Source organism: Asterias rubens, chromosome 11 (assembly GCF_902459465.1).
Source record: "Asterias rubens chromosome 11, eAstRub1.3, whole genome shotgun sequence".
Taxonomy (NCBI): domain Eukaryota; kingdom Metazoa; phylum Echinodermata; class Asteroidea; order Forcipulatida; family Asteriidae; genus Asterias; species Asterias rubens.
The window spans coordinates 7,124,002-7,379,907 of NC_047072.1; the positions used below are offsets into that span (position 1 = coordinate 7,124,002).

At 38.6% G+C, this 255,906-nt stretch overlaps 4 protein-coding genes, 3 long non-coding RNA genes and 1 other non-coding gene across 14 annotated transcripts; 2 read left to right on the top strand and 6 right to left on the bottom strand.

The window, feature by feature from the left end:
* Nucleotides 1-15,200: 15,200 nt before the first annotated feature.
* On the bottom strand, nt 15,201-15,786 carry LOC117296940. Its single transcript, XR_004519825.1, has 2 exons — nt 15,462-15,786; nt 15,201-15,431 (listed from the first exon to the last, which is right to left on the bottom strand). It is a non-coding gene; the product is annotated as an uncharacterized LOC117296940 (long non-coding RNA).
* A 1,736-nt stretch (nt 15,787-17,522) lies between these two features.
* On the bottom strand, nt 17,523-35,580 carry LOC117297020 (E3 UFM1-protein ligase 1-like). 4 transcript variants are annotated; one of them, XM_033780143.1, is made up of 20 exons: nt 35,501-35,580; nt 33,960-34,105; nt 32,288-32,316; nt 31,349-31,446; nt 30,590-30,704; nt 29,917-30,047; nt 29,409-29,467; nt 29,037-29,183; nt 28,279-28,454; nt 26,742-26,918; nt 25,870-25,987; nt 24,887-25,000; nt 24,035-24,115; nt 23,838-23,883; nt 22,707-22,873; nt 21,220-21,353; nt 20,094-20,174; nt 18,972-19,063; nt 18,256-18,390; nt 17,523-18,105 (listed from the first exon to the last, which is right to left on the bottom strand). In XM_033780143.1, the coding sequence occupies exons 1-20, from the start codon at nt 35,578-35,580 to the stop codon at nt 17,844-17,846; spliced, it is 2,388 nt and encodes a 795-aa protein (XP_033636034.1). In that variant the 3' UTR covers nt 17,523-17,843. The 4 variants fall into 4 exon arrangements, with proteins under 4 accessions (XP_033636034.1, XP_033636033.1, XP_033636035.1 ...); XM_033780142.1 differs by having other exon boundaries at nt 22,701-22,873; XM_033780144.1 differs by lacking the exon at nt 23,838-23,883 and having other exon boundaries at nt 23,989-24,115.
* A 3,318-nt stretch (nt 35,581-38,898) lies between these two features.
* LOC117296710 (Fanconi anemia group A protein homolog) lies at nt 38,899-80,482 on the bottom strand. Of its 3 annotated transcripts, none has more exons than XM_033779751.1 (36): nt 80,349-80,482; nt 79,103-79,217; nt 78,578-78,714; nt 77,076-77,165; nt 76,196-76,376; nt 75,651-75,727; nt 74,988-75,021; nt 73,458-73,643; nt 72,150-72,301; nt 71,160-71,235; nt 69,582-69,715; nt 67,754-67,864; nt 67,230-67,325; nt 66,263-66,316; nt 56,823-56,914; nt 56,131-56,191; nt 55,464-55,513; nt 54,250-54,326; nt 53,584-53,706; nt 52,757-52,902; nt 51,850-52,014; nt 51,042-51,250; nt 50,199-50,283; nt 49,327-49,503; nt 48,839-48,912; nt 47,152-47,404; nt 46,688-46,851; nt 46,017-46,122; nt 45,028-45,090; nt 44,716-44,838; nt 44,291-44,426; nt 42,871-42,998; nt 41,705-41,858; nt 41,227-41,299; nt 39,852-40,011; nt 38,899-39,245 (listed from the first exon to the last, which is right to left on the bottom strand). In XM_033779751.1, the coding sequence occupies exons 1-36, from the start codon at nt 80,412-80,414 to the stop codon at nt 39,096-39,098; spliced, it is 4,278 nt and encodes a 1,425-aa protein (XP_033635642.1). In that variant the 5' UTR covers nt 80,415-80,482; the 3' UTR covers nt 38,899-39,095. The 3 variants fall into 3 exon arrangements, with proteins under 3 accessions (XP_033635642.1, XP_033635643.1, XP_033635639.1); XM_033779752.1 differs by having other exon boundaries at nt 41,227-41,296; nt 77,076-77,168; XM_033779748.1 differs by having other exon boundaries at nt 77,076-77,168.
* A 2,006-nt stretch (nt 80,483-82,488) lies between these two features.
* Nucleotides 82,489-84,641, bottom strand: LOC117296266. Its single transcript, XR_004519734.1, has 3 exons — nt 84,441-84,641; nt 83,539-83,635; nt 82,489-82,503 (listed from the first exon to the last, which is right to left on the bottom strand). It is a non-coding gene; the product is annotated as an uncharacterized LOC117296266 (long non-coding RNA).
* A 339-nt stretch (nt 84,642-84,980) lies between these two features.
* LOC117296822 (unconventional myosin-VI-like) lies at nt 84,981-120,167 on the top strand. The gene is made up of 28 exons (XM_033779890.1): nt 84,981-85,233; nt 87,036-87,200; nt 88,554-88,623; nt 93,923-93,996; nt 98,337-98,466; nt 98,975-99,080; nt 99,822-99,978; nt 100,650-100,814; nt 101,537-101,617; nt 103,638-103,818; nt 104,303-104,447; nt 105,714-105,963; nt 106,659-106,731; nt 107,511-107,638; nt 108,433-108,528; nt 109,215-109,373; nt 109,917-110,049; nt 110,773-110,903; nt 111,259-111,466; nt 112,069-112,221; nt 112,853-112,935; nt 113,150-113,394; nt 114,383-114,541; nt 114,860-114,958; nt 115,659-115,774; nt 116,168-116,299; nt 116,934-117,146; nt 119,166-120,167. Exons 2-28 carry the CDS (start codon nt 87,081-87,083, stop codon nt 119,354-119,356), a joined length of 3,798 nt encoding a protein of 1,265 aa, XP_033635781.1. The 5' UTR covers nt 84,981-85,233; nt 87,036-87,080; the 3' UTR covers nt 119,357-120,167.
* Nucleotides 120,168-132,988: 12,821 nt separating this feature from the next.
* Nucleotides 132,989-183,038, top strand: LOC117296352 (sestrin-1-like). 2 transcript variants are annotated; one of them, XM_033779233.1, is made up of 12 exons: nt 132,989-133,139; nt 137,141-137,529; nt 153,391-153,456; nt 164,090-164,122; nt 166,846-167,016; nt 172,131-172,313; nt 173,965-174,168; nt 175,187-175,322; nt 175,650-175,780; nt 176,687-176,796; nt 177,489-177,714; nt 178,201-183,038. In XM_033779233.1, exons 2-12 carry the CDS (start codon nt 137,200-137,202, stop codon nt 178,288-178,290), a joined length of 1,680 nt encoding a protein of 559 aa, XP_033635124.1. In that variant the 5' UTR covers nt 132,989-133,139; nt 137,141-137,199; the 3' UTR covers nt 178,291-183,038. The 2 variants fall into 2 exon arrangements, with proteins under 2 accessions (XP_033635124.1, XP_033635125.1); XM_033779234.1 differs by lacking the exons at nt 132,989-133,139; nt 137,141-137,529 and adding an exon at nt 150,466-150,815.
* Nucleotides 183,039-217,268: 34,230 nt separating this feature from the next.
* On the bottom strand, nt 217,269-223,434 carry LOC117296422. The gene is made up of 3 exons (XR_004519758.1): nt 223,325-223,434; nt 222,155-222,341; nt 217,269-220,953 (listed from the first exon to the last, which is right to left on the bottom strand). It is a non-coding gene; the product is annotated as an uncharacterized LOC117296422 (long non-coding RNA).
* A 27,007-nt stretch (nt 223,435-250,441) lies between these two features.
* Nucleotides 250,442-250,514, bottom strand: Trnas-aga. The gene has a single exon. It is a non-coding gene; the product is annotated as a tRNA-Ser (tRNA).
* Between the last annotated feature and the right edge of the window lie 5,392 nt (nt 250,515-255,906).

A 255,906-nucleotide genomic window follows, 5' to 3' on the forward strand; every position in this document is an offset into this window, starting at 1 on the left:
GATTAGACTTGTCGACACAACGTTGCTCTATACTAAACCCAGGTTTGGTATTTGGACATTTAGGAGGCACGCCTTGAACCACAATATTACTGAGGCTGAACATCTGACGTCACACTTCAAGGCTCGTGAATAACGCCAGAGACCTGCCTCGAGACCGACGTGTATATTCACCTTTGACCTACCCTCACTTCACATAGAGATAGGCAGTCAAATTCTATTGCGGACATGACAGCAGTGACTGTTTGGGCGTCTATGTCTATGCCTTTTGAATAGATGAGAGATTTGCAGCTTTTATCCTTGAAGGCAGAGGAAGGGGAGATGCAAGTTATTGAAACCCCTCAAAAATGATGTGGACAGGCCAAGGTTTGGAAATTGGACATTTAATAACAATAATTTGGGGGCAAATCATCCTTACCCGCAGCTAAGAGCTGAATTGCGAAGGATGCGGCTACAACGTGTTCGAGAAGCAGGCATGCAAGGGCGCCATTGGCTGCCAGCCACATCAACTCATTATGACCACGGAGCACAGCCAAGATCGAAAGTGTTTGATTGTTTGAAAACCGGATGGTCTGGAAAACCCACGTGGCACAGCAGAGAACCAACGCACAACTCAACTCACATATGGCCCGGGAATCGAACCGAGGTCACCTTGGTGAGAGGCGAGCATTTTACACACAAGCCAACCGGCCACCCGATTTTGGCGATCAAGTGTTGTTTTTTTTGCAACAAGACAAGTGAAAATGAGCAAACTTGAACAACTCCTGGATTAGTGAGCTTGCCAACAGACAGGCTTAAATGTTATCCATCTGGGAAGGGAGGAGCGGGAGGGGGAGGGGCTTAACAGACTACCACGCTCGAAGCTATTAATCATAGGATATGGTTAAATTCACACTTCAGTATGTTGGAACATTGTCTGCAGTTGTTGTTTCAAAATAAATGAAGGATTTATAGGCTGCTACCGATAAGACACATTGAAAGTGTCTGCAGTTAGATGCAGAGAGGCAATGCTAAAAGGGCAGCAAAATTACAGACATGGGGTCAATGCACAGTAATGAGCCAATTCAATATAGTGGGAGATCAGAACACTGTTTCCTGTTCATGAAATGAGTAAATCTTGAATTTGGTTCCTTATTTGATTGTCTATTTTAGTACTGTGTTAAAATTAAGGCCCAGGCCTGTACGCTTCATTTTTGAAAGGGCAAGGACACCAAGGCATTTTCTCCTTGGTAAAGGACACCCTATGATGAAATTGTAAGCTTCTACTGGAAGAGCATTTTAAGGGCACCAAGGCAATGACCAGGGGGCATGGAGGCAATCCCCTTTGTTGCCTTGGAAATTTGGTTTGTAATCCTGTTTTTATTAAGGAAGAAATTTCATGCTTAGAAGCAAATTTTTGTGCTTACAGGCTTTTTTAAACTGGGCCCTGCTGTCCAGTGTCAATCTAGAGCCACGTAAATAATGCCTCCTCGGGGCGCCTTAACGATGAATACACACCACCGCCGCATTACACAACCAATCAATCAATCCGAGCAGCATCATTTACCTGCCGTAATCCAATCACGGACTGAAATCAAATTAATTAAGACGACTTCCACTGCCGAAGGGAGAGAGAGTGAGAGAGAGGGGTGATCTGTGAAGTTTCCAGCGATCTTTATCTCGTTTGTAAATGAACTCATCCACACCGGAATGTAACACTATTATGGATCACTCGGAGATCTCTAAAATACAAATGATTCCATGTGTGTGAACATCAGGGTATAATAACCATCTTAAAGGGCACTGAACACTATTGGTAATTACTCAAAATAATTGTTAGCATGGAAACTTACTTGGTAACAAGCAATGGAGAGCTGTTGATAGTACAAAACATTGTGAGCACAGCTCCCTCTAAAGTAACATAGCTTTTGAGAAAAGAGATATTTTCTCACTCAAATATTTAGACTTCAGGCATTATATGCATAGCTGAAAGTACACATTTGTGCGACAAGTGCGGTTTTTTCTTTTCCTTGTTCTCTTGCAACTTCGAAGACCAATTGCCAAAGGGGGTCCAGTGTGGTTGTCACCCAATCTGTACAATCCGAATTGGGAAAATTGTAAGAGGGGGAAACACCAATCAACCCCCCCCCCCCCCAACCCGCCTTTAAAAAAATTGTCTATGCATTTTGAGCCTCATTTCACAAGAAAGCGAAGATTAAGGCCAGATTTTGCTAAGGGTATTGCTAAAGATGTTCAATTCTTCAATGCTGGATGGTGCAAAAGATTCTGTCAGTTTGCTGACCAAAAAACAACAACTTATAAAAACACACTAATTTCCAAAATGAAAAAACTTGTGTTAGATATTAACATTGAAAAGAGTGCAGAATCTCATACTGAGGCATTGAAATACACAGTTAGTTGGGAGTGGTGGTAATTCGCCATGTTTGCAAACGTGTCTTCCATCATGAACACCCCTTTATTAAATTTCCCTTTCCACAATCTTTAACCTTCAAACAGCTGTGCTGCCAACAGAGGGGGCTATTACAAAACAAAACTCAATGTTTATTCACTTCAGTGCACAAAGATTGCACTATAAACCTCTCAGAGTGCACACTACACATACCTGTAAAAAAAAAGGAAGTGCCAACAAAGTACTTTGTAATGCGACCCAAATGTCCTACAGTGTACGGAAACTATAGGGAGGAGAAGGTGATGAAAAAACCTTGAACAGTTTTCACCGAGCCAAACAAAATTACAAATTCATTTCATTGTTGAAGGCTGAGCTCCAATCAGGCAATGCTCACAAGTAAGAAATAGTCAAGATAAAATAAACAGGCTTGACTAAATTGTGTTCAATGCCTGAAAACAAGAAAAATGAACGGTTTTATAATAAGGGAATCAATGTGTGCTGAAGAGGTTTTCAACTAAGTGGTTTAATCCCGCCGAGGCCTGGTTCTTGATCATTTTACCGAGACGAAATACCTTTCGGTCAAAAAACATCAACACTTTTTGTCAAAAAGTAAGATAAATGCAAAAATTATAATTGTTCAATGATTTCTTTCAACAAAACACCCCTCCAGCTATGAAATGGTAAGGCCATCTGGGTAAACAACTCCTTATAAGGAGTAGCGCGAATCGCGTGATGTGGCACAACTGTTCCAGCCGTTGCTCTCGACCAATAGGAATGAAGAAACTGTCTTATACATGTAAGCACAGGTGCAACAGGTGTCACACCCATGTTTCAACACTTTTTACTGGTCATTATCAAAGGTTTAAACACCCCCCCCCAAAGTGTCTCAAAGTGCTCTTTTTTACTTCACTATGCAGAGCAGCTATGTGGAACTACCCATTGATAACAGGTAGCGCAGCATCTTACACTTTACAAGGTGAGCTTTGATGCAAACTTTAATGCAGCCAACCACCAGATGAGGGCGCCGGCCTGTTTGCTTCACTTTTGATAGGGCAAGGGCACCAAGGCAATTTCTCCTTGGTAAAGTGCGCCCTAATTGTAAATTTGTACCAAAGCATTTCATGCATTGACCAGAGGGCATGGAGGCAATCACTTTCATGACACGGTAGAGTATCAGGCCCGGGGCGAACACGTTTGTAGCAAAAATAAAAACAGGATTGTACACACGTTACACAGGGTGTGTGCAACAATGTTTTCTGTCACTCCCTACCACACTACCCAAAAGACTCTGAGCAAAGCCTGTTACATATTTTCCCATGATTATTAAATCACTGGTGCGTTCAAGCAGCAAACCTAATCACTTCTCATATCTACTCATGATCAACAGAGCGATCAACAGAGCATTCAGAGTGTAATGAAGGGTATTATGATTCGGTCCAACTTGAATGAGTCAATAACTGGAATCAGGCACAATGAAATCATACAATGAGTGGCAAAAGTAGGTATGTATATATGCCTTGCTCAAGGCAGTCGAATTATTCACTCCGAAAAAAGACCGCCGCTGTATAAAACCCACCCACATTCACTGTGCGTAACATCGCACAACATGATGCCCCCGTACACTATCCGCATGCGGAGGCCGTCAGGCCTCCACATGCGGTTAGTGGTACGAGTGCAGATGGCTTGTGTGCACAGTAGTCGTATGATGTGGCAGTGTGTATACGGGTGGGTCATGCGGTCACACTTATTGTGAACAAAGTTCACATGGTCTGTTACCAGATGGTGACTGTTCACAATTTTTATACACGATAAAAATGTAGGAAGTGATTTTCTTTTCTACTGCCAGTAGGCTTACGCTGTATTGTATTCAGAGAAACAAAAACACTAAGTGAGCTTATTAAAAATCTTGGCTTAGGCTTTCGTCTCAGGGCTTCAGTTGATGTAGGAAACAACGTACACCGCTCAAAAATTGATGATGAAGCCTAAGCCCACGCCCCGATTTCATAGAGCTGCTTAAGCAAACAAATCCTTGCCTAGTAAAATTTACCGGCCAAAACTCCCTCAATTATTATGCTAAGTAAACAACAGCTAAATACTAGTCACAAGCAATGTATATGTCATGAAGTTTTGGCCAGTAACATGTGTAAAATAAGCAACTATTTTCGTGCTTCAGCGAATTTGTTGCTTAAGCAGCACTATGAAATTGGCCCCAGGTTTGGGAAAAAGCACTGGTATCCAAAACAAAACATGTCTAAAAACACAACGTATCAAAAAAGGGCCCAATGTCATGGCTCTGCTTGCCAGTGAGTTGTGCTTACCACTCATGTGTGCTTACTGTAAAATACAGGATGGAGTAACCACGTATTTATGCAGTAAGTATGAAAATAGGCCCTAGAATATCCAAGAATATACTTCTGTTTATACCAAAAAAAATCATTACCAGCCGTGATTCACACTTTTTATTGTTCACATTGTCCATGATATAAAGCGAAACCACATCCTTTCCTGGGTCTCCAAAGAAAACATCATGGCAACCAATGATGTCATCGGGAATAGCAGACAGATCCTGACTGGAAATTATTATGTGAACCGTGTTGGTTGTTGTTTACAAAATGACTTTCAGGGAAATGGTGGTTTAGGTCTACTACTACTACATACAATGGGCAGAAACTGACCACAATTCATCGCAATGAATCATTTTGCCCTCCTAGTTATTGTGAAAGTAAAGGTTACTGGGTAGCATTTTAGGAACTGGTGTGTACCAGTCATCATATAACAATTGTTTAGTTCTGGTAATAAATCCAAGGATACCTCATAAGAAGTTAACTTCATCACTGACGATGACTAGAGCAAGCTAGTCGAAACGTTGAGACCAATTTAAAAATTTAAGAACTGACTTGCTTTATTCTACTTACTGCGGAGTAGAATGTTCGGGGGTTCGGTAGACTTCTCAGTTCTGAAAGGAACTGTCCTGCTTTTTGTAACTGTTACCCCGGCGGATGGTATAGAAAATAGGCTGGGACTACTACTTTAATTAGCTTATAGGATCATAATTAACTGTACTACCACGGAGTCAGTTTACCAGAAACCAAGGATGTAATCACTGTATAGCTCGCAAGCCTGAGGAAACCAGGTACAACAGGAGTGCTTGCTTGCTATGTGAACTAGAAACACCAGTGTTTTGGGTACTTTTACATCAAATATTATAAACCATAGGGCAAACTGACTGGGAAAATTTCAAATGATTTGTCTAGAGTGGGACTCGAACCAACGGCCACAACATGCCACCCCTGACCACACGGCAGTTAACTGTTGTATAACACTGCCTGCCTGCCTCGTTCTCACCATATTACACCTGTACTAATGCAATTGCATTGGCTCCCGGTTAAGTTTGGAACCGTTTACAAAATTCTTCCGTTAACTTTCAAGGCTCGAACATGTCAATCTCCTGCTTATTTATCTGAACTTGTTCATCATTATTCCCCTACTCGGACTTAACGATCATCTCAACAGTCATTGCTTTCTGCTACTAGAGCTTCTTCCATTTTTTATGGCCACAGATCTTTTTCTTTCGCTGCACCATTTCTTTGGATTAGTCTTCCTGTGCATATTATTCCCCAAGCTAATTGATTACAATGTTTTAAGTCCCTGTTGAAAACTCATCTGTTTAAAGCTGCTTTTTTTTTGTACTTTGCTTATTTGTATCTTGTATCTTTCATTCATTGTTTATTTCATTGTTCTCTTTATGCGCTTAGAGGCTTTTTGCATTAGGCGCTTTACAAATGTCTTATTATTATTATTATTCTGACTGGCACCCGAACAAAGATATTGACAAAATAGGGTGACCGCCAACACCAACAGGATTCTTTTACAGTCAGCTCTATGAAATAGGGCCCAGGGTTGAGAGACACCATGGTCTCCATGTAACTCAAGGCCTGCTTTCAAGTTGATGTGATGAAACCATCTAGAAAGAACTTAATTCTTTTCGTGGTCAGGTTTTGAGTGCCATATCCTCTTTTTTTTTCTTCTTTTTTTTTCCCCTTGTCTTTTTATCGTTTATTCTGTTTATAGTTTAATGTAGGGGCTTTTGCTTTTAAAATTTATTTTAAATATATTTTCACAGTCGTTCATGGTGGTCTGTTTCTGTTCCCTATTTTATTTTACTTAATCTTCAATGTATGCTTTAATTTTCTTTCCTAAGATGATTCTATTTTAATTGTTAACTTTGTACATATCAGATTGTTTTTATATAGGCTATATGAATATGTCTTATTGTTTTTTTTTTGTATCCTTTCCTGTAATTGGCGTCTCGTCCGCTGTTGGTTTGGTCAATAAATATAATAATATCTCCTACCCCTATTTAGTTTCTTGAGTTTCAATTTCATCACATCATGGTATTATAAACTTAATAAAAACATGTCTAAGATAAGATAAGGAGAAGGTCTCTCTCAAAGGTCTTGCTTAAAGACCTCTTCACCGAGAACAAAAAAGAAAGTATTCTTCGCCTCCTATTTAGTTTCATGAGCATCAGTTTCATCACACAGTATCAGGAATTTAATAACAACAGACTTACATGTAAGGTAAGATTAGGCGAAGGTCATTCCTCTTCAACCGAGAACAAAAAATACAGAAATTACAGCTAATTTGCTTCCAGAGCGGGGTGGATTCCAGTACCGGCCCAAACAGTGATTGTCTTTAAAGGCACTGGAGACTATTAGTTTCATGAGTATTAATTTCATCAAACAATATCACGAATTCAATAACAACAGACTTATAGGCAGTGGACACTATTGGTAATTACTCAAAATAATTATTAGCATACTACCTTACTTGGCAACGAGTAATTGGGAGGGGTTGGTATTATAAAACATTGTGAGAAACGGATCCCTCTGAAGTGGAGTAGTTTTCGAGAAAGAAGAAATTTTCCACGAGTTTGATTTCGAGACCTCAAGTTTAGAATTTGAGGTCCCGAAATCAAGCATCTGAAAGCACACAACTTCAGGTGACAAGGGTGCTTTTTTCTTTCATAGTTATCTCGCAACTCCGACGACCAATCGAGCTCAAATTTTCACAGAGTTGTTATTTTTTGCATATGTTGAGATACACCAAATGAGAAGACTGGTCTTTGACAACCAATAGTGTCCAGTGTCTTTAAGATGTAATAGCCTCCTCTTCAACCGAGAACAAAAACAGAATTACAACTAATTTGCTTCCAGAGCGGAAAGATTCCAGCACGGCCCAAACCGTATCAATTGTCTTAAGTGTCTTCGTTGATGAATATAAAACGTGACATCTTGATTAAAATCAAGAAGGGTCCCAACAGATGGTCAGCACTATCTCATTACAATCCATACTCCTCCAGCCAGACAGACCCAAATAAACAGTCCAATATTTATACTAGGGACCTATGGGGCCATTATTCAAAATAAACAGTCCAATATTTAAAGAACACAATTACTTGATTAAAATCAAGAAGGATCCTAACAGATGGGCATCCCAGTCTCATTATTATCCATACTCCCAAGCCAGGCGGATCAAAATAAACAGTCCAATATTAATACATGTACTATGGACTTAAACTGCTCAGGGGCTGTTATTCAAAATGAACAGTCCAATATTTATACTATGGACCATGGAGCTAACAATATTGCGACAACTCTGTCAGAGCAATATTGCTCCATGTATGGACCAACTCCTCTGTGGCCATTATTTATAATAAACAGTCAAATATTTGGACCAACTCCTTTGTGGCCATTATGCAAAATGAACAGTCTAATATTTACATACTGTACTACAGACCAACTCCTCTGAGGCCATTATGCAAAAAATGTTGGTCAATTGATACAACACACATTGCATAATTTTGGTAGCAAATGAGGCATTTGGTAATAACAATACCCGCTGTCACAGCCCTATTAGAAACAAGAAGTGGACAAAGCAACCAAGACAGTAATTGTTTATTCATTTTTAACTGTGTATTTCATCTCACAGTCACAAAACATCAAATTTAAAGAAACATTGACTTGGATCGGTCGAGTTGGTCCATGAAAAGCATTTGAAACCGTTTGTTATGAAATTGATATGGTTAGAAAATATTTTTTTTAAGTAGATTATAATTATCCACACAAAAATATAACTCGAAATTGCATGGTTTTCCTTTTACCTTGTGAACTAACGCGGTCAGCCTTTTTATAGAGTCAAAAACTTGACTCCTCAAAATGGTATGCCGTGTTAATTCACTATATAAAAATAATAAGAAAAACCTTGCAATTTCGAGGCATATTTATTTGGATCATTATTTTCTACGTCTAAAACATCTTTCTAAACACGCATTTCATACGAAACGTTTTTAAACTCTTTTCATGGACCAACTCGCCCGATCCAAGGCAACATGTTCATATAAAAGTATATTTTGATGATGCAAAGTTGCACCCACATAAATAATGTGTTTTCCATGTTACATGTAGAGGTCAACTTTTTTACACCAGCCCTGGGGACCTGTAATAATTACTATTGCAGGACAGAAGTTTTGGTAAAAACTGCTCAAAGGGGCTCAGTAATCGCCACTTCTCAAGTTGCCCAGTGGGCTAATCAAAAATGTGCTAACTCCATTACGTACTTGTTTTTTATAATGCTGATATTTTTCCTTCTTTTTGAGTGTAAGAAGGTAAACATTTCACAATCTAAAATGGTTGTGATCACTACTTACTAAGAATACACACCTGAAAAAACTATGGCAATACATGCTTAATTTAAAATCTTGGCTACTAAAACAATCTGGGGCAAGTACAATGCAATACTAGGCAGATAGGCTACTTTAAAAACAGCTTAAAGCGCAATGGTCTGACATGGATACTGTCACATGAGACAATGTAAGCCAAAGACGGTGCTCAACAACAAGCCCGCACTGTAAAGTTAGAACAACATGTAACGAGGCTACTGTGCTAGTTTGGAACGACAGAGAAGGAATTTTTGTTGGCTGTTAAGTGTTTCTGATTTTAGAATGCATCTGTCATTGTAAAAAAAAATTCAAACAGACCAAAGGTCTGCAGCTACATGAAGAGTAAAGTGTACAATGTGTCCTATGTACAATGTTTTGTACGTTACATACATCATTTAAAGAGTGGTTTGGGTTTGTGCACTGGAGCATTAAAGGGTTGTCCACGAATCTGGGGAATTCCCTGCTGGGCCCAAGTTTGTAGAGCTCCTTTCACTTCACTTCAGAGCAAACAGCCCAGGCCACAGCCTGTGTTTTCCAACCAATGATGGAAATCTATGGGAAGCTATGGAAGCTATTTTTAAAAAACATAATTCAATACAAAATTAAGCAACCATAGTTTGTGACAATGTCACACAAATATTCAACAAAAGTGTTGATATTCTTGGAAACAAACAACGGCTCATGGAATTTGCATACAAGTTGCAGAAGTGTTGATTTTGGTCACAAAACTAGTTTCAAACACGTCACATTGAATGTTTTGCTAACATGCCACCAGCGCGATTAATTTAATTCAGTAATAGTAAGGAACTATAAGCGTATAAAGCAAAACTAAGCAGAACATGTGACTTGGTAGTTCAGCTGGTATATTCTGGTTTTAAAAGCAAAATAGTTCGGGGCTTAGTGACCTTTTTGTGCCTTTAAGCAGCTCTTTGAAATTGAGCTCTGACTTTCAGTTTAATGTACTATAGCGCAAACATGTAGTGTGTCGGCTTATAGTGTACATTTAAAGCCAGTGTACACTATTGGTAATTGTCGAAAACCAGTCTTCTCACTTGCTGTATCTCAACATCTATGCATAAAATAAAACCTGTGAAAATTTTAGCTTGATTGGTCGTCGGAGTTGCGAGATAACTAAGAAAGAAAAAAAAACATCCTTGTCACACGAAGTTGTGTGCTTTCGGATGCTTGATTTCGGGACCTCAAATTCTAAACCTGAGGTCTCGAAATCAAATTCGTGGAAAATTACTTCTTTCTCGAAAACTACTCCACTTCAGAGGGAGCCGTTTCTCACAATGTTTTATACTATCAACCTCTCCCCATTACTCATTACCAAGTAAGGCTTTATGCTAATAATTATTTTGAGTAATTACCAACAGTGTCCACTGCCTTTAGTGTAAGAAATATCACTTGCCATTTAAATACACTGGGTTTTAGATTCTTTTAATAACAAGGAAGTAAAAAAAACACTTACAAGAAAACAAAGATGACGCCCAAAATAACTAAGACGCCCTGTTCACACAATGTTGTGTAAACATTGAACCCTGGGGCCCCTTGAGTGGAGAGGTGCAATGAAACACTTAATGAGGAAATTGTACAGCATGAAAAATTGAAACTGCATTGTTAATATAGAGATTATGCGTTACAGCAAAGCTGAAACGGCTTAAATAGGTTATTGCAGAATCCATGTACTGTAGTTGGTTCCCCTCCTGAGGTGGATTTCACGAAGAGTTTGACTAGTCTTATCTTGAGTTAGGATGAGTTACTCGTCATTACTTAGAACGAGCCTTAAATTTTCAATATCTCTTAGGACAAGTCCAAAGTTGGGACTAGTCCTAGTGTGAAATCGACTCCTGGGCCATCTCATGAATTCCCACCACATGAAGGGCAAGGGCATCAAGGCCTTTTCTCCTTGATAAAGGGAACCTGAACGAGGAGATTTGAGTTGCTAGTGGAATTTTTCTAAGGGCATCGAGGCAATTACCAAGGGCAACTTTGTCTACGTTGCCTCAATGAACCATCAGACCTGTAGGCCTATAATTTTTAAAAACCTTCTCGTGGGGAACTGAAGCCAAGATATTACTGCCAGTGTACTGTACACTACACTAGATGTATGCATACATGTTTGGGTCACAACAAAACTACAATATACACATGTGTATGACGCCGTGCTGATCTCCATCAACACTCAACTGAACTCCAAACTACACTCCTGTGCAAAACACAAATTAATTGGTCCTGAACGACGCCTAGATATAGTCTTATCACCAATTTAAGAATTCACCAACTCAAAATCACAATAAAGGGATTTAACACAATACTATATGGAAACAGTAAACATAATAAAAAATGGAGTTGCATACTTACAATATGATTTCCATTGGTATGCAGGTTCAACATCTGAAATAACAGAAACAACTGGATGTTAAAGACTGATGTTGACATTTTGTAAATTAATTGCAATCTTTAATTGAGTTGTGTTTGTTAAAAAAGCTTTCAAGACTTTATTTTAAAAAAGGGCTCAATTTTTATACTGGACAGCAGACCCAAGACCATAAGGTTTAGTGAGTCTACTAAAGTCATGACCGGAAAAGTCTGATGGTTTTGTATTTTTTAATTGAACATTCATAAATACCTCAGACAGTTTCGCTATTTCTATTGGTGGAGAGCGCGTCACGTGGGTGTGTATAAACCTTTGTTTATGACCGGTAAAAAGTGTTAATTCACGGGCATGACACACGACCTTGCACCTGTTCTTATAAGACAATTTCTTCAATCCTATTGGTTGAGAGCAACAGCTGAAACAGTTGTGCCACATCACGCGATACGCGCGACACGCCCAGCATTCCCTTATAAGGAGTTGTTTACACGAGGGCGGCGGAGGGCTTTACCATTTCATAGCTGGAGGGGTGTTGAGTTGAAAGAAATCATTAAACAATTATAATTTTTGCATTTGTTTTACTTATTGACCTAAAAGTGATGATGTTTTTGACCGAAAAGGTATTTATGAATGGGAATCAAAGCGTGTTGAATCGTTTTTCAACTAGTGGTTTAAACCCGCCGAGGCCTGGTTCGTCTCGGTAAAATTATCAAGAACCAGGCCTCGTGGGATTAAACCACTAGTTGAGAACCTCTTCACCACACATTGATTCCCTTAATAATGCACCTCACAGGCAGGGTAAATCTTGAAACCAACTGATACAGTTTGTTCCATTCTATTGAACAATGAAGGAATCAAACCCAAACATGATGACTGAGCCGCCAAAAACAATAGTTGCGATAACGTAACCCTCCTGGCGCCCGTCGAGAGGCATTTCTACAAGGTACAAAATTATGTCATATTGTTGAGGCCATTTATACAAATATTTGCCCACCCAAAAAGTTTCATCAAACACTATTTCAATTCACAATTCATGATGATCAAATCATGTGACTGAATATTTTGCTGAGCATTCTATTTTGCTATAGAGTCATACACAGAGTCTCAAAGAACACTTGTAGTCACTGCAGATGTTTCTTCCATGTATGGCTTCAACGGGAAACCATACTTTCTTGTTTGCCGTGAAAACAGGAAAAACTCAAAACAAATGGGGCCAGTTGAAGTCATCGAAGATCGGTGTGTAGTGTGAACATTTCAATGTCCATCAAGTTTTAATATATGTTTGCATACTTCATATTAACAAATAAAGATAATTAGGGCATCGGTTGATATATGGCTTCATTATTTTTTTCCCAATTCAAAGAAAAAGGCATAATAATACTATCTATATAGCGTGGAAACTGGTAAGAGGATGATAAATTCCAGGCCTACATTTATCGAGAAATCCTTCTAACCGACTACGGCTTCTAGTTCTATACCTCAAAACTCAAAATATCTGACCTTCGTCTGATGATGAAGGTGGTGTTTCAGGAACAGGCATCACTTGCGTGTACTGTTGCTGCCGATTCCGTGGATCACTCGCACGCCTCGACGAGCTTGCCATCTTTTCTTTCTTTATACAAACAAATGTTACTTTACCGTGCTCTAAATTTCCCCCCTAAAAATACGAAGTTCCACACGCTCAGGTGTTCAATACGAAGTGTCCATGTCAGGCACGGGATGAAAGTGAAACGCACATAGCTCTTCCTTTGTATGTTTCGTCTCTCTCGTCTTTAAAAAAGCAATCAAAAGTGAAATGTTTTTGTTCCGGTTTCGCTAAAGAATCCTCCAAAAAATTTGACAGCAAAGGACGACTATATCGTACACATTACACGAGCAGCGAGCCGTTCGACCGTTCGATCTTCCGGGTTGTAGGGTTGCATGGTATCTGGAATCCCATTAGCCATTCGTTGTACAGTGATTTCAATGGTTAGAGCCCCATACTACGCCTACCTTTGTTAGCCTTTCATCAAGTCGTGCAAGGAGTAGAGACAAGAGTAACAACGAGCACACGTGCTAGTCTCTTTTCAAGCAGTGTGGTACTCCCTGCAGGGATTTCCCCACAGTTAGCCTACCCTTTTTTACCGAAAGTGAAAGAATACCGCGTGATTATAAAGTTGTCTTGTCAGTAGAGATTGCCTCCATGCTGTCTCATCCGTCCGAAAGAACATCAAGTGTCATTTTTTCAAAGTTGCTTGGGGTTTGTTAATTGTAAACAATTAGCCATAATATGAAAGGAAAACTAGAAAACAAAACTGTTGTCATACTCATCATAGAATAGAATGCATAGCGACCATACCCCCTCCCCCCCCCGCTCCTAAACCCACCACATCGTTTGTTATTAAGAATAATTATTTGCATCAATTTATTATTTTCAACGAAGAGTTTGAGAATGATTATAGGCCTAATCCCAAAAGAAAAAAAGAAAAAAACACGTTTATGACCGTCAAATAAACAAAGTTTCATGCAAAAACTATATTGCTATTATTTCATTTTGCATCATCAGATCGAAGATTTTTTTTTTTTTTTTTTTTCATCACTGATCTTTTGAGTATTTATTATAGAAAAAATATCTTTAAACTTATTTTTTAGTGGTTCTTCTAACATTATAACATCAAGCGAGAGTAAAAGTGAATTCCAGGGTTAATGTTTGTGTCTAATTCTTTGGGGGAAACGGATGTGGGTGTTTTTAGCACTTGTTCATTTATAGGCGGAATTCTACACAAGTTGTAAGTTAGCCCAAAGTGGGGGTCCTCCTACTTTATAAGGTTTTGTTTTTGTTTTGTCCAGCAAATAAGCGATACAAATCTGAAACTTGCTTTAGACTGTTCGTAAAGCTGGGATGAGAAAGACCTTTTCTATAAATTAATGCAAAGGATGTGTCGAAATGCAAAGGATGGTTTTTTTTTACTATTACTTGACAATTGAAATCATGAGGGAGACCGCCAACATAGGGCAAAATAGCTCAGTTGTCACAGCGCCGATGTGGCAAGAGATTCTGCCCCCCCCCCCTCCACCCCGGCCCATCCCTCGCCTCCACACCCCCCCCCCCCCCCCCCCCCCCCCCACGACAAACTTCTTCCAACAGCGCCCACATTTGAATCATCCTCTGGCTTTGTATGGACAATAACATTTTTGTCAATCTTTTATGTAATACTTTCAAGGACTTCTATCTGCGGTCTGAGATCAAAGGGTTTGGTCGAGCAAGCAAATAAACCAAGTAGATTTTAACCAAATTTTAATCACCTAGCTCGAGTCAGGCTCAACCGCACGAGGGCGCTCTACAATGTTGAAAAATCAAGGGGCTTTGGTTTTTGTTAAAGCTGGCCATTTTCCCTGTGATTGTGACAATACTTTGAAGACAAAAAGTATTTAAAAAAGTAATTTAAAATGATTTTTTTTTTATAATCTCTTTCTCAAAATTTATTTTGTTGTTTTAATGATTTGTATATTTTGCTTAATCTACTTTTTTGTTTGTAAACACAATAATTATTCCCTTCTCTGACTAATTAAACAATTTCAATGCAGTTTCGTTTAAAGTGTAATATTGTTCCAAGACAGTCTTCTTCCCTTTGTTTATTTGTTAAGTGATACACTTATAACAACTTATGAAATGAAATGAATGGATTCTGTAAAAAAGGGGAACACCAAAATGAAGTTTCTGTTACACATTCATCTCAAAGGAAGAATATAGTTTGTTTTATTCTTTTAAAACAGTAAGCAGGCTTCACAAATATATTATATATAGAAATAGTTAAGGCTTCAACTGTATTCAAGAACATACATTTTTGCAAGATGTAATCATTTCAAATAAAGAGAAATAAGGTCATATTCTCACAAAAGACAAAAACTTCAAAATGGTTGAATAATTCTTTCTGGACTATCTGGTCAGGATAATTTGTTTTGTACTTAGCTAGTACTTTTTGTGCCTCGGAAACTCAAAATGAGAACCTGACATAAAATAGAGCTGTAATGCCCACTTCAGGTAGAATCGGGTTACTAGCCAAAACAGCAATTGTCTCACATGTAAACTCTTTGTAACCGGTTCCCTTCTATTTTCTTTCAGCAGATTAATTTGAAGAGCATCATTTTATTTTTAGCAAGCAGTTCTATGAAATTGGGTTCTTCGGCTTAAGAATTGTTTCGGCTAAGCAAAAACAAGCTGGGCTCCCGTCACATGGTACAAATGAGATGGTATTTTGGCTGGTACATGTAGGTAACCATATTCTGGTAAGCATAAGTTTGTTATTGATTTTGGTTTTTACCCAAACACCGATGTGTGTTAGCACTGTATACTCAGTACTTTCCCCCGAGTCCCGTGAACAAAATATCACAGGCATGTTACTCGGGTGGGATTCGAACCCACGACCCATGCAATTCTAGAGCAGTGTCTTACCAACTAGACTACCGAGGTTGCCCGGTAGCTAGAGCAGGCCTGATACTTCACGGAGGCAACGGAGGCAATTGCCTCCGTTGCCCCTTGTCATTGCCTTGGTGCCCTTGAAATGCTACAGTAGAAATTTACAATTTCCTCATAGGGTGCCCTTTGCCAAAGAGAAAATGCCTTGGTGTCCTTGCCCTTTCAAAAACGAAGCATACAGCCCTGCTAGAGGCAGTTCGAATCCTATGTTTTTGGCAGCGAGTACCGCAAAGATATAAGAGATGTTAAATTTGCATCGGGGATAAAGAATATTGATTTTGGTTTTTACCCATTTTGTTGGGCTTAGCTGCATTTTATGTAGCTCAATGAAAGTGGGCCTGAGAAACAGGAGTAGGAAATAAGAACTGCATTATTAGAGCAAAATCACAAACTGAGATCCCTTTTATTCCAGATGAGAATAAAACTCAGAATTTATCAGAGTCTCCCTAGCAGAAAGAACTAACAAAAGCAGTATTTATTTCCTTAATCTTAAACAGTCATTTGTTGGGAAAATAAAGGGCTGTAATTATAACAAGAGGAAATGAAACATTTGATTTAAAGACAGTGGACACTATTGGTAATTGTCAAAGACCAGTCTTCTCACTTGGTGTATCTCAACATATGCATTAAATAAAATAAAAACTGTGAAAACTTGAGCTCAATTGGTCATCAAAGTTGGGAGATAATAATGAAAGAAAAAACACCCCGGAGTTGTGCGCTTTCAGATGATTGATTTCGAGACCTCAAATTCAGAATCTGAGGTCTCAAAATCAAATTCAATGAAAATTAATTCTCTCTCGAAAACTATGTTACTTAAGAGGGAGCCGTTTCTCACAAGGTTTTATACTATCAACCTCTCCCCTTTACTCATTACCAAGTAAGGTTTTGTGCTAATAATTATTTTGAGTAATTACCAATAGTGTCCACTGCCTATAAGATAGATACTCAATATATTTCCCCATGTAATGACTGAGTTATTCATTGTGAAACGCTGAGTTCTGAACTGTGAAAGTAAACTCCACCCCCCCCCCACAGAAAAAAAGCAAACAACAACAAAAGCAAACAACAATTCTTTCAATTTCCTCTTGCCAATTCATCACCATGGAGACAAAAATGCCTGACGAACAGTCAATCAAACCAGTATCATTTTCAACTTTTCAAGTACATTCAATTTTAGCTATCTGGTTTCATGGTTTTACAGCATGCTACTTTAAAGGGTCTGTGTACTTTTTGTAGGACAAAAAAACACAATGTCCACAGATTTACACTAAACTTACACAGTTTGAAGATAATGATGGTAGAAAGCTTCCCTTCAAATATTACTTGCTGGGGTGCTGTAGTTTTTTAGAAATGAGTAAAACAATGTCATGAAAATAATTTTCGTCTCGGTGATAATGAGACGAAAATTATTTCAGCATGTAAAAACGTATTTTCATTACATTAATTTTCTTCATTACTACAGCACCTCAGCAACTAATATTTTAAGGTATGCTTTCTGCTATCATTATCTTCAAACGGTGTAAGTTTAGTGTAAATCTGTGGACACTGTGTTTTTACTTACAAAAAGTACCCAAATCCTTTAACTTCATTAGATGTTTTTAAAAAAGGGAACCAACAGAGAAAAATTTACTACAGCAGGACTTGAACCTGCGACTTCCAAATTATCAAGCCATATGATGGCGGTCTCGCTTTTTTGTCAATATCTTTGTTAAGGCGTGCCAGCTAGAAGCCATTCGACCTGTACCTGCCGTATAGCCAGGGATCACATAAGATATTGTTAACTTTTTATTTTTATCTGACTACGTCAAATGGGCAAAGAGATGTAGATTAGTTTCAGTCAATGGACAAACCAAAAGGATCACAATTTAAATAATTACTTCACAAAGTTCAATCGCTACGATTACGACTCAACGACAACCGTTGCAGTTTTCTTCGACAGAGCAATGTCCTTAATATCCGGCAGGAGTACGTCCAGCTGGGCTGCCACCTCAGCTTGCTCCTCCGTCTCCTTATTCCCATAATGCAATGTTTTCCCAGAATGCTCTTCTCTCTCCCTGGTGAGGCCGAGACGCTTCTGGACGAGGCCCTGGTACCTCAGAAGGAGTTTGCGGTGGTCGACGGCGAGATGCTCAGCAAGGAATCCAATGAGCGGAGGGATGAGCCTGGAGGGAAAGAAAAACACATCCAGGGTTAAGTACAGGGATGTGATAGGCTGTGTGAAAGCTAGCGAGCGCAAAGCATGAAAGCTTGCGAACTTGTGGGTATGATATTGGGTAGAATAGCCTGGCCCTTCCCATGTTGCCACTACTTACTTTCCCGGCGCATGCAGCATACACTGTGTACTGTTCTGGAAGGCAAGTACTACGGCTAGGTGTAGAGCCATAGCTGGATCCGTTTCATTCTGCAGTTGCTCTCGTAGGGCTTGACGGTGATTGAAAACCAGTTGCCTGAAAAGACAAAAGGTACAAAGTAGCTTTTATTCTCCACGCCTGACAATGTCTGGCGTCAATATCACAAAGAGTTAGTACTAGTCCTAATTTAGGACTAACCCTAAGCGATATTAAAAACTTAAGGCTAGTCCTATAAGACTAGTCTTAACTCTTTGAGAAAGCCTAACCAGGGTCCAATTTCATAGAGCTGCTAAGCACAACAATTTGCTTAATAGCATAAAATTGTTGCCATAATAAAAACAGGATTACCAAACAAATTTCCACGTGAATTTCAGGATAAGCAAACAATAGCTGAAAACCAGTAATAAGCGATATGCAAGAAACGGAAATTGGTTGGTAATCCTGTTTTTTTTTCAAGAAAGAAATTTCATGCTAAGCAAATTTTCGTGCTAAGCAGCTCTATGAAATTGGGCCCAGGCCTTTAGACCCCTCTGCACAACACCCCTTTAAGACCCACACTATATATTTAAATTAAAATTGACTCCCAAAATGACAGACAACAGGCAGACACTGTAGCTGCATGTAATTATTCTGCCTCTTGTTTTTTAATTAAAGGAATACTTGAAAACACTCTCTACCTTTCTTTCTTCTTGTCCAATTTCTTGAGCATGATGTCGCAGATGTTAGAGTCGCAGGACTTCTCCAAATTAGAGAAGAAATCATTCAGGTCCTTCACACAAAAACAACAAGAATAATTGACATTTGTACATATGTTAAATATTTGTGTGGTTTTGAATGACGCACTATACCAGCCTGCAATATGATATCATGTGGTGAATCCATACACACAGTACACTCTATGTTCACAGTCAGTTCTGTGGACAGCCATAAGGTTTATCGCGAATAGCAAAATATCAAGAGAGGGCGCTGCTGAACCCACGCAAAGATATAGGCGATGCATGCGTGAGTCATGCATAACAACATACATCGCATAGCAAACTGCCCCATCTGCCTACCCACAAGGCATTGCGGTTCTTAATCGCGATAAACCTTATGCATCCATCCACAAACCCGTGCAGTAGATTTTGTACAACTGATCGGACACGCAACTAGGCGTGACACTCCTCTCTAAATACTCCCGGACGAGAAGACCCAAATTGCAGAACCCAATCGTAGAAGTGAAGAACTTGCGCACCTAACCAACAGCAGCTCTCTGATGACATGAGGATGGTTGATATTGGATTCAACCAGCTTCATCAAGCCTAGCCTGAACATCTGACGTCACACTTCGGGGCTCGTGAATAACGCCAGAGACCGGCATTAAAACAGACGCAAACCGGCGTGGGTTTTGACCTTTGACCCCATACATTTCAGATAGAGATACGCAGTCCAATTCTATTGCGGACGTGACAGGAATGCACTGTTTGGGTATCTTTGGAAAGCTCATGTCACTGTGCAAGTTTATCCAACATCATTGTATCCAATGGAATCACTGAAGCTGAGAAGCTGGGACCTGTCTTTATCCGTGCGTATAAAGACAGGAGACCAGTCTACATCAAGCCACTCAAAATGGCAAAAAATAGAAACAAACAAATAACAGAACAAACAAATTGTAGCCACTGAGCAAAGCCTGTGCGCTGTACGCGCACCGATGTCACCATGATGATGATGATGATGATGGGTGGTCAACTTGCCAGTAGATGTTACAGAAACCAAGAGCGTTAAATAAGACAAAGAAGAATTGAGTGAGAGAACGTTACCTTGCCATTCAAAGCATTGTGTAGTTTAGACAGAGGCACTCTTAGATCATCTGTTAGCTTGACGAGTATACTTGCACGTGTCTGCAACAAAATACAACAAGAAATCAAACTTTAATTTAAAGGCACTGAACAGTATTGGTAATCACTGTTAGCATAAAAAAAGTACTCGTTAACGTTCAATGGAGAGCTGTTGATAACACATTGTAAGAACGGCTTCCTCTGGAGTAATGTAGTTTTCAAGAAGAGGTAATTTTCCACTAAAATATTTGAATTTGATTTCGAGACCTCAGCTTTGACTTAAAGGTCTTGAAATCGAGCATCTGAAAGCACACAACTTCGTGCAACATGGGTGTTTTTCTTTCATTATTAGCTTGCAACTTCGACGACCAATTGAGTTCAAATTTTCACAGGTTTGTTATTTTGTGCATAGTTGTTATTTTGTGCATAGTTGATATACACCAAGAGAGAAGACTGGTCTTTGTCAATTACCAAACGTGTCCATTGTCTTTAACGGTAACTGTCTCCTCTCTCTATTGTGTTAATCTGTATAGTCTGAGAAAACAGAGTTAGTTGTTGCATACTGCTTACCAACCAAAAGGACCTTTGCTATAAATAAAAAAAATAGTCCAATGGGAACAACTCTGCGCTGTAAACCTACAGCGACCGCACTGAAAAACGCAAGCAAACGTCGCATAATACAAGTCCAGGTGGGAACGCCTAAGCCAGTCACGGTAACTTTCCTTGTGGCAGCGAAAGAAAAAGTCCAATGGGAACAGCTCTGTGCTGTAAACCTACACCGACCGCACTGAAAAACGCAAGCAAACGTTACATAATATAAGTGGAGGTGGGAACGCACGGTAGAATAACACCTAAGCCAGTCACGGTAACTTTCCCTGTGGCAGCGAAAGAAAATGTCCAATGGGAACAGCTCTGTGCTGTAAACCTACACCGACCGCACTGAAAAACGCAAGCAAACATCGCATAATACAAGTCCAGGTGGGAACGCACGGTAGAATTACACCAAAACCAGTCACGGTAAAGTTTCCGTGTGCAAAGCCAGTGTCCGTGTGGCAACGGAAGAATACGGTAGGTTCAAGGGGACAAGGCTTTTGTGAGTCATATTTACCTCCGTGGTGAGTGTTGTTGGGTCCACGTCGGACATCAAGTTCTCAGTCGTGACTGAGCTGAGTAGTAGATTTGTGATGTCGGTGCCGAGAGACCTCAGTAAATATTTACATAATTGATTTTCTAATTCTTCATCTAAGGAAACAAGAATGAAAAACAAAATTAATGTGCACTATCGTGAACAAATTATTATATTGACCTATTAATCCTTAACAGATGGGGATATTAAATGGACCAACAGTAGGAGGGCTCAATTTTTTTAAATAACTTCTGTGGTAGTCCCTAAGCTGTGGAGTACTCGTTGCATGTACATGTACATGTACAGAGCAAATGGAAACTTACATCTTGAAAAGGTAAGATAAAAATCCATCATTTTAATGGCGCAATCTAGGTGTTTTTTTCTTTTGTGTAATTTTGTATTCTTTCTTCTCGGGTTACCTTGCCAGTTAGTTTAGATTCTTTACATAGTTAGGACTAGAAGTGTCAGTCTCCTGAAAAGATCAAAACATTACCAATGCCAGCAGGGATAGGCCTGTATGCATTGTATTTGTACGAAGTAAGTTTGAGTTCTCTGTTGGCGAGACTGGTGACCAGTCTTGTTTCTTTATTTTGTTTTCTTCCATTCTGTGCATTTTAAAATGTCAATTGGTTCATTAATTAACATGCGTTTTGAACAGATAAACAGGCGTGCACTTTTGTAAACAACTAAACCATGGTGGGACTTTGAAACAAAACATTGGAGTGCAGCTCTGTAGACAAGTTACATAAAATATAAAAACATCAAATGCCTGCATGGACATGCACCTTTAAAAACAAAATGACAAAATATTGTGGAACAAAAACCACATGCCAGATGGACTTTCATGCTTCAAGTTGAAACTTTTGTTTAAACATCCTTTCTGTAATAAATGCTTCCGCAATCTGCGATCTGCTGTGTTTACAGCCATTTATAATTGATATTGCAGCATCCAATGAAATCAGCCATGCTACTGCAGGTTGTTATTTAAATTAAAAAACCAAGGAAATGGCCGAGCACAGCACATTTTGACCAGTGTTTGTCAACGTTCAATGTTTCACGGCTAAGGAAACCCACAATGCGGAAATCAGCTGATTAGATGAAAAATTGTATGCCGGTGAAATTTATCAAATTTAAGCATCAGCAAGAAATTTCTTTGCAAACGAACCAATGCAGCCAAAAAAACCTTTTTTGAAAAATTCTAGATTGAGTTGCAGCTAAAGAAATGCTCCAGCTTTTTTTTTTTTTTTTTTTTTGCTCTTATGAAAAGAAAAGAAAAAAGTACAGCATTGTATTTAATTGAAGCAGACTGCTTTTTGCCGAATTAAAAAAAAACATATTTTTTTTGCTTTGTGCAAAAATAGAAAAAAGGAAAAAGGATGCAATGCCACTGCCAGCAAACGTAAAAATTAACATAAAATTTACATAAAAGCAACTAAAAAGAAGCAAGCGATACTGAAACTCACCCCTACCTAAAAACTGTCTGATCCCTTTTTCAAACAGTCGGATGTTATTCAGTAGACCATTAATCTTCTCCTCTAATTCTCCTCGATTCTTACGTCTCTTGGAGCTGTCTACCGACCCGGCCGCCGCCAGGAAGATCGACTTGGCTATGTCTTGGTATGCTCTCTGCAAGGGTCTAGTTATACAAATTATAGAAGTGGCATTATTTTTTGGAAGAGTCAAATTAACTTCCGTCCTATAGCTTTCGATAAAAACACGCTACACAACCAGCCAGCGAAAACTTGATTAGGTGCATTGAAGATGGACAAGTTAAATGGATAAATACATCACTGGTCTTTGGAAGAGTCAAACTCTTTTCCATCCTCCTAACTTCTGATAACAACACACCAAATAACCACCAAAGAAAATTCCATTTTGATAGTCAAGTTTTGGTCAAGTTTTGATGAAATCAATGTCAAAGATTGATTGTAGTTGTGCGAATATTTTGATGATCAGTGAAATAAGCAATGGTGGCTCTCCTTTGTTCCCTTGTTAACAGTATTTCAGAGTGACTAATTCTGAGTAACTCTGACTCGCAGATAACTCAAGTGACTCAGACGTTACTCTGAACTCAGACTACACCATTACACAGCTATTGGATTATCCATCATGGTTTAAGACTCATGCTGGACTCAACTGACTCATGGCTCCACATTCAACTTTTACATGTATGACTCTCAGGACTCGGACTCAAGCCGAGTAACTCAGTCGTAACTGAATGACTCAGACATAACTCTGAACTCAGAACCCTTCAGATGCCATTACCGATATACAGCTGTGGGCTTGACTCAAAGTGACTCATAGCTACACCTTTAACCTTTAAGACTCTGAACTCAAGACTAAGCCATTGCCCATTTTACAGTTGTGGGCTTGACTAGCATGGTTTGACTCAAACCAACTCATTGTTACAGCTTCAACCTTTATGACTCAATACTCAGCAGTAAATCACCTATAGAGGTGAGCAGCCATCTCTGAGTGTAGCTCCTCAGGGCAATCTCTCAATGACTTACTCAATACATCCTCTATCTCCTCTATCGACTCAAACTGACTCATGGCTACACCTCTAACTTTAATAACTCAAGACTCAGCAGTAACCTCACCTATAGAGGTCAGCAGCCATCTCTGAGTGTAGCTCCTCAGGGCAATCTCTCAATGACTTACTCAATGCATCCTCTATCTCCTCTATCGACTCAAACTGACTCATGGCTACACCTCTAACTTTAATAACTCAAGACTCAGCAGTAACCTCACCTATAGAGGTCAGCAGCCATCTCTGAGTGTAGCTCCTCAGGGCAATCTCTCAATGACTTACTCAATACATCTTCTATCTCCTCTATCGACATAAATGGAAGCTCTTCAGATTGATGACTTCTTGATGCTGAGATAGAACAAGAAAATACATTTCAATCAATCACATATCGGTGAAAAAAGTAATACTAACAATAATAGTGGCTTCTTATGTAGCGCTCATATCCGTCACTTGGCAACACTCAAGGTGCTTCAATATTTTGTATTATCCTGCAAGATATGTGGCACTCAGTTTGAATTATGAGACTTACTCCTTCTACATTGCTTTTGTGGTTTTATCGTGGTATGTAAAATTTTGTTCTATAATGTACCAGTTTTACTTGTAATACGTTCTTTTTGGACTGCCTGACCACCAGTGTTGAATCAAGATTTTTAATGTGCTTTTGGGTTGTTCTTGCAATTAATTCATTTTAAAATAATTACATGTTTTTATATCTATATATTTATATATTTTTTTTAACGAACTATTTTTACTTGTAAATGTACTTTTTCGGCCTGCTTGGCCGCCAGTGCAGTTAATAAATAAACCATAATATATAACCATGCAAAGGGTGCTGTGGCGCAATATGCTGCCAATCAAACCAGGAACACCGAGGCGAACCCCTTCTCTTTTCGATAAGTGCACTGGGTTCTTTTACGTGTGTTACACAACACACGGCACCAGCAGCTCTACAGCACATCCAAAGGAAGCATCATGGTAAAGTGTCTTTCTTAAGGACACAGGAGTCACAATATGGACTCGAACCCACAATCTGCTGATCAGAAACACCAGAGCTTGAGTTGGTGCTCTTAACGGCTAGAGGCCACGACACGCCACAAATAAAGCTTTAATGAAACCAACCTGAGATGTCGTCATCCTCTTCTACTACATCCCGGCCTCTGTTCTTCTTAACCTTCTTGGTCTTGACTTCTCTGGCTATTCCTTGCCCACCTCCTTTACTGCTGCCACCACCTGCTGTAAAGTCAGTCAAGACCAGTCAAGAAATGTATCAAGGAAAGTTAAAACACCTGATGGGAAGTTTGGTATTCAGTTCAAGTGGTATGGCGGGCTAGTTCAGTGCTGAAAATCATTCCTATTTAATATGAAATATGGATTAGTGAAAAGCTGACGGACTAGTGAAAGGATAAGACTGGTCCTTCTGACTAAGAGTTAGTGAACAAATTATGGGCTTAATTGTTCATTGTAATTGCAAATACTGGGGAAAAAGCACTGCTAGTTGCATAGAATTGTGTGGTTTTCAGAAAGGCTTCATGTTTGAAGCCTTTGTCAGATTCTTTTTTTTTTTTTTTTTTTTTAACCTTGACCTTATCTAAAAACGTCAAAGGGTGTTGTTTCTAACACTGTTTGATAATATCAGCAGCTCTCAAGCACTCTTTACCAATTTAGTTTTCAAGGGTCGTTATTTTTGGGAGTAATTCTTTAAAAGGGAAGGTACACTATTGGTAATTGTCAAAGACCAGTGTTCTCACTTGGTGTATCTCAACATATGCATAAAATAAAAAACATGTGAAAATTTGAGCTCAATTGGTCATTGGAGTTGGGAGAAAATGATGAAAGAAAAAACACCCTTGTTGGACGAATTTGTGTGCTTTCAGATAGGAATAAAAGCTAGCTAGAAGTCTTTTTATATTTTAGTGAGAAATTACCTCTTTTTCAAAAACTTTGTTACTTCAGAGGGAGTCGTTTCCCACAATGTTTTATACTATCAACAGCTCTGCAATGCTAGTTACCAAGTCAGTTTTGTAAGTTAATATTTGTTTTGAGTAATTACCAAACGTGTACCTTCCCTTTAAGGTACATCCTCCCTTTACTAATCAACCTACTTGCTGCTTTCTTTCTCCTGTCATCTTTGCGATCTTTCTTACTCTCTGACGTTCCACTGATGGCAGCCACGGCTTTCTTATCCACTTGCAGGAGCAACTGAGGAGCATTCTTAGCATCCTGTTCACGAAATCAACAATGTATTACATGCATGTGAGTAACTATCCATGAAAGAAGAGGAAAAGAAAAAAACCAGGCAAGAAAAAAAGAGGAAAAGATAATATTCCTATATTTTTGTACACAGAAAGTGAAGACAAAAAGAGGAAAATCAAAACCCCAAAAGAGGAAATCAGCTTTAAAAAAGAGGAAATCTCACATGCCTGGTATTAATAACTTCCCCAATAATAAACATATTCTATGATTGTTTTATTTTTCTGGATTTTAATTAAAGCTGTAAATATGGAAGTGACATCTCAAGCATTGTGGGTTTTGTAAACAAATTCTTTAGAAACAGTGGTATCTCAACTTGATGTCTCAATCCAATAAATGTACTTAAGAATGACTCTGGAGCGCATTGGTTTCAGGCGTTGATCTTGTCATGAGCCAAACCAATGTAACTGTTATGTTAAGTTGGCCCGTCTGAAACCAGAATTGATTTGGGCCAACCTAGAGTCGCTCCTAATCTAATTGGTTCAGCGCAACTCTGACGCGCCTGTCTGAAACGGTTGTAAGACTCCAATATAGACCTTTATCATTGTGCAGCCATCTTAAATTTCTCCCATTGATATAAATTTTACCAAACCGAGGCTGGAAGAACAAAATAGTCTGGTTCCTATTTGCAAAGTGATTATTATCAACCATTATTGTTGTTCGATACGAGGAACATGACCAAGATGGAGGCAGCATGATAATGGTATATTGTTACAAATCTCACCTGTTGAGCCTTTTGAGTCATGAGCTGCTCAAAGATGGCCCTGGATTCAGACAGGAACTTCTCGCTGCAGACGATGGTGCTGCACATCACCTTAGCCCCTAGTTTGCTCCTTCCCTTCATGCATTGCTGCAGCACCTGGTGGATGTCATCTACAGAGAAGGACGAGGGCAGCAAAGGCTGATGGGAAGAAGGACAAGCAAATCCATGGTATTAATAGCAAATGCATGTAGACCCTAGCCTGAACATCAACATCTGAGTTCACCCGTTGAGCCCATGTACATAATCACCTTTGACCTTACATTATTTCACTTGGTCTTCAGGTTCTGGAGATTTGCAGTAAAATCTTAGTACATGTGTACACGTAAAAGACAGGTGTACTACAGTCAACGAATTATGATGAGAGTTCGTCGGTGGCGCACTCCAATCCATGGTATTAAAAGCTAGTGCATATAAAGACCCCTTCTTCTTCAATTCAAATAAATTTAAAATAGTTGCATGTCAAACTGAGATAAAAATGTGTCATAATATGAAAAAAAACAAACACTAAACAGACCTAGACAAAATAAATAGATACTTTTATTACGGGAATATATGTCCTCAGGCCACTTTGCCAAAGGTCAAATAGCATGCAACAGTTTAGGGTTGTGCATATGTGTGTACGAATAGATTTCACATTGAGTGACATGTACTGACTGCAATAAACGTTATTAGTGTCTGCGCAAGCTTCCGCGCCAACAAGCATATGGCTATGAACGCCGAATGCGCTTCAGCCAAATGGACCCAATTTCATAGCTCTGCTTACTGTCAAATTCTGAGTGTATTGTGCAAGCACTGCATTTCTGAGCTAGCTCAGTTAACTGTGTATGTGGAAAATGCCTAGTAGTAATGTGGACTACACTTGCACACAAGCAAAAATTCCCTAACTCCTGTAAAAACGGTTGACATAAGTGCAGAATTCCTTGCTTCCATAAGCATCAATTCTTTGCTTAAGGTAAGCAGAGCCATGATATTGGGACCAGGGCCCAATTTCATAGAGCTGCTTAAGCACAAAATTTTGCTTAAGCAAAAAAATCCTTGCTTAGTAAAATCAGATTACCGGCAAAGACTCCATTTAATTGTTATGCTTAGTAAGCAACAGCTAAATACCAGTCACAAGCAATGTATATGGCATGAAATTTTGGCCAGTAACATGTGTAAAATAAGCAAGCTATTTTCGTGCTTAAGCAAATATTTTGCTTAAGCAGCTCTATGAAATTGGCCCTGGTCTTAAACATCTCCAGCTGTGTCCTTAAGCGTGGCCATGTGGCCACCTCCCAACCAATAGGACTGCCTAAACTACCTTGGGGTATTTATGAATGAAACAATACGCCTCTCTTAATACTTATGCATGACGTCATAATTCTTACCCAAAATGAGGCTATGGGCACACTTCCCCCATCACTTGCCGTGGCTGCGCCCATCGCCTCGTTTTTGGATTAGCATTGTGATGTACCTCATGCATAAATATTAAGAAAGGCGTATACTCCGCTCTACTCACTGTGACATCAATCCATGATCCTGTGGATAAGGCTTCCTCTATACTGGCCTCGACCCTATCCTGGAGGTGTTTCCCCACAACGCACGAGGACAGATACAACAGATTATCCGACTTGAACCGCCTCTTGATGTACTGTTTGACATCAGAGATGCCTAGCCGCGTCAGTGCGTCGTATTCTTTTGGGAGAACAAATTATGGAGTAGCTTTTAATGCAAGACACAAAATACAATGTCCGCGACACAAAAAACAACGTGCACAGATTTACAAAAAAATTACAAGGTTTGAAGATAATGATAGTATTTTTATAATCTCGTATTGCATATTTGCTGGTTTTTGATGTTTGAATGTATTTTTATATTGTAAAACTAAACACAATTCAGCCTTTTGGCTGCTACGTTTGATTTTTAATAAACCAATAATAATAATAATAATAGTAGAAAGTCTCAGTGAGACGAACATTAGTTGAACATGTACAGCACATTTACATGACCCTCCTGAAAACATTGCTCTGTGATTTTCAATTTTTGTCTCAAAAACTTGATGACTAATGAAGCTGAAACATCTTCAGGTAAATTATATTACATACAGTTTCATTCACAGTGAATTTTTTTGAACCATTATAATCCACTATTCCATGCTGATAGAAGCACACAAACCAGGGTGGGATTCGAATCACCATTCAGACACAGACAAACCACAGCAACATTTTACTCCACCATTCTCACCTAACAATTGTGTACAACTGAGATACGCCTTACCTAGGTATCCGTTCTGGGCGAGGAAGGAATCCACCCAGGCATTCTGTGTTTTTGCATATAGATCTGGAATGTATGACGCCTTGTCCTGTCGCCCTCCAGCGATGGAACCATTTAATCGGCCACTGTCCACCAACTCCTGAAGGCACCCTGAGGAGAGGAACAAAAAAGGTAAATTGAGAATGAAATGAAACAAAATCTAACAGTAAATGAAACTCAACTCGCCAGAGGGGGCAGTTTGAAATTGACGCTGCCTTAAGCCTTTTTCACACTGATCAGAAACACCAGAGCTTGGGTCAGGCATCCAGAGCTACCTGCATCGAGCTCCCCATGAGTGGCCTCAACACTTAAACTTCCTACGTATGTGTAACTCACCGTAGAACAGTCTCTCTGGAAACTTGAACTGGTTGAGAATGCTGATAACTGGTGTGGGTCTAAAATAGGATTAAAAAAACGTTGTTACAATTTAACGGTACAATTTGCGGCAGAGGTCGCCCTAAGCTGCGCTGGATAGACAATGAGACAAAGTGGAGTGGTAGAAGCGTAGGAGAGCAGCGATTGAAAGAGAACAGGTGATGGTGGCAATTTGAGGACGAGGCGGCCACGGATGCAAGTTTTTGCTGAAAGATGATGATGATGTTACAATAATAATTAAATGAATTTCAAAGTAAACTAATTTACACACAAGAACTAGTCAATTCCTGAACTGACAATGTCCGAAATTTCAACCTTAATTTTTTTTATCACAAAACAGAAATTGTTGTTTGTTTCCTCCCAAGAAATGTTCACAAGAAATTGATTGTGTTTTATTTTATTGTATCGTTCAATTTGAAAAGCACAGTCTTCCCAAGATATTTCCCAACATTTATCGAAGTTCTCATACTTTGTGATTGCGCTGAAAACCCCACGAATCTGCGCCGTGTGTCGCTCCACAAACGCCTTGGTGAATATAACACCCTGGTCAAAGGACTCCATCTGACCCTGTATGATGGTGCCTAGACGAGTCTCAACCATCTATCAAGGGAGGAGAGAGAGAGTGTCAGTGTGAAACCTACATAAACATCTCGTTACATCATAGACTTTATGCATTGACGCATCAGGCTGCCATTTTAGAGGTAAGACGATGACAAAAACAATCAAAATGCACAGATTTGTACGCGCGGCACACAGGTTTGGCCATTGAACAGCCGCTTGTCTACCTCTAGATGAGGGTGCCTTACTGATATAATATCATGTGCATAAGGTCTATTGAAACTAAGGCCGTGTCCGAAACTGCGAATTCGGCTACAGCTACGGCTAGATCGCGCACGTCTGCCTATTCTTCAACACTGGTAGACGCGCTGATCTAGACGTAGCTGTAGCCGAAGTCGTCGTTTCGGACACGGCCTTAGTCTTAGTTTGAAGAAAGGTACGATACAATGATTTGTCCGATTGTGAGAGAAATTGCTTTGAATCTTGTTGTTGTTTTGTTATAAATGTTGTTGTTGTTATCTTCACACTTTCAAAAACACTGACAAGCTGGGAGTGGGGAATAGTTCGCAGATAATTAGACTAACCTCTGTGAGAAAGAACGCTGGAAGATCATGTGACTTGGTGAGCTCTGCAATGGTCACCTGACCTGCCTCCTGAAGCTGGTCGTTGATGTCCTCCGATAGTCTGTCCATGTAGTCCCTGGAAAAAAAGTAAAGGAGGAGAAGAGAGATCAAGATCAATGTTTCAGGCATGCAACTGCCCGTTGCAAAAAAAAAAGAGGAACATTTTCGAAGGCACAACGCAAGTGCGGAGCGGGGCAGCTGAAACGCCACGGGGCATGAGACCCACAATGGTACCCTAGAAAATGTTGAGGTTTATTATGCTCTAAGGTGCATTGTTAGCATGTACTAGGCTCATTTTACATTATTGTAGTTGTATATTGATGTTGCCAGGCATATATTAGGCCTAAAAAAACTTGAAAAAGCTCAACTGATGACCAATGTTTCTGGTTGAGGTCGAAAAAACATACTCCTGACTATAGGGTAGGTTTGGATTTGGCTCGCCGTATGCAGCCATATCCAACCAGACAATAAACACTTTGAAAACAGCCGGGGCCGATTTCACTATAGCGTTTTGATCATCGAAATGCTGAAACCGGCGATTTTCTGGCGAGTTTTGTCAAAGGTCACTACTTTGAGCCTTACAAAAACTTTATTTTCCATTATATTTCTCGCAATTGCGATGACTTTAATGAAAAGCAAAACCAGCGACATCTCAAGCGCGATGAATTTGCAATTTGCGACCACATCGCATTGGTCCCTTTATTATCAACACTTTTGTACCTTGTGATCAGTTGACCGAGTACCAGTTGGATTGACTTGTCATGCTTGCTCAGTTCATTGGCCTTCCCTTCAATGTGGTTGAAGTCAACGCAGAGAATCTGCACATAAAATGGAAAGAGGTAATAGTGAAATAATAATTAGATCTTATATAGTCCAACCCAAGACCTTTGCAAATCTAGAGCTGTATCTTACCAACCTCGCTACCGTGGGCAGCGCGCCGTATCACCCGCTAGCTCTGCGTACGTCTCTAACCCCTGGGAGGGAATCTCCGATCCGTGTCTTTGATTGGCTATCATATACGCGCAAAATTTGAAACGCCGTGCAGCTCGAAAAAGCTGCGTATTAAGATGTACGTATTCACGTTTTTTGTCACGCAACACTGAACACCAAGGCAAATTTTTGGCTATTACTACACACAGCGCATCCAGCGTGCGCGTGACTAACGCCCAACACAGAACGGATCAACCACAGGACTAATTGTAATATCACTTATATTTGGATATTTTGGAGTTACACTTCCAGGAGTTATGATCGAGCAAGGCATGCTGGGAAAAAATGGCGTGGCGGGATCGATCACCCCTGGGAACGAGGTTGGTATCTTACCAACTAGACCACCAAGATTGATAGAGGCAGTTTGAATCCAATTTTTTAGCAGCAAGATCTGCACAATTTAATTTGTGTGCATTTTAGATGCCTGAGAAAGACTTCAGGCCTGAAGTCTTTCTCAGATTTAAATATTTCAAGTTGAGAAATTACCTCTTCTTGAAAAAATATGTTACTTCAGAGGGAGCCGTTTCTTACAATGTTTTATACTAACAACAGCTCTCCATTGCTCGTTACCAAGTAAGTTTTTATGCTAACAATTATTTTGAGTAATAACCAATAGTGTCCACTGCCTTTAAGACACATATTATAACTACGTTGAGAATAAAATCCTACCTGCTGTAAATCCACCAGATTGAGCCTTCCTGTGTACAGAAATAAGATATGAGAAAGATGTCAAAAGGTGGGATAAACAAAACAGACCAAAAACAAACCAAGCTCTACAAGTAAGTTTAAAACGTCCCAAGTCTATTAACCCTACTTATTTACTCTCAACAATAATTGCTTCTCTTCACCCAGGAGTAGAGGTGTACCTGTGAGGGCAGAGATGGTTCTTGCGATACAGCACAGGCTGTGTATTGTTTAGACGCCCAGGTAGATGAGATAACATTCAGACCGATCATGTTATACAACATAGGCGTCCGGATGTTGTGCTATTAGATAAGACGAAGAAGATGTGTCATCTCATTGACATACATGTACATGTAGCTGTGCCAGGTGATATAAGGGTAGCTTCGAAGGAGATGGAAAAGATCGAGAAGTACCAGGACCTGGCCAGGGAACTTCGTAAGATTTGGCAGGTAAAGGTAAAAGTAGTCCCCGTGGTGGTTGGAGCACTTGGCACCATTCCCAAAGCACTGGGGAAACATCTAGATGAAATAGGGACAAATGTGAGGGTAGATCTGTTACAGAAGGCAGCGCTTTTGGGAACAGTGAGGATCCTAAGAAAGACCCTTGAGATCTAAGGCTACGGGACGTAGCCCGGCTCGAGGAGTTACCGGCACAAAGGAAAATGAGATCTTTCTTTTGCATGCTGTGATAAAATGAAATAATAATAATAATAATAATAATCCGTTTTTATATAGCGCTTTTCACACCCGGAGGGCATCCCAACCCCTGTTCACTGGGCCTTATTTCACTCCTTAAACCATCTCAGCTCCCTAGTGGGGAGTATACAGCCTTGTGCAACATATGCGCTACTCGGCTAAATCAGTCACAAGAATCATCTCTGTCCTCACAGGTACCCATTTACCCCTGGGTGGAGAGAAGCAATTATAGTTAAGTGTCTTGCTCAGGGACACAAGTGTCACGACCGGGATTCGAACCCACACTCTGCTGAGCAGAAGCACCAGAGCTTGAGTTCGGCGCTCTTATCCGCTCGGCCACAACACCCTAGTTTTACAGTGGGATCAAATTAAGGAGCCCAATGAATCTAGGTACAATAATAAAAATAAAAGTGGCTTCTTATAAGGCCAAATAAAAACAAGTACCAGTTGATCGTCCCCGCCCGCATCCTTTTTGGGGGCCGCATCCTTTTTTTTACTAATTGTTATTTTTCTATTTTTGTAAAATAAAATAAAAATGTAACCGTCTGTTTCATAAAACAAAATTAGTGAATGCCTACCAGATACCAGCAAATCTCTTTAGTGTAATAATCCGACCCTGTTAACACGGGTCCTCATGCAAATAGATACAAAGTAAGTTTGAGGCGTTTCAAACTGAAGAATTTTTGGTCTGTTAAATTTGAAATACTAAGCGGCCATCTTAGAAAAAAAATAATAAATAGTAAATAACAAGGCCCTCATCCTCCTCTTTATTGAAAAAATCCGGACGATCAACTGGTATTTTCTTTTATTTGGCCTAATGTGTAGCGTTCAAATTCCTACCTTAAGCTCCCCCGAGTTCTTTTCACATTAAATAATTGTTCGTCTTGTAGCCCCATACCAAGAGGGGCCTTTGGCTTTGTTTGGGGCAAACATGCATAAAACCAAGTCTAAAAAAATCTCACCTCCATGGAAGATGAGTTCATCTTGTATTTCTTTGGTAATCTGAGCGGGTGTGAGGTACTCCTTGCCATCGAGGGTGAAAACCACATCAATCAACTTCAACGCAATCAGCTTACTCACAATCTCGATGCAGTTTCGCTCCGATAATCTGTTCAAAGATAGAGAACCAGTTTTAAATCAGGAATATAATATCTTTCTCCCGTTCCCGGGGTTAATGTGGGGATGTCGAGGCCGAGCGGTTAAGAGCATAGAGCGGTAGGACTCAAGTTCTGGTGGTTAAGTCACCGGGAAGTGGGTTCGAATCCCGGTCACGACACTTGTGTCCTTAATGAGCAAGCAATAGCCATTGCTTCTCTCCACCCAGGGGTTAAATGGGTGAGGGCAGAGATCGTTTTGTGAATGATTAGCTTGGAGCTCCGCCCACTCTGGTTCAAAATGTCAACTTGGGAAAATTGTGACCGTTTCACTCCAGGATCTGGTAAGTTGTTGTCCTTTTTCTTCAAAATATTTCCTCAAACTCAATGGTGTTATGAAAGGATTCATTAGACAAATGTTAGACATAACATGGAGGATCAAGTTTGTGTTCCAAAAATTTGTGTCACGATTTTCAAAAGTTGTAAAAATGGTTAAAAATCTGTTGATAAGCTGTTGACGATCTGTAGAAATTGAACCTGTTTTGATTTGACCATTTCGCCCTATTAAATTTCGAATAACCGGTCCGAATAACCCTCTGGCTTCGCCATCGGGAGGCAGTCCTACTACTTGCCGTCAACTCGCCGACTTGCCGTCAACTCGCCGTCAACTCATTTGCGTGCCGTCAACTCATTAAATTTACATTAAAAATTTATGAATGGGGCACGGAAGTGGGCTAAACTACATATTTCTCATGGTTTTTGGTAAAAATTCTTTCATAAAAACGACTTTGTGTTGATAAAAAAAAGTAACAATCATTGACATCTTGGGCCAAGACTAATCAATGTGAAAAAGCAAGATGGCGGCCGACGGTTTTGCTGCTTCAAGAAAACTCAATTTTTATTCCGAAATATGACCTTAAACCTACGCGAATTCTCTTTGAGCTGATACTTTAAAGTTCTATGCTTCTTTTGTGGCTTTTAAATGTATATTGGAGGAGTTGTCGGCGAGTTGACGGCGAGTTGACAGTGCAAGTGAGTTGACGGCAGTACTAGTAGGACCCTCGGGAGGAGGATTATTAGAAATTGCAACTATACTGTACTAACTACTACACTAGGATGCCCAGTACTACGTTCATGAACTAATAATATAGTCTGTACTTTATAATTTTTTTTACTGAAGACTTCTTCTTTTGCATTGTATTTCGTATTGGTACTTGTAGTCTATCAAATCATTATCATACAGAATTGTGCAGTGTTTACATTTGATGCAATTCCAATGGAGGAGTGTTCGCTTATTTGACCCATATTTCAACAACAGTCAAATAATACAAACCCGACCTCTGTCCCCTCCCATATGTATAACCCACAAGGAGTCACCTCTAAATAATCAAATTCTATAACTTTCTTACTTCTGTACGGCACTAGTCAGCTGGGCTCTCTGAAAATCTGCTGCCAGCCGCTTCACTTCTTCCCACTCTGAACTCGCCATGTTGATAATTTGATTCAGGAAACAGTGTCGCCAAAGGTGTACAATGTAAAGGCTTATCAAGAGGTTAGGATATTGTGTCGCTAGAGACACGTCAAAGGGGTGGGTGTGTCTAATGAAGGTGGGGGGGGGGGGCAATTCTTTGACCAGAGTACAGGGCAAAATTTCATCGGTCTGCTTTTAGCAGACCTACGCGGAAATGAGCCGGATACCAGTCAAATTTGTACATGAGCTATAGTATTGTGGCTGATAACCTTATTCTAGATACATAATTTTGTTGTGCTAAAATGCTAAGTTACTTTTTGAAATTGGCCCCATCAGTAACATATTGTAGGCGGAATTTTAAAAAATATGAGGAACGCTCTAGTTACACAAAGAAGTACATGGAATATAGACCCATTGCATATGACGTCATATCTCAAAGGAGACAGATCATTGGACAATAACTGTTCTTTGTGCATAAACATGTGCACATGTCACAGCGTACCTGTAGCGTTTCGCGTTATGCAAAGGGGAGCTGATGATTTCTTACACAATACAGACTGCGCCTCCGAACAATGCGCGTAATTTTTGGTGTTAACTGTCTTTTGTGCATGTTTGTATATGATTTTGACACCCAAAATGACACCCAGGATAGGCATGCTACGCGTATTACAAGGGGTCTATACCAAACAATTGAGAGAAAACAATGTTCACTCATTGTTCACTCATTGGTGCAGGAAGAGGGGGAGTTTGATGGGCAATGAGTGTGCCATTGACGGGGAATGGGGTTGTTATGTTAATTGTGCACTAGACGCCGTTTCAGTAAAATAAATTCTTTTTGATGCCCATGCACTATTCCAACACTATAGATAGTTCCCACATGACGTAAATTGGCCATCTTTATGGGCACTTTGGTTCAGACAGCCTTGCATTTTGTGCGAGAACTGCGTGCACCATGCGCACATTTCACAAAACTCGTTGCCTGATTGGTTAGTAAACAGTGTGGTTAACTGAGCGCTTGACGCGCCTGCAAACAAAAATGCAATTTGCCCGTAAAGATGGCGTCCAACTTTTATCTATAGACCATCTAGCGTTCCTTCAGTGCTCAGTCACGGGTGTGACATGGAAGTCAAGAAATAAATTAAACACTCAACACACTTTATTCTGTTTAACTTTACAAAGTTTAAGTTTAATACATTCACATCTCATGTGATTATGATAGTCTTGGATTATGAAGCCAAATTAATCTAGGTTTGTCTCCCATAGACATTTATTTCAACTTAGGGGCTCGAATTTGACATGAAGCGCAGGACTGAGGCAAGTGATTTTAGCGTTGGGCCAGTAAACTGTCTGTCGAAAAAGTCTGTTGGTCTTCAGTTTTTTGTTTTGAATAATAAAACCTCACTGTCGATTAGCTTCCCTGTGTCAACCCCGCGATGCTCTCTCAGGTGAGCCCCTGACAAGAGCTAATCGAACGATCACACTCGCCCTCTCGCGGTGATGTCATGCACCTCGGGCAAGCCCCAAGTGACCCACTCCCCAAGCAAGGCACTGGGGGCTGACCCGGGTGAGCCCCTGGACTGACGTCAAAGCTATTCGAATGTACCGGGGCAGACCGGGGTCGACCCAGGGAAGCTAATGGAACGCACCCATAAAAAATATTCTTGACAAAGAGAAATTTTTGTTCAAATGTTGACTTTGAGTATTGTACATGTATATATCTTTTGATACTGTTGAGTATCTAAATAATGCTATTAGAGCCCTTTTCGAAACCACGGCTTCGGCTTTGGATTCGGCGTAGGCTAGCTTGGCCCCACGGTTGTTTTGACAATTACACATGTTTTGCGTATGCGCTCAGGGCTTCAGACGAGAGGATAGAGCTTGAAGCGGAATCCAAAGCCTAAGCCGTGGTTTCGAAAAGGGCCTAGGTTATACAGATGTCAAGATAATTGAGAAAAATATTTTCTTAGTTCTTGTTCTGATAAAAACAGTTTCAACTTTCCAGGAAGAATTCCTCCTCATTAATAATCTGGTCTTGAAAAAAAACATCTGAACCGTATATGCAGTCTTGTGGAATTTAACCAAAACAAGTTAAGCAACTCCACCTTCATCTTATCCCTTTGTTTAAAGACACTGTACACATTTGGTAATTGTCAAAGACCTGCTTCTCACTTGGTGTATCTCAACATATGCATAAAATAACAAACCTGTGAAAACTTGAGCTCAATTGGTCGTCGAAGTTGCGAGGAAATTACGGGGAAAAAACGCCCTTGTTGCACGTGTTGTGTGCTTTCAGATGCTTGACCTCAAATCCTAAATCTGAGGTCTCAAAATCAAATTCGTGTAAAATAACTTCTTTCTCAAAAACTACGTTACTTCAGAGGGAGCCGTTTCTCACAATGTTTTATACTATCAACCTCTCCCAATAACTGGTTTCCAAGTAAGGTTTTATGCTAATAATTATTTTGAGTAATTACCAATAGGGTCGACTGCCTTTAACCACCTTGAGCAAGTTCGAGTGCGCACCGTACGGTGGTTAACTGTTGACTATTTTTACTCGAACATAGGCTGGACAACCATTGGTTGACTTATGTGGTCAACCATTCGGAACCAGCCTCAGGTTTCTCTAACCATGGTTTCTTCACTGGCCCCAATAGCCTGTTCCATGGTATTATGTGTGTAGTGATCTACCCTAAACCAACCGCAAAGCGTGAGCTAATTATAAAGCGCGAACAGATTACTAAGCGCGAGCGTGTGCGCGGTTGGTTTTGAATTAAGAATATTGTGATTTAGAAGATAATTAATAACAAGGTTTGGAATAAAGAAAAGGAATGTAAGAAGAGTTTAGTTTGAGCTAGACTGGAGAACAAGAGGGTTCGAGAAGAGAACTCTTAATAAAATCATTTATCGTGACATCAACTTACTTTCAAGTTCAACTTGTCATTTGTTTGTTCTATGGCAAACTTTAATTATTCAACGTCAACTTCAAGTTCAAGCCCTCCCGATTAACTTACTACTAGTACTACTCCGCACGTACGTGAGGAAGAAGGACCCAAACCCAACCAAGAATATTACATGTGTAAAGCGCAGAGGGAACCAGTGACACTATAGCAAAAACGTAGAAGGCAATTAGGTGTTGAATACCGTGGTACTGATGGTTGACTATTGTTTAAAGGCACTGGACACTTGGTAATTGTCAAAGAGTATTCTTTGTAATCCCAACATATGCGTAAAATAACAAGTCTGTAAAAAATTTGACTCAATTGGTCATTGAAGTTGCAAGAGAATAATGAAAGAAAAAACAACCTTGTTGTACAAAATTTAAACCATCAACAGCTCTTCATTGCTCGTTACCAAGTAAGTTTTTATGCTAACAATTTTGTTGAGTAATTACCAATAGTGTCCAGTGCCTTTACCTCGTTACCAGACAACAATATAACAATAGCTAAGGGTTGATGTGAAAGCTTGAGGTGATTTAAAGGTGAGGCCTACAGTCTTTGAGGCCTACAGTCTTTGAGGCCTACAGTCTTTGAGGCCTACAGTCTTTGTAGAATCATGTTAGCAAGTTCTGGATCAGTATCGGCTAAGGTTGCTACATCTACCGTTGCTAGGTTCTGGCGAGAGCTCTGTTGTATCACTCCTTGAACTAGAGCTAGACTTGACTGAAGAAACTCAAAGTTGACAATCTAAATGAACAAAAGAAAGCATGTCAATAGAATAAGTTGGATAAATATCTACAATAGGAGCCTTTTGAGATGTTGGTGGCAGCAGACATAATGCACGCACATGCTCTGTATTGCGCGCGTAGGTCTGAGCACGCGCACTACTGGTGAGAACTGTAAAAAAGAACCGTCTAAAAGTCTCCCATTAAAGTTAACCGTCTGGAATAGAAGTGCAGGTCTTTTTAGTATACATAGGTCTCAACCAGACAGTACCAAAAGTTTTCCAAACAATAAAGCTGAAGAAACTTTTTAAAACATATAACTTCTTACTTCTACATTTTCTGCACATTAAATTTAAGAGTTTTGTAAAACTATTTTGGAACATGTTCCAGCTATAGACTGGAAGTACATGCAGGCCACGAAGGACATGCCCTCCCTTGCCCGATGTCTTGGCTTTGGTGCCCCTTCAAAAGTTTCCCATTGATTTTCCAATGGAGTGCCCTTTTCAAAATGAAATCGGCCTTGCCCTTTCAAAGATGAAACTCCAGGCCTGTTATGGCTTAAAATGAATGCTATTTATTTACACTCTTGAGCAATGCTAGGGCTAATTAATGTAGATTATGCACATACCTGTTGATCACCTGACCTTGAGTCCAAACGCTGATCTGTTATTGGCTGATGACAGTGAAGGGTCATTAATGATGCGTACATGTTTAATAAGGCGATCAGTAACTGCGGGTCTGTACGTGCTTGCCTCAACACACACTGACATTCACTCTGCAGTAGAATTCTATTGATAAAGGAAACAATATGAGTTAATCGCAATGTGAACCTATTACCTTGTCGTAGTTTATTTACTTCTAGCATCAGATAACAGCGAAGTGGTTAAAGGAACACGTTGCCTTGGACCGGTAGAGTTGGTCTTTGAAAAGCGTATGTAACCGTTTGCTATAAAATGCATATGGTTGGCAAGATGTTTTAAAAGTAGAATACAATGATCTACACAAATATGCCTCAAAATTGCGTGGTTTTCCTTTTACCTCGTCGACTAACACGGTCGGCCATTTATGGGAGTCAAATTGTTGACCCCCATAAATGGCCGACCGTGTTAGTTCGCAAAAGGAAATCCACGCAATACCGAGGCATATTTGTGTGATCATTGTATTCTACTATTAAAACATCTTTCCAACCATGTGCATTTTATAACAAACGGTTACAAAATGCTTTTTATAGACCAACTCGTCCGATCCAAGGCAACGTGTTCCTTTAACCCTTTTTCAGCCCCAGGTGTAAGTGGACACATGCCTCCCGTGGTGGCAGTTGATCTGGTCGATAGCCAAATCAGCCAAGTGTAGACCTCACCTTGGAATGGCCATCCGTGGTCTTGTGTTGTAGACAATCTTTCTTTTTTTTGCAAGAGTTTACCAGTAGTGAATATATATTGGTTTGCGGTAACACCATGTGTGTATCTAATTGCCAGGTAGATTATGTTCTTTTGAAAACTATTCTTGCTTTATATCCTACTACCTCGGAGTAGAATATCGAAAGTCGGAGACTTCTCAGTTCTGAAAAAGAACTGTCCTACTTTTTAACTACTGTCTAGTCGGAGGGTAAAAAATCAGCAGGAACTACTACTCAAGCTTTAGTGGATTGAGGGTGACTTCTTGTTATTAGCTTCACTATGGCAGAGTGTGTTCTAATTGGTCTCAGCGTTTCGACTAACTTGCTCCAGAATTGCACTCAGTACTTTCCCCTGAGTTGTGGGGAAAAAAACACAAGCATATTACTCGGGTGGGATTCAAACCAACGACCTTTGCAATTCTAGAGCATTGTCATACCAACTGGACTAGTTGGTATGACACTGCTCTAGAATTGCAAAGGTCGTGGGTTCGAATCCCATCAAGGATATGCCTGTGATTTTCGTGTTTATGGGTACATCGTCAGGATGTCTATTATCCACACAACAAAAAACAATTAGTGAATACTAATTGTAATTAGTAATTACCTGAAACAGATGACTGGATAGAGCCTGGTGACTAAGCTGGGTAGGATGTCTCTCTCCAACACAGAGTCACCTGCTGAGATTCCAAACAAGACTTTGTGTTAAGATATGGTAACTTTTGCATCGAGGGCAAATGTCATCAATTGTTTTTTTTTAACATGGTGTCAAGAGCAAAGATTATAGAGCGCCGAAGGCGCAAGATGCAGAACTGAAGCTCTATCTATTGTTGGAACATGAAATACGCATGGGCGCCATTTCAGCAAGTGAATGTTTTGTTTCCCATTGATAGGAATGGTCATTGTCTGCACTGATCTGCACTGATCTATTGTTGTATCAAAAGAGTTACTTCCCGAAATGGCATCCAGTTCAAGTTTCAGACCGAGTTCCGCATCTTGCACCCTAGGCACTCTATAATCTTTGGTCAAGAGTGTAAAGGTTTATCATGTCCCGGACAGCGGAATATTAAAAAGGTCTGACATACCTGTGCATGCCTTGAGACAGCTGGGGGTTTTACTGAGCAGCGATGACGCTACCTTCAAACAATCTTCAATCTCTGTAGAATCATCAGCATTTGATAATAACAGCCACGCAGCCTCCGCAACATGATACTCAAACAGACATTGCCGTATCTCAGGCTAAGTAGAAGAAAACATGGCAGTGAATACACAATCTATGCAATGTAGAATAATCTGAGAAGGAGGGGGGGAGTTATATGGTAACTGCTTTTAAGACCACGAAACAAACATAAGAAATCTGGGTCATGAGGCCAGCCCTGCCTAAAGTAGCCATGTAGCCTCGATCACTAAACTTAAACAGACATTGCCGAATCTCAGCCTAAGTATAAGAGACCATACATAATAATAAGTAACAATAATAATCACATTATAATAAAATTAACACCATGTCTCAAAGCGCTTCCAACATTATTACCCCGATCACTGGGCTACTTCATTCCTTAAACCATCTCAGCTCCCTGTGGAGTATACAGCCTGTGTCACCAAATATGTAGCGCACTAAGCTAAACCAATCACAAGAACCAGAATAATATACCAGTTTTTAAAAAGCGTTTTTCACACCCAAAGGGCATCTCAAAGCGCTTCCAACATTATTACCCCTGGTCACTGGGCCTTTAATTCGTTCCTAAAGCTCATCTCAGCTCCCTGGGGAGTATACAGCCTGTGCAACATTAATATGCACCACTCGGCTTAACCAATCACAAGGACCATCTCTGCCCCTGGGTGGAGAGAAGCTAGTTAAAGATGCTATATCAGATTTTTGGCAGATTTGACCCAAAAATTTTGATTTAAAATTCAATAGGTATTCTGATGGGGATAGAGAAAGTTACAAGCAAAAAGTAAAAATTAAACTTGTTTTCGTTAGAGCGGGTGATACTCTTTGAATTACCATTCACTCAAAAAAAATCAATTTTTGTCTTGCTGAGGGACACAAGTGTCACGACTGGGATTCGAACCCACACTCTGCTGAACAAAAGCACCAGAGCTTGAGTTCGGTGCTCTTATCCGCTCGACCACGACACCCAAAAGAGTCCAGAGAACTAAACCATTCCGCCTTGACACTCAACAAAGACCAATGAATTAAATCGCAATCTCTCATGGTTTATAATATTTAAAATGTCGAGCTGTTTACCTCCAGGAAGAATTCTTTGAGTTTACAGATGAGATTTTCCTGCAAGCTGCTCAGGTGATCCGCATTGCGTCCTCTACACTGAAGCAGCTTCATGGAACTGATGATCAAAATCCAAGTTTCTGGCGCAGCTAAAATAAAAAAATTAAAAAAGACAAACCAATGACCTTTTTTTTAACTGGTTATAGTTTCAAGCACTGCCCAATTTCATGGCTCTGCTTACCGCTGAATTCTGCGCTTAGGATCAACCATTCTCTGCTTACAGGGCAAGCGCGAAGTTTCTTATTTGCACAACTGCTCATCTGCTTATCAATCTATTCCTAGTCCGTCATGATAATGCTTGAAGATGACAACAGAACTTTGAGAAGAGGAATAATAATAATGTTACCATGGTGTAACAAAACAATTGTTGCACGCTGTGACCGGGTGCATGGATTTTGTACACCCTGGGGGGCAAATGGCACCCTCGGCATTGCAATTTGCACCCTTTTGGTGTACAAAACACCATGGATCCTGTCACAGCGTGCAACATTCAAGACACTAAATGGTTCAGCTCCACACTACATGTACATACCAAATCTGTTGAAGCCCCATACATGTATAACTAGACAATGCCCGAGATCTTAAATTGGGGAGGTAGTGCTTTCTGCTCTACCAGCCAGGCTTCGGACTGATGATACCCAAGCTTACATCCGTATAGACTGTTAAAGGGGTAACCCTGTTTCAGCCCTAGGAGTAGGTGGCAACGGCCTCTGGACAAAAATAATTGTAGCCCACACCTTGAAGTGGCCTTCCGGCCTTGTGTGTCTGGCGACTTGCATAAAAAAAGATTTGTTTTAAATCGAACTTGCCTGGCCAGTTACGGGACAGGGCCTTTTCCAACCTAGCACCAAGACTCTGGAATTCACTTCGGGAAGACCTCAGACAAATGCGCATTCTCTTCCAACAGAAACTTCAAACACACTTGTTCATTCTTGCTTTCCCATTGAGTTGACAATAATACTTTAACTTTGTCTTAAACTTCTTCCAGACCAGCACTTTTGAATGTTTTCGGTAAAATGCACCCTTATAAATGCTGTAGTAATACTCAGTCTCCTGACGATGACTAGAGCAAGCTAGTCAAAACATCGAGACCAATTCAAGCACCGACTCTGTGATAATGCAGTTAATTACGATCCTATAAGCTAAAGTAGTAGTCACAGCCAATGTTCTATACGTTCCGCCCTGGTAGTAGTTTAAAAGCGGGACGGTTCTTTTCAGAACTGAGAAGTTTCCCGAACATCTGATAAATCTACTCAGCGGTAGTAGAATAAAGAAAGACAGTTCTCTAAGAACAAAATCTACCTGGCAAGTAGATACACACATGGTGTTACCGCAAACCAAATAAAAGCTGTAGTATTACATGTATTCTACTGAAACCTACCCTGATGTAGAGCGCCATCATCAGCTTGGGGACAGCTCGTCTGTGTCTCATCACCCCATACTTTATGGATGATTGTGTTCAGCTGATTCAGAATCGAGAATGGGTTCGTTTGATGACCCAGTACATCCCAATGACTCTGTCAAAAAAAAACATTATGGAAAGTTCTATAAAAGGCATTGGACACTATTGGTAATTACTCTACATAATTGTTATCATAAAATGACTTAGTAAAGAGCAATGGAGAGCTGTTGATAGTATAAAACATTGTAAGAAACAGCTCCCTCTTAAGTAATGCAGTTTTTGAGAAAGAGGTAATTTCTCACTCAAATACTAAAAGACCACAGACCTGAAGCCTTTTTAGGCATATGAAAGCACACACATTTGTGCAGTAACATACAGCAAACAAAGATACAAATTTTACTTACGAGAAAAGAGACAGTAAACAGCGGGCACTCGACAAGTAAGTCCTCTATTGCAGACACCACTTCGTCGACCCTACCAGCGGATGCACCACTGCGTTGGGCTTGTGTGTAAAGCTGCATTGCACCCTGAAAAAAGATTCATACATGAAACAGCAGTTGTTAACAAACAGCCAGGGGCCCAATTTCATAGAGTTGCTTAAGCACATCAAATTGTTTAGCACAATAATACGATATAGAAAGGTTTGCAGCAACACCATGTAAACTTGTTCCAAAAACACACTCATGCAGTCAAAATTACGGTGAACAATGTCATACCTGAAAAATAACTGTAACCACCTCGAATGGGAAAGAGCAGAAGCCATCTTGTACATGTTCCTTCTGCAAAAAATATAATGAATAAGAAATTGTTATTTTCCCCCCCTGTACTTAATTCAATATGACGTTTATTTTATTCCGCTCCAACATATCTCACCAGTCTCATCAAGATTTACCAACCTGGAAGACCTGGCCTACGCTCCGGTTCAGACAATACACTCTTGGCAGTTCCAAAGGTGCATTCCGCTGCTGGGGACCGTGCTTCTTACACACATGCTCCGCGCCTTTGGAACCGTCTCCCTCATCAAATTCGTTCCGCGGAGTCACTCGCAGTTTTCAACAAACATCTCAAAACTTGACTGTTCAATGACTGATTGCTTCGACTGTTTCCCATTATCAGTGCCATTATGTGTTTGCTTATTGTATAGTTTCTAGTAAAGCGCTGTGGTACCTCGTGTAAGAGCGCTACATAAATGTCTTATTATTATTATTATTATTATTATTATTATTATTATTATTATTATTATTATTATTATTATTATTATTATTATTATACTCTTTTTGGAAAATAGTTCAACATGAGAATTTATCAGTACATATACATAGAAAGGTAACAAAATCAAACAGTATATAGACAATTAATATATTGTTAAAGCAAATAATAAATAAATAACTAGGAATTAACTATGTACAAGAGAGGAGCAAGAGCATGAGGCTGTTAGAGTAAGGCGAGGCTTGTAGACAACAGCCTTTATACAGACAAACAAACAAACAAACAAACAAACAAACAAACAAACAAACAAACAAACAAACAAACAAACAAACAAACAAACAGCGAATCACGAAACAAGAACAAGACAGACCAGATGAACATTGACACTACAAAATGCCGACGACAATATACAAAAACCTAAAGTAGCAGGCTAACTGAAGACCACTAAAGTAAATAGATAAGTAGTGAAGGAGACAAAAAGCCATATCGATAATACCAGATGTGTGTTGATGTAGGAGGTTAGATGTTTGACCGCTGACCGGGATGGAATCTGCCAGAGACAGTCCACGAAGAGAAGATGTGGCTGCAGACTCTGCATCACCCTGTAGGTTAAAAAAACATCCAAGACCAAACATTGGTACTAACAGGGTGAGTCAAAAAACAAGTTGACCGAGATTTATTATTAAAAATTTACTTAGAAAAAAATTTAAGAAATTGATTTTTCTTCAGAGGAGTTTAGTCTTCTAAGTAAGCGGAGAATGGTGATCGTAAGCGCATAATTCAGCGGTAAGCAGAGCCATGAAATTGGGTCCAGAAGGTGTCATACAGTAGCTGATTACAACCAGGGGTGAGAGTCATTACTAACGAAAAAGTCTGAAACTTGGATACAAATTCAAAGGTATGTTGAAATGATGGCATTTCTTCCCTTTGGTAAACCCTGGGGTTATAGATTCCAAGGAGCTTTTGGAAACAGCATCCAAAGCACCAGAGAGGTAGATAAATGAGCAGGATTTCTTTATTTGTGGAAACAAATATTGTCTGATTTTCTTCACCAGGCTTACATAAAAAGTCTGAATTCAGCTAAAAGTCTGAACAATCTCATCCCTGTACAACGTTTGTTCAGCTTAAAATGTCTTAAGAAAAACAGTAAAAAACAGATAGGCTTACATCATTTGGTTAGAAACTTCCAAAGCCATCGCTAGCCCAGTCCCCTGACCACTCAGCTTCTCTAGTCTGGTTTCCCACTCTCTGAGTAGCCACGAACAACCTTCATCCTCGCTTGGTGGAGCTGTCCCCTCCTGGAGGGTTGTGGACCAGACTAAAAGAAGTTCCTATGAGCAAGAAAACAGCATAATGAAATGGATACGATTTGTTACAAATTAGTTGAATGAAAGCCAGACATATCATGGTCATATATTATGTTAAGGCCCGTAGGAAGTTGAAATACATTGGTCAAGCATGTTTGAGTAGCGGAGTTAGGAGTCAGTGCGAGCGCGAAGCCATTACGGCGTGGCGTGGAAAGGGCCCTGTGGAATTCAAATTTGATATCAGGCAAACAAAATGACGCTACAGCTGAGGACAACAAATTTACATAAAAATAATGTACCAACATTGATAACTTTGCAAAATACCTGTAAGATTTGTATAAGATCCCTGCCCAGTCCACAACCCATTCTTCCTGACTCTCCCCCCGGCTGGCCATGTCTGACCCCATGAGGGCACAGTTGTACACTCCTACCGGACGGCTCGCTGTGGTTGTCTAGTACAGCATTCAGGATCTTTGCGCAGGCCGTTCTATAAGCACTCGAGGGATTCTGGCCTTCGGAGGACTGTATGAGTTGAGGGAGATGGCAGTGGTACAACACCCAGTGATGGTAATTCTTCCTATTGCAGATTGAAATTTAGATTAAAGGCACTGCCGTCGATGTCACAAAGAGTTAGGACTCGTCTTATCTTGAGTTAGGACAAGTAACTCATCCTAACTTAGGATTAATCTTAAAGGCAGTGGACACTATTGGTAGTTACTCAAAATAATTATTAGCATAAAACCTTTCTTGGTGACAAGTAATGGGGAGAGGTTGGTGGTATAAAACATTGTGAGAAACAGCTCCCTCTGAAGTGCCATAGTTTTGGAGAAAGAAGTAATTTTCTACGAATTTGATTTCGAGACCTCAAGTTTAGAACTTGAGGTCTCGAAATCAACCATCTAAACGCACACAACTTCACGTGACAAGGGTGTTTTCTTCTTTCATTATTATCTCGCAACTTTGATGACCGATTGAGCTCAAATTTTCACAGGTTTGTTATTTTATGCATATGTTGAGATACACCATCTGTGAAGGCTAGTCTTTGACAATTACCAATAGTGTCCACTGCCTTTAAGGTCTGCATGCTACAGTGCAGGGTTGGGACTCGTCCTAAGTCATCAGATTAATCCTAAGTTAGGAAGAGTTTTGTGAAATCGATGGCTGGACACTATTGGTAATTACTCAAAACAAAAAAATGTTAGCATAAAAAACTTACTTGGTAACGAGCAATGGAGAGCTGTTGATAGTATAACACATTGTGAGAAACGACTCCCTCTGAAATAACGTAGTTTTTGAGAAAGAGGTTATTTCTCACATTTAAATAATAAAAGACTTCAGCTGAAGCCTTTTATTAGGCACACAACTTGTGCAAGAATTAATTCACTATAGCGCTAATTTAAGCGGCCTCGGATTGTATAGACCTTCATCACGGTGTGGCCATCTTGATTTTACTCCATTCCAACTCATTGTAACCAAACTGAGGCTGGACAAAATAATAGTCTGGTGCCATGTTAGCATGTTAGCATTCATTACTGTTATTGGAAACAGGAAACATGACCAACATGGTGACAGCGTGATAAAGGTCTATAGACCTTTCTTTTGCGACGTCACAGCCCGAGTTTTTGCCAACCCAGATTGGAAAACTATGGAAAGCCATAAGTGCAAATCATGAAAATATCACTATTTTTGGTTACAATGTAACCAAATTTGTTGATTTTATTTTAAAACAAAACAACTATATATGAGATGTATTTTATTTGTTTGAAAGTTTGCAGAAAATGTTAACCTTTGTTAAAATATCTGTTTTTACGATTTAGTGTTTTACTAACACTCTGCCGACCATGCCAACCAAGGCGGTTTGTTTATCAACAAAAGAAAGGTCTATACTCCCCAGGGAGGTGAGAAAGTTGGAGGAACGGTCTAAACGTATGCCTTGATTTAGCTACTAGGATGTGTGCACTACATAAGAACCAGTTATTGTTACTTATTTCTACTTAAGTGACTGGCTTACCGTTGAGATTCAGTGAGACAATCTTGACAGGAATGAACTCTCAGCTCTACCTTAAGCCACTCGTCCAAGTCAAGCTGCAAGAAATCAGAGATTTGATCAATTAAGACATTCACCACTAACAGATCAGTGATAAATTAAGTTTAAAGGGTTTTGATACCTTTTGTAGATCAATTTTTTGGCCATAACATGAATCTTTACTCACTGTGAATGAAGATGTATGTAATATAATTTTTTTGAGAGAAAAAAAGAACAATCACAGAGTAATGTTTTCAGAAGGGTCCGGTAAAATACCAGTACTGATAAATACCATGTACATACTAAAATACCTGTTCGTCTCCAGAGACGAAAATATTTTAAGGGAAGCTTTTGACCATCATTATCTTCAAACTGTGTAAGTTTAATGTAAATCTGAGGACTTTGTGTCTGGTGTCGGACAACAAGTACCCAGACCCTTTAAGCGGCTCTATGATGTTGGAACCCGTACGAACCTGCTGTTTTCTTGGCACACAATCTTTGAAGCCAAATGAACTCCAGCTCTCCGACTTTGAGGAAGACGTCCCGGCATTTTCAGCCATGTTTGTAGGCAAGCTGCCTCTTTGAGACCCTAACGCCGAGATAAACTCAGTCCGAGTTTCAGGATGAAGCCGAGGCTGCAAGTAACAAAACTGCCCCGAGAAACAGAAAAGGAAAATGTATAGAATGTGACAAATTGCTTACCAAACCAACCAAACTGAACTAGTCTAAATAAAAAAATAATCTAGACATTTTGGCAACAGCAGAGCCTTTTCTCGGGGGCTACATTTAAGCTTGGGCGATACCGATTTATTTTATTCACGATATATCGATGACAATATATCGCGATATTCAATATAATCGCGATTAATTAAATTTGACATCATCAGTCTTCAAACTCCAAGTGAAAGTTGTAGACATATTCTCACAAATCTTTTAAAGGCAGTGGACACTATTGGTATTTACTCAAAATAATCATTAGCATAAAACCTTACTTGGTGACGAGTAATGGGAAGAGGTTGATGGTATAAAACATTGTGAGAAATGGCTCCCTCTGAAATGACATTGTTTTTAAGAAACAGGTAATTTCCCACGAATTTGATTGCGAGACCTCAAATTTAGAATTTGAGGTCTCGAAATCAACCATCTAAAGGCACACAACTTCGTGTGACAAGGGTGTTTTTTCTTTCATTGTTATCTCGCAACTTCGACGACCAATTGATCTCAAATTTTTACAGGTTTGTTATTTTATGCATATGTTGAGATACACCAAGTGAGGAGACTGGTCTTTGACAATAACCAATAGTGTCCAGTGTCTTTAAAACTAGTGCATTTTAAGAGAAATTACCTTTTGCTTCAGAGATAAGGGGACAATGTCATCTCTTTTTGCTTTGAGGTCACCGGGAAAGCTCTCCAAAACCGCTGTACAGAACCTAGAGAAATAGGATAATAAAAATAATAATAGTTGTAATAAAAGCCATTTGTAAAGTGCCAAATACATGTACAAAAGCATTTAAGCGCTTAACGAGAACAATGAAATATACAATTGAGTGAAAGACACAAATTACAAATAAGCAGATTACAAATAAGCAGCTTCAAACAAATGAGGTTTTAATAGAGACTTAAAACAGTGTAAAGAACTAGCCCCGGGTGCATATGCACAGGAAGACTATTCCACAGAAATGGAGCAGCGTAAGAAAATGATCTTTGACCTTAAAAACGAAAGAAGCTCTTGTAGTCATGATAAGCAAAGACTGTTGTAATTATCGTAAAGTCCGAGTAGGGGTATAATGCATGGTGAACAAGTTCAGATAAATAAGCAGGCGATTGACAAGCTTTGAAAATTAACAAAAGAATTTTATAAATTGTACGAAACTTAACTTGGTGCCGATGCAATCAGCCAAAGTGAGATGTATATTAGAGAATATTGGTTGTATCAAAATAGCGGCTACACCATGTTAACATGCGTAGAAACACAGCAAGCCAATGACACCCATTAAAGGCAAAGTTTTAATCCAATTTAAATGTGGATACACACATACAGTAACTTTCATTTCAAAAGAAGGTGTCGTTTTTGCGATGCGCCAACAATTCAGAGCGGTTGTGTTTGAACTGGAAGAATAATCGGTATTTGGAAAATTTTATTTGACTGATTTTTTTAAATTTTTTTTTTACTTTTCACAGTTATTACCTCAAAGTTAACTCCATTGCAGGACCACTGCGGTGCTGCAATTCTCTGGTAATGAGGTTGAGCAGGGTGAAATGGTCTGGTTCCTCTCCCTCCTTAAGCTTGCCATGTTGAGTCTGAAGCTTGACATGGGGTAACCTCTTGCCCAGGGCACTCATATGTACCAGGAGACTGGAGAGACTTCTGACGTGGCCCCCGGATAAACTATCTCCCTAAGACGGAAACATCATTTGAACAGTTTGAGAATTACAAACATCTCTCCTCCGTTTAATACAGAATGTGTTGATAATCTCCATTCTCTTAAAGACAATGGACACTATTGGTAACTGTCAAAGACCAGTCTTCTCACTTGAAAGCACACAACTTGTGCAACAAGGGTGCTTTTACTTCCATTATTCTCTCGGGAATTTCGACGACCAATTGAGTTCAAATTTTCACAGGTTTGCTATTTTATGCATACATGTATGTTGAGATACACCAAGTGAGAAGACTGGTCTTTGACAATTACCAATAGTGTCCAGTGCCTTTAACTATGCTTTTGTGTGTGTGCATTCGATGCATGCTTTTACCCGTTTATTATTAAATGATTTTTGGGGATGAACAAAGAAAAATTGACTAGAGTGGGATTCGAACCAACGACCTCCGTATTAACATGCCAGTCAGAAGCCATACAACCATTAACTGCCGGGTAGCCAGGGATCACACCCGAATAACTAATACAACCTGGGAAGCAGTGTTTATTGTTAATTTATATTTTCTTGAATGGTGTCAACCTTTTGGTTACTTTTGGATTAATTAATTGTCAACGCACCTGGTGACAAATGAGGGTGAACAACCGGTGATACAAGGGGTGATGGAGGCTCCCCTGGGTTGCCAGCAAGGAGCTGAATTGTTCAGTCAGTGCGGTACAGGGACGTTGAGATGAGACCAGCAGTGTGTACGTTTTGCAGTAACAGCCGAGTAGCAGATCTGTGACCTATTAAAGAAAAGGAAAAAGACCACCATCAAATGCAGCATTCTTACGAGAAGGAATAAGCTGCAACAAAAAACAGCACATAAGGGGCGACTCGATCACTTATGCACATGGGGGGCTTGCGCATAAAGTATAACCGCCAATTCCAATATCTCTAATATCAATAACACCCGCGAGGGCTTCTCAAAGTGCTCCAACGTATCATTACCCCTGGTAACTGGGCCATTTAATTCATTACTTAAGCCATCACAGCACTTTGGGGAGTATACAGCCTGTGCAACAAATGCGCTCCTAAGCTAAATCAATCTCTGCCCTCACAGGTACCCATTTACCTCTATGAAGCTAGGTGAAGAGAAGCAATTACAGTTAAGTGTCTTGCTCGGACACAAGTTTCATGACCGGGACTCAAACCCACACTCTGCTGAACAGAAACACCAGAGCTTGAGGTCGGTGCTCTTATCCGCTTGGCCACGACACCCCCATACCTTAAATAGGGATGTGCGAAAGCTTGCGAGCATGAAGCCTGCTTACACGTACATTTGTACATTGATCCTTGGTTTTAAACACACTACTATACCAATCTGGGGCATTCTATATGTTTTGTTTATGAATTTGAACTTGCACACTGCAATTTAAAATATTGTTATTTCGGGTGGGGGAAGGGTAAAAAAAAAAATTCTGGTTTAAAACAGAGAAATCACATCTCTGCTTAAAAGCGTAGCGGGCAGTTCCGATTTGGCCATACCTTCATTAGAATCGGCATTATGGAGTTCATTTCAAGGATGTCTATCACAATGAAGTCCACGCTAGGATTCTGACTGTCTCTAGGTGCTAGGTCCTCCAATACGGCGCTAACCTTTCCTGGTATTAGGGAAAGTTTCTCTGCTGTTTCTGCAATAGAACAAAGAGAGGAAAATGTCAACTTGTTGTGTATTGTAAATGGAGTAACTATAGACGATGTGACCTTTGTTTACATTCAAACTGCCCTCTGTTGACAATACACTATATACGTCATGTTTCGCCGGGCACTGAGTTACGGTTTTGCCCGGCGGTATGCGCGCGAATCATGCTATGGTTTTCGTGTGACGTCAGAGGTCACATCGTCTATAATGCACAGTTCTAATGTATATATGATTTGAGGCATTGCATGGTTAGGTATCAATATATATTTGGTTTGCAACAACACCATGTGTGTGTCTACTTGCCAGATAGATTTTGGTCTTTAGAGAACTGTATTGCTAGATTTTCGGTCAAGCTCTGATGTTTGATCAGCAGAGTGTGGGTTCGAGTCACTTTATGACACTTCTGTCCTTAAGCAAGACACTTATTGTAACCATTGCTTCAACAAAGTTGGGGAGGTAGTGCTTTCTGCTCAACCAGCCAGGCTGCTGATGGATGATACCCAAGCCTACATCCAAATGGACTGTGAAGGGGGTAACCCTGTTTCAGCCCCAGGAGTAGGTGTGGCAATGGCCCCTGGAAAAATAAATGATTGTAGCCCACACCTTGAAGTGGCCATCAGGCCTTGCGTGTCTGGCAACTTGCACAATTTTTTATTTTTTTGTAATCTACCTGCATAATAACTGGCTTCCGATACGTCTACTGCTGTAAGTTGCTGTGGTAACGTGTCCAAACATTCTGTCAGACGATCCATGGGGTCGAAGGTCATATCCTCCATATCCTCAATTGACACACCTAGATATTGAACAAGTTCACATCACAAACTCAGATGGAGTAAAGACTGGGGCCGAATTCACACAAAGCACACAGAAAAAACATGGGGTAGCAGGGAGACAAGGTGATGGGGCAGGGGTGGAGGGAAATTATCAGGTCGTTACGACCCTGCCTTTTAGAACAATATTCTGGAGAATAAAACCAAAGAGCATGTTTTCTTTATATCTGAAGAAATGATAAAAGTCTAAATACCTTGGGATATTTGTATAAATTAACCAAGAATGGAGAACATTTATTGGGGAGAGGGGGGGGGGGGGCATTCAGTCAAGATTGGTCAAGAAAGACACCAATCCCTGTACCAAATTTCATAGAGCTGCTTATAAGCACAACAAGCTATAAGCATAACAAAATTATGCTTACCAGAATAAGGTTACCAGCCAAACTACCGTTTCACAAGTACACTTTGTGACTGGTATCCTGCTCATTTGTGCTTAGCAATAATTTGTTAAGCAGTATTTTCTGCTTAAGCAGCTCTATGAAATCGGGCCCTGGTGGTTTACTCACCTTCAAGAAGCATATTGAGTTCCTGCTTGCAAGCAGCTGTGTACCTCTGGTACATAGGCAAAGGAATTTTTTCAGCGCTAAAAAAAAACAAAAAACACTGGAGATAATTTTTTACTTTGAAATTTTAAATGTTCTAAAGCTGTTTAATGGACTTAGCTTACCGTTTTCTAGAAGTTTCATTAACAATTGTAATAATGACAGATTCTTATATAGCGTACTGAACCAAGGAGGTTAACACAATACTTGTCGTTTCACTAAAGTATAATTTGTTCAGACATAAAGCAAAGACTTATGTGATGACGTACGCATCCCGGTACACATTTATGTTTAGTCAAACGGCTCACTGGTCACGGTGATTAAAGTGCACCTGGCTGTTCAATGGAGGTTAACAGAACTCCATGGTTAAGTTACGTAATAAGTTTAGCATGTAAAGGCAATGAACACTATTGATAATTACTCAAAATAATTATTAGCATAAAACCTTAAAGGCAGTGGACACTATTGGTAATTGTCAAAGACTAGCCTTCACAGTTGGTGTATCTCAACATATGCATAAAATAACAAACCTGTGAAAATTTGAGCTCAATCGGTCATCGAACTAGCAAGATAATAATGAAAGAAAAAAAACACCATTGTCACACGAAGTTGTGTGCGTTTAGATGGTTGATTCGAGACCTCAAGTTCTAAATCTGAGGTCTCGAAATCAAATTCGTGGAAAATTACTTCTTTCTCAAAAACTATGGCACTTCAGAGGGAGCCGTTTCTCACAATGTTTTATACTATCAACCTCTCCCCATTACTCGTCACCAAGAAAGGTTTTATGCTAATAATTATTTTGAGTAATTACCAATAGTGTCCACTGCCTTTAAGTGGTAACAAGTTTGATTTCGAGACCTCAGAATTAGATTTTGAGGTCACGAATCCAAGCATCTGAAAGCACACAACTTCGTGTTACAAGGGTGTTTTATTCTTTAATGGTTATCTCGCAACTTCGACGACCAATTGAGCTTAAATTTTCACAGGTTTGTTATTTTATCCACATGTTGAGATACACCAAGTGAGAAGACTGGTCTTTGACAATAACCAAAGATGTCCAGTGTCTTTAAATAAAACACCCTGTTACAACTATATGTGGCTTCGTTTCAAGAGGAAGAACGTTTAAATTGTGTTATACTGTTGCAGAGGAGGCCAACCTGTCCTTAACACTGATGTACCTTTTCAACGCATCTATGAGATTCATCTTGCTGTCTGGTACTTCCGGTAGCTGGGATAAAAGAAGAAGTGAAATCACGGTTTCAATAACTCCTTAAGGGACTGTAAAACATTCCTACATTATATGAATCATTATGCTAATATGAGCGGAGGTCTGAGCATGCGTACTGCATTATGTGTTTATTATAAAGCACTCATGATACTGGCAAGTATTATCACCTCAGGTTTCGTTATTAATGTCCAGAACTTTACAGAGACTAATTCAACTCAATAACTATGTCTGATAAAATCTTACAAGATGGACTAAGAACTGAACTCTTTGTATAGATGTGCTTGCCAGCCAGCTAATCCCAAGGTCTGGTCATACATATAAGAGAGTGCCATACGCGGAGACAAACCAACACCCGTCCACCTTTATCCCTTGTGCAATTCACACATCACTATCTAATTTTCAAACGTTTATTGTAAATTGTATAGTCCAGTCGCTAGGTATTTGCTTTTTGCATTGCTCTTTTGTGTTTTTTCTTGTAATCGTACATGTATATACATGTATGTAGCTCTAGAACCGTTTTTTAATAATTGTACTTTTTCAATGCTTTTACTGTGTGTTTTTATTAAGTATTTGGATTACCCTTTATGGGACCTAATACAAAGTAATTGAACATTTACCATTCTTGTAGACAAGAGTGTAGGTAGGAACTGCCTCAAGTAATATGGACGTCTAAAAGTTCTGCAATACAACATTGAACCAAAGTTAAGTTTTTACTGACCTCTAACACTAAACACTGAAACTCGCCGTGTCATGACATGTGTTTAAAATAAATCCGTAATTCTCGTTAACGAGAATTGATATTGTTTTACTGTTTTCGCAAAAAGTGAAGCATTTCATGGAATAATATTTCAAGAGAAGTATTTCACCACTACCTTCTGTAAACCCTGTAAGTTATTTGTAAATCTGTGAACTTTTTTTTTTTTTTTCTGTACCGAAAGGGTCCAATGGCTCTAAATCGCTGCAGTACCCGCTACTAAAACATAGGATTCGAACTGCCTCTACTGTACATGTAGCTATCAGGCAATCTCGGTGGTCTAGTTGGTATGACACTGCTCTAGAATTGCAAAGGTCGTGGGTTCGAAATCCCACCCGAGTAACATGCCTGTGATTTTGTTTTAACAGAACTCGGGGTAGTACCAAGTATACAGTGCTAACACACATCGGTGTACATGGGTAACAACCAAAATGAATATTCTTTATCCCCGACGCAGATTTAACATCTATATAACTGTTACACTGCCCCCCCCCCCCAAAAAAAACAGTCATAATTACATTACCGCTATTTCTCCTGTTTGTGGACCAGTTTTACCTTAGCTGCAAGACCTTCTGAGGTATGAGGCCAGTCTTCTTAAATGCTGTTACTGATTTTTCAACATCTTCGGCTGCTTCCTGATTCTCCGTCTGAAACAAAAATGTGGAATTCATTTTAAAATTTAGCCTTGGAGAAAGACTCTGCTGGGGTTGGAACGTCAGGACATTAACTTCTTTTTACATTCAAAACTTTTTTGTTTTTAACTCAAGGTTTCGAAAGGGAAACACGTTTGTTACTTTATTCTTAAAACAAACAAAAAACTTTTGCACATACATATAGCAACAACCAATCAAACTGTAGTACTAGCAAAAGCTTGAGGTCAAACTTTTTTTTTTTTAAAGGCACTGTACACGTTTGGTAATCGCCAAAGACCAGTGTTCTCACTTGGTGTGTCCCATCATAAGCATAAAATAACAAGCCTGTGAAAATTTGGGCTCAATCAGTCATCGAAGTTTCGAGAAACAGATGAAAGAAAAAAAAACCTTGTTGGACGAATTTGTGTGCTTTCAGATAGGAATAAAAGACTTCTAGCTAGAAGTCTTTTATTATTTGAGTGAGAATTTACCTCTTTCTCAAATACTACATTACTTCAAAGGGAGTCGTTTCCCACAATGTTTTATACCATCAACAGCTCTCCAATGCTCTTTACTAAGTCAGTTTTTGAGGTAGTATTTGTTTTGAGTAATTACCAAACGTGTACCTTCCCTGTATTATCACAAGGCCATGGCAGCCACTTCAAGGTGAGGACAAACATTTTACTGCCACCAGGGGATTATTGTCGCCTACTTTCCTGGGGGTTAAACATGGGTACCCCCTTCACAGTCCATAACGATGAAGGCATGGGTATCATCCACTAGGAGCATGGCTTTTTACAAAGCAATTACAGTTAAATGCCTTGCTCAAGGGCACAAGTGTCATGACCAGGATTCGAACCCCCACTCTGCTGCTGACAACACCATAGCCTGGGTTGGGAGACCTAGACTGCCGCCGCCGCCGCCGCCTCTGCTACTGCTACTGCTACTGCTACTGCTATTACTGTATTACTGTTACTGTTACTATTACTGTTGCTGTTACTGTTGCTGTTGCTGTTGCTGTTGCTGTCGCTGTCGCTGTCGCTGTCGCTGTCGCTGTCGCTGTCGCTGTCGTCATAGGCTACTCGCTATACATGCAGACGACACTGATATCCTGCTTGCTACACGTAAGTAGGTTACGGATAGCTACTACACGTAAATAGGTTACGGATAGCTACTACATGTAAATAGGTTACGGATAGCTACTACACGTAAACAAGTTACGGATAGCTACTACATGTAAATAGGTTACGGATAGCTACTACACGTAAATAGGTTACGGATAGCTACAACACGTAAATAGGTTACGGATAGCTACTACACGTAAATAGGTTACGGATAGCTACTACATGTAAATAGGTTACGGATAGCTACTACACATAAATAGGTTACGGATAGCTACTACACGTAAATAGGTTACAGATAGCTACTACACGTAAATAGGTTACGGGTAGCTACTACACGTAAATAGGTTACGGATAGCTAAACGTATGCGTATGCGCATCCATTCGCATGCGAAACCTCCCTATTAATCAACTATCAAGTCACAAGGTCCTGGTCAGTAATTTATGACCAACCAGACAGTGAATTAGACAAAATACAGTTTTATAGGGTTAGCTACGTATTTACCAAGCTAAAAGCAATTTCTAGTCCATTACACTGAAAACTAATATCTATCATCTTGCTCCAATGTACATATTGAACAAGCCTATTAAGTCCGCCTAATTGCCCGTTCCTTTCGTAGGCCTAGCTATCAATTTCAATTACTGCCCTGATAGCTTAAACGGCTCAATTTTGATGAGTTTTTGTGTCAAGCACTGTAGCAAAAGATTCATAAAATGGTTATCAGAGCAACTGCAAGGTTTCGAGCCAAAACATTGTGTAGTCAACGTTTCACTGTACTAAAAACTGCAAACTGCTTACTTTTCACCATTGGAGACTTAACTCAAGGAAACAAATGATTACTATGCAGCAACTAAAGATCATCTAATAAACTCAACGAGTTCACATTTTTGGTTGCAATTGATCGATAATGTAGGATTTGAAACTTTGCATCGTGGAAATACAATATGGGAAGGTTTGCGGTAACACCATGTAATGACTACATGTATCTCTAAATGAGTTGGGGTGGTTCTGAAAAGAACCATTGGTTTCAAGTCGACGTTTCGATCAGTTTGCTGATAATTGATACCGGTGGCTTCATATAAAGAATGCATATCCATCACTCAGTGACACTCAATGTGCTTTAGAAATACAGTATTTTCTTCAAACCAGGAACACCGGGGCGAACCTCTTCTCTTTTTGATAAGTGCACTGGGTTCTTTTGCGTGCGTTACCGGTACACAGCACACGGGACCAACGGCTTTACGTCCAAGCCAAAGGATGAAGCAATGGTTAAGTGTCTTGCTTACGGACACAAGTGTCACGCCTGGGACCCGAACCCACACTTTGCTGATCAGAAACAACACCAGAGTTTAAATTCAGTGCTCGTAACTGCTCGGCCACGACACTTCCACAAAGCAAAGAATTAACTGTGAGACTCTAGGTTTTTCACATTTCACTTTTTCGGAGAAATCACTTCTGGACAGAAAATGGCTAATACAACAGGAGAAAGTGTTCATACCCCAGCAGAATGGACTGGCCATATTGGAATGGCCACAGGCATCATTGGAATGGTTCTTAACACTCTCGCTTGGCTGGTCATCCTTGGCACCAAAAACCTCCACAATATGACAAACTACCTGCTGGCATATCTTGCTGTGATCGACAGCCTGACTTGCTTTTGTCTATTCCTTAATTTTGCAACCAAAACCATGATTCCGGACAGTGAAATTGGAAGAGTTATTTATTGCCGTCTAATTAAAACTCAGTTTTTACAGATAATTCTAGTTTACACATCAAGTTTTGGTCTGTGCGTGGTAACTTACGAAAGGTACATTGGGATAGTGCATTCTCTACATTACCCAAGACTTCTGTCTGCCAAAAAAGTCTTGGTGATCATTTTCATCACATGGATGATTGCGTGTCTACTTTCAACCCCTGCCCCTTTCACACAAGTTGCAAGCAAAGATGCGCAACAAGCATGCACACACCTGTGGCCTGCACTGATGATCGTAGGACAAATCTTTGCGATGCTATTTGTCTACTTGTCGCCCATAACTTTTATGAGTTGGGCCTACTACAAGATCCAAGCCACACTTAAGATAAACGCACGACAACTCCGACAACAAAATGTACAAGCTGCAGCATATGAGCTTCAACAGGCACGACAGAAAGTGGTCAACATGCTCATGATTGTCTTGGGTGCGTTGTTTGTTCTATGGACACCACATATTATCGTGAATGTCCTCATTGTTGCACTCAAGGAATCTAAAGATGCACTCATGATATGGAACAACACCACTCAAATTATCTTTTACACAAACTCTGTGATCAATCCCATCATTTACGTCTTCAAATATAAGAAGTTTCGTAGAGGACTTCAAGATATGATTTGCTGCTGCATGAGTCGACCTGTGAGACCTAACCAGATCGCTATGGAATGAGAAAATAGAATCGTCTTTTGCGAACAAATTACCAACCAAATGGACCGATGGTATAAATGCAAAAAATAATTAATCATGGCCTGACGTTTCTACCCTAGCAGGGTCTTTCTCGAAGGCTAAATGACAACACAACAAACATGAACAGGGGTCGATTTCACAAAGAGTTAGGACGAGTCCTAACTTAGGACTAGTCCTAGGAGATATACAAATTGCATGGATAAACCTAAGTTAGGACGAGTAACTGGTCCTAACTCGAGATAAGACGAGTCCTAACTCTTTGTGAAATCCACCCCAGGTAACTAAGTGTAACATAAGCAGTGAAGTGGAAATACATGTATAGAGAGAGAGAAAGCTCACACATAAAAAGCAAGGGGAATGGAATGAAGTTCATCTGAAACGAGTCTGGCGTAAAGAGAGAAAACAAAACTCAACAAACACTTTACTGGCACGATTATTTGTTTCATCCCAAGTAGATCTTTGTCATTAGGAGGAAAAAAACGATCAACTAAAAATGTACAAGACTACGTTGTTAACAAAGGATGGTTTGTACTGATGTGTTTATCGCAAGCAAGGATTTGATGTGGTCTTACAGGCAATTCCCCCCCCCCCTCTAGCCCTATATAGGACTCTTCCTCTGTACACAGATACAGAGTCCTAACTATTAAGGCCCGGAAAATTTTCAAAGGTTCATAACTCAAATATTACCTGCAACAAGCCACTAATTTCAACAGATCCACATTCTATGGCGGCATACATTTTTCTGCGGTGGGTTTTGGTCGTCAGATATTCTTCACAAGTCCGTCATTTTAGTGAAATAATGCAGCTCCCAACATTAAAATATTTCCGTTTTGATCGTTTTCTCACAGTGTTGTCTGCTGTCATGCGAGCGCAGACACATTCGCGTGCAAGATGCAAGACGCATGAATTATTGGTCACCATATCTTGACACGCACACGCAACGCAAGATTTGCGCGTCGTGCGTCTTGCGTACACACTGCAGACTGTGAGAGTACGAACAAAAATGGGAATTCCTTTATGTTGTGAGCTGCATTATTTAATGAAAATGACGGATTTGTGAAGAATATATGACGATCAAAACCCACCGCAGAAAAATATATGCTGCCATGGAATATGAATCTGTTGAAATAAGTGGTTTCTTGCAGGTAAGATTTGAGTTATGAAGCTGTGAAAATTTTCCGCCCCAGAAATGTACCCTGATGTCCAGGACGTCACTGTATTTCAAAACGACAGTGTAAGGCCGGCAGGGCGAACCCCCCCACCCCCCAAAAAAAGGATGAGACCAAAATGCAAGTATGATGATGTAAGGTAGGCCTATGTCATGGTTTAAATAATTAAACCGATTGACCAACAATCCTCTAATCAAATGATAGGGATTAACTTGGGTTACAACTCAAATAATGTTATGGAATTTGAGTCGTTGCACGGTGAGGTATCAATGTGTATATCTACAGGTAGGTAGATGATTTACTTTCGATAACTGTCTTGCTTTTTTTTCTACTTCTGCAAAGTAGATATTTTGGAATTCGGGAGACTTCATACTACCGCAGAAAAGTTGGGAGTCCTCTCAGCTCTAAAAAGAACCGTCCTGCTCATTATTAAACAAATTTGTGTTTGAGTGTTAGACATCTGTAATTTGTTTTAATGCAGATCGCTTGCCTTGTGAACCATTTGACAAAAATAATTAGTCTGAGGTCTTGGGCAGTAATTCTGCATCCTTACAAAAGAGTAATCAGAAGAGACAAAACAGAAAGACTGAATAAATTATTTTCCTAGCCAAAAATAATTTCTGGTCCCCTATACTTGGAAATTATGTAAATATAAAAAGGCAATTAGGTCCACATAATTTGCCCACTGCTTCCGTTGCTGTCATTATCAATTAGTGCAACTAAAGCTTAAATAACATATCACTTTGATGAGATTTTGTGTCAAGCACTGCAGCAAAAGGATTTATGTGGTTAGAGCAACTCCAAGGTTTCAAGCCACAACATCGTGTAGTCAAGGTTGTTCACCGTCTGCTAAAAACCAACAGGCAAACTGCTTATATTTCACCTTTGGAGTTTTTGCAAGGAGAATAACTGCTAAGCAGTAGTAACTCAATATAACATCCACTGACTCAACTAGTCTACATCTTCTAAATGTTGGTTGTATTCAGCAAAATTTAACCAAGACTCTCGGTGTACATGTAGAATCAACAGGCGAATTGGCCACCCTCATGTAAGACCAAATTATTTAGAAAAGCCACACTTGAGCCCGCCTGTGGGCGACTGAGTGAGTGAGTGAGTCTAGGGGTTTACATTTCCCTTTTGAGGCATCACTTTCACGTGGACAATGGCCAATACAACAGCAGCAAATGACAGCACTCATACCAAGGAACAATGGATTAAAATGACAGAAGGCATCATTGGAATGGTTCTAAACACTCTCGCTTGGCTGGTCATCCTCCGCACCAAAAACCTCCACAATATGACAAACTACCTGCTGGCATATCTTGCTGTGATCGACAGCCTGACTTGCTTTTGTCTATTCCTTCTTTATGCCATGCTGGGCTTTGCTCCTGAAAATTTCATTGCGAGATATATTTACTGTTGGCTAATCTACAGTTTATTTCTACAGCACATCACAATTTACACCTCAAGTTTCGGTCTGTGTGTGGTAACCTACGAAAGGTACATCGGGATAGTGCATCCTCTACATTACCCAAGACTTCTGTCCGCCAAAAAAGTCTCGGTGATCATTTTCATCACATGGATGATTGCGGGTCTACTCTCTTGTCCGTTGCTTTTCACAAAAGTCGCCAGCAACGATGCACAACAAGCATGCACAGAAACCTCATCGTCACAACTACTGACAACCACAGGATACAGTTTTGCGTTTATATTCACCTACTTTTTGCCCGTAACCTTTATGAGTTGGGCCTACTACAAGATCCAAGCCACACTTCAGATTAGCGCACGACAACTCCGTCAACAAAATGTACAAGCTGCGGCAAATGAGCTTCTACAGGCTCGACAGAAAGTGGTCAACATGCTCATGATTGTCATGGGTGCTTTGTTTGTTCTGTGGACACCACATGTTATCATGATTATCTTCTCCGTGGCTAAAGGACAAAAAGAAATCTACGAATCTCCAGTTGCTCTTACAGTGTATCGGATCACCGAAGGGATATATTACATTAACTCTGTGATCAATCCCATCATTTATATCTTCAAATCCAAGGCGTTTCGGAAAGGTCTTAAAGATATGGTGTGTTGCTGCATCAGTCAATCTGCACGACCAAACCAGATTGATTTAGAGTAAAACTTCAGAAAGGTCGTTTCAGAAAGGTCTTAAAGATTAGGTGTGTTGCTGCATCAGTCAATCTGCACGACCAAACCAGATTGATTTAGAGTAAAACTTCAGAAAGGTCGTTTCAGAAAGGTCTTAAAGATTAGGTGTGTTGCTGCATCAGTCGACCTACACGACCAAACCAGATTGATTTAGAGTAAAACTTCAGAAAGGTCGTTTCGGAAAGGTTTTAAGGATATGGTGTGTTGCTGCATCAGTCGACCTGCACGACCAAACCAGATTGATTTAGAGTAAAACTTCAGAAAGGTCGTTTCGGAAAGGTTTTAAGGATATGGTGTGTTGCTGCATCAGTCGACCTGCACGACCAAACCTCACTGAATACAATGAAATGCTCGACTTTGTAGAAATACAAAATTTTTTATTTTTTAGACAAATTAAGGGGGAATTGAACCCCTCATCAGATTCAGCACAACAGACAGTTTGATCTTTATTTGGCATGATGTGATAAAATGGAATCATATTAAACTATTTATTTGACACATCACCACTCTTTATAGTCATGAAAATGTCATATTTGATGAGAAATAATTTCCCATTTGTTGTTTATCGCTCAGTAAGCGTTTTATCCTCTTTTTTGGGGTCATGCAAAATTTGTTAGCGGTTTTCCACTATTTTCTCAGGACCCAGATGGCCGATCGATCTCAAAATTCTACAGATTTGTCAGTTTATATATCTGGTGGATTACATAAATTGATTACACTGCCAACTGTTTTGTTAGCAAAAACAAATTCTGTAATGTTCCTTGAAATCTTTACTAAGCTAAAAGTAATTTTCCAGTCCCTTACACTGGAAAATGTAAGGTATGTCATCTCGCTCCAATGTAACTATCAAAAAAGGCAATTTAAGTATACCTAAGTTCCCGCTCTTTTCGTAGCTGTCAATTTCAATTATTGCAAATAAAGCTTAAATAACATGACTTTGATGAGATTTTGTGCCAAGCACTGCAGCATAGGAGTACACAGGGCTCATGACAAGGTCTTGTATAAACTTCTAAGCACCGACACCTGATGCATTTGTTGAGAACTTCAATTTAAGCTGAAGGGGGATAAAAAATAAAAAGCAGAAAAGTTTGAAAAGCAAATACGCCTTTATAGCCAAAATACTAGGACGTATTTATTACACATGACTAGTTCGCAACTAAAATCCCTTTTTTAATTGACAATTCAAGAGTTAGGCCGTGTTTGACATTGACGGCTGCGACTGTTGCTAGGGGTGTTGCTATGGGCAGCCAAGCTCATCAAGGAGAAGACCGAGTTCCTTGTGGTATTCTCTGATCACCTTAAGCACCTCCTGCCTGCAGTGACTCTCCGTATCGGTACCAAGATCATCCAGCCCTCTGAGAGTGTGCGCAATCTCGGTATTGTGTTTGACACTTCATTGAGTATGAATGCTCATGTAACATCCCTGTGCAACAGTCTCAACAACCAGATGCGCAATATCTCTAGAATCAGACGATTCCTCAATAAGGACGCCTGCCATCTTGTCCGTGCTCTGATTCTTACTAGGCTTGACTACGGTAATGCCTTGCTGTTTGGGTCCAACTCAACTGACATACAACGACTGCAACGGCTACAAAACTGGGCTGCTAAACTTGTCTGTCATGCCCAAAAGCATGACCACGCCACACCATACTTACAAGATCTTCACTGGCTGCCGATTAGGGAGAGGATAACCTTCAAGATCTTGGTTTATGTGTATAAATGCCTCAACAACACAGCACCTGGCTATTTATCCTCTTGCCTGTCCCTCCATCGGCCTGGCCGCTCAAGTCTACGCTCAGCATCCGACAATACTCGTCTCATGGAACCTAACTCAATCAAGCTTCTTAAGTCAGCTTCAAGACGCACATTCTCTCATTTTGCTCCACACACCTGGAATGCACTCTCCACCTCAATCAGGAAATCCAACTCTCTTCGAACATTTAAAGAAGTGTATCAAACATTATCTGTATCCTATCTAAAGCGTTGCTTTCTTGACGTAGTGGCGCTATACAAATGCCCTACATGTGTATGTATGTATGTATGTATGCTTCAATGCATATTTCGTTTGTGCTCATGTAATCGGGTCAGTACCATTGAGTTATATATATAAGAAATACATGAAGAGGGCGTACCAGTTAGTGATGCTGCGTTCACGAGCGCGACGGGGCCACAAGGAGACACGCGCATTATTTTGTAAGATGAACATTGTACGTTGAATACGAAGTACACATCGGTGTGTGTGTATTATAAATGATTTTTTTTTTTGAGAAAGACTTGTTTATTTTGTCTAATACAGAATTTGGAAAAAGCTCAAAAATCTGTTCTCTGCTTGTTGGTTACTTCTTAAAAAATGATTGTTAATGTTTTCATGAAGTACAGTATGTGAAAATAAATATGAGTTTGAATTGAATCAGATTTTTTTTACAATGAAATAGAAGATGAATTCAGAAATGGCCTGAGCCAATAAAACCAACCTGAGAAGTCTGCCCCATGCTTGGTCCTCCGCAACTGCCAGCCTGAGGAATGTCCTACAAGGAAAACCAATGTCTATTATTAGCCGTTAGTCAGATGGCAAGCTGAAATTCAGGTTTCCGGTAATTTCCATACCAGGCAGTATTATAGGTGGTACAATATAAGGGAAAACTACTTATCAGAACTTAATAACAGTATGGGAGAGGTCAGACAAGTAGCCAAGCTTGTACAAGGTCTGGCCTCTTAAAAAAATACATATAAATATAAAGTTACAATCATGAAGTAGAACCAAGTAAACAAATCAAACTTCATCATCACCATCTTGAGCCCAAATTTTCACAGATGTGCACATTTTTTGCATATGTTGGGATGCACAAAGTGAGAATACTGGTCTTTGAAAATTATTACCAATTGTGTCCAGTGCCTTTAATTAAGTCATTGAGACACCACGCCGTAAACAGACAAGAAAAAAATTATCTTGTCAGACAAAAACAAAAAGTGACCCCCGGCATGAGCCGTCCATTGTTCTAAAGGAAAACTTTTCAGGGGAATTTTAAAATAGACTAAAGCCCTGTTCGCACTGGACTTAACTTGGGCACACTATTCGAGCGAGTGGGTAACTTACCCATTTTAAATCCAGTGCGAACAGCCCAGGTAACTTTCCTCACAGGTAACTTAACCATGCCTCGCAAAAGGTGCTCAGAAAGATTGACCATGTCAGTTTAACCGAGCCAGAAAATCCAGTGACCTTTCACCGGCCTAGAACATGTGCGTCAAACTGGCATCTTATGTACACGGTTTAGTGCCTCGGTACATCCACCCGCGTCAATTAAATCCAAATGCAAACGGTGCTAAGATTAACCGTCAGAATGTTACCCGGCTTCATGGTAAAGTTACCCAAAATGTTTATCCAGTGCAAACACGGCTTTCGAGGTGAATTGTGCTCTAAATCAGCAAAACATTACGTACCCCGAAGTCTGCAATGCGAGTCCTGGCAAGAGCTACGTAGTCCGTGATAAGTTCTTGACATTTTGGAGGAACAGACGGGCGATGTTGATAATGTGTCTGTCAGTGGGAAAATCAATTCAATTAAAATCACAACAGTTATATTTATTACAGGCCTGATGCCTCACAGAGGCAACGAAGGCCTCCATGCCTCCATGGACTCAGGCCTTGTTGCCCTTGAAATGCTCCTGTAGAAATTTACAATTTCCTCATATTAGGGTGCCCTTTATTAAGGAGAAAATTCCTTGGCGCCCTTGCCTTTTAAAATATAAAGCGTACAGGCCTGTGTTCATCATGTGAAAACACATGACTGGGCTAAACTGGACCTTAAAAAAGGTGGATTAGTTGCCTATTTCTCATGTTATAATAACCGTTTCTGCAAATGTATAGTTTTTGCAATTTTTTTTAGTTGGAACTCAAACATCCATCGAGTAAATGTACAGAATAACTTATATCAAAAATTGAATAATTAAAAGAATTATATTTACCTTCAAGTAATGCACAGGCTCATGTGGTACCAGACTATTTAAAAAGTCCATGAAGAAAGTAACCGTTTTGGTTGAAACGAGGTAGGGACTTGACCCTGTAGCAAACTGGTTCTAAAGGTGCAGTAATAGAACAAATGCAAATTTAGAAAATTGAAGACATTGGACACTATTGGTAATTGTCAAAGACCAATCTTCTCACTTGGTGTATCTCAACATACATGTATGCACAAAATAACAAGCCTGTGAAAATATGAACTCAGTTGGTCGTCGAAGTTGCCAGATAATAATGGAAGAAAGAACACCCTTGTCACACGAACTTGTGTGCTTTCAGATGCTTGATTTTGCTTGAGGTCTCAAACATAAATTCAAATATTTTAGTGGAAAATTACTTCTTTCTCAAAAACTATGTCACTTCAGAGGAAGCCGTTTCTCACAATGTTTTATACTATCTTACAATGTTTTATACTATCAACAGCTCTCCATTGATTGTTAACAAGTCATTTCTAATGCTGGTTATCGTGATCATTCAGCTCCACTTTTTGAACAATTTAAACTTCTAACATTAAATGATCTTTATTGCCTTAATTTAGGTAAATTTTAGTATAAATACAACCATAATGCATTACCCTCTTGTTTTAACTCTTTCTTTACCTTAAATTCAAATCATCATTCGTATGATACTCAAAGTATTCGTAAGAAAACTCTTTATGTCCGCTTCAACAGAACATCATTATTTAGAAATAGTCTTGTCCAACGTGGTACTACATATTGGAATAGTCTCAGCGATTCATTCAAATCTGCACCTACTTTGTCAAATTTTGCAAAAAAAAATTAAAAGCACAGTCTTTAATTCTTAGTTAAGAATGAAATATTATGATATATTTTCCGGATGATGTTTTGTCTTTGTACCCAAACACATGTTTTTCATGTAAGTCAGTGTTGCGATAGTCTGTGTTTGTTTGTTTTGTTCGTTTTGGTGTCTGTCCGTAGGTACGGGAACAAAAGCTTTGCTTCACTCTATGCCTATTATGTTGTCCTGTTTGTCATTATTTACTCAACTTCCGTGTAAATTGTTATTGTCTTTACTACACTTGTGGTTTGCCAATATATTTATTCATTATCATGTATATTAACTTTAATGATGTACACAAATGTAACTTTATGGCATCATTGAAATAAATGTATTGAAATCAAATCAAAATCAACAAGTAAGTTTTTATGCAAACAATTATTTTTAGTAATTACCAATAGTGGACGTCCAGTGCCTTTAAAGAGCACTGAACTATTTAAACATTAGAGTGAAAACCTCCAAAATATTCCAAAGAGTCTTGTAGTAGTAGACATATGCCTGGTTTATATTTCCTGCGATTGCAAATGCGGTGCAACTTTTGACTTCACAAATTTGCAACTTCATTCGCAGCGAAAACAGAGCGGTGACGACAAACTCACTTCGTACGAAGCATTCACAGGACCTATGAACCAGGCTTAATAGTCTCATTTATTGTGAAACTTAATGGTTCAAGTCACCTTCAGTAACCCTCGCTTGTCTACTATCGCTTAGGTTTTCATGAGGTTGATTATTAAAGGTTTAAAAAATCTTCTTCTTTTTCATTTTTAAGGTTTTTGCCATTTCTCTGTAAGGACCCCAATGGAAATAAGTCTAAGTTATTGGCTTGTTTTGGGCTATCCTTGGATAATTTTTTGGCAGTTTTTTACTTTCTTGCTTTCTATTTTGGTTCATTTTATTTCTTTGTATCACCTCCTGATGGCATTCTTGCTGTATTTTATCAGAATGAAATAAAATCAAACAAAACCAAATGTCACCGACCTTAAACCACTGGTTGTACGATGGAAAATCACATGACCTCTCAGCTGAGGCTTGTCTAGCCAATAGGAACGCAGTATAGAGATAAGAAACCCGACAGCTCTCAAACGACTCGCTGAGTAAAGACGAAACCAGACCTAGGAAATTCAAAGACAAATTGAGTATGTTACCAAGGCCCTTTTTTGAAACAACGGCTTCGGCTTTGGATTCGGCTTCAGGGTCCAACCTCTCATCTGAAGCCCTAAGAGCGCGTTCGCAAAGCACGCGCAAATTGTCAAAACAACCGCAAGCTTGAGCCGAATCCAAAGTCAAAGCCGTGGTTTCGAAAAAAAAGGGTCTAAGAGTTAACTCACATGACTGGGCCCAATTTTATGGCTCTGCTTACCCTTAGCAAAGAATCGGCGCTTGCGGAAGCAGGGAATTCTGTGCTTACGTATTTCACAGGTTAGCAGGGAATTTTGGCTTGTGCTCGTGCGTACTCACCGTTACTAGGCCGTCTACGCTTACACAGCTCGCGCAGAAATTCGGCGCTTGTATGAAAGCGGGGAATGGTGATCATAAGCGCAGAATTTGGTGTTAAGCAGAGCCATGAAATAGGGCCCTGAACTAGGCAAGGATACCTGAAGATTAAATTTGCACAATTTACAACACACCAACTTGTGGGGGGGGAGGGGGGGGGTGGTTTCCAGTTGACACTGACATTTTGTTGCTTTTCTGTACCTATATTTTACACAGCATGCTGGAGTCTGGCATTGTGGCTTATCCTGGCCGAGCGGTTAAGCGCACACTTGACCCAAGCTCCGGGCCAAATTTCATAAAACAGTTTAGCGGAAAATACTGCTTTTCAACGTTAAACCGGAGGTTGTTGGTTCAAATCCCGCTCTAGTCAATTTTTCTTTGTTCAATCCAAAATCATTTAAAAATGTACCCAGTCCGTTTCCCTTGTGGTTTATTATTTGATATTATATATATATATATATATAGTTTTGAATGATACCTGTAAGTGGCAGCTATCCACTGTTGTATATTGATAATAATAAAAATGATAATAATAATAAATAAGATTTGAAAAATTTCTCTGCTAAGCAAACAATTTAGTGGGGCACCAGACACAACAATGTAAGCCTAATATAATTTTGGTTGGTTACCTGTTTCTGTTAAGCAATACTTGTCTCTGCTTAGTAAGTTTGTGTGCCTACAGGCTTCATGAAAGTGGGCCCTGGTGTCTCTGATCAGCAGAGTGTGGGTTCAGCTTTTCAACCATGGCCCAATTTCATGGCTCTGCTTAGCGTAAGCACAGAATCGGCGCTAACGGAAGCAGGGAATTCTGTGCTTACGGCTAGCGTATTTCACGGGTTAGCAGCAAATTTTGGCTTTTGCGCGTGCGTATTCTACGCTTACAAGGCTAGCGTAGAAATTCGGCGCTTGCACGTAAGGACCCTCTGGACCCACAGTCTTGATGGATACAGTATTACTCAACAACCATAGTTAGCCAATGAGGAGAAACAATATACTTGGCTAGGAGGGGATTTCCATCCCCCCCCCACCCCCCACCTTCCCCAAGTCCCCAACAATTCTCACCACAGATTAATGAAGAGCCTTCCTTACAACAAACGCAGAAAACAGACACAAGAACTAGAGTGTGGTGCCAGTTGACCTGAATGAGAGAATAGAAACAGAATTTGAAACTTTGCATGGTGGAAGTATAATCAGGGGAGGTTAAAGGCAGTGGACACTATTGGTAATTACTCAAAATAACTTTTAGCGTAAAAACTTACTTGGTAACGAGTAATGGGGAGAAGTTGATAGTATAAAACATTGTGAGAAATGGCTCCCTCTGAAGTGACGTAGTTTTCGAAAAAGAAGTATTTTTCCGCGAATTTGATTAAGAGACCTCAGCATCTGAAAGCAAACAACTTCGTGTGACAGGGTGTTTTATTCTTTCATTTTTATCTTGCAAGTTCGACGACCAATTGAGCTCAAATTTTCACAGGTTTGTTATTTTATGCATATGTTGAGATACACCAAGTGAGAAGCCTGGTCTTGGACAATTACCAATAGTGTCCACTGTCTTTAAGAGGTAACGCCACGTGTTGGTTCTGAAAAGAACCAGTAGTGACAACCAATGCTTTTTAGAACCACACTACTCAAAAGCCATGTCTTAACCTCTTTTGATGAGTGTTGGTTAAAAAACAAACAAAAAAGAACACAACAACTTTACTCAAATGAGATTTATACGCGGTGCTATGGCAAACCTCACCTGAGAACCAGAACTGTTATATATGATTTGAGGCATTGCATGGTGAGGTATCAATATATATTTGGTTTGAGGTAACACCATGTGTGTATCTACTTGCCAGGTAGAGTTTGTTCTTTAGAGAACTGTCTTTCTTTATTCTACTACCGTGGAGTAGATTTATCAGATGTTTAGGAGACTTCTCAGTTCTGAAAAGAACTGTCCTGCTTTTTAAACTACTACCCGGGCGGAAGGTATAGAACTTTTATCTTTAGTACCCCGTATTATCATTATTATTATTTGTTTACTTCATAAAAAGTATAATTAGAATTTACCTTTGCAGTATCATCTTGTAGTGCTTGTTGGAGCACAGTATATATCTGTTTATCTGTATTGGCCAGCAGTAACTGGGTAAACATGCTTGTCATGCTTTGTGGTGCCTTGCTGTATGTCCACTCGCCATGTTGCTTAGCAATTGCTTCTGTCACTGTAAGGTTGGAAGTTTAATATAAAAATAATTATGAGGAAAAGAGTTTTTTGTTAAAGGTTTAAAAAGATCACTTGATGACACAAAAAAAGGGCTAATCTTTTTCAAAAAGGATTGTTCCTTGTCGATATTGCTTTTTGTACTGTGGTCCTGGTTGGATTCCAACCATGCACCAAAGCATTGTATGTCCATTTAGTGTTCAGTCCCTACCTGGGCCCAATTTCATAGAGCTGCTAAGCACAAACGTTTGCTTAGCATGAAATTTATTCCTTGATAAAAACAGGATTACCAACCACATTTCCATTTGTTGCATATTGCTTGTTACTGGTATTCAGCTGATGTTTGCTCATCCTGAATATCATGTGGAAATTTTGTTGGTAGTCCTGTTTTTATCGAGGCAGAAATTTCAAGCTAAGCAAATTTTGGTGCTAAGCAGCTCTATGAAATTGGGCCCTGATTGCATGGGTTTGGGGATTTCCTCCCAAAACTGAACATTACTTCTTGTTTCCTAATCCTCCTGTCATTTGCGCTAATTGTGCTGATGGGTGTGTAATCAAGTATTTACGACTTATTTATTATTATTATTATTATTTATTCGGCCAAGATTTTAACAAACAGTACAAGATACAATATTACCGTACTAAAGAAATATAACAGTAAAAGAAACAATGAATGTAAACTTATGGCACCTAGAGGAATTGTAAACCAATGATTGAATGAGACAGAGCACTGGCAATCAAGCAAGACAATAATAAAAACAGACAGGACAAGCCCATTCTAAGATGGCCAGGATTAATAAAAGTGAACCTACCCACAGTGACTCGAAACTTCTTGTAATGATAACACAAAAGGAAACAATAGTCTTCCATTTCTCTAAGTCAAAATGCGCAAGTCTTTTGTGTAAACAATGGAACATGGTGATCGCAAGCACAGAGTTTCGCATTAAGCAGAGCCATGAGATTGCGACAAGGGGTGCTTATTTGCGGCTGTAACTAATAACTGTTGTTGGCCAGAGATTTACCAATTGCCAATTCAACCGAAACAGTTATTGGTCATGACCGCAAAAAACGCACCCCATGTAAATTGGGACAACAACCAACCGTCAGGAAAAAAAAAAATCTGCTCAGGGCAGCAAAAAGTCAGCAAATCATCTCACCCTGAAACTCCTCAGGGTGACTGCACAGTATATTCCTGAGCTGCCTCAGGGTGAATCTTGAGATGATGTCCTTGTCCAGGAAAGGATGGCATCTGATTGCCTGACACAGCTCTGCTACAGGATGAGCGACGGGCGATTGTTCATCATCTCTCTTGGTCATGCACTGCTCTTGCAACTTCAACAAATCTGTAAGAGATAAATAACATTGTGGACGTGTCATGGCTGAGCGGTTAAGAGCACCAAATTCAAACTCTGGTGTGTCTTATTAGCAGAGTGTGGGTTCGAATCCCAGTTGTGACACTTTAGTCCTTAAGCAAGACACTTCTTCTTCGGTCATGTCGCTCGCCTAGCTGACGACATCCCAGCTAAAAAAGCTCTAAGCATTGCCATCAACTCCAGGGGAGGCCAAGCACCGGCTCCTGGCTGGAAGAGACCTAGAGGCCGGCCTCCATCATCCTGGGCCCAATAACTTGGCCGGCCTAGCGAAATGGGCTACATGTGGCGTGAGGCTGTAGGACGTGGACACAGGAGATCGGCGCGACGGACGCTTGCTGTCTCTGCGGTTGATTGATTGAGTGAAGACACTTAACCATTGCTTTGCCTTCGGATGGGACGTAAACTCGCTGGTTCTGTGTGTTGTGTAACGCATGTAGAAGAGCCCAGTGCACTTTTGGAAAAGAAAAGGGGTTCGCCCCGGTGTTCCTGGTTTGATTGGCAACTTATTGCGCCACAGCACCTTGTAAACCATTACATGGTGCTATATAAAAGGAGTAGATCTCATAATTCAAGCGTAGTCCCACATACCTTATGAAAGGAAAATACTGAACGTAGCGCCTTCAGTGTCACTGAGTGACGGATATGCGCTATATAAGAAGCCACTATTATTAATATTATTATCATTGTTGTGTGCCCGACAGAGGGACAAAATCAAAGTGTACTCAGTAGTCACTGTACAACACAGCAAACTTGAGCCATATATAAAACAGCGGCTACAGCTACGGCTACGGCTGTTGCTAAGAGTATTGTTAAGGACATCCTATACTACAACGCATTATGTAGCAGCAATCCAGCTGTAGCTGCAACCGCCAATTCAGACACTGCTTTATACTTTGAATTGGACAGAAAATACAATGTCTTCGGACTTGGAGTTTTGTCCACAAACATCTACCCAGCTTATAATAAATAAAACGGACATTTATATTGCGCAGTTACCTATATAAATATACTCTACTGCGCATTACAAGGTATACAAAAAATGAAGAGAAAAAATGTAAAAAAAATATGTATATATATTGAAAGTGGAGCACTGAGGGAGCTGCATCCACGCGCTCACTCCACTATATCCTTAGCTTAATGACTCTATCAATTGCTGCTGTGATTGGTCAATGCAGAGAGGGGTGGATCTTCATGGCTAGCCGCTATGTTGTGATTGGTCAATTTACCAGAAAGCCTAATGGATCAGTCCATTAATGACAAAGGGAAAACACAAAGAAAACAAAATAATCGGAAAACAGGAATTTCACAGCTTACCTAACACTGTGTCGTCTAGAATCATCTGTGATCGCTGCGAAGGAAATAAAATGTATCTATATTAGAACTAAATTAATTACAAAGTGGACTGCCACATGAACAACAAAATAACTAAAAGGAAAATGTGTAGTGGACGAGTTCATCAGCCCAAAGTTTTGACTTGATGACAAAATCATCTAAACTATTGGCTGATATTGAGTGGTCAGAGAGTAGGAGGGTATTACATTCACGCATGCGTACAGACCCTCTTGGTTGGCAAACGCCATAGAGTTGTGCACTAAGCAGACGCGCAGTCGCGTCTGCGTCACGCACCCATTAGCCGTGTACAAAAACAGCGCGATGTTCCCTCATTTTGCCAACCAAAACGTTAGTGCGCACGCGCGACGTGCAATTTACATATTTCATGGGAAGGGTCTATTGACTGATATTGAGTGGTCAAACAGTGGGAGGGTTGACTGTGTACTGTGCCGATGAATTCCTTCCCCACATGATATCATATAATTAGTCGTGCTGAAAACTATTGAATGAGATTGAATGGTCAGATAGTACAAGGGTTGACTGTGTACTGTGCAGATGAATTCCCCACATAACAGTTTATTAGTCATTTAAAACCTTTGGATGATATTGAAAGGTCAAATAGTAGGAGGGTTGACTGTGTACTACCTCGGCCAGTCGCTGATTCAGTTCCAGTGTGTTGACAGGTCTGGAATATCCACACCTCACCAAGACTTCAAGGACATCTGTAGATAAAACAAAAAAAACAATGAGGCAATAGTTCAATTTAGTTACTTTAAGATTACGATTTGTTTAAAGGCAACACACAAAACCAACGGCTTTACGTCCCATCCGAAGGACGAAGCATCATGGTTTACTATCTTGCTTAAGGACGCAAGTGTCATGAGTTTCGAACCCACACCCTGCTGATCGGGACATTGGAGTTTGAATCCGGTGCTCTTAATCACTAGGTGATGACACGCCATGAAAAATGCAATTTTCTTGATGATGACATAAATATACCATCCCATCCCATCATGTAACAACATGGACTACTTCCCAAATACACTTTAATGCTCGTTTATCAATATCTTTATTTTAAAAAGGCACACCAAAACGTATTTACAGAAAAAACACAGCTTTATAGAACACATTTTAAAAGATTGAAACATATATCTTCATTCCACCAAGAACATGGTGAAATTTAATCATACCCCTTTTAATCGTTTTTCTTTCGTTGTGTCCTTCATCTGGTCTTGAACAGATTTCTGAAAAGTTCTTGGCGAACTTCTTCAACACCATCGGACGATCCACGATGCATTCAATGTACTGATCCAATCGGATTGCAGAACAGGCGTGCAGTTGCCATAGCAACTCCAATGGTAAATCTTGCACCTACACGTAGAGTTTCAAAACATATCGGGTTCAGGGTTTATCTCCTAGCCGAACATATGCATATTTTAAATAATACACATATTAAAATGATGGTAACCTGTTTCTGCTAAGCGAAACTATTCTCTGCTTAGCAAGTTGTTGTGGTTGGTCCCAATTTCATAAATCTGTCAAGCAGACAATTTCATAAAGCTGTTAAGCAGACAATAACAGAAAATACTGCTTGACAATTTCTTCGCTATACGGAAATCGAGTTGGGCACCAGCCAAAACAATGCAAACTTAATGTAAATTTGGATGGTAACCTGTTTCTGCTAAGCAAATCTATACTATGCTTAGCAAGTGTTTGTGCTTACAGGCTTTATGAAATTAGGCCCTTGTGGTTTCTGAGCCCTGGCCTCAGCAGGACCCAATTTCAGGGCGCTGCTTAACGGTAAGCACATTTTCGTGCTTACTGTATCAGAAACATTTGCTAAGGTGTAAGCGTATTTCACAGGTTAGCAAGAAAATTAGTCGGCCATCTTGCACGTTCACCATGGATTTGCATTGTGACAGCATTCATTTTCATGCAGTAAGCACCAAACGGCAAGCATGCCTTTTCGTGTGCTTACAGTTTAGCATCGCTATGAAATGGAAATCGCACAGTAAGCACAAATTCGGCCGTTAAGCAGCTCTATGAAATTGTGCCCAGATGTATAATTACCTTAGAGCTGAGTTGTTCTATGAAGTACGTCCTACTGAGAGTCTGCTCTGAGACCAACTTGTTTAAGAGCAGGACCAGGAACGCAAACCTCTTCTGGACAAAAGGTAGAGTAGCCACAATATCAGTATACATGGGATTTGAGACATTGCATGGTGAGGTATCAATATTTGGTTTGAGGTAACACCAAGATGTGTATCTACTTGCCATGTAGATTTTGTTCGACGAGTGACGAGTTGGTCTATAAAAAACGTTTGCAACCGTTTTTTATAAAATGCACATGGTTGGAAAGATGTTTTAAAAGTAGAATCACTGATCCACACAAACTTGCCTCAAAATTGCGTGGTTTCCTTTTACCTCGTCGACTAACACGGTCGGCCATTTATGGGAGTCATATCGAAATTGTTTCCAAATTAGTATCGCGATATTCGATACTATCGTGACATCGCCCAAGCTTACTTGTCGCTATTATTACGAACTGGTTGTGTCATGTCTTATGTCCATCAGTCCTTTTGTATGTCAGTTTGTCTGGTTGCCTTGTTTTCTTGTCTGTCTGGCTGTTTTTTTTACAAGCTCATGCTTACCAAAACGCCCCATACTCTATTTATTACATTTTATGTTTACTGTTACTTAGAATGTTATTTTTTGCTTGATGTGATTGTTGTTATTTTGTTATGGAAGTATGGAAACAAATGTGTACTTGAACTGAATTGAAACTTTTAAGAAAGCTTCTAAAAAGGCTTCAGAAAATACTAAGTTTCGATGATGACAACACAACACCTGGGTTTTTTTTTCCGTTCTACAGCGAATCAAATTCAAAAATCCTTCTGATCATCTGGAAATCATTAAACTCCAGCGAAGTGCCTCTGGTTATATTATTAGACCCACCTACTAGAACGATCTCCCCTAAAACATTTGGGCTTCTATGTACCTCAGCTGCTACATTCAAGAAATTGCTCAAAACAGAACTGTAGCCTATCGATTCTGTCTCAAGTTTCATCTTCAAAGCGCCTCCGATCTAGCACCTAGGACTTGTGCCCTATAGGGCCTATAAGAACCTATTACTATTATAAGTTATCACACACCTCTTGCTTGTTCTGTATTCTGGTTGGCTGAAACACGGTCACGTGGGATGAACTAATATAGTCTAGTGATCGCACGCACGTGTTTTGTGGGAACTAGTACCCGAGCGGGCACTTGTCTTTGAAAATAGTGCCCGGTTACAGCACCCTATCTTGACTTGAACCGTGAACAACTACAAAACTTCCTTTCTTTTCCAGATTTCTGTTCTTATTTGACATTTAAGACCGAGCTGTGTTAGAAAATATATTGACTGGCATAATTTGGTATTAGTGTACGTCTATTCCCCCTCGGGCCTGTGAGTGACCAGAAGAGCAACCTATTTCCTCTTCTGGTCACTCAAGGTCCCTTGGGGGAATAGACGTATACTAGTTACCTCATTGCCAGTCAATATGTGTATATAATTGTATACGCCCAATAAATACCTGTTGCTCATTGTCATTTCTTTGGTGATCTTGTAATAAATGGCTCAACTCTTTCACACACTCATTTGCAGCAACTGTTGATATCGGCAATCCAGTGATGTGGGACTGGGCTTGGATACATGATAGGCAAGCTTCAACTGGAAAAATCAATAAAGCAAAGTAGTAAAGCAGTAATCATAAGAGTATCTTCAAGTTTTGCAATATCTTGAAAAAGAGATTTTTCCATATTGAATGACAGAAAATTTGTGACAAAAAAATTTGAAGATAATGATTGTAGAAAACTGGAAATACGATGTACATGCTAAAAAAGATTGTGTTTCAGGAGACAAACATTTTTTTGTGACATTGTTTTTTAATACTCATTTCTCAAAAACTACAGCATCTCAGCAAATAATATTTTTTAATCGGAACTTTCTACTATCGTTATCTTAAAACCGTGTAAGTTTAAAGTAAATCTGTGGACATTGTGTTTTGTGCCCTACAAAAAGTACCCAAACCCTAGTTTAAACAATGAGATAAAATTACTTGATAAATGCTGCAAACTTGTCTGGGTTGTCACTGGAGCTGAATGATGCGTTGAGTGCGGTATGAGTTGGTTGTCTGCGATGCTGCCATTATCAAAATCAACTCCTTCAGTGGCCTTATGAGTTAATACAAGGACATGCAAAAAATGTTTAACAACTAAACAAAGGTGTAATAATAATATCAAAGTCTTATATAGTATAGCGCACGTATCTACCAAACAAGGTACTCAAGGCGCTGAGTTTTTTTTTTTTATACAAACTTTCAGAAAGATAGGTTATCATGGTAATTGCAGTGATGAATTCTGAGACCCAATTATGTAGCACCTTACAAGGGTTTACAAGGTGCTACAGCGCATTCAGCAGCCACAGCCAGGAACATCAGGGCGGACCCCTTCTCTTTTTGATAAGTGCACTGGGTTCTTTTACATGCGTTACACAACACATGGGACCAACGGCTTTACGTCCCATCCGAAGGACGAAGAAATAGTTAAGTGTCTTGCTTAAGGACACAAGTGTCACGGCTGGGGTAGTCATTCTTCAGGGGGACTACTTTGCCCGGCTTACATTGTCTACTGAAAATGCGTCTGGGAACACACTCTTCGTGGTTCCCAGATGCGTGTCTATATGGATCAGATATTTTTTCTTTCCACGTCGAACGTGTGCAGATAATTCTCCAAGTTTGTCCTGGGAAAAAAAGTACGCGCGCGGTCGGGGAAAATCGGCATTTTAGTGTAGTGGTAAAACGTAATAGTTGGGCGGGGACTGAATTACGGTAAGAATTTATGGTTAAAAAAAAAAATTGAGATTGTGGAGTGGATTTTCTGTCAATGAGAGTTCAAAAGGACACATAGAGCCTAATTTTGGCGAGGTAAAAAAAAACCAAAAAAAACAGAGATTTGCGTTGCCAAAAATAAAACTTTATGAAAAAGAACCAGAAAAAGGCAGACTCGTTATTGTCGTGAGAGATGTACGTCTATGAGGAGACGATAGCGAAGCGAAACCGCAGGGGGGAGGAGTAGCTGTTGCTGAGTACCAGCGTAGATTAGCCCTGGTAGGACTTATTATTATTATTATTTATTCATCCATTTCACAAAGAACAATAACAACACATTGCAAATTAAATAGGCCTAAATAGGGGGAAAAAATAAAAAAATATGTTGAACAGATAATATATAAATACAGCTAAATACAAATCAAACATTGTTCTTAACATTAATCTTATTTTTAAAAATTATCACTGATTATACCTCTCTCAAAAGTTCTTCGAAATTCTGATTTCGATCGATGAGGTTGAAGACTGCCTGCTCCATCATGATCTTCAAAACAAGCGAGTTGACGACGAGTTGACAGACCGGTTTTTATAAAAACACGCCCCCAGAAATAGAAATAGAAATAGAAATAGCGCCCCCAATTGTTTGAAGAAACAAAATAATGCAAAGGGTGAGCCCCAACCCTAAACTAGCCCCCAGTCTTTATCCGTCAGATGTTCATGGTACTACCCACGCCCGCCACCACCCCCCCCCCCCCCCCCCCCCCCCGCCCATATGCTCACATAAAGAGTAAACATTGTAACATCTCCTCCACAGTTTTTCCTCCGTGAAAATGCAAGTTTAGCCCTTTAAAACTACGGTGTGATTTCTACCTCCATCTAGACGAGGCAGTTACTCATAGTTTTCTGTGACCTCCATGACCTCACGACAGGTGTTTCCTTATGTGACGTCATAAATTGTTTCAACAAGGAGCGTTTTCGAATCGAAGGCTCAGGCTTGAGGCTTGAGGCTTGGGATTTTCAGGCTCCGGCTCAGTGAGGCTCAGGCTTCACAATAAACAACATGGCGACGAAATTGTTTCGAACACTTCGGCTTCACGGCGGGATTAGGCTTCATGTGGCCCTCGTGGTGGATCATGGGGGAAATAATAATGCACGAAAACAAACGTGCGTCGTCTGCTTTTTGTGTGTGAGGCATTTATTTAATGATTGTATAACAAAACAAAAAATAACACCACCACAAAACACATAATCATACCATTTGTATTGTAACAAACGCATATTCGCTCTCTGATGGTTTAATATTGTAAAAATACCTCAATAACTTAGAGCAGCCCACTTTTTAGCTTCACTTGATTGTAAAATGACTTATTTTAGTGAAAGCCAACAAATGATGGTTGTTTTCATCAACGAAACGGACCAAAAATGTTCTGAAAACATAGCTTTATTTTGTTGTTATATATGTCAACCACATGCCTTGCATTGAAACTGGAAAGCAGGGAAATTTCGAAAGGTATGTTCTGTTATTTGAAAACTATAGTATTCTTTTAGAATAAAAATAACATTACTCTGACTATCAAGTAAAAACTGCATACAAGCTATACTGCACTACAATGAAAACTTTATTTTATCATAAATTGAGTTACTTTTAAACAAAAGAAGTATCAATTTACAGCAATTGATTGTTTAAATAACTTTTTTTAAGATTACAAAGACGGTGCTAATAAATAATTGTTTGTGTTCTCCCATGAGGCTGGGAAAATGTTAGGTTACTTAACAACTTTTAAGTTCATTGCAATTATGATGATCTCCACTTTAAAGTCAAGAAACATGATTATTTCGTCAACTGTTAGGTTAGTATTTCGGAATTGTCAAGTTTTTTCTAATTGTATTTTTCAGCTGTAGAATAGTTGCTAGCAAAAAATTGCAAATAAGGACAGGTCAGTTTGCTTTATGTTACTTTACAGAGTTAGAATTGAGCTTTATATCTTTATCGACACTGGTGAAGTTTCTTCTGCTTAATCACCAGTGATATTTCCTCTACTGATGACTAAGCCTGAGCGACTAGTGTGACAGACAAGTGTCGAAGTGGAGACTATTGATTGCCTTGTCGAGTTACAAATACCATTTTTTCAACTACTCACATTACTCGACGTGCTACCATGACTACTAAAAAACAGTCACGACTAGGAAACTTTCTTGGACGATAGGTGGCAGCAGACTTACCGGGTAAAGCCATGTTTGCAGAATTATGTGCAAGCTCATAACTACGTAAACAATGGAAGTTTACCCGGTAAGTCTGCTGCCACCTAGCGTTGGAAAGTCTCCCATTGTGTCGCTCTTGCCTATTCCTACAACTTCAATCCTTTTAGCACAAATTTTACTTGATTGGGCCTGCGGCAAACAACTTGCCGCAATGTATCTTAGGAGTTTAAAATAGTCACAACTAGTGTCAAAGTCGTGACTACAATGTTTTTGACACTAGATGAGTAGTAAACTTCACTTGTTGCCCAGGCCTACTGATGACATCTTATATTGTTCTGAAATGAACTAACAGGTCTTTCGCTTTGATGCGGAACTGGCTAGCACATGTTACGCTTCTCACATTGATGCTTTTCTGCAGATCCTTGTAACTAAAATGAGAAGAAGATACAATCTTATGAGTATGATCAAATAGTCAATGCTTGAGTAGGATCAAATAATCAATGCTTGAGTATAATAAAATAATCAATGCTTGAGTACATGTATGATCAAATAATCAATGCAGCCCTCAACATTATAAATTGCAAAATTATAGCATTATCATACCATTTGGGTGATCATTGTACAATGTATCTAAACAAAATTGATTTTTAGCTCTTGGGATTTAATGTTGGTTTAGAGAGTTTACTTTCTATTACCCCCCCCCCCCCCCTTAGATATAAAAAACAAAGGTTAACATTCAAGAGGGGATTGACTTGGAAGTCTCTCGAACTCCAGATCACCACTGATTATCGGAAACATCTCAAAAGGATGTCAGGTTAGCCTTGCTAAGCCTTGCTAAGGCAGTCAAATTGTCACTCCGAAAAAACGCAACTACCGTATACATTGTACACTGAGCGTAAAATTAACCACATCCGGCACATCGCACGACACGACGCCCCCGTACACAGCCTCGGCATGCGGTTAGTGGTACGAGTGCGGATTACTTCAGCAATGTGACAGTGTATACGGGTGGGTCGTGCGGTGTGATTACTACGCACAGTGTATACGGGTGGGTTTAGACCGTCGTCTTTTTCTGAGTGAATAAAACCACAACCTTGATATTTATAGTATTCATTTTGGTTTTAACCCATAAACACCGATGTGGTGTTTGCACTATATACTCAATACTTACCGGAGTAAAAACCAAACTGAATACTCGTAACCTGGTGCAATTTTAATATCATTTGCAGTTCCGGCTGCTAAAATTTAGGATTCAAACTGCCTCAGCTACTGGGCAAACTCGGTGGTCTAGTTTAGCATGAAACTGCTCTAGAATTGCAAAGGTTGTGGGTTCGAATCCCACCTGAGTAATTTGCCTGTGATTTTTGTTTTCACAAAACTCAGGTAAGTACTGAGTATACAGTGCTTATATAACACACATTGGTGTATATGGGTAAAAACCAATTTTGTGATTCATACCGTACCTGACAGATATGGGCAGTGTTCAAGTATCCTTTTGCCCCTATTAGACTTGAACCTCGGCCGGGTGGTTTTCCTCACACCAAAGTCACTCTTCCAACTCTACATTGTACAATGAAAGTTAATACAAGTAAGAATGTTGATGAATGCCAGTCCTCTTCTACAAAAAAGTTGGAATCCTTAGTCCACAAGCAAAAGGTGTTTTTCTAGCAAAGTCCCCCCCCCCATCTCAACACCCAACCCATACTTATATAGCCTCTGCTTAATAAGTTGATGCAGGTGTACATGTATCATCATTCATTCATTCATGGCTAATATTTAAATTTATGTAATCATGTAACCTTTTTTTTTTAGTTGCCAAGAAATGTATTTCCCTTCAGAAAACTCAAATAAATTACTACCCGGTACATCAGTCAGAAGTAAACAATATGAAATATTATTATTAAAAAAGTAGGCCTACAACAAAAACATTCTTGAAAAAAAGGAACAAAGCGAAATATTATTCATAAAAACTAACAAGAGTGTTCAATGTAATGTTTATATAAAATAATCGGTTCAGCTTAAACGAAACCGCAAGATTTATAACTAATAATATCACTATCCAGCTCTCGGCCTTGGGATTATAAAAAATAATAAACAACTGTCGTTTTTAATCAGCAGACAAGGAATTTTAATTTTCTGCCAACGAAAAATAAACCATAACCAAGTTAAGAAGACAGGCCCTACTTTCACAAATATTATCCTGTCAAATAATTCCCGAATGTAGCTTATCTTCATCAGTAAATGTTGAGAATAAAACCAAAAGACAATTTTCACGAATTAGATGCAGCACTAAGTTTATGGGCACACGTCATTTTTAACGCGAAGTAAATTATCATAAAAATGTACATTATATATCAAAACTTACCTTAATATCATTGATGCAAATTGTTCGCCTTCTCATGGGTGATATATCAGGTGAAGATTGTTGTTATTAATAGTAAAACACAATCAAAAGAGCCAAATTTGTCAATTTTATTGAACGGTAACCGAGGATTTTAATGGCTGCCGCAAGAAAAAGATTTATCATCACGAATCTGACGTCATGAAGCCTGGCGAAGCCACCTCTTGAGGAGGCTTCGCCTGGCGCTGTTTTCAGCCAAAATCGAAGCCTCAAATTCGAAGCCCGATCCGGAGCCTACGATTCGTACGCGGCTTCAAAATGGCTGCATCAGTCTGAAGCCCAAGCCTGAGCCTGAGCCTTCGATTCGAAAACGCTCAAGGTCACATTCAGTATGGTACCAGACCATAACTGTGTGTGTAAAGTAACGGCACTTGAAAAGGATACAAGAGCAGCTGATTCATCTAGCAAAAAGTGGCGGATCACTGAACATGAACTATTCTATTGTTCCGCTAAATCCGTAAAGAGCTTCCTCTTTTTTAATTCTTGGAAAATTTTAGGGAAGCAGGCATTTTGGGTATTCGTATGGTATTTTTGGCATTAAAAATTATTTATTATTCGATCTCAACTGCAGTTTAGGGTTTACTTTTTATAAGTGGATTGTAACTTTGATGTACATGGTTGTGATTGGATTTTGCCGGTGTCCATCGTGTGTGCAATGGGAGTGTACGCCTGAGCTGCCAAATTTCACGCAAAATTATTCAATATTTTATAAAGTTTTAGTTGACAGACATCGACGCGTTCTGGAGGCATAATAAAGGTATGGTGTTATGTTATGGATATGGTTTGATTATGAATAGTAGATTTGTTTTGTTGTATTTTGGCTCGGTGTGTCACGTAACTTGTTTTGTGTCACATCTTTCTGAATTCATCAGATACGGACATTCATTTACTTCACTTCAGTCACCAGCAAACAGCAGTCCCATCATTATTTCTCACTCAAAAGTCATGGGCATGGATGCCTAACAAATGAGTGTTTGTGGCGTCGTTCAAAAACCTTTCCGTGAAGTGCACAAATCAAGAAAATTTCACTCAGATTATTTTGCTTACCATGTGGCGTGTGTGTGTGTTTGTATTGTTTTTGTGAACTTACAAACTGACACAGCCAGAGCTCAAATTTGTATCTATTTATTTATTTATGTATTTACTTTAAATTGTTTATCCATTTATTTCTATTTATTTTATTTTATTTTATTTGGGGGGATCAACGAGACCTAAGTAATGTTGTAAATGACATAAAACAATAAAAACATCAACAGTGCAAAAGCGAATAAAACAACGCTCTACTGACCTCCTTGTCTAGTCCCCCCGCAGAAGTTTCAGGAGGATAACTACCAAGTACCAGGAACCAAGTAAAACAACAAGCTACATACATGTGTCTTGCTCATATAGAAATAGAACCCCGAGAATGCTGAGCTCAGCCACCCTCTGTGTCGTCTGTGGACGCGGCGTATTAATATCGCGCGATACGCCCGATGTCAAAATGATCATCGAGTGACACACGTGTATGGCAAAATGAGCATCACGTGACACGCGAAAATGGCAAGATGTCAGCACACATAGACCGTTTCTTGTGTGTTCATTGGTCAATGATGACGTCACTGTATGGCAAAATATTTTGGCATACCTGTGTAAAAAATGGCGTACGCGCATCCATGAAAATGGTCTCACAATGAAACCGCATGCACAATTAGACACTCGGCGTTCTCTGGGTTCTACTTCTATGGTCCTGCTGGATAGTAACCCCCCCCCTAAAAAAAAGGGCATACTCTGCTTTTACTTCTAGGGACTTGGGCTAGACTTGGCCTTTTCCTCTTTCTTCTTGTTTGGATTGGGGGGAGGTGAGTTCTCCGAAGTTTCTCTTCTTCGTATTCCCACTGCCTGTGGATCCAAGGGCTCATTATTTGGACACCCAGTAATCCCGTTATTCTCGGGGCCCACTTGCCGAGGATTCATTAATCTGATACACGTACATAGCTTGTTAGCTCCAGCTTGATTTTCCGCCGTCAGACTAATAATATGCCATCAAATTACCAAGCAAAAAGGAATAACATTAGGGTGTTTGAGCGTGAAACCAGACTTTCTGCTTTAAACACTCTTGATTTATATATTCTGGTTGATTTATTCACCGCACTGGCGGCCAAGCAGGCCGAAAAAGTACATATTTACAAGTAAAAATAGTTCATGTTGAGATTTGTTGAGATCTGTAGAACAAAGAGTCATTCCAACACTCAGCTTTATTCCACGTACAACATCTCTTTGGAACTCCTTGCCTGGTGGATGTTTCCCCTCATCCTACAATCCGGACTGTTTTAAGAGGAATATCGATTTCTGCCTCCAGCTCTCTGAGTTATTTTTTTGTTCAATCATTTTCTTCTTCTTGCCTTACATGCCTTAAGGGTGGCTTTTAGCCTTGTTTGGGGTAACTTGCATATTTTTTTATGTAAATAAAACACAGTAAACTGTTAATTTCAACGGGTCTTTAGTTTGACAGCCCATGATCGACTAATTACATGTATAGTTGGTTTAACAGATTTGAATATAATTTTGTTCTCCTTTCAGATTAGTCGTGTGCCTTGTTTGGCAAGGCTAACATAACAATCAGTCATGTTTGACGAGAACAAGAAGGTGTGGGTGCCAGATATAGCTGAAGGATTCCAGCTTGGGCGCATTGAGGATATTGGTGCGGAGTCCATCACAGTAGCACCCCTACACAAACCCGGAAAGGTAAAATAATAATCCTTTAAATAATGACTTTGACAAAACTTCTGACGCGCAGGCACCCACTTTGATTTGTAAAAACAAATTAATGTTACAGTTACGTATACTTTGATTTGCTACTTCAATTGCAACACAGCATGACGCAGAAACCCATCAATGAGTTTGGGACACAATGCAGCAAAGGGAAAACAGTAAACTAATTGCCTGCAAAAGATCGCAAAGCAGAGTTTGCAGTCACTATCATGCAGCAGATGCACCTAGGGAAAACAACAAATTAATTGCTTGCAAAAGAGCGCATAGTAGATGCCTAGTGGATAAGTCCGGAACATGCTGTGTACAATGTAATATTACGCTGAGTATCAGACTTTTTATCCTTATGATGAACTAAGGAATTGAAAGCATACAATGTTCATAGTTTAACCAACCTCGTGTCGTGTCTCGTCTAGTTTGCCGAGCCCATGGCGGGTCTTGTCAGCAGTGAAGTATGCATTTGAATCACGGTCATAACACTTGTGCCCTTTAACCATAATTGCTTCATAAAAAGTTGGGAAGGTAGTGCATTCTGCTCTACCAGCCAGGTGTCTAGTGGATGATACCCATGCACAAATCCTTGCAGACTGTTTCAGCCCCAAGAGTAGGTGGCAACATTCCCCCAGTAAAGCCCGGTTCATACTTCCTGCGAATACGAATGCGAAGCGAATCTTGACGTCACAAATTCGCAACGAAACCATTCACAGCAGTTGAACTCTGCTCTACTCCCTTGCGAATAATCGCTGCGAAAGGAGGGTGTGACGTCAAATTCGCTTTGCATTCGCAGGAAGTATGAACCAGGCTTTTGGGTTGATTTGGGTTGACAGCCAAAATCAGTCATGAATGTGTAGCCCTCACCCTGAAGTGGTCGTACATCAACATGATGCCCCAGTTATTAAAAATAAATAAAGTATTCATTCGACACATTTGGTAGTAATTTTTTAATTTTTTTGTATTCCTTCTAAAAAAAGTTTCAAAAGGAAGGAGAGAATCAAAAGGTCTTGCTCTTGACCTAAATTGCTTAAAGCTGGACAAACTTTACTATCTTCTCTAAAGCCAGATTCAGGCCTGAAATTTCATCTTTGAGAGGGCAAGGCCACTTTCATTTTGCACCTTAGGGCCTTTCCATTAGAAAAAAACTACAAGAAAGTTTAGAAGGGGCACCAGGGCCAAGGCAACAGAGGTCATGGTCTTCGTGTAATTCAAGGCCTGTCTTCATATTTTTTGTGCATTTTCAAAGTTGCATGCATGTGATTGACTGAAGGACTGATTGGTTTATTGATTGATTTATTGACTGAATTAATTGATTTGTTTGACTTTGATTGGCAGCCTGTGATTGCTCCTTATGATCGAGTCTTTCCAGCGGAGGAAGATGAGGAGAAGACGGTGGAGGACAACTGTAAGTAAATCCAAGGTTATTCGCCAGTAGTTGTTTAAAAGTGTGTCCAAAATAAGCCTGGGCGACTAGTGAAATTTAGTACTCGACTAGTTGTGACTTTGACACTAGTTGCCACTAAGTTTAAACTCCCAAGATGCATTGCAGCGTGTTTTTGTTGTTGCTGCAGGCGCAATATGAGATGTGTTTTCGCGGCTGCTACCAATAACTGTTTTGGTCACTGGCCAGTGAATAGCCAATGAGTCATGCAGGAATGGGGTGCATAGTATGCCGATCGTGTACGAATATTTTGCGCAATTTTACGACAGTGCAGAAATATTTTGTGCAAATTTGATAAGCGTCCAGGATTTTTTATTATATTTTTTTTATAAAGTGCAAGCTGTTTTTTTTAAATACATATTTTATCATTTTGGATTGGTTTTGACACCTGGAAACATGTAACCTGGTGCCTTGCTTCCATTTTCTTGTTTTGTAAATATCGCTATTTTACAATAAAAGAATCCGCGCCCTTGTAAAAAAAATTCTGTTTGGCCTTGGTGCCCTTCAAAATCGAAGGCCAAAGTAGCCTTGCCCTAAAATGATGAAATTCCATGCCTGGGGTTGTGTCACTGATGTCTTATTGTCTTTCGTAAGAAAATTATGTTGTCGTGAATAGTCGTGAGCGACATTAATTGGTTCACCAAGCAGGAAGTCGCGACTATGTTTGTAAAAGACATGGCGCATGATTAATCCTGTAGATGAATTCAACAGGAATCAAAATACGGGATTCAAATAATGACTAAAATAAAATCAAGAACAAACAAATACAATATTCTGCATACTGGAAAACCTTCAAATTCTGACAATAAAGTTCATGATCAGGGGGTTGGCATCATCACCGAACGGTAGACTCTTAGTACATGTTGAGCTATGCAATGCATTGGGATCCAGATGACAGTGCCATGAACTGTGCTGTTATCCGACCGCCTGAGCACAAATTATATAGAATCTGGGTGCTGTGCTCGCTCACTATGCTCGCTCTAGTCGGTTTCAATGCGTCGCAATGGCAACTAAACACACAACTTTGTGTGACAAGGGTGTTTTTTCTTCCATTATTATCTCGCAACTTCGACGACCAACTGAGTTTTAAATTTGTTTATTTTGTGCAACTTATGTTGAGATACACCATTTTGTTGAGAAGGCTGGTCTTTCACAATAATTACCAAATGTGTCCAGTGTCTTAAACGAGGGTAGTTGTAAGAGATGTTAAATTTGCATCAGGGATAAAGAATAATAATTTTGGTTTTTTACCCATACACCGATGTGTGTTAGCGCTGTATACTCAGTACTTTCCCGAGTCCTGTGAAAAGAATATATCACAGGGTAGTTGTGTAATGTTTTTTTTTTTATTATCTTGAATTGACCCTGTTGTTATGACCGAAACATATAAAACACTAGTAAAAAAACAGAATTTAGAGTTTCAATTGAAAAAAACACATTGATAAGGAGTTGACTTTAAAAAAAGAGAGCGTTAATTAGTTATAATATCATGGAATGGACACAATTGGCGCTGTCCATCATGATATTAGACAAGAACATCTGGTTTCTAATAGAGTCGGGAAGTGCAGCATTAATCATTTATAATGTGTAGCCAAATATAGTGTGCAGCCAAATATGTAGGCTCACATGTTTTTTTAGCATTATAATTTTTTTCACACTGCCCAAAGTTGAGGTTGAATATAAATGCAACTGTACTATGTAAACATGCATACAATTCAAGAAATGTGATATTTTTTCACAAACAGGCCTACATGACTTGGTTTTAGTGAACTTTTATTTTTGTTTACAAAATGTATTTTGACACTGTTTAGTGTACAATTCCTGCTATTCAATCTAAGTTGGTTGGGTGTTCTAAATCCATGGACTATTTTGCAATGCACAAATTGATGAATTAAAACTATTTATCAATGTAGTGCAAAATCTTGTAAAATTAATTTTTTTCAACAGTTGTAAAACAAATTAAAACGGCACCACTAATCTATGGCACTACATTTGACTCATGTTACAACAAGATAGCTGGGACTGCCCGAATACATGTTGTGACAGGAAAGCTGTTACACATGTATATATTTAAGATGTCAGGGAAACAAAGAAACAGGAGTAAAATGAGACTCAGAACTTTAAAATGTACACGATACTCAGGTCCATCCAATTGAAGCCTGTCACAACAGACAAAAACAATCCAGCATAAACAATTCCTGCATGTTCCTGAACCCTAATTAAGCTCTATTGCCAAGATACAGTCTTCATCAGGGACTCGATCTTTGTCCGACTCTGACTCGGCAATTTGAAGAAAACACACACACTGCAAAAAGCAATTTACATCAAACTCAACGGTTACCATAGTGACGAGGTCCTCTTGCTAAATGGAACAGATTGTAATCTGTTTTTTGCTGATTGCCTCTGACTGATATATATGAGAGTGGACGGGTTTTGACAAAAACACAGGGGCGTGTGTAAATTTAATGATCCAAGTGAACCTTCTATTTATTTATTTATTTCCAGGCCAAACAGTGCAAAATGTACATTCAGAGAAATAACACTATAATTAAAACTACAGCTGCGGATAACCAGTGAGCGAAAAAAATAACTATCTGAAGGCGATCCAGACAAAAACAACCTAAATGTACATAGCAATACAATGTGCAAGAGAAAACAAGTCATACAAAGTTTAAAATTACACATGACAACGACCATGCAAGGTTTTAAACGGCCGTTTAAGAACTCGTCGCTACCCTTTTATTACCTTATTTAAAACATAAGTTACAATTATAATATAAAATCTTTAGAAAGTACATTTAAATGCGAAAATATAAGAATATTGCACATGATATGATCAAGTATGACAAGAAACACAACTGAGTCTTTTCACACATAAACTTGACATATTGATCCTACATTGTCAAATGAATAGATAGTTTTAAATAACAGTCACAGCCTGTAATAATGGGACAATCATTTCAAAACCACCCTGCCCCTTGTAGACTACAGTATCTGGGATTTTGTTGTCTGCTTCTATAAGGAAAGGTATACATCAAATTAAGTACATGTGCAGCTGCAGCGGGATTCGATAAAAGCATTTTGAGAATCACTTCACTTCAAAGTAATGTTACGGAAACATCAAATTTTATTCGCAGATTTTGTATTCCAATTACAAATTATTCTTCATGCGTGAACAAAACTGCTCGACAGATTTTCAACGATATATCTCAAAAACACGACCACCTTCTGAAATGAAATTTTGACAGGATCATTCTATTGTACATGTATACTTACTAAGAGATTAAAACAATGGAAAGATTTTGAAAGCCAAAAGTATGTTCCCTCTAAACACTAGGCCCTAATATTTCAGTTGCTACTTTTGGTACTCGATGATGGCCAGTGTACTATTTCATCTACATGTACATAGATGTAAAATATAATTTGTAATTTGCGTGTACAATATTGCATGATGACTAGTAACAGGCATGTATGCTTCGTTAATAGGCCTGTATGCTTTGAAAGGGCAAGGGCACCAAGGCATTTTCTCTTTGGCAAAGGGCACCCTATGAGGACATTTTTAAATTTGTACTGTAACATTTCAAGGGCACCAAGGCAATGACCAGGGGCAATGGAGGCAATCGCCTTCTTCGCCTCCGTGAAGTATCAGGCCTGTAGTAATGTGATGCATTAAATTTACACTGTCTCGCTTGTTTACCTACATGTAGCTGTGATGACTGATGACATCTCCATTGCCAGATTTTATTGATTTTTTGTTCTTGTAGATTTATAAGTGAGGGATTGCATTTCCTGAACCGATTTTGACCTTGAGTTTCTCTAGGGAAGATGTTAATTGTACATGAACCAGTATCGTCCATGTAGATTTAAATTTTTGTTTAGCCTTTGTGAAAGACTCGAAACCAACGACCAACGATTTTTTTTGTATTTGATATACGTAGGTTGGTCAGTAGGTTGGTTTATTATACTATTAATAGGCCTAATATGACTAGAAACAAATGTAATGCATTTTTGTGGGTGACGCCTTGTTTTTGTTTTAGCACATGGAAGAATTGAAACAATTTTCTCTGAAGGGCCTTTATTGAAATTTCCGTAAGGCATGTTGAATTATAAAATATACAAAAGCCATATTGCATGCTGTTTGTAAGCCTTGAAATATTGTGCAATCTTACAATCTTGATAACATGCATAAGATGTAAACATGCAGTAAAAACATGATCTATAGGCCTAACATGCAGGATTTAAAACTTTGCATGGAATGTATACATTAACATTAATAATATGGATTTATTATGCGCACTTCTCCAGAAAACTGATCAAAAAGATAACATGATCCAAATTGAAAATGATGGATATACTAAGGGAACAAAGGGGGTAGCGACGAGTTCTTCAACGGCCGTTAAAAGCCGGCAGGGTCGCACGGCAACGACCCTGCAAGGTTTTAAATGGACGTTTAAGAACGAGTCACTACTCTTTTGTTCCCATTCATTAATGCCCTTTTTGTTAAAAAACATTTAAAAATACAGTTATAGACACTTTAACAATTGAAAATTTGAGGTTTGAAATATTTTTTTTCCAAAACTTTGTGAAGAATCTGTTTGATGCGCGTGGGTTGTGTGTACGCTTGCGCTTAGATTATGCGTGCGCGCTTAGATTATGCGCTGTTTCTATAGGTATGAATTGCGTTCTGCGCGATAATCCACACGCGGAAGCCAGCTTGTTATAAACAGCTCCAGCTGGTCATTATCAAAGGTTTAAACACCCCCACGTGACGCGCTCTCCACCAATAGGAGTAGAGAAACTGTCTGGGATATTTATGAATTGTAGTTTAAAACTTAAACCTAAAGTCTATGTAAACAAGTGTATGTTCCCTCTTGTTGTCGAGTGATGTTACATGTATTATCTTATGTAAAATGTGACAGGGAGCTTTTCCCACGGGGCAGGGGCAGCTTTGTCTTGCAGTACACTTAAGCCCAGTTCATACTTCCTGCGAATGCGATACGAATGTTGACGTCACAAATTCGCAACAAATAATTCGCAGCTTTTGAGTTGTGCCCAACTCACTTGCGAATATCGTAGCGTAAACAGAGTTGTGACATCAAATTCACGTCAAATTCTCATCGCATCCGCATTCGCTGGAGGTATGAACCGGGCTTTAACAGTTTGTACAATATGTTTGTACAATATGTTTGTAGATTGACTAGCTTGACTTGTGGCTTGAATTGTTCTTTACGTTTCAAGGCCATTGTTCTTGTGTATCCTGCAGGTGCTTTGATGTACCTGAATGAGGCTACATTGCTGAATAACCTTAGGTTGAGCTACAAGAAAGGCAAGATTTATGTAAGTCCATTCTTCACCATCATTAACATCAAAAACCTTCCCACAGGCCTCGATTCTGAGGGTCAAGGTGCACTTATTAACCCCTTTCACAATGCACAGCCCAATACACGCACACCTATCTTATCTCCCATTTCGGGAAACGTTAAAAAATGTCCATTAAAGCCATTGGACACTTTCGGAACAGAACAAAAAAAAGTTCACAGATTTACAAATAACCTACATGGTTTACAGAAGGTAATGGTGAAAGACTTCTCTTGAAATATTGTTCCAGGAAATGCTTTACTTTTTTGAGAAAACATTAAAACAATACCAATTCTCGATAGCGAGAATTACGGATTTATTATAAACACATGTCATGACACGGCGAAACGCGCAAAAACAGGAGTGGGTTTTCCCGTTATTTTCTCCCGACTCCGATGACCGATTGAGCCTAAAATTTCACAGGTTTCTTATTTTATATAAGTTGTGATACACGAAGTGTGGGCCTTTGGAAAATACTGTTTACCGAAAGTGTCCAATGGCTTTAAGAATTGACTCCCAAAATGGTTAGAACTGTCAACATTTTCTGAAAAAAAAATTCAAGCCAAGATGTCGAACTTGTGGACTTCAAATAAAAGATGGTTCAAATTGAGAGAAGGTTAAAATATCAAGGAGAAATGTTGGGTTTGTCTGCCTGGTAAAAAAAAACTACCGATGTACGTTATAATTTTATAACTTTACATAAATGAAGAAACTCTACTTTTTGATCTACATGTACTTCTCTATCCTCTACATGGTCTTGGCCTTGGTGCCCCATCAAAAATAACCTGAGAATTCAACTTAGAAGTGCCCTTTGCTACACATATGCATTACATTATGTACATGTACATGTAATATGGCCTTGCCCTCTTAAAGTTGCAACCGGTTACACGTCGTAAGTTGCGATGCGTATGAAATCGTGTCTTAGGTCTGCGACGCATCGCAAATCCTACGATGCGTCGCTACTTGCGATGAGTTTCGTGAAATCGGGGGCAGGTCTGACAAATTTGATTTCTTAATGTTTTTGTGTAGGCATGCCATGTTGACATGTCATGAACATCATTCAGTTAAAGCCATTGGACACTTTCGGTACAGAAAAAGAAAGAAAAAAGTTCACAGATTTACAAATAATTTACAGGGTTTACAGAAGGTAATGGTGAAAGACTTCTCTTGAAATATTATTCCATGAAGTGCTTTACTTTTTGAGAAAAACATTAGAACAATATCAATTCTCGATAGTGAGAATTACGGATTTATTTTAAACACATGTCATGACACGGCGAAACGTGCGGAAACAAGGGTGGGTTTTCCCGTTATTTTCTCACAACTCCGATGACCGATTGCGATAACAGGTTTGTTATTTTATATACAAGTTGTGATACACGAAGTGTGGGACTTGGACAATACTGTTTACCTAAAGTGTCCAATGGCTTTAAAATGAAACATAAAACATTATGAAGTAACATGAAGTAACCGTGAATTACCAAAAAGCAAACACATGGTTTGCCTAGCAATAGCAACATGCCAAACAACTACAGGGCTATTTTCCTTTTGTAATTACTAGTAATTCTAGTGTTGGTTTCATTTTTTATCGGTTGAAATTAGAGTGCACCAGCGATGTTGGAACAGTCAATCAATGTTTACATAGCCTACATTCAGGGCTATAAATGCAATATATCTCTCAAGCTTATGTCTGCAAACCCTTTTAAGATAAGGCAATGTAATAATACTGGCAATGTTTGCAAAACTTCTTTTGTGGTTGTGTTAAGACCCTCTCTCTCTGGAGCTAGTGGGTGCGTTCGTTTAGCTTCCCCAGGTCGACCCCGGTGTATGGCAGGTTTTTTTTTCCAGGATGAACGTGGCAAATTATCTGCACACGTTTGTCCTGGGGAAAAAAAACGCCACACACTGGGGTCAACCCGGGGAAGCTAATCGAACGCACTTAGTCTGGGGGTTCACAAGGCCAATCTGGACAACGTTTCCTTAATCCAAATTATAATTTGAATTTTGTACAAATACATTCGGGTACAATTTTGTACAAATACATTCGGGTACAATTTTTACTTTGGGGGAGCACTATTGGCATATATTTCTAAATGATTTCTTTCATTATAAGAATGTGTGCCGAGAGGCAGGAGTGACGCCAACAATATATTGTTTTTGTCGTTTTCTAATAACAAAGCACTTTCTCAGTGCACCAGCAATTTTCTTATTTTTTGTGCTATAGAAAACTGAAAAACACTACAAATGTTTGTATGCCAGTTTTGCCTCTCTTTTTTCCCCTTCTTATTATAGGTCAGCCCTTGTTCTCAATAAAATTTTCCTAATTTGAAAGTGCAATATCATGCTTGATTATTTAAATGATGGCAAAACAAGGTGTTATACCATAAAAAAAAGGTCCATTTTGTAATTTTCTTCATTACAGAAAGATGCAACACAGTGTGAGAAACTACAATTGTACAAAATAGTACTGAGGTCTCAATGTATGTGTTTGATGTCAATCTCAAACCAAAGTTGCCCGAAAACAAATTGCGTTACTTTTGGAGCCTTGGTTTGTTTTGTTTTGTTTTGTGTTCGGGCCTTGTCACAGCCAATTTCCATGAAATTTTACGCAACTGCGTAAGTGAAAGATTTCAGCGTGTGTTTGTTGTGCACAGCTTTTAAGCCCTTTTCACACTATGATCGCAGTGCGTCAAGGGCTGTATGCAGTAAATGTTGCGCTAGTGTCGGCAGCAGGCAATTTCTACAGTCAACTTAGCAGCAGCCAGCCGCACTTTCTGCTGGCGGAATGGTTGGGTAGCACAAGAGACGATTTCCCCACCAGTGTGTCTGTCCATCAATAAGACTGTTGAACTGTGGAGCTGCTCTTTCAGCTTAATGGAGAATGCCTGGAACTGGTCGACTGTAAATTTACCTGGTGTGACGTGGCCCTTTAAAAACTAACCACATTTTCTTTTGCACGGGGAGTTTCATTTTGAGTTTTGTGAGCTAACCGCGCTGAAATTTGATTGAAAAGTTCTTATTTATGTTAATCCTTAACACTGAGGCCATTTGTATATGTACATGTTTGATACTTTAAATGGGCTTCAAAGACATCCCTGCCCATAGACCTTTTCGCAAATACTCGGGTACACGCATAAAGTTAGAAATTAGGTGCATTGTGGTCTAGCTGGTGATCAAATTTGATCAATAGCTATCCCACAATGCACCCCATTCAACAGTTTGCGCTTGCGCAATGGTATTTGCGAAAAGGTCTATTCTCATTGTAAATTTCAGTTCTTGCGGTAACCTAAAAAGAGAAAACAACTGGAAGATAGACTACACTTGTATCTTCACACCAGGCTTTATGCGACCATTTATGCAGATTTACTGCTAACATACACATCATTTAGGCAAAACTATTTCTTTTTTTGTTAAGTAGGATTTGAAACTTTGCATGGTTGAAATAAGATATAGAAGAGTTTGCGGTAACACCATATAATGACTATCTCTAAGTGAGTTGGGGTGGTTCTGAAAAGAACCGTTGGTTTTCGGAAAAATTTGGATTGATCCATTTCATGAGGCGAAGCCGAATAAAATGGAACAGTACAAATTTTATCGAAAACCAACGGTTCTTTTCAGAACCACCCCAACTCACTTAGAGATAGTCATTACATGGTGTTACCGCAAACTCTTCTATATCTTTTTTTGTTTACAAGTTACTGGAAGCAGAGGTCAAGTGTCATTCTCAGGTTATTGTTGTTGATTTGTTACATTTGTTTTACTTTTACGTATTTCCCCCCCTCCTCAGTTAATAACAGACTAGCCCAAACAAAGCATGTGCAATATTGACTGGCAAGCTAAAAATATATCATATCATTTTAAACCAGTCACATTTGTCATTTGTGCATACATTTATAAACATGTCGTTTAATTTATGAAGTGGAGATTTGCATCAGGGTTAAAGAATATTAAGTTTGGGTTTTGATACCCATCTGATGTGTGGTAGCACTACATACTCGGTTCTTTCTCGCGGCTCTGTGAAAAAAAAAACCAAGCATATGTTTGGGTAAGACACTGCTCTAGGATTCCAAAGGTCAGGGGTTTGAATCTCACCACAATAACATGCCTGTGATTTTTTGTTCACAGAGCTCGTGAAAGTACTGAGTATACAGTGCTAACACACATTGGTGTATATGGGTAAAACCAAACTGAATGTCATGTAATATTTTATAAACATACATATTGTGCGAACATACACAGCCTGTATGATGTGTTATTGTTTTGGAGTTGAATAATCTTCACCAATATTAAATTATTTATTATTATTTTTTGGTTTACAGAGCTATGTTGCAAATATTCTGATTGCGGTAAACCCATACAAAGAGATGAATAATTTGTACACAAAGGATGTCATCAAACGTTACAATGGGAAATCACTCGGTGTGCTACCGCCCCACGTGTTTGCCATCGGTAAGTCAGCCTCGCTACCATGGGCAGCGCTCCGTATCGATACCTCTCGTCACTAACCCCTGGAAGGGAGGTACTGAGAAACAACGCTGATTGGCTTATGAAATTGGTTATGCATTAAGATGTAAACTGCGCGCGCGTAGTTTTAAGATATTTGCATGTTGATCGTGCCTTTTTTTAAACAAAAACAAAAACATTCTTTAAGGTGAAAGACATGCGTGTGCGCATAGAAAGTACTGATTACAGGCGCTCATTAAAATGTGCTAGATTCTAGCACACTTGCATGAACAAATTCCAAGGGTTATGAACGAGCAAGGCATGCTGGGAAAAAATGGCGCGGCGAGATCAATCAACCCTGGGAACGAGGTTGATCGGTAAGTTAACTGGTTGTCTTACAATAATTTGTTGTTGCTGCAAATAATTTGTTGTGCGAACTTGTGTTGCAACATTTGCATTCACTTTTGAGTCCTGTTTTTCAATAACGTGATGGTGTTTTCATTGTTACTTTCAGCTGACAAGTCTTTCCGTGATATGAGAGTGACCAAGCAGAGCCAGGCAATCATTGTGAGTGGAGAATCTGGAGCAGGGAAGACGGAGTCCACCAAGTATATCTTAAGGTAAACGTTTACTGCTAGATGTGGGCAGCTAGTAATTATTCAAAAAAATTGTTAGCATAAAAACTTTCTTGGTAACGAGCAAGGGAGAGCTGTTGATAGTATAAAACATTGTGAGAAACGGCTCCCTCTGAAGTAACGTAGTTTGTGAGAAAGAGGGAATTTCTCACTCAAATATTAAAAGACCTTTTGTTAGGCATCCGAAAGCACACAAGATTTTACCACAAGGTTGGTTTTTCTTTCATTATTCTTTTGCAACTTCACTGACCAATTGAGTCCAAATGTTCACAGATTTGTGATTTTATGCTTATGTTGGGATAAACTAAGGGAGAACACTGGTCGTTGAAAATTACCCTTAGAAATAGAACCCGGATAACGCTGAGCGCGTCATTGTGCGTGCGGTTTCGTTGTGAGACCAATTTTATGGACGAGCGTACACCATTTTGTACGCGTGTATGACAACAATATTTTGCCCTACAGTGACATCATGAACATTGACCAATGAAAACACTAGAAACGGTGAATGTGTGCTGAAATCTTGCCATTTTGCCATACACGCGTGTCACGTGATGCTGATTTTGCCATACACGCGTCCCGCGCAATGATCATTTTGCCATACACACGTATCGCGTGGTATCGATACGCTGCGTCCACAGATGACACAGAGGGCAGCCGAGCTCAGCATTCTCCGGGTTCTATTTCTATGCAATTTCCTCAAGCTTTCCTGTCGCTCTTGACCCCTAGGTACCTGACCGAGAGTCACGGCCAGGGAGCGGGGACCATAGAGCAGCGCATCGTGGAAGCTAACCCTCTCCTGGAGGCCTTCGGTAATGCCAAGACCATGAGGAACAACAACAGTAGCCGCTTTGGAAAGTTTGTGGAGATGCACTTCAGCGACAAGGTACGAATCTAATAGATGTTGTTGTTTTTTGTTTTGTTTTTTGTGCATCTGGGGATAAAGAATATAATTTGATTTTGGAAACCCTTACACCGATGTGTATTATGCGGTACTTTCCCGAGTTCTGTAATAATAAAAAAACACGACTCGGGAAAAAGTACTGACTATACAGTGCTTACTAAGCATCAGTGTAAGGTCAAGAACAAATTATAAGGCACAAATTGTTGCGTTGGTGCACAAAACAAAACATTGTGTCTTGATTTGAAAAAAACCCAAATACCAATGATATATTAACACAATTATTAATCAAACATGCCTGTCTCTTTGAGAAAGTGCAAAACTGTGATGACCTAAATTTGTGCACATATGTAGTGTATGTTTTTACATAGTGAAGACAAGATTTTTGAAATCCCTATCCCTTTGTGAAAACAGTGACGATAAAATTCAGCAACCCTCCAGTCAAGCTTGAATTTGTTACTTTTGCAGATACGATGGAGTAATAATAATAAATAATATAACAAACGTATTTATAACGCGCCTTTTCCAAAGGATACAAAGTGCCGATTATTTTTACTGTAAGGGGGTCGAGTGGGAGATTTTGAAATTATGGGACCTAATCCTTTATAGCACAACATGTAACTTTGCCTTTGGATCTGTTTTTTCCCCTTTTGTAGTTTTCTGTGGTCGGTGGCTACGTCTCCCATTATCTCCTAGAGAAGCCTCGAGTCATCTGGCAGAACATTGAAGAGCGTAACTATCACATCTTCTACTATCTCTGTGCGGGGGCGCCAGACAATGTGCGCAAGGTGCTGGGCATCAAGACCCCAGATGACTTTCAGGTACGTTGAGTGTGTGTGACCAGTGTTGTAGCCACGGTGCCGGGCGGTGCTTGGAGGGCCTGCCCAGAACTAACAAATTTCCCCCATCACTCCCAGCACAGATAAACCCCCAAATTGCACTTCAGCAAATGATGGCCTCATATCTTAACATACTGTATGAGTATATTTGTTAACCCGCTTGCCCTTGGTGGACTAAATTGGATTTAGAGCCCACCACTAAACTTGGTCTAGCTACAACACTGGGTTGGATTAGTGATCGCTATCGGGCTGGTTATTGGTTAGTGTCATGTCGTGGCTGAGCGGTTAAGAGCATGGGACTCAAGCTCTGGTGTTTCTGATCAGCAGAGTCTGGGTTGGGGTCCGGGTCTTGACACTTATGTCCTTGAGCAAGCACTTGTAAGTGCTTAAAACCATTATTCCCTAGTCCTTCGATTGAAACCTAAAGCTGTAGGTCCCATGTACTAGGATTGGTCGTGCAGGTAACAGAATCTGGAACATTTATTTTGGAAGAGTAGGGGTGTTATGAATCTGACAACAGTATACTTTATTTCATGTTTCTTGTTGAATTGCATCTTTTTCTGACTGAAACGATTAAATTACTGTTTAAAAAGCTCTCGTAAAAGTTTCATTATTGTTCCATTGTATTGTCAAATAAGTCTCAAGTTTGCAAAATCTTGATCCCATTGCTAAATGCTAATGTGCATTTTGGTTTGTTCCTGCAGTATTTGAAGAATGGCAACACAATGTACTTTACCAACAAAGAAACTCAGAAGAACGTACCAGATGACAGGAAAAGCAAACTGGTATGTACAATGTAATGGTCATCGTTAACTTTTGTTTTGTGCATGGAGAATCAACGACTTTGGCATATTTTACCATTGAATCTTGGACTGCAAGTAAAGCCCTGCTCATACTTCCTGCTAATCCGATATGAATTTTGACGTCACATGGCTGTTTCGCAGTGAATGTTTTGCAGGAGTTGAGCACATTTCAACTGATACGAATTATTCATTGGGAATTTGTGGTGTTAAAATTCGTATCGCATTCGCATTTGCAGGAAGTATGAACCGGGCTTAAAGCCATTGGACACTTTCGGTAAACAATATTGTCCAAAGGCCCACACTTTGTGTATCGCAACTTATATATAAAATAACAAACCTTTGAAAATTTAGGCTCAATCAGTCATCGGAGTCGGGAGAAAATAACAGGAAAACCCACCCTTGTTTCCGCACGTTTCGCCGTGTCATGACATGTGTTTAAAATAAATCCGTAATTCGTGATATCGAGAATTGATAGTTGTTTTAATGATTTCTCAAAAAATAAAGCGTTTCATGGAATAATATTTCAAGAGAAGTCTTTCACCATTACCTTCTGTAAACCCTGTAAGTTATTTGTAAATTTGTGAACTTTTAATTTTTTTGTTTCTGTTCCGAAAGTGTCCAATGGCTTTAATGTTTAAGGATGTTTAGCCTCCCGAATTATTTTTATTATCATTTCAACTTCATTACATCTGTATAGTGGATCAGGGGCCGATTTCACAAAGAGCTAAAATTGATCGCAACTGCAAATCAGTCGTAGTTGCTTAGTAAAGTGTGATGTAACAATGCAAATCACTATGGTGGTACTGAAAATTTGTCTTACGATGGATTTTATTGCTTTGTGAAATCGAGCCCAGAATTGCTTTCTTTAAATCTGACTGCTAAATGTGTCTATATTTTCCTCTTCTTTGGACGGTTTCTGTTTTCTGATTCTACTATTGGGTAAGAGGCTCTTAGTTTGTCTCACTGATTGCATGGCTGTGAGTGGTTATTGTGGAGCATGTCAACACATTTCCACGTCTCACTGCCTGCGTGTTTTACAAAAAAAATGGTTTGGCTTTCAGTCTTTCTATCGGTGCTTATTGGTCTTGGCATTCACTTTGTTTAAAGAACACCATTTATTTGAACCACCAATGGAGCACATTTGTGACCCCCAAATTGACCCTGAATCCACTAGGAATATTAGAGAATCTTCACACTCTACTGAAACACCATGGTAACTCATCAGCACATAAACAATTGAAATAGTTCAATCAACAATAATTTTGTGTTTGTTTGTATGATACGTGTTAACACACAGTCATGCACTACAGTCATGCACTACTCAATGCAGCAAACTACCCTGGATACACCAGTGTCTGTATGTAATGCATTCTATGTATAATACCTGTCATGTATTGTGCTTTGATATTACCGTACGGCGTGTACGGACAGGTTTGGGTGATACCAGCCAATCAGGCTAGCAATACTTGTAATAAAGACACTGGACACTATTGGTAATTGTCAAAGACCAGTCTCCTCACTTGATGTATCTTAACTTAATGCATAAAATAACAAACCTTTGAAAATTTGAGCTCGATTGGATTTCGGAGTTGCGAGATAACTATGGAAGAAAAAACACCCTTGTCATACGAAGTTGTGCGCTTTCAGCTGCTTGATTTCGAGACCTCAAATCTGAGGTCTCAAAATCAAATTCGTGGAAAATTACTTCTTTCTTGATAAGTCTTTTTGTCAAAGAGCCGTTTCTCACAATGTCTTATACTATCAGCCTCTCCACTTTATCAATACCAAGTGAGGTTTATGCTAATAATTATTTTGAGTAATTACCAATAGTGTCCACTGCCTTTAAGCGTCAGTTTGTACACATGTAAAAATGTTGATAATTGTGAACGGCCCCTTACCAAATAGAGTATCTCTGGCACGCAATGTGCACCATCCCATAAACATGGTTTTCCCATCAAGAGATTCACATTCTTCGACGTATTTTCATTGTCTTTTCTTACAGTACAAGAAGCACGGAAGTCTCTACGACATACACCTGGATGACTACGCGGGTTATTCACGCGTTGAGGGCGCTATGAAGAAGATCGGCTTGGATGACAAAGAGAAGATGAATATATTCCGCGTCGTTGCCGGAGTGATGCATCTTGGGAATGTCAAATTCGAAGCCTCGGAGGGAACTCAAGGTAAAAAATCGGAAACAAATCTTTCTTTCTTACCGAAAATCGATGCCACATATTCCATTAGAAACAATAGTTTTTGGTTTTGGTTTCTTTTTTCCTTGTAGTTTATTACTTGATATTTGATATTTTTACACACATCTATGATGCCACCGATGTTTTCTTTCCCTGTATTTTTGTGTGCTTCTTTATGGTCTTTATTAGGGTAATCCACCAATCAGTGTAGTGCGAGAGGCATTTTTTATTGTGAGGCGTTAGATCCTGCGGTGTTCGCTTACAATGCAAACCTATAGTTCACGCAGTAATTAGTGAAGATCTACGAGACTAAATACAAATAATCTGAGTCTACAATTCTTATGTTCTCAACTAGTCTGTAATCGAACAGGCAATTTTAAGCCCGTTACAATATGTTTGTTTAAACTTACATTTTTTGGTACTTCAAACAAATCAAACAAATCCAGCAATATCTCATTTGTACTCCCGCAACCAGGTGGATGTTTCGTACCGGAGGAAGCTGAAGCTAGCCTAGCCAAGACAGCCGATCTATTCTCAGTACCCATCAATGAGTTGAAGGAATCCTTGACCAGTCGGATTATGCAAACATCCAAAGGAGGACATCGAGGGTCCCTCATCAAGTAAGTACATAGAATTTAAGGCGTTGCATGGTGAGGTATCAATATATATTGGGTTGGTGCTAACACCATGTGTGTGTATCTACTTGCCAGGTAGATTTTGTTCTTAAGAGAATTGTCTTGTTTTATTTTCTATATCGCGTAGTAGATTTTTCGAAATTTGGGAGACTTCTCAGTTCTGAAAAGAACTGTCCTGCTTGTTGACTACTACCTGGGGCCAATTTCATAGAACTGCTCAAAGCCATTGGACACTTTCGGTAAACAGTATTGTCCAAAGGCCCACACTTCGTGTATCACAACTTGTATATAAAATAACAAACCTGTGAAAATTTAGGCTCAATCGGTCATCGGAGTCGGGAGAAAATAATAGGAAAACCCACCTTTTGTTTCCACACGTTTCGGCGTGTCATGACATGTGTTTACTATAATCCGTAATTCTCGTTTTCGAGAATTGATAACTGTTTTAATGTTTTCTCAAAAAGTAAAGCATTTCATGGAACAATATTTCAAGAGAAGTCTTTTTCCATTACCTTCTGTAAACCCTGTAAGTTATTTGTAAATCTGTGAACTTTTTTTAAAGTGTATAATGGCTTTAAGCAAAAAAATTGCTGAAGCATGAAAATAGCTCACTTATTTTACACATGTTACTGGCCAAAATTTCATGCCATATACATTGCTTGTGACTGGTATTTAGCTGTTGTTTACTTAGCATAACAATTGAGTGGAGTCTTGGCCGGTAATCTGATTTTACTAAGCAAGGATTTTTTGCTTAAGCGAAATTTTGTGCTTAAGCAGCTCTATGAAATTGGGCCGTGGGCAGAAGGTGGAAAATTCCAGTTTTTGTGCTTAGCCACTTTTCGTGCTTAAGCAGCGCTATGAAATTGTTTCATGTACCAAATTTGTAGCTTTTCCAGACTCAATTATGTCATTTATTTTTTTAGAGTGATTATTATAGTTGAACTAAATCTTATTTTCCACAATTCTGCTGCTGCTGCTGGCCCCATAAAATGTAGTGGAAAGTCGAGGACATACTTAGAGAGACTTACAGAGGCGACTTTGAACTTGATGATACTTTTGGATGAGGTCTTGGAGATAACTTGGGCCTAAACCTTGCAAACATGGGAATGTTTTAAAATGAAAGTATCTTATACTGAATACAACGTTTAAGCTCCTACATGTCGAGGTGGGGGAAGAAATATCCTGTAATCGCAGAAAGTTCTGTTTCTTTAGATATCATCCAATCATTTTTTTTCTTCTTCATTCCATCAGAGTACCGTTGAACGTGGACCAGGCTGGCAATGCGCGGGACGCCCTTGCCAAGGCCGTCTACTCCCGCCTCTTTGATCGCATCGTGCAGCGTGTGAACGAGTGTTTCCCGTTCAAAACGTCGGCCTCTTTCATCGGTGTCCTGGACATCGCCGGTTTTGAGTTCTTCACCTTGAACAGCTACGAGCAGTTCTGCATCAATTACTGCAACGAGAAACTGCAACAGTTCTTCAATAAACGTGTCCTCAAAGAGGTAAACAGAAACAATAAGTCATCAACAACACCTAGGATAATGATAATCATACAAAGCATTGATATGGCGCTTTACAAAAAAACAGAGCACCTAACAAAGGGAGGGCAACAAAGGAACAAAAACTAATACGAAAACAATCCAATGACTAGCCAAGAAAAAAAACAAAAAGAGGAGCAATTTAGGATGGTTGTGGAAACAGAGAAGGCGTTTTGAACATGGCTAACGCAGCCGCTTCTCTTACATGTAGACTTTTAGGTAGCACGGACATGCACGGTGCAGCAACTGCAAAAGCACTGTCCCTAGCTTTCCTTTAAGATAAAGGAATAAAAAGCTCCGTAAAGTCTGTGTATATCCAGGGTGCTACCATTTTGTTAATGTATCAAATCAACAAGATAAGAGAATGGGATTTTTGTACATAGTGTCCTCTGCAAACTTTACTAGAAAACTAAATTCATTAGTTTTATATTGAAACCAAGGTGAAGAGATGCAATTATTGTTCAGCATCTTGCTTGAGGACACAATTGTCAGTACCGGGACTCGAGCCCATACTCCCATGACTCGGCCACCAGAACTCGAGTCTGTTGCGTTAGATCACTCCCCCAATGACACGATACAAAAAGACGGAATGAAAACATCCACTGTCAAGTCTTCATCTCAGGTGAATCAAATTAACCAATACGTGAATTTTTGTGTAGGAGCAAGAACTATACCAGAAGGAAGGTCTTGGGGTCAATGCAGTGCAGTATGTAGACAACCAAGATGCCATTGGTAAGTACTGTTCAATGTTTGTTTATCTCTTCCATTTTTATAGGACTATTAAAGCAAATATAGTGAAGTATCTTGCTAAAGGCGTAAAGGCAGTGGACACTATTGTTAATTACTCAACATAATTATTAGCATAACCACTTACTTGGTAACAAGTAGTGGGGAGAGGTTGATGATATAAAGTATTTTGAGAAACGGCTCCCTCTGAAGTGACGTAGTTTTCGAGAAAGAAGTAGTTTTCCACAAATTTGATTTCGAGACCTCAGATTTAGAATTTGAGGTCTCGAAATCAAGCATCTGAAAACACACAACTTCGTGTGCCCAGGGTGTTTTTTCTTTCATTATTATCTCGCAACTTTGATGACCAATCGAGCTCAAATTTTGACAGGTTTTCTTTTTGTGCATATGTTGAGATACACCAAGTGAGAACACTGGTCTTTCACAATTACCAATAGTGTCCACTGTCTTTAAGCATCGTTACCCGCTAGTACGTGTATAATCCACACTCTGTGTATGACAGGGTAAGACCAATCTACTAAGCTCCGCCCCATTGCGTATTGACCAATCACAACCCATTGCACAACCAAAAGTCTGACACTATAAAGTCCGACATGCGTGCAGGTATGCTCTGCGCGCACGGCAGAGTTGTGCAGGATGGCATTGGAGAAGCTCACGTGTTCTTGCTCACACGTGCGCCGTGGGTGGAGCCTAATGGATCGGTGTATTGAGTACGGTACACTAGACACTCCACTAATAAAGCATGATGATGTCTTGTGTTGCAGACCTGATTGAAGGGAAGCCGTCGGGTATCCTTGAACTACTAGATGAAGAGAGTAAACTACCCAGAGCTAGTCCCAATAACTTCACTCATACAGTGCATCAAAAACACAAGCAACACTTCCGTCTAGAGGTAGGTTTTAATGCTTAATGGACTAATTAAGATAATCTATAGTGGTTACCCATTGAGTTTTATACAAGAACTAGAGGGCGCACTGGCCTATATACGCGGCCCAGCATGGGCGCATGCGGCCATTTTGTAAGTTGACAAAACAGCATCGCATACTGCTTGTGTTTCGCCACCAGTTGTGTGGCCATTTTGTAAGTTGACAAAACAGCATCGCGTAGCGTAAATAAACACAAACTCCAGCGTGTACTTCATTTTCAACACGCGTACAAAATGGAGCGGGTGTCTCCTTGCGGTCCCTTCGCGTTTGTGCAAGTAGCATCACCAGTTCGCCCTCTAGTTCTAATATATAACTCTATGTGGTTGCCTCATCATGTATTTTACCATTACTAAAGGATTAGTGTAAATGCTGATTTATAGGCAGGATTATCAGTAAAGATAAAATACAGGTCACATGTGAACGTCTTGGCTAAATACAGTGTCTGCTTGTTGAGATAAACAGCAAAAGGTTGTCATGGTATTTTCACTAAGAAGGTTGAAACCATCCACTTTTAACAAGGTGACAGCAGGTACCAACCACAGCATTCACCAACGGACACCACGCATTGTTGAATCGCCAAAAGCGATTATTAAAGACTTAAGCGCAGAATTCCCTGAAACTGTAAGCACCGATTCTTTGCTTACAGTAAGCAGAGCCATGAAATTGGGCCCAGTATAGACAGCCAGGTGGGGATATGGGTTGAGCATGAATGTTGAGAGTGAGTGTGTTGGTGTCAATATTATTTGAAATGTCATTTCAGATTCCTCGCAAGTCCAAGCTGACGAGTCATCGTAATCTACGTGACGATGAGGGTTTCCTTATTAGGCATTTTGCTGGTGCTGTGTGCTATCAAACTGTAAGTTGCTTTCTATTTCACTTCACTTTTTTTACTTTTTTTTAAAGGCTCTGGACACTCTTGATAGTTACTCAAAATAATTGTTAGCATAAAATTTTACTTGGTAACGAGCAAGGGAGGGCTGTTGATAGTATTGAACATTGTAAGAACTGGCTCCCTCTGGAGTTACGTGGGTAATTTGAGAAAGAAGTAATTTCTCACTCAAATTTTTGAACTGAATTCTATACCTCAGATGAGGTCTCAAATTCAAGCATGTGAAAGCACATAACTTATGCAGCAAGGGTGTTTTTTCTTCCATTATTCTCTCGCAACTTTGTCAACCAATTGAGTTGAAATTTGTACAAGTTTGTTATTTTATGCATATGTTTGGATACACCAAGTGAGAAAACTGGTCTTTGAAAATAACCAAAGGTGTCCAGTGCCCTTAAGGAGACTTTTGAATCTTGGTTGTTGTTTTTTAGGGTTAGTTTTTTTCACTTTTACAAATGTTTTTACCACCACACTTGATTTCCCCATTCCCCAAAGGATTATAGTCTATAAGAAGGGGTCTTTAGTTTTGGAGGGGCACCAGGGCCATGGGCTCTGTGCCCTTTGTGTAGTTCCAGGCGTTCAGTTTAGTTGAGTAAGCTTTCCTGACCCATCTTTTACAACTCTCCCCTTAATTTCCCTCCTGCCCACTTCTACAGAGTGAATTCATAGAGAAGAACAACGACGCCTTGCATTCCTCTTTGGAGCATCTGATCCAAGAAGGCAAGGACGAGTACGTCAAGAGTCTCTTCCCAGGTCCTCCTGCCCTCCCATTCATCTCTAAGCTGGCCTTTGAGAGTATCGGCATGAAATTCAAGGTATGTCACCTTCTTCCCCTCCCCTTTCACCTCTCAAACCCCCGTCAAGTTGCCTACTGAGGTTGCTGTAAGCGTGGCAAATCGTTGGCCAAATGTGGGAGGATCTCCATGAGCGTGGTTTGGTCGGGGTGGGATCTCCTAGGTCAGGAAGCTGCTCTCTCTCCCCACGCTTATTTTAAATTGCTCAAAATAAGCGAGTCGGGTTGTACCCAACAATAAGCGGGGGCAAATGCTTATTAAGAAACCTAGTGGGAACGCCATTATTTTTCAAGCATGTAGTAGCATCATGGTGAGATCTCCGTTGTCGCAACGGCTAGATCGGTATTATTCAAGTAATTCAGTGTAAACATACCTACAGTTGAAAAGGATGTATAGTTTCCAAGTTTTTGTGGCAAAATTCAGAATTTCTTTCAATGGAGCTTTATCATAATGCTCCCTGATTTCAAGTCGTTGGCAGCTCTGTGAGGCAGATTTTTTACCTGAGATCACAACACCACTCTATGTTTAGAAAATTGAATTAGTCTTGTATAACTTGTTATGTAGACTCAGCTAAACCTCTTGATGGACAAGCTGAACAGCACCGGGAGCTCGTTCATCCGTTGCATCAAGCCCAACGGCAAGATGGTGCAGGATCTATTTGAAGGAGGGCAGATCCTCAGTCAGCTCCAATGCTCAGGTAAAAGAAGAGTTGCAACGAACAAGAATAGTGGCTTCTTAGGCCGTGTCCGAAACAGCGACTTCGGCTACAGCTACGTCTAGATCAGCGCGTCTACCAGTGTTGAAGAATAGGCAGACGCGCTGATCTAGCCGTAGCTGTAGCCGAAGTCGTCGTTTCGGACACGGCCTTATATGGCGCTCATATCCGTCACTCAGTGGCCATCAAGGCACTTCAACATTCAGTATTTTTCAGTATTTTAGACTATTTTTTTAGTATTTTAGACTACGTTTGAAGTATGAGACCTACTCCTTTTACATAGTATAATGTAACGGTTTTACAAGGTGCTGTGACGCAATATGCGGCCAATCAAGCCAGGAACACCAAGGCGCACCCCTAATTCTTTCTGGGATTTCATGAACATATCTATATCTGGGTGTTAGCTGATGAATGATGCGAGGTAGTGTGAATTCAAATTAATAATTGAAGCCAAATATACGCTGATAGGAATGCAGCACTGATTCGATTGGTCATTATGGCAAATTCCTTTAAAAAAACTTGCTAATTTAAAAAATTGTGTTCTTGGCTAGTACAGTGATTAAGTTTGCTTTTCTCAGAGTCCTTGTCTTAAAAAAAACAAATGAAATGAAATAAAAAACTGTAAACCTGTAATTGTAAAACACCCCAAAAAGTTGACGTTGTGTACTATTATTGATCGTTGCACATTACCTTCTGTATGTTCAGGCATGGTGACCGTACTTGGTTTGATGCAAGGTGGCTTCCCATCCAGGACACAGTTCTCAGATCTCTATGATATGTACAAGAAATATATGCCCTCCGAGCTGGTGCGTCTAGATCCAAGACTCTTCTGCAAGGTACGGTGGAGTAATAATAGTAAGGTAGCAGACTGCTCGCTGAGCAATGGTTACTGTGGTCCTTGTTTTAAAACTTGAGCCATTTCCGAATTGACGGATCCAGTTACGGCTATGTCTGTTGCTAAGGATGTCCTATATTTCAATGCATGATGACGCTGAGAGCCGTAGCCGACACTGCCTTAAACTCCATCTGGCTTTAGCTCTCACAGTTATTTCAAAAACATTCGCTTTCGAACAGCCATGGTTTCAAAAGGTCCTAATTATAAAAGTAGTTAATCACTTGATGACAGAATTCCCCAGAGTTGGATCTACTTTTCTAATTAATCATCATTTTGATTCTTCGTTATAAACCCAGGCTCTCTTCCACGCCCTTGGCCTGAACGACCAGGACTACAAGTTTGGCATCACTAAGGTGTTCTTCCGACCGGGGAAGTTTGCCGAGTTTGATAGGATGATGAAGGGTGATCCGGACACCCTACGAGAGCTGATCAAGAAGGTACGACGCTGGCTGATCTGCACACGCTGGAAGAAAGCTCAGTGGGGAACACTCATGGTCATCAAATGTAAGCTTTGTAAAAAAAAAAGACAGGTTTTTATTTTTTTTAAATAGTAAATGAACTGACGGTTTTCATTTCATAGTTGCCAGCCCTTCCTTCATTGGTTATCTGGTGTGTCTTGGCCGAGTGGTCAAGCAACTGGACATAAAGCTGTGGTGTTTATGATCAGCAGAGTGTAGGTTTGAGTTCTGGTCAAGATTCTTTACCATAATTGATTTGTCACTCAGATAGCTGTACATGTACAGGAATGTACATGTACAGTCCTAGTGTACAGGAATTGGAAGTGAATGTAAAAGAACCTGAAACACTTTATCGTGGAAGAGAAGGGCTTATTCCCAGTGTTTCTGGTTAACATGGCAAGCACCCTGTCCTTAAGCAAGGAATTTATCCATTATTGGACATTAAACCATAGGTACTGTATAGTGCACAAGTAAACAAACAGAACGGTTTCCTCATGCTTGCGAGCTTCATTGATCGAGTTCACTTGAGGCATCCTTGCTTTCATTACTAGAAATGTAATAATAATATTAATATTATTAAATGTGAGTTGAATTGAATTGATTAAAAACCATTTTGTTGTTTATCATAATTTATGTTTCGGTTACCAGTGAAGAACAAGATTCTGTACAGGCGCCACGCCCTGGTCATGATCCAGAGTACCGTGCGAATGTTCCTGGCTGTTAGGAAACACCGACCCAGATACAAGGGTCTGGCACAAGTCAAGCTACTCCAGGATGAACTCAGACAGATGATGCAAATTGGTACGTATTGTTACACTAACTTGCTGGCAGTTTCTGTAAGCACAGAAGAATCATGCTTAGCAGAATATTTACACTGCTACGACTGGCTCACGATTTTGAGTTGAAACCAACGGTTGATTTCAGAACCACCCCAACTCATTAGAAATAGTCATTGCATGATATTACCACAAACCTTTCTATCGTATTACCACCATGCAAAGTTTCAAATCCTACTTGGTTCACCATTCGTTCTTTGCACAGCAAAGAAATCTGCTAAGCAGTACTTTCAGCCGAACAGCTTTATAGAATCGGACTGAGGGGGAACAAGATAGTGTGCCTTTTACTTATGGTTGGCAGTGTTTGTAAAACAGAACTTCTAATGGCCGCTCTGGCCCTGTCAGGAGTTGAATCGTTCATCTTTATAGAGCTGCTTCAGCACAGATAATTGCTAAGCAAAACAAAATTGTGCTTACCAGAATAAGGCTTACAGCCAAATATACTTTGTCACTTGTACAATTTGTAATTAATCTTTTCTGCTTTAAGCAGCTCTAGGAAATATGGCCCAGGACACTTAGTCACTTTGTCTTAATGCCACATGTATGTCACCAATGTAGGGAGGTCTTTTAAATTTGTTGATGTTATCTGATCACAGCCAAGGGTGTGGAAGATGTTCAATCTCGTAAGCAAGCTGATGAAGTCGCCAAGGGCCTGACTAGTCTCATGCACAAGATTAAGGTGAGATACATGTACACTCTTCAAGAAACTGGAGGCTATCAAAACAATGTCTGGACTTTCAAAATGTACACAAACGAATTGATTCCCAAAATGGTGGAAATGGTAGAAGCGCATTGCGCAGCGGTACGTTCTGCAGTGGGACGTTCTGCAGCGGTACGATGACAGTTATGTAATCAACCGTTCATGAATGGATCTATCTATCTATTTATATCAGACCACCTCGATGAAGAGGCGCGACATCGAGGACGCCCACCTGATTCTGGCGGAGAAGCTCCGTCGGCAGATCCAGCTGCTGATGCAGAAGAAAGCGGCAGAGACGGCCGAGAAGGAACGACTTAGACGCATCCAGGAGGAGATGGAGAGAGAGAGGAAGAAGCGAGAAGAGGAGGAGAGAATCAGGAAGGAGGAGGAGGCCGAGAGAGAACGCAAACGCAAACTGGAGGAGGAAGAACGCAAAAGGTCAGCAAGCTTTGTTTTTTTCCCTCTTTTTTTTTGTTATAATGATATGCACTTCGTATATTATTTTGTGTCTACACCTGAGGGGCATTGCAAAGTGCTCATTGTTTTTCAACAGCCATGTAGAGCTTTGTTTGCATTTTGCGACCCATATATAGTACCCTGTAAGAGTTTGCAAGGGGTACCGGTCACTTCCGCACCTTTCAATTTCGACACCTGCAAACTCGGCACTACAAACTCGGCACCTTGCAAACTCGGCACCCACAAACACGGCACATGCACAAATACAAGCTTGGCACCCAGTTTTCACACTGCGTGGTTAGCTTTCCACCAACAAAGCCCAAAAACATTAAAAAATAGCGCCACGCGGCACTGTGAACACACGGTACGGACGGTAAATTTCCCGTGGGGGAAAACAAATCTCTGACCCATCAGCTACCATATAATTATACTAGTGATTTTTCCATTAACAGCATTTACAAAGCTACTTACTAGGTTCAAACCATTTTTTATTTTGCAAGTTATTTTATTTTTAACCACTTGACTCTTCGAGAGATATTGCTTGGTGCTGAGGTTGCAGGGTGCCGAGGTTGCAGATGCCGAGTTTGCGAGGTGCCGAGTTTGCGAGGTGCCGAAGTGTCCGGTATTCTTTGCAAGATGCTGCAGGCAACCATGCAAAAATTCACCACGACAAACCCATCATCTTAACAACAAGTGTACTGGGTTAGTTTAGGTGCATTACTCGACACAGGATTTATTGTCCTGTCCGAAGGATGGGGCCATTATGATGATTGCTTATGCTCAAGGACACAAAAGACCTGAACCCACACTCTGACAATACCGCTAGTCAAAGGTATATTCAAGTTGGTACTGTCAGTTCTTGTCGGAAAAATGTCAGCTCTTTAGAGTTGTCACTTCGGTGAAATCCCCAAAACATTAGTTTCTCCTTTCTTCATTCGATATTTTTTATTTTGTTCATTTTCCCATTTAGGAAAGAGGAGATGGAGAGGAAGCGCCTTGAGGAGGAGGCTAGTCTCCAGAAGAAACTTGAGGCAGAGAGGAAGAGACTAGAGAAGGAGCGAAAACAGTTTGAGCTGGATAAGAAGATGCAGGCCGAGGAGACGGCTAGACTGCAAGCGGAGCTCCGCAGGTACAGTTCACTTTCATTTCATTGTAGGCTCAAGCCTGGTTCATACTTCTTGTGAATGCGATTCGAATGTTTATATCACAGCCCTGTTTTCGCTGCGAATGTTTCGCAGGAGTTGAGCACATTTCAAGTGATGCGAATCATTCGGTGGAATTTGTGTTGTCAAAATTCGTATCGCATTCGCAATTTGACAATACAAGTTTTGAACGAATAATTTGTGTCACTTGAAATGTGGGTTAATTATGAACGTTGAATCACAGATAAGTTTGATTACAACACTTACGATTGGATCGAGGCTGAATTATTTTTTTTTTATTACAGGCAAGCACAGCTGGAGCAGGAACGTCGTGATCATGAGCTGGCTCTACGCCTGGCCCAGGAGGCAGAGTCTCAGGTAGTCCCTATGGAGGAACCAGTCAGGTAAGACGACTCATAGAATGAGACAATCATCCTCCGAAATTTCCCTTCTGAGTAGTCCCTCCAGAGACTAAGGCCGTGTCTGAACAAGCGGCTGCTGGGCTGCAAGTTGGAGTGTGCACCATGGCTAACTAAAGGTTGACTATTTTGACTCAAACCCAAGCTGGTCGACCATTGGTTGACTACTTTGGTCGACCATTTGGAACCAACCATATGACCATGGTTTCTCCACTGCTCCCAATAGCCTGTTCTACCCTGTAAAGCACAGAAGGGAACCAGTGACACTATAGCAACAAGGCGGAAGGCAATGGAGTGTTGGTACCGTGGTTGACTAGGCTTCCAAATGAGTCGTCCGAGTGAGTGCATCATTGCGCATGTCGTTGCTGGTCAGTAGTCGACTAATTGTGTGCGCTCTAACCCTAACTTGCTCGATGTGATGCACTCATGTCCTCATGGAGTCCTCATGTCCTCATGAAAGTGATATGCATCAGAAATTTTGAAATGCTAGGTGGCAGCAGACTTACCAGATAACTTTCCATTGTTTACCCAGTTCTGAGCAGGCGCACATTACCGAGAACAATGGATTTTACCTGGTAGGTAAGTCTGCTGCCCCTCGCATCCCAAACGCCCCATTGTAAGCTTCACGGTATAATGAAACGCCATCTTTCTAAATGAATTGTTTGTTAACACTTGTTTTACCCAGGATGGATGTGGCTTCAGTTGTAACAGCCGCTGTGGCCGCGGCAGCACCGCAGCCAACCTACGATCTAGCCAAATGGAAGTATGCTGAGCTACGAGATACCATTAACACATCCACAGGTAAGCACACTTCAAGTGTATGTGAACCGGTGAAGGAAAAGTGGGCAGTCACAGACCATTTTTTGTCTGACCAAAAATTACTTGGTAATGAGCAATGGAGAGCGGTTGATAGTATAAAACATTGAGAGAAATGACTCCCACTCTGAAGTAATGTAGTTTTTGAGAAAGAGTTTGTTTCTCACTGAAATTCTTGAATCTGAGAAAGACTTCAGGCCTGATTCTTGAGCAATTCTAGAGCAGTGTCTTCACACTTAGACTACCGAGATTGCCCGGTAGCTAGAGGCAGTTCGAATCCTATATTTTAGCAGCGGTACCACAACGATTTAAGAGATGTTAAATATTCTTTATTGCCAGTGCAAATTTAACATCTCTTTAATACCCTTGTTGTTTTAGATGTTGATCTACTGGCAGCCTGTAAGGAGGAGTTTCATCGTCGTCTGAAGGTCTACCACGCCTGGAAGACCAAGCACAAGAAACAGAATGCTTCTAAGGAAGAACGGGCACCACAGGCTGTCATGCAAACAAGTAAGTAGAAACAACAAGTTACACCCATCCACGAGACCTTTCCGAATCAACCCACAGTCAACTAGTGGGATCAAGGTCCAATTTTATAGAGCTGCTTAAAGGCAGGGACACTATTGGTAATTACTCAAAAAATTATTATCATAAAACCTTTCTTGATTACGACTAATGGGGAGCTGTTGATAGTATAAAACATAGTGCGAAACAGCCCCCTCTGAAGTGACGTAGTTTTCGAGAAAGAAGTGGGATGAGTGCGATGTAGATTTGTGAAATTATTAGACCTACATGTAATCCTTAGCACACCAAGTAATGGTTTACATGGTGCTACGGCGCATAAGCAGCCACAGCCAGGAACACCGGGGCAAACCCCTTCTCTTTTCGCTACGTGCATGCACTGTGCTCTTTTACATGCGTTTCACAACACATGGGACCAATGGCTTTTTAATACGTCCCATCCGAAGGACGAAGCAATGGTTAAGTGTCTTGCTTAAGGACACAAGTGTTAATTGGCTAGGGATTCAAACCCACACTCTGCTGATCAGAAACACCAGAGTTTGAATCCGGTGCTCTTAATCGCTCGGCCATGACACTTTGAATAATTTTGTCTGTCTGCCTGTCTGTTTATCTGTCTGTTTAGATATGCAAGTACCCTTGATTCCTGCCCCTCCCGCCCCAGTCAAGGCAACCACCAACAACCTGCAGCGCTACTTCAAGGTGGCGTTCACCCGCCCCTCGGCCACCAACGCTAATGTACGTCAGCGCAGCGTCTGGTACGCTCACTTTGACGGAGAGTGGATCGCTAGACAGATGGAGATCCACGCCGATCGGGAGCCACTACTTCTCATTGCAGGTAAGAATATTATTTTATTTTAATTTTTTTTATAATTTTTTTTTTTTATTTTATATTATTTATTTATTTATTTATTTATTTATTTTTTAATGCAAGTTTGTCCAAAACAAGGCTAAAAGCATGTAAGAAAACTTATTTAAAGGGAAGGTACACGTTTGATAATTACTCAAAACGAATATTAACTTAAAAACTGACTTGGTAACGAGCATTGAAGAGCTGTTGATAGTTTAAAACACTGTGGGAAACAACTCCCTCTGAAGTAGCATAGATTTTGAGAAAGAGGTAATTTCTCACTAAAATATGAAAAGACTTCTAGCTAAAGTCTGTTATTCCTACCTGAAAGCTCACAAATTCGTCCAACAAGGGTGTTTTTTCTTTCATCATTTTCTCGCAACTTCGATGATCAAGTGAGCCCAAATTTTCACCTACCTTCCCTTTAACTTAACTAAAAGGAAATTACCTGCTGCCAAAACTTATGATTTCGAATTGCCTCTAGCTACCTGGCAATCTCGGTAGTCTAGTTGGTAAGACACTGCTCTAGAATTGCAAGGGTTGTGGGTTCGAATCCCACCCGAGTAATATGCCTGTGATATTTTTTCATTACAGGACTCGTGGGAAAGTACTGAGTATACAGTGCTAACACACATTGGTGTATGGGTACAGGACTCAGGAAAGTACTGAGTATACAGTGCTAACACACATTGGTGTATGGGTACAGGACTCGGGGAAAGTACTGAGTATACAGTGCTAACACACATTGGTGTATGGGTACAGGACTCGGGGAAAGTACTGAGTATACAGTGCTAACACACATTGGTGTATGGGTACAGGACTCGGGGAAAGTACTGAGTATACAGTGCTAACACACATCGGTGTATGGGTACAGGACTCTGGGAAAGTACTGAGTATACAGTGCTAACACACATTGGTGTATGGGTACAGGACTCGGGGGAAAGTACTGAGTATACAGTGCTAACACACATTGGTGTATGGGTACAGGACTCGGGGAAAGTACTGAGTATACAGTGCTAACACACATTGGTGTATGGGTACAGGACTCGGGGAAAGTACTGAGTATACAGTGCTAACACACATTGGTGTATGGACAAAACTAAATTAGTATTCTTTATCCTCGATGCAAGTTTAACATCTAATATAAAAAGGAAATTACTTTGCAATAAAAAAAATACATCAAAATAAAATACAGTTTTGCATGCTGCCAAACTACTAAATAGGTAATAATACCAGTATAATTTTTAACCAAACTACAAAAATGTTATAAAAGAAAATGTATTCAAACAAAAGAAACTCATGCAACTTCGATGACCCATTGAGCCAAAATTTTCACAGGTTTGCTATTTTATACATGACTTTGGATACACCAAGTGAGAATCCTGATCTTTTAACAATTACCAACGACGGATTTGAATTACATCTGTGGCTTCACAGTGGGATCCTCGTATCCGCTTTCATATTTTGTGAAGAAATTTGTTCCGGTAGATCTTAAAGGTTGTCTACAGGCCCCATAGTTGTCTGAATGCGTATCCATCCGGTGGTGATTAAACTTTGAAAGGTGACGTAATTCCCTGCGTTGGCTAGGTTAATCCCTATGCAGCTGTTGGATATTTAATAATCCTGATCTTTAGTCCTCAATCTTCTTGTGTTGGAGTGGCTTGAGTGCTATTCTTTCTGACCGCCCCCCCCCCCCTTCCACATAGTGAGCTTCTCAGTATGTAGTCGTGGAGACTAGTATACAAATCTTGACTGCTTCGGGTGCTATGGTTAAAACTTGTGACACCCGAGGTCTGCTCCGGGAAAATAGAACGCTTAGGGGATCACCAAACATGTTTTAGTTTTAACCGTAGTTTTAACTGTAATGGTATATTACGTTGCCATTAGTGCGCCTTTCTAGCAAAACTAAGTCTTGATGCGCTATAAACCAATCGCAACGCGGAATCTATGTATGAGGTGTTATAGTAGTTATTTATAAGTGCTGTATGTTTTTTTTTATATGTGCAGGTAAAGACGATCTGAGCATGTGCGAGATGAGTTTGGAGCAGACCGGCTTGACTCGCAAACCTGGGGCCGAGATCCTGGAGCGTGAATTCGAGGAGGAGTGGAACCGTCACCGAGGGAGAGAGCTCCTAGCCGAGGCTATACGCAACGGCCAGGCGCGCAAGACGTACGCCACCGCGCTGCTGGGTATGTAGAACGGACTCCTCAACGCCCAGACCTAGGTAAACATCATCCACAGGTAGATTTCTAGAATTAGGTGCGACTTTGTATGGAGTCATGTTCAACTCATAATGATAATAATAATAATTTACAAAATTACAGGACGAGTTCATCTTTTGGGCATCTTGGCCTACTTTTTCACAAAGCAATTCTGGTCCGGGTCATGACAGTTGTGCCCTTGAGCAAGGAACTGTACCACAGTTGCATTCTGCTTTTACCAGCCAGGCTCCTTGTGGATTTTATCCATGCATACATCCTTACGGACTATGAAGGGGTAATCCTGTTTCAGCCCAACGAGTAACCCTGTTTCAGCCCAAGGAAGGCATGGGGGGCAACGTGCCCCTGGTGGCTGTTTGTTTGTGTCGATAGCCAAAATCAGTTATTTAGTGTAGCCCTCACCTTGAAATTATATAAAAGAGAAAAAAAAAAAATAATAATAATACTTTGCCTTTGTATTGTTTCTGTCTACCAGACTATGCCACTGACATGAAGTGTTACTAGCAGATGTAAACGGTCTGTATCTGGTTCCGAGACAATGAGTTAAAATGTTGCAAACATAATTGCCGAATGACATGGTTGGTTGAAAACAAAAGAAGAAACGACAAATAGTACATCTGAACCAACTGAACATTCAGTAGCCCCCTATAACTGTTTATTGTCAATGCACATGATGGCCCAAATCAAAGAGTAGCCATCACCTTAAGGTGGCCATCCAGCCTTGTGATGTTAGGGCCATGTCACACCAGGCAATTTACGGGCAATTTATCTCCAAGAAGAAAAGCTATTCCCATTTGAATGTTAAAATTTGTCTTTTGTGGATCGTAAGACAATGTTTTAAAATGTACTCATGTGCTACCAAAGTGGTCCTGTAGCATGCACTGCAGTTGGTTGCCTCAAAGTTGCCTGTAAAAGTTGCCTTGTGTGACAAGGCCCTGAGACTATATTTCATAAACAAATATTTAAAAAGAAAATACAAAAAAAATAAAAAATACTTTGCCATTGTATTGTTTCTGACTACCAGACTATTCCACTGACACATGAAGTGTGACTTGCTGGTTGAAACAGTCTATATCCTGTACAAAGACCAAATGAACCAAATTGGTGCACATTTTTATTGAAAACTAAATTAAAAACAAAGGAAGGAAAGTGAAAGAGTACATCTGAACTAGTAGAACATTCAGTAGCCCATAACTGTTAACTGTCAATGCACATGTGGTATTAAGTTTCGCTGAGTCTATTAAAACCACATACATAAATGTTGTTTACTTGTTTTGAAGCATATGATCTTTCGTGCTTATTGGAGCAGTACAAAATTGTGCATGCACAACATTGTTGTTGTTGTTGTTGTTGTTGTTGTTGTCATTTGTGTTGTTGTTTGTAGCAAACATTGCAACTGGTTTGCAGATTTATTGGATGATATTTTTTTGTGGCATTAGATTTGGGATGATACCGTAACCTTGCTCATGGAAAGCAGCGATTAGGAAAACAAAGTCCTTTAAAGTGAAGTCGGGTCCTGACCCCTACCCTGAACACTCTCAAACCCTTTTGGAAAAAAATACATGAGTAGACTAAAATCAACACAATCCCATCTCGACCCTCATGTTTTACACCTGGATGAGGAGAAGCAATTCATGGTTTTACGTGTTTCATTAATGGTCACCTGCACTGTGCAGATTGGTTTGGCAGAGGTTCAAACACATGCATTTAGCCACCCGTCCATAGTTATTTTTTTCCGGTCCCTTTATCAAGATGTGACGGTATAAAACATACACACATGATAATCCGTAATCAACAATGTATTGAAAAACTACCTAAACCTATTATCTCCAATAAATAATAGTTATCCAACATTTCTTCTTTGACGTATAGCTCTGTGCGTTAATGAATTTTATCCAAACATTTAAGCACTTTTTTTTTTTAGTGTGCGGTAAAAATAAATTCTGTATCGAAAAATTACTGAAATGGGGAGTGGAAAAAACCCAAAAGCTGATGATATAATTTATCATGTCGTGATTTGTGTGCAACCAAAGATTAATAATATTTCCTATAAAACACTTGTAGCAAGTTTTTATAAACAGTATCAATGTATTCAAAGTGCTATTTAAAAAAAACACCATGAAGAAATTTGTTGTTTTTTTGTTCTTTGCTAGACGTAGTATAACTTTTGTTGTTCCTAAAAGTAGCTAGTACTTTGTAGATTTGGGTTAATCTATTGGTATTATTTTTTTAGATATTGACGGTTTTTTTGCAAGCCATCTGTTTATGAGTACCAATGACTATTTTTGTTGTCTGAATACAACACGCATCACTTGCCTTCGTCACCAATGTTATTTGAAGGAACTCGTTATGAACAAAAACTAACCTTACTTGAATAAAAGGGCAGTGGTTCAAGCCACAATAGAAAATGTTCCGCCCGATGTTCTGACATTTGGGAGATTACATTTCAAAAGCATGCGCTGAAGTTTGATAAACCATTGAATCATGATTTTCACAAATACTTTTCTCAAAGGTGTGTAAACATACATGTACACACCCATGAACAGGGCCCAATTTCAAGTACCGCTGGACAAATTTCTTTGCTAAGCAAAATTTGAGTGGGACGCCGGTGCCAATAATACAAACTTAATGTAACCTGCTTCTCCTAAGCAAGACTCTTTTGTGCTTAGCAAGTTTTTGTGGTTAGTTCTTGAGAGTGTTCCCAAGCTCAGAATTAAGTGAAGAAAGGAAATTTGCCTGGTTGATCTAATGCTACTTGCCATCTTACAATCTCCTACTAGTTCAAGTTGCAGCCATCTTGAATGTACACCATGTTTTTGCAATGACAGAACGATAATGTTGTGTCGCTAACGAATGCATAGATTCATTTCCACCCAGCCATCTGTGATATCTCTTGCCTCAAGCCTCAAAGCATAATTGAATGATATAAAAAGTCTTGTTTGTCGATGCAGTTGTTTGTTTGTATGTGAGATTAGACTGTTACAGCAGAAGAGAGACTGCCTAATTAATTCATTGCGTCGGGTATTTTGTTCGGTTGGATTTGTTTTCGAGCATAAACTGAAATGTTTGTACTTCATGGGGAGGTGTTTCAACTGAGGACCCCCTTAAGAGGACACTCGGGCCTGAATGCTTTGTCTTTGAAAGGGCAAGGGCACCAAGGGTTGACTTAACAAAGAGTTAGGACTCGTCTTATCTCGAGTTAGGACGAGTAACTCGTCTTAACTTAGGATTAATCTTAAGGTCCGCCAGCTACAGTGCAGGCTTGGGACTCGTCCTAAGTCCTAAGATAAGTCTTAAGTTAGGAAGAGTTTTGTGAAATCGACGGCAAGGCATTTTCTTTTTGATTAAGAACACCCTATAAGGAAATTGTGAATTCCTATTGGAGCATTTTAAGGGCAACAAGGCAACAGGGGGCATAGGGGCAATTGCCTTCGTTGCCTCTTTGAAGTATTGGGCCTGCAAACGATTTCACAAAGTTAGGACATGTCCTAACTTCGGACTAGTCCTAAGAGATATCAAAAACGTATGGCTAGTCCTAAGTTAGGATGAGTAACTTGTCCTAGCTCGAGATAAGACTAGTCTTAACTCTTTGTGAAATCGACCCCTGGACACTTATAAACCCAAGCACACAATTTTGCTAAGCAGCCTTTTTGGGGTGAGCAGTAACAAATCACATAAGTCAAAACACAGTTTCCATGTAAATTTTTGTGTGAAATCAAACTATTTGTTCCTCAATGTTTACAATTTGGCCTTGGGTGATGGAGGGGCTGTGTAATATTACAATAGACCTTATGCATTGACATCATCCAGCCACCATCTTAGAGGAAAAACGGTGACGTAACAATCAAGACGCACAGATTTGTACGCGCAGCGCACAGTATTGGCCAATGAACAACCTCCTTTTAACCTCTAGGTGAGGGCGCCCTTCTGAAATGACGTCATGTGCATAAGGTCTATATAAGCGTGTGATAATAACTCCTTCTTGATTGTCAAACAATGACCATAGCCTTCAAGTAAAGTAGTTTATATTTTTATGACAGCTTCTAATTCACAGTCCTTGGTTGACGCTGATGTAGGCAAAAAAATAGATTGGTCCCTGAAGACTTAGCAGCTTATTAATCACAGAAGAACAGCAGGGGCTCATTTCAAATGGAATAGACTGGTCCCTTGAAAACCAGCATTTCGTTAAATATATGAAACATGAAAGAAGGCAGGGAGTCAATCAAAGATGGCTGCCATTGGATGCAGAGAAATTGACTGGTCCCTTGAGAACCAGCAGTTCATTAGTTGCATAAGCAGGCAGGGAGTCATTCAAAGATGGCTGCAATGGGAGGCGGCAAAATAGACTGGTCCCTTGAAAACCAGCATTTCATTAATTGCATGAAAGCAGGCAGGGAGTCATTCAAAGATGGCTGACATTGGATGTAGAGAAATAGACTGGTCCCTTGAGAACCAGCAGTTCATTAATTGCATTTAAGCAGGCAGGGAGTCATTCAAAGATGGCTGCCATGGGAGGCGGCAAAATAGACTGGTCCCTTGAGAACCAGCAGTTCATTAATTGCATAAGCAGGCAGGGAGTCATTCAAAGATGGCTGGCATTGGATGTAGAGAAATAGGCTGGTCCCTTGAGAAACAGCAGTTCATTAACTGCATAAGCAGGCATGGAGTCATTCAAAGATAGTTTCCAGTGTATGCAGAGAAATGGACTGGTCCCTTGAGAACCAGCAGTTCATTAATTGCATAAGCAGGCAGGGAATCATTCAAAGATGGCTGCTACGAGAGGCGGCAAAATAGACTGGTCCCTTGAGAACCAGCAGTTCATTAATTGCATAAGCAGGCAGGGAGTTATTCAAAGATGGCTGCCATTGGAGGTGGCAAAATAGACTGGTCCCTTGAGACTTGGCGGTTGCGGTAATCATACAAGCGAGCAGGGAATCCGACATAGATGGCTGCAGATAGAGGCATCTGCTCCTCTTGATCAGCCATGATGAGGACCCAGAGGACCCTACTTTATTACATTATGGTTTTCAAGGAGTCTGACTTTCTGGTTTCGGAAAAACTCTCTTGTGGTTTAAAGGCTACTTTGTACTGAGTGGGCGTTCTAATCTGGATATCAATGTCTTTTAACTTAGAAGATAAAGCATGCGGCTAACATCAGATATTGTCAAAGCCAGTATCAACCTTTTATGTGGCCCAACATATTTTCATTAAATAACATGCAAACTCGTGAAAGTTTAAGCTCGGTCACTGGTGTCTCATATAAAGCTTGGTAGTCTTGGTATTGGTTCAGAACCTGATGTCCAATCTCTGACAAAATGTCAGTGTATCCGGCAAAATGTTGTAGCAGTGTTGGACAAGACTTTACGAGGGGACTTTTGACACTACAAAAATTGTTGTCTTTTCACACGAGGTACATTTTGTAAAATTGTACAACCTTGCTACAATTTATGGCTAATCACGATCGATTTCAGGTGGACAGTTCAACTACTATCGCTCATCTTCTCTCATGTCTTCTCTCATGTGAAATTGCAATGTAGACAACTTTTTCAATGAACGTTTAATGTTTTTTACTGGACAGGCTGATCGATTGATCGCACTCTCCAGAAATGTTATACCGGTCCCCTTTAAATGTTCCATGTGTTACATTTCCCAGCAAACTGTGATCGAGATAACGAGATCTGTGACGTTAATTGATCCACCATGTGCAGAATGTTATTCTCTCGTCCCCCTTTCTCTGAGCGAGTGTCTCCTGATAGTAGCCAATGACGTTGTTTGGGATATTTAATTTTTGCCTCTCTCAGGATCCTAGATTAGGATCAGATGACGAGAACGTTGATCGAGAACGTTGATTGTCTCTGTACATGGGTGACTGTGTCGCGGCCTTCATTTAGTAACATGAAAATCTTGCAGAGATGCATTGAGTTTCTTTGTCTATTCATAAGTGATCTGTTTTTCTACACAAAGGAACATATTTCAACAGATCAGGTGTGGTTTTGTTTGCTCATCATTCAGACACTAATTGCAATTGTATAAAGGGATGTCATATAAACAGATGGATGTAACTAAAACAGTGACAGTATTCATATCAAATTAATCAGATTCAACTTAGATTTATAGATTTTATATGTCCAAATCAGATTTATAAAAAAAAATGAAATCGAATTGGATTTATCCAACCAATTCAAATCAGTTTGATCAAATCAATTTGATCAAGTCAATTTGATTCAGATTCATCAAATCAATTCAACTTCGATTTCTGGAATCCATTCAAATCAGATTCATCAAATTAGTTCAGTTCAGATTTTTAAAGTGTTGTTTAGATTTATCATAAAAATTTATATCAGATTTATCAAATCAATTCAAGTCAGATTTATCTGATCAGTTCAATTTCAGATGTGTTGAATGAATTCAGTTAAGGTTTCTCTGTGCCTGGTAGGGTTTGTGTGCTCTTGCTCGAGCAACTCTTTGCATTAGCCTGTAGTGGTAGGGCGCAAATTCTTGCTCAAGATTACTCATTTTTAACAATAACCCTAATTAAGCCTGGTTGATACTTCCTGCGAATGCAAATGCGAAGTGAATTTTGGTGTTACGAAAATCGGTGCGCGCTGCCTGGGGAATTGTGATACAAATTTGTTCACACGAAGCACTCGCAGGAAGTGTAAACCTTCGCTGGGAGTATGAACTGAGCTTTATGTGTTGTACTAAATAAATTTAGTTAATTACAACTCTTCACAAGAAATGTCTTTCTTAAATGTAAAAGAAAATGTGTGTGTGTAATCTGAGGGAATAAACCTCTGTTATGTCGTCAAAGCCATTATGTTCCGTCTCCAATTAAAAAGCAATGTAACCAAAACGAGGCTGGGAGGTAGTTAGTCTGGCCCCCCAGGGTAGAATGAGAACCAGCATTTTGTATCACATGTGCACACTGGAAACATGACATGGGTATGATGGCCACCTGATGAAGATTTATTGGACTATTTTTATCGGAGTATTTTAGCAGAATGTTCATTAATTGGTATCAAAGTTGGGATAGATGTGTCATATTGTGTTTACTGTTGGACATTGTTGGTGGCAATATATTTTAATTACGGTGGACGGAAATGGAACCTCTTGTTTTTCTCTGAATCAGAGTGAAACATGTGGGTTGTGATCACACTAGTATATATAAAAATAGTCATATTAAAATTGATTTATTTCTTTGGAAATGTCAAAAGGAGTTTGCTAAGAAAAAACTACTCAATTTTACTGTTGTTATTTTTAACTTTTTAATTTTATGCATGTACTTTCATTTGACCACATAATTCAGTGGTCTTGGTCATCGTACAATATAAAATAATGTAAACAAAACAAAAATTACTAGAAAAGGTCAAATAGTCTGACCCCATATTGGTTTATGATGAAGTTGTATTCATTAGTTCTATACCGAAAAGGGAACAAGACAAAGATACAGAGTTGTATAGCCCTTTTCACACTGCGGGTGCAATAAGATGAAACTCCAGGAAATTCCTGGGGAAGTTTTACCCCACGACTTACCCCATGTTGGTTTCACTCTATGCAATTTTCGTGGGGGAAATGAGCACTCAGTTAATGCTAACACTGGTGTTACCTCGCTTAAAACAGGAGTAGATATTTCCCCGGAAGTTTGCTGGGGTGAGCTGTTCAAGTGTGAACAGGTCAACAAAAAATCTCATGGGAAATGATTTTAGTTTGAAAGTGGCTGAGGCATTGTAAACTTTGGAATAAAAACTAATAGGAAGTTCAGCATTTGTAAGTTTTTTTCGTTTGCGATCTTTCTCTGATTGATAAACAAATAAAGCCAAGGATAGTTCTCTTTTTGCATGCCATGCTGTGCAGAAGAAGAAAAAAATAATAGTAAATAATTAAATAAATTAATATTAAAAAATTGTGTGTTACATTTCCGGTGCACTTATGTAAAATAGCAAATGAAAATGTGTATTTTGAAATCAGACCTTTAAAGCCATTGGACCCTTTCGGTAAACAGTATTGTCCAAGGCCCACACTTCTTGTATCACAACTTCTACATCAAGTAACAAACCTGTGAAAATTTGGGCTTAATCGGTCATCGGAGTCGGGAGAAAATAACGGGAAAGCCCACTCTTGTATCCGCGCGTTTCGCCGTGTCATAACATGTGTTTAAAATAAATCCGTAATTCTCATTAACGAGAATTTATATTGTTTTACTGTTTTCTCAAAAAGTAAAGCATTTCATGGAATAATATTTCAAGAGAAGTATTTCACCACTACCTTCTGTAAACCCTGTAAGTTATTTGTAAATCTGTGAACTTTTAATTTTTTTTTTTCTGTACCTGAAGGGTCCAATGGCTTTCACTTTCACATCAAATATTTTACTTATTAAAATAGAAAATAGTACATTGACAGCTTAGATTTATACTAATTTAAAGTGAACTCTTCGATGCTTATTAGCCTAAACAATGTGCCTGATTATTCAGTGATTATATTTATAGTAATTGTATGTATATTTTCGTACACTTTTTGCAATACACAGTCAAATTTCTGAGTAGATTTTAGCACCTGCTGTTTGCAGCTGCTAACATAGATACTATTTATATTAATTATTCACTGATTTGTATAAAATTTCTTGTTTTAAACCCCACTAGTGCTTTTCCTTATTTTATTCTAAAGTAATCAAAAGAGATAGATTTTTTGCCTAATTTGTATTTTACATGCAATTCAGAAATATTGTGCAAATAGATTTTTATGTTTTCTTTCTCCATAACATCATGGATTTTGATAGATTGGATCTTTATCACATTATAAGAAATTAGTTTTCATTGTCCAATCAGATCGATGATACCATAATGAGGCTTGAGGTGAAAATAGTATGGTACCTTATTTTAAATTATGTTTGTTTCTCATTACAGTCTACAGGGGTTCTGACAGCAATCAAATGTGGCTGTTGATGTATGATGATATCAGAATCAAATGCCAGTTTCCCTTATTAAAACACCAATGGACATGAAGAAGCCATGTTGTTTTCATCCGAGCCTCGGTTTCAAAAACATTTATTTCTAGAAATGACTTATAAACTGTTGTGCCTTTGTTGGTGAAGCACTATGCACATGCAATGTTAATCAGCAACCATGAGTAAATAAATGAATGTGGTATAACCCAAGTCAGAATAATAATGTGTTCAAGAATGTTTATTGATTCCTTTATCGACTCGTCCCTCAATCTTCAAGTAGTTTTTGGAACTGCCTCTTGCTACCGGACAATCTCGGTAGTCCAGTTGGTAAGACACTGCTCTAGAATTGCAAAGGTCGTGGGTTCGAATCCCACCCAAGTAATATGGATGGGTTTTTTTCACAGAGCTTGGGGAAGTACTGAGCACTGCTAACAATCGGTGTGTATGGAGTAAAAACAAAATTAATAAAGTTTTGATGGATTCAGTATACTTGAAAGTGCTGGAATCCATTTTTTGCATTTCAAAACAAAATGGCAGAATTTAAAGCATTGAAGTTGCATTTCAAAACGAAATCCAAATTTATCCAAACTTCTATCCAAATGCTTTTTAGAGGTACTTTCCCTTCAACTCATCAGCACAACTAATTTTGTTTGTAACAGCTGTACTTAAAAACTTAAGTTGTGGCACAAGATTTTATGGAACTTTTAAAAATTGAAATTACGGAACCATCAGCCCAAACGTTAAAGTAACAACCAGGGTTTAGGTATAATATTTAATTGAAAATCTGTTTTTAATTAAATTTTTAATACAATGGTTTTGTAATATTTTAATAACCTACTCCAAAGGCTTTTAAGTTTTAAACGCCTTCGCAACAAAAAATATTGACATTTTATTGGGGTTATTACCGCATCTTATTCATCCCGATAGGTGGTAACTCCGTGCGCATCGGGGAGTTTTTCCAGTTGTTGGCGATCATGAAGGACCAATTATATAAACCGTCAAGCGGGAAATGTTGTCGAGTTGAGTGACTTTTTCATTTATTAAGCGTGGGCACTGCTCATAAAGTGTGAATTTTTATTTGTTAGTATTTTTTAATAAAAGAATTTTCTCGGCTAATTGTTGTTCTTGAGAGAATCGTGACATTCGTGTTTACGGAACCACGCCCATGCAGTTACAACTGAACAATGGACAAAATAAACGCCAACGCACAGCATAATATTATGAACACAGAGATAGGACCTAGCATGTTATGAATAAGTAAAATTATTTAATATAAAAACAAACCCACCTTACGAATCCGCCCGCACATTAGTTCACAATGCTGTGTCTTTTTGTTCAATGATACATGTGTGGTACATACGTAACTATGACACCAAAATGTGTTGACACTCTGGACATTTTTTTTTTTATTTTTTTATATATATATAAAAATACCCTAAAAAGTCTATTGAGGGACCCGTGAAACTTTTTATTTATTTATACTTTAACCACACTCATTCTTCGGAATTATTTAAGATTTTATTTCGAAGTTCTCAATGAAAATACAAGGACATTTTTTGTCTTCTCAATCTCTCCCTCAATAGCCAGCCAAAACTTTCACAGATGATCATCGTTGTGTCTTGTTGACGATTTATACAATCAGCATTACGCTGACAAAACAACCAATCTATGACCCTATAATACCTTTTAAAATCACCTTTAAATTATAATGTATCCTCTCCCGCTTCAGGGTATTTCGATGGGGGAAAACAAAACAATCTTCAATTAGTCGTAATGAAGCGACATACCCCGGCTTCCGCTCAATATTATCAATGGATTGATAATTCAGCCGGGAAAACAAGACTGATTCCTTCCCCACCTACGCATCATCCTCGGTGTGTATTACTTCTCATCATGAAAAGACCTTTAAGAAGAGCGTCGACGCATTAGCCGTTTAAAGGCTCTCTTGTCACCTTTGGTAATTGTCAAAGTATTCTAACTTGGTGTAGCCCAACATTACTATGCATAAAATTACAAATCTGTATTAATATTTGGACACAATTGGTCATCGAAATTGCAAGAGAAAATGAAGAAAGAAAAAACACCCCTCTTGCAAAATTAATGTGGGTGCTTTCAGTAATAATAAAAGCCTTAAAAAGGCTTCTGGCCTGAAATCTTTTAATATTTTTTTATTTGAGTGAGATATAACCACTTTCTCAAAAAACTATACGTAATTCAGTTCAGAGGGAGCCCTTTCTCACTGTGTTTCAAACGCTTTCCATTTCTCCTTACCACAAGTAAGTTTTTATGCTAGAATTGTTTTGAGTATAACACCAAAAGTGTCCAGTGCCTTTAAGTGACCTATTGCTGGAGATGTTGAGGGTATTTAGGATTCTCTGTTCGGAGTGAGTCGTTAGCCCATCATGGCCCAATAATTTCATAAAAGCCTGTTATAAGCACAACAAAATTGCTAAGCATATAAACAATATGTTAAGCAAACATTGAGTGGGCACCAGTCGCAGCAAAGTCAACTTCATGTAATTTTGGATGTTAAATTTGCATCGGGGATAAAGAGTATGAATTTTGGTTTTTACCCATACACCGATGTGTTTTTATGAAATCGTTTGTTGCAAAAATAAATGGGGGCGGGGGTGGGAAGTGAACCATTTAGCCACTGTACCGCCCAGCCGCATATAGCGTTACACTGTATGCGGTACAAGGAAACCTCGCTAGCTTGTGTTTGTAGAAAAAAAGGAACATCAAAAGAAAACTCGATAGTCATTAGTAGGTCTACGCATTTTGTTAATATATCTAGTTGTTATAGATCGTTATTAATTCTCCCTTCACAGTTGACTTGTCGAAGCTAATGATGATGAAATAATTTATCTCTTACGAAAAATAAAACGCTCATTAGTAAACAGGAAACTGTTCATCATTTATGATGATGATTGTCGAAAATTAAACGCCTTCGCATTTAATCAGTATGAGCATTGAGCCAGACAAAAGCCTTGAAAAGCTATTGTGTTCATTTTATCCGTGCACACAAATATTCGCCATAACAATTACTCGCGTAGCCGTTTAACGAGAGGCATTTATTGTTCCCATGAGAACTTGTACTTTTATACAAATATACTACCGAAAGGGTAAAAGATTGTGCATACACATTAAGCCATGGCTATCTTTTAAAATTTGAACTACGATTCCAGTAATTTACTGCAAGAATCTTGAGAAATTGGATTTCAGCAAACTCGGGCGGTGCAGGGACTAAAGGGTTAACTATGGGCTATTATTGATACACTCTTAAAATATATTATTAATTTTTTAATTTTTGGTTTTACCCATACACCGATGTGTGTAGCACTGTATACTCAGTACTTTCCCCGAGTCCTGTGAAAAAAATCACAGGCATTTTACTCGGGTGGGATTCGAACCCACGACCCTTAAAATTAATATTCTTTATCCCGATGCAAATTTAACATCTATAAAATATATTAGTCAAAACAACACTTGGTCATACATGTATGAGACATGATTTTGACTGACTTTACATCAAAATCATGTCCCATAACTAATTACTTTAGTTTTAATTAATATATTTCAAGAGTGTACGGATATTCGTTCTATCAAAACTTCGCACTGGATAGAACGAGCCGAGATTGCAGCGATTTTGTTATTAAAGCTTACTAAAAAAAAATTGGCCAAGTGGCTGAAAATAATTAACTAACAAAATCACCAAGTATAAACTCAAAATAAAAGTGTTTACCTATATTAGTTAGGCCCTCCAAACAAATGAAAACACGAACGACCGAATAACTTGTGACAAAATAATATGTTGATTAAATGGCAGGCAGACTAACTGTATGAAAATATAAAAGAATGATAAAATTTGTATCTAAAATTATAAATCATTCTTAAATAGATAACTTAGATATGATTGAAAGGGTAGTCTTTTGTTCAGCTTCAAGTGGGGGCCGATTGAAACCGTGTGGGGTCATGCTAATTTAATTTTAAAACGGAGTAGTGAAACTCAACATCAAGATAATTAAATAAATAATAATTAAAATACTTGATAACGCAAAGGCATAACAAGTACAGTACACATTCACATTTACCTACGCGTAAAAGTTATTCCTAATGTAGGCCTACAATTTGTTAAATCGGATTTACAACCCTGGGTGAATGGTGGAGGTGCCATTTTATGGTTGCGGAAAAATAAAAGAACTAGAGGGCGCAATCAATTCCATATCCCCAGCCAGTGCCCTCACCCCCCCCCCCCCCAACCAAATCCCCGACCCCCCCCCCCCCCCCCCCCCCCCCCCCCCCCCCCCCCCACTGAATGTTTTACCCCCATCTTTTGTCCTTGCTTGTAAACATTTCAATTTTGTATTGATCTATGCACGTCTGTATAATGTCCGGCCCGTGAATATTGCATCATTCCTCTAGCACATAAACGTGCACTTCATGAATGAACGTCGTTCCAACATCTAGCTATGATGAAATCGCACAGTGACACTGTGATGAGAGTTCAGAGGTTGTAAGGTCAAACTAATACTACACGCCGATTGGTCAATTTTGGAGGTGTGTTATCGAAAGGTTGCATAAATTATGTTAATTCATCGCTGTGTCAAAATTTTACTGCTGGTTGTCGGCTGCTCGCCCTTGCCATGCGCGCAATAACGTGAACTACACGACGAAAAAATCAGTGGCGAGAGCGAATGGAATTTTCCGTTGTCACCCACCAGAGTTCGATAATCGATGTCTTACCGGCACAATTTCCATGTGTTTTGTAACAATAAAACCGGATTTCCCCGACTCGTCTTCTGTTTAGGACATCCAAGGTAAGTTGAGATGATTGTCTGTTATTGAAACCTTACCAGTAAGGGTATTTCTACCAACATTTTAGGGTGATAAATTGTGCAAAACTGCGAGGCTCTGGTGTTACAGCTAAATTTAAACCGGCGGGCTACTCGCAGATGACATGGCCGGCCGTCGTGCGCGTGGTTGGGCGGGCTCGCCTGGCGACGACCGTACGACCCACGACAGAGTTCTCGGTAACATTTCAGTCGCTTAAGTACCGCTCATTCCAGGCCATTAATACCCCCTTCGAATCCGACTAAGAATACTAAGATAGCATGTGCTATATTTGACTTGAGTTGCAGTGGTGTTTTTATTTATGGCAATGCGGGAAAAATTATTATTATTATTTTTTTTTAAAGTTACCTTTTGTTTTGTGTTATTGGAATTTGTGTTACATTCCTACTGTAGATTAGAAGTTCCTCTTTAGAGAAGTGCTTGAATAAAACCTATGGTAGAGCTGCTGTTGTTGATTGATATAAATTACCAAGTTTTGCAGGTTTGTTATGTCTACAAAAAATTATTTGGAATTGGACTGCTGTGTTGTATGAAATTTGTAATAATTTCTAAAACGCAGGCCTAAGCAAATATACAGTATATAGCCCGGTTCATACTTCCTACGAACAATTCGCAGCAGTTGCCCATTGCTCTACTCCCTTGCGAATATTGCTGCGAAAGGAGGGTGTGACGCAAATTCATGTCAAATTCGCTTCGCATTCGCAGGAAGTATGAACCGGGCTTAACACTTGGAGAGTCAGTTGAGTTAGTATATAAATTATAGGGCTCCAATTATAGTTTTATAGAGAAAAGGCTAGCCCAGGTTGGAATACATTGTTTCTGTAGGCTACCTAATTTTGTTTGCATTTATAATTATAGCAGCAACGGAGACTTAAGGCAATACTGTACAGCCAGGGGGCAATAGTGTTCTTAGTTGTGATAACGTAACCCTCTCCTCCCATCGAACAAAGGTAACACTAGGGAAGCGTTACAGGGTTACGTTATCGCAACTATAGTGTTCTAAAAGGCCTAAACTTGTATTGCATTCAGACCATGTAGAAAAAATACAAGTCACCAGTTGATCTCTGGGTTTCCAAGAAGAGGAGGATGAGGGCCTTTTTATTAAAAATTTGTTTATTCCAAGGAGAAACAACAACATTTGCTGGCTTTGTGTTTTAAAAAAATGTGGAAGTTTGAAATAAATAATAAAGGTAAAACTTTAAACAAGATGAAGCGACATGAACTTTTTATTTAAAACATTATTCGAGTCCAGTAACAAAATTTAGCTACAATCCCTTCAGTCTTGTGGTTATACAAATTTGAGGCCTGACTGTTTTTATCCTGTTTCCCCATGGCAAAATAGTTTTTACTGTGCATGAAACATGCACAGTGGTAAACAACCAAACAAACGACAACAAAAAAAGGATCCCTTCATGCTGTTCAATGCACTTATTGGCTTTTTGCCATGTTTTTACAGTGGACAAAACAAATCTCTTGACAGTGCTTCAAACTGTCAAGTAGAAAACTTCCTTGATGTATACCTCAACATGCACAAAATAACAAACCTATGAAATTTTGAACTCAATTGGTCATCAAAGTTGTGAGATAATAATGGAAGAAAAAACACCCTGGTTACTGGCCCAGTGCTAAAACCACTGGCCACTTGTCTGTGGTCCAGTGTTGCATCTCAGCTAAGAGCAAAGCAAAGACATCTACATTCCTCAGCAAAAGTGTAAAGTACACTCACTGTTTCAATGGTATGGTCTAATGAGGAATAAAATATTGTGTATTTATGAGCTCATCCTCTTTAACACCCCCCTTGCATCCCCCCAGCCCAGCCGCCCAATGCAAACCATGCTCCCATTCCCATCATTCTTTGTGAGAAAAATGGAAATAAACGTACGGTATTAAGCTAACACTCGCAGGTCACACAGTACAATGTGTTTGAACTGTACTATACTTTATAAATAAACTGACAGCCCTCTAGCCAGCCTCTACACACAAGTACATTTAACTTAGACTGTGAAGTTTGGTACTATTGTAGGTGATGACAAGACTTGTGTGGTAACCAATGGGATACAGTCTTGTGTACATCATTGCATATAATGATTTAAAGGCAGTGGACAATATTGGTAATTACTCAAAATAATTATTGGCATAAAACCTTACTTGGTGACGAGTAATGGGGAGAGGTTGATGGTATAAAACATTGTGAGAAACGGCTCCCTCTGAAGTGCAATAGTTTTAGAGAAAGATGTAATTTTCCACGAATTTGATTTTGAGACCTCAGATTTAGAACTTGAGGTCTCGAAATCAACCATCTACGCACACAACTTCGTGTGGCAAGGGTGTTTTTTTCTTTCATTATTATCTCGCAAGTTCGATGACCGATTCAGCTCAAATTTTCACAGGTTTGTTATTTTATGCATGTGTTGAGATACACCAACTGTAAAGGCTAGTCTTTGACAAGTACCAATAGTGTCCACTGTCTTTAACACTTTCCTTGTGATTTTATTGTGTTGGCCCGCATTATCATAATACATGGCTCGCATTTGGGATGGAAAGTCTACAAGACTGCAGGGCTCGTAGCTTTAAGTTTTTACTGAACCAGAATTTATTTAAAAAGAAATCAGACCAGAATCAAAATGAGAAGAACAAATGCCTGCACAGTGTATTACACACTAAAGGGAAGGTACACGTTTGGTAACTACTCAATACAAATATTAACTTATAAACTGACTTGGTAACGAGCATTGGAGAGCTGTTGATAGTATAACACATTGTGAGAAACGGCTCCCTCTGAAGTAGCATAGATTTTGAGAAAGAGGTAATTTCTCACTAAAATAATAAAAGACTTCTAGCCAGAAGTCTTTTATTCCTATCTGAAAGCACACAAATTCGTCCAATAGGGTTTTTTTTTCTCTCATAATTTTCTCGCAACTTCGATGACTAATTTAGCTCAAATTTTCACAGGCTTATGTTGGGATACACCAAGTGAGAAAACTGGTCTTTGACAAAAACTAAACATGTACCTTCCCTTTAACCTGTTTTTTTTTTATATTAAACATTTTCTCTAGGCCTATAAATATCTTTTCCATATGTAAGTATTTTTATTCTCAACCTATTTGAAATTCATATCGAAGTCAAAACTCCAAAGTCAACATTTGTAGAAACATGTAATTTGTACAAAATAAAATAAAATGTTACACTTGAATGGGCAAATATAATATAATTGAAAAACACAAGACTTTCGGACTTGTCCTGTCGCGAGTTGGCAGACACTAAAATTCACTGTCCTCGGGCCTGATGTATAGTGTATCCCTGCCTCCCAACATCTACTGCCGAAAATTGATTGATTTCCTATTTGTTTTCTCACCAAGGATCTCGATCTGAGAGAGAGGCATTGCGTCAATCCCCCCCTCCCGCCCCATCTTTTGGAAATGATTATCTGATTCAATTTCATTCAAGCATGACCTGTTTCCATATTCAATGTTTTTGTGTCCTTGTTTTTGTATTTTGATTAACTTTGCGTAGGTGTTCTGAAATATTTTTTCTTTGAAAAACTGTACCCAGTAAAATATGCACCACACATGTAGGGCCACACCAAAAATGTTTCTGGTACATGATAGAAATGCATGTAACTTCCAAATTGTTGAAAAAATTGTCAGCAAAAAGTAGTGCCCAAATAATTTAATTGTGTACACATACATGTTGGATGTTTTTTTACACAGCACTCTTACAAAATGAGTCATATAGCCTACTGTTGGTGGTTTCCCTATTTAGTCATCTTTGTTCAGGCTACTGGCAGTCAGTCAGAAACCACTCAACCTGTAACTGTTATAGCCAGGGATCACAACCAAGTTTTTGACACAACCTGGTTCGGCAGGGTTAAAGTTGGAGGTATAAAAAGTATTTACTACAGCGGGATTTTAACCTGAAAACCTCAAAATTAAATTTGAATTATTTACTTCATCTTGGTGCATCACAGGAACCTGTATCCTTGAAGGAAACGCGACTTAAAACCAAATCCAAAGACTCCAAACCTAAATGGCTGTCCAGGAGGGGTCGGCAGCACAGGCACGCTGGCTTCTACAGAGGCTCTCCACCCGAGAAAGCACCTCCCGTCTCAACACACTCGAACAACTCGCATCTTGCCTCGTAGCCATCCACGAAAGCATCCTCGAGCAGCTCCCGGAATCTCAGCAGAACAGCCTCGAAGGCAGCAAGGGGTTCATCGAGGGATGCCTCTCAGGCAACTGTCGAGACGGTATAACCGAGAGCCTGCTGCAGCCGTTGACGATCATCTTGCGCTTGGCTCATCAGTGTCCCTTCAGCGATGTACGGGAGAAATGCAACAGTCTACTTACTTTCTATAAGGTGAGTGGAATGAGAGATCAGGAATTTTACACTTTTGTCTGAATTCAGACTTTTTGGCTTCTGCTTTTGTGAAATTTTAGTATTTGAAAAGAAGAAAGAAATTAATGGTGTTTTGCATATCAGCCAAAATGTACGCAAATCAGCCCTATTATACATGGTTGTGCATAGGTAGAACCCTGTAGAGGACCCATGTACTTTAAAGCATCCCCTGTACTTATTCAATCGGCATCTTGCAATGTTTTATTTCAAACAAAGCCGGAGTGAAAAGTTGTGGTTTGTGCTGTAATATGTTAACAACAAAGACTTGACCGGGCAATGAACCGTACTTGCTTATGCCACGAAACCCTTTCACGCTGGGTTCCATAGTTTGATGACTTGTTGTTCACCTCAACTTTGAGTTGTCATACTGTATACGTGTACCATCATCTGTTAATAATGATTCTAATGTAATTTGGTTCCAACAATCCCAGTCCTGGCTGGAGTTCAGTGAGAATGTGGGTTTGTAGAACAAGCTTCCTTTTTATTCTTGGAATGGGTTTGGTTTTAGAACTGTTGGGCCGCTGATTTTCTGTTTCGGAAAAGACTCACTCAATAAATAATGTTTCTTACTTGCACAATATATTTGAAATAAAAAAGTTGCATCCCCTCAGTGCGATCCCTCTACTGCTGCTTCTCAGGTTGTCCTCAACCACACACCATGGGTACCATAATTGATGCCCGCCCTTGCCTATTGAATTCATGATCAGACAACTAGACTGCCCTCAATGTTGACTTACGTCAATTAAGTCTCCATTAAATCTGCTTACTGTACATTCGTGCACTGCAAAGTGGTGCAGTGATCATTGCAGGTGCTTGTAGTATTATTTGCTTCAACAGTTAGTACGCGTTAGGCACCCTATATGTATGAGGAAATTGTAAATTTCGACTAGAGAATTTCAAGGGCACCAAGGCAATGACATGGGGACATCGTGGCAATTGCCTTCATTGCCTCTGTGAAGTATCAGGCCTGCAAGACTTGTGCAGTTACCTTTTTCACAATCCATTTTGGCTGAAAACATTATCTTGAGAATATCAATATATTTCTAACACTACATACCACAACGTACAGTACTTTGATGTTCTGACCGCAAACATTTTTCTCAAGGGCAAAATGACATTCGATAGGAGTATTGTAAACATACTGTGGTTATTTGAGCTGGGTATTTGACAGTTTGATAACGGTGATAAATGGACAATTAGAAACAGATCCAATTTGCCTAGGGTGTTATACATTTTTATGTGTGCTGTGGTGCACCCAAAATGACATGCACAAAATTCCAACTTTAAGTAAGAAGTTCTACTATTAAATTCAAAAGTCAATCATACATGTAAATAAGGTTCTATAAAACATTATGTCTTTCTCAGCTGAAAATATTAGCTTTTAGTATTTAAAAATAAATCATAAATTTCATGTTTTTCGGCCCATGGGAAATTTTACATTCTGTTTAGTTCCACATACCGTAATTTGTAGCTTATAAACCATGGTTTATTTGTTGAAAATACAAGCCAAAAATAATGGTTCATTCAAGACTCTTGAAGAGTTATTAAAATTACAGCGGACCAAGTTTTGAGATGTGCCTCGTTCTTGATATCAAAAGTTTTTCCACGAAAGAAAAGCTTTGAAATTTTCTTTTTAAAATGGGGGCGTGTACAAATTTTGCCAGCTAGGAAGTCCAGGCTCTGTGGCTATTTTGTACAAGTTCGATGTCACTTACTTCTATACCATCTTTATAATGTTTTTTTTTCTGGAGGAGATTGGTGTGGTATGGATTCTGAATCCTGGTACACTGTTCAAGCTATTAGCAGTTTGGGGTAATTTGTATCATAGACGCCCTGTCACCAGACTATTTGTTGTTTCATCTTAGTTCTTGTTAGGTCAGGATAGGTCAGGGAATTGATTCTGTTTAGGGCAGCCAGTAAGCTAGGGGTCAACCATCATGTGTAGGCTTTACACACTGAGGTCGATATCAATTAATCAATCAGAGCAAGTGACATCAGAGCACTGCTGACAGGTCGGTCCTACAGTGATCTTGTGTATACATGGACTGCATTCACCAGCAGTCAACACAAGTCCAACACTCAATATGTTTTTGTATCAGCAAACTTCAATTGGTGCAAATTATTTAGCGGGGCACTGCCGCCTGGTTCTTACGCTGGTATAAAACAGAATCCCCTGATTCACCATGGATCTATGGTTTGTACCTTACTGCATGTTGTACTTGTATGTAGCAAGGTACAGCACAACACTCTGGTGGCAAAATTCTGAGATGAGCTTCATTTCTGGTTTTCTTAGTTGATTTGTTTAAAAATTAATTTTACTAAATATTTCATGGCAAAGTATTACTTTCCCCAAAATAATATGACATAATAGCCATAAACGATGTTTTAAAAACTAATTTATGAAGTTCGAAAACGTGCAAGACTTGCACAGTGTCTTTATACAGACATTCTTAACGTTAGCATGATGGGCAAGTTTGCAAGTGTGTCTTCTTTGGTAGGAATTTATCACATGAATGGATGGAATTTGGCATCACTATCAGTAATAATACTAAGATAACGTCTCGTCAGCCATGACAGGCCTTACAAGTTCAGTACGAGTTGCCTAACGAGGTTCCATCTTTACAACCAATCAACAATCCTAATTAGAGTATGATAGTAGTGCAGAGTTCTGCCCAGGATTTCTTGATTGTCAACATTTCCTTTTTCCTGGTGTGCTATTATGCAGAATCTACTTTGTGCATTCATCGTACGTGTAGATTGTTTTCACTCTTGTCCTCATTCCTAATGTGTAAGTGGGTTCTGATATTAACCTGGAGAAACAGGCTAATTATTTGAAACTCATCTTTCTTGAGAATAATAATGATGAATAACATGGAAGTTTTATCCATAACTGCACTTCAGAGCACAATTACATTATTTTTTATATACAGTGTATGATTATACCATGATACGTTGGTAGCTCTTTGATTGCACCGCTGGGTTGCACCTCCCTGATGCTTCCACCTCCATGATACTTCCATACATATTTGTACTGTTAGACTTACTCTATGGTTAGACTATCAGGGCCCAATTTCATACAGCTCCTTTCAAAAGTACAACAAGTAGCTAAGCACAACAATATCATGCTAACCAGAATTTGGTTACCAAACAAAATACTATCTCACAATGTTCAATTTGTGACTCTTTTTATTTGCTAAGCAGGAACAAATTGGGCCCAGATGTGATAACCAGATGGATAACAGATCAAGGTGACTTCATTTGGATGTCATAACATACATGTGTAGGTACCTGTATGAATATTTTTAAAGTTAGTAAACGACAGAGAGGTCAGCCTTCGGTTTCACTTTACAATGCTAGCCAGCACCTGACTGACCCATCCCTCACTGACCTGGTCATGGTAAACTGCTTTGTCTGTTATCATCACACAGGAAAGCTTGTTATTGCATATTATACCTTTCAATAAATTTAGACTCGACTCATTTGCATATAATGCATCTCGTGTTGCCATGCAATCATTCTAATTGCAGCTCTGTCGACTGGGTCATTTGACTTCACTTTCCTTTGTTCTGGCCGTATTTAAATAGTTTTTGTTTGCTGCCAATCATTTTGAAGGCACTTTCCAATCATGTGACGCGCAACAAAAACGTATGTTACATGGCTCGCGACGGGCCGGGTAACATGAAAAGTGATGTACACCGGTGTACATCACCTTGATCGTTCCCAGCGTTGGTCGATTTCGCGCTGTGTACAAAACAACCGCGGGTTCGAGAGAACTTGTTCTTGTTCATCTGCTTATTAAACAATGAATAGGGCAAATAGTTCGTCGTAATAATGTTTGAAGATGACAACAAAACTTTGAGAAGAGGAATAACAATTATACAAAGGTATAACAAAACAATTGTTGCACGCTGTGACTGGGGTCCATGGGTTTTGTACACCCTCTAGGGGAAATGGCACCCTCGGCTTCGCCTCGGATTCCTTTTTCCCCCTCGAGTGTACAAAACGTCATGGACCCCGTCACAGCGTGCAACAATTGTTTATTGTCCTGTGGAAGTTTGAGCCCTTGGAGACTCATTGAACATTCAAACAATAGAAAAGAAATTCACAAACCGTGCAAATTCACACCTTTTTGTACATGAACAAAATTAATAATTAAGGGGTTGAACAAAACAAAATTGACTACGACAGGATTTGAACCAAAGACCTCCAGGTTAAAGTGCAGGCCCTCTACCATTTGAGCTATCTAGCCCTATGTTGGCTGTTTCCTTATTTTGTCAATGTCTTTATTCAGGGTGCTAGCCAGAAGCCATAATAACCATTGGATGCAAAAAAAACTTTCCATGTAAGTTGACAAATCAAAATTGGCGATAAAAAAAGGTAGCCGGGAAACAAAACAAAATTTGAAATCTGAACACTGCTGCTTTCAACATGAGTATCTCTGTGATGTTTGCTTGGTTTACCAAGGAAGCAGGGAAATTACTTTGCCTGTAATGAAAACTGCTTGCAAACAATCCCTGTCTACTCAATTTATGGCCGCAAGCTTCAATTTGCTTGTTTTCAGGTGCATCATTTCGGAGAGCCGCAACTTTAAAAAAGCATAGGCCCCCCCCCCTCCCCGAGGATGTTTCACTTTTTTAATATCGGTGGCTGACATTTAATCTCAGCTGAAAGTCAATATCCCCTCCAAGAGACGCTAACACTTGCATTTTTTTTTTTTCTTCTTCTACTAGGCTGTATTTTGGCATTTTATTGTTTTTCATTTTAGTATGTTCTCGATCCAAGGGAGTTGATTTCTTTCTTATATAACGGGAAAAACAAAAACAAAACACTTGTTTGTGTAGTAGCTTTTTCTGAGAAGAGATGTACCGGTAACTTACTTATGAAAGGGGTGATTGCATGTTAAACATTTCAGAGTGAGTTGTGAAACAATGAATAGGGTTTGCCCTAGTGTTTCTGGCATTATGGGTTGTCTGTGTGAAAGTATAGTGTAGATTACAGTGTTTGTTTGGGTCTGTGAAACAACTAGTGGGAAACTCGCGCCAAGCTCAGGTCCTGCTACATAATAATGGCGTCTTCTATAGCGTCAGTATCCACTCATGGTGCTTGCTTCAACAAAAAAAGTTTCCTCTTAGTCGTCCTCCAGCGATGCAAAAGATCAAGAAAATAAAAAGGTCAAATGTGTATTGAATGTTACTGAAATGTTTAAAAAAAAAGGAACGCCTTCAGGGTTGTTTTGAAAGTGTAGTACATACATGTAGGGCAGTTAGTACACCACCAAGGTATCTCCTAAGAAGACAAGCCTTCTTGAGAAGATACAGATACCTTTATGGTCTCATCCTAGGAAAGATCACCAAGGCTCTGTTCTCAATAGTTTAACCATAGAAAAAAGGACCCATTCTTTGTGACTAAAGTAAGGAGGTCTTATCTACTTCAACTGCTCAAAGGAGTAAATTATGGAGTGCATCATCTCTCCAACCTGGATCATTCCAAACTTTTAATGTTTCCATTCATCTTACTTTCACACTCAAGGCGCAGGGTGTGGGGGACCAACTGAAAGTGAAAGTTTGATCTCTTTCTCAAGAAATCTGTTTGCTTGCATTGTATTCTGATGGTGCTTGAGCAGTGTTAGAAAGATTTCATTACAGTGCAGAGGTACAACTTTGTGGGAAAAGTCTCTTCTTAGGAGAGAAAATTGCCACATGTTGTGCAGGATTCTGTCCCAATAAAGCACCAATTACATGTTTGTGACCCAAACTGTGATGGGAAGTTTATTGTTGGAAGAGACTATAGATGTGAACTGCCCCAAAGTTTCATAAATCTCATCATACGTGTCCAGACTCCAGACTTGCATGAAATAAATGGTTACAGTTATAGGCCTACTGTACACATAACTGCTGAAGATGGTCATGATTTGGGAAAGAATATATTTGTAATGTACACAACACACCGTGTATTGTACATTACACTACACACATCTTCAGTTGCCCATAGTTTTCTTCTTTGTACTCGAGGGCTATTTTTAGTAATGGGACACAATGGGGTTTTGAACAGTTTCTGGGATAATAGACCATGCAAGTTTTGCACATGTTCAAAATTCATAGTTTTCTTCTTTGTACTCGAGGGCTATTTTTAGTAATGGGACACAATGGGGTTTTGAACAGTTTCTGGGATAATAGACCATGCAAGTTTTGCACATGTTCAAAATTCATGTAAAGGTACATTGTATGGTGCCCTTCTACTACACACCTACAGTGGACTTGCGTCGCATTAATGTAAATGTGCACTACACAGAACACAAAGGGGAACCTGACTGCAGAAACGGGGCGAGAAAGGTTTTTCTGTGAAGCTGCTGTCGGAAGAATTGGGTCAAACTATCATGCAACGAGAATTCTTATACCAAATCGGAATTGGCGGCTTTTGCTACGACTGCTGCTAGTGCTAAGGGCCTGAAACATTACTCTTAAAGGGGCACAGCAATTTTCCTCTGGCAAGGGGCACTTTTTGTGGGAAAAGTTTGTATAGGATTCTCACAAAAGCATAGGGCACCAGGGCAAGTCAGGCCTGATACTTCACGGAGGCAACGAAGGTGATTGCCTCCGTGTCCCCCGGTCATTGCCTTGGTGCCCTTGAAATGCTTCCGTACAAATTTACAATTTCATCATAGGGTGCCCTTTACCAAGAAGAAAATGCCTTGGTGCCCTTGCCCTTCCAAAAACGAAGCATACAGCCCTGGCAAGTGCTGTGGGTGCCATGGATTATTTCAAGGCCTTTATTAAGGGTTTTGCTTAGGACGCCCCGATACACAAAATGCATTGTGTATAGTGATCCACTTGTAGGTAAAATGTTGCCCTACATGTAGCTGCCAATTCAGACAGTGTCTTAATTGTCATTTCATAAAAGGAATCGGCCTATTTCACAGGCCTTCAAACTGTTAGTTTGAAATGGCAAGGCCATTTCAGCTTAGCAATTGGGCAACTGTAACTTGTGATCGTGATAGGTTGTGGCCAATACTGGGGAAACAGTTGCCTGAATTTGTTTTTCTTGCCTCAGATTGGTTGCGGATTAGATTTGGAATGTAACAAAAAACACAACAGAAACCAAGATGACCACACGACAATGTATATTACTTAACTTCCCCTGCCAAGCCCCATCTGTTGACCTAAATCTATGACATGATTCAAATACCACTTCCTTCATGTCCTTTGATTTTTGCCATTTGGCAATAACACTTCCTGTAAAGTTGTCCCAGGTTATCATTGTAGAGAAGCTAGTTAAAAACAAATGATAAGAGTTGATTTTTTTCTGGTTCAGCTTCTTCTTGATTTTAGATTGTTATGATTTCAATGCATAATGAGGAAGTCGCAATTTTTTTTTTAAATTTAATAAGTATGGAAAGTGTGGAATTAGGACAGTGATACTACATTTTGTAACGAAGGCCAAAAACCGTGGTTCCCCATGCCCCTTGGTCACTGCCGGCCTTGGTGCCCTTGAATTGCTATCAGTAGAAATTTATAATTTCCTCATAGGTTGCCCATTACCTATGAGAAAATGCCTTGGTGCCCTGGCCCTTTAAAAAATGAAGCAGAGAAGCCTGAATGTAGTTGGTGAGCGGACAATAGAAGTGACATTAGAATTTGCAGTAGTGGCATAGACAAGGAACAGGGTTTGTCACTGTAGGAATGATACAGAATGACAGTAATGGGACAGCATTCAACCTTAATAGTGGTCCCCTGGCGGGGAAAACACCCTTAGGGCATGAAGAACCAGTCCAATTTCTGTCCAAGTGGTCTGGCTAGGGCTAGTTCAGTGGTCCTAGCTCTGGAGTTTAACAGAGGCCAAGAAAGGGGTTGCCCGGACCAGGGCCCAATTTGACAGACCTGCTAAGCACAAAAATTTGCTTAGCGTGAAATTTTTGCCTTGATAAAAACCTGATAACCAACCAAATTTCCACTTGATTTTTAGGATAAGCAAACAGCAACTGTTTCTTATTCTTATTCTTTATTTGGCCATTAAACAATTACAAATACAAGCAGACAGTATGTCAAATAGATAATATAAGTACATGTATACTAGTAACAAGCAATATGCAACACATGGAAATTTGGTTGGTATTCCTGTTTTTATCAAGGAAGAAATTTCATGCTAAGCAGACAGTATGTCAAATAGATAATATAAGTACATGTATACTAGTAACAAGCAATATGCAACACATGGAAATTTGGTTGGTATTCCTGTTTTTATCAAGGAAGAAATTTCATGCTAAGCAATTTGTTGTGCTTAGCAGCTCTATGAAATTGGGCCCAGTTGGCTTGACTTTTAACTGGTCCGCCAGGTTGTTGATTGGTCCGTCATTTCTAAAAACATATGTGTTGTATACCAATTGATACAATATCCTTGCCTGGGACATAAAGCCAATGGTCCAGTGTGTTGTGTAACACACATCAAAGAACCACAGTGCACTTATCGAAAAGAAAGGGACTTCTACACGTGTTCCTGGTTTGATTGGCTGCATATTGCACCACAGCACCTGTAAACCACATGGTGCTAAGTAGAAGGAGTAACATAATTAAAACCATAGAGATGTTCAAACGTAGTCCCACATGTACCTTGTAGGAAAAGTACTGAATGTTGGAACGCCTTGAGCGTCACCGAGTCATGTTACGAGAGCTATGTAATATTATTACAGCATTCATGTACTGATCATAATAAATCGACGTCATGTACCAATGGGTACCTGGGGGATTTTCCAAGAAAATCTTATTAGAAAACTTACTCAAATGTACAGGTCTGACAGTCACCATGTTTTCCATCTCCAACAGGGACAATTTGTGTCAAAATTGTTGTCATTTGAAGAAAGAATTGTTTACAATTCACCAAGTAATTTGCTATCATTCTTGGCACTTCTCAAGGTTGTATCTTCACAGAATATACATGTAGACTGTGCACCCACCTATTATGAAAACAATCCTGCCTGCTGTGACCTTGACAGCTGCCCTCTGTTGGCCAATTGTTTTTAGTTTTTTTTTATATAATCTTTTGAAGGATTATGTGTCATCTTATTATGTACACATTGTACAGTATCCATAAAGGTGCGTTTTAAATGTGAGTTCATTGTGTGCGTCCAGGATTTTAGCGACATCTGTTGTCAAAGGTAAATTGGTGAAAGTTCATAGTTTATTAGAATCCTGGGCACAACAAGTGATACAGGGCCTGGGGAAACTTTCAAGTTCAACAACAATGGAGACTTGTTTTTTTTTTATATTTTTATGTAAGAATTAATAAACCAGGGAGAAAGAATGTTTGTGTGACCTGTAGATTTGGAACCCTAACCTCATACTTGCTTGCAGGGTAAGTTTGAAAAAAACCAACAAAAAGAACAATGGAGACGTTAGGAAGGCAATGAAACCTTTCGTTATCAGAAATAAATACATGAACATGAAAGAGAACAGTGTAATATTTAATAATTCAGGGACAAAGGATATTTGTGTCTATAGATTTGCACCCTCATGCCCTGCTTGAGTATAAAAAAATGGAAATGTAGAACAAGAGAACAATGAATGCTTCATTTTCGAAAGGGCAAGGGTACAACTCCATGGTAAAAGGCACCCTAGGAGAAAATTGTAAATATTTACTAGAGCATTATCAGGGCACCAAGGTAATTACCATGAGGCACAGAGGCAATTGCCTTCACTGCCAGTGCCTCCTTGAAGTATGTTTCAGACCTGATGAATGTTAATTTTATTTTGGTAAGAGGTTACAATTGCATTGCATTTTTTTTTTGTATTAAAAAAATAACATTTATAAGCTTTCCCTTCCATAACAACACTTGATTGACATATAAGACAGGTTTTGGTTGTATACAAAAATAACCGAAGCCAGTGTCTCTCTTCCCCTGCAGTAGTTTTCCACTCGCTTGTCTCAGTACTTTTCCACTGGGCAAGCACCGCTGTATACCGCCCCCTGACCCTGGCTGTGCAGCGGGGAATGCTGGCTTTCATGCAGGGGCTCTGGCAAGTGTACTGGGACAGATCTGTACAGATCTTCAACTGAAGTCGTAAATTTCGATCTTGGACTTGGAGAGCCTGTGCCCAATTTCATAAAGCCTACAAGCACAAAAACATGTAAGCACAGAAAAGTATTGCTTAGTAAAAATAATTTTAAAAAGGTTACCAGCTGAAATTCCATACATTAACCATTGCTGTGACAGGTACCCTGCTCATTTCTTGCTAAGCAAATTTGCAAAGCAGTACTTTTCTGCTAAACAGCTTTATGAAAGTGGGCCCTGGAGGGGGTTTCTTGGGCATGACCTTCTAATGTATTAGAATGACGTCCCAATGGAGCTGACATTCAAGGTCAAGGGAATGTTCTGTTTGTGTATTCTTTGAGGTTATAAGATATGTATTTCGTTGGCTGTACTGTCGACGACGCTCAATAGTTGTTTTGAAAAATGTATTTGAGGGAAATAGGGTGCCCAGAGGTGGGTATTGAATGTAACTGACAAATTAAAATCATATTTTGGCAATTAGCAAACATCAAAATTCAATATTAGAGCCCATCTCTTGGCAGCTTTGTTTTGTTTTAAAAATTGCGTAGGGCCTACCCGGTATGTTCTCAGTTTCCCAACCCAAGATGCAATGTCCATAAAATTATGGGCTGTTCTCGACCATTATAATTCTTTTATCTCTCCTTTGTTTTTCATTCAAACTGTAGAAATGTGGTGGAGCTATTGCTTGTCTTAGTAGTTGTAGAATCTTGCCAAGTCCAAGTCTATAGAGACACCAGGAAGTGTATTGTGTACCAAAGTGTAGGGCTACTCTGTAATAAATGTGACTGTACCAAACTTTAGCTCTGTTGTGTTGCCAGTTCACTCCAGAGAGTTGTTGACCCGGATTCCGGAGCCACACAATGTATAGAAGTTTGTTCAACCTTGCTATTACCAAGGGTCCACACTCTGCCTGCCTGGTCTCAATTCTTTTCATAGGGGAATACAGTGTGTTCCGCTTTCTGTGGTACCCTGGAATACACTGGACTTGTTGTGCATGGACACATGGTTAACCCATGATATACCCATGGTGGCCATGGATTCACGCTAGCAGGGCCCAATTTCATAGAGCTGCCAAGCACACAAATATGCTGTGCTTAGCATGGAAGTTCTTCTTAATAATAAAAACAGGATTACCAACCAAAATTTCACATGATATTTTGGAGTTTCAGCAAACAACAGCTGAATACCAGTATCAAGCAATATGCTAAATTTGGTTGGTAATCCTGTTTTTATCAGGGAAGAAATTTCATGCTAAGCCAATTTGTGTGCTTAGCAGCTCTATGAAATTGGGCCCTAGACACTCGTCACCTGCTTGTCACTGGTGCCTCTGAATCCATGTATGACCATGGTGGGGGTCCTTTGGTAACCAACCATACACAGAAAGGACCAACCAGGGACCAACGGGATAAACAACCATTGTTGTGCTTTTATCAATTCATGAATATTCATTCTACTGACTGACCAATCAGGTTCTCTGGTCGTTGTTAAGGCCCTTATAAGTTGTGCAATGAATATTCATTCACAGTTTCTTGTTGTTATTGTAGATCTTTAAAGTTCACAAGGTGTGTGGTCTTGCAAAGTACACTATTGACAGATTAGCTCATGAATATTCAACAGGTTTTATGTTAGGGCTGGGGTCTGGTTGGATGGTGAAGTGGTAGTGTACCTTTCCTCGCCTTCTGCCTCACTGGAACCCGGTTCGAATCCCGCAGGGGGTGTCTATGTGGATTGGGTTTCAGTCCACTGCTGTGTTTTTCTTGGGTTTTTTTCCCCCACATCTGAAACTAAAAGTTCCTTCTTTCCTTTTGCTATAAAGTAGGCCTACTAAATACTAATTAAGTTCACTTTTCTTAGAATTCTTGGCTTCACATCCCCCCCCAAAAATTTAAATGAATTGAAAAATGAAAGTGAAATGAAATGTCGCCTACCGACCGACCGACTTTGTCCCTGCTCTTGCTGTTGAAGCCGCACTCTTTTTTGTATCATATTTATTTAATTTTTGACATGTATTTTCGCTTCATCTGGGCGAGATATTAATACTTTTACTAAAATCTACAAAACCAGCAAATTTTAGGCCGGCTCTTTCCTCCTTGAGAAAATTATTTAACATACAAAATGTATTTTGTTTTTACTTGGCCTTACCTAGTACTTACGCTACCTGTTCTAATTACATGTGGTATCCACACGTACTATGCATATCTGTATACATTATGTACGTTACTTTAAACAATCAGGAAGGATGTAGAGGTGTTTGTTGTTTCAGCTTGTAGATATTCTGACAGCAATGTTGACGCAAGAGTGAAACCAGTAATAACAAATTCCTTTGCTTAATTTTAGTGAATAGTTAAAATAATTTTTGTTTAATATTACCACAGTCCATTCCAATGAAAATTCCGTTGTTGAATCTCACTGTGCTAAACATGTTGTGAATTTCTTTGATGGCAAATACATGTCTGGACTTAATTTCACACAAAGAGACTGCAACCTTGTAAAGTTTTATGGCAGAGCCCTCTTGCAAATCCCCCCCCCCTCCCCAAATCTTGTGAACATATGAATTCTTAACAAATTTTTAACTATACACTTCCCTGTTTCTAATGTAAAGCAAGAACGCATTTAAAACAACATCAAAATAAACCAGCATTATCTCATGAATTATGCAGCATCACTCGACCAATCAAAGCTAAGTAGGCTAAGCCCTCCCCCTATTGCATCACCACAGCCTCACTGTATCTATGCACACAATAACATCAGCTGATGGTGTTCATCGTGAATTATTCATGAGCAAGGTCAGCTGTCAACAGTGCAGAGGGGGAAGGACAGAATCAGCTGATGTTAGTGAATTGCCTGGGTATTGGCGAACGTACGAAACAACCTGCTGCTAGTGGTTCACATGTGTGTAGACTGCGGAGTGATGCAATAGAGGATCCGTATTGCTACACTGCATGCCAGCTAGCAATAAACTGTCAGGTGAAACGAGCCGAGTGGGATGGTTGAGGTTTACAAGAGCGTAGACAGTGTTTTACTTGGATTGAAGGATCCCACCGCTACATCCTCCCTGAAGAAGAGCAGCCGACGGGAAGCTAAAGTTGGAATAATGGGCAAGAGAGTGAGGGCCGAGAGCCCGTACAATGAGGTGCAGAAGTTGTTTTTGGAAGATGGACAGTTAAAGTCGAGACCCACGTTGTGTTTGAGATGTTTACAGGTAAGACAATGGGAATGGCAACATCATCAATGGTTGGCAAGATCAAATGAATTAGGGTTGTAACCCGGAGAATGTTGGTTAAAATCTCGCTCTTGTTAATAATGTTTTTGCCTACCTTAAATTGTTAAAAATTTGGTTTATTATTTGAATCATGTATCATGGTTTCTGTGGATCCTTAAAAAGTATTATATTAAATGTCTTAAATTTTCCTATCGCCTTATATTGTAAACAACCAAATTATGCAGCGTGATGTTATAAAATATTAAGTGTGAGTGGGTCAAGCTATATTCAGCTATTTTGGGTATTAAATTTGGTTAAAAGGTTACTTTTCAAAGGGTCTTAACAAGCCTTAATTTTGTCTTTTAATTTCTATTGAACAAAAATCAACTAACCATTTTTTATTGGATTGCATCAAAACAAAAGACAAACCATCAAACTTCAAATCAAATTGCATTTCAAACATTTAAAGTTCAAGAAATACTCAACTTTACAATTCTCAAACGATTTTAAATTACTGTGCACTTGAAGTAAGAAACTTTGTTGGCCAAAAGATTTTGCATGTTATCCCTCGGTCATTATTAAAAAATAACTTTTCAAACCAAGCTATCTAGAAGCTGTTTGCATGTTAATTAATGGTGTGGCCTTGCATCATAGGGTATAGGGTAAGGTTTCCATTTGTTTCCCCCTTAGGAGAGAGAGAGAGAGTTTGGTTAGTTGGAGATCAAAATCAAATGTAATTCTATTTTAAAGCCAGTGGACACTTTCGGTAAACAGTAATGTATCACAACTTCTTTATAAAATAACAAACCTGTGAAAATTTAGGCTCAATCGGTCATCAGAGTCGGGCGAAACCCACTCTTGTTTCCGCACGTTTTGCCGTGTCATGACATGTGTATAAAACAAATCCGTAATTCTCGATATCGAGAATTGATATTGTTTTAATGTTTTCTCAAAAAGTAAAGCATTTCATGGAATATTTCAAGAGAAGTCTGTCACCATTACCTTCTGTAAGTTATTTGTTAATCTGTGAACTTTTTTTTTTTTTTTTTACTGAAAGTGTCCAATGGCTTTAACCATTTAACAGTGAAATTGAGTTAGTGTAACATGAGCATTATGCCTGACTTGTGTAAATGTCATTTCACTTTAATACGGAAGACATTCAAGTATTTAGATTTGCATGTTTTCCTTTCGTTTGTTTTGAGTTGCCACATTGTACCAGTGTATTTGTTTTTGTCGTATCATGTTCGTCTTGATTCTCTTTCCGGAATTTCGGGTTAACCCAGTGACTGTCAACTTTCTAGTCATCAAATCTGAGTAGCGTAGCAAATTTTCTGTCTGCATTCTGAGAATAGGTGAATTTGGCTGAAGAAGTTGAAAGGTTTTTACAGTGAACAGGATGACTGGTTGATCAGAAACCAACCAGGATATCCTTGTTTCCTGTTTATTACGCAATCAATAATAGAGTCAATTCCTGTGGGCTGACACACTACATGTACAAATCTTTCAGCCCAATAAGGCTTTTATGTTTGGTTCCGCACTGGTAGACAATCCCCCTATTGCGATAGTTGTTTACTGTTAGGTTATTTCCCTTGTTGGAAACAGGTTGTTTCCCGCTTTGGAAATGGTAGAATGTCATCGATTTTATTTATAAAAATCTTTTTAAAAGTCATAACTTGTACATGTCTATGCTGTCACTCAAGGCAGTTGATATCCCTGTAATTAACCATGTAGGTGTCACAGTCATGTAAAGATTATGAACAAGTGTGATGTAGGCTACACAGTATGTATTATGTGGTAGGATTATTGCTGTTTTGAGGTCGTCTTTTGTCTAGCTTTACATCAGAGGACAATAACTGTCTGGGAGCCCATCAATCATCACATCCAGTCATCTCTTTGTTGTTGCTCATTGTGTTTATTTCTGAGTCCCTTGTTGCTACCTGTCCTACCCCCCCCCCCCCCTTCTCCACCACATAGCCTTGACATGTTGAGCCAGGGTCTGACATTTCCCCCCCCTGTTCAGCCTTCTGTCCAAAACGCCCAGGGACCAGTCTGGTTCAATTATTTTTTTAAAGGCACTGGACACTACTTGGTAACAAGCAATGGAGCGCTATTGATGGTATAAACCATTGGTAGAAAAAGGCTCTCTCTCTCTCTCTGAAATAACATAGTTTTTGCGAAGGAGGTAATTTCTCATTAAAAAAATTAAAGACTTCACAAGCCTGAAGTCTTTTTTAGGCGTCTTAAAGCAGACAAGTTTGTGTGAACAAGGGTGTTTTTTCTTTAACTATTCATTTGCAACTTCGATGACCAAATGAGTAAAAATGTTGTTATTGTAGATGTTAGGATACAGCAAGTGAGGACAGACCAGTATCCGATACTGCTCGTGGACAATTCCAAAGGTGTCCAGTGCCTTTAAAGCCAGTTTGGTGAAATGACAAGCTAGCTGGTCTTGTTGGTCATTCACTCAAAAAAAAGTTAATGGGCAAACCCTGGTTGATGCCAAAATTAACAATTATCATTGTTGTTTTCATTTTTCTAAAAATCTACTTTTTTTGTGTTTTATTTTTTTTTCCAGGAAAAAGGAGTGAAGGTGCCGAGGCAATGCGCTAATGGGCCGAGTGGGTTTATCAGACGGTCAGAGGTGAGTCAACACACCCTAACAATCCTGTGGGATGTTTATTATATTTTATTTTAAGGAGATACATTTGTTGATTCTTTGCCAATTCAACTACTCTTAGCATGGTCTGCTTACAGAGACAGTATCGGAACCAAACAAGTCGCCCCAAACAATTCCAGACACTATGTTGTTCCCCCATTTTGTCTAGTAAAAACAAAAACAAAAATTGTCTAGTACTTTTTCCCTGTTTACCGTAAAATTTCATTGGGTTGGATGGAAAGTTGATGCTACAAATTCAGTGTGATCTATAAATGTTTTGTCAAAGTTGAGTCATTACATTCTCAAGATGATTGTGAATATCTTCAACGACGTATCATACGTGATGACAAACTGCATGTAAAACATGTGAAAGTGCCCACTTATTTGTACAGTAAAGTTGACTTCAAATACAAATTTCTAAAAAGGGGCGACATTCCAAACTTGAGAGCAAAACTGAAGTAAAATTTTCTGAATTGTGTGAAAGCTGGTGTGAAAGCACTGTCCATATTCTTGATAACAATGGTCATTCAAAACAACGAGAGGACCAGTCAAATTCCTTTGTGCCATCCTGCTCACTAGTTCAGTGTTGAAATGCTTCCCAATTTAATATTAAAAGTATAAACTTGTGAAATATCTTCCAGATTAGATAGAGACTAATGAAACAACAAGCTCACTAGTCCTGAGTTTAGCAAAAACCCTACTTTCTTGGTTTAAAGGCAGTGGACACTATTGGTAATTACTCAAAATAATTATAGCATAAAACTTTACTTGGTAATGAGTAATGGGGAGAGGTTGATGGTAAAACACATTGTGAGAAACGGCTCCCTCTGAAGGGACACAGTTTTCGAGAAAGAAGTATTTTTCCACGAATTTGGTTTCGAGACCTCAAGTTTAGAATTTGAGGTCTCGAAATCAACCATCTAAAAGCACACAACTTCGTGTGACACAGGTGTTTTTTCTTTCATTATTATCTCGTAACTTCGACGACCGATTGAGCTCAAATTTTCACAGGTTTGTTATTTTATGTATATGTTGAGATACACCAAGTGAGAAGACTGGTCTTTGACAATTACCAATAGTGTCCACTGTCTTTAATGTTGATTTTCATCACTCTCTCATCAATTTTTCACTGTTACTTTTTATGTTGAGCACAACTTTTGTGAAGCCTTCGTTTTGTTTTACCTGGTTTTACGCTGTCTGTAAATCTGGTGAAGGCTGTGTACAGGCTAACCCCTGATCCTTAATCTATACCAGTCCTTGTTGACTCGAGTGATTAAAAATAATTGTCCATTCAGGAATCAAATATTTTGTGGATATTATTTAATCAAACCCTAATCCCTGATCCCTGTAAATATGTACAATCTCTGTAAATATTTGTGCAGCTTTTCGAAAAAGGAACCTCTAAACACACCTTGGTTTTTTTTGTCGGAGTTTATGCCTCACCCTGGGAAGAATTTTAAAATGAAATCAAACAACAGGAATTACTTGTCGGCAGTGAAAATAACTAATGACGTTAACTTTATTAATTCAAACAAGATCTTCAGAGTTAATGAAGCCTTGCATCAATAATTGATTAATTAACTAAAGATATTCACCGAGCACACAAGGCTAAAAAAGATGATCATCCGAGAATAATTACAAAAAAATGATCAGTGGCCTGCTGTTTTTACCCGAGTAGAGTCTTTCTCGAAGGCTAAAATTAATAATTACAATTGAACATAAATTGATTACAAAACCTTTTGAATGCAGCTTCATGTATTGAAACTTTTAACAAAAAGTTGTCTCATCAAATGACATTCCTTCTACATTAGTCTCAATTAGTCATTTATAAAAAAAAGAATTATCAGCTGTTGCTCAAGTTTCAGAACCTCCCGATACTTTTCCAAAAAGAAATTCCTTGAACCCTTGCAGAATTCTTTTCTTTTTAAACTGAGAAGCATTCCATTGGTCGCACTGTCAACTGGAAAGTGAAACTCAGTTATTTTTCATTAGTGCAAGCTTTAAAATTAGATGATTCAGCGTGCGGTTTGTACAGAGGGTTTTCCGAGCCTTTGTTGGACGAGTTCATTGTGTGGCTGTTTTCCTAGTGGTTGATCGGGCTGGAGCCAGAGTTGAGTGTAGGGACGGTACATGTAAACACATGACACACTCACACATCACGCCACCCAGCTCAATGTAAATAGGCTAATCATTTGACATCAAAGGGTCGTTAACTGTCAGATATATACAAACATATTTAAATCGCGGTGGTTCCCTCATTGTGTTGTCTGTGTTTGAGTTGAGAATCGTTTTTTTAAAGTTATGAATAGATTCATGTTGTGATCTGTAAAGGGGGGGGTGGGGAATGGTCTGTACTAGAAGATTTGTATGTGCTTGGAATCACGTAAGCCTGGTTAATCAATTGCATTGCATTAGATAGGTATTAGACAGTCTGTAGTGCGCTTCCACTTGGTCTGTGGTGAGTTGTTATTTTTCTGTTCTCTCTCTCTCTGTATTTATTTATTTATTTATTTATTTTTTGTACATACATATAATATTGTTTCTGAAATAGGAACTTTGATTGGCTGTTATTTTCCCGCTTCTTTCTGGATCCTTTCCTTAATCCCTTTCCCCCTCTCTTTTTCTATAAATGGATATGTATTTGTTTGTACTTGTCTTATGCCTCTGAAGAAGGTCCGGATTGGATCGAAAGCTAAGGCCATCTACCCTATTCATTATATATATATATATATATATATATTTTTTTTTGGGGGGGGGGTGGGTTTAGATACATTTTCTCTTTTTTTGGTAAAAAGTTTACCAGTGTCACAATTTGTAGAAACTAACCCGTCATATTAAGCTATGTTGAAAGACTTTGCCCTCCCAGTGCAGGTGTAGATATCAGGGTATTTATCATTTTGAATGGCCTTCTCCATAGGGCTGATTTGATAAGTAACTAGAAGGTCATTGTATTCTAATTGAGCAAATGTGTCAAAAATGAAGAAGGAGAAGAAAAAAAGAGAGGGGAAGGACCTTGCTGAAACAAAGCTATTATGCTTATTATGTGGGTATGCTATGGTCTGCATAGCTCCCTATGACAGTGCAGTTTACAAGGTCAAAAGCTGGACTAGAGAGGGGGGTTGTTTTGAAAGATCAGCGGGTACTTGCCCAATAGTCTTTTGAACTGTTGATGTCACAATTCCGTGGATGGTTGGACCTAGTTTTAGCTGGACCACTGACCTGTATGTGTATGGAATTATTAGTATCAGAATATTTTGTTTGAGTGCAACAAGTTACTATGCCCTAAAAATAGAATTAGTGGTAAAATGATAAAGCGGGAATCTGTAGGCTCGTCACAAAATGCACGTATGCAAAGTAGGATTTGATGACAATGGGTTTGGGGATGAATCAGAGCGGAACCATTTTCATCCAGCACTTTTGCATTGGCAATTTTTTTTAATCTGAACAGACTTTGTGCACACAGAATGCCAATATTGAGTAGCAAATTATGATTTTTTACTATTGTGTAGCATTTTGCTTGGCTATGCAAGAGAAATCGTTCACTGTGAATACATTTACTTTTAAGCGGTACGACTGCTAAGCGCCATCTGGACTACATTGTAAGCACCCCAAAAAAACAGCTCGGATGCAGTGACATTGGCGAACCTGCTTCAGCAGCTAACCAAGGCATGTCTCCCGCGCTATGAAATTGGCCTGAAGAGTTTTCTAAGAATGTTACCAAGCAAACACTTGACAAGCACCTTAGAACGTAGTTTTCTTGAAGAAGGGATTGTTCAATCATTACTTTGGCTCAATTAATAGTCCAAAACAACTGCAACCAGAAAATTATAGTTGGGGGCCGGCTCTTTTAAAAGAATGATTGCAACTGGCCTTATTATAACCTGAAAATTTGAGTAAAGATTGCTGGTACACAGATTGCACACCCAGCACCTAGTCCTAAGAAAAGTCATTTTCTTGAAGGGATTGCGCAATCATTCCTTGGGGTCACTTAATAGTCCGAAACAACTGCAACTGCAACTGCAACCGGAAAATGATATTTAGAAAAATAATTGCAACTGGCCTTATTATTTTTACTAAAAATTCAAATTAGAGATGCTGGTTCCCAGATTATCCAGCTTTCCAGCTGTCAATCATTCCCAGCCAGCCTGTTTCTTCTCTCTCTGTCAAGCAGGGAGGCTCCCTATGCTTATTATCCGCACTGTAATTGTACACACCCGATGCTCTGTTGTAATTTTCCATGACGTTTCCACTGAGGGGAGCCACCCAGGGACGTCTATATGCTGACCTTTGTGCAGTCATTGTTCAGTGTGTACATACACTGATATATGCTGTATATGATACTGTGGTGAACGTGACTGATTTTAAAGTTTTCAGAGTTTTGTTTTTTGTTTTCAAATTTCGTTGCGTGTTGCACAGCCAAGTGGTATCTTGAATAATTAGTTTTTCTGTTAGGGTAGATTGATTAGGCCTAATAACTGATTTTTCTGTTGGGCTGTTTCGATAATTGGTTTTTCTGTGTGAGGGAATGGATTCAGCAGGCCTGTATGCTTTGTTTTTGAAAGGGCAAGGGCACCTAGGCATTTTCTTCTTGGTTAAAGGGGGACCCTATATGAGGAAACTGTAAGTTTCTACAGCATGAGCATTCCCAGGGCACCAAGGCAATGACCAGGAGGCATAGAGTTAGAGGCAATCACCTTCGTTGCCTTGTATCTGGCCTGGATTTGATTCTTTGTTTGCGGTGTGGTCAGGTCCAGACTTGTGTCCTTGTTTGGTTTGGGATCGATTTTAATCGATGATAAAGTTTGAAAGTTTGTAGATTGTTAACCGTCGCGATTAAATGGTTGCGCATATTGATTCAAACCGACCCAGGGGCAAACTAAAAAAAGGTGTGGGGTAATCTGTTTAATTTGAAGATGAAACAAATGGATCCTGCTGAATATTTCTGACTATTGGTCAATCAAAAAGATTGACTGGGAATGTCATTCCAGAAGACGTATTGCCTCTTCTTTTTTATTAGGTCAACAAAATTAGGAGCAGTCGTACAAGTGTCAATGTGTATAACAGCGATGTAAAAAGGCATGGGACCGGATAATCCATTTAATTTGGTGAATATAGGGTTGTTGTCCGTGTCATTTCATTAAATGCACCCTGCTGAACATTTCTTACCATTGCCCAATCAAAAAAAGATTGACTGGAAATGTCATTGCAGAAGAGGTATTGCCTCTTCTTTAATTTTTAGGTCAACTAAATTAGGAGTTGTGGTACATGTGTCTTTATGTGTCTAAGAAAAGACCCCCTGCTATAGTCATTCAGACCACCTGGAGAATTATCCAGCTCCTTTCAAATGTTGTCAAGTGGCATTTATAGCCAACAGAGAGCACGGTTAAAGGAGAACACTGGATCAGCAAAACTGAATGAAATCCAAGAATGCAAGATGTAAAGACGGACAATTTTATGGCTCTGCTTTACCTGCCAAATTCTGCACTTGCAATCACCATTCCCTGCTTACTGTGCAAGCGCGGAATGTCTGCGCTTGCTGTGTAAGCGGAGAATGCCTAAGAACATCGAGTATGCACTGGCACAAGCAAAAATTTCCTGTTAACCTGTGAAACAGGCTTGACGTAAGCACGAAATACCCTGATTCCTTTAAAGCGTTGATTTTTTTTTTTTTTTTTCAATAAGCAAAGCCATACAAATTTGACTCTGCTCTTTTTCAGAGCTAGCTCCCCTTCCAAAAGAGATTTAGTTGTACACGCAAGTTTTGAATAGTCATTCTTAGCTTCAAACATCACTTACAAGATGAGGAACATGTTTGTACTTAAAACATTGATGCACTTTACATTGCACAGGCACATTATTGAAGATTAAACTTCAATCAATATCTTTATGTTTTTCAATCTGGGCGTAATCCGTTTTACTTTTTAACAAGTGAGACATCCCCTCAGGGATGTATTGATTTAAGTGTATCCCAATCTTCTCAGAGGTGCACACTGACATCCTGAAAGCTTTTCCCGCAAATATCAAAGTTTGTTCGTTTTCAACACACCTACGAGATTGCATCCAATTTAGTCTTTGAAAACAACTGTTGCGTCGGCTAAGGAGTATACCTACATTGTAACCTTTTCAATCCATCGAAATCGCATTTTTTGTTCTGTAGTTAGTATTTTGATTGATTGACATGAGGGGCAGGCTTACAACCGTAGTCAAAGTTCAGCAGTTGGGGAGTTGATTTTCAATATTTGTGTTGGATTTTGTTAGAGCGAGGAAGGATCACTCTGAAGTAGTCAGGGTTTTGAAAAAAAATTAGCGAAATAAGTTGATTTCCTACTTGTCAAAGTAATGTCCATAGTACACATAGCAAACTGAGGGCGAGTGGAAAATAGAGTAGTCCCTTGTTCATTATTTGCAATAATTCACAAAGATTGAGCAGTGGGAGCATGACCAATGTAGAGGCAGCGTGTGCTGTTACCAAACAGAAGTCGCTGTAATTCAAGATAGTCTGCATTTAAAGATTGAAGCAATGACGTACAACTGTACAAATCTCTGGATCGTCTGGTACAGATGTGGCAATAACCTTTTTTAGAGTTTTTTTCATTTGATAGATAAGCCTTCCACAAACCAGTTCACGATTGTCGGGCTAATCTGAGGTTGATCGAGTCGGCATTGGGAAAATGACAAAACCGTTGCGTCAATTGAGTTTATGGCTTTAAAAAAGAAACGTGTGACGTGCAGAGCGGATTGAGAGCTCTAATTAGGATTGAGGTAATTTCTTCTCGTTAACAAATTGCCTGCTTTGTTTTAATTGCTTCATCTTGCATTCGTTGCTTCTAGTTGTTGTTGATACATGAAGGGGTGGGGGATGGGGCTCTTTCTCTCTTCACAATCAGAGAGACACCCGACAGGCCGCAAAGCTCTACTTAAATAAAACCATCATAAGAGGTTTAGCTGAATGTTATGCACTCTACTTATCATTCCATTTACTGACGTATGTTGCAATTACTGACTGAATGCCATACAAGAAGCTTTGTAGAGTCCCCCATGGTTGGGCTTGTGTTTTCATAGCCTCAGCTATGTGAACTGGAGCATGGGATACTGCTATAAACAGGGCCTGCCGGGCAGCGCTGGCTGGCATTGCTCCACAGTGGTGCGCCAGTTTGATGCCATGGTGATAGGTGGCTATAGTGTGATCTTTTAATTCATTTGGCCTGTTTTTCATTGAGGGGAGGTGACGTTTTGGACATAACTTGTAATTTCACATACTTGTACATTACGTACGTAGGTAAATAAACGTAGGGTCGAGAAGCTGTGGTCTTTGTTGTGCTGCCCTCTCTGGCGGTGGCTTGCCATCCAGACAACCTTGCCCTTACGTACGAGAGCGTTTCCATGTGGATCGATTTCACCAAGCACTTTCCATGACGTCACAATGTTAAGGTTGATTCGATTGGGTGTCTCATTTCTTCTTAGCCCCCTTTGATGAAATTGTGTCCTGTCCTGATGCCCAGGCCAGATACTTTTATTGAGGCATTTGCCTCCAGGGTCGAGGTTGTTGCCTTGGTGCCCTTTGAGGTGGGCAAGTAAAAAAAATTGCCTTGTACTGACAAGATTGTGGTCTCAGGCCTGTGTGCCATTAAACGAAGGAAGTTGACGACAGCGATCAAACTTTTTGCACTAGCTGTTAAATGTTTATTGTTTGTTCCTGAGCATCTAAGTGTATATTGGCTGACAAATGCTATTTTTAGTGATCACTAAAAAAACAAATCTTTGTGGAGGATAAAATTGACAATGGGTTTATATTTTTTTCAAATGATGTTTTTATCATATCTTGAAATGGGAACTTTGTGTGGTACGGTACATAGGTTTCTTTTATTGCATTTGATAGGATTCAGGGTTAGAAAAACAAATTGTTTTTCAGGTGATCAATGACTATTAAACCTACCTTGTAGGGCTCAACCCCGATCTATCAAACATTAATACCACACATGGCGATTGTGTGTTCCTGTGAGTCCTGCTTGTGTCGCTGTCCTGCCGCTTAGAACTTGTGTATAGTGGATCTGGATCATTGACACATAAATCCCGGGCCCTGCATCAATACAGGATGTTGCCTTACCCTTGACCAACTTCAAACGTCCTTGGCCCAAATGTCAACAAATGAAGTGAAGCTCGGAGCAAGAGCTTGGTTGATACGCAGATTTACTAATGGCACCCCCTACTGATACTGACGTAAAGTTTTGATTCGGAGTTGGATGGTTTCCAATTGTGACGCCTTCTTGAGGGTTCATTCAACTGGTGCCAAATGGCCACTTAATCTCTTTTTTTCTAAAGAACGAACTTTGCAAGTGAAAGCATCCAAGCTCTCATGAGTGTTTACTTCGCAAGAGAATTTGTGTCAACTGTCAATCGAGAGTTGGGTTTGTGTTGAAATAAATAATGTATATCCCATTTGGGCCAGCTTTTGATCTGTTTGTTTTTAAATTATGTTCTTTCTTTCTTTAATTGTGTGTTTCTGTTGTTGATTGTGTGAAGCCTTTTGTTTTTTTGTAGAGTGCCATATTAAAGTCCTTTATTATAACTGTAGGGCTCCCTACTGTGGTTTGGATGATGTAATCATCTTACGCTGTCCCCCCCCCCCCAATTCACACCAGCAAGATATCTGGGGGTAAATCCCTGCAGCCTTTGTCTGCTGCAGGATGTAAACATGACCCTATTAAAATCAAAGGCCTTGTGGGAGGGATAATAGGGGGAGGGACGAAGCTCTGCCATATGTAAATGTCAATAAATCCCCTTTTACAATTATACCGAATGATTGCATCATGTACACCTCCCATGTCCCTCCCTACCTGCTGAAACACCTGCCTGGTGGTGTGGGGGGGGGGGGGACGTCAGAGCCAGAGGAATGCACATTGGCAGTTGACCAAGATATAGAAATTATCAACGCCATGACCCAGGGAGCCTTGGTGATTGGAAATTGATTTGGTTACATGTACAAACTTGAGTGTATACAAATTTGATGGGTTGAATTGTATGAAGGGAGGTTTGGTGTCAAGGGATGGATGGATCACCATTGCAGCAAATGTTGGCACAACATTCGTTTGGGGAAAGCTCCCCATGGATGGAATTTCCTTGGATGGGAAATTATGTCACAACTTACACTTTTTTGGAAGAGTTTTATAGTAGCTTGCCAGGAAGTCAAATTCCCAGAATTTCTATTACAGCATAAATAGACCTTTTAGAGGTAAAAACACTTTCTTTTTGAGCAATTTCTTTTGGCGAACAAACCTAGAGGAATGGTTTTATTTTTAGGTGCATTGTCACTAGGGTTACTGAGGCTATGAAGAGCCATGCAGCCAGATATTTGTTAAAATTCTAATGTTATGAGTTTTATAGCTTGTAAGAAGTAGTCAAATTCCCAGAATTGGTATTACAGGCATTGCAGAGGCGATAACATTTTCCTTTTTGAGCATTCCTTTGGAGAACAAATCTAGGAGAACTTGGGTATTTTTTGGGAGCATTGAGGCTAAGACTTGTCTTACTGAGGCTATGAGCCCTGTTGCCAGATGTTTGCTTTCTAATATCACTTATAAAGGAAACATGATCATGATTATTACAATGTAAAAGTAGCACTGCATGGATGTCCAACTCGTCTTGCCCCCTTATTGCATCGGTAGCCACTGGGATTGTCACAGTTTTCGAGCAGGGTCTCTGACTAACGTGACGGCAGCTGGTGATAGTACAAAAAGTTTACCTTTTGGATGACAACGTTTATATAAATCCATATCAGCTGTCAAACTTGAAAATGTCATTCACGCAGATTTCCAAATTACCCACATCCTCGTCAAGGTCACCCCCTTCAAGGCCAAACAAACAACAAACCCGGGAGGGTCCGCGCCCCCCTCTCCTTCGCCCTCTGTTTTGGTATTTCTCTACTTTTTTGAATAAGTTACGGATATCTGCTTGTCTTGATCAAATCAACCTTCAATTAAGGAGCAACCCCCAAGGGAATACCCACTTTCCTGTGGAGTTGACAGGTCCTACAGGTCTTAGTCATGATACGCGAGAAATCCCACGTCCCCAGATATTGAGAGAAAAAAAAACGTTTGTTCCTCCTTGATCACAAGTTTCCCCTTCCCTACGCGCCTCTAGTGGTTTCTTGACAATATGTATTGTATTTAAAATAGCCGTGATCCAGCAGTTCTCCCAGCACTTGTTGCTGATCAGCTGACGTTCAAGGCAGGTTTTTTTTTCGCGTTGTTTTTTTCTTCTCCTTCTTAAACCAAAACTGTTAAAAAAAACGAAAACAAGTTTCCATTGTCTTTGTGATGAAGCGAGGCATCACGGAACGGTTTGTGGCCCTCTGCTTTGTTGACCCTGGACAAAGATTTTGTGTGGCTGCTGCGGATTAAGAATATTAATTAAACCAAAGCGTATTCCATCAGCAACATGTACAAGATATCCGGTGGCAAAAAGTTCAAAGCGGTGAGTTTTTCCTCGACGGTGGATAAGTGGTTTTACTTAGGGTCTGTGTATGTATGCATATGTAGGGAGTACATTTGTCATTTATGATTTTTACGTAGTAACAATTTAAAAACAAATTCTCCTCTTGTTTCTTTTTCGTTTGCAGTTTGCCGCAGCACAGAATGGACGAGATGAAAAGGTGAGACATGACATTCATTGAATTGATGCATTCAGTAAACTGTCTGACATGTAGGCTATGATTCTCGTAATAAACATGAAAAAAAGGACACGCAGGTTGGGCAAACTTTCATAGTAAAAGTCCTTAAATTCCTTACAAAAATGTGTGGTGGTGTCAGGTGATTGGTCACTGTGAGCAAGGATAGGTTAGAACAAGGACAAAAGAGAATTGGCCATGACGGCTATGGCACTCCTTAGACATAAAGATTTTACCGGCCTTGCCCTTTCAAAAATGAAATTCCAGGCATGCCTTTGTGGGTTTTATAGGCTGGGATTGGAAATAGCAACCATGAATAGTGGGGATTATCAGGCAATGTCAAATCAATTAATATGCAATCCTTCTCTGACAGTTCTGACCCAAAGGGGTAGAGCGGGGGATGGTTATGGGTTCGTCAGTCCTGGACTTGAACAAATATTGTCGGACCCTACACACTGCTAAATAAAGCAGGATAAGAGCTAATAAGTTGCCGATTAGCTGTTTCACACTAAGTAATATGACAATGCAAATTTGAAACAAACTTTTTTTTTAACGTGCAAACCTCATCTGAAATCCTACTGGAACTTACGACACTGCGAACTGAGTCATCCCTCATCAAGGAGGGTCCCCATGTGGTTGTTTTTTTAAACACGCTTGTCAGTGGTTTAATTTTTTTTTTAATCTGAAAACCTACAGACCAAAGTTCAAGTTGACCAAAATGCAGTGTTCCACCAAAATACAATGACAAATTGACATCGAGGGGTGCTTAAGAAATTAGAAGATTGCAAAAGCCTGACTGTCATTGTCAAAGTTCACATACTTTTACCTGGACTTGAGGACTACCCCAATGCTGCCAACTCCTAAAGTCAAATAAGAATTTAGTTACAGGAAAAGCCTACAAGCAAGGAGTCTTAAAGGCACAGGACACCTTTGGTAATTGTCAAAGACGAGTATTCACACTTGGTGTATCCCAACATATTGCATAAACTATCAAATCTGTGAACATTTTGGCTCAATTGGTAATCATAGTTCCAAGAAAATAATGAAAGAAGAAAAAAAACTTAATGCACAAATTTGTGTGCTTTCATAGATGCCTAATAAAAATCTTCAGGCCTGAAGTCTTTTCTTATTTGAGTGAGAAGTTACCCCTTTCTCAAAAACTATGTTACTTAAGAGGGAGCAGTTTCTCACAATCTTTTATACTATCAACAGCTTTCCATTGCTCGTTACTAAGTAAGTTTTCATGCTAACAAAAAAAAACATTTGGGGTAATTACCAATAGCGTCCAGCGCCTTAAACACAAATGTGACAATCCAAAATGTCAAATCAATGAACATTTACAGTTATTGCATACCCCGAAGAGGATTTTGTTAGACGGGGACGGGGGTTTGATTACAAACCAAGAATAAAGCACTCCCCCGAGCCGCTTAAGTACAATATTTCTCTCACACTCTGCCTGCAAAGTGCAGGAAATCTGCGGCTTTTTGAAACGTCTTTTTTTTTTTTTTTTTTTTTATTTCTTTGTGGGAAGCTTTCAGCCAAATTGATGTAAGGTGCATTCCTGCTAAAAATAGCTGACATTCCGGACACTGTTTCATATTAAATTCTCCCTCAACACTCTCCTGGGGATCAGAAAATTTGTTAGGGAGTGATAAAGCTTTGTAAAATCGAGGCAACCCAATTTGCACGGTACACGTTACAGGAAACCTGTGTGTGTTAAATGTTTACAGTTAAATATTTACAGTTGACAATGTTCAGTATATGGTATCAGGAGGCTGTTTTTGTGTGAAATGATGTTAAAGGAACACGTTGCATTGGATCGGATAAGTTGGTCTATAAAAAGCAGTTTGTAACCGTTTAGTATAACATGCATACGGTTAGAAAGATGTTGTAAAAGTAGAATACAATGATCTACACAAATATCCATCGAAATTGCGTGGTTTTCGGCCATTTAAAATTTTTGACCGGGTTTCTTCGCATAAAAAGGAAAACTGTGAAATTCCGAGGTAGTTTGTGTGGATCATTATATATATTCTACTTTTACAACATCTTTCTACCCAAGGATGCATTTTATAACAAACGTTTACAAAACGCTTTTCAAAGACCAACTCGACCGATCCAAGGCAACGTGTTCCTTTAAATTGCTTCCACAAGTTTGTGAAAATTGTAATTGAATTTTTTTTTTTTTTACGACTAAAAAGAGGGTAAATGCCTTTTGATTGCATGTGTTCAAACCTCGAATACGTACCTGGATAGCCTATTACTTATGTTGGCTACAAAGACTCGAATACGAACAGCAGAGAAATATAGAGTAGCATTTTATACTAGATCTCGTATATGACAACCTGAAGTACTTTTTTGATTCTGCAATGACAAAGATTTGAAAATGTTGCTGGCAAATAAATTGGGACATAACAAAGGTGGCTTAAAGGGAAGATACACATTTGGTAATTACTCAAAACAAAGATTAACTTAAAAATGACTTGGTAACAAGCATTGGAGAGCTGTTGATAGTATTTAACAGTGTGAGGAACGGCTCCCTCTGGAGTAGCATAGATTTTGAGAAAGAGGTAATTTCTCATTAAAATAATAAAAGACTTCTAGCAAAAAGGCTTTTATTCCTATCTGAAAGCACACAAATTCGTCCAACTTTGATTTGATAAATTTGTTTACAATTTTTCCCTCTTCTCTTTTTTCTCTCGATTCAGGCCAAAGAGCTATTTATCGATGTCTTCCTGCAGAGTAACCGGTTAGACCACTTAACGACGGTGATGGGCTTGCACCCCAGCTATCTAGAGGCATTCCTACGCACGCAAGACTTTCTGCTGCGCGGAGATGGAGCGTTACCGTTCGACTACAGACACTTCATCGCAATAATGGTGGGTGCTGCAAAAAAAAAAATAATAATAATAATAATTCTCTCCCAAGTACTTCAGCCAGGTTCATACAGTAGTTCCTGCGAATGCGATACGAATTTTGACGTCACAAATTCGGATTGAACAACATTTGCTGCGAAAACAGCCATGTGAAGTCAAAATTTGTATCGCAGTTCCTGCGAATTCGACGACCGATTGAGCTCAAATTTTCTCAGGTTTGTTATTTTATGCATATACGTTGAGATACACCGAGTGAGAAGACTGGTCTTTGATAATAACCAATAGTGTACTCTCCATCGCTTTAAATATGTTTTTGAAAAAACAATCTCAACTGTTCTAAGATGAACATGGATCTCTCCCCATCACTCTCGGCAGTCCAGACTGCTGTGAAAATGTTCACAAGTACAGACAGATGGAAAAATAATTCCAGCGTTAATTAATGTACCATTCCTCTGTCCATAGAGGATGACAGTACATGACAGATGACTACGTAAAAAAAATCTCAGACATTCGGATGGCTGACTATTTAAGTGTGTACTGTAAAGTGCAAATTTGTCTCACTTTACATGTTAATGGTTCTGTAATGATGGGGGGGGGGGGGGTATGTATTAAGCATCACATGAATGGGCTCGCTCTTCGCTCATAGCTTGAAAAGACACTGTGAGGACGGTGAACCGAACGCTGGCAAGGCTTTTTTGGTTGAGTTTAAAAAAAAAATTGCTTTATGCATGGAGTTGTTAATTGCACACATCACCCGGCTGACAAATAAATTGATGTGAAGGGATGAATTACTTCACACTTATTATAGACAAGATTGTCGTGTTTTCATCATCCTCTGGGTGGAAATGAAGATAAACCATTCCCAGGGCTTAACTTGATACGGATTTTTGAAATGCCTTGCCTGCTTCACTCAAGGGAAAAACACAGCAGTTCCAATAGGGGACTTTCGGGGCGCTTGGTGGCAGCAGACTTGCCAGGTAAAATACATTGTTCTCGGTAATGTTCGCATGATCAGAACTGCGTAAACAATGGGAATTTACCTGGTAAGTCTGCTGCCACCTAGAATTCAAAAGTCTTCTATTGGATTTTTCACAGGTTAGCTATTGTTAAGTAATTCGCAGAACACTCCCTTCCCCAGAATTTTGATGAGTTTGTTGATAGGGATTATTAAAATACTCCTGTTTCACTGGAATAAAAGGAACACACAGCATGGATTTTTCACAGGTTGGAAATTAAAAGAAATTCCCAGAAACCTCCTCCGAAAACCCCTTTCCTGTTTAGTTTTCCCGACTTTGATTGATTCAGAACTGAACACGCTTAGTGATGGGTGAGACATTGGGATCTTGTGATGGGTGATGGGTTTTCAGGCCTGATACTTCATGGAGGCAACGAAGGCGATTGCCCCCATGCCCCTTGGTTATTGCCTTGGTGCCCTTGAAATGCACAGTAGAAATTCACAATTTCCTCATAGGGTGCCCTTTACCGAGAAGAAAATGCCTTGGTGCCCTTGCCCTTTTAAAAACGAAGCATACCGGCCTGGGTTTTGATAGGGCCCAAGCTAAACTGCCAAAGGGGGTCAAATCGATAATGTCTAATGTCGAAAGAAGTTACAGATAAAAGTTTATCCCCAGCAATCTTGCAGCTGTATCTACTTGCCTAATAGCAGTCCTCACTGACCTTTATATTATCTGGTAATATTCTTGGGGCAGTAAATAGAAAACAACCCCTGTGTAGTAGAGGAGGGCTGGAGACCCTAATGCCAGCGGTGAATTCCTCACCTGCCCTGGCAAGAATTCTCATCATTAAGAAGTTAGGAGAGAGATATGAGGCGAGGAGAGCTGCTAGGTTGAGGGTGGGAGGGGGGAGGCTGTATGTAGAAGTTGTTCTTGTATTGATCGGATGGCCTCCTGTGCCCCTTAGCATGTCGGCTTGTTGATGAAGGGAAATTAAAACCTTTGTGGTTGATAATAGTTGTCTGGTTTTCAAGATGCTGCTCGACTATCTGAAGGTTTTATTCATCACTGGAGATGCTGATGATTTCAAAGTAAACTGAACGTCTTGTCTGTGGTACTGATGCTTTTTTCTTGGACGGGCAAACGATGAAGAGACTCTTCACTTTTCTTGACCCACATTTAGATTTGTTTTCAATTGGAGTCACTAACATTTTGAGCAAGGCCCAAACTGGGCAGACTAATACAGACGAGATACTCAATTTGTCATCGAAGTTGTAAGAAAATAATGTAAGAAAAAACACCATTGTTGCACAGCTGTGTGTGCTTTAAGATGCATTTATAACTAATAAAAGGCTTCAGCTGAAGCCTTTTGTTATTTTAGTGAGATTATTACCTCTTTCTCAAAAACTATGTTACTTCAGCGGGAGCCATTTCTCACAATGTTATAGATACTATCAACAGATAGCCATTGGTTGTTACCAAGTCATACATCGCTCTGTTGTGTAAAGTGTTGAGTCTGGACTCATTCAGCCCGCGAAATGAAACCTGTGACGTGGTCAGGAGCCGGAAGTCGAAATTTCCTCTTCTGGGGTACGAACAATAGTATTGGGTTTCGCTAAAAAAAAAAAAGGGATTGTGTATCGCTAATTGAATGACAGCGTTGGTTACAATCACTTAAGAAATCGATGTGATCAAAAGATTATTAGGGACAATGATCGGACGAAAAAATAGCAGCTTGTTGACTTTGGAACCGGCATGTTGTTGTTTATTACAATGTTTTAAAAGAAGAAAAGCTCTATGGTCAATGTGCAGGTTTGTGATCGACTTCTCCTCCAAAAGATCTTCTTGAAAATGGTAGGAGAATTGCAAGTCTCTACCCTCATGTTCAAACGGTGCCTTCAGATGCCTTACATAGTACATAGTGTAGAAAGGCTTCATGCCTGAAGCCAGTCTCTTATTCAAATCTTTGGGCGAAAAATTAGCTTTATCTTAAAGTACATTAATGCAAAGTTTGTTTCCAACAATGTTTTATATTATCAGCAGTGCCCTTTGTACGGGTACATTTTTAATGATCACTAACTTGTGGGATAATTACTCAAAATAATTATGAGCATAAAACCTTACTTGGTAACGAGTAATGGGGAGAGGTTGATAGTATATAAAACATAGTGAGAAACGGCACCCTCTGAAGTGACGTAGTTTTCGAGAATGAAGTAATTTTCCGCGATTTTGATTTCGAGACCTCAGATTTAGAATTTGAGGTCACGAAATCAAGCATCTGAAAGCACACAACGTCGTGTGACAAGGTGTGTTTTCTTTCATTATTATCTCGCAACTTCGACGACCAATTGAGCTCAAGTTTTCACAGGTTTGTTATTTTATGCATATGTTGAGATACGCCAAGTGAGAAGACTGGTCTTTGACAATTACCAATAGTGTCCAGTGTCTTCAAGGTGTGATATCATGGAAGTATACATGTAGCATGTTGATACTATGGACTATACCTGCACTTGGCTTATCATTAGATTAGACACTAATTTATGAAATATGATAATCAGCCTTTTAAAAGTTTATGACTTCTTGATTTGCTCTCAGTACCAGGCCTGCAAACCATTTAATTTTACAATGACCTTTTTCCCAAAACAAATTCCCAGGTATAGCTAAAAAAACAGGTTATTGGGGAGCTGTATAGAGCTGTACAGAGCTCTGCGTTATCATGTGTGGGCTTGCACTGCTCGGCTGCCTGGCGTGCATGGCGGCCGCTGATTGGATGGTGGAGGTGGGCTTGATAGTGGGCTGATCAAGTGGTGATGTAATGCATGCTGGGAGTTTGTTCACCTCCACTGGCTCCCTCCCCATTGGCGATCATGTTGTCTGGAGTACATGTGCATTGTGGCACTCTAGTGTATTGCATGCAGGATGGCTTGTTGCAATACTGTACATTATATGGAGCAAGGCCTGTATTAAAACACAGATCACCTCCACTGGCTCCCCATTGGCGATCATGTTGTCTGGAGTACATGTGCATTGTGGCACTCTAGTGTATTGCATGCAGGATGGCTTGTTGCAATACTGTACATTATATGGAGCAAGGCCTGTATTAAAACACAGATCACCTCCACTGGCTCCCCATTGGCGATCATGTTGTCTGGAGTACATGCATTGTGGCAATCTAGTGTATTGCAAGCAGGATGGCTTGTTGCAATATTGTACATTATATGGAGCAAGGCCTGTATTAAAACACAGATCACCTCCACTGGCTCCCCATTGGCGATCATGTTGTCTGGAGTACATGCATTGTGGCAATCTAGTGTATTGCAAGCAGGATGGCTTGTTGCAATACTGTACATTATATGGAGCAAGGCATGTATTAAAACACAGATGTTGTCTGTGTTCGTTGAACCTGAATGTTTACTCCTATTTGTGTACATAGTTTTGTACCGTTTTTTTTATTATTCATGCTCCTCATACCGTACTCTCCAGCTTAATAGTAGGCTTGCAACTTGTGAGCTGATCAGCTTCCTCAAGTCCTGTTTTCTTTCTTTTTGTTTCTGTCCCACTGAAAACTAGAAAGCACTGTTCAAAATTTTGTGTGCTAAACATTCTGTTTGAAAATTATAGATTATAGATACACGATTCCTACAGTTAACCCCTGCTCCAGAAACTTTGAACTCTGAAAGTAGCTCAATGTACTCCTGGCTCTGTGCCAAACATGTTTGTCGTGGGGTGGGTGGGGGCTTATAAAACAGGAACATGCACATTGAATGATTCTAAAAAGCCCTTTTATGTTTTGTAAAGAATTCATACCATGCATCAAATCATCAGTCATCAAAGTATTCAGTTAAAAAAAAAAATGACTGTTTTCCTTCAGTATTATCACTTTATTAATGTTGGTTTAACCCATAATACACTGAATGTGTGTGTTAGCACTGTATACTCAGTACTTTCCCAAGCTCTGTGAAAAAAGTGCAGGTTTATTAATCGGATGGGATTCGAACCCACGACCTTTGCAATTCTAGAGCAGTGTCTCACCAACGAGACCACCAAGATTGTCCGGTAGCTAATATAGAGGCAGGTCGAATCTTATATATTTTTTGGCATGTATACATCTTTGTTTATGATATATGAATAATTGAGTTTATTTTATTGTCCTTTCTTCCGTAGGCCACATCTCGACACCAATGCAGCTACATTGTGAGGTTACAGGAGAATGAGTTCCTAGCGCAGGGCGGGGACCCCGAGTGGCTACGGGGGCTGTCGTTCATCCCGGACAAGCTCAGACGGCTCGCCACACTCATCAAACTACTCGTCCATCAACCATGGCTACTCACCAAAGAACACATAGAGGTATGTTCTAGTCTCGATATTATAAGTTATCACACAAGCGCTATATTTTTTCCTATTCCACGAGTGTGCGTGTGATAACAAATTTATCTTCTAGAACACACAAGACACAGGGTGTGATATGGGCCGTGCAATATTATACACATAATGAATGTTTATGAGTGCAATGGTGCGAATATGTTCATGAGTTGAAAGATGGAATGTTCTATTCAACGAGGCGGAGCCGAGTTGAATGGAACATTCCAGCTTTCAACGAATGAACATATTCGCACCATTGCACGAATGAAAAACATTCATTATTTGTTTTATATAACATCCAAGTAGAACTTTGTCATTTTGATTGAAAGAAACAACTTTCAAAACAAACAATTTCAACTGTAGAAGCCGAATGCTAGTAATTTTACTATGCCTTCTTGCAGTAACACCTGCTGCGTTACCAAAGACACGCGCACGCAGTGATGTTTTTACTCAGCTTTTTCGTTCCATCCGAAAAGTACCATTGCACGCTGGCAGCGTGCCAGCGTGCAATGGTACTTTTCGGATGGAACGAAAAAGCACGGCGAGTGACTCAGCGTGCAATGGTACTTATTTGCTATCACGTGACGGACAATCCTCCAATCAAATGGCAAGGATCTGCTTGGGTGTTATATAAAGGTTTATATCACCCTCCTTGTTGCTACGGATCAACCAATCAGAGTCAAGGATTCAAGCCTACTCGAAGATAATAAGAGTTATCACGCAACGCGCGTGGAATATGGACAAATATATAGCGCTTCTGCATCCCACATTCAACAAGGTCAAGCATTTGATGCAAATGCGCCACTTTTGAATTTACATATAACTTCTTATTTAGAAGTGCAATACGCGAAATAGAACACACAATATGCAGGGTGCGATATAAGTTAATATTGCTATGTATTGACCAATCAGAATCGAGGATTCAAGCCTGCTTGAAGATGAGGAGTCATGCTGGAAACCTCAACGTGTTCTGGCATATATTTAATTGTCACCCAGGCAGAATTGAAATGGAATAATGGATTCGCAGCAGTATGCCACGAGCTAACAAAACATATGTTTGACGAGCATAATTCATAAAATCATAGTTCCTAGACCTAGATGCATATTTTACTTTTAATATGCCTCTAGCCAATTTGAATAAATGTGATAGCATTGTGATATGACGGCCACAACTCTTCTTTTTTTTACTTCATCCAAATGCCACCAATTGCCATATGTTGGTTGTTTAATTGCTTGTTTTATAGGTGCCTGTGGATTTCTTCTTTTAACATTGAGTTGCATTGCTCAGGAAGTTGTTAACTGTTCGAACTAATGTTTTACAAGGGCCCATAACAGTACCCTGAAAATAAATTTGACGAGTGTGGATTGATTACCCGGGCCCAATTTTAATATTGCCAGTGCTTTAGGTACTTAAGCAGAAAATATTGCTTAAAAATTCCCTACTAAGCGAAAATGAGCAGGATACCCGTCACAAATTAAACACGACACCTGGTATTTTGGCTGGTAACCATAGACTGTTAAGCATAATTTGTATGTACTGAGCTACTGTTTGTGCTTTAAGGGCAGCTCTATGAAATTGGGCCACGGTTGTGGTTTTCTGGCGGGCAACTTATTGATTTTGTTTTGATTCCCCCAGGATTTACTGAAGGGACCGCACAGTTGGGCGCTATCAGAGCTAGTCCAAGCCATCGTTCTTACCACTCACTTCAGCTCCATGGCCGGCATGGTCTTTGGGTGCGGCATCAACCCGGAGATTGACATGGAAGGAGGGCACACCTGTAGGCTGCCCTCTGTTGGCGAGGACCCGGGGAGCCCGTCCAACAACAACTACTCGTCAGAGGTGAGTATTGTCGGAGATGACCATTGAGTTTAATTTTGGTTTTACCCATACACCAATGTTTGTTAGGGAGATCTGTGAAAAAAAATCACAGGCATATTACTCGGGGTGTATTCGAATCCATGACATTTGCAATTCTAGAGGAGTGTCTTATCAACTAGACCATCGATGTTAAACCATTGTTGGATGAGAGAGATTGGCTGTTGCCAGCTTGGCGTTAACATCCTCTTGGGGAAGTTTGCCAAGTTCCCTTGTTGGAAAAGATGTTCTAAACAAACAGATGTATCGTACATAGTAAACATTACCCTATTAGCCTTTTTGAGGTATGGCGGACACTATAGGGGTGCACTGTTTGGTTTGGGTGTATATATGGCCGAGCGGTTAAGAGCACCAGATTCAAGCTCTGGTGTTAGATCGGCAGAGTGTGGGTTCGAAACCCGGTTGTGACACCTGCTACGTAAAATTGGGGAGGTAGTGCTTTCTGCTCTACCGGCCAGGCTTCGGATTGATGATACCCAAGCTTACATCCGTATAGACTGTTAAAGGGGTAACCCTGTAACCCTGTTTCAGCCCTAGTCATGTAGCCCACACCTTGAAGTGGCCTTCAGACAGACAAATTTACCCAAACCCAATAGTGTCATATGAATGAATGTGTTCACCATATCTCAAAATTGCTAATGAGAACAATTTTGTAGTGGAACTTTTCAAAAGGGCACCACAGCAAAAGCAGGGGCACCACAGCAATTGCTATGGGTGCAGTGGGCTATTTTGGATTGCTAGGCAGCTGTTTATGGGATAGGCTTCATGGATTGGGCATCAACCAATAACTTTATCCATTTTGTTTGTTGCATATTGCGCCACAGCGCCTTGTAAACCATTACATGGTGCTATGTAAAAGGAATAAGGTCTCATAATTCAAACGTACATGTAGTTAGCATCACCGAGTTACGGATCAGTGTGCTATTTAAGAAACCATTATTAATATTATTACTATTATTATTATCATTTCTCTTTCTTGAAGGAGATGGAAGGAGCCAGTAGTAATGTAGAGACGCTGATGCAGAAGCTACGAGAACTGGAGGAGCAATCAGAGCCAGACGAGACCCAGGAGGAGAAACTCAAGAAGTTTGAGAAAGTGGAGAAGCAGAACGTGGAATGTGAGTACATGAACAGTGATGGCTGTTGTTATCTAGGCCCAATTTCATGGCTATGCTTAACGTTGAATTCTGCGCTTTACTTTCACCATTCTCCGCTCACGTGCAAGCGCCGAAGGGCGAATTTCTACGCTAGCTGTGTAAACGTAGATTGCCTAGTAACGTGAATTCATACTTTCATCAACCTCTCTTTCTGTATAAATGTATATACTAAGCGCCCTGAGTACCTTGTTCGAAGATAGGTGCGCTACATGTATATAAGACTTTGATATTATTATTATTGGCAGTTAATAATGAACTTAACACTTTTCTCTTCCCCCCACTCCCCAGTGTCCCCACCAAGCGACGAGACTTGCCAAGACAGATCGGATCTCTCACATTACATCACAGAGCCAGACTTTAAGTACATGGACTTTGCCAAAAGGGGAGAGATCTCAACGATACCCACATTCAGAGCGCAGGTATGTAGAACGTCCGCTTTGCAGGTCTTTCCTCTTCAGCCGCGCCACGCATCTGGAACTCTCTACCTCTTAGATCATGTCTTTATACCACAAAATTCAAATCTCTTCTCAAAAACTTATCTTATGTCACAGGTTTTTCATGGACTTATTTTGTTGTGTTTGTTTGTTGTTGTTGTTGTTTTTTTACTGTGCCTTGAACACCCTACAGGGTGGATATGTGTCCTCAATACTGCTTGAGAAATCTGCTTTGCAAGGGTTCACAAATCTTACTATCCTGGTGATTTGTATATCATCTTATGGCCAAGTTTGTCATAGATTTATTATTATTAAAATTTAAAGGCACTGTACACGTTTGGTTATTACTCAAAATATATATTAGCATATAAAACTTACTTGGTATTGAGCAACGGAGAGCTGTTGATAAGTATAAAACATTGTGAGAAGCGAGTTTTTGAGAGAGAGGTAATTTCTCATCAAAATAATAAGACTTCTATCCAGAAGCCTTTTATTCCTATCTGAAAGCACCCTAATTTGTACAACAAGGGTGTTTTTGATTTTATCCTTTTCTTGCAACTTCAACTACCAATTGAGCCCAATTTTTCACAGGCTTGTTATTTTATGCATACGTTGGGATACACCAAGTGAGAAGACTGGTCTTTAATAGAGGTTAAATTTGCATCGGGGATAAAGAATATTAATTGTTGGTTTTTACCCATATACACCGATGTATGTAGCACTGTATACTCCGTACTTTCCTGAGTCCTGTGAAAAATACTGGTGGGCCAGTGCCTTGAACACACATGTGTATCAAGTCAGGAAGATCATTCAGAAAACTTCAGAACAACAGTTCAATTGCAGGTGTGTCATCTCTCAGGACTAAAAATGTGTCGTTGTGGTTTCTTGCAGGATTACACTTGGGAAGACCAAGGTTTCTCGTTACTGAATCGTTACTACCCTGACATTGCGCCGATGTTGGATGACAAGTTTAGATTAGCGTACAACCTGACATACAATACGTAAGTATACAGTTGGGTAGAGCCTGTTCAAGATTTCACTTAAGACCCATCTTCTTAGAATGTGACTTCAAACATTTTCCCACATCATCTTGGAATTTTGTCAAGCTTTGTTTTGTATAAAGTGTGTAGTTTTTTTGGGTTTTTTTTTTAGTTGCTCATGACAACAATTTAGACACAGCTTAGAGCTAGCAGCATGGAATGGTTGTGTTATCTTGTACCTATAGTGCCAGCTAGCATTCCAAAGTCTGTCCCACATTGTGGATGGGGTTATTGTAACATCAAACATCCCTGGAATTTCACGGAGGCCATGGTCTCCGTTGCCCTGGTCTTGTGCCCCTTCAAGATTTTCCAATGGAAGTGCCCTTTTTTATGATAAAAGTAGCTTTGCCCTCTCACAGATGACATTCCAGGCCTGGTCAAACAAACATAACCCCTTCAGTTCTGGTTTTTTTTTTTTTTTTTTTTATAAAGTGCAAGGTTACCAAGGCATTTTCTCCTTGGTAAAGGGCACCCTATGAAGAAATTGTTAATTCTACTTAGTATTTTAAGGGCACCAAGGCAATACTCAGGGGACATGGAGGCAATCGCCTCAGTTGCCTCCGTGAAGTATCAGACATAAGATATCAAGGATTCCCAAAGCTTACTCTCCTTTCGTTTTCTTCCGTCCCTCCTCTCATCCCCCGACCCACCAGTATGGGCCAGAAGGAGCAGGTGAATACGTCGTTGCTGAGGCGCGCCATCTGGAACTACATCCACTCGCTGTACGGCATCCGCCACGACGACTACGACTACGGCGGGGTCAACTCACTGATGGACCGCGCCCTCAAGACGTATATTAAGACCGTCTGCTGCTACCCGGAGAAGGTCACCATGAAGGATTACGAATCATTCTGGAGGGATTTCAAACACTCGGAAAAGGTACGTCTTCATTAAAGGAAGTTAAAAACAGCATTTCTTTGTTCTTGTCTGGTTATTTTTTAACAAGGTTATATGAAAGCCAAGCTAGCAGTATTTGGTGCAAAGTTTTGGCTGGTGAATTATGAAGTGTAGTCTTCTCTACAGCCTGCCTTCTTCACACCAACCAATAACTAGTTAAACTCTGGTCTCATGACAATGTAGGCGCTTGTAAGCCTGATGAAGCTGGAGGCTAAGGGGTAGACTTTTGTGTAGTCGCCTCTAAAGCCTGCCTTCTCCACACCAACCAATAAGTATTTACACTCTGTGCTCATTACAATGAATGGGCTTATCAACCTGATGGAGCTGGAGGCTAAGGGGTAACTATTTGTGTCGTCTCCTACCAACCAATAACTAGTTAAACTCTGGGCTCGTTACAAGGGCCAAGGGTCAGGCCTGCCTCCTCTTTTCAACAGCCAGTAACTTCTCTTTATTGATTCCCCATTACAGGTGCATGTGAACCTGATGGTAATGGAAGCCAAGATGCAAGCTTGTCTTCTCTACAGTCTTCGAGGCATCATGTGGCTCTACACAACATGACGATGCTAGCGTTATAGGAGTAGCATTGTAAACGCCACCTTGAGAGAGAGAGAGAAGCTTCCATGCTCCGTGAAAATGAAAACTGCCTCTCCGCATCCAGAGGAGGGAACGGAGAGATGGAGTACGAAAAAAACAAAAATGCTCTAAAAAAAAGAAAATTAAAAAAAGAAAAAAGATAGCAATACTGTGTTCAATAGTTCAATGTTCACGAGGTGCTCTGGTGATTCGACGGCTGCTTCACAATGGCATGAGTTTAGAAGAGAGAAAAACCTAACAGGTATGAAACGTATGGCGGGGATGATTTAAGGGAAAGGGCGACCAGGTCGTCATCGTAACAGATTCTTTACTCTGAACGGCACCCCTCAGGTTGTCCCCTCCATACCTCCTGAAGCCTAGCATTGAAAATGAGGGCGGTTTTAAACTGAGGTTTTCGCGATTACATGTAGAGGGTTTGCGGAGTCTGCGGTTGTGGTTCTTTGCCAGGACTTTTGAACACTTGCATATCTTGTTGTCAGTGATTAACATTTTTGTCTTTACGGAATCCTAATGCCATAAAGCTGTAAGGCAGCAGTGAAAAAGCAATTTGCAGGGAGCCAGTCTGGAGTAATGTTTATTACATGGTGTTGGGACTGGTAACTGGTTGCGAGATTCTGCTTAATAGCAAAGTGTGCAGAGACAGCTGTATGAAATGGGTTTTATTTATTTGAAGTGGGCATAATGGACCATACTGCAGACTCGGATTGCACTGTGCACACTTCAGTCTGTTACCAGTGAAAAGGGAACCAGGTACCCATTTATCTGCATGTTCATGTAAACACCCTGCCGTGCATGCACGTCACAAACAATGATAAATTTGCTGTTCCGATGTAGCGTATCTCACTGTACTAGGTCCCTATGCTCTTACATAAATAACTACCCAAAAAGTAAAACTAGTGCATTTGTCACCACAAAGTACGCAGAATGCTCTGGATACAGCAGTTAAATTGCATGAAGGGCTCCCTCGTAAAGTTGTGCATAGCACAGATCCGCAAACCCATCTACATGTGTGCGTGTGTGACTAATCTCTCCTGTTAAGCATACGTTGTAGTGTAACGCTGACTATTATACTATATTATGCGTGTGCTCTGGTCGTTGCGATTCCTTGGTACGGTCAAACCGGTGGGAGTCGCATGTTGTACACTAGTGTTACATTTGTTTTTAAAGTACAGTGGCACTATAATAATTTAATGATAAGAAGTTAATCCATAAAAAAACAGTTAAATTATGGTTGTCTGTTTTAGATTTTAGCAACTTGAACCCCTTTTGATGTTACCGTTGTGGTATATCTGTACTTGAGAAAACAACAACAGCTTACTTGGATGTAGTAGTTCAACGCTAAACCTTAGTAAGGTCTGGGGTCAGTTTCACAAAGAGCTAAGATTGATCTTAACTGCGAATAGAAGCACATGATGCATTTGAGTAGGACGCCCTCGCCCCCTAGAGGCTGTTCATTGGCCAATCCTGTGTGCGTGGCGTACAAATCTGTACTTGCAATTGTTTCTTCATTGTTGTACCGGCTGGTTGACGTCAATGCATAAAGGTCCATCAATTTTAACTGCTAAGCAGAGTGTTGTGTCACAATACAAATCATTATGGTTGTGTCGACAACTCATCTTAAGACGAGTCTTTGTGCTTTGTGAAATCGACCCCTTAATCCATGCTTATCCATGAAGAGGTCAAGTTTGATTCTGCACAGCCTGATAAGTTAAGCACTGCTAGGCCTAGGCAGGAAAGAAATGGTCTCTGGGATAGCCAAGCAAATCTCAATTTTGCTTAGCAGAATTTAAAGGTTGGATTTCATGGAGCTGCTTTAGCACAATAATTAGCTTAGCACAAAACAATTGTGCTTGGCAGATTAAGGCTACCATCCAAATAACATATCACATGTACTGTCTGTGACTGGTTTCCTGCGACTAGTTTTGCTTAACAGAACATTGTTAAGCAAAACTATGACGGATGCAAGATTGGGGTTTTTTCCTTCCAAGAAAGGAGTGTTGAATAGTCCCAAACAAGAAAAGAATTAGATCAATTTATTTAATTAACCTGTTCATGTGTACATTTGAAAAAATTATAACCGTTAATTACCTATATTTATTATATCAGCATTAAAATAAAAAACTGCTCCTGTTTTTGTGTGAGCATGTTGAGTATATCACAGTGCCATTGTTATGTGTGTAAGACAATATCAGATCAAGTTAAAAGAGTGGGTTTTTAGTATGGTTTGTTTGGGGTTTTTTCCCCCACAAAATTCAATTTTGCTTTGTTTTCATGGACCTTTAAATTGAAATTGGTTTCCAAAGCGTCACATTGGGCAGAGTCTGAAATTGGCTGGTTTTGGTTGTTGCCAATTCCAGATGATGGTTTTATCCTCCTTTTTAAAAGTTGATTCATAACAAGTTGTTTACCTTGTTTTGAGTTGAAAAACAAAACCTTTGCCAACATGATCAGTGCTTAACCTACAATACATCTACTGATTCTCACGTTTTTAGATGATGTTAAATTTTCTCTTGGTGCTGAAAGTGAATTTTTGTTCGTCTTTTTTGTATGACAGTCCACAACTCTTCTGATCAAAATGGAAATAGAGAAGGTCGTTTGTATATATTTAAAAAATACGTAATGTATAGAACACATTGTTATGCATGATTTCTGTTGAATTGGGGAAGTCCAGAATATATCCATTTAGACTATAGTTTGTTTTTCCCCCCTAAGAAGCAAATCTTCAACCTCTCAATTTCCTTTGTCAAAGTTGGTACCCATTCCTGCATTCTGAATCCTGTGCCCAATTGCATAGAGCTGCCAAGCACAGAAAAAAGGTAGATAAGCAAAACATAATTTTGCTCACCAGAATAAGGTTACCAGCCAACCTACCATGTCACACATACAATTTGTGATTGTTATCCTGCTCAGTTGTGCTTAGAAGAAAATTGTCAAGCAATATTTTCTGCTTAAGTATAAAAGCAGCTTTATGAAATTGGGCCCCTGTAACCATGAGAACCCTACTTTCAGCTAAACAAAACTAGCTAAGCGAAACAAAATATACAACTTCAGGTTACCGGCCAAAAGACCATGTCGCCTGTACCGTTTGTGACTGGTATCCTGTGTATATTTGCTAAGAAGAAAATGGTTGAGAAATATTGTCTAGTTCAGCAGTTCCATGAAATGGAGCCCAGGCAACGAAGACTGGAATGTAATGTTCAGTAATATTGGACACGAAGAATGGTATATTTTTTCCCATACCCATAAAAACGACAGATTTGGTAGAAATTTACATAGCTTGTTGTATAATAGAATGTGTGCTGGTTTGTGATAGTCACACATTTGCTGTTTGTTCAAAATTTACTTGGACCTCGGCATTCTAAATGTAAAAAATTAACAGATGATAAAGAAAAATAAGATTACTAATTGTTAAAGTGTTCCCAATTAAACATTATAAGATACTGTATAAGATACTGTATAACTTGTATTTATCAACCCTAAATGATTGCAATACCAAAGATACATTAACTCATGAAGTGGAGTGGTTTATTACATTTGAAAAAGATAAATCTGCTGTTTTTTGTTTTTTAGTTTAATTTATTTTGCATTGTTTACACTTGCTTACCAATATACATGTACCAAAGCTGTGTTGGTTTTTTCCCCCCACTGTGTGGCAGGGGATTTGGTTTACTTTATGTCCGTACTTGATGACTGTACATTTGCAAGGAGTAGTATGCCTACAGGTTGAGTATTACGAGATGTTGAATTGTTGATAGCTGTCGGAAATTGAATGGAAATACTTTTTGGATCGGGGAAGGCACGGCTGCGTTCTTTCCTCCAAAATCTTGTATCGAAACTGAATCACTATCGACACTTTCATGAAGTCGTTTCATGTCCATGCTAGTTCTTAAAAAAAAATTTGCGGAGACCTCTTGCAATTATTGACTAGAACTCCACCATCTGTAAAGCATCACGTTTCTGCTGTTTTACATTTCCAACAAAGTTCTTTGCAGATCCGACAAACCGTCGAGTAAGCTGTTGTACCAACAGTCTCTCTCGGTTTGTCAAATCTGCGACAACTATTTATATTGCCCATTTTTGGAGTGACTAGACCCCAAGACTGAACATTAGAGCCGCTTGCCAACTGTCTACAGAAACATGTACAATGTACATTGTACATGCTTAATACTTAAACATTGTCTCGCAAACTAAACAACCTGTTTTTTTTCCCTTTTCGTTTTGTATGTTGACTTTTATATAAATATATATATATTGTTTTGGTTTTTTTTACAAGACGCGAGTCCGATGATAATGAGGTCAGGTTTGAACGAGATTTCCATCGCAGAAGAAAATGGTGAAAAAGTTGCATTTAACGTTCGTTATATTTTATTGAATCTCTAAATCTACATGAGATACATGAATGGCAGGACATGTTTTGTTTGTGCGTTTTATAGAAGTTGTTTTTTATTGCCGGATGTGTTTTTGTGTTCCCTTGGTTTTTTTTTTTTACACGTTTAAATCTATTTGGCTTGAAACATTCAAACTAGATTGAGATCAATCAGTATTTGCACTATACTGTGTTTTGAATATTTGTATTCATCTGAGTTGCACTTAAGAAGTCGGGATACCTTGATTTTGGTTTCCCAATTTTTCTTGAAATTAAACATTTTTTTTTGCGATAGAAAAGCAGTCAGTTGATGGAAGTAATGTATTGGGTAGAAAAAAAGAAAAAACCTAAAGTTTTGAGGTTTCTTTTGCTTTTTCGTTGACTTATAAGGTGTGTCATTTAGCTTCCCTGGGTCGACCCCGGTCTGCCCCGGTACGTTCGAATAGCTTTGACGGGGTTACCTGGTCAGCCCCCAGTGCCCTGCTTGTGGAGTGGGTCACTTGGGGGTGACCTGAGGTGTATGCCGTCACCGCGAGAGGGCGAGTGTGATGGTTCGTTTAGCTCTTGTCAGGGGCTCACCCGAGTGAGCACCGCGGGGTAGACCCAGGGAAGCTAAGCCAACGCGCGCGCCCATTAAGCTAATCTCATGGTTCTTGTTTTTCAATTCTGGAGTATATATTCATTGTTGAGTTTATATTCATTTGCTAACCTGCCAAAGTAGGTGGATGATTGGTGACTGACACATTAATGTACACATTCAGTACACACCGCTTTGCGACACATGTGCACATTTTGCAACACATCCATGTACCCCACATGTGGGCACATTCATGGGGCATCTTCACAAAAACACACATGTGCAATTTGTGATGAAAGTGTTCCACATTTGACTTCTAAATGTATCTGTGACACATTCGTGAACTTTCAGTGTTTGCATTTATGACACATGAATACAAACACTTGGATCACATTTTGTGTTCACATATGCATAGTGGCGCATGCTTGCCTTCATTATCAACGCAGGTGTATACATGTACACATTAATGACACATGAATGTGCACATAAGGAACACATTTGTGTTGACCCATGCTTGCATATGTAGGTGTACTGATAACATGCACAAAATGTGTCGTCGTATGTGAATACATTAGTTAGATTGAGAAAGAACATTTCTCCGAGAATTTTTCCTACCTCACACTAATTCATAAGGCCAGCTTTGTTGATTAGAAATAAGACACAGAACTTTAGCACATCTTCAACTGATTGTGAATGTTTGCTTTTGAATATCATTGAACAGAGTATCTGGTGGGATACATGTATATTATAATGTTCATACAACTTAATAATTTCTCGCATAAGTATATTATGTTCTTCTGTCATTTGCATCATTTGATCTGATCTCTTCATTTGTAAGTGTAGAAGTCTAAATGAATACAGCCGTTGATTTCACTAAACTCTTCCTAACTTAATTCATCTTAGGACTTAGGACGAGTAAAGTTCCGTATCCAAAGATGTAGGGCGCATTGAATCCAAGGAGGGGTTAGGAGGAGTTTACTCGTCCTAACTCGAGATAGGATTAATCCTAGCTTTTTGTGAAATCAGCTGCAGAAAACACAAACGCTTTGTAACTAAACAAAAAAACTTAATTATTCTCTATTAAACAGAACCCAAAACTGTGAAGCATACAAATTTTGCTTACGGGTGTAAAAAGTCTGCTTAGCAGAAACAGGTTACCATTTAAAATGCTGTATAAAGATGTTTTGCACTGTTTATGACTGGTTCTCTGTTTGCTAAGTAACTTCACCTGTTTAAGCAAAATTTTCTGCTTACCATCCATTAAGCCAGTATTCCTTCTATGTTTTGCATAGGTCATTTGCATAACAACCTTTGACCCCTATGGTGTTTATACTATTGTATTTAATTACAATTGCTTAGGTGATTATCGATGATTGGTTGCAGCTGTTAATCTTTTCCTCATAATGCTTGTTGAGTTTGTCTTTATAATTCCTGTGTACTGCCATGCATTGTGGATGAAACAATAAAATGAAGAAAAAAATAAAAACATTTTATGGTATGATTTATTTTGTTTTGTAATTTTTTTTTATATGTAGCATGGTTTTTATGGTAGATGGAAATATACATCCCGGATAAAGCATATTAATGTCAACACATTTGAAATAAAATAAAGAATAATGGACATTGCAGTAAGCTGCAATCTTGGCAAACTTTTCTGCTTAGCAGCTCTGTGATATTCGGCCCTTGATAGGCAAGATAGGCTGGGGGCACTGTTGCATAATCTAGTATGCTTAATTAACTTATCAGACCTGAAAATCTTTACCAAAGAAATCAGTAAGAGACCTTTCTTTTGCAACATTAAGTTCTGTTAAGCAAACTTTTCTGCTTAGCAGCTTTTGTGATATTGGGCCATGGAGAGGCGAGATGGGTTGGGGTGCTGTTGCATAATCAAGCAATTAGCTAATCCTGTTTGAAATATCTACCAAAGAAAACAGTGATAGACCTAGCTTGCATTTGCAACATCAAATTCTGTCAAGCGAGTGTTTCTGCTTAGCAGCACTGAGCTCTGGTATATTGGGCATTTTAGAAGCATGAAGGGTTGGGGCACTGTTGCATTACTGAGTGAACAGCTAGAAACTCGATTGAAATCTTTAACAAAGAAAAAAGTAAGACCTTTCTTTAGCAACATCAAGTTCTGTTAAGCAAACTTTTTTGCTAAGCAGCTCTGTGCCATTGTTCACTAGAAAGCGAGATGGGTTGGGGGCACTGTTGCATAATCAAGTAATAATTAGCTTATCCTGGAAATCTTTACCAAAGAAAATAGTAACAGACCTTTTTTGCAACATCGAAACCTGCTAAGCAAGTAAACTTTTCTGCTTAGCAGCTCTGTGATTGGGCACTGGAGAAGCAAGATGGGTTTGGGCGTTGTGCTCCTAGAAACCTTAACCATTGAAAATAGAAATATACCTTTCTTTTGCAACATCAAACTCCCATATAATAAGCACATATTCTGCTTTCAGCAGCTCTGATATTTGGCCCTGATGCATCGAAGGGTGGGGCGCTGTTGCATATTAAAGTCACCACCTGGAAATATTTTCCACAGAAAATAAGACATTTCTTTGCAAATATCGATATTATATTTTATACCGTCTGGACAATTTCGCTGTCGGGCACAATATTAGTGTTCCACGTTTTATTTAATTTAAAATGATTTGAGTAGAAGACATGGAAGTTGCATGTAGTTTTTGAGTAGACGATATTTTTGTATGGCGGTTTTATGAATGGACTTCGAGTGTCGTCACGCAAGACGTGAACACGCGCATGCGCCCTGAGGCCAAAGTATTGTACAAGATGGCGACTGAATCATTACAAAAAGCGGAAAGGTGAGAAAACATTTCTTTAAAATTTGTAGATATTTTTAGCAGTTTATATTGCATTAAAACATGTTAAACTCGGACTTGCTGTATTCAAGCTGCAATTGTGACATGTTTTATCCATAAAAGTTGGTTACAAAAGTAGAAAACTTCCCATTTTTGACACATTCACCACAAGCATGGCTGCATCATCATAGCGGAAAATAGAGGGAATAGTGTTGAATTAAATGTGATGAGCAAAATATGAGTATTATTCCCGTGTCGATAAAAATAAGAGGAGTTGAATCCCTAAGAAAGTAGCAGTCATTATGGAAATTCGGGGTGAAAATAGTTTAAAAGCTTCTTAATGTTGTTCCACCCCTAAACTTTAGGGGTGGTGATTGGTGGGCGTGTAAGTGGGGGGGGGGGGGGGGCGGGGTTCCCTTAAGTTAGTGGTGTACCTTAATAATCAGATGCCTTTTTCTTTGGGGGGGGGGGGTTAAAACCAGTGGCAAAATACATCATTTGGCTGAAATTGAATATTGCTTTTGATATCAGTGAGTGAAATTGTTGTGGCTGGGTATATAATTGTTTGTTTTATTTTTCTTAAAAGGTTAAGCAGGCTTGTATTTCTTTTATTTTTTTTTACCTTTCAATTGTTTAAATTGTCACATTTTTGAGAGTCTGGAGAATTTGGAGTGGCCATGTCCACACAAGAGGAATTATCCCTAGGCAAAATGTTTTATATATCAAGCACTGCGTGCCATTAATTGTAAAGGCACTGGACACTATTGGTAATTGTCAAAGACCAGTACTCTCTGGTTGTCGAAGTTGCGAGATAATAATGAAAGAAAAAACACCCTTGTCATACGAAGTTGTGTGCTTTCAGATGCTTGATTTCTAGACCTAAACATCTAATTCTGAGGTCTTAAAATCAAGTTCGTGGAAAACTACTTCTTTCTCGAAAACTATGTTACTTCAGATAAGAGGGGGCCATTTCGCACAATGTGTTATACTACCAACAGCTCTCCACTACTCTCTACTAAGTATGGTTTTGTGCTAATAGTTATTTTGAGTAATTTAAGAGTGACTACCAAACGTATTCCTTCAACTTATTTGAACCATTTTTTTCAATCTGGGGGCTGGGTGGGGGGGGGGGGGGGGTTGTGAGACTTTGGGTGGGGTGGTTGTAGACCCTGCTTGCATTGGGTTGGGGTGGCTGTTTTAGGAGGGGAGTGGCTAAAACTAAGAAGGCATGGGTTTTCTTCTGCAGTTGAAAACAATGAAGGTGTACTGGACTTATGTGGAGTGTAATCAAGACTTTTTGTTGTCATATGAAAGTTGAGTCCATAAGCTATCCATACATCTAAACCTTCCCCCCCCCCCCAATTCATTTTATTTATTTATTCGGCAGTCATTTAAAAAGTGGATAGTTTTTTTGAAACACACAGTACATGTAAATGCTATGCAAGTGTTATATTGTACATTTAAAGAAGAATTACTTTGTTTCTATTTGTGCTCAGATGTGGTAAAACATCATCGGCTTCAACTCTTGTCTGACATCTTGTCTAAGAAACATCAGATGATTATTGAGGAAAGGACAACCTCAAAGAATGGACTGCTGCAGTCTAAACTGTCATATACTTTGACTGGATGAAAGACACAAAATCTTCACTCTTTGATTCCTAAAGGAATGGACTGACTATGCACTCTTAAGTTGTCATAGTTTCTACTGGATGAAACACACAAGATAACCCACTCTAAGGTAGGTCCATGAAATATGTTGACAAAATTTACTGAGCCAAATAAACTGCGTTTTTACTATCGACATCTCCATGTAGACTCCAACCTTGGCAAGATGATAATTTTGGAAACGGCACGACTTATGAAGCGTCTTGTAAATTATCCTTTGAAATATAAAGGATGACACATAATGCCTGCTCAATAATCAAATAACTACCAATGATATTGACAAAGATATTTGAGTGAGTGTGGTGTATAAAGGGAAACATATGTTGCCCCTCGCCAACATTGGGTCAATGACTGCAGTGCCTGTCTGTTTCCAACTCCCAACAATTACAAGAAGGATAGTCATTGCACTGTCATCACCAAACAAACTATTACCCAAACTGGAAAACCAATAGTGTACACTATTGGTAATTACTCAAAATAATTATTATCATAAAACCGTTCTTGATTACGAGTAATGGGGAGAGGTTGATAGTATAACACATTGTGAGAAACAGCTCCCTCTAAAGTGAGGTAGTTTTCGAGAAAGAAGTAATTTTCCACGAATTTGATTTCGAGACCTCAGATTTAGAATTTGAGGTCTCGAAATCAAGCATCTGAGAGCACACAACTTCGTGTGACAGAATGGTGGTTTTTCTTTCATTAACATCTCGCAATTTCGACGACCGATTGAGCTCAAATTTTCACAGGTTTGTTATTTTATGCAAATGTTGAGATACAGCAAGTGAGAAGACTGGTCTTTGACAATTACCAATAGTGTCCACTGTCTTTAAAGCAAACTAAATTAAGAACACAATCCCAGTCAGCTGCAATGTACACAAATTTTCCACGAATTTGATTTCGAGACCTCAGATTTAGAATTTGAGGTCTCGAAATCAAGCATCTGAAAGCTCACAACTTCGTGTGACCATGATGCGACAACTTGACAAGGGTGTTTTTTTCTTTCATTAATATCTCGCAACTTCGACGACCGAATATGCATATGTCGAGATACACCAAATGTAAAGACTGGTCTTTGACAATTACCAATAGTGTCCAGTGTCTTTAAGAAGTTTTTAACTTGAAACCATTGTGAATACAATGATCTCAAGTAGCTCAGTCACATATCTGTTACCTAAAGAATCACATGTAGTTGACAATAGTCATAATTTGCGTATCTATTTTATTTAGTGAACCTGATGAGCTATTCGGAGAAAGCAACTTCACTACTCATTGATGTCAAAAGGATGAAATGAAATTCCAAAATGAATTGAAAGTCCAACTACAAGTCGTCTTTCATGAGGAAGGACTGAGTGTATATCAACAGAATACCAGGCCAGTGATTGACTGCATCGTGAGACTGGAGGCTCTGTATGATGTCATCAAAGACCTTCCTGGTGTGACTTCAATATGAATCTGAGCAGGTGAGTTTACAATCTAATGCATGTTATGTATATATTCAATGGAGACATACCAGCAAAAATATATTTCAAGAAGTGTAAGGTCAGGCAAATCATTTTTGATGTGGACAAACAAAAATTGTTTGTACCAAGAAAAGTCTCAAATGAACGGTTCCCATTTCATGCGATGTTTATACAAGCTCAGAACTTCAGATCCCTTTTGTTTCTTGGTGTTTTTAATAAAATAAGAAAACTCAGTAGCTGTTAAAACGAGAATAAATATCAAATTCTTGCATACATTTTTGCAAAAATGTTGTTTCCTTCAGTCTGTCTTCCTAATAAGTCCTCAGACGATCTTGGAACCAAGTCAGATGATTGCTAAATCATTCTGTTTCATTACAACAGAGGGTCAAAATACAACAATTTTAATACTCTCTCAAAAGCTTTAGTGCAACAGTTTTTTGTAACCTGTTGCTCATATTAGGATAAAATCAGAATATATGCAACTATTACATTTGTTGTAGTAGTACAAAACAAACATTTTAATTCCATTCTTTGAGAGAATTGAGTACTGCAGTTCAAAAAAAACCAGTATACTGAGTTAAACAAAGCAAAAGTAACTCTAGTAGCATTTGAAGCTATGACCTCTGGGTTAACATACCAGCGCTTTACCAACTGAACTATCTATATAGCCCTATGTTGGAAGACTCTATTTTTGTTAAATTTGTTGTTATTGTGCAAGTTTGTCAATTAACATGTTTATTACAGCCAGTGTTCTACCATCTGGGTAATGGGTGAGTTTTGTAAGGACTTGTTTAAGATGGAGGTCGCAAAATATATTGCAAAACTTTTGCTTAGTCCACTATGAGGTAAATTGACAGTGCTCTGACAGTGCTCTGACAGTGCTCTGACAGTGCTCTGACAGTGCTCTGCTTACTATAAGCTACTGACTTAAGTCGTTTCACAGAACATTTGACTTCCATGGGTTGCTGTAAAGTACTGCAGCTTTAAAAAAAAATTTATAGGCCTATGTGATACCTGTGTAGAACTTAGACAAATCTTAGCTGAACTAAAAGTATCAAGACTCATTGATCCAAGTTGAGGCCAGCTTATTTGAATTGAATATTTTAGCAATTGGAACGATTTTAGGCATTATGGCTTAATGTATGATTTTCCTGCATCCTCATAACAATTTGTTTCTTCATTTTCACCCTTTTCAGCCATATTGTAACGTAACAGGATACATGACTAATTATTAGGCATATGAGTGTCGAGTTAACTGAGTATTTGAGTACCATTGGTTGGTAAACAAGTTTGTAAAGAGAACTGATAGAGTTGAGGATGGATTATGACACTGTGTACTCTCAATTAGTTTAGCATCCAAAGAAAACAGCCATGTTTTTCTGTAGACCTAGACAGACATAAAGTTTAAATGATGATTCATAAATACCACAGACAGTTTCTCTACTCCTATTGGTGGAGAGCGCGGGGGTGTTTAAACGGTTGATAATGACCAGCTGGAGGGTTGATAATGACCAGCTGGAGCTGTTTATCACTGGCTGGCTTCACCCAGAACGCAATAGTAACAGCGCGTAGGCTATTTCTAAGCGCGCGCGCGTAGTCTATTTCTAAGCACACACAACCCACGCGCAACAGACTCTTCACAAAGTTTCTGAAAAAAATATTTCAAACCTCGAATTTTCAACTGTCAAAATGTCTATAACTGTATTTTTAAAAAGGTTTTTAACAAAAGAGCATTTATGAATGGGAATAAAAGAGTAGTGACGCGTTCCTAAACTTCCGTTTAAAACCTTGCAGAGTCGTTTCCGTGCGATAACACGGCAAGGACCCTGCTGGTTTTAAACGACCGTGTAAGAACTCGCCGCTACCCTTTTATTCCCTTACTTATATGCTCCACAACCAAAATTTCATGTTTTGAGACGAAAGCAGTTAAAGTCAAACTAGTTTTTTTTGAAAAAATATTCCAAAATAAGAGGTGTTCCCCTGAAGCCTAAACATCCATAAAGCTGACTTCTTCATCCAAACCGAACTTGACAAGATAATTAATTCATGATTATTGGTTGAACACAGACAAACCTACAAGAGGGGATTTTAACCAATGACCTCTGGATTAACCTGGTGGTGCTCTACCAACTAAGCTATCTAGCCCTTTGTTGCGTTTCAATGGAAACGCAAAATGGCACCTCTAGTGATGCATTGGTCATGCTACATAACTAGTGTAATTAGAAAGTTTTGTTTTCGTTTTGGGTCATGAAACTTGATCAACTGTAAAGGGTGTATCAATAATTCCCAAGATTTTGTGATTTTTCATTGCTCTGCGAAATTTGTAAAGAGTTGGTCGATAAGGTCTTGTCCAGTAAGAGAAGACACACTCTCTTTCACTTGTTGCTCCTACAAACAGAATCAAGCACTGACCTCCTTCAACTTAACTGCCTTCTGAATCTCTGTAAGAATAAACTCATTTGCAACATCGTCTGACCATACCTGAAGTTGGAGGTATACACCCCTAATGCTCTTGGTGTGTTTATCTTATCTTAAAAAAATTCAATGAGTATTCTGAAAAACCCTTCTCTTAAGAAATGTTTTCATATAAACAATTTGCTTATCAAAAAATAATAAAAAAATAAATTTTGTTAGTGCTGAGATCCCCTGAAACGTTATACTACTGCTTTTAAAAAAAAAAATAATGGGGCTGTAAGCACAGAAAGCAATGTCCGCTGGTATACACACAACTCCTATATCTCCTCCGTCATCAAAGACATTTTTTATGCAATCCTCCTCTTTGATCTGTTAGGATGTTGAGACATAATTCTTCATTCAACCTTCATCTAAAATTGAAGCCAAATCTCTTTTCCTTTTCCCTCTTTTTCCCCTTTGAGTCAAATTGGTTTTTTATGCAAGTCGCCAAGGCCAAACACACAAGGCCTGAAGGCCACTTCAAGGTGTGGGCTACAATTATTTTTGTCCAGAGGCCGTTGCCACCTACTCCTAAGGCTGAAACTGGGTTAACCCTTTTACAGTCCATACGAATGTAGGCCTGGGTATCATCAATCCGAAGCCTGGCCTGTAGAGCAGAAAGCACTACCTCCCCAATTTTACGTAGCAAGTGTCACGACAGGGATTCGAACCCACATTCTGCTGATCAAACACCAGAGCTTGAATCCGTTGCTCTTAGCCGCTTGGCCATAACATGCCACGAAGGGGTCAGGGGTTAGACTGTTAGACAATCACAATGTTGTGGGTTCGAATACAAAATATTAGTCGCTTTTTATATGCGCTCTATCACAGCCCGAAGGGCTTCTCAAAGCGCTTCCAACATTATTACCCCTGGTCAATTGGTCTTAAATCATTCCTTAAACCATCTCAGCTCCCTGGGGAGTATACAGCTGGTGCTGCGAGTTAATGCGCTCCAAGCTAATCATTCACATAAACCATCTCTGCCCTCAAAGGTACCTATTTTACCCCTGGGTGGCAGCACTGCTGGGTGGAGAGAAACAATTATAGTGAAGTGTCTTGCTCAGAGACACTAGTGTTATGACCGGGATTCGAACCCACACTCTGCTGAACAGAATCAGCAGAGCTTGAATTCGGTGCTCTTAACCGCTCGGCCACGACACCATGTTTAATCATCCTGATCTGATGTACAGTTCAAAGACAATGGAAATTACAAGCCCTCTGATTCATCCCAAATATTATCACAGAACATTCATGAAGGGTATCCTCATCACAGAGAAACTGGTTAAATTGATTAGCACTGATTGTAAAATATTCTTTTGAAACCCGGGCTACATCAGCTCACTAACAAAACAATCAAAGGAAAATGCAACCAAAGCATGATTGCTTTCCATTTACTGGCCTGTACTACTATAGTGACAGTGATTCAATTAGCCAACAAATTATTTCTTATTTCCAAACGTTTGGTATTTCACTGTCATGAAGTAATTAGAAACATCTTCCCTGTTTTAAATAACATTGGTCATTTTGGCTTTTGGTCTCTGTCATGCTAAGACTTTGGACAAGGACTTGTTCAAAATTGCTTCTTTTAAACTGCACAAGAACTAGCACAGCTTGACCTCAGAGTTACTTCCGTTTATTGCCATGCAGTAACAAACAAAACTCCTAGGAAATATCTTTTTTCTGTATTTATTGCACTTTGATAGTGTTAATGTGACTTTGTCTAGTCAACTCATTATTCAGTCTAACTGTGAGAAAGTAGGCGACAGAAACCGGGTGTCAAATTAAATCTCTTGGTATCTATATGTGACAACTATAATGTGTTGAAGCGAAGGAGGGCAGTGCCTGGCGGTCTGCCCTGAACCAAGTTCATATAACACTGTGGTGCCCAGCACAGATTTCTCCTGAATTGCACTTCAGCAATGATGGCCCAATATTTAAACATGAATAAATTTTAATTTTGGTTTTTACCCATACACCGATGTGTGTTAGCACTGTATACATAGTACTTTCCCGAGTCTTGTGAAAAAAACTGCCGGGCAACCTCGGTAGTCTAGTTGGTAAGACACTGCTCTAGAATTGCAAGGGTCGTGGGTTCGAATCCCACCTGAGTAACATGCCTGTGATATTTTTTCACAGGACTCGGGAAAGTACTGAGTATACAGTGCTAACACACATCGGTGTATGGGTAAAAACCAAAATTAATATTCTTTATCCCCGATGCAAATTTAACATCTATTATATGAATAATTGTGTTGATCTACAATTGATCTAGCAATACAAAACTGGTGACATCAGAAACGCTATTAACTTCACCAATGGTATAGCTCTTGGGATAATTCATATCATGCCAGTAGTGTTGTCACATTTATATATACCAAGAGAAAATAACACTCCAGCCGTCGATTTCACCAAACTCTTCCTAACTTAGGATTAATCTTAGGACTTAGGACGGGTTCAGTTTCGTATCCAAATACGTAGGACGCCTTGAACCCATCCTAAGTTAGGACGAGCTACTCGTCCTAACTCGAGTTAGGATTAATCTTAGCGGTTCGTGAAATCGGCTGCAGTTATTGCAGTATAGTGATTCTTGAAAATTAATCAAAATTATGCTAAAGACATGGTAAAGTATCAATTGAGGGTTTAAAAAAGAAAGTAAGTTTTGATAAAAAGCAAAAGCATTTTCTCCATCATGGAAAAGGGAAATAGGGGTTGACAAAGTATAACAGACATGTAGAAAGTATCCACAGTTATTTCTTTGTAAAAAACCAACCTCTTAAATCAGTGTGCTTTTCACAGGTTAATTTATCATTTATTTGTTGGGAACTAGAGGATTGGAATAAATGCAATCCAACGATTTACCATCTCTTTAGTATAATGTTTATTTTATTATTATCTCATGACTTTAGGCCAATTTGGTGCTGAAAGAGAAGTTCAGATACCAGAAGAACATTTAGTCATTATTCTGTCCAAAACTATCAGTAATTTTAAAAACAACAAGAAGCTAGTTTCATCTGGTACATAATAATGGGACATGTTATTATAAGGGTATGGGGTTGGAAAGGTACTCTCTTTATGTAAAGAGTGAAAAGCACTCTTTGAAGAGCCATATGAATGACAACTCCTTTTCGAGTGGTCTTCCACTCTTTTAGATTGGAGTTTGCATCTTTTTGAGTGATTTTTCACTCTGTCCTGGAGTAAAACCCCTCTAAAAGAGTGAAATAACCACCACTCTTTTTGAAGAGCCGTATGGAGGACAGCTCGAAATGTAAAGAGTGGTGTTTTTCACTCTTTTGCATTTAGAGAGTAAGGGCTGGTTCAAAACACCTGAAATCTTGTTCAATATGTCAAGGGCTAGGAATTATTTTACCAATTAGTTTTGAATGGTAGAATTGCTAATACTTTTAAACGGTAGAATTGATAATACTTTTAAACTGATTAACTCAAGGGAAAGTTAGTTGCATTATTTTTTGTGTTGCATCATCTGGAAATAAAACATCTGAATTCTTAGTGAGATTTTAAAACGAAATGTGCAATTAGAGAACAAATTAATTCTACATTCTATGAATGAGAACAAACTGAAAGGTGGCAGACACTTTGACATGTATACATCTCACTATTTCAATCCAGTGAATACATCTGAAAGTTGGAGTTGGGGTAAAAATTAATGTTTAGAATAAGCAGAACGGCAAACTTTCCTCAAACCTACACCTTTTAGTATCTTAAACCTTCAAGAAAATGAAGACATCAATATGCTCCTTTCAATGCTTCTTTATTGACTGAACAGTCACAGACTGAAATGTAACAGTCGCATTGACATGTATACATCTCTTCATTGCAACCACTACATTATTCTAAAAGTTGGGGTTGGAGGCAACTTCAATGTTTAGGATAAACAGAAAGGCTAACTACTGTCCACCTGGGGCTGATTTCACAAAGCAATACAATTCATCGCAAGACAAATTTTCAGTATCACCATAGTGATTTGTATTGTGACATCACACTTTACTAAGCAACTGCGATTGATTTGCAGTTACGATCAATTTTAGATCTTTGTGAAATCGGCCCCTGATCCATAAATGTATCAATCTTGATCTCAGTAGTTGTCATTCATAGTATGATATTTTATTTTGCTGAGGACTTCTCATGGTATTTTCAGTATAGTGGGAAAATTGTACCGTCGTTTGGGATATAACGTGTTGATTTGATCTGTTTAAGTGACCTTTGACACAGTGATTTTCTTTTTAAAGGAGAAGCATAGTTTTACATGAATCAAATTACTTGTGGATGTGTTCAATATCTTAGACAAGCAAACCTATTTAAGAATCTTTCGCGTTGTTGTTGGCTTGTTTGTGGCAGTGATTATTCCTCAAGTAATGAGGAATTGGAAGTAATCATGTTGGTGATGTACAACACTTATTGCCATAGTTTAAAACAAACTTGTTTTTTGGTGGTGACCGTAATCTTGACTTACCTGATCAACATCATGAAATAGATGTTAAATGTGGTTGGTATAATGACTGTCATGGAAATAACAGGTCCGACTCTTGATTGCAAGTAATCAATACCATGAAGCATCGATGGGGGTAATCCGTAAGTGGACTTAGATTCTTGCGGTGAAGATCATGAGAATAATTAGTCCGACTCCGGACTACCATAATCTACATCAAAAAGAAACTTTATGAGCTGTCAGAACTGGACTTAGATTCTTCTGGTGAAGATCAGGAGAATAATTAGTCCAGCTTCTGACTGCAAGAATTTTACATAAAAAAGGAGATAAATATTACAAGTGGTTGGTAACTGGACCCAAGTTCTTTTGGTGATGATCAAGAGGATGGTGGGTTCGAATTCTGACTACCGACAGTTAACTTGAAAAGGAAATCATTATTAACAGCAGCCAGTGTTACTGAACTTGGATTTGTTTATCAGATCCTGACTGCTATAATCAACAGCAAGGGTTGCTTGTGTGTAAGACACATTGGTGCAGAAAGTACCCTTTATCAGTCAGAAATACTACAGCCTGGATACTATGTTCTCCTTTAAAAAATGGATCATTTCTGAAAATGCTCATACACACTTAGAAGTAGCCTGTTTGGTACATAATTTTTGTGATGGAGGGATAATGATGTAAAAATGAAGAGTTGAAAAGTACACCTGTTTTTCTCCCTGTATGTGAGGGTGGGCAGGGGGGATGTAGAGAAGTTTCATGAACAAGATGGAATATTTAACTAAATTATCAAATTGTACGGCTTGCTGTACTGTACATGCCATGAGATGTTCTAGCAGTTCTTATTGAAGTAATTAGGTTTGATAGTATAAATGATTCCAAATGGGAAATTGAAAGGTAGGGTCATAGGTCATAAAAATGTTTGACCATAAAAAGCACTGAAGTCGGTGATAGTATAAAACAAAACAAATTTGAGAAATGAATCCCTTTGAAGAAGTGTTTGGGTGATTTTCACCCCCAAACAATAACATTTTTTTTTTTGGGGGGGGGGGTGTCTGTTTGTGCATTTTGTGACTATCCTGTCACTTTGCTGAAAGTGGATGATTCATTGTTTGTGCGAAAAATGCAGTGACAGTTTTGTTTTGTTTTCTCACCAAATAGACACTGTTTTCACATGCGACTTTTATTTATCATTCTTTATAATTTGGCCTACAAATCAGCAAAACTTTGAAAATAAAAATAAAACAGTCTATGACCCTACCCTGAAAGCAATTTAGGCCTATCTCACATGTTAATTTGCATAGAAGGACCTAAACAAATCCAGCCTACCACAAATGGGTTTTTGAAATCTTTGAAGTAATATACTGTAGGGCCTATCCCTTAACAAATTCGAAAGTTCAGTCTAACATAATACTTCCTTATGATTACTCAAAATATCATGAACTCAGTTTCTTAGGTTTTGTAAATGGTGTTATCTGACATGCTGTGTGGTTAACATTCTACATGTTCTAGCTAGCAAAATTGTTAAAGATAGTACAAGAAAGAAAATATATACAATCTCATAGCCAAGTTAAGGGTCTTATTTATTTTAAAAACAAAATAAGACGACAAATGTTTTGTTGATTGTGAACTTTCCTTGTGGACTGAAGATGTTATTCCACAGCAAATCAATTGATACTTTTTTTGAGTGCTATCCTGGTCACATGCTGCTTTAGGGACTTTGTAAGGGTAGCGGGTAGCAGGAGCTACTTCAGGATTGACACTCCTGCCCACGCAATGTTACAGGTCCACTTTCCCTCGGTGGTTCCACCTGGTTTGGGCCCTATACCCGGGGTTAAGGGTTGTTTGCGGTAACTAAGAACGGAACAGTGAAAACGTCTGGCTTTTTCGAATAAGGAGATGACAAATTATTGTTGAAATGACAATATCAACCATTTTGTGTAGACTTGCCGAGACAAGAAAAACGCGATAAGAACCTAAGCTGCCATCTACCTCCCTCCACTACCTCAAAGATACACATGTGAGACGGCTAGCATTGCCTGCAGAATAAAGAAAATTGTCAAACCCAGAAAAGACTAGCCAACATCGTTACAGTATGGAGGACATGTGTGCGGGAGTTACAATGAAAAGTGCTTTATCCGATGGAGGATGTATGTATCCATTGATAAACACCAAATTGATGACATCATGATCCTTACCGCCTACTGTATCTGTCCTGCCCTGACTGCAATGCACCGACTTAAAGAGAGTTTACCCGCAAGAGACCTCAAAATATGAGGACTTATACGTGATGATTTAATGGAATGGAATCACATTCAACAACATCAACAGAACTGCTCTCATTAAATAAGCAAATGAGGTCTGGAAGAATGCACAACTGCAAGTAGATTCTATTCAAGGAATGGAATTACGTTCAACGTCAACAGAACTGATATCAAAAATCTCAGGAGTTCGTTCAAACTGTGAGGCAGCAATTATGTTTCCATTCAACGAGTTATCACTACAAAATGCTTCAACCAATGGAGGATGTATGTATCCATTGTTAACACGGATTGATAGCAGCAAGATCCTTACACAGGTTTTGCTATTTCTTCTCTGCCCTCAATGCATAGACTAAAGTGATAGGAGATTCGCCAATATGTGAAACTGAGAGTATATTCTATTCAAGGAATGGAATCGCATTCAACATTGACAGAACTGTCATCACTAACTACAGGAGACCTTCGAGAACGGAAGACTGCAATTTGATGTCAAGGAATGAAGGAATTATTCTAAACAACATCAACAGATCTATGGTGACAGCAGACCCTTCACAATGAGTCTGTGATGTGATGATATCATGGAATGGAGTCACATTCAAAAACAGAGCTGATGGCATCAAGATTCTTAAAAAATGTTTTGCCAGAACTGTTATCAATAGTGAATGGAGATGAAGGAATGCTCAACATCACACCCAAGACAGCGTTGCATTCCATCCATCCATTCCAATTAAATATTGTAATTAACTATTGCATATGACCGGGATAGCTGTAAAAGTTTATACCAAAGATGTAGCCCACCTTAACCCTTTGGTGCACAGATTAATTTTTTAAAAGCAAAAAAAAAAAGCATGTTCAAAATTGGTTAATAGCACCCCCTTTTGAACATCACACCAAATGAAAGCTAATCGCTCTAAACATCCAAATGAAGGCGTGGTATCTGGGGGCTGCAGTTTTTAAATTATGACTGTTTGTAAAATTCCAATTTGACGTGGTTTTCGTGGTCGCTAGCGACCGCCTTGTGCACCAAAGGGTTAAATTTATGTAATAATTCTAAAATTAGTAATAAAAAAATAGTTTTAAACGATTTTAAAATTTCATTTAGGCCTAAGGGGAAAGTACAAAATAAACAGATTGTTCCAAATTATAAACATAAAGACTTGCTTTAGTGAAAATCCTCACAAGAACTTGGTTTTGTTTTTCTGAGTTCTTCACCCTTATAGTTTGAATTTCCACTTAGATATTTCCCTTTGAATTAGCATGACTAAACAAGATCTACAGGATCACAAACGTGTATGGGTCTTTGCATCCCATTATTTGTACATTCCCTTTAAATGAATATTTTATATAGCAAGGACCTTTCAGGTTCTTATTTGTGGATTCACAGGTTGACTGAATAGTAGGATATTTGACGAGGCATTGCCAATTTTCGATAGTTTAATGATTTTTCACCTTGAGTATTTCATCACTTCAAAATTAAGTGATGCATTAAGATTTAGAGATACATGGGTTCCTTCTCTGAAGAAACTCTTCATGTAATTGATTTAATTTCAATCCATCTTGATGTTCATTGTGCTTTTCGTGACAGAGAGCAAAAAGTCAAAAGTGTATTCTGGGTTATCATATACATGGTATCAAGTGCATTTCATTTTAAGATATTTGATCACAACAAGCGTATATCTGATATGTTGTCATTTTCTCAAATGCTTCTTTTGTCCTGATGCCTCTCACCAATTTTACTCACAGATTTTTTGTGTGAAAAATAGTTAGTGGCTTGACATTACAACCCTAGCAGTTTTTCTCAAAGGCTTAAATTATTGTTTTTCTCAACTGCTTCTTGTGCCCCCTCATGCCTTTCAATTCTGAATGAGCCAGTTTGATAACTTCTAGATACCTTGACAAGTATTGCATTGATTCACAATCCCTTCCTGAAGACCTTGCTGTTCCTCTCCTTTCAACTAACTTCTATTTTTTTGTTCACATGCAACCACCTTGTGTATTGTGTGTATACCAGTTTGGACATAGAGTTTTAAAGTAAAGTAAAAGAGAAGATGAACCTCTTTCCGCCTAATAGTTATGTACATTGGTCATGAATGCTTTAGCCCATTTCAAGCTCATTTACAGCTCCATACAAGATCAAACTCCAACAAATTTCATACTGTTTGAAAGAGTATGAAATTGTCTTTGTTCGCATATTAAGTTTATCTTGTAAATAGTACAATTATTGCAAAATAGTCGCCAAAAAGTTTAGTTTCAAAATTCAAAATTCTATTTTTCATATTTCAATTACTCAATAAATACTAGCTTGACCAATGCTATTAATAGAGTGTACATTAAGATAGTTAGTTTTGTAAGCTTTAAAATGGTGTGTTAATTGGCCTATTACATGAAGCAGCTCAACGAAATGAGACTTTAAAATAATCGCCATTTGATAAGAATGTGTCGGAAACACACCGGCTATGCGAGGCAATCACACGTACAAAAACAAAAATTTTCCCAATATAACTTGATGGGTTCATTGCTTCATTTCTTTGTAAATACAGACCATCGCCGTAAATACAGACTATAATTTGTACGTACAGTTACAGTTACAGCTTCTATCTGTTTGGCACATTTCTATAGCTCAAAATCTGCATGAAATCACCTTAATTCTAAGCTTTATTTTCAGAGTTTTCATTACGGGTAGTTGAACAGTACCTCTTTTTTTAACGGTAATGTCTAAAACTCACAATATTTTTCCTCTGAAATTTTTTTTAAAAATCACAGAAAAGTTATGTCCGGTGCAGAAAAACATGGCTGACGAAAACAGCTTGACATCGGGAAGGCTGCTGGGATACTATACAACAATTATAAGGCTTTTTGTGCTAAAATAGTTTGTTATTATCATCATTTGAAGCGATCACTGCAGATAAACTCGTAGCTCAGCAGCTATGGGTTAAAAAAACATGTGGGTGTTATATTCAGATTCTGTGTTCATCATAAAATGAAGAAAAATGGAAATCGTGCTTAATTGAACATAGTTGTGCCGTCTATCCTCAATTCCCATCTAACTCTCCACCTCATGGTACCTTAGATATTCTAGAATATCACAATCTCAATAAACTGCCTCAACTGGGTCAATGATCAGAGTAATTTAATAGTTCATGTGTAGATAAAGAAGAATGGAAGTCAAGCTAAATTGAATGTAGTTGTGCCATCCAGCCTCAATACCCATCCAACTCTCTCCTGGTACCTTAGATATTCTAGAATATCACAATCTCAATAAACTGCCTCAATTGGGTCAATGATCAGAGTAAATTAATAGTTCATGTGTAGATAAAGAAGAATGGAAGTCAAGCTAAATTGAATGTAGTTGTGCCATCCAGCCTCAATACCCATCCAACTCTCTCCTGGTACCTTAGATATTCTAGAATATCACAATCTCAATAAACTGCCTCAACTGGGTCAATGATCAGAGTAATTTAAAAGTCAGTATTGTACATGAATGCTTGATGTGATTTTAGAAATTATGTTTCTTGAGTTAAAATGTACGTGCTTCAAATTATTACGGATATGAATCGGTCAAGGCAGGGTACAGGATTCAAAATATTTAAATAGAACCAAAAAGTAAAACGTCACTCAAATCTCAGTGTTTGCGAGAGTTTACTGTGAGGCGCCATGACCAAGGACTGTTGGCGCCGTATAAATGTTATGATTGTTTGGATGATAACTTCAATTTCATCAAAGACAAATCATTTTGATCTAAAGAAAAAGAAGAAGTGAAACCATGCTTTCACAAACTGCATTGCAAAACGTCCTGTTTGCAAAAAGCAGATTGCTCAAAAAGAACAACAGCAGAAACTGTGAAATTTGCTACTAGAAATTTGTCAAAGCTTATACATTACAAGCGGTTGTTTCTGAAACTGGACAACCTTGAAAGAGAACATCACGCGACTACATCCTGTACCCTGTCTTTCAAAACTTCATCAACTTGAAATCTAACATTTTTGTCTAATTTTGTTTGCAGTTTAGCTTTTGATACCAGGAGATGGATCAGCTGTGGATGGAACATGATTGATGATGTCACTGGATCTCACTGGATCCTCAGGAGTGATGATGTCTCATCTCACTGGATCCTCAGGAGTGATGTTGTCTGCAACAACCTCTTCTAGTCTACACTAAAGCACCAAGACAATGGGATCAGGTTAATGTACTAGAATGGTTAAAGAAATAGCAAATCCATGTCAATGGGAGGAGACTTAGAACTTGTTGCAAATCTAAGCTTTAAATTCGATCATTTTCAGTTTTATGTGCAGTGGGCACCGTTTGAGATTTATTTGGTAATCACCAGTCAAACTTATGAACAACAATATATGCGTTGTCCATTTAAAACCTGTAGTTGAAGACTGTTTGGGGTTGTTGAGTTACTCATCCTCACCAGTCCAACTTGTGAACAACAATGCTATCTCAACAAGGCTCTCTCCGTTAACAACCAGTAGTTGAAGGACAGTTTGAGCTTTCTGAGTTACTCTCCAGTTAAACTCGTGAACAACAATGCTCTCTCCATTAAAAAAAAAACCAGTCATTGAAGACTGTATTATGAGTTATTACTGTGTTATTACTGTGTTATGAGTTACTCACCAGTCAAACTCGGAAACAATAAGGTCTGGAAAAAAGGCTCATGGAGTGTTTTCATCCTAGATCATGTGATGTCCACACTTTGAAATCAAGGAATATGTTAAGGCAGAATGATCAGTTTCTCTCCTGTACTTGGACTCTCATTGACATGGATTTGCTTAAAGTTGGTTCTGATTACAAAAGTAAAATATCAAATTCATAGAAATATCACATTATGCCAGGCACATGGAAGGAAAGGCCTTCTGTTTGTCTAATACCAGATTCACTTTTAGTAATGTGAAGTCACTTTCGGACTATTTGAAAAGAAGATAATCTTTCTTGAAACATTAACAAATGTTTGACGTTATCATCTTACAAACAAACTGGAATTTTGTAGTTTCTGTTCTGGCCAAACAGAAGTTACATACATAATGGTTATCCAAGCACGTAAAACAGACTCTTTGGTTTGAGCTGGTGGTTAGATGTGAGCAAGAAACTCATGTGGGTAACTTTTCTCCATGTGCCTGGTCTTAAAGCCAAAGCGCAGCATCCTTTAAAACAAATATACATTAAGTCCCTCCATTAAAGCAGTAGTTGAAGACTGTCTTGAAGAAACACACCAGTGTGAATATATGCATAATTCAGTTTCAAGGGTAGGAATAACCCTTTAACAAATGCAAACCAGATTGCACGATGGATCAAATCATGCATCATTACAGTCTTATTATTCCAATCAAATGTTTGGAATGAACTTGTCCTGGTGCTACAAGTGTTTAAATGCACAAAAACATTTACAAAAATCTCTATACAAGATAACTCAATGTGGATTGTCTGACACAGTCAATTTTTGTCACAGGACTCGGGAAAGTACTGAGTATACAGTGCTACACACATCGGTGTATATGGGTAAAAAAAAAAAAAAAAAAAAAAATTAGCAGTCAGTTTTCTTAGTTGGTGCTCAATACTTGGCTTGGTGTGCCCCCCCCCCCACCATTTTGTTTTCATTGTGTTCCAGTAATCTTAGGAATACATTCAGTAAGGATGCTGTGCTTTGGCTTATTGTAAATGCTGTTGATTATTTGAGATTGATGCCTTAACTATTTATTAAGTGAATATTAGTTTGCCTTATTTAATATTGCATATGAACTGGATTGAATTAGGCTTAGAAATATTCTAATTTCACATAGAAATGTACACTGGCACATCATATTTAGTTTGTATGCTCCTGTATGGCCTAATAACATAGTTTCGTGTAAACTGTCAAGTATATGAACATACAGTCTGGTATAGCAACAACTCAATGAGTTTTCAACCATCCTGGATCACACTCATTTTACTGCAGTTGTGAAGGAATCCAAAGTAATGTGAAAAAACCACAAGAGCATTAAACCTCAAGTTCTGTAAGTATATGGAACCAGAGTGTAACAGTTGTTCATAAATCACAAGCAGGGCACAACAGTTTGTGGATGCATCCGATGCAAAGCATTGCATCAGCCCTAGCACTAGTGTGAGGCACTACAAGCAAGCAAGAGTCACTGTATTACAGGACTTGACCACTCTGAGCTAGAACCAAACCACAGCAAGGAATTTTGCTTAGCTAGTTGCTTATATGAGCAGCTTTCATGAAGCACTGGTTCATGTGCTTAGCTAATTGCTTACAAGCAGCTATAATGAAGCACTGATATGTGCTTAGCTAATTGCTTACAAGCAGCTATAATGAAGCACTGATATGTGCTTAGCTAATTGCTTAAAAGCAGCTATCATAAAGCACTGATATGTGCTTAGCTAATTGCTTACAAGTAGCTATAATGAAGCACTGATATGTGCTTAGCTAATTGCTTAAAAGCAGCTATCATGAAGCACTGATATGTGCTTAGCTAATTGCTTAAAAGCAGCTATAATGAAGCACTGATATGTGCTTAGCTAATTGCTTAAAAGCAGCTATCATGAAGCACTGATATGTGCTTAGCTAATTGCTTACAACCAGCTATCATACAGCACTGATATTGATCACTCTAACCTAAAGAGTGAAGGAATTGTTCTCAAGAAGCATCTGATTGCAATGTTACAGAATCGATACAACTCTGATTTCTGTGATTTAACAAATAATGCAAACCTGCATTGAATGCAGTTGTACTGTACTCTAATACCCCCTCCTCCCGCGACTGTCATGTATCAATAAGTGAGCTGACAACTTTATACTTCAATAGGTTACTTTTATCAATACATGGTACACACACTTCCCATTGGTCATTTGCAGAAAAAAAAATTTGCGAGAGGAAAGAAATTGTACATGTCAATAAAACGATTTGTATTGCATAAGATAAAAACAAATTAATGAAGATTAGTCTGGTACCAAGACTTGAATAAGGCAAGAGAACATCTTGAAATAATCAAATCACTTTTCAGTTTTAAAGTCATTAAGGAACCAATGGTGGTGTGTGTACCTGTAGTACTAAGGAATATGATGTGCCAGTGTACATATTATTTAGGAAAATAAAAAAAAACTCTATTGTTGTGTTTATTTTGTTGTCTGTTATGTGTTGGGAAGCATCTGCTTTCTATTTCAATCTTGTTGCAGCACTGGACCTTTATCACGCAAACGCCATCTTGTTTTTACTATTGCTTTTTTTTGTGGTAAACAAACCAAGACTTGAAAACATAGTCTATCCATTTACATTCTTGTTGGTTGATCTGTCATGAAGGATCAAGGAACGTTATGCGATAGCATTGAAATATTGCTTGTCCTGTTACAGCGATATTGCTATCAAAACTTACATCTGTGGCCAATTAAACTTTACTAGCTGTTTCTAATCACAAACGTAATTGGCAGAGCAGCATTGCCATTGGCATGTAGAGACTGCTCTTGCTGATGTTTGTACACAGAAACATTGCCACATCAGATCACCTGAGCATTGAACAGAAAGTTCAATACCATATCAGCAAAAATATTAGGTTATTGTCAGAAGGGCAAAGCAACGCAAACAAAGAAAGCTACTTTAAGCAGAAGGCATCAGTAACGTGTTCAATCTGTGCACAGATAATGAAATGATGCCAAATCAAGTCACCGGAGCAATGACCTGACAGTTCAACATCAGATCATTAATGAAGCAACTTCAATCAGACAGTTGTTTCAATTACGAGGCATAACCAGTGCCCTTACAATGGATACAGCAAACTGTCCGATATGTTGAGTCGACTGGTTCCATCGAAACCACACATACTCAAAAGATAGATTTTTACCACTCGGTGATCTCACAAGTATCCTTACTTATCACCAGTGTCATCTGTTTGTACTCAGATGCTGCCAAATCAAATCGCCTGAGCAAGAAACAAACGCAAAGTTTTACAGTCACTTAGTAGTTCGCAATAACAAACTTTTTTTACCAAAACAAGTTGCTTTGCCCAACAAGATGGCGTGATAAAGGTCTGAAATACTTCTGGTAATGTGGTGAGTGCAAGGGAAGGTACAATGTAAACAAACTACGACCCAAAAAGGTCACAAGGTTCAATTATCCTAATTAAAGGAAACTTTTCTGCTAAAACTACAAAGAGTTGTTGGACAACATCTTTTTGTAACACATGAAACTAGCATGTGTTTTTTTTCACAAAGTGGAAATTTCAAGGAAACTAACATTTAAACTAAGATTGTTATGCTGTTTGAGCATTTTAACGCAAGAAAAACTTGCGTTTTTGATCTCTAAAAGTTGTCCAACAGTTTCAACCAAATTTGTTATGCTTTTTAAGCATTTAATCGCAAGAAAAACTTGCGTTTTTGATCTCTTAAAGTTTTCAGACAGTTTCAACCAATTCTTTATGCTGTTTAAGCATTTAAACGCAAGAAAAACTTGCGTTTTTCATCTTTCAAAAGAGTTGCACAATTTCTACCAAAATTCAAACTGTTTGAGCATTTTAACACAAGCAAAACTTGTGTTTTTTATCTCTAAAAGATGTACAAAAGTTTCAACCAAATTTGTTATGCTGTTTCAGCATTTCAACGCAAGAAAAACTTGCGTTTTTTATCTCTAAAAAGAGCCACACAAATGTTGTACCTTAATTCACACAGTCTGAGCATTTTAATGTAAGAAAAACTTACATGTTTTAGCTCTAAAAGAGATTTGTAAAAGGTCACAAGAAACTGTTACAATTTCTATGAAATTTGTTAGACAACGTAAGCTCCTTAAAAAATAGTACCTTCCCTTTAAACATCCACATATAAAATAGTGCTGCAACTTGTATTGAAATAGAAAGCAGATGCATTATGGGGGGCCTAGGGACTTTATATATGGGGAGGGTAAGGACATAGAGGGCAGTACCACTTAGAGGGCAACAGAGTCTGAAATAAAGACTAAGTATACACCAGAGTTCATGGGTCTCTTGTTATTTATTCACATCAGTTCATATATGTGTTCATGAATATTCATAGAAAAATTTAAATTTGACCTTTGACCTTTGACCTTTATTAAAAAAATGAACAGCACCCCAGTGCATGCAAGCCCCCCCTGGTTTTCACACAAGTGTTCCCCGCCCACAGGTGTCAACAGACTATGTCAGAGAGTGCCTCTTTCAACACCATTCAGTGATAGACTTAGCTCAGTGTTCAATTGTCCCCAATATATATTAGTCTGTGTGGCCAAAGCCCCATCTGTTGACCATAACAAGGGAAGGATCTAATGAACTCTAATAATTAATTAACTTAACACTGAGTTAGATGTATCTATCTCCAACTCCTGACATTACATATGGAAATAATACCCTCAATGTCTATTCTGAACTTACATTTGCATAATTTGCATCCTGGTTGTTGATCCTATCAAATGAAATATCAAACAAATGTACATTTTTTGCAAGTGTTCTTTAATAGTTTGCCATGTTAAGATTAAAGGTCACTTTTTGTTTTCAACCATACCTATCATATTTGCCAACGCCACAAAGAAGACCCTATTAATTCTCTGCCATTTTAAGTGTTTTCCTAAGCTTGATTTAAAACAAATATATGTTCATTTGACGACTAGGCTGTGCTACTAAATGCTGTTTTAATGATTTCCCACTCGAGGAAATATATATTTAGTAAGTTGTCGTGTAATAATGCATTTAGCCTTGGTTCCAGTTCATCAGCACAAACAGTGATTTGATTTTAATGTGTGTAATTAAAAGACGATGAGGTGACTCTATTTAAAACTTTATTTGCAAATGAACTTTAATGAATGAGCTTTTCATTTTTTCTGATACAGAAACTGTTGGAGGATTTTGAGTGCATTGGCGGATTGCAAAGAGGTAAAAACCTAGCACATTTTCTAGGAAGCTATTTATTTCAATAAGTTTAACGCAGGTTGTTAATATTTTGAAATGCTTTTGAAAACTCTAAAACTGAGTGACGAGTTATTTCTAATGCTTTTCAAATTATATTAGAAGTTGAGATTCTAATTGATTTGGTTGCCATTTCTACTTGAATATTTCGCAGAGTGTAAAGATTTGAACAGCAGCAAGTCCTGCATCATACTTTTGAGGCATTTTGTGTTAAATACAAGGTTCCGAAGTCCGAATGATTTAAATTGATTTGTTTGATGTTATTTAAGGTGCATGTTTAATTCTATTTCACTGATTTCAAGCAGGTTATTATTTGTATTTTGTTCACCATTTAGACTTAAGTGGCGTTAAACTAATTTTTAACTTGTAACTTCAGTAAAATAAACCTGTCCAAGTTTCTGGGGTGCCAAACTCTCCTGCTACTCAAAACAATGCAAGTTTCTCATGTATTTATGAGTCCAAAGAACTTCACTAAACAAGTCAAGTCCATAAACTGACATGTTTCCCAAATGATAGTTGTTGGTTAAGTGTGAGCTTCCATAACGTCACTTATGTTACTACACTTCAAACTGAGTTACAAAAGTTTATGCTTAGGTTTGAAAATGAGTTAACAAAATGTCTGCAAAGACATATGTTAATGAAGATTTTGTCTTCTTGTTCACTTTTTGAAGCACTGACTTGTACTCCTGTACTCCAAATAGTTTGATACAATCATTTGTACTTTTGCTTGAACTTAGTGAAGACTAAATTTTGTCTTGTCATTTTAATTTGCGCATCTTGATTGCCTGGTGTAACGACTCATTCTTTATAGAGTGTGTCTTATTGGGTCATAGTTTTTTCTTTGTTTTCCTTGCACTGTTTTGAGTAGCATATTTTCTCTGTAACATGGTCCTGGGGTATCTGTTTGTGAGCACCATACTCAGTTTGTGGCTCAATTTTTGACAATGTGGTGGACAAATTTAATGTGACGGATCCATGGGAGGTCCCTTCTTTTTGTGTTGGACCTCCCTTCTTTTTATTCCTTACATTTTGCCGGAAAGCCCTGTCATGTCTATTTCTTCTTTTTCTATGTTACAATTGCCTTCTGTACTTTGGTACATTTTCTATTTTGTTCCCCCTTTTTATGAGGGGGGGGGGGGGGCAATATACAGATTTTGTCACACAATCTTACAGTTGATCCCTTACAAGTTTTTAAGATTATTCAGAAGGGCCCCTACCTGGGGCACTTTGAGTACTATATTCCGCAATATGCAAAATACTTTCCTTTTTAATTGGAATAAAGTGTAACAAATTACTTCATTGGTCTTGTGTAGTATTTGGAAATGCTGCTTGGCTCATCTCAACGCGTTTACAGCGTCATGATGACTACCAAACCTAAACGATCTTTGAAATTTAAGACACTTGCTACAAAACAGGTGTCTTGCTGGAATGTATATCTTAATTTTTTATGAAATATCATAATGACTACAAAAGTTAGTAAGTTTCAGTCTCATTTGGTGAACATATCTATAAGGTTTTTGTGCGATTTCTACTACTCTTAAATTGTCCATCTTTGATTTTGTTCACTCGTCTAAATGCGAAGTGCATTTTAGACGCAATCCTATGTGTGACAAACCCCAAGTCCCCCCCCCCCTTCATGACAGGACCTCCGGCCAATTTCACCACCTCTTTTTTTTTCTTATTCTAGATCCGCCCCTTCTAAATCTGCCCCTCAGTATCAAGGGAAACTATGGTGCCTTTGGTGACACAGGGTTTGCCAGTCCTGCCTTCTTTTGTCCATGGTAAAACTAACTGAAGTTATTACAAATTCATGCACTGTACATTTTACTATACATCCTCATGTATTACAGATACCATGCACCTTTTAAAGCTCACATGTAAACACATAGTAAACAGGCCCTGGGAAATATACCAAGGCAGTTTTTACTGCCGTCTCTACCACTCAATTTGCTACTAATAATAATCTATTTATAGTTTCTATTCTCTTGTCTTATTTTTACATCTCCTTTGAGTTGTTAAGGATTGTAGCTTTGCATTTAGTTTGTTAAAATTAGTTTGCATTACAATCTACTGTGCTTTCTGATCAATCAAATAATGTTATTCTTCTACACTAAAAAGGAGAGTTTCATATTGACCATTCAATATCAACTGATTCTGATTGCTATTTCATTGTTACTTGAAGTTAAAGAAACGAAGAGTCCACCGAAAAAAACATTCAAGATTGTATTATTCAAGTCATTAGAACTAAATGTGTATTTGCTGAGTTGGAAGATTTTAAACTTAACTACTGATGGCTAAGATGTTTGTCGTGATTCACTTTACCACCGTCGAGGGCAGCAGTTTTATTTAGCTATTTAATAGAACTATGCCTGTCTGCTATTTCAACTCTACTTGAAGTAAAAGCATATAGCTTCATGTTTGATGCCTTCTTTAGTCCATTTTGATAAACTCGTAATAAAACTACCCTGCTTAAAACTAACTAGGATTTGTAAAAGTGTTTAGCACTAAATTTGTTTCTGCTGAGCAAACTGATTGGAGCTAGAATACAGATGCCTAAAATATAAACATTTCTTCACTTCAGATTTGATGAAGTGAATCCTTAAACATTAGTGTAGGCTTTCCCAGGGCCTGCAAGAGTCTCATGCATACAACTATTCCTTCTGAATTACATTTGTACATCTTGTACAAACTGAACAACTATGGCCTGTGCTTAGTGTAGCTGAACATGCCTGATGTTGGGTAGATATACTGTCTGTAAGGAAAGCTATGCCTGATGTAATAAGGTAGCTACATTGCCTGATGCTATTTTGTAACTAAATTCATGTATGTAGTTGCAGCTTCTTAATAAGTTTCATATGTTACTGTTCAAATATGTACCTAAACTTGTCACAAAATGTTGCAAGTGCTGCTGAAAGTGATTAGCAGTTACTGTAGCAAGTTGTGATAACAAAAAGTAGGCCCTACCTCTCTACACCTATCTGTTTGTCTACTGTAAAAAACGACAACCACAGACTAATTGTTCACACTGCTTTGATGAATTAGTTTATACCCCAAAATGTAACCCGTAGGTCATTAAACATTTCTTTTTATCTTTCCAGGACTGGAACTTAAAACTGAGGTGTCTTTGCTTCGTACATGAGGTCATAAGAAAATCCTAAATGCTGATCTTTCCATAAACTACAAATCTTGTGCAAGATGGACATTCTGTACATGAGTGTAACTGATGAACTAATGAGCGATATTAAATATGATCAAGCATGGTATCTACACTCCTATGATTATTATGTACAAGGTATACATACCTACTTGGTTTACTAGGCAATCAACAAAAAAAGACCTGTGACTACAAAATAATGTTTGGGCCTACATCTCCGTTATTTAACACTATGAGTAGCAAGGCCTTAGTCCTAGAGCTAGTTGTATGCATGGATATTGGATAGACTGTATACACCACAGGTTTCAAATAATAAGTAGTGACAGAGCTGGAATCCTATGGGTAATCACATTCAAGCATTTGGCTTAAATTACCACCTGTGAACTTTTATACACTCGCAGTAGAGTGTAAGTTAAAATTTCCTTTCTTTTCAGCTCATCTTCATGATTTTTGAACTTGATGTAGTTTCATCTTTCTACTGTACTGATACAAATCATCTTTTGACTTTTGTTTGTGTCTTTGTGACTAAGAAAAAATCTGTTAATTAAAATATCCTTACTTGTTTTTCACCTTCAGTATCTTTTTCAGCTCATCTTTAGGATTATTGAACTCAATGCAAATTTCTACTGTACTGATTCAAATAATCTTTCAACATGTGTTTATGTCTGTGTGACTAATCTTTCAAAGTGTCACCCACAGATATGAAGTGGAACACAGGATCAAATGATCAAGTTCAATGTTAAAACTGACTTGTGTTATAATGCTTTTTGCTCATTGTTGTAGACTAGTTTGCTTTGACACTTTTACAGATTGGTGACTACAGATTGGTTTCCAACTTTAGTTTCACTACTCAACTTATAAACCAGTGGTGTATACAGCCCTAAACATTACATGGAGCTTATCGATAGTCTTCAATCAAACACGTTTGACCTATCGCCATTCATATTATGATAGCCAATTACAATGCATGAAGCACATTGTATGATCAACCTGATCTACAATACTGGAAAGGGATAACCTATCGCATACATACAAGATGTATGTAATTATTCATGTACATACCCGACGTACAATGTGCCTCATTTAGGACAATGAGACGTACTTACACGTATTCCACATGGAAACATACATGATGCTCATTCATGTGCAGTATGTGCTCATATCATTCATTGTATTTTCATCAAAAACACAAATGAGCACTTTTCCTTTCTGTCTACTTTTCTAGCAGTATATGTAGACAATACATGATGAAACTCAAACCTATCTATTATATGTGTTTCTTTATTCATGTACATTTTCTTGCTATCACTTATTTGTCCTAGATATGGCTGAGTTAAGAATGGCGATAGGTCAATGTTAATTACCTCGTTCCCATGGTAATCCATCCCAGTTTCTCACTATGACATGGAACTGGTTGAATTTTTTAGAATATTGGGAGTAGTGATTGCGTTTGCTGATCAATCACTTTCCCCATATATGGGTTGAAAGGGCATTTTTATGGGGATAATTGAATAACTAGTAGTTTTGTGAAAACAAGTGTGGATCACCAACTGTCCACCAAACACTTTCGCAACTCCCAACTGGGTCTTGTTGCAGGTTGTTGGTTGCCCAACTGGGGCTAGTGGTAGGCATTGTTTGTTGCCCAACAGAGGCTAGTGGTAGGCATTGTTGCAAATTCCCAACAGGGGTGGTAGGCATTGCTGCAAATGCCCAATAGGGGCTAGTGGTAGGCTTTGTTGGTTGCCCAACAGGTGCTAGTGGTAGGCATTGTTGGTTGCCCAACAGGGGCCAGTGGAAGGCATTGTTGAAGTTGCCCAACGGGGGCTTGTGGTAGGCAGTGTTGCAGTTACCCAACGGGCTTGTGGTAGGCATTGTTGCAGTTGCCCAACAGGTGCTAGTGGTAGGCATTGTTGGTTGCCCAACAGGGGCTAGTGGTGGGCATTGTTGCAGTTGCCCAACAGGGGCTTGTGGTAGGCAGTGTTGCAGTTAACCAACAGGGGCTTGTGGTAGGCAGTGTTGCAGTTGCCCAACAGGTGCTAGTGGTAGGCATGGTTGCAGTTGCCCAATAGGGGCTAGTGGTAGGTGTTGTTAGTTGTCCAACAGGTGCTAGTGGTAGGCATTGTTGCAGTTGCCCAACAGGGGCTAGTGGTAGGCATCGTTGCAGTTGCCCAACAGGGGCTAGTGGTAGGCGTTGTTGGTTGACCAACAGGGATGTTTGCAGGTTATTGGTTGCCCAACTGGGAACTCGGGCTAGTCATTGGTGTTTTGTTTACAAGGAGCTTGTTTGAGGCTGGTCCACCAGTGGCTCCTGTTGGCAGTTGGTTGCCTAATATGGGCTTTTTGTAGGCTGTAGGTTCCCAAACAGGGGCTAGATGTATGTTACTGGTTGCCACACAAATCGAAAGTAACTGGAAGTGGCCACTTTTAACCTAAACTTTGTTAGTCATAATTGGGTCTAGTGGTGGAGGTAGTGTGTGGATCAATAGGGGCTGGTGTTGACCACTGTCACCTTGCCCAGTAGGGCCTATATTGGTGGATGTTGTAGGTACATGTATATCTCAGTTCACCTGACAAGGGACAGTGAGGTAATGTTTAAGTTTGCCTACTTGGGGGGGGGGGGGGTTAATTAAATAATTTGTGTCTAATAGATTACCATGTTTCCATAAAGGGTCAACAAACAAAATAACAACTGTTCCAATTGGGACTAGTTGTTGGGAACGAGGCTGGGCAATACCAAGCAAGGTTGAGTAAGAAAATGTCCTGAAAGTTCTTCACATTATCTAAAAGGGCCACAAATACAAAGTCAAGCTTGCTGTGCTTTTTGTGATCTAAGTAATTAGTACAATGTTGTCTGATACTGATTTATATCCTAAGGACTTGGTTCGTTCCTGGTTGTGATCAGCTTATCCTGTGTTTTTTGTTATTCAGGACATCACATTAATAATTGCTCCTGCATTGTAAGTGACAACTGGAAGGCAAAGACTTACATGTGATTACTACTGAGATAGTTGAGAGAATTGTTAACTGGCTCTAGAGCCAGGAGTAAAGTCACCTAGAGCATCACATCATGATGAAGGTAAGTGGGTTTCTAAGAGTCCACATATTTCTCGTCATACTCAAAGGTTACCTAAACTTCTACAGATTTACTGCATGTTTATATATCCCATTGTGTACACAAATGTGAAGAACTTTCAGGACTATAATTTGTTAAGGTACAAACCTACTATCAGTTTTAGGACAAACCAGGCTTGGGGTTATGTAAGAAAGATTATTACCAACTTGGTAATAAACATTGTATGATTGACTGCATCAATTGTTTTTGTCAATCCTATAATGAGTGGATAATCTTTTTCGTTTTAGACCAAGAGTTTGGAGTTTCCTCTTTGATTTGCAAAGAGAGTTCTTTCTAAGAGTTATTGGTTTCTTCAAAACCTTCTCTGATTACTTGTAAGCAGTGATTAAAAAAAAATAACCTGAATACCCCAAGCCTGATTTAAAAGTTTAAGGGTGCCTAGAATTAGGAAAATTCAATCAAGGCATTGACCAATCAAATAAAGAAACCTCTGCATGAGGTTTTTCTGTTCCACTTAAAGGACGTCACATGAACATGAAGTGTCTTCACATGAACATTCATGCACAGGTTTACTGGAAGTTAAGATGTTGACACTTTGCTTTGGGAATAATAGCCTGATGATACATTCCTTGCTTTGATGAAGTTTATGTCCTAGTTCTCTTGGTGAATCTGACAGTAGCTACTGGGCTAGATATCGTCCCTCTCTACCCAGGATATGGGTATCATTGAGGGTAGTGTCTGTATGACTTCTGCAACTGTAATAGCTCTTTACCCACAGTAAGGGTATCTAGGTGGACTGTGCCTGCATTGTTTCTGTAACCCTCTAAATGGGGTATCGGGTTGAGCTTTGCCTGCCTCATGATAGCTTCACTGTACCCATCAGGGATATTTCAGGGATTTCATATCATGTATCATCAGCAAAGGATTGCCCTGAATATGTCTACCATGCTGCATGTCCATTGTCTGCAACAATGTTTATCTTCATCAAGTGACCTGTGGCCATCTTGGTTTGTTGAGTGGTCACTTCAATGACCGATTTCAGGGATCTTTTTTATAGCAATTGCCATGTTTGTTCCTGAGAAAAACTTCCCTATTCAATGTAAAGCTTGCTGGTTATAACTTAATCATTTTAAGATATTAATTGCAGGCACAGAGTTTTCTCAAATTGTGTTTCTTATATCTATGGAAACACACAGGTCCAAAGACAACCTGTCTTCATTTCAAACCCTAAGACCTTGGTCAATGCCTTGATTGATATTCAACCCTAAAATGCTTGGTATTGCCTTTGATTGAAGACTATCAGTGCATGGCTGAGGATGTAAAGTTACAGTACATGAATTCTTACTTCAATTAAAGTTACCATGAACCTATCTAACAGAACTGGGACCCCTGTGTCGACACCACAGTTTTACCGGTCGATACTGAGGGACCCACCACATTGCCCATGTGCAGCCCTATTTTATAGTATGGTGCTATACTTTATCACCCCAGGCCATTCTTCTACGAGTAGTTAAAAGAGTTTGGCACCCCATGTTTTCCCAGTGATGGGATCAGTTCCATAATTTGGCCAAGAGCTACGATTTCAAAATTGAGCAACTACAATGATTTAGCAATTTGACCAGGAACTACCATAATTTTACAGTTGGGCCAGGAACTACCATGTTTTTACATGTAGGTCTGGCACGTACATCTCAAGTATTTTTACGTTAAAAATACTTTTTCTGAACTTTTACATTTCAGCTCAAATACTGACTATTCGTTGGAGTTACAAGTTAAAATGCTTGTTTACTATGCCACTGAAATTGGATCATTATCCAAGGTAAGCAACTTTGATTTTTCTGATATTCAAGTCTATTACAATCACATTGAGGCTCAAGTCTCCAATAGACTGGTGCCTTTCTCAATCTGTGATTCTTTGTCATGGTGACTATTAACAAGATAGTTGTATATTTTCTTTGCAATGCATTGACATGCACGATACAATCTGAACTGATTTTAAGTTCTCCGTTTTTGTTGCTTGTATTTGTTTGCCTGCTTTGAAATAGTGAAATAGATGTTCGAACTACCTTTTTTGCAGGTCTGTTAATTTTTTTAAATAATTTGTTGAAACATCTTGTATCGACAGTTTTTTTCTGTTGAAAGAATTTAGTTTGCTTCATATCAAGAACATCCAATTGGATTTGAAGATTTTTTAAACATCATTTGGACTTTTTTTTACAGAACCTAGATTTGTCTCTTCAGTTAGAGAAAGTTTGAACAAACTTGAGTTTGTTGCAAAAACATTTTTAACATCATTTCAGACATTACTAATTGTTATTGAGTATGATTTAGCCTCAAGGATTTATTTTTAAACAAACTGCAATTTGGCGATTGTTATTTGAGTGTTAAAGGAGCCCACATCATTAGAATTTTTTTATGTAGCATTTTCTTAGTGCTAATGTTGAAATGGCAACCGTTTCCATTCTTGTTCCACAACACTTTGGTATCTCTTTCATATAAATGTTTTTGTCCTTTGTTAAATATTTTGCTAGGCTGAATTTATGGGGGTTTTTTATACAGAAAAGTTCTGAAAAAAGCTCATTCACTTATATTTATATTCATTTGTTAGAGAATAACAGACAGTATTATTCTGTGGATTATCGGAATATCATTGAGAATTAATTGTTCAAATTTTTATCTGTTGGTTTGTTTTTACAATAATTTTTACTTCATTGATTGGAACAGCCGCTGTTCACTGATTGTGCTGATGAAATTGTTTTTTTCTGATTTGACTACTTTAAATGGATTTATACTTTGCTTTCGAAAATAATTGACTATTGCTCTTTTAGTAAAATTTTTCCTTGAAACTACAAAACTTGATTTTGGTTTAATGCAAGGCAGAGAGTGGTTTAGATTGTGATCATTCAACAAATGATTGGCTGGCTTAAACATTGTGACCAAAATCCCTATGTATGGCAAACATCTCAGAAATACTTGCAAAAGTGTACATTTGTAGATATTCCATTCTCATGGATCAAAACACCAGGATGCAAATCATGAAATGTAGAGTTCAGAGTAGACTTGAAGGCATTTCTTCCATATGCAATGCCCAGAGTTGACGATGGACACATCCTCCTCTGTGGAAAGAAAATTAATCATCATAGTTCAAAGGATCCTTACCATGTTGAAGTCAACTGTGGGTCTCTGATTCATCCAGACCGCCAAGTATTGGGAAGGTTGACACATCACAAACAGCCAAACACCTTCAAGTGCATTCAGAGGACAACTCACCAACCAGCCTGCCGACACCTGCGGGCGGGGAACACTCGTGCAAGCACCAGGATGGCTTGCATGCACCGGGGTGCCAAAAGGGGAGGGGGTACATTCATGAGCTGTTGGTAAATTACAAAATAACTTTTCATTAGTAACAGGATTGTTCATTGAAAAAGATGGGCAAATTAAATGTGTAAATTTCACTTGAAATGTAAAAGGAAGATCCAGAATTTTGATTTCAGCTTTTGGAGACTTTTTGTCGATGCTGCTAGAATTTCAGATTTTGATGTACAAGATTGGCTAATATACAGTACTTCATAATGAGTTTAAATTTGTTATAAGTAAATGAAAAGTAACACAGGTTTTTTAAATTGAGATTTTGTCTCGTAAGCTTAGTTTAGAGAGCCACTTGGCCCCTACACTTCAATGCATAAAGCACATCAGAGAAGTGTAAAATTTGTGAAAACTTTTTGTGGATGGCTTGCATTATGGTTCCATTTTGAATACTTTTGGTTTAATATAAATTTGTTTGGGTGAAATCATTACGTTGCTACTGATTTCAATTGAAAAGGAAGATTCAGAATTAACATGTCAGCTTTTGACGACAAATCGTCGATGCTGCTGAAAAAAAAGATTTTGTATTTTGCGAGGTCTTTTTGTGAGTATTTGTTAAAGTGGGGAAAAAAGTGTAGAAGGGACAACAACTCCATCAGCTGTGCCAGCCAATGTGTTGTACCATTAAAGGTATGACTTTTTGAGTCCGACGGTTTTGAGTTCAGAAGTACAGTAACGACCAATCTTGTACCCATCTTACCAACAGACCTTATAGACTCGCCCTCCACTCTCTAACTTACTAACTAAAATAGCTTACAACGTTTAAGACAGACAAGCCTCTCACAAAAAGCTTCAATTTTTGTTTTGATGTCTCATGAAGTTTGAATATGTTACGAAAAACAAAATTTGCTTATACACCAATTTGCTTGTTAGTTTTGGACAGAGTATTCAAATACTCTGTTAACACCCAGTGTTCCAAAGTGTTACCAGATAAATTTGTTAATCTTTGGTGGTCAAATGTTTTGCTTGACATTGCCTTTTTGGTTTTAGTTACTTCATTTCTAAAAGTATGGGGTTCTGTGAGAGACTTGTCAAGTACTATTTACTATTACTTCTCTGTTCATGCATGAATTCCTCTGTGCTAAATTAACTGAGATACACTTAGTTTTTAAGGTCAAATCCAACAACATTATTGACAAGTAACTTCTGTACTATCCTATTGTATGTCTTTCAAGTCATGATTTAAAACTTTGCATGGCGTAAGAATTTAGTAAAACTGATGGATATGACTCAAATGAATTCAATCTCTTTTAGGAGAAGTGTTGGCTGTGAGAAAAAGCAGGGTTGGGATATTGTACAGTTTTGACATTTCTAGAAGAGTTTCTGCTAATGTTCATGTCATTGTTAATTTTGAAAATTTGAAATGTGAATTAACATTGACTTAGTGTCACTTATTGTTTCTTGTTTGCTGAAAAAAGTACATTTGATGTTAGGGAGAGTTGATAAAGTATTATTATACATCTATTCCCTATTCTCACCCACAAGTTTAATAGCCAGCTGTAGTGCCAGGCCAGAAATACAATGTTGTTTTAGCCCAATCACATTTTAGCACTTTTGTTGGATTAAGGAGAAAAGGTTGACATACTATTTAGAGATACCTTTGTTTTAGTCCTATCCAACTTAGCAATTTTTGGTGGTTTATGTAGAAACTGTTTAAAAATATATTTTCTGTTTAAGTCCTACTCCATTGAGTTAAGGGTTTATGTGAAAAGCTGTTGAAATTCTAATTCTAATTACTTTAGTTTGATAGTCCGTTCTCATTTAGCACTCTTGGTGGTTTAAGGAGAAACTATTGAAAACCTATTTTGTAATAGCTATTCGGTTGTAGTCCTACATGTTTCCATTTAGCATCCCTGATGCCTTTTAGTGCAACCTGTTTTGTTTTCAGGAATATGACTTTTTAAAATAAATAGTAGTGCAATTTATCCTAGTTCAAGCTATTGTACTACACTAATCCTGTATATGTTCATGCATGAACAGATGACTATACCTTAATGCTACAGTTTTACTTTAATATATATTTGTCAAAGATATCGTCACCGTTTTATTTTTTACAAAAAGCACTTTAGCCCCTGCAGCAAAACTATATCTGGAGAAAATTGAATTTGATGTTAAAGAAACCATTAGTTTGGTGACTGTTTTAGTCACTAAATCTTTTGTTTTGATGAAACATTTGAAATTGAAAATTTATAAGTTTATTAGGATGACGAGGCAAGATTTTCTCTTCAAGAAAATTTGTCACACAGGTTACACAGATCGTTCTTTTTTAAAATCAAGCACTTTTGTGGGTTGATATTGAAGATTTCGTGTTAAAAAAACGAACTCAAAATTAACTCTGGTGATTTTATCTGTGTGCTAATATGTGTTCTAAGTTAAGAAATTAAACAGGTTGAGAAAAATGTTGATGTCACAAACATAAAAGTATGTAACAAAATTATTTGCATTTTTTTTATTTGATTTTTTTTTCAAATGTGTCTATTCTTGAAAACGGTGACGATAATCAAACTGCCATTGGAAGTGTTGTGCAATGCCCACTGTAACTATTGTTACTATTGGACATTGACATTGCTAGTTTCTAGATACTGTACAAACGATCTGCTCCTTGTAGGTTGATCATATTGTGGTTCACAAAAGTGCACGTTGAAGGTGGGCTCACAAATGTCTCTAGCCTTGCATACACATAGTGTCTTTGCAGAATTGATGCATCCTTCTCATCTCATTTGTATCTCTAGAGTTCAAAGAGTCTTCAGGAAATCTGTTTCTAATCCAAATTGTTCAGAGTCATTGCTGCAATGTTGGTATCCTCCAGCTTGTCGTAGAATCTTGCACCATGGGTTGATAGCGTTTCACTGTTCAGAGATGTAGCATTAGAGCTGCACTTCAAAGCCAACAATGAGTTTGGGTTTAATTCGTGCCCAAAATGTTCAGAGTCATTGCTGCATTGTCAGTCTCCTCCAGCTTGTCGTAGAATCTTGCACCATGGGTTGATGATGTTCCACTGTTCAGAAAATCCTTGCAGAATTGATGTTAATCTCCTCAAGCAGTGCATCTTGAAAATCTTCCTCCCCCACTTGAGTTCTTGATTCTGCAATAAATAACCAAGAAAACAAAACGCATTAGGTTAGTAGTTTTACAAGTCAGTGTAATATACCTTAGGAATAATATAGCCTACAAGTATGATCCTGTAATCTGTATCAGCGTTAAAACAAGCGCATTGAAGTCTAAAGGTTTTTTTGAAGGGCAATTCAAGGAGAAGGACTGTTACATTTTGGAAAATCAAAACATATTTCCAAAAGTTCCAAGAGCCATGTTGACAATTTCCATATTGTATTTTTTCGCAAAAGGGCATTTTCAGGCATTTGCAAAGAACAGATGTAGTTATATGATTTCTTTTCAGATGAACAGTTTTTATTAAGAAAAATATGTTACTTGTTTATTGTGTGAACTGTATGAAACTAGGTTAAAGGAACACGTTGCCTTGGATCGGACGAGTTGCTCTATAAAAAGCGTTTGAAACCGTTTGACATGAAATGTATATGGTTAGAAAGATGTTTTAAAAGTAGAATATAATGATCCACACAAGTATCTCTCAAAATTGCGCGGTTTTCTTTTTACGTCGCGAACTACCATGGTCGGCCATTTATGGGAGTCAAAATTATGGGACGAGGTAAAAAGAAAACCACGCAATTTCAAGGCATATTTGTGTAGATCATTGTTTTCTACTTTTACGTCATCTTTCTAAACATATGCATTTTATAATAAACGGTCACAAAATGCTTTTCAAAGACCAACTCGACCGATCCAAGGCAACGTGTTCCTTTAATGATTCTCAAAAACATGAAGTTAGCACTCCATGCATTTATTGGTATAGGGGTGTGACAAAGCTTAAGCACTAACGGTGTGGGGTCCAGGGCCTGTTCATGGGTCCCCAATGGGGTCCAGTGGCAAAGAGTGGCATGGTGACGAAGAGTGGACTGATCTTAGGTTTAAGCTCGTCTGAATGGCCTATATAACACATAAAATCATTGGTACTCAACACATGAACTCTTTACCAACACACAAGGATTGAAAATCAAAACGTGATACAAGGAAGACTCTTGCAACTGGGATGGTGTACTTTTTCAATCTCTCTATCATTCTTTTCTGTTCATTCATTTCCCCCTTTTTTTCATATGACAGGGGGACAGCTGCCCTTGCATGGATGTAGGTCTGATCTTTGGCTGTTCTGTCAGTAGCTGCCTGTGGTGTAAGGATATGCAATGGTTCTGGCTCATACAACAACTCACCAGTGAAATCCTCCTCACATCAGGTTGTGATGTAGACAGAAAGGCCATTGCATATACAGTAGTTGAGATCCTCCAATGTGTGGTGTAGCTTGTTCAGGTTGCTGGCTGTCAGTTTGTAGTTTAATTGACCTGTTGCCCACACCTCATGTTGCCCAATGTGTCCTTAAGGGAGTGTTGAAAAATCAGTCTGGAAAAAAGAAAAATTGAGACACAAAATTTAGATGCATGTCATCTCCACACCGAGCCCACACTCACAGGTACTACCAAAAGTAAACTTTGCCTTTAGTAACTCACATTTATCACCATCGTACATTCCATTTAATTATTGCTGTTGCTTCCCTCCAGAAACTGTGTACCCATTTTGTTCTGGTCCAGTAAATATTAAAATTTGCCCCACTTTGGAGGCCTTGTACATATACAAAGTCTCCATCAACAGTATCAGGGCCCAATTTCCTGGCTCTGCTTACCGTAAGCACACAATCAGGGCTTACGGAAGCAGGGAATTATGTGCTTACGGCAAGCGCATTTCACTGGTTAGCGGCGAATTTTTACTTCTGCGCATGCGAATTCTGCGTTACTAGGCATTCTACCCTTACAAGGCTAGCGCAGAAACTCATCAAGGGATTCTAACAGTAACACTCAAGGTTCTCCCGATAAGTGCACATTTTGATTTGGCCAATATACACAAACCAGACAAAATAACATTAACAATTGTAGTTTCACAAAAATCATCTAAAGGAAACCATTTAAAAATGCTCCAGATTGCAAAGCAGGGCTTTGGAAATTGCAAAGCAGGGCTTTGGAAATCAAGATACAAAAAACAAATTCCAAGGACCGACCTTGCTTCCCCCCTAAAAAAAATAAAAAATAAATAAAAAATTAAAAATTAAAAAAATTGGGTCGTGAATGCCCTAAAATATTGAACAAATCTGGGAGAACCCTGCAGCTATAGTTCATGTAGTTCTGATAATGGTGTTCCTGGTAGTAACACAAACGCCAGGGTTAATAATAATAGAATATTTTGTATATGCACTACTAATGCACTTTAATTACCAGTGTTCAAATGCCAATGCAATACCACACACTCCAACCAATAGAAATAGACCCAGTAGGTCTACATTCAAATAAGTTATTTTATAATTATAGACATATTAGAAAACTTATTTTTACCTTGAACCTTGACTCCACAAATTGCTTTTAATCAGAAGAAGCATAAGAATACTTTCAAAAAGATAATTAATTGTTTAATTAAAAACAGTATGCACTGCACATGTACAAAATGGCCGCCTGCTGCATTGAGAAAACCCTGAAAATTGGGGTGTTGTTTACTTTTGATTTCTTTTACAAATTAAATTAAGTTTTAAAATTTTCTATCAGCAAATAAAAAAGAATGATTAAGGGAAATTTTAAGCAATGATTTAAGCAGACATTAGAACTATTTACCTATTTAGAATATTTAATAATTATTGACAACCTGGTTCCATTCTACTGCAGTACATGTTGTGGCATAGTCAGTGAGAAGTCAGGGTACCTCTGCATGTCAACACTGCCACACACTGGACATGCTGGAAGGAGCACATGGTTTTTTGTTATGACTGGAAGTGAGTAAGCTGAGCTCAACAACAATCAAGTTCTTCAAGGTAAATACTTATTTTATTCATGATTAATGATTAAAACTAAGGTAAACAATTAAATGGGGAAAATATAAATATATTTCTGAGTAGTTGTTGAATATTTATTTGTTAAAACAGTTATTAGCTTTACAGCAGGGGGTTTAAAGACACTGGACACTATTGGTAATTGTCAAAGACCAGTGTTCTCACTTGGTGTATCTCAACATATACATAAAATAACAAAACTGTGAACATTTGAGCTCAATTGGTCGTCAAAGTTGCGAGATAATAATGAAAGAAAAAAACACCCTTGTCATTTGTTGTGTGCTTTTAGATGGTTGATTTCGAGACCTCAAGTTCTAAACTTGAGGTCAATTACTTATTTCTCAAAAACTATGTCACTTCAGAGGGAGCCGTTACTCACAATGTTCTATACTATCAACCTCTCCCCATTACTCGTAATCAAGAAAGGTAATGACAGTAATTATTTTGAGTAATTACCAATAGTGTCCACTGCCTTTAAATCTGTTAATTACGCTGGGTTTTAAAATTACATTTTTTTTTAATGTAATAATTATTATAAGCAGTTGTTAAAAAAATGGTTGAAACTGTCATTACTTGTTGTATAACAAACAGTTACAATCTGGAACTTAATTGCATCTGTCTTTAATTGTTCCTTTGTGTGTAAAGATGGACATGATGGAGTGTAACTGTATAATACATAAGGCCAAATAAAAAAATACCAGTTAATCGTCCCCGCCTGCATCCTTTTTGGGGGCCGCATCCTTTCATTTCCTTTTTTTTTTAATCCATCTATTCAAAAGGACTGGCCTAGGGGCTTTTCTCGAATCTAGCATGATGCTCAAAAACAAAAGTAGTGAATGCCTACCAGCGAACCTATACTGAATGCCTACCAGTTAACCCGGGTCCTCATGCAACAAATAGATATAAAATAAGTTTGCGGTGGGTTCAAATTGAAAAATTTGTGGCCTGTTTGATTTGAAATACTTAGCGGCTATCTTGAAAAAAAAACAAAAAAAAAGGCCCTCATTTTTTTTTTTTTTTGCCTTAATTTTTATTGTTGGGAATGCAGTGTTGCATGTGTCAAGTGCACCCCCAAAACCTTTTCTTGAAAAAACTTGCTATTGAAGTAACTTTTCAGCTCACCACAGCTAAACACCCATGACCCCTCCCTCATTCACCTTTTTTATTAAAAAAAAATAATTTTTCTTTTAAGGTATTATGTATAACTATTGTTTAATAGATTGGATCTTGATTTATAGTGTAGGTATGGGATAAATGTTAGATTGCCGTCTTATCTGGAGCATGTTTTGTGAAATTTGTATTTTGTTAGGAAAATTGTAGGCATTTTTATGAGAAATATGACAGACAATTAAAAAAACACAGTCATTTAAAATATTTTTGTTGGAAATGAGGTCGCCATTTTGATAAAAAATATGGCGGCCATTTTGGTAAAAATGTGGCAACCATTTTAAAAATGACAGACCAACAAGTTTTACACTTTTGGCAATTCTTTTTCAACAGTCAGTGATACCCTTTAAATCAATAAATCAATAAATTGATATCAATTGAAGATTCTGCCAAAAAATAAGGAGAATTTTGTAGGTTCTGCCAAAAAATAAGGAGAATTTTGTTTTAAACTGAAATCACCATTTTGAAACTAGTAGATCTAAGAATTTAAAACTTGCAACAACACTTTTCGGAATCTAAAACCATGCAAATCAACTGAACGACATAAAATTGTACATTCCAGACCTTTTTCGTACCACAAAGGAATAAATAATTGATACAAAAAAAAAAGGCAGCCATTTTGAAAAAACGAATATTATGGTAGCCATTTTAAAAATGGCAAAACTACAAGTTTTTGTACACTTTTGCACTTTTAGGGGGGGGGGGCGGTGGAAGTATGTCTCACTTTGATTAAAAAATGGCTGTCATTTAGATGAATATTACTGCCATCTTAAAAATGCAAGTTAGATGCCTTTCAATAGTTTTTGTATATGTCAGACCAGCAGAAGCAATGTATTGAATATTCAAGACTTGTTCCCAGATTTTGTGTGATCACTATTATGAAGAAAAAAAAAAATTCTAACTATTTCTTTCCAAATTATGAGATTAAGGTCATTAATGCAATTTCAGATATTTGGTATAACCAATCATGTTTAAAAAAAATTCAATGCAAGAGCATTGAGTTGGCCTATGTTTCTATTGAAAAATATTAAAACAAAAAAAAATCCAAATTTTGAATTTATAAGAATCACTGCCAACATTATTTAAAAATGCAGACAAAAAGTTTCCAAGTAGTGTTACTGATGTACTGACGCATTCAAATAATGCTTTTCATATTTTTTGTTTTTATGATTTGTGCTTTTTTGCTGCTGATAAATGGTCCTGCCTTTCAAAGTACACATAAAAGCAATTGGCACCTATAATTGTAAATTAAACTTCGCTAAATCAGTATCGATAAAAGCAACAAGCGTGTTTGTTCATTTTTGAAAGGGCAAGGGCATCTGAGGTATTTTCTCCTTGGTAAGGGCGTCCTACGTGGAAATTGTAAACTTCTACAGTCTGGGCATTTATAGGCACCAAGGCAATAATAATAATAATAATTGTGGCTTCTTATATAGCGCACATATCCGTCACTCAATGACGCTCCTGGCGCTGTAACATACAGTGTTTCCTGCAAGATGTGGAACTTCTTTTGAGACCTAATTCTGATAGCACCATGTAATGTTTTACAAGGTGCTGTGGCGCAATTTGCTGCCGATCAGGCCAGGAACACCGGGCGAACCCCTTCTCTTTTCGATAAGTGCACTGGGTTCTTTTACATGCATTACATAACACATGGGACCAACAGCTTAACGTCCCATCTGAGGGATGAAGCAATGGTAAAGTGTCTTGCTTAAGGACACAAGTGTCACGGCTGGGGATTCGAACCCACACTCTGCTGATCAGAAACACCAGAGTTTGAATTTGGTGCTCTTAACCGCTCGGCCACGACACTTCCACAGAAGTGACCAGGGTGCATGAAAGCATTCGCCTGTGTTGCCTCTGTGGAGTATCAGGCCTGTAGCAATCAACAGGATTTCATAATGATTCTACAACCAAATAACTTTTGATATGCTGTATAATAGATGTCAAATTTGCATCTGGGATAAAGAATATTAATTTTGGTTTTTACCCATACACCGATGTATTTCTGATGAGTATTTGATATGTTAAACAGCAAACTGTCCTCTAAACTTTGGTCATTGATAACATTGCTTTTGTTTTCTTTTTTATTACAGCCATCTTCATATCAGAGACAGAAGTCTAACCCAGCACAGCTGATGTTCTGGACAGTGTGATGTCAACCATGGATATGAACAATCAATGCAAGCAGTGGTTTACATGTACATGTATGTACTGAGGCTTTGTGATGTGATGAACCAGGGGCCAATTTCACAGAGCTGCTTAAGCAAAACAAAATGCTTAAGCACGGAAATAGCTTGCTTATTTTTTTACATGTTACTGGCCAAAATTTCATGCCATATACATTGCTTGTGACTAGTATTTAGCTGTTGTTTACTTAGCATATTGATTGAGAGGAGTCTTGGCCAGTAATCTGATTTTACTGACCAAGGATTTTTTTGCAACTCCAGATCAGGCCCCATAGACTTGTATCATGGAACAGCCATCTTGTTTGACTCTCATTCAACTCAAAGTGAGGCTGAGAGGCAGAATAGTCTGGTGCTATTTATGGATTGAAAATGTGTTTTGGAGACAGGGAACATGACAAACTAGTGTCAGCATGATGATGGTCTATTTCAACCAGGGGTCAATTTCATAGAGCTGCTTAAATGCATACCAATTTGCTTAACAGTTTCCTGCTAAGCATGAAACCAGTCACAAACAATAACATGGTATAATGGCTACTACATGCACAAGCAAAAATTCCCTTCTGACGTGTGAAATATGTTTGACGTAAGCGCGGAATTCCCTACTTCTGTAAGCGTAAATTCTTTGCTCTGAGTAAGCGGAGCCATGATTGGGCTCTGGTTCGTCGCCCAACCCAAGCCATGGCATGGTTTTAAAAATGGCGTCTTTAAAGGCAGTGGACATTATTGGTAATTTCTCAAAATAATTATTAGCATAAAACCTTACATGGTAACGAGTAATGAGAAGAGGTTGATTTGATAGTATAAAACATTGTAAGAAACGGCTCCCTCTGAAGTAACGTGGTTTTCAAGAAGAAGTAATTTTCCACAAATTTGATTTCGAGACGTCAGATTTAGAATTTGAGGTCTTGAAGTCAAACATCTACAAGCACATAACTTTGTGTGACAATGGTGTTTTTCCTTTCATTATTATCTCACAACTTCGACGACCGATTGAGCTCAAATTTTCACAAATTTGTTATTTTATGCATATGTTGAGATACACCAAGTCACAAGACTGGTCTTTGACAGTTTTTGTCCAGTGTCTTTAATATGAGAAGCTTTCTTATATCTAAACTATTCTGGAGCAAAGTGCTGCCCCTATTTTATCAAATTGTTTGTTTTATGCTTCTTTTTAAAACTTCTTTTTTTAAATTATTTTAAAAGTCAAGTGTTCTATTGAACTATTGCATGCCAGACAGCTGGGCCTAGCCCTATAACTTTGCTTTATCATGGAATTCTGTGCTTCATCATGGATTTAATGTTCCTTCATGAAATTCCTAGACGTTTTGTTTCCTGGGATTGGCGTTCTAGTGTGAACAGGGCTTTATGAAAAGAATTTATTAAGAATTTTAAACCCAAGCCTAGAGTCTTCCCTATTGTGTTAAACCTTTGAAACTTATTTATTTCTCAAGTCTATTGTTTCAGAAGGCCTAGACTCCAATTTGTATGTGTGAAGCAGATTAAAATATTATATGTCTTGTTTATTTTCCAGTTAATGGTTATTAAAGACACTGGACACTATTGGTAAATGTCAAAGACCAGTCTTCTCACTTGCTGTATCTAACCTGTGAAATTTTAGCTCAATCGGTCATCGAAGTTGCGAGATATTAATGAAAGAAAAAACACCCTTGTCACACGAAGTTGTGTGCTTTCAGATGCTTGATTTCGAGACCTCAAATTCTAAATCTGAGGTCTTGAAAATCAAATCCGTGGAAAATTACTTCTTTCTCAAAAACTACGTCACTTCAGAGGGAGCCGTTTCTCACAATGTTTTATAATATCAACCTCTCCCCATTACTCGTTACCAAGTAAGGTTTTATGCTAATAATTATTTTGAGTAATTACCAATAGTGTCCACTGCCTTTAATGGTTAAGAGACAAAGTATGCTATACCTTTTGATTTTGGAACCGTTTGATTGTTTTAGTCATGTGTATACAATAAAACTAACCTGTGAGCATTTCACTTCAAAAGGTTGTCGCGTTTTTTCTGGGACAAATATTTCCACACGGGAAAAATAATCTCCATAAGAATACACAATCTGAGAAGTGTTACCATGGTAACACTTCACAGGTTCGAATTTTGGGGTGTTAAAGTGTATATCACATTACTTTGAAGTGAAATGTTTCTCAGAATGCTTTATACTATCGACAGCTGCTGTAGGCTTCTATTCTTTAAAAAAGTGTTTTATTGCCATTAATTTATAGAGTGAATGTATACCGTCTTGTTAAGTATGAAACTAATTTTGGGCATTGTAATCTATCTGTTCTTAAGCTCTGGACATCTCGTGTATGTTATTTAGTGCTTGATGTACACTATATTGTGTTTATCAAAAAAAATTCTACTTTTGATTTGTTGACATAATTTTGTAGCTTTCTATAAAAAGTAATGTTTGTTGCACAAAAAAAAGATGTTTACTTTTTACATTCTAAACAAAAGAGGAAAAAGTTACACCCCCCTGTCAAATCACAGTAAGTTCAGTGATTTGAGGGGGGGGGGGGGGGGTAAACGCTTTGTTGTTAATTATGACAGCATCAAGTGTATTCACTTTTTGAGGATTTGTTTTTGTTAATTTGTTTCAATTATTGGTGTTTGTTTTGAAACTATTAGAATACACATTTAAACAATTGTTAATTCTGTTCTATTGAAGGAATGGGCATTTTATTGTTCAAAGTCTTTATTCAATTATTTTGTGTGTTTTTTTATGAATAATAAATTCATTTTTATGAATAATAAATTCATTTTCATGAATAATAAATGATTGACAGCTAAATCAATGATTGATTTGTTTATTTATTGTGTTTTCTTTGCCCAGACCACCCATGCCCCAGCCCCCCCCCCCCCAATCAATTAAAACAATAGAATTTAAATAATAATAAATAATAATAAAAAGTTTTTAATAATAATGAAACAAAATAACAATAAAGAATTAATGTGAATTTGACGGTGAAAAAGTTAATTTTTTGAACTGATTTGAAAAAAAATCCATTAATGCCAAGTTGTGCAGGTGCTGTGAAAAGTTGTTGACAACACTGCTCGTGCACTGTGCTGTACATCATTACGGACCGTAATGTGCACTTAGTGCATTGCATGTATGTACACACGAGTACTGCATTCGTGAACATTGCCGATTTATTCAAATTAAAAGAGCACAACTTTTACGCAATTTACTGACTTTAAATTCACCAATTTGATTCTTACCTGTTTATATTTTCATTGCATGGTTTTAAAATTCCATTCGTCATCGAAAACCCGAAGAAATTGACAAATCTAAGATCCTGCCGGTAAAATTCTTAGAAAAACACTTCCCTTGTGATACAGACCGGCTACTTTTCAATATTTTCTTAGAGACCATATCATTTCTGTGCAATTTTCCATTTTGAATCTAGGACCCATACAGTTTTACCATCACTGAAAGCGCCCTCTCCGGTGTTACTACACAAGAGCTTTTTCCCCCGACTCCAACTTCATAAAGTTCATAAAAATTATTGATTTTCCTAAATGGGATTTTTTTTACATTCAAACACTAGTTTGACTTTATTATGATAAAGGAAGCTCAAATATTTAACTGAGAAGTAAATAACTTTTTTTTCCCCTGTAACCCCCTCCATAAAACCAATAGTTCATAAAAATTATTAATTTTCCTAAATGGGAAATATTTTACATTCAAACTTTAATTTGACTTAATAATAACAACTGATGCTTAAATAATTAATTGAGTAGTGGAAAACACGTTGCTTCTGTAACCCCCTCCATAAAACCAATAGTTCATAAAAATTAATAATTTTCCTAAATGGGAAATATTTTACGTTCAAACTCTAATTTGACTTATTAATGATAATTGATGCTCAAATAATTAATTGAGAAGTGGAAAACACGTTGCTTCTGTAACCCCCTCCATAAAACCAATAATTCATAAAAATTAATAATTTTCCTAAATGAGAAATATTTTACATTCAAACTCTAATTTGACTTAATAATGATAATTGATGCTCAAATAATTAATAATTGAGAAGTGGAAAACACGTTGCTTCTGTAACCCCCTCCATAAAACCAATATTTCATAAAAATTAATAATTTTCCTAAATGGGAAATATTTTACGTTCAAACTCTAATTTGGCTTAATAATGATAATTGATGCTCAAATAATTAATTGAGAAGTGGAAAACGCGTTGCTTCTGTAACCCCCTTCATAAAACCAATAGTTCATAAAAATTAATAATTTTCCTAAATGAGAAATATTTTACATTCAAACTCTAATTTGACTTAATTATGATAAATGAATCTCAATTATTTAATTGAGAAGTAAAATAACTTATCTACTGTAACCCCTCCATAAAAAAAACCTGGTCCCACTTCTGATATTAAAAATGACTTAAACCATTATTACCAGTTTTTACAATGGGGCTACGACATTCAGATATTTTAAATAAGCAACATTCCTTGCTAACTTGCTAAATCTTTATTCATTCTCTAATTTTAGTTTATTTTGAGATAAATGACCAAATTTGTCCCGTAACCCCCTCCAGAAAAAAACCCAATCCCAACGTTACATTTGGCTCAAATCGCTAGTATTCCCACAGTGGCTATAACTGACCGGCTAAACTTTTATATAGAACCCCTAATTTTAGTTCATTTGTATAACTGGAGAAAAATCACCTTTTCCCCGTCACCCCCTCTAAGAAACACATAAATTCCAAATTTGTTCCAAAAACGCCGATATTTCCACATGGGCTGCCGCTGAACGTCTTAACTTTTATGTTCAATCCCTAACTTTAGTTCATTTGTATAAATGAAACGGGAATCTCGAAAAAGTAACTTTTCCCCGTAACCCCCTCCACAAAACACACAAATTCACCAGAAAGTTCAAACGAGCAACATTCCACCGCTGACGAGCTCAACTTTTATATTCAATCCCCAATTTTAGGTGGTATGAATGGAGAAAAATTACCTTTTCCCCGTAACCCCTCCCCAAAACAAACAATTCCAAAGTTAATTTGTTCCAAAACGCCGGTATTTCGACAGGGGCTATACATCTGACTGCCAACATTAAATTAAATTCCCAACTTTACAGTTAATTTGTATTTAATGAAACGTGAATGGAGAAGTAAGTAAGTTTTCCTCATAACACCCTCCCCCCCCCCACACACACACACGCAAAACACACCAATCCCAAAATTACAAAACGCCGACATTTCCACAGGGGCTCTACTGCCGACCGGCTAAACTTTTATATTCAAACCCAAATAATTCATATGTTTAATGAAGGAATTTTGGACCAGAGAGCACCCACGGCCTAAAACAAATCCCGGGCCCTAAAGCGGGCCCGGACCCCACGCCGTAAATGTTATGTCCCCCACCTTTCAAGACGGATTGACGCCCCTGCCCAAATGTCTGAAATAAACGATAAACAGTCAATACATCCCACATCCAGAAACATAGTGAGTCTCTCTTAGCTTCGTCCACACGTGACTTAAGCCCCGCTCACACGAGAGAAAATTAGCAAAGTACCCTTGCTAAATTGTAGCATGGTTGGTAAATCTACAAAACGTACCTCGTGTGAAAAGACAACAATTTTGTTCTACTGTCCAAGTTTTCTTGCAATATCTTGTCAAACGTAGCTACATTTTACAACCGTGCCAAAATTAAGCAAGGGATCCCAGTTAAATTGCTGTCGTGTGAACAGCACTTACGCCTACTGCGTCTTAAAACAAACCTTCTAAAAAATCTTTTAAAAAACACACATACAGAAACACACATAAAACCCATGCTTTTTCCTGCTTCACGAGTTTTATTATAACAACTATCTTAGAAACGACCAAAATTAATGAACATTACAGAGTTGGTAAGAAACACCCCAAACTAAACATCAAAACTAAAAAGCACACACCCGAACTATAGAGCGTCTCTCACTCATTCCCGAACGTCTTACTGAGTATCCGCATCAGATTTTATTATATTTTTTATTTATTTATTTATTTATTTATTTATTTTAAATCTTTAGACATACACAATAGTTACAAGTTGGACAGGGACTGTCAAGGTTAAAACATAAGTATAAAAACTGTCATCAAGAGATATGTAAAACCAGACCCCCTGCCAACGATACAAATATAATTTTAAATATAAAAAGGAGATTGCACTGAAATATTTAAAAATCACACAAAATAAAACATAAAATGCCATCTAAAAAACAATCATTTTATTTAAAATCAAGACACAATCGGCACACACAAGATTCCCCATATCTCCCATAAAGATTCCCCACTGGTACGCATGTAATGTGTGTTTTTCAAACATGTTGGTGAGTTTACCTGCATACAAAACTATAGTTCTATTACAAACGTCTTTGAAATAAACATTGAACATCAACCCCCTCCCTCCGCTCAATAATAAAAACATATTCAAGCAGTTACAATTCCAGCGCATAATATTGTATCCCGTTCCAAAGACAGGGGCCCAATTTCATAGAGCTGCTTAAAGGCACTGGAAACCTTTGGTAATTGTCAAAGACCAGCCTTCTCAATTCGTGTATTTCGAGCTTCGTGTATTTTTATGCATCAACAAATGCATAAAATAGCAAACATGTGTAAATTTTAGCTCAATTGGTGGTCAAAGTTGCGAAATAATAACGAAAGAAAAAACATAATTGTCACACGAAGTTGTGCGCTTTCAGATGCTTGATTTCGAGACATCAAAATCTAACTGTGAGGTCTCGAAATCAAATTGGTGGGAAGTTACTTCTTTCTCGAAAACTACGTCACTTCGGAGGGAGACGTTTCTCACAATGTTTTATACTATCAACCTCTCCATTATTCGTTACCAAGTAAGATTTTATGCTAATAATTATTTTAAGTAATTACCAATAGTGTCCACTGCCTTTAAGCAGAAAAATAGCTAAGCGCAATAAAATGGTGCTTACCATAATAAGGTTACCAGACAAACTAACACTGTCACGTGTACAGTTGGTGAATGGTACCCTGTTCATTTCTGCTTAGCATAAATTTGTCAAGAAATATTTTCTGCTTAAAGGCACTGGACACGTAATTGTTTGCCTTGGGTCGGGCGAGTTGGTCCATGAAAAGCCTTTGAAACCGGTTGTTATTCAATGCATATAGTTACAAAGATGTTTTAAAAGTAGACTTATAACGATCCAAAACAAATATGCCTCGAAGTTGCAAGGTGTCCCTTATACGTCGTGAACTAACACGGCACGCCATTTTGTGGAGTCAAGTTTTTGACTCCATAAAATGACCGACCGCGTTAGTTCGCAAAGTAAAAGGAAAACCCTGCACTTTCGATGCATTTTTGTGTGAATCATTATATTCTACTTTTAAAACATCTTTCTGACCATCTTTCGACTTTATAACAAACGGTTTTCAAACGCTTTTCGTAGACCAACTCGCCCGATCCAAGGTAACGTGTCCCTTTAAGACCAGTATTCTCACTTGGTGTTTATCCCAACATATGCATAAAATAACAAGCTTGTGAAAATTTTGGTTCAAATTGGTGATCGAATTTCCAAGAGAATATTGAAAGAAAAAACACCTTGTACAAATTTGTGTGCTTTCATGTAGAAATAAAAGGCTGCAGCTTGAGATGAGTCGTTTAATATTTTAGTTGAAAAAAAAAACCCGCTTTCTAAAAATTCTGTGCGGTTTTTAAAAAGGATAATTTGTGGAAATTATGATTTTGAAAACGTTCCCACAAAAACGGCACTGAACTTGAGCACTAAGCGATCAAACATTATTATTGTACTATTTGGCAAAGGCGGGGGTGGCGGCAAACCAAATTGAAGTTCTGTTTAATAAAAGGACAGGGAAACAAGAACAACACCAGAAACATGGAAAAAAGCAGACAATTACTGAAGTGAAGTTTGTTTCACAAATAAAGATAAGTTGTTGGGGAAATTTTGAATGTTTGGCAGGGTCCAGTCGAGGAGCACGCTCGTGAGGCCAGCGAAGCTCCGTCCCCCACAAACTGGCAAGGCAGATGCACAACCCAAGAAGGTTCGAGGACACGCGAACATAGCTACATGCGACCAATTTCATAAAGCTGTGTTAGCAGAAAATACTGCTTGACAAATTTCGTTGCTAAGCAACAATTGAGTTGTGCAACAGCCACAACAATTTAAACTTAAAATAATGTTGGCTGGTAACCCGTTTCTGCCGAGCATACCGTTGTGTGCTTAGTTTTTTTTTTTTTGGGGGGGGGGGGGGGGAAGAGACCGGATGCCCAAAACTTATGACAATGAGGAATGGGGGGAGCAATGTGCCCCTAGTTCTGAAAGGGTTAACCAAAAGAGGGCGCTATTTATCATGCAGTTTAAAAAAAAAACACAGGACCATAGACATTGGTAATAAGCCTTGGGATTGCGTTTTGTTTTACGCAAAAGCGCCGCCAAAGCATTGACCGAAAACAATTACTTTTAAACATTCCAAAATGCTGATTTGGTACAAGTCATTACGTTATCACATTGTTGGGCATTATAGTTTGTAATAATTATAATGGCTTATTCACAACTGCTTCAAATTCAAGGCAAAGATGGACAGTTTAATATGTTTGTACACAAAAACATTGCCACATCAGATCACCTGAGCCATTGAACAGAAAGTTCAATATCATAATCACCAAAAAAAAGGGTTATTTTCTTAAGGGCAAAGCAACGGCAACAAAGATAAGCTACAACTTAAGCAGAAGGCATCAGTAAAGCGTTCAATCTGTGCACAGATAATGAAACGATGACAAATCAAGTCATTCGAGCAATGACCTGACAGTTTAACATCAGATCATTAATGAAATAACGTCAATTAGACAGTTGTTTCAATTACGAGGCACAACCAGTGTCCTCCCAATGGACATAGCCTTCTGTCCGAAATGTTGAGTCAATACTCAAAAGATAGATTTTTACCACTCGGTGATATCATAAGTATCCTTACTTATCACCAGTGTCATCTGTTTGCACTCAGATGATGCCAAATCTAGTCGCCTGAGCAAGGAACAAATGCAAAGTTTTAGTGTCACTTAGTAGTACGCAACAACAAACTTTTTTTACACAAACAAGTTGCTTTGCCCAACAAGATGGCGTGATAAAGGTCTGAAATACTTCTGGTAATGTGGTGAGTGCAAGGGAAGGTACAATGTAAACAAACTACGACCCAAAAAGGTCACAAGGTTCAGTAACCTTAATTGAAGGAAACAATTCTCCGCTAAAACTACAAAGAGTTGTTGGACAACAACTTTTTGTAACACATGAAAACCAGCATGTGTGTTTTCTCACAAAATGGAAACTTCAAGGAGACTAACATTTTAAACCAAATTTGGTATGCTGTTTGAGCATTTTAACGCAAGAAAAACTTGTGTTTTTTAATCTCTAAAGTTGTCGAACAGTTTCAACCTAATTTGTTATGCTGTTTCAGCATTATAACGCAAGAAAAACTTGCGTTTTTGATCTCTAACAGTTTCAAACAAATGTGTTATGCTGTTTCAGCATTATAACGCAAGAAAAACTTGCGCTTTTGATCTCTAAAAAGAATCGCACAATTTCTAGCAAAATTCAAACTGTTTGAGCATTTAAACACAAGCAAAACTTGTGTTTTTCATCTCTGAAAGAGTCACACAATTTTAAACAAATTTGTTATGCTGTTTCAGCATTTCAAAGCAAGAAAAACTTGCGTTTTTCAACTCTAAAAAGAGTCACACAACTTCTACCCAAATTTTAATGTAGAAACACTCTAAAAGAGATGTTTAAAAAGGTCACAAGAAACTGTTACAATTTCTATGAAACTTGTTTGACAACTTAAACTCATTGAAAAATAGTACCTTCCCTTTAAATCCACATACCAAATAGTGCTGCAACTTGTATTGAAATAGAAAGCAGATGCATTATGGGGGGCCTAGGGACTTTATATATGGGGAGGGTGTAAGGACATAGAGGGCAGTACCACTTAGAGGGCAACAGAGTCTGAAATAAAGACTAAGTATACACCAGAGTTCATGTCTCTTGTTATTTATTCACATGTGTTCATGAATATTCATATTAAAATTTAAATTTGACCTTTGAACTTTGACCTTTGAAAAAAAAAATTAAAAAAAAGGGGAGTAGCACCCCAGTGAATGCAAGCCCCCCCTGATGCTCACACAAGTGTTCCCCGCCCACAGGTGTCGGCAGACTTAGTCAGTGAGTGCCCTCTATCAACACCAACCAGTGAGTTGCTTACAGCAATGTGTTCAGCAAGTCCCAAGACTAAGTCTGTGTGACCAAGGCCCCATCTGTTGACCATAACAGGGAAGGATCTAATGAACTCTAATAATCAGTTAACTTAACCATAGAGTCGGATGTAGTCTATCTGCGACCCCCGACATTGCCCATGGAGAGAACGCCATCAACGCCCTACTCTGAAATCCTCCACTGTAACATTAAAGGAGTTGCGTCATGGGTTTAAATCAAATCATGTGAAATATAAACAAATAGGCATCATTTTTGCGAGTTTTCTCTAAGCATCTTGCGATTTTTAGAACACTATCCTACAGCAACACCAATCATGTTCTAAATGTCTCTAATTAATTTCTGTGCTTGCATATTAATATTGGACTTTAAGGTGGGGGGGGGGGGCGAGTTACGATAGACGTAAAAGTACATGTAACAACTTTAAAACGGCAACCTATGATTGATTGTGAATGATACCTAATTAAAAGAGATTGACGACAACAAAATCTTAGTTTTAAAGGCATGCTTTTAAACCAATGTGGTTTATGTGCATGTAAAGTATTCACTTGGGGTTGAAAAGCATACAAGTATTCCTTGTGCATAATAATTAATTTTGTTTTTAAGTTGATACTTCATGAGCACAAACAGCGACTATTAAGTGTGTGGAATTATTGTATCTAATTAATCCTAAGATTTGTCCACAATTTATTCGCAACTGTAAACAAATTGTAAGCGAAACAGTCCATAAAAATGAAATGTATTTTGTATTCTTCTTCAATGCGTATTAAACTTCTTCAAAAGTATGCTTACTCTTGTAGGAAGTCAACAAATCTATTAGTAGAATTTTAAATTTGAGATGAGTTCCACTAGAAGTTGAGAGGTAATTGTGGTTATCTACAGTTCAAAAGATAGGTTCTTAAAATATGACTAAGTCTTTGGTATTTATCTTCAACTCCTTAAAAAGTATGCTTACTTTTGTAGGGAGTCTTTGTATCTATTACATTTTTACTTTCATAGCGAGTTTCACTACAAGTTTAGAAATATTGCTATCAAAATAGGCATTTGCCGTTCGTTAGATTTAAGTTCATTAGACAACGGTCTATTTTCAAGCTAGTAAGATGTTCTGTTAAGTCAAATTGTTGCCATTAAGATAGAAATATTGTTACGAAGTTTGAAGTTTTATATTTTGTGCATCCTGTTTGAGGCAATTATTTATATTGTTAACGGAATAGTCTTGGAGATTTTGCATTTAAAAGTTGTGCTAAAGTCTTTTCACTTATATTTGAACTGTTAATTTATGTGCGTGTGTGTAAAACCCAAGAGCTAACCACCTGTACTGATTTAACTTGTAGCTAGATGGGGGTCCCACATAATATCAAGGGTTTGGGGCGATGCCAAACTCTTCTGCTACTCAAAAACAATGTAAGGCACTCAAATCTATTTGCATCCAATGTGTTTGTAGGAAACACACAAACGTCCAAAGTGTTTATCTCAAATTATTTTTGTCCGCAGTTATTTGCGTCAGTTTATGAACTTTTTTTGAACAACATTGTATGTTGAACAAACATACTCGTAACACTATATGTTACGAACATTAAACATAGTACATGCATGTTCCTTGTTCATTCATACAGCAGCATGATGATCAACGTACCAAGATTAAGTCTTGCTATTCATATCGACATGACTACATGTGTACTTGACTAACTGCAATTCCTTAAACAACAGATCACAATTTACGCTTTGATTTATGCCTTATCACAAATTTTCTCCATTTGGACCTCACTTGATCGAGTTTCCTTTTCATTTGCATGCCCTTACATGATTTTGAGTAGCACATCTGTAATATTTTCCTGGTGTGCCAGTATTTGGCACCATACTCTATTTGTGGCTGTATTGATTGGCGACATGGTGGCAATCTTATGGCGGATCCAATGGAGATTCAACACCTCAGTTGAATCTCCCACATTCAATGTCCGGGGCACTACATGCCGGAAAGTCCTGCCTCTTTCAAATAGGCCTGTACCTATCTTTTATAAGTATGGAAGGGGGGGGGGGTTACAATTTCTTCCCATAACATTGTCACAATTTCCCTTTCAGATTGCTTTTCCATTTTTTTTTAAACTAGAACAACTGATTACAAAATGCTTGTTTCATTTTGCAACTACTTCCACATGCCGATATTTTTTTCTCTTGGCAATATTTGCAGCCCTGGTTTTATTATCGCAATCTGTACTGTGTATTGCAATACATCATACAGATAACCAAGATGTCTTGCACATTTTCAAAACATTGTGCATTAACCACTGTTAAGTAGTTTGGTGTACTCCTATATCATCACATCAGTGCAAAAACTTTGCGTCTCCTAATGTAGTCATTAACTTTTCATGCAAGTTTGAAAGTTTCAAACTATTTTATGTCTATTTTAGAAACACATGGTGTTACCGCAAACCCAATATATTTTTTATGTCACTTTAACTATTTTGGATGTACCAACAAAACGGATATGCGCAAAGATGCAACAAGTTTTTCAAGTATTTTTTGAGCGAGATGTAAATTTTTACAATTGAGATATGACGTTGTTGCACTGACGGGGATATTTGACTACTTTTTTACTTTGTAAATTTCATTTAGATTTTTGGACAATACGAATATTATTTGAGTTCAACCATTTGTTTACGTCAACGTTACAACATGCATTAGTAGTTGCATCACTATTTCCCTTTTCAGATCTACTCAAAACCACCCCCCCCCCCCTCTTATTTATGACAGGACCTCCGGCCAATTTAACCCCCTCGGATTTCCAGATCCTGGATCCGCCCCTTTTTAGTCTGCCCCTCGGTAGTCAGGGATACTAATGGTGCCTTTGATCGATACAGGGTTTGCCAGTCCCGCCTCTTTTCGTCCATGGTAAGATTAATTGATGTTTTATGAATTCATGCACTGTACACATTACTATACATCCTCATGTGTATCGGAGTATGCTGTATGCATAACCACTATACACTAAGCTCACATGCAAACCTATTAAGCAGGCCCTGGGGAAAAGCTACACTACAACAAAGTTTCTACACTATTTGTTGATCTATGTTCAACAAAAAGACCTATTATCCTATATTAGAAATAAAAGCTTCTTTGATTTGTTTCTTCCTAAATTCATAATTTATGTAAATGGGTACACATTACGTACAAGTTGGGGCCACAGGTCATATTAAAAGCAGGTACGATGATTGCCCCTCTGGTGGAGAGATAACTGTTTTCAGCAAAATGCCTGATCTAAATGGTATAGACTTTTCATGCTACTTTGTACAAACTTTGCTGATTATTCCGAGGCCAAGAAATTCAAAATCAGATTAAAGTAGAATGTCTGTACAATTTCTTTTGAGAGCCATTTTCATGTAAACTACTCCTCAGTCACAGGATCACTGTAACATTATTAAATACAACTTCTATCTTTCCGTTCATCTGGCTAACTAATTGATTCCTGGCTAAAAATAATTGTAGAATTCCCCAGGACCTGCTCTAGTTCCAATGGTACGCTACTCTACCGTCTTCTTGGTTTCATTCTACAGCAAAGCAACTAAAACTGCATCTCGCTACTGAACCATTGACTTTGACTAGCTTCCTACATGCTCATTACAAAGGACGGTCTGCCTATCCTAAACTACTCATGTAAATTGCAGTCTTTTGGGATGACTGTGTTTACGATCATTGTGTCTCACTGTGTTTACGAGAAGATTATTAACTACTTCTACTCTTTAATACTCTTCTACTTTTGTGTCCCCGGCACACTTGAAATACATTGACCCTTATTGTGTTGTGACGTTTGCCTACCTAGAACGACGATAGAATAACTGACACTTTGAAATATCTTGGTATGGCGAGGATAGTATGCTTCATTATTTTCTTTTTTGAAAAAGAACTACTAATGTTTATTGGTGCCTGTAGTCAGGGAAAATTTTTCCTGATCTGTGCTTTAAATTATGCAACATTTTGGAAGTACTCTGAACATGTACAATATCTAAACCTCTAATGCATCAAACTTGGAATTGTTTGTTGGTTTGTTTTTTTGTTTGTTTAGATGATCTTTCCAGGAAGGGAACTCAGCAAAGTTCCCATAAAGGGATATAAGTGCCAATCAGCTGGCAACAGCCAATCTCTCTCATACAAACATTGGCTTAATGTCTATGATTATGAGTTGATAAATTTTTGATGCAGTAAATACATGTTAAAGACGGCACTCTACTTATTCTAGTCATTGTGAACTCGGAGGTTAGCTGGTAGGATTCGAACCTACAACCTGATTTAAAGTCCACCAGTCAAACTTCCTGACTGTGGTGACCTAATGTTTTTAGTAATTAACAAGTATCAAGTTGTAAATCATAAGAATCATGCCCAACCTGATGAATTTAAATATCTCCAAGTGAGCTATACGTCTACATCTCGTCTACCCTGTTAACTTCAAAACTACCATCCACAACCTGCATGACAACATTTGCCAAAATGTGCAGAACTAACAGAGAGTTACTGAAGGTGAGTCCTACTCAGTAAGTTTTAAGTACCATCATCTGCCATGTTTAACTGGCTGTTACTTTCCCATTTTCAACATCAAATCTAATTATTACTGGCCTGACAAAAAGCACTGTCTGTCCTGTTACTAAATTATGACAAGTGGCTAGTTATGGATATCACTGTATGTTTAAAGGCTGTATACACCATTGGTATTGAGTCACCATCAATATCCCCTAATCCCTCTATGCATATTAGTTTGATTTTTATAGGATTTGTATATTTGTGCGCAACATTGCTCAGTATCCATTTTATTTTTGTGTTTGAGTTGTTGCAACTCCAACAACAAGGACATATTTTCCCAGTTGAGTTTGAGAAACTACTATAAAAAACCCAACATCTTTCAAGATTGTTTTCCAGTATTACACACCGGTTATACTGAAGCTTTTGCAGTCTGCCTTGCTAATGTTTTTTTAATATTATTTCTATTTGATCAAGCAATTTGGCTATGATATCAAATACTTCACCTTCAAAAAGAAATTACGATGATAAATTTTTCCTTTTGCAGGCTGCCTTTTTAATGAGTGCTTCGACTATTTCTATTTGATCAAGCAATATGGCTTGGATGATTATTCATTTTCCTTGAAAAACATTTAACAGACACTATTTTATCAGTAATCTTTCTTTCTTAAAGACTGTTTTGGCAAAGACCAATGGTGTATACAGCCCTAAAAATGCATGGAGCTTAGTTGATAGTCTTCAATCAAAGGATATTGACCTATCGCCATTTATCTATGCGTCTTCATTATGACCAACCTGATCTAAGACAGAGGAACATTCCCAAGTCTAGACCATGTGACTCAAGTTTACATTTCATAGGCCCTCTATTACAACTCTTGTTATAGACCTTATGCACAAGACGTCAAATGAGTAGGGCACCCTCGGCCCATTCTGTGTGCCGCACCTACAGAGATGTGCGTTTTCCATTGTTTTACCTCTAAGATGTGATGTCAATAATGCATAAGGTCGTTGCTGAGGAAGAGTTGTTTTCTTACAAAGAAGTTGCACAATTTGAGCTTTTCCATTTGCGCATCAGTTAAAAACACTTTGATATTGAGGTACATATGACTACCTTTAGCTGTTTTCAGTTGCTTAAAAATTGTTAAGCAAAAATCTTACATGGTGCCATCCACTAAAGCCGGGATTCTCTGTGGACAATCGGTGTCCAAGATCATGTCATCTATGATCTAAGACCGTCTTTAAAATGGCACATGTGACTTAACTATGACTGTCTTTCATGTGCCACATGAATGCACTGTGCATTCACTAAGACTCCCATAATTGTAGGCAAGTGAACATACATGATTTAATGCTCAATATAGTGCAACCTGCTTAACGGACAACGCAAAGCTTGGTTCATGTACATGTTGATCTGACATCAACCTTTCATCTACTGTATTCTTTGCAAGACGCACATTGTATCCCGAGGAATATGGTCAAGACGCAAAATGACGATAGGTCAATACCAACCTTGTTCCAGTTGTAATCCTCTCTACTTTATAAACATGGGACACTTCAAAATGTGGTTTGCAAGTTCATTTTGCCAGGTTTTACCTGAAATATGCATACATGGTGTTTTGGAATACCTTACCTGTATGACATTCCACAATGGTAGACCAAGTAACCTGTTGATAGATTGACTAGTGTTGGGAAGTAAACCAACTGCATTTGCAATCTCTTCTCTAGAGTTCTTCACCCAAACAATAATGGGCTACATTCTGGAGTTACTGTATGGTCTTATGCGCAGTGCACATACACAGTCCCAATCTACACTTGCACCAGTAGTGTGGTGGCATAAGAAGGTAGATTGACTCACACACACATAGAGGAAATCCAAATCTTTCTTTGCAAACCACTCTAGTTAAGATGGGCCGTTGGAGGGAACAAGGTTGGAACAATACCAAGCAGGGGTTTTTATGATGTCCTGAAAGTCCTTCACCTCTAAAGGCTTTGTTGGGAGAGTTAACCCTAGCAGTGTCTCAGCCAAATACTATTGATACAATTTTGAGTATTGGTGGGGCAGATAAAGTCATTTGTTTTGGTTACAACAACAATATCACCTCTGTGAAAGTTCAAGCTGTGATAAAGTGTTTAAAAGTCAACATTGCAATGTCTTTAGAATTTTGATTTGCCATTTAAAAAAGGTGGTAATTTGCATGCTTCACACAGGTCACTGCTAGGGTTAAACGGTAAATAGTAGTTTGACAATTTGTACACACATACGTACATGTACAATTTAGGATTAAAAATTGTGTTTTTTTTTTATCATTGATCACTTGAAACTCAATGTGGTCTACTCAATGGAATTATGTTATTTCTACAGCACTTTGTTCCATGCCTGGATAAAAGTGATTTTTTTTTCCCAAAAATTAAATTGAAGCCGTGAATGTTGTACTTTAAGTGCATCACTTCATCACATCTTACTTTGTAATTGTGGCTACTAAGAATTCTGCCGACTAAGAATAATCTGCAGTTCCAGGATGCAAATGAAAAGTTCAGACAGAATTGAGAATTCATGAGATTCAAGAATTGATGTTGCTGCGATGACAAGGGGGTTAGCGACAGACAGCATCACATCATAAAGGTGACATTTTGAGTCTTGTCTTTTATTCTCAAGGAAACGTAAAGGGTGACAATTTAGTTTAAATCTTTGATTGACTCTGCGTTGGTAGTGAACAAACAGATCGAGTTCTGAGAAAAAGAAAAAAAATAGACAAAAAGATAATGTTCATGACAACTGTAAACAAAATTGGTGGAGGACTTTCAGGACATCTTTATCAAAATGACTGGGTCATTTTTGAGGTCCATCATTTCGACCACAAAAATTGAGTTGAACACTCAACCAGGCCTCGTCAGAAACTTTGAGAAAGTTTGTGACCCATTGATGATAATTTCAAGGCATGGCAGGATAGGGTTGATAGTACATGTAGGTGAGTACACGTACTGCAGAAAGACTCTATACTGAAGTTGAACAGTTTCTCTGAGAGTGAGTGATGTAGCTGTTCATGGTTTGACTTCACTGGTAAGATACAAGGATTTTATTTGCATAACTTTGAGCTTGATTTAGTATTAAAAACTTCGGTACAAATGATTTGCATGTGTAAAAGTGCTCTTTCTATTCACTCAGTGTGATTTTTCAAGAGTTGTGCCTGCTGCAGCACATGATTTCTGTCTTCTTGTTGGGACCAATCTCCCTCAATAACATAACAGCATCTGCCATGATGGCTTTTATTTCATCATTGTTTCTTAGTGCAAGATTCCTTTCATTTCACAGAAATATCAACTGGTATATTCACTGCAGTAAGCAAGTGTTACTTTTGAACTTGTGCTTAGAGGCAGTAGCATCATAAAGATAGCCGTTTCCTACGGCGGCCATTTTGGCTTCCCCAGAACACAACTTCATGTGACTCAAAAGCAGGCTTTTGCCCGATGCCTAAAAGATTTTATTTCTAACCTTCACATATGGCCATGCCTTGACTCCATCTTAAAGGTTGTTACATTCTAGCTGTAACAATCCTATGGTCTCTTAAAGCAATCTCATTATCCTAAGACCCTTAATGCTTGGTATTGCCTCTGATTGAAGACTATCAGTTATGCATACTACTCCTAGATATACATTATTGAGGATGTGTAGTTACAGTACATGAATTCAAACTTCAATTAAAGTTACCATGGACCTATCTAACAGGACTGGGCTCCCGTATCGGACACCACAGTTTCCATGACTACGGGGGGACAGACCTCCACCACATCGCCCCATTTACAGCCCTAGTTATAGTATGGTGCTCTCCATCTAGATCTACACACCAGGTCATTTTTTGTTACAGATGTTTGAAGAGTTTGGCATCCTATTTTATCCACTATGTGGGACCCTGTGTTGCAGTCTAGCCGGAAAGGTCAATATTCAAATCCAGCACTGGTAATTATAACTTTCAAATTTTGAAGTAATTTCGCTGAGTAAAACATTGTTTTATGACTGCAACACTCTAATAAACAAGTTTGTTATTTATTAGGGCTACAAGTTAAATACAGTTTAAAAAGCCTCTTGAAAAGAATGTCTTTCTAAAGATTGGTTTTTAATCTTGGTTTTCTAACACACAACTTCATGACAACTAAAATAAGACTGATGTCTAACATAGACTGGTGCCTCATAAACTAGTGTTCTCTACATTGGCCAATTTTGAGTCTGGATGTCAGACATGTTTGACCTTTTCAAATCTGTTCAGTGGAACAGTGTAGGAAACCTTCATCAGGTATTTTGCACAAGCTGATGCTTTTGGCAAAAGCTTTTTGAGTGAAAAGATTTAGCACAAGGTAGTCGGTTTTCAAATTAAACTTGTTTTGGTCTAGTCTCCTGTGAATTTTGATATTCACAATAATGTGGACAAAATGCCCATTTTTACTTGAATATTTTTTCATATCCCTGATAATTTTAGATTTATTTGAACATCATCAAGATGTTCAGAATCCATTTGGTTTGTTTATAATTGCCTCCTCTTAGGATTTGTTTTTGAAGTTTGAAAGTTTAGATATTTAAATGGCGACACCTTTTGTGTGTAGCGTGGTTAAAGTGGCAAAAATTTTGACCTAATTAGATTGGATTAGCGCTCTAGAATTCCAGAAACATTATTTTTGTGAGTTCAATCTTCAAGTTGCAATTTCGTTCATCAAATTGTCTTATTCAATATTTATAACTTTTGTTTTTTTAAGTGAGTTTTTTTTTGTGACTGACTGGCAAGTGCCTATTTCTTTCAATGATCATTACATGATCAAAAGCGATTCTTAAGAATTGATTTTTTTTTTTCCAGCAGGTATTGTGATTGTCTGGTTTTAATTTATGTAATGGTTATTAAAATTGCCTATTTATATAATCAAGATCTAAACTAGATAACATTTCTTGAAGGTAGTTTAGTACTGTTTGTGCTCATGAAGTAGTTTTTTTGTGTTTTTTAAGGAACACTGTGCCTTGGATCGGACGAGTTGGTCTATAAAAAAGCGTTTGTAACAGTTTGTTATAAAATGCATATGGTTGGAAAGATAATTTAAAAGTAGAATACAATAATCCACACAAGTTTGCCTCGAAATTGCGTGGTTTTCCTTTTACTGTGCGAACTAACACGGTCGGCCATTTATGGGAGTCAAACATTTGACTCCCATAAATGGCTGACCGTGTTAGTCGACGAGGTAAAAGGAAAACCGTGCAATTTCGAGGCATGTTTGTGCGGATCATTGTATTCTACTTTTACAGCATCTTTCTACCCATATGCATATTATAACAAACGCTTTTCAAAGACCAACTCGACAGATACAAGGCAACGTGTTCCTGTAACTAGAGGAACAATTTCATGGACTAGTTTCTATGGGATTTTTACGATTTTCAGAACTAAAAAGGGTAAAAGGTGGAATCTCACTCTCTGAGATCAAAATTGACTTTGGGGGTTGAATTAATAATGCAGAGCAGAGAGATATAAGATGGATACATTATCTACATGATTGGCATGCTGAGGTAGTGACCGTTATCACACAGATGTCAGATGAACTCTAAATGTGCACCATAGGTTCATATTTCACAGTCATGGATCGGAGACTCATGAGACAACTCCGAGTCCAGAAATCACAGTGATAATTTCAGAGTAGGTGTTGAAGGTGTTCTGTCCATGTACAATGCCTGGAGTTGAAGATAGAAGACATTGTCCGCTATGGAAAGAACTGGTTATTAAAGTTCAAAAGACCCTACCATGTTGTAGCCAACTTTGGGTCCTTGATTCATCCAGACTACAGGATCGGGAAAGATGACACATCACAAACAGCCAAACGCCAGTTAAATGGAGATAGGGGGCAACTCACCGACCAGCCTGCCGACACCTGCGGGCGGAGAACACTCGTGCGAGCACCAGGATCGCTTGCATGCACCGGGGTGCCAAAAGGGGAGGGGATACATTCATGAGCTGTTGGTAGAACACATTTAAATGTTTCATTAGTAACACTGCATTGGATTTCATTGAACAATTTCTAAAAAGTTGAATATTTTGCATGAGGAATTTGGAGAGTAAAAGGAAGATCCAGAATGAAAAAAAAAAAAGTTTTGGCATACATTTTGGAGAGTAAAAGGAAGATCCAGAATGAACAAAAAAAAAGTTTTGGCAATCATTTTGGAGAGTAAAAGGAAGATCCAGAATGAAAAAAAAATAATTTGGCAATCATTTTGAAATGCAGCATATGAAACACTGTTAGGGTACAAGACTGGTTAACACAAGAACTGCCACAATAGGAAAAATTAATTTCAATAACAAACTTGTCAAAGTATAACTTGGTGTCTCCCCTGCCTGGTCAAATGTTTTAGTGACCATCTCATTGCATTTTACCAATATCCCAAACTTACTGCAAAGATGTGCCATAATGGAAATACATATCAAAAGTGTGTTTCATTCCTTGACCACTAGGCCCTACGCATTTGGATTTGTAGATCAAATAATTATGTATTTGCGTGAGCGTTGCATTCTTGTCAATTGACAACCAACGCCTGTTTTCCAGCTGGAATCGGCGTCAATTATCGTTAATGTAAGCAACCTATCTTAACACGATAAGAAATTAAAAGTTTTTAGCTTTTCAAAAATTAACATTTTGTGTTTTACTAACATAGGCTTATTTGTGTTAAAAAAATCTTTTCAGACAAAAATGAAAGTGTCTTTCTAATCCTCACTGTGACTGTCATCTGAAAAAAGTCAGCAGAGTAATTGAAGTGTATTATTTGTACATTGGTTATGAGCTTGAAGGAGCACCGTCACATCAGCAGATATAACTAGTGTGCCTGAGTTTAACTAATTTGTGGTTTTAGAAATGTGGACGGAGTTCATGTATCAGCAATCTTGTACCCAGCTACCAACATGCGTTCTGTGTGTTTCCCCTATGGGTTATTAGTTTTAAACACATAAACCATTAACTACAGGCACAGCATTGGTTACGATACTAATATTAAATCTTAATTAAAAAAATACTTTGATAAGAGAGATCTCAACTAGAAAAGGAAATACTTTGGTTTCATAGAATAATTATTTCAGACATTTTCTGGAAATGGCAAAATTTGCAAAGTTTTGGGCTTGATATTGAAAATTATCTAGTTTATCTTGTAAAAGGGTCAGTTTAAGACGAGATTTTCAAAAAAAAGGCGAATTTGTCAATATTAAAAAGTTTTTGGCTTGAATTGAAAAGGATGTGTTATCTGGCAAGCGTCAGTTTTAAAGATACATCTAAAAAGGGTTGAACTGGTAAAAAAAACCTGCTCTTTAAATTTGTACTGAACAAACAAATGTTTAAAAGTTTGTTTATATAATTAACTTATTGAAATGTTTTTAATAACTTTGCCAACAGTGTTACTATGGCTGTAGATTGGAGCAAAAAAAAAGTTCTAAAATTTGTGTTATTGAAAATGGTTTTTGGTAACTTTTCAACAAGTATTTTGCCTTAAAATATCAAATTAAACAGACCGTTTTGGCTTTTCATTTCGGAGAATATCATAATCAATTACAGACTGAACTTTATGTTAGTTCAATAAAACCAATAATCCGAGCTAAAGTAACCAATGCTGTACCATTAATCCTATTGACCACATGCTTACAAAAAGAATTATCTCAAGCATTGCAAGGCGATTCCTGTTTTTTTGCATTTTGTACCAGAAACATAAAAGCAAGAATTCTACAAAAAATCAACAGCTGCAAAAAATTGCGAGTTGCTCCCTCTTTTACCCAAACAATTAAAAACCACCTTAATTTTTCATAAATGCAAGATTTTAATGGGTTTTCCCCTATTAAGCTGTACACACCTTTTGTGTCTGCATGAATCGTATGCTCAAAGCCCTTGTAAACATGTGGTCCATGATGTGGTCACAAGTCTTATAATTAAAAGCCAGCCCCTCACACTAATTGTTTGTATAAATTTACTTTTTTTTCCAATCACCTATCAAATGTATCACTTTCTGGAAAAGTGGAATTTTTTTTAGGTGTATTTCTCAGAAAACTTCCAGTATAAATTGACTTTTTGTCAATCACTTTACTTTTGAGGTACCTTTAAAAAATAAAAAGAATTGTACAAGAAAATATTTTGCTCATTATTAGTACCTTGCTATTGTATTGACTTTTTGTCAACCATCACAGTTTGAGCTAACCTTTTTAAGGAGTAGAATTGTTCCAGCATATGTATTGCTTATTTTTTCATACTTCATGGTTGATAACTTGAATTTTCAATTTTGTTTAAAATCTCATTTTAGGAGATTGCAGCAAAACTGCCAAAATGTTCTCCCTACAACTTATATCATTTGATTGTATATTCAAATAGATGTTAAATTTGCTTCGGGATAAAGAATATTAATTTTTGGTTTTTACCCATATACACCGATGTGTGTAGCACTGTATACTCAGTACTTTCCCCCGAGTCCTGTGAAAAAAAATCACAGGCATTTTACTCGGGTGGGATTCGAACCCACGACCCTTGCAATTCTAGAGCAATGTCATACCAACTAGACCACCGAGATTGCCCGGTAGCTAGAGGCAGTTCGAATCCTATGTTTAGCAGCGGGTACTGCAAACGATTTAAAAATTGTATATTCATAAATCAGGATAATTTTTCCTGCATTGCAACTTAACCTTTTAGTGTTTTTTGTGAGGGGCTGTTTAAATTCATACAAAGTAAATAATTCAAAATGATCCTGTTCAATTCCTCCAGATAAATGTCCATACTCCACTTCACTTTGACCCCAGGTGATCTCATGTCACACTGGGGTCATAAGGTTATCGATGAATGTTCTCCATTTCCGCACAAGAGCAAAGTCTATCATATCATTTCATCATGGTGTCACTTAAGTGTTCCAGATGACATATACTTAGCCTCAAGAAAGTCAAGCAGTCATTTACTGATTGTTAATATACATGGTATAGATTAAGAAAACGCTCCATGCTTTTAACACTGTTTGCTGAAAAATGATGAACACACGCTGGATTTCCAAGAGTCTTAGCAGAAACCACCTCCTCTGTCAAGTGCCATCTCAGTTTGATGACCAAAATCCTCAGTTCAGTGTGTGTCTGCAGTGTCTGCAGAAATGTTCCAGCATGGAAGGTGTTAAACGCAGGTCTATAGTCCATCAACAAATTGTCATGAACAGCATTGTGTCTCAAAGTCTTTTATCAATGGCTTCATAGAAGTAAAATTTTTTCACAGTCTCTGTAGAAGTGGTGTCTCTGTAGAAGTGGTGTCTCTGTAGAAGTGGTGTCTCTGTAGAAATGGTGTCTCTGTAGCATTGCATCTCAGTTCTTTGTTGTCATGATGGGTAGGTCACTCATGCCTCATGACGCCTTGTAGTCATCCATTTCCCCGGGTAGTAACAACGTTCAGTAGTTCATGGGGAGTATTAACAACGCTGGATGAATAGACATCAAAGAGCTCCAGTTAGTCGCCTTGCAGTCACCCATTTCCCCGGGTTGTAACAAGGTGCAATAGTTTATGGCGAACGTTAACAACGCTCGGCGAAAAAGACATCGGAGATCTCCAGTTAAGGTTGTCTTGGAATTTTCACACTAAACACAAGAAAGGAGATGTCATAAGTTTTTGTGTGATGTTCATGTTATGAAACTTCGTTTGACTTTATATGAGGAAGAGCTTCTTTCAATTGCGCCAAACCCTTTCCCCCTTGCCAGTGTCCTACATGTATATCTGTATCTGTATCTGTTTGGTACAGCACACAAACTCCACTATCGGGATATCAGTGGTACATGCGCGTCGTGGTGCGTGGTGGCGCTTGGTGGCTAGTAGAAGATTAATAGTATGCTACATGCTTACAGTATTGTAAAAGCATTAACTGTTTTTTTTTGTTTTTTTGTTGCTTGAGAATAAGTTCATGCAAACCTACATGTATGTACTAAGTAAAGCTATATCTTACTGTCCAGCTTGGATGAAGTACAAAGGCATATAATGTATGCTAACTTATCCCATTTTAGAAAAGTGCATGATTATCACCGCATGAAAACCCTTTCACAGAAATACATTGCATCTGGTTGTGAATTGGTTTTATCTGTACAGCCGGGTTACTCCAAGTGTGATACAATGCTTTGACAACTTTAAAGGAACACGTTGCCTTGGATCGGTCGATTTGGTCTTTGAAAAGCGTTTTGTGACCGCTTGTTATAAAATGCATATGGTTAGAAAGATGATGTAGAAGTAGAATACAATGATCTACACAAATATGCCTCGAAATTCCGTGGTTGTCTGTTTACCTCGTCCAATAACACGGTCGGCCATTTATGGGAGTCAAAATTTTGACTCCCATAAATGGCTGACAGTGATAGTTCACGACGTAAAAAGAAAACCGTGCAATTTTGAGAGGTACTTGTGTGGATCATTATATTCTACTTTTAAAACATCTTTCTAACCATATACATTTCATAACAAACGGTTCAAACGCTTTTTATAGACCAACTCGTCCGATCCAAGGCAACGTGTTCCTTTAAACTCTTGTGTACAGAAAGGGATCTTTTAGGAGATAAAAAAAAATACCAGTAGAAGGTCCCGCCCGCATCCTTTTTGGGGGCCGCATCCTCTTTTTTTTTTCAATTTGTTATTTTTCAATTTTTTTTTTAAAATTCATCCTTTTAAACGGACTGGCCTAGGAGCTTTTCCTGAATCTAACGTAATGCTCTCGAACACGTGTAACCGTCTGTTTCAAAAAACAATAGTGAATGCCTACCAGTATGAACAGATACTATCAAATCTTTTTAGTGTAATAATCCGACCCTGTTAACACGGGTCCCCATGCAAATAGATATCAAATAAGTATTTGTGGCCTGTTTGATTTTAAATACTAACGGCCATCTTGGAAAAAAAATTAAAAATAATAAATAAAAAGGCCCTCATCCTCCTCTTTTTTGAAAAATCCGGACGATCAACTGGTATTTTTTTTTGGGGGGGGCCTAAGAAGATGTTGCAATTACATGTCGATGAATTCATTTACAATTTACAATAGTCACACGAAACAACCTACCTGATAATGTCATGAAATTGGATGGTCACATTTCAGCCAAACAATAGGACTACATGTATGTTTTATCAAAGTGTCTTGCCTACACAATCAGCCCCACTTTACAGCCTATGGCGGCCATATGACATTTTAATTTAAAAAAATAAACAGATCATTGGTTTCTGGAAAGGTAACTTCCTACCAATTCAGTAAACAAACATCCAACGCAACCTCTCAAAAGTTAGACCAGTAAAACCTTTGAACCCTCTTCCAAATCCAACTTGTGTCCTCACCGAATGGATCAACTTGTAACAATTCATATCTTTCCATATCAAACATTTAGTTTGTCTGAAAAACCTCATAATTTTCAAATTGGGTTAGAATGTTTCTTTTAAAGTTTAAGTCTTCCATTGAAAAATCAGTGACACAATTCCTCTCCTAAAATAGTATGAGATTAAACTGTTTGCCTCTTACCATTCTTATGTTGAAAATCAGCCAATGCGTAAACTGTAGACTGGCATGTGAAGTCTATAGAGGAAGATAAAAGAAAATTATGTTTGAAATAGACTGTGCAAGTCTCCCACAAATTAAAATCTTTGGGGACCAGTTAATAGATAAGAATGGAATAAAAACACCCTTGTCACTTGAAGTTGTGTGCTCATTCAAACGCTTGATTTCGGGACCTCAAAATAAAATTCTGAAATCTGAAATTCGTGGAAAATTATTACTTCTTTTCTTGAAAACTCAATTAGTTAAACAAAAATAAAAATATCTATTTCTTTTTAATTAGATACTATATCATTTCATATCAAATGAAAAAGTGGTGGCACCATACGGAAAGTTTTTCGGCCAATTCCTTGCTCTGGGTAAGCAGAGCCATAAAAGTGGGCCCTGTTGTGTAGCCCAACCCTAAGCCGATGCAGCATATCCAAAAAATCTACCAAAATGGTTTATTTTCCGGTAATCTGTCAAACTTTAATGGTTTAAAGGTTAAGGTATTGGAACCATTTGTAGTTACATACAATCAAATTAATCTGTGAAAATTTGCACTTCAAAAGGCGGTCACGTTTTATAGATATCGTCGAATGTCCATGCAGGAAGAATACTCCCTAAGGGCGACACAATGTGAGAAATTTAACCGCAGCAACACTTCTTAGATTAAAATTTGTATATTTCTTCGATTAAAATTTGTATGTTTTTACGTAACCATATTACTTCTAAGGGAAATGTATCTCAAAATGCTTTACACTTTGAAAAAGTAATGTAGGCTGTTAACCAAAGATTGCCATTATTTTCAAGAGTGAATACCGAAATGTAGGCCTATACATTCTCTTTATGTATGAAATTAATTTTTAGCCATTGTAAACTATTTGTTTTCAGCTCTGGATCCAGAGCTGAAAACAATATTCCTCAGTGTATTTTAGTTAGCGCTTACCAATTTTACTAATACTTCTGATCTGTTTAAATTAATTGTGTAACTTTGTAAAAGCAATATTTTCAACCCAAAAGCATTTTGTTGATTACTTTTTTTTTGAAATAAGCTAACAAAGAGAAAATGTGATCGGGGGAATGTTTAGTTTTGTTGTTGATTACGACAGCTTCAAACACGTGTTCATTTGTTTCATTTATTGAGATTTTGTATTGAAACTAATTATTATAAATATTTAAATAATTGCAAATTAATTTGTTTGTCTTTTTATAGGAATAGACAAATAATTGTTAAGTTTTCGTTTTATTAGTGTGTGTTTTTTTTATCTGATATGACTCATGACTGAGTTAATTGAGTAATAATATGGTTCAAACCACCCAAAAAGGGAAACAAATTAGTAATAACATTTAATTAAATTAATAGAATTTTAATAACAATGAAACACAGGCCAAACAATCAATTTACAGAATTTATTCAAATTTGACAGTGAATTTGTTGACAACACTGCTGTACATCTGTACGGACCGTACCGTACATGGATAAGTGCATTCCATGGGTGTTCACGAGTGCTTTACTCGTGAACATTGCCGACGGAATTCAAATAAAAAGAACACCACTTTTACGCAATTTACTGACTTTAAATTCACCAAATCAAATCTTACCTGTTTATGTTTGCAATGCATGGTTCTAAAATTCCATTCATCTGGCGAAAACCCGAAGAAATCGGCAAATCTAAAATCCTGCCGGGAAAATTCATAAAACACAATTCCCATGTGCTTTAGACTGGCTACCTTTTTCCATATTTCATTTCTATGCAATTTTCCATGTTGACTTTGGGACCCATACAGTTTTACTTTCACCGAAAGCGCCCTCTCCGGTATAATGTTTATACATGAGCTTTTCACGTTCACCGACTCCAATCACAATTCACGCTAATTATGATAGTTGGTGCTAAATTATTTAACTAGGTATGAAACTAACTTGACTCATGTAACCCTATAAAACCAGCAATTCTACTGACGCTACGTCTGCTACGATAGTTGACAATTTCAAAAAGAGCAACTTTTAAACCAGCTAAATCTTTTCTTTCTAGATCATTGGGTTATGACCAGCACACTAGGGGAAGAAATAACTTTATCCCGTAAATCCCCTGCACAAAACACATCAATCCAAAAGTAGCCCCTAAAACGCTGTTACTCTCCACAGGGGCTACCACTGACCGGCTGAACTTTTATTTAAATTTTCAAAAGCAATATTGGATTTTCATTTATCAAAATGATGCTTTTTTTCACCATCATTACCGTTGTCAGTTTGGCGAGGCTCTTTCATGAGCAATGGTTGATTTTTTATTGAGTCAAAATGTTTTTGTGTTCTTTGTAATGTTTTTCTGTCACAAACTTGTTGCCTGTGTTTATGCATTTGATACTTTATTACGCTTTTATTGATGTGTAATATATTCATATTAAAGTAATATTCATTATTGTACCT

Bases quoted from the DNA above. Each gene is read 5' to 3' on its own strand.
- LOC117296352 (XM_033779233.1), top strand. From the start codon at position 137,200: ATGGCTGTCCAGGAGGGGTCGGCAGCACAGGCACGCTGGCTTCTACAG. The intron at 153,457-164,089 runs GTGAGTCAACAC...TTTCGTTTGCAG, and splicing joins GGTTTATCAGACGGTCAGAG to TTTGCCGCAGCACAGAATGG. The intron at 175,323-175,649 runs GTGAGTACATGA...CCCACTCCCCAG, and splicing joins GGAGAAGCAGAACGTGGAAT to TGTCCCCACCAAGCGACGAG.
- LOC117297020 (XM_033780142.1), bottom strand. From the start codon at position 35,580: ATGGCGAGTTCAGAGTGGGAAGAAGTGAAGCGGCTGGCAGCAGATTTT. The intron at 23,884-24,034 runs ATTGCCCTGAGG...AGTCATTGAGAG, and splicing joins ATTGAGTAAGTCATTGAGAG to ATTGCCCTGAGGAGCTACAC. The intron at 18,391-18,971 runs GTAGAGAGTGTT...TTGTCTTTTCAG, and splicing joins TTGGACAAGAAGAAAGAAAG to GCAACTGGTTTTCAATCACC.
- LOC117296822 (XM_033779890.1), top strand. From the start codon at position 87,081: ATGTTTGACGAGAACAAGAAGGTGTGGGTGCCAGATATAGCTGAAGGA. The intron at 99,979-100,649 runs GTACGAATCTAA...CCCCTTTTGTAG, and splicing joins AGATGCACTTCAGCGACAAG to TTTTCTGTGGTCGGTGGCTA. The intron at 111,467-112,068 runs GTAAGCTTTGTA...TTCGGTTACCAG, and splicing joins AACACTCATGGTCATCAAAT to TGAAGAACAAGATTCTGTAC.
- LOC117296710 (XM_033779748.1), bottom strand. From the start codon at position 80,414: ATGATGGAGCAGGCAGTCTTCAACCTCATCGATCGAAATCAGAATTTC. The intron at 56,915-66,262 runs GTTGGTTTTATT...TTTTTGTTTCAG, and splicing joins GCATGGGGCAGACTTCTCAG to ACGGAGAATCAGGAAGCAGC. The intron at 40,012-41,226 runs GTAATTACTAAT...CTTTATCAATAG, and splicing joins TATCCAGTCATCTGTTTCAG to AATTCTACTGCAGAGTGAAT.